This window comes from Balaenoptera musculus, chromosome 12, assembly GCF_009873245.2.
Source record: "Balaenoptera musculus isolate JJ_BM4_2016_0621 chromosome 12, mBalMus1.pri.v3, whole genome shotgun sequence".
In the NCBI taxonomy this organism is placed as follows: domain Eukaryota; kingdom Metazoa; phylum Chordata; class Mammalia; order Artiodactyla; family Balaenopteridae; genus Balaenoptera; species Balaenoptera musculus.
Window position 1 is genome coordinate 1,941,815 of NC_045796.1, and position 266,482 is coordinate 2,208,296.

The 266,482-nt window shown below is 48.3% G+C and overlaps 2 protein-coding genes and 2 long non-coding RNA genes across 16 annotated transcripts; 2 read left to right on the top strand and 2 right to left on the bottom strand.

The window, feature by feature from the left end:
• Nucleotides 1–8,937: 8,937 nt before the first annotated feature.
• On the bottom strand, nt 8,938–24,889 carry KIF25 (kinesin family member 25). The gene is given in 7 exon segments (XM_036872105.1): nt 8,938–9,371; nt 9,748–9,968; nt 12,660–12,713; nt 12,715–12,828; nt 17,982–18,131; nt 20,438–20,512; nt 24,774–24,889. Coding segments are annotated over 7 exon segments (1,164 nt in total).
• Nucleotides 24,890–56,953: 32,064 nt separating this feature from the next.
• On the bottom strand, nt 56,954–191,120 carry AFDN (afadin, adherens junction formation factor). Of its 13 annotated transcripts, none has more exons than XM_036871611.1 (33): nt 190,708–191,119; nt 152,278–152,473; nt 148,590–148,702; nt 146,410–146,573; nt 143,754–143,914; nt 136,666–136,823; nt 129,842–129,953; nt 128,520–128,687; nt 121,487–121,581; nt 119,967–120,229; nt 113,885–113,954; nt 110,294–110,412; nt 107,394–107,455; nt 107,063–107,268; nt 105,057–105,077; nt 104,175–104,320; nt 103,752–103,846; nt 103,077–103,342; nt 101,170–101,313; nt 99,502–99,700; nt 95,429–95,532; nt 93,188–93,274; nt 80,803–80,868; nt 80,543–80,616; nt 80,049–80,167; nt 78,431–78,625; nt 77,745–77,836; nt 77,228–77,413; nt 74,440–75,375; nt 66,180–66,296; nt 62,814–63,090; nt 59,729–59,813; nt 56,954–58,897 (listed from the first exon to the last, which is right to left on the bottom strand). In XM_036871611.1, the coding sequence occupies exons 1-33, from the start codon at nt 190,810–190,812 to the stop codon at nt 58,744–58,746; spliced, it is 5,355 nt and encodes a 1,784-aa protein (XP_036727506.1). In that variant the 5' UTR covers nt 190,813–191,119; the 3' UTR covers nt 56,954–58,743. The 13 variants fall into 13 exon arrangements, with proteins under 13 accessions (XP_036727506.1, XP_036727507.1, XP_036727510.1 ...); XM_036871612.1 differs by having other exon boundaries at nt 146,410–146,570; nt 148,590–148,705; XM_036871615.1 differs by having other exon boundaries at nt 128,520–128,678; nt 148,590–148,705.
• A 75-nt stretch (nt 191,121–191,195) lies between these two features.
• Nucleotides 191,196–192,528, top strand: LOC118905166. The gene is made up of 2 exons (XR_005022173.1): nt 191,196–191,303; nt 192,266–192,528. It is a non-coding gene; the product is annotated as an uncharacterized LOC118905166 (long non-coding RNA).
• A 69,886-nt stretch (nt 192,529–262,414) lies between these two features.
• On the top strand, nt 262,415–263,543 carry LOC118905423. The gene is made up of 3 exons (XR_005022219.1): nt 262,415–262,493; nt 262,642–262,738; nt 263,377–263,543. It is a non-coding gene; the product is annotated as an uncharacterized LOC118905423 (long non-coding RNA).
• The last annotated feature ends 2,939 nt before the right edge of the window (nt 263,544–266,482 follow it).

The window sequence follows — 266,482 nt, forward strand, 5'->3', positions numbered from 1 at the left end:
ACGGCTGAGTGGAGTTTCACAGCGATTTCTGGAAAAGCGTATTGAGGGACTTTGACCTTCGCTGGGGGCCGTACTGGCCGGTGATTAAGAGGCCGGTGAGCAGGCCGAGTGTCCCACTTGGGGCTGGACCCGCCGGGCTCGGGGCGCCAGGAGGGTGGGCTGTAGTTAACGCTGTGCTTTCCCATCCAAGTCAGGGCAGCTGCCCCAGGGCTGAGACATGGCCCCCACCGCGCCTCCAGGGCCCTGCGTGCAGGGGGCCTTCTCGAACCGTCCACCTCATGGACAGTGCAGAGTGGCTGCGCTGAGCCCAGATGGTGGAGGGAGCTGGCCTCAGGCTGGCACTCTGTGTCCCCAGAGGGAAAGGCAGGGCTGGTGCCGTGTCTCACCTGTCTCCTGACCCCAGCTGGGCCCTGCATTCCTTGCTCTGGAACAGGTGGGACTCCACGGGTAACACCACCCTTCCAGCCTGAGGCTGGTGACAGGCACGTGGCGTGGTGTGGCTTAATTCACCTGTGCGTCCCTCTGGCCCTCCCCCCTTGCACACCTGCTGCCCTCTTTGTCTGGATGCACTGACCTGTGTGTCACTGTCGGATAGTCCCAGGCACTGTGCCCGAGACACCATCGTCCCCTCCCTGTTCTGCTCACGCCTTGAGGACCCCACAAGGGCCGTGTTTTGGGGACACGGTGGAGCCTGAGCCCAGGGGGCGGAGTGTGCAGCCTGGTCCTAACCGGGCCTCTTGGTCCTTCCTGAGAAAGGAAATCTTGCTCGTGCACACACCGCGCATGTGTAATGAAGGGCTGCACACACGTCCGTGTGTCTGCACCTGGGCAGCCTGCGCGGGGGGGCGGGGCGCCGGGAGGCTGGGCGGGGCAGCCACACGGGTACTAGATTCTCGCGGTGAAGGTTCCTGGACACGGAAAGCTTCACCTCGTGAGGAACCGCGGTGCCCTAGCGCTGCGTGGACCGAGGAGCTTGGAGGGGAGACCAGCCCCCCGCCCTTGGAGTTCATATCTGTCTAACTCGTTTTTTAAAGAAGCCTGGTGGGGGTGGCTGAAGGCCGGTGCTGCCGTGGGGCACGGGCCGGCAGGCGGCCAGGGGTCGGTCGAGGTGGCCTCATCTGCTCAGTCTTTCCCTCGTTAAGCAGACGTCACCGAGGCAGGTCACGTGCCAGCACTGGGTGGACGCCAGGCGGGGGCAGCGCCCCCCAGCCAGGCGCGCGGTGAGGGCCGGGGTCGGCCGTGGTGCTGCTGGACCTCCCGAGCTGCCCTTCAGAGTCCCCTGTGCAGGAGGTGCCCACATGCCCCGCTGGGCCGCCCCGAAACAGGGCTCCCGAGGACACCCAGCCTGTGGCCACAAGAGCAGGTGGCGAGGGAGGTGTGGCCGGGGCCCTGGAAGGCGGGGATGGGCATCCAGAGCTGTTGCGGGCCTGAGCCCCTGCTTTTCCGAGAGTTTCTGAGGTCACAGAGTCGGGTCCCCAAGGTAAGAACTGAGGTTGCATCTGCCCTGGTCTAGGGCCCTTTAAAGGAACTTTTGGGAGCAGGAGCCCAGCCTAACGGACTGCTTTGCTGTCCCACACACACCCATACGTGTGCACACGCAAGCACACGCGTGCACACGAACGTGGGCAGAAGGGGTGAGTGGGCGCGGAGCGGTGGAGGGAAGCTTTCACCGGGTGCCCACTCGGAGCCCCTCGCGGGTACTCGGAGCGCCGGCGTCTGAGCGCCCGCCCCCGCCCCCGCGCGTCCCGCGGCTGCCACGAGAGGGCGCTGGCGGCGCGCTGTGGCTCCGGGGCGGCGGGGACCTGGGCGCGTCCCGCCCGCGCGCGGCTCAGGGGCGGCTCTGGAAGGCGGGGGCGTGGCCTCGGGGTTGGGCCTGTTGGGGGCGGGCCCGGGCCGGGCCGCTCAGGCCGCGTGGCTCCCGACCTCGAACGCGGACTGCGCTTGCGTCTGTCACCCCTGATCCAACCCACCCCGACCTGAGGGTGGCCGGCGCCAGGGGCCGAGGGAGGCTGGGCGCAGCCCCTGTGTCCCTGGCGGAAGAGGCGGCAGGGACCGCTGGCTGACCCCGGAAGCCACCGGAGCTCTGTTCCTATTTCTGCGCTCCCTCTGGGCCTTGCGGAGACACGGCAAGCGGCCGCGTGTCCGCTCAGCACCGGGCGCTCCGCGGGGGCTGGGCGAGCGCAGGACGGTCGGAGGCCAGGCGGCACCGCGCCCGGGTCTCCAGCCCCGCCCGCAGCGGCCGCCCTCCCCGTCCCGCCCGCCCGGAGGCCGCGAAGGCCGGCAGGGGGGCCCCTGCCCAGGAGGGGAAGGAGGCTTCTCTGCGGCATCGGGAGAACCGTCTCTTCGTCTTGCGTCGGTTGGGACCCAAGGCCTTCCGGGCAAGGCAGATGCTGCAGACGCCCCGGAAAGCGGGTGTTAGCCAGCAGCGCACCGGCAGTTTGTCAGGGGTCACTCAGGACGGACCCACCTTCGCCCCGGGGTCGTGTGGCCCCAGGGCTGCGGGGGGCGCCCCGACACGTCTCCCTCCACACTCGTCAGGGCTGCGAGGCAGGCCCCCCAGGTTCCCTCTGGGCGCTGGAGGGCGGGCGGGCAGGCAGATGGCTCAGGACCGCGTAGGCCGGACATGACCACCGGCTGCCCCGTGAGGCCAGAGGTCACGCTAGCAGGTCCAGGTCCCGAGAACCCCGAGGGCTTGTTCAGGGCCCACTCCTGGGCCAGCCGCCCGCTGCGGGGCCCTGGGAACCTGCATGTCGACCAGCGTGGCCCATCTGCCCGGGGACTCTGGGGCCAGAGAAGCACCGCAGCCCAACCTGGCGGCAGTTCGTTTGGGGGCCTCACCCTCTCGCTCATGGGCCAGGAGTCCAGGGTACGTGTCCAGCCGGCCACCTCCGCTCTGTGAAGCCTCCTCTGCCCTCTGGCCCTGGCTCCCTCTTGGGAGACAGAATCCGGGTTCAGGGTGTCCTTTCTCCAGAAAAGCCTGGTGCCCCAAGAAGGGCTGCGTGGGGTTTGAGACTCCGAAGAGATGAGCGTGTGGGCGGGGGACCGCATCCCTCAGCTGTGTCCGGGGACCCTGGGGGCAGGCTCCGCCCAGGGCTCCTGCGGTGGGCACTCTGCGGCCCAGGCACGGAGGAGACGGGCCTCTTTACTGCGCCAGGCGGGGCGAGCTGACCGCCAGGCCATGAGCATTGGGCTTTGGGCCCCATCGGCATGTTCACGTGGTGACACCGTTTGGAAAAATTTGCAGAACTGGGACTTTTTAACCGTCAGTGGTTAAGCTGGCTGTCCCTCCACCCACCGTGCACCCCGGCACCCTCCCCGTGGGCGGAGCCGGCGGGCACTCGGGGCCCAGCCAAGGGGGACGTGGGGTTAGGTGGGAGATACCCGCGGGGTTCACAGTCACGGATGGGGACAGCAGTGGTCTGCGGGAGGACCCCTGCGGTCAGAGGTCACGTCTCGTGGGGACCTTGACCCCCCCAGTGCTGGAAGCACGCGGCAGCAAAGCCGGCACGGGGGTGGGGGGGTGGGCGGGGGCGGCAGGGAGGCCCGCGGCTCACAGACCTCCCAGGCCCTCCTGTGGCTGTGAAGGGAGCAAGCCGCAAACACCAGCGTCAGGGAAACAGGGAGAAAGCAGGGTGACTTCCTCAGTCAAGGACGTGGTCGAGGACACAGCCAGGAAAGACTGCGGGTGCTGTCGAATGAAGTGGTGGAAGTGCCTCGCGGAATTCTGTGGTTATTTGTGCTATTCGCCTGCTTTTGAAAAGTTCTGAAGTTGTGACTTGATGGTGTTTAAGTTTTTCTCTAGGTATTTGTCTGCTACCTACTTCAGAGTGCATCACCTTATTTTTCTTCCCTTGCGGGAGGATCCCCATCACCGTCAGTTTATATAAGATTCAGGCCGCAGGCCCAGCCCACCCAGGCCCGCCAGGGGCTCTGCCCGAGGACCTCTGGTCACAGACGGGAACGTGTCCCAGCACCCCCTCTGCTCTCTGCTTCCTCCCGGGGGGCGTGGGGCTCCCGTGAACGCAAACCCAGCTTTCCTCCGAGAGCAGATGTAGGAACACGTTAATCATTAATACACCTCGGCCACCCGAAAAGGCCACGGCCCCCCAGGAATCTCGTGGGCGTGGCTGGAGGCTTTGAGGGGGAGGGGGCACCCAGCAGAGGGAGGTGCGGGGTGGGTGTAGCACAAGGACTTGGGCCGTCCAGCGTGGGCAGCTCGGCCTGGCAAGGGGTGAGCAAGTCCGGAAGCAGGTTCCCCAAAGCGGCAACAAGTCCCCGAAGCAGTTATTTGCCAAAATTTGAGGACGGCCAGCTCCCTCCCTCAGCTGTCCTTGTACGAGACCCGTCCCGGGACAGCAGGGCGGGGGCACCTGGGTCTACCTGAGAGGTTCTGGTCCGCACACCTGCCCCTGCTGCCGCTGTGTGGATGGGGGAGCAGACATGGGGGCCACATCTAACCCTCGACTGGTTTTGGGGTCTTCGAGGGCGGGGCTTTGCCACATGTATGGAACAGCCTGGTGCCCCCACAGGGCGTGGCATGGTGCAGTGGGCTTCCCAGCGGTGGCCCCGTGACTGAGTGAGCGAGTGGACGGCAACACGCCTGGTGGAGGCGCCCAGGGGACCCAGGGGGCAGTGCCGGCTCCCTCCGGGCCCCGCGAGCCCTGCCTCCGGCCCAGCCCGGGCCTCCCCCGGGAAGGAGGGTGTGGGCAGCTGCCCGCGTGCCTGGACAACGGGAGCCCCTCGAGCCTGGACGGCGTGCTGGCGCCCCACAGGGACACCACGGTGAGCCTGAGACCCCACGTCTGCTTCCTCCACAGATGAAGTGTTTTCTGTTTCTGCCAACAGCGCAGAGTCAGAGAGCACAGGACAGCTGCCCTGAGGCTGGCCTGTGGCCACTCTGAGGGCTGGGGCGCCATCGGCCACGACGACGTGCTGGCACAGCCCTGGCCGGCCCCCAGGACCCCTGCCCTTGGCCTGTGGCAGCTCTCCCCCGTCCTCTGCATGCCCCTGCCACCGTCTGTCAGTGTGTGGCCCGCTGTTCCAACCGTGAGGTTCGTGGTGGCCCAGGCCTGGGCGACCAGTGACTGTCTCAAGGGACGTCCTCAGCGGGCGTCCAGCGCGGCAGGCAGCGTCTCCCGGGTGTTGTTCTCACTGCAGGAGGACACGGGGCCGTGGGGGGACAGGGGAGGTGGAGCAGGGAGAACTGGGTCACACGCACGGAAGTGGGGGGGTGCTGTACCCGCCACAGCTGGTGCCACCTGCTTCTCCCCAAAGAATGGCCAAGCGGGGGCAGTGGGCACGTGGGCCCGGGGGACGAACAGAGACACGGTCGGATGGTCACGCAGAACCTGGCCCAGGGCCCAGTGCCTAGAGCAGCGGCCCCTGTCCCCGAGGGCAGAGCCCATCTCACGCAGCCGGGCACCGGGGGAGCATGGCGGGCGGCTCCTCTGGCCTCGCAGCCCTCAGGGCTGTGACCTGTCCCTGGCTCTCTGGGCACCCGTGTCCCCCAGCTCCCTCTTCTACGCCGAAATAGACGCAGGACCTGACAGCGGTCCTGCCCAGCTGCTGCGGTCCACGCCTGTCCTGTGGATAAACTCGGTTACTGCTGTCCTGCTGTATTAAGGCTTTGAATCCGCTCCAAAAGGCCTCGTCCCGCTAACGGAATTCCTAACCTTGGCAAGCAGGAGAGGAACAGTTTGAGAATGGAGCTCCCTGGAGTCACATCCACCTGCTTTAGGGCCAACCCTTTAAGCCCTCAGGGGCGACTCGGCGCCGTGGGAGTCTCAGGTTGTCACCACGGCGAGGCTGGGCGTCCTAGGATTACGCAGTGCGCAGACGGTCCTGTTCCGAGAGCACGTCCCTCGCAGCCGCAGGACCCGCCGACACGCCAGCGCGCACTCCCAGGTGAGGACCGTGTGGGCGCTGAGCCTGGGGCCCCACCCTGCTTCCCACCACGTCACGCAGGATCGCCCCGCTGCTTTAACGCCCCTATTCGCAGGAACGCGAAAGTCACGTGAGTCAAGGGAAGCTGAAACTGATTTGTTTGTCACGTTACGGAGCTTTCACCATTTTAGAAGATTCTATCTCCACTGGCTACGCTGCTCACGATGTCTGGGCTGTGACTATGAAACACTTCCGTGCTCTGCTGCTTCCGTAGCTGCCACATTCGTGCAGGTGTCACACACAAATAGGTCCACTTAGCCCTTCTGCTTAAATCGTCTGCCATCTCTCTGCTGACCCATCTATCGTGGATCTAATTGTGTGGTTGATGGTGTGTGATTCCTCCGCGCAGCGCCCCTCCCGCACCCAGCGCTGGCCCCTTGGGTCCCCGGGGAGCCGTGTCCCGGCGGCTGGGACGCAGGGAGCAGCCCACGGCTCCTGCATTGCGTGGCTGCCACCCCGCCTGTCGTGGGCACCCAGAAGACACGCTCGGGAGGTGGGTGCCCTGGAGGGGTGCAGAGTGCCCAGCCCGAGACACTGGCGGCCACTGTGGAGCGGAGCCCCTCCTTTGGGCTGGGACCAGCGTGTCCCCTCCTTCCTGGAGGTGCTGGCTGTGCCTGGGCGCTGGCCCGGACCCACTGCGACCCACTCCCTGAGCTGTGCACAAAATCTCCGCCAGGGTCCTCAGCTTTTCGCTTCGTCTTTGGGTGTTATCGCTTTCATTTCTGCGTGTTGAAAAGATCTAAACCATTCTGATCTAAATCAGAATGCGCATCTTCCGAGCAGCTCTAGGATTCCTCTTGCCTGGAGCGGGGCAGCCCTTGCGGGGGTCTTCCCACCCGGGCACTCCCCTCTCCCGCTCATCCTCCTCCCTCCCCCACAGGGCAAGGCCAGGGCCAGGCCTCACACACCAGGCTCCCAGAGGCTGGGGTCACGCCCTCTGTGAGACGGGTGACCAGACCCTGGTCCTCTCTCGGGGACGCCCGCGTGTTCCCTGCTGTGGAGCTATAGACTCTTCCTGCTGGGACACGGGTGGCCACGCCGCACTAAGCAGCTGATACCTCCATGCTCACCTGCCCGCCGGGCCCTGCCCCAGGCACCTCCCTCCCGAGGACCGTCCTCTCTGGGCACGTGCCAAACCCTCAGAGCAGTGGGGTGATGTGGAGAGAGCCACATGGACAGTCCACCCTTGTGGACGACCCTCCGCAGCCTGGTGGGCTTGTAGCAATGCTCAGACGCTCTGAGAAGCGTGGACGGGGCTGCGCCTGTCCCAGGAGGGATGTGGGGACAGCCAGGACCACAGCCAGGAACAACGACGGGGTGTGTTTCCCACGTTCGCAGCTGCCGGGCTCCAGGGGGGGTAAAGCTGCCCCGCTCTCCTCTCCGAGTCCGCAGGGGCCCCCAGTTCTGTCCGCAGGTCCCAGGGTTGAGGGCCGGGGTCCCGCCTCGAGTCTGCATCATGCTCGGCCCCCTGACATGGGCTCGAGCAGGTCCTCGTGAGGCGGAAGGAGGACACACAGTCACCTGCGCTTTGCGGGGTGCGTGCACGCGGCACCCCATTACACCCCGTCTGTGCCGAATGAGGGGACGGGCTGCCGCGTCCCTCCTGCCGGCAGCCAGCCAGCCCCTGGGACCCACCCGTGGGCCCCGCCCAAGTCCTCCCCCCCCAAAGGCGGCTCCTCGGGTGCACCTGCCTCCCCCAGCCTCCTGCTGCCTCAGTGATCTGTCCAGACCTGGGCCGGCTTTACAGGCTCCAAATTCAGTGTGTTTATTTTCACAGCACACGCGTTATAAGGCAATGCCAGGAAGCACATTTGAAGGGAGAAAAGCCCATGACCGCGTCCACCTCTCCTTCACCTGACTTTTCTGGGGGCTGGACGGCCTCCCTCCGCTTGCGGCGCTCGCTCGGGCTCCAAGCCCCAGGCTCTGCAGCGTCTCAGCCACGTGCCTCTGGCCTGGGCCACGCCCACAATCGCCCGTAACTTGGCATCACCTCCTTGAAAAAAGAAGTGACGACACGCAGTTGGAAAGATTCTAATGAAAAAGTGGCATCTCTAAAGTCCTGCGAAGCCCAGGTCGCGGCCATACCCGCCGTCTCCGTACGCGCTGGCTCAGGAGGGGTCAGCCCGGCCCCCAGCAGCCCCAGCCCAGGCGCCCCATGGCCTCCCCGCGGAGCGCCCCTGCAGTGTAAGGGGCAGAGGCCCCCGGCTGCGCCTGGCAAGGCTGGGGTCCCGCTTTGTGCTTCGCGGTGCCCTCGGCCTCCTCCGGGCCCTTGAGAAGGGGCACCTGGGCCTCTCCCCATGGTGGAATCCAGCTCTTGCTTTCCTCAAAGGCCAACAGGAGGGTAAACAGTTCGGAAGGAAGACCAAAGCCAGGGGAAGAGTGGGAGCAGAGAGAAAGGAAGGCGAAAACAGCAGCCCGGCCGTGGAGACGAGAGTGTGGGATGCGGGCGCCTGGCCCCTCCGTCCCCTCCCCCCAGCCATGCGTGTCCTGGACTGAGCACCGGCCCTGGGAGCAGCCCCCCTCTCATCCTGTGGACGGAGCGAGACGGAGACCCCGAGACGAGGGACAGAAAGAGCCCTGGAGCGCCACCTCAGTCATCCCAGGACGGGCTGCAGCTCCAAGCAGAGCAATCTGTCCCCCTGCCCTGCGTTTCTACCCCTCCCCTGTGTGTTTCCAGCCCCCTGCCCCATGTTTATCCCCCATGGCAGGAGCTCCACTAGCCTCCCATGACCGGCGTCTCCCAAGGAAAGACAAGCCACTTAACTGTTGTCAAATTTGGTAGGAGACGCTGGGGGTGCCCACCCTGCCCCTCCCGTCCCGAGCCCCCTGCTGGGTGGGCGGCCTGAGCTGGGCCGGGGCCGCCTTGAGGAAAGTCTAACAGAGAAGCTCAGCTCAGGAACCTGCCTGCCGGGACAGACAGCCTGGTGCAGGACAGAACCCCCATCGAGTTCCCCCCCATCGGCTCAGAGCCTGAGCGGGTGAGGACCGACGTCGTCAGGTCACCTCGATCCCCAAACCCACAGCCTGATGCTTCAACAGCCCCGAGGGTCGCCCACACTTCTTCTGACTCAGTCGGGTCTCTGGCACCTGCAACCAGGAGCCCAGCCTCCACGTGGCCAGCCAGGGCGCACAGCCCAGAGCAGGGGCGTCCGTGCAGGTGCGGTGCAATCCCACAGCCCAGAGACCCCCTGCGTGTGCCACACCCCTAGGAGCTGGGAGCCCAGCCGGAGGGGCAGGTGGTGCCCACGCTCCACAAACCACCCAGGGCCAGACAACACCGAGAGCAGTGACAGTGATCTCAACAGCAGTGACCCTCGGCACAGTGACTCCGAGGGCCGGGAAGCCCCCCAGGACGTTTGCGAGGGCCGCCAGGCTCCGGTTGATGCACAAAGTCTCCCTCAGGGCTGATCCCGTCGCCCCAGACACACCTGGGAAAGTGCAGAGACCCCGCCACACACAGGATTTACGTGAATTCGGGGCGACATCAAGATGAATCAGAAAAGCAAAACGGAGGCTTCTCGGGAAGAGCAGGTGGAGGGGACCCTGCGTCCCCTTGGTGTCCCCCTCTGACAGCCACGCGGCACCAGCAGGGGAAGCTTTTAGGGGAACTGGGCTCCTCTCCCCGCGGGCCGCCCGCGGGGAGCAGTGTTTGGATTGACATGCAGGGTCTCGGTGCTGAGACAGCACCAGGAGGATGGGGCTGGGATTTAGAGGGCATCTGGGAGGGGACATCGGGCCTAGGGCCCCCGTCTACTCACGGTCAGGACCCCTCGTCCCCAGGCCACGCAGGGGAAGGCTTCCCGCTCTCTCCTGCGCACTCACTGCCCACCAGGCCCATGGGCCTCAGCTTGGCGCGCACCTGCTCCGCGTGGCCGGCGGGGCCCAGGGACCCCCGCCCGAGTCCTTGGGTCCTCGGCGACACAGAAGCGGTTCTGCGGGACGTGCTCGGCCTCCTCTCGGTGGCCGGCAACTGGGGCGCAGGGCAGAGGAGCTCCGTGGCAGTGACCGACTTGACCGCGGGTCTGCTGCAGGGGAGTGACAAGTGACAGGAGACGGTCCCCAAGCTCCCCTCAGCCTCCCACCCGCTGAGGCCCCTCCAGCTCCATCCCAAAGGCCAACACCTCACACAGAGCAAGACCCTGGTTGGCTTCATCCCTTCCTCTTAAACGCTGACAGGAAAGGGGCCCAGTGACCCCGAGGGGATCCTCTGGGTAAAATAGGAAAGAACAGGCAGGAGAGAGCATTTTTCACTGTTGAAAGCTGAAGTAATGCCTAAGTAGTTCCAAGAAAATGAACTAAGGTTTGTTAGAAAGATTTGGTAATGACATTAATTAAAATCCCAGTCCGAAAAACCTATTACCTTATAGAAATAAATTCTACAATTTCTGTTTAATAATACACCACAAAAATTCTGAGAAATTCTTCTTCACGTTGATGTACGTATCAGTTTCATCGTGTGTTATTCCTAAACAGACTTTTTAAAAAGATTTTTTTAAAAAACCCTAAATAGTGTACCTCTATGTAGAAAACAAAGAAAACACACTTCAGTAAAGTTTAGAAAGAACATCAGAACGACTCTGGGCCCACCGCCTGGGCGTGCCCAGCCTCTTCGTCTGTGGACCTGACTTGGGGCGCGAATAGCCAGGGCTCCCTTGGCGGCGCTGCCCGCCCGGGCCTCCTTGGGAGCGAGGCCGGTCCTAGGACTGGTTAATGCGAGTCCGGCTGGCGGGCGGTTAGTAATCCGGGCATCGCCTTCCCCTCTCTGCCCCCTTGCCCGGGCCATGAGTTTCAAGTGAGCTCGAGACAAGACGGGTCAGGGACGTAGCCCACACTGGCCTGAGACGGGAGTGAGGACGCCCTTTCTAGGGTGAACCCCCAGGCCCGGGGCTGCTTTGTGATCTTTGTTACTGAGTGTAGGCCCTAGGCCAGTGGTTCTCCACAGCGGCTCTGGGTCCATGAGCGTGGAGAAATGCACATGCCTCCGCCTCGCCCCAGCCCTGGGGCTGCGATCACGGTGTGGGGTGAGGGGTGTCTGTGTTTCCACAAACCCCGCGGGTGACCCCACGTGCGCTCCCCTAGGCATTCTGACCAATGATGACCTACAGACCCTGGCGACACGTGCATGATTTTCTTACATGACTGGAATCATTTATATACTGGTGTGTAACTTTCTAAGCCCAAATCACAATTACAGTGTCACTCATGATGAATGCGTCACATCCCAAGGTAAAAATATGCCATTTCCTTCTTGTGCTGCATCTTATTTAGCAAAGCGCCCTCCTTCCTCCCACCCACCCCCCCTTTCTTCTCAGCCTGGGGTCCCCGTGGCTCTTGGGTTTGGGTTCCAGATCCTCCGAATATGTGTCTGCAGTTCCTCCCCAGGGCTCTGTGCAATGCCCAGAGCCTACAGGTGCGCGGATTCTATCCTTTGCACGTGGCTTTCTATTACAGGCAACTGACCGGGGCAGACGGCCGCTCGCCGGTGCCGCGGGGGAAGCGGCTGTGGTAGAGGCACCATGGTCAGCAGGTGAGATCTGGAGAAGTCGGCAGGTGCTGAGGTGGCCGCCTCGCCCGGAGCTGCGGACCCCGCCACAAGCGTCACAAGCCCACCGCACCGCGGGCGGACCCCAAGAGTGCCCAGGGCACACGAACTCCCCGAGTGACCGGGGAGGCCCGCCTGCACGTCAGCCTCTAACTCTCCGCTCAGAGACCTCACGTACAAGCTAAGCATACCCAGCTCAAGAAAGCAGCACATCTGAGACAAAATCAAACATCATAAATCAGATTTTTACTGTTATGAGGCCTAACTGCCTTATTGTATCTCTAATGGCTTCACCCTGAAATAATCAGCTGTTTTGGAACCAGATGGAGGTTCCCAGTCTTTTCAACATCAAGCGTTCTTTTAGGTATGGCACCCTCAGGAACCTCAAGACTTTAAAATACTTGGTCTATCAAATCAAATTTATGAAATAAAAATTAAATTTACTTTCCTCTTTTAATTAATGAGATATGACAGCTCAGTAGAACTTTTGATCTGCAGGAGACAATATTTTGATCCTATTGTCTATTAGTCAAAAGCTGACAGTTTTGGATAACTTGTGTAAACTTACCGTGATTTCCTTTAGGCTTTTTCAAGTGTTAGAAATAGCTTGCAGACCCTTCCCTCGATAACTTCGAGACCGCAGGACACAGGCAGCATGACCCTGACCCTTTATCCCTTCTCCTCCCTGTGTGGTCAGACAGGTGACCCCCCGCTTGGAGCAAACCCGATTCATGAACACGGATTTAAGAACACAGAGCTCTGAGGAGGAGCTCTAGTTAAGACGAGGCGCTGTGCTTTTTCACAGGAGGGTTCCTTAGCGCATTCGGTAAAATACTGATATGACAAGTGGGGCCCAAGGATACTGGGCTCAGCTGAGTGACCTCGGGCAAGTCCTGTGACTTCTCCACACCTGTTCCCTCAGCTGAGCTGCGGGGATAACACCTGTCCCATCAACTCTTAATGGAGATATTCTAAAGGATTAATTAATTTGTTTTCATTGTGATTTTAAAAGCTCACTTCTAAAGCAAATTGAAAATTGTGAACCACACACTAAGCAGTGAGACACAGTGGACCATCTCTCGGGGAGAGCACCAATTCGGAAGACACGGCCGGTTCCACGTGGGGCCCCTTGAAGGTGCAGTTGTTCCCAGAGCTCGGCACCTGGACTACTCACTCGTAGGTCAGCCCAGAGACCTCCTTCCCCTCCTGGGTTGTCGGCACCTGCCGCTCCAGATGCCTCTCGACACCTGTCGTTGGCCAGGAGGTCACAAATGTCATTGTTATAAACTTCCACTATGGAAACTTCCACCTCGGGGCTCCTTGACGGATCTTCTGAAATCAGCCTGGAGGAGGGGCAGGGAGGGACACACAAGAGACTAAACCGTCAGAGGAACTTAGATAACCCCCTGGAGAAAGTGGTTAGAGAATGATTTCAACGAGAGACAGTCCTGGAAAATGGGCAGCAAAACTCATGATTCATGAGCACAGGGCAGCATCTCACTAATCAAGACCACGCAGGAAGAAGGGAATGTCCTCCTTAAATTGCAGAGAAAAATAACTGTCTTGGGAATACAGACGGTTTTATCTGAGTTGTATCTAAATCAATGATTTCAGCATTCGGATTCTAATCACACTCTATAAAGATGCTTGAAGAGCCCACAGCCTTGATTCAGAAGTCACCGCACTCGAGTTTAATCCCACCCAGAAGCCCAAAGCAAGCTGCAAAGGCTTTGAGCACTGGTCCAGCAAGTGGGCTTGTTTATTTTAAAATCTGTTCTGTTTCAGGGGAGATTGAGTCCATGGAACTGAGTCAGTTCCACTGGTTTTGTGCCTTCCAACTAAGCCCTGACCATGACCTCTCTAAGACCCACCCAGGCTCTTAAGAAAACAACCACACATCTTATTTTGTTTCAGGTTTTAAAGTACTACACACAGATTGCAGATCAGTTTAAAAATAAAGACACTACACACTTAGAGCAAAACCCCAGAGTCCTACCCCAGGGAGAAGTGACCCTGACCCTGGGTTTCCTCCCCGACGCCCACGTCCCTGCTTTGTCCCTTTGACAGACAACCCAGTCACCAAGGAACAAACAACTTCATCTTGGACACTTGCCCAGCAAAGCCAGTCTGATTTTGACTACTGTGCTTCTTCTTGTCCATAAAGACATTCTGAGCACTGGCCTGGACGGGTCCTACTCAATCATTGCTGGGTTGGGTTTTTCATCAGCATCCACAAGAGAGCTATGGATAAAATGAGCCATTAATGTCTTCTAATGATAATTAAGAAAGTTAGGGGCTTCCCTCATGCCGCAGTGGTTAAGAATCCGCCTGCCAATGCAGGGGACACAGGTTCAAGCCCTGGTCCGGGAAGATCCCAGATGTCACAGAGCAACTAAGCCCGTGCGCCACAACTACTGAACCTGTGCTCTAGAGCCCGTGAGCCACAACTACTGAGCCCGTGTGCCACAACTACTGAAGACTGCGTGCCTAGAGCCCCTGTTCCACAACAAGAGAAGCTACCGCAATGAGAAGCCCGTGCACCACAACGAAGAGTAGCCCCCGCTCGCCGCAACTAGAGAAAGCCCGCGCACAGCAGTGGAGACCCAGTGCAGTCAAAAATAAATAAATAAATTTTAAAAAAAGAAAATAAAAAAGACGACAATGAAAGAAAAATAAGCTAAATTCTCTGATGAAAATAATTGCTGGCGAAGAGTTCAGATTTGGGTTGTTCTCAGCACTGGGGTTTGCTGAGAACGTTGTAAGAAGAATATCTGTCTGAAAAGTGAAAAACCAAGGTGCGCTAAGCTACAGATTGTACATCCCCTCTGCCACATGTTAAGAAAAATGCACACAGACCCCCTCTCAGCCCTCGTCTCCATCCCTCCGAGGGCCCCCAAACCTGAATTACATTTCTTATCTATACAATACCAGGGAGCTAATTGGAAAGATTTGTCTTCCATTAAATTAAGTACTTGATTTGTTTAATGCATTGATTCATTCGTCACACATGTATTCCTCAGTTACTGGCTAGATTCTGGGAACAATGCTAAAACTAGTCTTCATTCTTGGCTTTGAAGAAACAAAGTGTTTAGTAGGCAAACGATTCCAATATAGGGTGATACATTTTATATAAAATATGCAGAGGCTCCCATGAGACGCAGGACAGGCGCTGAGCCCAGAGTCAGGGTGGAGGGAGGTGGCGGGTCGATCACACCCCCGCCAACGAGCACCCCCTCCAGGTGTCCTCGGCCACTTTCGTCCTGTTCATCTATTCCTGCCTGGGTCCTCCTGGGTCCTGGTTATTTGTCTGTTTCTGTTCTAGACACCTTGAGGGCTGAATATGATCACGTGTGCCTGCAGCGGTGTCTAGCAGGTAGAAAAGCCTTGTAAATGCATGGGTAAGAATGACAGCCGAGGTCACTGGAGAAGAGGCAGGCCAGCAGCCGGGTTCCCGAGGACGCAGGAGAGGGTGTTAGGCAGAAAGAACCCCAACTAGAATTTTGCTTTATTGAAAATGGCAGGGGAATACCTTCCTTTGGTCCCCTTAGCAATTTAAGAGTAACCTTTTTTAGGGTAAAGGGTTCATATAAACATCCTCTGATACCGATACCCGAGGTTATTATGGTTTTGTGCTGCATCTTGAGTTGGGCACAAACTCACCCGCGAATACGGCTGCACGCGTTCCTTTCTGGATCTTGTCCACTTGTGATTAGAAAACAAAGAGGTAGAAAATTTTCCATGTTTGGACTATCATTCTCATTTTGCAAACGATGGCAGTGAGGCCTGGGGAGGTAAGCCTCGCCCGTGGCCACCCACTCAGAAGAACAGAGTCAGAATCCCGTCTGAAGGCTCCAAATGCTGTGAGACACCGAGCTCTACGGGAGCACCTGTCACAATTTAAGTTATCATTTCATGCCCAAGACTCAAAACATGAATAAACCCACTGTAGAAACGAGGTGACTTAACAATGTGTCAATGTGATGTCCCTATTTGGTGACGCTGTGTGTCCCATCTCTAGAGAGGCTGACTGTCCAAGTGTCGTCCTAATGGGCCTCTTTCCGGACACCTTTAGCAGCCTCTGTCCTGCCCTGAGTCCTTGGCCTCTGTTTGCTGCCCTCGTGGACAAGCTCCAGAACCAAATACACATGACCTGTACGTTATTTGTCTGCAAATCCAGCTTCGTCTGGAACAGACCTGTAAGCAGGTGCACAGCTCACACCACGGATTCAATGAAGCAAAACTCTGCTTTGCCTGCCCCCTGGGGTCCCCAGCACAAGACAAGAAGACGGCGGTCGTGTGAGGCTCAGGGGGAGGACTCTCTAACTCCCCACTATTCTGGCCCTGTTTCTGACCTGAGCGCTTCTTTCTATCGCCTCAGCTCTCTGTTTCTGGGTCTTGAAGTATGCTTAGCAGGGAGGTAAGGTACCGGTCAGTGCTCTGATACCTGGCACCAGCCATGCTGCTTCCACTCGCCTGGACGCTTGTGAGCGTTACCAGCGCAGGTGCCGCTCGGAGCAGCCACTTTAAATGTGGGTAAGGAAATGAGGGCCGGGGAGACGGGGGGAGTGGACACAACACCACCCTCTCACCCACTACCCATCTCTCCCGTGTCCCTCTTCCATGACACCCAGGAAAGCCACATGCTGCTGCAGCGGTCCTGCCACGTTATCCCATGGTGCTACCCAACTTCCAGCAAGCATGGCTGTGGCCAGCTGAGGGGACCCTGGAGCGGGACCAGGTGACGCCCCTGGCAAGTGCCAGCGGCTCTGCAGAGAAGTTCTGACTCACACCGAAGCCTCTGTCTCTTGAACCTGCAACGGAACCAAACGCTTCACGTGGTGCCGTGTCCCCAGAGGAGGGCTTCATCCCTAAATGAGTGACCCCTGTGTCTGGGAGGGCTTCTCTGTTGCCCACGGGCGTCCTGCCCGTGGAACTCAGGCCTGGCCTTCTGTCTTCTCAGGCCAACGAGACAGGCAGGGTCCCCAAGGCTGGCCTCGTCCCCAGGCCTTCTCCATGCGCTCTGGTGGCCACACTGAGCACAGCCCTCGAGGGCCTTGTGGCCTCAGAGACTTTCAGGATGCTTGTTACCGCAGCAGCAACTCACCAGTGCTGATGGGTTTGATCTCCTAGGAAACGATCTGATTCTGAAAATCACAAGAGACAATTGGAGAACAAGAACTACCAAAAATTGGGAAATATTTCACCAAGGTTTTTTTTCAGAAGGGGTTAGTAGAAGTAAATTAACAAATACATCTTTCTTGTGCACGAATAATGAAAGAATATTGGTTTGAAGAGGAACCAAAATATCAGGCTTTTGTGGGACTTCTTATGTTTTGGCTCTGATTTTAAGACACAAAAGGATGACGTAGGAAGATATGGAGACAAAACCCGAATTCCAGGGGTTATAGGAGCACAGAGGGCCAGCTGGCTCCACTGAACACCTGCTGCAGGAGACGCCTTCCCTCCAGGGGCTGACAGGCTCTGGGGACATACGGCGCGCACGCAGGGTGAGCCACGGCTCTTACGAAACGGTGAGCAAAAGTGAAGATGAGCTGGGGCTTCCTTGGCGGCACAGTGGTTAGGAACCCGCCTGCCAATGCAGGGGACACGGGTTCGAGCCCTGGTCTGGGAAGATCCCACATGCCGCAGAGCAACTAAGCCTGTGCGCCACAACTACTGAGCCCGTGTGCCACAACTACTGAGCCCATGCGCCACAACTACTGAGCCCATGCGCCACAACTACTGAGCCCGCGCACTTAGAGCCTGTGCTCCACAACAAGAGAAGCCTCCGCAATGAGAAGCCCGCACACCGCAACCAAGAGTAGCCCCCACTCGCCACAACTAGAGAAAGCCCGCACGCAGCAACAAAGACCCAATGCAGCCAAAAATAAATAAATTAATTATTTAGTTAATTTTTTTAAAAAAAGTGAAGATGAGTATCTCACACCGGGACTCCCCAAGGGTGGGAGGTCAGTGACCAATGGGAGGAGACATTGGCACCACGGCCTCCTGGACCACTCGGGGCAACTGTTACTGGTTTTTTCTAGCAGTGACTGTAGTGGGAAAATCGTGACAACAGCAGGGGACGTGCCTCTGTGGCTCCTGGGGCCGCGTTAGTGGCACAGGAGACTCTTCAACACACATTTGCTGTCACCCCACAAAGAGGACCAGGTGTGTCTGCTCTTCCCAGGCAGGAAGCAAGGGCAAGCCCACAGGTTCTCACTCTGTCCCCTCCCCGCTCTGTCTTGCATCCGCCACCCTCCCTTGACGGGGGAAGCCGTCTATAGAGATCTCCTCGAGAAGTGTCGTCTCACTGATAGAATTTCGACATAAATGTGTCATAAGCATTTCTAGCATGTGTGGTAATAACGCCCAGGAGTGAACGCTCGGCAGTTCTGAACATGTCCTGATAGAGGATGGGACGTGGCCTCTCGCACAGTCACTCTCACCACCTGCGTCTATTGTATCTCTGCTCGTCCTCACCGCCCGCCGGTACCTGAAGAGTTCTCCAGCGGCTCTGGGGATGACGCCCGAGTCGCCGAGGGCTTCCGACTGCGGGGCCGGCTCCCCCTTGGAATGCGGGCCCAGCGCGGTGAAGCTCTTCCCACTTCCTGTCTGTCCGTAAGCCATGATGCAAACATTGTACCTAAAACGCAAGCGGACTTCAGGACAGAAAGACCCACAGTGGGCCTAGTGCCATGACTGGACTCTCAGAAGAGTGCCACGTGGGTGAAACTCCTGAGCCCACTTCCCTCTGAATCCTCTGTGCCTCCGTTCCTGAGAATCCGGGCCTTCATTTAACTGCAACTGCCTTTTGCATAATCCACCCTTGTGGTTACTTGGTTACACATTGGATTAAATCATATTCATGTTTACACACACACATGCGTCTCAGCGATACCTGTTTCTCGCAGGTGTCTCCACAGTTCCTCGTGGGAGACCGTGGCTGGTGCTCGTGCCCTCAGAGCCCACCCGAGGGTGCCATCCTGAGACAGGCCCTCCTCCTAGATTCCACTCATTCGAACTTACGGAGTTGCCTGAAGTAAGCTCATCTTCATAAACTCAGGCTAACTAAAATGTATATGAAATGATATAAAAGTTGGCATATTTTCTTTTGATGCCCTAAAAATATTTTTCCCCATTACATTTATGATTGCCAGTATTGCTGACTAGTTAAACTTAAGGTTGTGAAGTATTCTTATACTTTGTCTCTCCAAGGGCCTTGGGGTTTTCATTTCAACCAGACTGTGCCGACAGCCTCTCAGGGCCGGGCCGGCCTGCCCACTACAATCCTACAGTTTGGGGTTATTCTGGTGCAGCTTACTTCACAGAAGACAAGAACCGTTGAAGGATCCATAAGTCTTCTTCCATTTGTGCTATTAGCCCAAGACGTCAGTGAGAAGATGGGAAACATCTGAAGTAAGTTTACGACACACATTTATATGCTTGGCCGTGAAGGTGCAGGTGATCCTGGCCCACAAGTGGCTGAAGCTAAGGCCCGACCCCCTTTCGTGTCTCCTGGGAGATTAAACATCCAAGCACAGGCCCCACCCGAAGAGATTCTGATTCCACTGATCAACCTTTAATCAGACCCCTCCCCTCCTCCAGTCAAACAAAGGCTGTGGCTCTGATAAAATGACTTTGAAGAGTTCTGATGGGTTCTGACCTTGAACGGTGACACGAAGAGCCCTAGAGATCCTGGAGGCCTCTGCTTCCAAGGCTGACTGTTCCCTGAAAAGATGATGGAAACCATATGTGGAGGCGAGAACTGATCAAAGCCCTCTCTGCTACCATCCTGTGTTTTTTTCTTCCAGAACTGAAGAGTCTCCAGGTATTTATAACATGACCCCACAGCATTCCACATCTCTTACACCTTCCCTGAGAGATGCATGTGTATTTGGCGGGGGACGGCGGGATGTCTTTGACTGCAGTGGGTAAATGAGCTCTTCAAGGGATCTTTCAAACCACTGAGGAATGCAGAGAGGAATGAACTGGCCCAGGACTTAAAATATGCCATCTGTTTTGTATTTATTATGGAAAAGGCAACTCAGGCAAAGGTTAACTCATTTTAACCACGATGCCATTTTTTATTTCTGGAATCTGCTTAATTAGATGCCTACTTAGGAAAAAAAGAGAGAGAGAGGAGACTCCTATCGTTTTCAATGGAAGAACTTTTGTCAGATGGACATTAAAAACCCCAATATTCCAGAGGAGGAGCCGGGTAGGTGTGTGCAGTTGACAACACGCGGTTTCTGTTCTGACCCGACCTCTGGGTTCGCGAGCCTTCCCTGCACCCCGTGATGGCAGATGCTGCAGCGCTGTGGTTGGATCCAGCCCTATAATTACAGCTCCCATTTTGTTGGATTTGGCCGTGCTGGACAAACACAAATGCATCTCCTTCAGGACGCTTGATGTCAACTTCTCCGCCAAACCGAGATTCTTCAAAATGCCCCGAAGTGGAAAGTCTTGGCTTATTGTGTGTCAGTTAAGTCGACAGAGCTGTGCGCTTTACTGCTGAAAAGTGACCCTTATTCCTAGGTCATGGCCACTGGCTTGGAAACCAGTAGTAGTTTCCATGGGGAAAGGCTCCTTCCCACAGGGACAAGCCCCTTGATCTAGTGTCAACATTGTTAACAGACTTTAGAAAAGCCTGAAACTTACAAAGAATCCCAGAGTGAAGAAAGCCGCTGCCATCTCAGTCTTAAGGCAGCACGTGATGCAACTGAATGATCATCTGGACCCAAGGCATACGTGTTCCTTTAACAATTATTCCTCAAATCGCCTTTACGTCTCCTCCTAGGAGAAGGGCCATGGAGGCTGGGCTGTGGGTCTGCTCTACACGCACATAAAAGGCTCAGACGCTCATGTTCAACTCTCGTGTGTAGCACGAATGAGATCTACTTACATTTACATGTAGCTGTGATAATTGACCTCAGAAATATTTTAACTCACCCATCTAAGAAGGACGTCAGAAGGGGACACACATCCTCAAACACCGCGTTCTGAGGTTCTGCTGGACCATAAACTCTGAGAGGCAAAGTGAAAATGATGCCTTCTTGGAAGAAAAAGAGATGTACTTTACTATCCAAATACAGAAACCTGAGAAACAAAATATCCTTATGTACTTCTCACGTGTACCCCAACACAGTCAAGATTCATACATTTTTAAGCAATGAAAGATTAATTTTATTACTTTTCAAGCTAACAGAGGTTAAGAAAGAATGAAAATTGTTTCCTCTGCTATAAAAATGTAATAAGCATAAGCAAAGTTATAAATGCTTGCAAAGCAGAAAGAAAAAGCAAGCAAGAAAAAAAGAGAGGATACCATATAATTATCCCATAACTAAATTAGTTCCACTTAAGTAGGTCCAACAACAAGGATGTAAAAATCATACTCTGGCAATATTTGACATGTAATACTGAATTTTTATGTTCAAGCTCTTAAAAATATTGTTCTCCTAGGCCCCAGGTTGGTTCAGCCGAACATTAATACACAAAATGGGACTGGAATGCCGGCTATGACAGGGACAGTCTGTGTGTTTATAAACATGTACAAATAAACCCAAGTAGGAAGTGGCTTCCAGAAACCATGGTTCATTGCACAGTGTGAAACAAGATGGGAACAACGCCCCAAGGGCAGAGGCAGCGATGGGCCGCCCATTGCTGACAAAGCCACAGTGTGTCATGTGTGAATCGAATATACTTAGATTTTAAGCTTAGTTTTCTGAAATACAAGTTTTTACTTGACTGGAACCAAACTTTTCTTTCATTTTCAAAATGTGTCCTAATGCTCAGTTGAGCCAGATCATGTCTAGAAGCAGGACTGATTTTAAACTTGAAGGGCCTTCCTTATAAAATGCTGCTTATTATACATGATGAGGAGGGCTTTTTTTTTTTTTTTGCCGTGCCACGTGGCATGCGGGATCTTAGTTCCCTGACCAGGGATCGAACCCGCGCCCCCTGCAGTGGAAGCGTGGAGTCCTAACCACCAGACTGCCAGGGAAGTCACCAAGGAGGACATTTAGAACAAGAGGGACAGGACTGAACTCTTAAATTAACTTTTCACCGAAAAAGCCCCACCAAAATACGAAAGCAGGAAGAACAGTGAATGAGTGCAATCTGTGCACCACCAGCTCCTACAATCACCGACTGTCCCCAACCTCACCTAAAAGCCACCCCTCACCCCGGAGCCCTCTGAAACTGACCTCAGGTCCAGCTCATCCGTAAATGTTCTGTATGCATCTCTAAGGGATGGTGACTCCTAAAAATCATCACAATGTTACCACTGTCACGCTTTTACAAATTAACAGTAATTCCTTTATATCATCCAAGATGAGGGTAGCGTACACATTTCTCCAGTTCTCTAATAAGTTTATTTTTCCTGTCAGTTTTTTAAAATTAATTTATTTTATTTTATTTACTTTATGTTTGGCTGCGCTGGGTCTTCGTTGCTGTGTGCGGGCTTTCTCTAGTTGTGGCGAGCGGGGGCTACTCTTTGTTGCGGTGCATGGGCTTCTCATTGCGGTGGCTTCTCTTGTTGCGGAGCACGGGCTCTGGTGTGTGGGCTTCAGTAGTTGTGGCATGCGGGCTCAGTAGTTGTGCGCACAGGCTTAGTTGCTCCGCGGCATGTGGGATTTTCCCGAACCAGGGCTCGAACCCATGTCCCCTGCATTGGCAGGCGGATTCTTAACCACTGCGCCACCAGGGAAGCCTTTCCTGTCAGTTTTTAAGAATCATTGCAGCTGGTTGAATGTCTTCATAGATATTCAGGGGTAGCAAACTTTTTCTGAATAGTAAATATTTTAGGCTTTGTGAACATCTTACTTAAAGAGACACCGGAGCCTTTCTCACCAACAGGAGGAAAAGGTGGCAGGCCTGCCACTGCACCACTACTCAACATGGTACCAAGTCCTCGTTAGCTAACTTGAGACATGAGGATCACAAAGCAGATGGAACCACTGACTGCTTAGAGGTGATACGGCCGGACACCTGGGCAATGCAAAGTCACATGCTGAAGAAAATTACCAAATCAACCACAGAATTTAGTAAAGTAGCAGGTTGTCCAATTCATGTACAAAACCCAATAGCATTCATATATACAAACAAAATGAGCTCCCTGATATAATGGGAGAAAGACTGTATACATGATAGGAAACGAGAAAATAAAAAACCAAGGTGTAGATTTTAATAAGAAATGTCTAAATCCTTTATGAAGAAAACCATAAGCCACTCCTGAAAGACACATAATTCAACTCAATGAATGAAAAGATATGCAGCACCATGTCCTTGGATATGAAGTCCCAACAAGATGTTAGTTTTTCCAAAGTTAGCTTATTAACTGAGCTGAATGCCCCCAAAAATACCACATATACTATCAGTTTTTTTTCTGAGGCTAGACAATTTGATTATAAAACTTATTTAGCAAAATCGAAGAGCAGAATAGAGAGGAGAACCCTGGGGGAAGAGCAGTGGGGACTTGGAGCTTGTGGTGGAGCCCATGCTTCGGGGAGCGCGGTCGGCACGTGGTGAGTAGACAGACCCTGGGGCAGGAGAGAAATTCCAGAAACAGACACAGCCGCAAAGAGCGACGTACTCTCTGAGAAAGGCGACGTCCCAGGTTAGGGGGAAAGACGTGTTTTAATAGGTGGTACTGAGGTAACTGGATAGACACATGAAAAAATAAAACTGGAACCATTCCTCGTACGGTTCACTAGGTCTCATTCCAAATGGGTCATGAGGTTTGATTAACGTAAGAAACCGGGCCACAGCAACTGCTAAAGCACACAGGTATGTTTGTCTATTACCTGGCAGCCTTCGTAACTACAATTATGTTAAAGGGGAATAAAAGACTTTTGCATGGCTGAAAGATATCAGAAGCAAAGAAAAAAATGCAAGTGACAAACTAGGGAAAATAGCTGCAACTTCAATCACTGACAAAAGGTTGATTTCCCTAATATGTCAAGTGCCCCTAAAAATAGAGAAGAAAAAATTTAGAGTATAATAGAAAGAGTATCCCTTATAGTCCTTAAATTTCTTATATATTCCTTCTATTAGAAATCCTTTCTATATTTTTATAGGAAAACAGCTAGAGATATGAAGAGTTCACAGAAAAAAAGAAATGCCCCCAACTCAACCACATGAAAGGACGTGGGGTCTGACTCACAAGGGAAGCCGTGGAGAGATGTCGTTTCAGCCGGCGGCCACCCCGAGGCCGACAACGGGCCCCCTCGGGGAAGCGATGGGGAAGCGGGTTCTGACAGGTGAGCTAAGCAGGTAGAGGAAAGGGCCCCTCGGGGAAGCGATGGGGAAGCGGGTTCTGACAGGTGAGCTAAGCAGGTAGAGGAAAGGCAGGTCCAGGTGGCTGGGGGAGGCCGGCCCTTTCTCTCCTTCTCTCCCCGGCTGCTCTCGGTCAGCTGACCGTGGAGACCCAGTGGCCAGCGCACCTGCATCTCTGTGCTCAGCCCCGCGTCCTCTGCTCCCCGGCACGGTCCCCACGTGCAGCTCTGACCGTGGGGACTATCTTCGCCTTACCTGTGCCCGTCGTACCTAATAAGGTGTCTTGCCCATAACCAGGGGTCAGTCAACGCTTGAACTTGAACGACTACACGTAGAAATTACTACAAATATGTTGGTAGATACATCACGGCATAACCACACACAGTAAAAGAACACAGCCAAGAGGCCTCCAGCTGCCTGATACACAAATTATACTCAAAACAATAAAAGTGACTTATTCTTCCCATTGCATTTTGGGTCAATTCCTGTTACTTTTAGTTTGCTTTTTTAAAAAAATAATAATATTTTATTCTACTTACGAGACCACTTTCTTCTGACCATGGAGCCATTTATAATTTCCCAAGTGGTAAAGCCCGTGCTTTCCCCTGCACCCACGTTTACTTTTAAAAAGGAGTTAAGTGATGAAACTGTTGAGATTTTCCTTCAGAACTGAAATAAAATATTGTGACATTTACTAGTTCCATAAAAAGCTGTTAGAAAATAAACAGTGTTGTTGTTTGCTAAGAGCCACATGGTCCACCACCTGTAAAGTCAGCTGATCCTGAGTCCCGAGACTCCAGAATCAGCCCTGAGTGCAGAGTTAAATTTCAGTTTTTCCGCTCACCTAGTTGTACAGCAAGTTACACACATTCCTTCCTTTCTCTTTGGGCTCAGCCCAAGCACCACAGCGAGGACCCTCCCCTTCGACCTGAACCCTGTGTACAGCCACTGAGACGCCAACCAAGGAGGATGTTCCCCTCTCAGCTGACGGAGCTGGTGCCCCCTCCCCGACCCCCAGACGCGGCGGGTGACCACTGGCGACTTCCCCGACTGCAGTGGCCCCGCCGCCGTCTCCTCCTCTGCTAAGAGCTCGGCCACGGGCAGCTGTGGGAGTGGGTGCTGCCACATTTGGACACTGCAGGGTCTCCTGGTGCTAAATGCTGGCATCCCCAGAGAGGTGATCCTTTGCTGTCTCGGCATCAGAGGGAAGATGCCCCGGGAATCATTCCTTGGCCGCATGCAGTTGTTGACTCAGCTTTGACTTCATCTGAAGCATCTTGATTCTCCCCTTCTCCACACCTGCTAAGGGACTAGTTCGTCCACCATCCAGGCTGATGCAACGGCCCCTGACCATCCCCCGGCTGGTCACTCCGTCCCAAGCCTACGGCCCTTCTAGCGTACTCTTGACATCGTTCCCTTAGAGGTATTTCCAAAATGCAAATTAAACAAGGAGGGAGTGGATGAAATCACTGGGGCTGGAGAGAGAGGTTTGAGGAGGAACGAGTGACGCAGAGTGTGTCACCGTGTGGTCACTTAGGTCCTGATGGCAAGTGACCCGTTGGATGTGTCCTGGGAGGTCCTCTGCTAGCATAATGAACACCCTGAGTCCCTTCGGTAGGGCGGATGGGGGTGGACACCAGTCACGGTGGCTTCAGCAGCGAGGGAGAGGTGGGCTCGGTGATGGGGGCCTTCGACCACGGCATGGCCGCCGAGATGGCCTCCTCTGATGGACACAGGGAGGCGTGGTGCCTGGGTTCTAACCCGCTTACCCGGGGAGTCACTGACTGAGACATTGCCTCTCCATGAAGCCCTCGTCGGATGCCAGAATCTGTTTCAGGAGGTGTAATCCCGATATAACGCCAGCGGTGTCCCCTACGGCAGAAGGAGCTCTTACATCCTTTCCGCTCCCAGACTGGAGGAAGGTGGGGGACGAGAGCTCAGACGCTCACCAGGACCGAGGCTCTGACGCAGGTAGGAGGCCCGGGCCCCCGATTGCGGGCTCTTGGACCTGGACTCTGTCCACCGGCCCGGGTCCCACCCCGCTCCACCCACTGCCCCCGGGGCGCACTTTCCTTCTTCTGTTGCCTGATTATGACACTGCTCCTTTAACATCAGGCCAAAATGGAACCCTGAGGATGAACTGCCCAGAACACACCCCCCAAAGGGTTTTACGGATGTCCTCAAATGCCTACGTTTTAACCATAAAGAAAAACAAGTGAAAAATGCTAAGGTTTACAGTGTCTCACCCAAAAGCTCAAGGGACACCATATGAGGAACATGCAAAGCCATAAAAACAAGCCTGAATCCAAAATCTCCCTACGACCGTTTAGAATGGCATCTCACAGTGTGATCACTAGATTTTAAACAACGTCTGAGACGATTCCAAGAGCAGAGTTTAATTTTCCAAACACAGCTTCAATGTTCTCCCTACCTGTGCACACCCCACAAACAAACAAGAGTCTTCCCCTTGGCCTTTTAGAGTAACTCCCTCTTATCAAAATCCTCAAGCTCTTGACCGCTAGAGATCCTTCCTTTCAGGATGCACCTGGGCTGTGCAGAGCCGTGGGTCCGGACACCGGGGTTGGTCTCCAGAACTCACTTACAGCCTCCGCCTCACGGAATGGCTCAGACGGAGTAACGCGACAGGGGTGCCTGGCTCAGAGCCAGTAATCAATGCAGGTTATTTCCCTTACGTTCAGCTGCTGTATCGTCTATTTTCTTATTTGTATCCAATTCCCTAGGAAGCTTTCAAAGCATCTGGGGCATAAAATTCTTTGGCATCAACTCAGTCATCAAGTTTTCGAGCTAAAAGTCAACTTGAATCCAAATCCCACATTTTGCAGAAAGAAATCTGAGGCCAAGCGGAGGTCAGTGAACCACATCCGGAAGGAAAGCCCAGGCCTCTGCTTCCCCTGCAGGTTCTCCCCAGCCCCTGCCTCTCTCAGCGTTTTCTGAGCCTCGGAAACCTCCCTCGCCAAGGTCAGTGGGCCTCAGTCATGCCCTGATCCACGTGCAGCAGGGAAAGTTAGTCTCCACTTTCCCGGGGGGGTGGGGGGGGGAGGAGCGCTGTGACGTCACAGCAGGAATCGGAGTCCTCCCTTCCCTGCAGGCAGCACTCGGCACCACCTTTGGGGGTGCACATCCTTCTCCTGTGACGGGCCCTGAGTTTGCAGACCTAGAGCGATGATCCCCTCCTAGGGGGGGACGTCGAGTACCAGGGCCCAAAGAAGACGGCCTCCAACGTGTCACCGCGCCTTTGCCGGGCACCTGCACCTGCATAAAAACTCAGTCCCCCCAGAATACAGCTAAAACCAACCAATGACTTCTTGCGAGCCAATACAGACAGGTCCATACTGGGTGATGGATTCAGAGAAGTTTGGACATTATTAAAATAAAATGCAGGCACAGACTGAATCACCCTAAATCTCCACATCAAAAAACAGAGCGACCAGATGGTAAAACCAAAGACCCACGATATTCACTATAAAAGTGAGTGACCCGCAGACCCCGAGCGGGTGGGGAGGCGGCGGCTGGACGTGAGATCGGGGTGGACCCACAGCAGCAGCAGGTCCCCCCGAGACCCTGACATGGCAGTTCCCACGGGGTGGGATTGGAGCAGCTCCCGTTGGGCAGAGATGGACAATTCGGGCGCCAGGACTACTGCTGTGGATGAAAACCCACCCATACGCTTCGATCCACAAAATCGTAATGATGCTCAACAAAAACCTTCACCAGTGGCCACTGCAGGAAGCCAGGAACCACCTCCTCGTCTGAAAGCTGACCAATAACCGGGGAAGAGTGGAGCGTCGTCCCGGTGTCCCTGGGTGACGGTGCTGCGGGAGGACCAGGGCGTGGGGAAAGCAGCTCTTTAAGGGGTTCCAGGAAGAGGTGACGGCACCACATCAGCACGTGTCGCATCCTCGCTGTTGGCGCCACCACCAGAGCCGCCACCTTCCCCCTCGGGATTGAACCCGGTCTGGCCAAGCCTCGGGGTCCACCTGCCACTCCGCCATGCACGGAGGACAGAGGAACAGGCTGAGCGGCAGCAAGGACACGTCGTGAGCATCACGCGGACGGTGCGAAACCCCCAGGTCCTGGGCCCCGACTGCTCCACAGACAAACCACAGGGAAGAGAGGAGAGGGGAGAACCAAAGGCCAAGAAGACTTAAGGACTCAACCTGAAATCGGGCGAGACTGAACCATGGTGTTTGGGGAGGTGTCCTCGGGCAACAGACCACAAGGATCTGAAACCGGGCGCATCTGACCAGGTCCATGGGGTTTCCACCCCGTTCCCCAGCAGCCACGCCGGGTCACACACATCCTCCTGCCCGGAACCGGCTCACCCAGCGTCCAATGCCCGTGTGGGCCTTCGCGCCACAAGCACGAGGCAGCAGACAGGTGCTTCCACGCTGCGGGACAGCGGCAGGAGTGGGATCCCTCCCGGGGTGGCCATGAGAACAGACACCAAACCGAAGCCATTTGCACCAGGACCTGTGACCATGGAGTGAAGGGCACAGAGCCGGGGGGCCCAGCTGGGTTGTCTGTCTGGGTTTGTAGGCACTTTTCCACATGTCCTGTGAGTGTGGAACCTTCCGGAAGCCTGTTCCTAGTCTGTGCTCTGAATTCCAGCGGGTGATCCATCTGTCGATCCGTTGACTGCTCTGCGTGTCCACTGTCGCCCTGCGCACCTCAGCTCGGAAAGACGGGCAACCTGCCCCTGGGGTTGTTTACATCTTTCTTCCTCTTGTTTCTGAATTTCTGCCTAACGGGCACATCCGCTTCACTAGTTGGTTCTCGTCTTTGGGAACACGATGTCTGTCACCTTACAGCTGCTACGTGTAGGACGGGCGGCTGCGGCTCTGCCCGGAGCACACCTGTCACTCATTGCTGGTCCTGCACTTGCATCCCTGTCCTCGTCAGGGCCAGGAAAGTGACACCCACTCCCTACCTCCCCAAATCGACCTCTGCTCACAGCTCCCTGGCTTCAGTTGTAAGGCAAAGATCACACGTACGGTACCGGACACCAAGTGCCAAAGGATGTTAATACACTTCTTATGATGACCTCAGAATAAAGACGCTTGGTGTAGCGCTGATGGCAACCAAGAGGGTTAGTTCCAAGCACATCGCTCATGATACTCATGTATGATACACAACAAGCTTCTTTTTAACTTAACTTATGTAGCAATAGTAAGTAATCCTGTTTTACTGCTAAACTAATGAGAGAACACAAGGGATGATGTTCATTTCCTATTGGAGTTTTTTTTAAGCAGCTGTAAGAATAGATTTATTAATACTTTTGTGTGTTACTAACACATGTTATTATGTAGCTCCTGGTTCCTTCTGCTTTCACAGTGTGGTGGTGACCGAGAGGGGACCCTGGGCAAGGGTTCCTGCACGTCCAGGTGTCCTCCCATACCCTCTGAGATCAGGAACATGGTCGGGGGAAGGTCCGCTCTTGCAGCTCCGTGTGCGTATGTGTGTGCGTGGATCACGGTAAGGAGGGCTGAGCAGCATTCCATTGTGTAGGTAGACAGATACCACGTCTTCTTTATCCGGTCCCCTGCTGATGGACACTCAGGCTGCTTCCATGTCTTGACTATTGTAAATGATGTCTCTATGAATATTGGGGTGCAGGTATGTTTTCAAACTAGGTTCTTGTTTTCCCCATACCCAGGAATGGAATTGCTGGATCATATGGTATCTAATATAATATTGTAAGTCAACTATACTTCAATTTTTAGAAAGGTAAGAAGGGAAAATGATTCTCAAAAATAGATGCCGGTAGATTTCCACAGTGGCTGAGAGGGGACAAGACACCAGACAACACCGGGCTCGCCCATGGACCGTGGTGTCCACTTGGCCTCAGGCCATCCCCTAAGGCTGAGCAGGGCCTCCTAGAAGCTTCCCGACTGCAGCTGTGTGCATGCTCCCCTGTTCTTCAAGATCCCCGGGTAAGGAACAGCCACAGATTTCTTCAGAACTGGTATAAAACCTCTTTGCTAATTCCAAATCTGCTACCAACTAGTTATGTGACCTTGAGCAAGTCATTTATCTTTTTAAAGTCTCGTTGTCTGCCGTCGGTCAAATGCGCTGGTGTGCAGGCTAGTCCTAGAGGGGCCTTACAATTATATGATTCGTTGAGTCTGCGGATCTAAAATTTGGGTTAAATTCTTTCATAAAACAAGAAAATATTAGGAACTTTCACTACAGTAAAGGAAAACACTTCTACAGGCATTTTGCAAGAGAAGATCATTTCCCAAAACAAACTGGTATAAAACACAGCCTACGCCACGTGTACACAGAGCACTGTGCAGAAGACTCGGCCGAAATTTCTGGAAGAATAGCAACGTCCTTCCCTGAACACAGGTGATGAGGGACAGATCCTTTCCGTCAATCTGATTTAAAGATATAAAACAACCAACCAGTAGGAGAAGAAAATGTAAAATATAGAGAATCAGTTTGAAGTAAACTAATGGAAACTGAAACAATTTCTTCCTTAAATCCTTATAATATCTTTAAAAAAAATCCAAGTCTTTCTCTGCCCACAGTCTGTAAAAGCCATACTTGGTATTATAACAATTTTCAATTCCTCAAAATGGTTCATATTTGAGAAACTAAATCTTGATTCTAGCAAAGCCCCTTTTAGACGTAGAACTTTACAGCAGGAAAGAGCAAAGCTTCAACCGTCCTGGAGAAGTAAAGTGACAAGACTCACACATTCGGCCCGTGACTCGGGTCTTGTTTCCATGGAAATCTCTCTGTCACGGTGCGGATGAGACACGCCAGGGCCCTGGGATGAGCTACGTGGTATACTGGTTTGGTATGATTTCAAATCCACTTGCTGATGGCAAAAGTGAAATTGTTTTCCAGAGTGAAGCTGTTTTGATCCCAGAATGAAGTTGCGTCTAGAAGTGAGGTGCTTTGCCGTAAGGATGAGGTGAGCTGTGTCATGATGCTGTCCTGTCATCTTGTCACTCATCCAGCGGCCGAGGGGCCCCTGCTGGGGGATTCTTCTCCATAAGAACAGAGGAGACAGCATCTTAGGGGAGGGGACACTTGGGACCATCCGAGTGTGTCCCTTCTGGGCAGGCGGCCTTTCGCTGACCCAGCCCCGGAAGACCTCAGGGCAGTAGCTCCTGCCGAGGTGAAGGCTGGATCCAGCCACGTGCTCCAGCCACGGGGACTCTGGGTTTGCGGCGTGTGATTGGTGAGGCCGCCCCTCCCAAGAGCCAGCTTCTAGAAAGGCTCACCTCGATCTGCACTTTCTTTCATCCCCCTTGCCTGGAACAATGTGTGATCAATCTGTCCTTTGTTTGTAGTGTGTTACTTCCTTACTGGCTTTTTAAGAGACATTATCCTGTGTGCTATGGGCTTATGAAATTATTTTCATTCCCACAGTGAACCTGGGTTAAGTAAATTATTGGCAAAGACAATCTCAGTCTCTGAGGATAATCTGCCCAGAAACAGAACAAGCTAGAAATGTGCGTTTCATCTTTTTAGTCACTCATGTGGCAAGTACGTTTGGAGAGGCGTCTGTGCCACACCCTTAGCGGAGTCTCCAGGTGGACAGAAGAGACGTCAGCCTGCCTGGACCAGCCTCAAGGTCTGGCGACACAGACAAATTTAACAAAAGAATCATACGAAATACTATGAAGAACCTCGAAGAAAAATGCAGATACGGTGAGACTGCATGAGAGAGTGTCCTCGTTAGACTGGACGCCAGGAGAGGTCTTGCTGAGCCCGTGATGCTTACTGTGAGGGTGGGCAGGTGAGCCAGGTGGGTGGGGGGAGAGCATCGGGCCAGGGAGGGGCGTATGCCAAGGCTCTGAGGCAGCACAGGGCTTGTCGCGTTCAAGGCCATCAGAGGGACAATCGAGAGTTCGTTCTAGAAAGTTTATGTCTGAGACCCGAATGAGCCATCCCAAAGGCTCTCACACAAGCCAGGAATCTGTTCTTCCACAGCTGATTATCAAACAAGCAGGTGCAAACTAAATGAGAAATGCAAATGGGTAACACTGACGGCAGTCCCTGAGAACTAGGGCAGGACCCGGACTCTCCAGCTGAGACTGATTTTATTCATAGGCTGAATCCAAAACGCTTCAGTGTGGAATTCGATTGCACGTTGAGATGAAGTGCTGTGCTACACGCCCAGTACAAACGCAAACTCTCTTTAGACTTTTGGAAATAAAAACAACGTGGGAGCCAAGAGCTACAGTGTCACAAAACAGTTCACTTGCGTGCTCAGCAGATTTAATGATATGAAGTCTTTTAACAAACAAGTCAATGAAAGTTAAAAAACAACTTGGATTCTGCTGATTTTCTAAAACATAATCCAAAATGCCCCAATCAAAAGAAATTTTCTTATCATGATGGGTAAAATATTTTTTTAAACCCTCAAACTTCTGAATTTGAAGATTCCGTGGAAATTTGACAGGGACGGGAGGGCCCGTCAGGACGATGAAGATGTAACCAAGCACAGCAACAGGGATGAGCCTCCACCGCGTGCTGGGGGCAGAGGGGGGAGGGGGGGGGGGAGGGGGAGGGGGAGGGGGGGGGGAGGGGATGGGGAGGGGGAGGGGGAAGGGGAGTGGGGAAGGGGGAGGGGTGGGGAAGGGGGAGGGGTGGGGAAGGGGTGGGGGAGGGGGAAGGGGGAGGGGTGGGGCCGATATCCTCCCACTGAAAGCTCCTCGCATTGACCAGGATGCCCTCAGAGCTTGGAAAATGTAGAAAAGGCAGTAACTTAACCACAGACACTCAGTGTCTTCACCTCCGGGTGAGGTAGTAAGACAGTCCCCAGGACCCCCTCTAACCCAAACTCCTAATAATGAGGATTAATTGGTCCCCTTCTGCTCACCTCAATAATACTGATACTGAAGGAAACATACAGGCATAAAATGATAGAAGAAACCGTACTTAAAAACAAGGAATTTTTAAAGCGTTCGTTTTATAAGGAAGTTTACAATCAGCTACAACAATTTTCACAGCTTCCTTGTAAAAAATAAAGCCATCAATCCATTAACTGACACTACTTTAAAAAGAGTTGCTGAAGTTTACGATGTGTCACCATAATAAGACTGATTCAGACGACAGGCCTTGTGGACAAGGGCCGGGATTTAGAGTAACCAATACAAGACAAAAACACCTTCAAAATGGTCATTGTCTTCTAGGGGGCCTGGGACTTTCACGTTCAATGAAAATGATCAATAGTAACTAAAACGTTAGCATTTCGTATGCTTTCCAAATTCATTTTGTGACCGTCATAATAAAGCTAGAATTAAGTATAAGCCCAACATCTTTTTAAACTTTTATTTATGGAGATTTTCAAATATATACAAAAATGGATGAAGCAGGATAATGAACCCTCACCCAGCATCTTTAACTTTTGGCCAATCTTGTTTTATATATATTCCTACTCAACCCGTCTCCCTGTTGTCTGGCATATTTTTAATTAAATATCAGACAACATATCATTTAATTTCAGTCTGTATATCTAACTGATGGAACCTTTTTTGAAAATATAACCACCAGGCCATTAATCTTACCTTATAAATTTAAAACCACCCAATACATGTGAATTTTTCCTTGGTTGTCTCCAAAATGTCTTGGCAGTGGCTCTTTCAAGTCAGGTTCAAAGGAGGCCCCACCACGGTGGTCCTAGGCCTCGTAAGCCCCCTGTCCCACAGCACCCTCACTCCCTCACTCCCGCCTACTGACGTTATTCATCAGTTAGAGGAATCAGGTCATTCGTCCTGCGAAATGTCCCCATTCTGATTTGGCTGATTGTGGATGGACGCTGAGATTGACCAAAAGCAGCAGCCTCAGTTACGGAGGCCGTGGGTGGCCTACGGCATCCGCCTCCAGCCCCTAATGACCGTGAGGCTTGCTTCCAGTGAAACCAGAGTGCTTAGGGGGTCCAGAGGGCTCCCCCCACCGTAAAGATCCCGTCAGCCCTAGTGGTCTGACACCTGTTGATGACCATTACCTAGAGTCATTAGGGGTGTCAGATCGTGATTTTCTAATTTTATCATCTACTCTGAGTTTACTCACCAGACTCTCCTAATAAAGAAGAATTTTCCCTCATCAATGCAGGAAAGGCATCACAGTGTTTAATTCTTTAGTATCTTTTAGAATAAAGGACTGATGCTCTAGCCCTCTCCCAAGGTGATGCATGAGATTTTAAAATAATAATAACTATGAACTGAAGGTTTTCACAGGAGTGTGTATTTCACTCTGCTTCAGGCACTTCCTAAGCTCCATTCTTCTATCCGACGTCTGGGGGCGCCCCGCTAAGTGGATTCTGCATCCTCTGACACGACCCCACTGTCCTGACACTTCACTTCCTGTCAGGCACAGCCCTTCCGGCACCCGAGGACCCGTGCCCACTCAAGGAGTCCCACTGCCCCGTACCTAGAGACCACAGTCTGGGTCCCCACTGCCACTTCTAGGCCTTTTCTAGAGATAAAGATAAGAAACAGGTGGGTTTTAAAGGGAAAACACAATCATGAGTTCATAGTAGAAATATCTGTTTCAAATTTAAAACTACTAAGGTCATACTTAACTTTATTAGTTTTATGCTTGTGTTTCTTTTCTTATGCTACAAATTTTAGGACTCACACGTGCACTGATTGATTTGGGGGCTGGAAAATTAATGAAAGCGAAGTGACTTTCGTCACGCTGAGCTACAAGTGAGGAGCCTTATGGGTTCACGTGGGAAAGTGCACCCAATGCCTCATTAATTTCCCGTCTGATAGAAATCAAGAAACAGAAACAATCTTTTTTTTTTTTTAATTTTTATTTATTTATTTATTTATTTATTTATTTATTGGCTGTGTTGGGTCTTCGTTTCGTGCGAGGGCTTCCTCTTGTTGCGGAAAGCGGGGGCCACTCTTCATCGTGGTGCGCGGGCCTCTCACTATCGCGGTCCCTCCCGTTGAGGGGCACAGGCTCCAGACGCGCAGGCTCAGCAGTTGTGGCTCACGGGCCCAGTTGCTCCGCGGCATGTGGGATCTTCCCAGACCAGGGCTCGAACCTGTGTCCCCTGCATTAGCAGGCAGATTCTCAACCACTGCGCCACCAGGGAAGCCCAGAAACAATCTTCATTAACTAAGAAAGCATGAATAAAGGAGGAAATTCTTGTACATTCATTCAACCTCTGAATCACTCTCAGTGGTGGGGATATTTGAACCATCCAATAGAAAGCTTCCAAATACAATGTGTTAGGAAACTTCACTCACATCAGCTACTGCGTGGACCACTCCTTCAGACACAGAGCTGAGGGGGTGAAACAACATTTAAAATACACATTATGATGGAACTCTTTCTGAAGTCCCTCTGTTTCTCCAGCATTGGGGTTTATTTCCTGCTTCCTCCCTTCTGTTCCCTGACATCTTCTCGCACCCAGGTCTCGATTTTTCTGTCCTTTTCCTATCTTCATCCTCCTCCCTCCTTTTTACCTTCCCTTGGCATTTCTTCTCTCACACCTCTGCTTTGTTTCGTATTTTTGTATTCCCTAGTTGTGTTGTGTGATACATGTGTCTATATTTAAATACCTCCCAAATGTCCAGCCTGAGGTTAGAAGCTTGGGGGCAACTGAGACAGAAGGAAAGTTATACCAAGGTCTACGCCTTCAGGAGCTCAGGTATTTGAAGGCAATCATGAATCCGGAAAGAGGCAACATGTTTCAAAACTAAAAGTAGGGACTTCCCTGGCGGTCCAGCGGTGAAGACTCTGTGCTTCCACTGCAGGGGGCAGGGGTTCGATCCCTGGTTGGGGAACTAAGATCCTGCATGCCAACAGTGCGGCCAAAATAAATAAATAAATAACCTAAAATTAAATGAATGTAAATAATATAGGAGCATAAAAACTAGTTTACGAAGCCTCTTGTGAACCTTTGCGAAGCTGATCAGTCCACGGCAGCGCCGTCCGACAGAGCTTTCTTGGGATGATGGAAACGTACCACGTGAACTGTCCAGCAGTGCACCTGAGATGTGGCCAGTGCAACTGAGAAACTACACATCTAATTTTATTTAACTTTTATTCATCTAAAGTCACAAAACTACATGTGGCAGGAAGCTACTTTATCAGGCAGCACAGAGGTAGATTAATAATGTGACAGGGCACTCTGTAAACACCACTCCAAAAGCATGTTCACGGAGACATCACATTTTAGGACCACTGACTGCTGGATTGCACTGCTGTACGAGACACGTCCTATTGTCAGGACCAGTCAACAAAGGATGCTAAGGACTAAAGTAGCAAAATAGAAGTCTTGAAGGAAAAAATGTTGCATCACCTTCGAAAGATACAAATTGGTTGTTTCACACTACCGGACTGACCAAGCTTTCTAAAGACTTTCTAAAGTCAAGTGTTAAATTATATTATATGAAGATAGGTGTGACTGCGGCTAGGCCCATAGAGAAGAGTGAAATTTGGACAGGGTAAGGGGAGGGCCCTGAGATAACAAAAGCAACATGAGCAAAATTATAGAGGCAGGAACGAGCACTTAGTGGTCAGTGTGAACCCACTGATGGGCCTGACCTGATGGAAGCAGAGGAAACCTGCAGGATGTACGGGACATGGAACAGGCAGGGGGCCTGGAGTTGGGAGTTGCGATGGCAGACCACGGAGTGGAGACGTCCACGGGAGATTTGTTTCATTGGGGAAAGAAGGAAAAGTCAGCAGTATGATGTTCCAGTAAACAAATTTCAGATAACTTTGTGTTATTCGTCAATACCATCGAAAGTTTCTCTAAGTCAGAAGTATTAGCCGAATCAGCACTAATGACCTCCCTGCACCTCTGAAGGGTCTCTGGAGGGAATCCAGAGGGATGCCCCCTGCTGCATAGAGGGGAAGGACCAGCAAGTGCCTGGCCCTGCAAATCACTAAAAGAAGCCTGACCCCTCGGCCAGCAGAACCCCTGCAACACCTATCTTTCTTGCTCAGATATTTTGGCCACATTCAGCCACATTCCAGAGGGTCTGCTACTTACTCATTATTAGCAAAGCAGCTCTATCCAGAAAAGAGAACCTCACCCAGAGCACCGGAATATAGGAGGCATGGGAAATTGTTGCCACTTCTATACTTTTTCCCTTAAAACGCACACACACGCGCACGCGCGCACACACACACACACACGGTGCAAAAGCAAATTACCTGTTCTGTAAAACCGGGTCATGAGATTCATCATCAAGAGGCAGCAGAGGACGGATCCGACAGTGACCTCTGATATTGCCTTTCAGCCCCTACAACAAGAAGAAGCTTCCGGGCTTCCCTGGTGGCGCAGTGGTTGAGAATCTGCCTGCCAATGCAGGGGACACGGGTTCGAGCCCTGGTCTGGGAAGATCCCACATGCCGCGGAGCAACTGGGCCCGTGAGCCACAACTGCTGAGCCTGCGCGTCTGGAGCCTGTGCTCCGCAACAAGAGAGGCTGCGACAGTGAGAGGCCTGCGCACCGCGATGAAGAGTGGCCCCCGCTTGCCGCAATTAGAGGAAGCCCGTGCACAGAAACGAAGACCCAACACAGCCAAAAATAAATATAAATAAATAAATAAAATTAAAAAAAAAAAAAAAAAAGAAGATGCTTCCCCGTGGGCACAGGAGCCGCACTGAACTGATGGACCATTTCCTCAAAGAAGATCTACTGAAAAACGTTTCCCCAAGATGTGAGCACTGGAGTTCCTACGAAGCCTTGACTTGTGAAAAAAAACCCTGTGGAGCAGTGAGTGTCCGTATTATTTTAAGCTTTAAAAAAGTTCATCCTTACATTTGTTCATGTGGCACACTTCGGTTGGGTGTATCAAGACGATACCTTTTAACGGCATCCTGGGCTAAATCTCTCAGGCATTTCAGGAGGTTTCTGAGACGTGGTACCTTTGCTCATTATCCGGACCCTCCGAGGGGCTCGTCTCAGTGCTGAGACGTTGCAGAGACGGAAACAAAGAATCAGACCCGGGCTGAACCTCCACCCGGCACAGAGATGAAGCCGCACCTTCCTGCATTCTGAGGACTAGGAAAGCTGCGGCTTATGTCATCTTAGGGATGAATTCATGTCAAGATCGTGGTGAGTCACCACATAGACGTGGCTCTGCTTCCACCAGGCCGGGCCTGGGTCGCTCTGACAACGAGCAAGTCACCGTCCCCGGGCGAGCTGCGACTCACCGCTCCACAGCGCTTCCCGGGGCTGCGCTGGCATCTTCTACCTGCTGCCCTCTGACAGCTCTGGGGCCACACTGCAGGGGCCCCTTCCTCTTCCACAGGCCAGCTTGTCGGAAACCGCTCGGCGCCCTCCAGAAACCACACTCCCCGCTCCCCCCACGGGCCCTCGCTGCTCTGGGCCGCGTCCACCATCGTCCTGAAACGCCTACAATCTACCCAGCCTGTTTGTGCCCTTCCTGAAGCATGGTGTCCGGGATGAGAAGCACGTCTCTAGCTGCGGGTAACGGCGAGGAGCAGGAGACTTCCCCCCTCTCTGGCACTCACACATTCTTCCGTCCATGCAGCTGGGCAAGCCACTAGCTCGCTCGGCAGCCACGGCCGTGAAGGACCAGTGCCCGGCAGGGACGCCACGGACACCCTACGCCCTTGGTGCCCAGGGAACTCTGGACCCACCCAAGGGAGCCGTCAGCTCCTGCCCCGTCCCTCAGGCTATGGAGACGTTCCCGGGAAAGCAGGAGGAAGAGCAGGAGGACGGCAGACCCGCCAGAAGCCTAGCCCTGCCCCAAGCCAGAATCCCAGGTGTGTAGCGGGAAGCCTGCGCAGACTCACAGGACAGAAGGGACTTAGGCAAAGGAGGGGGCGGGACCAGGCAAGGGAGGCTGGGACAAAGTGGATGGATGGGTGACGTCCGGTGACCTGGGAGGTTATTGCACCTGTGGAGTGACAGGGGCCACCTCCCAGGAGGGGACGGCCGCCTTCACGCCATCTGCGCCTGGGCGGCCAGAAGCCAGTGGGAGAAGCCTGGAGGGCGAGGGACAGCGACCCCAGAGGGGCTTGTCATCCGGCCTTTTGCCGCAGTTGGCGAGAGGGTCCACTGGCGACGACAGCGCAGATGGTGGTGACGATGTCAGTCCCAACATGTTCATTTCTACTTAAAAACTGACTGCAGCTCAAGCAGTGCCACCGTTGCTGGCGGGACCGCAGTCTCTCTCCTGCACTTGTGCACTGGGCATTTTGGGGACAAGTCAGTAGAGGCTGCCGCTCTAACCTGTTGAACTATTTTGATATCCAACATATTTGCTATCTATTCCTTTCAAACTTGTATCTTCAAACATAATCAACCTGCCTTTTTATTTCCATCAAGTCACATGTAATTAGGACCCAAAGAATCAGGGGCAGAGCCCAGAGGATGTCCCTAGGAGCCTTGCCCTGTTGTCACCTGTGCCTGGATCGCTGGCCGGGTGGACGGGGGCTCCTTGTGGGAAGGAGCTCTAACCCTGAGTTAGAGCAGCTCCCGGACGGGTCCCCAGCCCCCTTCCACCACCCCCTGCACCCAGTGCACCCTCGGCACCCAGGCCACTTGAAATGCAACGTGTCAGCCTCGTAGCAGGACACGCGTCTCAGGACGGTGGCCCGTGGACGCTGACCCCATCCTCACAGCCCGCCCCACGGTGTGGATGGGGGGCACGCGGAGGATTCCTGGGGCGCCACCAGGTGGGGGCGGTTACACCTGCGGGCGTGAGGTCCAGGGGTTTCAGGTCACGATGCATCCTGGGTGAGCAGGGCGGGGTTCTCAGGGAGAAGGCAGAGCGGATTCCACAGAACCAGAGCCCTCGCACATGCCCAGGGGGACCTCGCACAGAGGGCCCGCATCAGCCGCAGGGCAAGGTCGTGAAGGCCCCCCTGAGATCAGCCCAGAGGGAAGGAGCATTGCTCTCGGTGGGGCGCGGGGAGAGCAGGAGGGCGGGGGGCACTTCCCAAGCCAGGGAGGCCGGGGCTCAGTCCTGCCTGTGAGCTGGGCCAGCGCTCGGGGCTGAAGGAGCCGGGCGCCCACGCCCCAGGCAGGCTGGCTGGCGGACCTGCGGGGCCCCTGCCTCTGCGTGAAGCAGACTGTCCTTGGTCAGGGTCCCCGTCCTACGTAGGTAGCAGAGCCGTGCGGTGGAGCTGTGCTGCCGGATGCTGTCTCAGGAAGACAGTCCCAATGCTCACCCCGGTAACTCCTGCAAAGCCCCCGAGAAGAGGAGTGAAGCTCCTGTGTGTCTTGTCTCAGCTTCGACAAAACAAGAACGTGCACGACTGATACAATGCCTATGATTACTAATCACCACAGCATAATCACAAAGCTTCTGTAAAATAAGGACACAGCCTGACACAGTCAGACATGAATTGATCATGAACTAAATCTGTTCAAAGCCGACATCCTCAATCACAGACACACCCACTGTTGCCGGCCGAGGGTGTCGTTGACGTACATGCCTGGGCTCACTTCAGACGTTCGGAGCCAGGAGATCCGGGCTTTGCACTTTGCAAAGCAGCACATGTGATTTTACTACTTACATGGTTGGAGTATTTAAGATCACGTCTGTCTCCCGTGTCCATAGGAAGCAAAGCTCATCCCATGGTGAAAAGCTCGCCTAGGACGTTTTTCCGCCTGCTGTTTACTTCCTGCGATGCCCGCCCTCCCCTCCTGGGAACAAAGCTCTAATCTACTATCCAGACCACCCCCTGGAAGCCAACCGATCCCAAGCCATGGGGAGAACAATGCACGCCAGGGATATAAATGTGCACAATGGAATTCCAGGCACATGAACACTACAGTTTCCAGAGACCTTTGGGAACAATGCAACAATGCAACAAAATAGTATCCTACACGTAAGGTACTCTTTCTTCTTCCTGAAATTACTTGAAGGATTTTTGGCTTGAGGACAGGTCCATGGAATGAAAGAACGGAGATACTACTGTTTAATATCACTCAACTCATGAAACCTTAACTGAACTTAAATAGATGTTCTTTGTCTCTTTTGTTAAGTCTTTTCTTGCTATAAAATGGAGATCACTTTAGTATATTTGGGAAACATTTTCATAAAACGTCATAATTAAATTGAATTAAAGTATTTTTACTATACGGAATGCAGATAAAGTTATATACTTTATTCAGTGATGGATTAATTTTAGCCAGGTGGAAGAGAATGAAGAATTAGTTCTATATAAACCCATTCTAAACATACTAAAGCAGTTCATGCGGGGCAGGGGTGGGAACCCAGAACAAATCACCCCTAAGGGCAAATTAATCCTGTTTACAGATGGTGTTTCTATTGTTGTAATAATTATCTTTTTTTTTTTCCTTCTAATCTTTACCCTGGTCACATTGTTTGTCACAAAAGGTGAAAAATGCTCTTAAAAGCATCCACCTTGGAGATCTGCCAGTGGCTTGTGTGGATAGTTTTCCAGCTTCTTCCAGAAGGCACGGTGGTTTAAAAGGAGTTGCTTTCTTTGATGACCCGCTGTATTAATGCCACTTAATCAGACACATACAAACCAGTGTTCTACCATTTGACATCGAAATGAAAATGAGAGCAACTGCGATGTATGAAATTCAACGACCAGGTAAATGCAGCAATTCCTCTCATGGCCAAAATGCATTTTCCTTCCTATTTTTGCTCAGGACCCCAATCGTGTTTTGAGGCTTAGCCTTCTATGTAGTTTTAGAAAGAACTCCCAAAGTGAACTCCATCTACAATTGATTATAAAAGTGGTAACAATTTTATAATTTAATAAACAAGGCCAGATCAGTCACTTGGAATGGAAAATCTATATCTAATATGCGGAGGGGCTTTACTTCCTAAAATTAAGGTTTCTTTTAATTCCATAAGAGTAGATCTACTGTGATGACCCATAATGGAAAAGAATATTTTAAAAGAAGAATGTACATATATGTATAACTGAATCACTTTGCTATACAGCAGAAATTAACACAGCATTGTAAATCAACTATACTCCAATAAAAATAAATACAGAGTAGATGTATTTTGACAGGCGTGACTTACACAATTCACCAGAAAATAATCACTCTCACTGCTGAACAGCAGCATTCATGGTGTAAATGAAGACTGGCTTCCGGGGAAATTCTTCCTACCTGGGCAACGCAACAGAGCTGGGTCAAGGCCGAGAGCGCGTCTCCACCGCCGCCCCCGCCGCCCGTGGAGAATGCGCACCTGTGCGCCCTCACTGCTGTTCTTTCCAGTCACTTCTTGGTACCGTTGCCCAGAAAAAAGCAAAAGGTGATTTAGAGCCTTGGAACTGAAGCAGGTGCCTTTCCTCTGCGGGAAGAACACTTCTTGATTGCCCACTGGGCCCCAATCTGCCCACAAGGCGCCACCGCCACCCAGGCCGCGGGCAACCTCAGCGGCCGCGGGGCACTGGCCACCAAAGCAACCCCGCGTGTGACCTGGGCTGGCCCCGCAGGGCCAAGGTCAGAGCCGCATCCGGGGGCTGGGCCTGAAGGCCCCGGGCAGGGCCTGGTGCACGGGGAGCAGCGCTTGGAAAGGCCCCGGAGGTGAGGGGAGAGGCCAGCGGCTGGAAGGACAGCCTGAGAGGCCCAGAGGCTCCCACGGCCTTGCTGGCGGGGTTGGGGGGGAGGGCAGCAACACACCTGAGGATTTAAGGATGGTGCCGAGCCGGCGGACGACTTCTAGCGCAGGTCCATGTTCAGAAAGACCACTCCAGGTGCTTTGCGGGGAGGACGGGAGGGAAGGGGCAGACCGCTCAGACTACGGACAGAGGTCCGTCCATGGTGGCCTGGACGTCAGACTGTCACAGTGGGGACAGATCGATGGATCAAGCCCTCGGGACGGGACGGGAATGAGGCTCTGGCCTGAGCCGCTGGTGGGGAGACGCCACGAGGTACTGGGGCAAAGGTCATGAGCTTGGGATTTCGCTTCATTTTGTTTGGTTCCCACTCTATTTATTTAGGTGTTTAGCTCTCACACTACGTCCTTATAAGCCAGTGAACATTGCAAACAGTTTCTCCCCCAGAACTGCAAGCACATGTTCCCATACAGTGACAACACCTGGTTAAACTACCAATACCGCCCACCCTCATGTCATCACCTGCATAATAAGACAGAGTTACCATGTACCCAGCCCTGAGATGCACAGCTCATAAGCCATGTGAGATACGGGATACGCGCTCACTTCGTAAGCGGGAACCCACTTCTCATCTTCGGGAGGGGCAGAGGGCAGAGGCATCTGGGTGGTGACGGCGGGGGGAGGGATGCCATGTGACACTGTCCATGGGGGGCAGGCGGGGGACACGCAAAATAATGCCAGCCGCAGGGGGAGGCCAGGACAGAGGGCCCAAGGCACATGCTTGGAACAGTGGACTTGGAATCGTGAAGGTGGAGCCAGGACCGAGCTAGGACGGGGACCAGACGCTGACCCCTGCGCCAGAAGCCCCTGCCAAGGGACGGGTCTCAGCGGCTGAGCAGCCAGGGTTAGAGGGTGGGAGGCTGGTTCCCGCAGGAAGGGCATGCCCACCCCAGTGCTCCAGGGACGCAAGCTGACACCAGTGTCCTGACCTTGGAGAGGCAGGAAGCCCAACTATGCAACAGGAGGCCAGCGTCTCTGCCAGGAGGAGGGGGTACTCGGCAGTGGCTGGGTGAGCAGAGACGGGAGAAGAGCGGAGAAGATTTCGGATGCTTCTCATGGAGGGCGCACACCAGGGAGAGACAGGAATCAGGCTGGATGAATACAAACACCGTCGCTCGGGCAAAGGGTCCTGGACTTACTTTAGGCAAGTGTGAAACTGAAAACAGGAGTATTAGTCCCCGGCAGGAAGAGCCGCCCTGGGGAGGTCGGTGGGCAGGAAGGGCTGCAGTAACCAGCGACATTAGCTTAGGGTCAGGACGACAGCTGTCCCGGGCTGCACGGTTGGGGGTGACAATGAGAACAGCATTTCGGGGCAGAGTCCTTACTGCTGGACACGCCATCCACACACACACCGTCTGCTCCCACTGCGGTTCGGAGGGGCTGAGGCAATGGTGTTGGATGCTGGGACGGTGCAGGGGGTGTGGGCCACAAACATGAAGACATTCTGTTATTTAATTATCAAAAAAGAATATAGGGGCTTACAATACAAAGGCCCCAAATGTTGCAGACTTCACCTGGCATTCTGTAGCTAATGGTCTTAAACGTAAAACAAACATTTTTCTTGGTCTCAGTGATGCTTGGAAAAATGGTTGGCATTTCACAGCTGCCCCCCACTGGTAGAACATCACAGACAGGTCTGAATAGATCTACTCTGTCTGCGCTAACCTTGCAGACAGACATGAAAACCCCAGAACACGGGCTGGAAGTTTGAGGGGTCAGCAGCAACAGCCACAAGGGATTCTGGGTAGAGTGACCAGCGCTGGCAGGTGGCCTGGGTCCGGGACGCCGGCCTCACTGGCTGTAAAGCGCCGTAGGGGTGTGATTTCAGGGTGTCACCTCCCGGCAGCTCAGGTCCCGGCTGGTGGCTGAGACGGGTCATGGCATAAATGTGCCCGAAGTGCCAGAAAATCACGAGCTTAAAAATGAGCTAATAAATTAATATGTACTTAATTTAAGAGGTAGTAGGAACAGCCCTAAATTAATAGGCAAATTTAGTGCACCGATTCTTGTCGCTGAAACTCGACAGGGCGATTTGAGGGGGGCGAGGAGTCTGAAGGCCGCCTCCACCAGGAGGGCCTCAGGAGATGCCCCAGGGGCCGAGTTTAGAGAGGAGGAGCCCCACGGCGTGAGTCACCTAACGGCGGCGCGTTCCTCTTCTATTGCCGCTGCAATAAAGCGCCACGACCTGGGAGGCTGAAACAGCAGACAGACGTGTTTTCTCTCCGTCCCGGGGGCCAGACAGCCAAGATCCAGGTGTGGGTGCAGCCGCACCCCCTCTGAGGCTCGGGGGTCCTTCCCGCTTCTGCCGCCCCTGGGGTCACCGACGCCACCACTGCGTGTGTTGTGTCAGCCCCCGTCTTGGGTCAGCGTCTTCAAACACCTCCCGGCTTCGTCTTCACGCTGCCGGCTGCCTCTGTCTTATAAGGACACTTGGGAAGGCACTGAGGGCCCACCTGGATAACCCAGGATCGGCTCCCACCTCAAATTCAATCGCGTCTGCAGAGACCCTTTTCCCAGAGAAGGTCACATCCACAGCGTTCAAAATTGGGACCTGATATCTTTGGGGGTCACTTTTCAGCTGACCAGAGGCAGCAACAGCAAATCGTGTACAAATAAAACGAGTCAATATCCACCAAACGTTCCTCATCTGTGTCCCCTTGTTTTTCAAAGTGAAGAACTAACCTGCAAGGGAAGGTGGGCAGAGGTGTCTTCGAGGCCTCCCCCCAGCCTGTTTCTCCTTTTGGTGAGGTAGCCGGATGACGTGGGCAGAATCACGCAGAGGTTTATCTTTAGGGGCGAAGGGAGAGTTCCACAGTTGATTGCAGTGGTGGGGATGCAACCTCAAACTTACTAAACACCGAACCGTACGCTTAACCTGAGTGAATTTCTGGTACCTAAGTTATTCCTCAATAAAGTTGTTTTGAAAAGCACAGGTACCTCATTAATTTATTACTCACTAAATACTTGTGAGCACAGAGATAATAGGAACTTAGAACTTAAGCTGGCTCAGTATAAGAAGATACTTTAAACTTCGACTAAAGGGTCCTCACTGGGTGGGGAAAAGGAAAAGTACAAGAGCACCTCAATTGCTTTCTTCTGCAGAGACTGAAAACAAACTTGGGCGCTGGACATAGTTCAGCTCAATCCCAAGACATGTAAAAATACTACCTCCGCCAATTTCAGATGAAGAAAGGCATTTTCAGTTTCCAGTTCAACTATTCTCTCTTCTTTGGCCTACATCCAAGGATCCAGAAAGGAAAATGATCAATGTCAGTGAAATTCACCAGCAGTCACCTCCATCCTCACAAGGAAGACTTACGTCCAAGGATGCAAGCACGCAGCCAGCAAAGAACGAGGGAGGAGGTGGGCTGGAGGAGCACCTTGGACCCTGACGGGCGCCCAGGCCCTGTGTCCACGTCTCCTGGCCCCAGGTGTGGGCCCCAGACCAGCAGCTCCTGGGACTTGCTAGAAACCCAGAATCCTGGACCCTCCCACCCCAAATGGACCCGAGTCTGCATTTCAGTAAGTTCTCCAGGTGACCGTTTTGCACACGTAAGTTTGAAAGGCACGTTCCGAGGACCCTGCTCACCAAAACCCACCATTTCTTTCCTTTTATTCACGTATTCAAAATACACTTGTTAGAAATCTATCAGGTGCCAGGCGCTTGTCCAGGTGCTGTGGAGTCTGCACCCCCGTGGAGAAACAGAGGCACACGTGGATGGAACAGACAAGTGGGGACAGAGGCGGCTCCGCCAGAATGGAAACAGGGTGATGTGAGCGCGGACAGGCGGCCCCCTGAGAGGGAGGGGGGCTGAGGGAAGCCTGCACAAAGGCCCTGCAGCGGGAGTGAGCTTAGCAAGCCAAGGAGCAGAGAAGATCAGTCAGCCTGAGGCCCAGTGGGCGGGCAAGGAAGAAGGCACTGCAGGGTTTTAGGCAGAGGCGGTTAAGTATTAGCCACGTACAGTAATGCTGAGAAAGGCAGCACCTGGAGGCCTTAGTGGAGAGGAAGCACCAGTTCCCAGGAAGGCAGGCTCAGGTGTGGTCTCTCCTGCTGGGGAGCCCTTCTCCCCCAGGGCTGCAGACACGCAGCTCACAGAGAACTGGGGTCACTTCAGGACACTCTCTCTGTGATTGGTTGGAAAACCAGAAACCTCGGAGCCATCTAGGTTTCTGTTATCACGTTCAGTCAATTTTACCTCTTAAAAAATAATCCCTCGAATATTTCCCTGGGAGTCCACTTAATTCTAAGATCCCAACACCTCCTACCTGTACAGGTGCAATGGTCAGTGCCCGCACCCGACCACAGCTTCACTGAGCGACAATCCACTCTCACGCCATTCGCCACGCTGAGTGGACAATTCAGGTGCTTTAGGTATATTCAGAGCTGTGCAACCATCACCAAAACTAATTTTAGAATATCTTCATCACCCCCAAAAGAAACCCACACCCCTTCACCATCACCCCTAACATCCAACCCTGGGAAACCACTAGTCTACTTTCTGTCCCTACAGATCTGCTAATTCTGGACATTTTACAAAAATGGAATCCCACGATATGTGGTCCTCGGTGACTGGCTTCTTTCACTTAGTACCATGTTTTAAAGGCATAACCGCGTTGCAGCGTGCATCGGTATTTCATTTCTTTTTATTGCCTGATAATATTCCATTGTATGGAGAGGCCACACTTTATCCACTCATCAGCTGAAGGACATTTGGGTTGCTTCCTCTCTTTGGCTAATATGAATAGTGCTCTGACATTTCCGCACAAGCTTTTGTGTGGACATATTTTCCTTTTGCTTGAGTACACACCTAGGATTGGAATTGCGTACAGTTACTATGTTTAGCATTTGGAGGAAATGCCAGGCTGTGTTCATTTTACGTCCCCACCAGCAGTGTGTGAGAACTCTGATTCCTCCGCCCCTTGCCAGCTCACCCTCTGTGGTTCTGACAACTGCCCTCCTAGGGGGTGTGAAGTGGTACCTCACGGTGGTTTGATCTGCATTTCCCTGGTGGCTGGCGATACTGAGCATCGTTTCAGGGTACAAACCTTGTCCTTCTTTGGTTACATTTCTTCCAAAGTATTTGGTTATCTTTGATGATACTGCTGATTGCTATGGAATAGAAGTACAATTGATTTTTGCGTATTGATTGTGTATCCCTCAGCCTTGCTGACCTTACTTATTAGTGCTAATAGTTTTCTTTGTTGTTTTTTTTGGGGGGGCGGGGATGGATTCCTTAGGATTTTCTATATGTGAGATCATGTCATCTACAAACAGAAATAGTCTTACTTCTTCTTTTCTGATATAGATGGCTTTTCCCCCCATTATCTTGCCTAATGCCCTGATTAGCACCGCCAGGACGACGTTAAACAGAAGCGGGGAGGACGAACACGTTTCTCTTGCCCCTTTCTCCATTAAGGACGATGTTCACTGTTTGTTTTCCTTGATGCCCTCTATCAGGTTGAGGAATTCCTTTCTATTCCTAGTCGTTGAGTACTTTGGTCATGAAGGGGAGTTGAATGTTGTCAAATGCTTTTTCTGGGTCTATTGGAATGATCATGGGGGTTTTGTCCTTTATTCTATTGATATGGTCTATTACATTAACTGATTTTTGTTACTAGATCAACTTTGCCTTTCTGGGATAAATTCCTCATGGTCATGATGTATAATCCTTTACATGTATTGCTGGATTCAGTTTGCCAATATTTCTTTGAAGTTTTTTGCATCTATATTCATTAAGAGATATCGCTCTGTAGATTTCTTGAAATGTTTTTGTGTGGTTTTGGTATCAGGGTAATTCTGGCCTCATGGAATGGGAAGTGTTCCTTCCTCTTCTATTTTTTGGAAGTTAGTGAAGGGCTGGTGTTAATTCCTTTTTAAATGTTTGGTAGAGTTCCTCAGTGAAGCTGTCTGGGCCTGGGCTTTACTTTGTGAGAGATTTTTGATTATTAATTTCTTTTTTTTTTAATTTCTTTTTTTAATTTATTTTTTGGCTGTGTTGGGTCCTCGTTGCTGCGTGTGTGCTTTCTCTAGCTGCGGTGAGTGGGGGCTACTCTTCGGTGTGGTGCGTAGGTCTCTCATTGCAGTGGCTTCTCTTGTTGTGGAGCACGGGCCCTAGGCGCAGGGACTTCAGTAGTTGTGGCACATGGGCTCAGTAGTTGTGGCTCGTGGGCTCAGTAGTTGTGGCTCACGGGCTTAGTTGCTCCGTGGCATGTGGGATCTTCCCGGACCAGGGCTTGAACCCATGTCCCCAGCATTGGCAGGTGGATTCTTAACCACTGTGCCACCAGGGAAGCCCCTGATTATTAATTTCTTTACTTCTTCCAGTTCTGTTCACATTTTCTAGTTCTTCCTGAATCAGCTTTGGTAGTTTTGTCTTTAAGGCATTTGACTATTTCATCCAGGTTGTGTAATTAGTCAGCAATGTTGTTCAGAGTGTTTTCTTACAATCCTTTTTATCTCTGCAAGGTTGGCAGTCATGCCCTCTCTTTTATTCTTGATTTTACTAATTTGAGTCTTCTCTCTTTTTAGTCTGTCAAGCTAAAGGTTTGTCAGTTTTGTTGATCTTTTCAAAGAGCCAACTTTTGTTTCCGTTGATCTTCTCTATAGTTTTCCTGTTCTCTCTTTCATTTATTTCTGTTCTCATCACCATTTCCGTCCTACTGCTAGCTTTGGGTTTCATTTTCTTGGCTTTATCCAGTGTCGTGAGGTGGAAGGTTAGGTTGTTGACATGAGACCTACCTTCTTTTCTAAAGTGTAGGTGTTTACATCTATAAATTTCCTTTTAAGCACTGCTTTGGCTGCATCGCATAAATTTTGGTGTGTGGAACCTTAATTTTCATTCATCTCAAAATATTTCCTAACCTCTTTTTTGATTTCTTCTTTAATCTCTTGGTTATTTAGAAGTGTCTTATTTAATTTTTACATATTTGTGAATTTATCAATTCCTTGTCATTAACTCCTAACTTCCCTCTACTGCAGTAAGAGAACATTCTTTGTACGATTTCTGTCCTTTTTCATTTCTTCAGGCTCGGCTACGGCCTCGCCTGTTGTCTACCCTGAGCCCACCCTGCTCACCACCCAGCCTCATTCACTCGCCCCCGCGGGGTTGGGGGGCGCGGTTCCTTCCTCACCCACCTCCCCAGGACCCAGCTCCACCACCTCTGCAGGTGACGCTCCCTGACGGCTCAGGAGAGGCCCCCCCGGGCCGCACCAGAACCACTGACCACACGGAGTGTCTCCCCTGGGCGGCGTTTATCTCTTCCTCTCATAGTTTATGTTTCCTTTGTGTTTCCTTTTGTATTAATCTTTCTCTGATTCAACCGTGCACCCCAAGAGGGCGGGGGTTAGAGAGCTGTTGTTGCTTGACTGCCTACATTTAGCACAGTATTTAGAACACATTCAGTAAAGTGGGGGGAGAGACGTCCCTGGTGGGAGGGCAGAGGAGGCCCGGGAGGGGGAGGCCCGGGTCGGGGTGGGAGGGGGAGGCCCGGAGGGCGTAGAGGGGGAGAAGTAGGGGTAGGACGTGCGGCCCAGCCGCCCACCGCCCAGCACAGAGCGGGAGGCGGGAGCTCAGGTGGGCGGGGCGGGGCCGCGGGGCCTGGGCTGCAGGTGGCCCGGGGCCCCCTCCCCCCTCCCCCCTCACCTGTCGCTGACCTGTAGCTGCCTCGCCCGCCGCCCGCCCTGCCCTAGCCTGAGGGCCCCGGGTGGCTGCCAAGGCGACCGGGCGGGTGAGTGGGGGCCTGGGTGGGGCGTGGGTGCCAGCGGCGGGGCGGGGGAGGGGGACCCCGGGGGAGGGATCGGAGGTAAATTTGCAAACCTGAGGACCAGCTGGCCAAAGCACCCGAAGGAAAAGACACAAAGGAAGCAGAGCGCCGGGCGAGGGGGGACGGGCCCCCAGCAGAGGCCCCCGGGCGAGGGGGCGGCCCAGCAGAACAGCTGTCAGCACCCCCGCGAGGGGACCGGGGGACAGGGGACGGTGTGGGTGTGGCCCCTCCCAGCGGCCCCCTGCGGAGCCTGGCGGAGGACCGAGGGGCAGGACCCTCTCCACCCCAGACCCTAAGAGCTGGGGTGGCGGCTCACCCTGCAGGGAGCCCGGGTCCTCTGGGGGGTGAAGGTCAGCGCAGCCCCCTGCCTGGCCTGCCCCTCCTCCACCCAGCAGGGGAGGTGGCGGGTCCGGCCTGAGGCCAAGTCCAGGGGTCTCTCGGCTTAGAGGGCGCCGGCCGTCCAGGTTTCCCTCCGTCTCACTGGGGCTCCTTCTCCGTCTTCTCAGCCACTCTCCAGCCTACAAGTGCCACCTGTATCCTGAGGACGTCCACGTCTGTGTCCAGCTTGCCCTCTCCCTTGCATCATAGCGCCCCAGGGGGTGTCCACACAGATTCCCCGCCCGGCCCCCCGCAGCCCCAGGCCCCTGCTCACTCAGACCCCAGCCTCGGACCCGGTCTTCCCGTGGTCTCTCAGCCACATCCCATCTGTCGACTGACCCCACTGGACGCACACAGGGATGGCCCCTTCACCACCCCATCCCTGCAAAGCCACCTTTGTCCATGGCCTGATTGTTACAATAGCCGTCTGTGGTCTATTCTCGATGGGGTGTATTTAAAAGTCTAAGGTCACTTCCTCCCAGCAGCCTCTCATTCTTCTGGCATAAAACCCAAAGCAGCCTGGGGGGCCTGGGCAGCTGCTCCTTCCCTGCCCACCCCCGACTCTGCCCACGCCCCCCAGGACTGGTGACCTCCTGGCCGCAAAGTGCTCTCCGCCCACAGTTCTCTCCAGACAGTCCCAAGACTCCCTCCCACCCTCTGTCTGGTCGGACCATCCCACCTGAGACTCCCTAGCCGCTCTTGTCCTGCTGCCCTGTTCTCAGGGCTGATGGCCTCTGGCAGAGGAGATGCAGAGCTACTTGGTCGTTGCAGCTCCAGAGGACGGGGGGGCCGATGACTCCCCAGACGCTACAGTAGTGCTGGCATGTAGCAGGAGCTCGGTTCGGTTAGTTATTCCGTGGAGTAACTGAATCAAACCTAGAGGCAGCAGGGGACGGGGGAGGACCTGCCAACAAGCTACGTGCTCATCCGCCACAGTATGTTAATCAGAAGAGGCTGCCTAGAGAAGATAAATACCCCGAGAACGGTATAGGGTTGGATGTAACTGCAGCAGATGTGCCGGGGGGGTGCACTCCGGGGGCTGGCAAGGCCACTGCGGACTGCCTGCTGGCACTGCCTCGTGAGATGCAGTGTGGGCACAGGTGTGATGTGCACGTGTATGACCCACGTGTGTGTGCTGTGCACGTGTGAGACAGCAGTCGTGCTCCTAGAGACCTCCCCTGGGTGCCTCGGGGACACCTGCGAAGACGCCGCACGGGTTTTGGCAGCAGGGCATTGCAGGGAACCTAGAAGCCCGTCACTGGGTGTGAGGCCACATGTGGCCACCGTGCACTGCCTGCGCCTCTGGCCTAGAGAGAAAGGACAGCCTGGAAGGTCACACACAAAGGCATGGACTGTGGAGGGAAGTGGTGGCCGACACCATCTCTGTCACTCACACCCGCAGCACTGCACGCGCTGCCCCCCACAGTAAGCACCCCTGGCGGCCCTGTCTGGAGTGGGGCGCTGCGAGAAGCCCTGTGTGAGCAGGTACTTACGTGCCGTGGACAGAGCGGTATCTTGCGCATTTTAGGTCCAAAACTAAAAGGAAAAAAATGCTTGCTTTTCCCTTTAGGTAGAAGGACGGGGGCGTGGGGAAGACTGCAGAGGAGCTGTGACTTGCTTTGTAAGCCTCTCTGCACGTTGATTTTTATAAATGGCATGCATGCATTCCTTAAACAGCATTAAACCAAAAAAGCAGAAACATGTCACTTAGAACCTGGTAAACATTTTTTCAACAGTTATGTAATTGCAAGCTTATCTCATTTTTCTAGAGAGAAAAAAACTGATGCCCGGGAAGATGAGAAATGAAATTTGACCTCTTTTGATGGTATCTGTATATCTCTAAAAGTTTGCAAGTGACTAGAATTAGGTTTTTCAAGATGGCATGCAGGGACTTCCCTGGTGGCCCAGTGGTTAAGACTCTGCGCTCCCAATGCAGGGGGCCCGGGTTCGATCCCTGGTCAGGGAACTAGATCCCACATGCATGCTGCAACTAAGAGTTCATATGCCACGACTAAGCAGCTGGCGAGCCGCAACTAAGACCTGGTGCAACCAAATAAAGATAAATTAAAATAAATAAAATTAAAAAAAAAAAAAAAAAGATGGCATGCAACCCGTGCAAAGACTGACAGCCCGTGACAGCTGGGGTCTTGGGCTCCCGAACGCCCACTCCACGCACTGAGTCTGCGGACTCCACCCGGGTTTCCATGCTCCGGGTCACCTCTGCCTCTGCACTGCTTGTTCTTCGCAGAGTTTACAGAACGACTCGCAGGGATTCCCGGGAAGCCAGAGGTCCCGGCACCGTCTGCCCTCAGCCCCGCCGCAGGCCCTGGCCCTGCGCCTGCCCCGGTGTTCCCTGCAGCCGCCGGAGGCTGTGCTCCCAGAGGACGAATCCCAGTGCCAGCAGGAAAATGTTTGTCCCTTGTCCTGGGTCTTCAGTTTGGGGCAGGAGAGAGCATTCAGGTAAGAGGTAGGAAGGAGAAGTCTCTGGAAAATCCCTCCAGTCTCTGAGCAGAGTCTCAAATGGTAGGTGGGATTTTGGTACAGTGATATGCCAGGAGTAACTTTATTCCACCGGGGAGGAGACAATACCGAGTTCTGTACAAATTTTATTTTATTTTATTTTTTGGCCATGAGGCATGCAGGATCTTAGTTCCCTGACGAGGGATCAAACCCACGCCCCCTGCAGTGTGAGCACGGAGTCCTAACCACTGGACCGCCAGGGAAGTCGCTGTGCAAATTTTAAATTGTCATCTTCAAAGGAGTAATAAGCCTTGAGAGTATATATTAATTTCTGGCAGATAAATTGTCATTGTTTTTCATATTTAAGAGCTCCCAAAGCCTGTGCCAGTTGTTGCCGTCAACCGATTAAGCTGGCACCGTTTGCTAACGTTCCTAGTTTACAGCAGCGGCTCAAGAAGCAAGTGCACTGAAGCGTCCAGTAGTGTGGAGTCGGGCAGCCAGGACCAGCCCAGGGCTCCGGGCCCACCTTCTGCTGACTTGCCCTGTGGGCCTCACACTGTCTGGCCCGGGCCACCAGCCAACAGCCTGAGCTGAACTCCTGGCCTCGATTACCCTGTGTGTCCAAATACGAACACGGTTTGCCTAATGTAACGCAGAAGTTGGATTCAGATACACAGAAAAAGCCCTTTGACGTGAAGTTATTAATAAACAGTCAACACCAGTGGCCAACACTTAGGAATGCCCGTCCGTATTTTAGCACGTGGCCCGGTCACCAGGCTGCTCAAGCACATGCGCCTGCTTCCGTCAGCACCGGCCCTTGGAGCCCGGTGACCCGCAGGCGCTCGGCACGGCCGGTCCACACGGAGACGAGCTGAGTGCAAAACACACTCCGGATCGCCGGGCTGCATGAGGGGGACGTGGAATAGCTCACGGATCCATCTTACACTTCTTGGATATATTGGGCAAAATAAGTTATTTCACCCATTTTCTAAGTGGCTACTGGAAAATGTAAAGTTTCCTAAGTGGTTAGCAGCGTGTTTTACTGCACCCTCCTTTGTCTTAGGACGCGGGAACGGGGTCGCAGAGCTGAGGTGCCGGCCTCAGTGCAGACCCGGGTCCCGTCTCCCACCCAGCGCCCGGGGCCGGGTCCTCACCGCTCCCTCGCCCCACCCTCGCGTCTTTGTGCCGCAGCCGGCGTCGGGTGGGAGGCGCCTCGGTCCCCGTGGCAAGGCGATGACCTGGCGGTGACGGCCTGGCACGTGACAGATGGCGGGCAGCGGTCGTGAGCAGCGCGGACCAAGCAGAGAGACTTCTGTGTGTCTCCCGGCTCCACGGACAGATGGACGCTCTCCTCGATGGGGGGAGGGGGGCACGCCCGATCCAGCTCCTGCTGTGTGTGCAGCGACACTGCATCGCCCGAGCCCCCCCCCCCCCCCGTCCCCGCCGCATCTGGAGCTGAGCCCCGGCTGCACGTCACCCCCGCACTGCAGCGGCTCCGGAGCAAAGTGCTCCCACCGCCGCCAGGCGCGGCTACTTGGCATCACCGGCCCAAGGGTCCGCTCCCACCGCCAGCCCCGCCGAGGGGCGTCTCTCTGCTACGGGGGCCAGACTCCGTCGGCGCCGTCCTTGCCGGGTGCCACCCGGGAAAGTGCCCGCGAGACGGAGGCTCCGTCCTGGTCACCCGAGGGTGGGACCCCCATCCGCAGGCCACTCTTCCCCCCGAGTTCCTGGGGTTGACTGGACTCCACTCGTGTCTTTGGTTGCCACAGGAGATGGGGAGCCTTTCTGAGAGGAGACCTGAATGGACTATTCAGGGGGAAAGCAAGCGGCACCCAGTTTCCTCTGTGCCATCGCTTTAACTGTATTAAAGGTCAATTAAATAACTGGGAAGAATGAGCAAGAAACACCACCAACTACCAGGAGAGATGGGTTCACTGAAATACGTCAAACTCTATGTCCCAAGATCGGGAGGCTTTGGGACAGTTTCCATGTCCGTCAGTAATCTTCAAGTACTCGGGTAACGACAGGTAAAGAACAGAAATCAGGACAACCAACAAGGAGGCCCCGATCCCCGGCGACGCCTCACTCCCTGTTCTGGACACGCCGCGTGGCGCGTATCACACCTCCTGCTCAACTCAGGCTGTCCTCGTGTTTGGGCCCATCCCCACGGAGGAAAAACTTGGGGGAGACAGGGCTTTTTTCAGGCTGTACAATTAATTAACCTAGTGTTTTTCAGGTCTCTCCTTTCTCTGTTGTTAGATTACTTAATGTTTCATACTGTGTTTTAAAAATCCCAGTTTGAAGTTGGAACCATTGTCACCAGTTTAGATTTAGGCCATTTGCACCTGTCTTCTCCATAAAGAATAAAATACAAGCTTTACAAGAGCAGTAAAAAATGAGGCTTAACCCACGGAAGACACATGAAGATACTGCCATGGCCCTGCAGACACCCTGCCCACGCTCCCCGGCGGCACCTCCATAAACTCTGCCGACTTCCCCCCGGACCTCAGTTGTGCCCCCGCCCCTGGCCCCTCCTCTTTCCCATCTCCATCAGCAGCCCATCGTCCACTTGGTCATTCAAGCTGGAAACCCGCTGTGGGCAAGCCCCAGACGTGCGTGGTCCCCGTCACCCCGCGGACGCCACCTGCCCTTTCTCCCCATGGCGGCCAGAGCCGCCCTCAGGAGGGCACTGGCTTCCTCCCTCACCTGCTCAGATCCCACAGGAAGCTGCGTGCCCACCCCCGCGCCCCCTGGTCCCCCTGCACCGCTCTGCCTGGGCTCGGGCGCCCTGGCCCGTTGCTCTGAGGGCAGCAGCCTTACCTCAGGGTCCCCTTCTGCCTGTAACAGTCTTGTCTCCCAAAGGGAGGGCTGTTTTCTCAGTCTACCATCTCTGTGATTTCAACTGGGTCCTTCTAGTAAACCTTCCAAGTGCCCTGGACATCTTCTTTATGCAAATTCATAGTTACTATGTTTATGTAAACGAACTATGTATTCCTGTCTCCCAAGATCTGCTTTGGGATACCTGGGTGACCAGGGACTCACAGGTAGGCACTCATATTTGTTGAATAAATTGTGCAAGAAATTGGCTTTTATATCCCAATTTCAAGTCGAATATGTTATCTTTGGGGTTACATGACTTCTTTGAATAAACTGGATGAATACAGGCATGAGAACTGGTCACTTTTTGTACCTATTCTCCTTCTGCAAGCCATTCCACCTCAGTTTTGCCAGGGCCTAATGTTACCCTAAATGTATAACTAAATCCTTGAAATCAGCTTTCCACAGGCAAAGCAGAGAGGAAACCGCTGTCCCACGGCCACACTGGAAAGCTGTCCGGTGCTCGCTGACCCAGCGGACAGACCCCTGGGGGGCAGAGTCATTACTGCCATTAGAAGCAACAGAACTGTGGCCCTGGGATGAAACGGAATCAGCATTAACACCGTCTCTTTTAAGTTTTCGTCCTCCCGACCGCAAGTACCTTTTTGGGCGTTAAAATATACTAAAAGTGAACACTTAGAGTCCCAACACGTTAACAGCCGGTGCTACGAGAAGGTCTCCCGAGTTTCTACCACCGAGATGCCCCTTCCTTCGGGAAAGTCTTTCCTGAAACCCGACAGCCCCGCTCAGAGGCCACGGTGAAGGTGAACTGGACACGCAGGCGCCCACGAGCGCCCGGTGGGCGGGGCCTGCCCTCAAGCACGTGGCACAGGCATCCTGTTCACACACGGGCAACGGTGGGAGGGCGTGGCCGAGCAGCAGCCTCGGTGCCCGGCAGGACAGAGCGGCCGAAGCGCAAGGCCAGTGCTGGACGCCCGCAGGCTGAGCGCTGGAGCCGCGGCCAAGGGGACCTGGGCCCTCCGTTCGTCCGGCCGTGCGAGCGGGACGGAGAACGTCCTCCCGACTCGGGAGTGATGCCCGGTGGGCGGATGAGTGGACGGGAGGGGGAGACAGGGGAGGCGGACCGATAGCACAGTCTTTTCAGCACTGTCAAAATAATAGCAAATGCACTTAAATACATACAAAGTTTATTAAAAATAGGTTGCCAATGAAATACAGTAGAAATGGAAAACTACAGCAGTTCTGATGTCTTCTCCATAGTAATGCACAGTTATGAAAAGCACTTTTACACATATTCACATTTGACCTAATCGTCCAAGGACAGCCAAATCCACGTGTACGGGTTTACAACCACACATACCAATATCCCCGCGTGTAAATATTTACATGTTCTTGCATGTACTTAGGTGTATTTGTTGTTTTTCTATATATTAACAGGATAATAGTTCACCTGCATCTTCTTAAGGAAGGTGTGGATTTAGTCCCCAAAAGGCTGCCAGTGTTCTCAAGACATCTGGGAGAAGCCAGCACGCAAATCCTTCATGAACACTTAGAACCACTTCACTCCTCACTCAACAAGGGAAATGGTAAAAGCACACTTCCAAATAAGAACCCTGACAGACACAGAAACTATTTACACGCGCATTTTAATGACTTGTCATAGAGCTCTCATGAAAGCGTGCGTATTCTCCTAACACACCTACTGGTAAGAGAACAACATGGTACAGAAAAATCATCTAGACCCACAGCAGGGCTTGTCAAATAGAAAATCTGCTCTTAATCACAAAGTAATTTACTGTTTGAACATCACATAACATAAAACAAAGTGAGGTCCGTTTCCCCAACACCAGCCACGTATTCACAGCTGAAGAAGTGACAGTGGTAACTAATAATTCAATACATGAAAATTAAATAACTCTATTAGAATGTAAAAAAATAGCCTGAACTGCCCTACGAACTTTTCTTACAGTATTTAAATTACAGATGCCATATGCAAGCGAACCCCTTCCTTTCCCTGACAGCAGATCCATGTAAATCCAGTTCTTTTTCAAATTTTAAATTTCTGAGCTGTGCTCAAGTGTCACCTACTAAGCTCTCATTCTTCTTAGATATTTTTGTTCCTATTCATGTCAACACTGTTCCGTAAAGATGTCCTCTTTTATAGATTCCCTTGGAATATATGAAACAGTTAACTTTCCAACGTAACTGCCATCTTCAAAATCACCAATGACTTACTGGTATAATAATAATCTGATATTTATAAAAATAAAATTTCCTAAGCTTAAATCCTCAAAATTTTCTTCTTGGAGAAACTTGTTTTAATCAAATACTAGAGCTGATCCGGAGGGCTGTCCCTGTAGGGAGCCGGATGGAGCATCTTACTTAGAGGATGCTTGGGTCTGGGCTGCTTCCTGGCTGCAGGGACAGGACGCCAGCTCTGGACTCCTCAGCACACAAGCGCGTCTCCGCGTGGTCTCTCCTGGAAGGTGAAACCTGACTCTCCCGCAAAACAGACTGCAGGTGCCGCTACACAGTGCAAACGACAGTCTGGGGAGTTCAAGCTACTCTGTCTGATAAGCGAACATAAGGTTTCAGAAAAAGAACAGAAATAGGATTTCTTTGTGCTCCCTGGGGGAAGACAGGGGAGAAGAAGCATCTCACTATCCTCTACTGCCCTTCATTCTGCCCCCTTTCAAGCCCAGACTCTAAAAGAGAAACTAACAGAAAAAGTTATCTTCGTGGGAGTCAGATAATTAAGAAAGCAGACAGGGTCTAAATTGTAGAAATGACACTCTTTTGGTAAAATAAAATGGAATTTCTTAGCGCTGGAACGCTTCCAAATGCCAACGCTTCTAGAAACAGGAATCACCAGTGGCTTGGGAAGGTGACCCGCCCCATCCTTCAGGCAGGCGCAGCCTCGAAGCACAGCGAGAGGCCTGGGCTGGACACAGGGGCCTTCCTCACTTCGTGTTCAGCTCATTCTCCAGCTCCGTTAATTTGCGAGAGGCTTTCACTTTATTGGAGACGTCGTGGCCTTGGGAGAAGAGGCGCTGGCGCTCTCTGAACGTCAGGTTTTCCGGGGCTCCAGGACCCCCAGGTACATCCGCGTCTTGGCTGCATTGGAAGGAAATGCAAAGGGTTACTGTTCAAAATAGGAATAACCCGTCAATGAGTAGCTAAGTTTACATAATGGGCAATTAAGTAAAATGTTCTATGGGAGAGACGCATTCTTTGTTAAATTTTGTCATACTCCTGCCTGTGGGCTGTATTTAAACCCATGTAGAAAAAGGGCGAAATGTTCTCCTCACTAAAATGTTAACTTCCTCCAGTCATACCCAACTCTCAAAAAGCTAGTAACTTCAGTTTTAGCAAGCAGATAATGCTCAGTAGTTAAGTTTAACGGAAGAGGTATCGTTTTAAAATCCAGCATTTTAATGAATTCTACATGTATCCGAGAGGCATCTATCAATATACTAACTTAATAAAAAGTTACAGGAAGATGCTAAAGATTTTCTGGATTAGTTCAACGTCAATGACTTAAGAACTGTTTGGGCATCAGCCGTTCGGACTAAAACCTAGTTGAGGACGTTCCCTGAAGACAGAGGGGGCGGCCTTTCGTCGTCCATCAGGACACCTGGGTTTTTTGCCCTGGACTTTTCGACCTTCTCTGGTGGAAGCAAACAGCAATGTGTCCAGCTGCTTCTAAAGTTCTGACCAGAAAGCCTGGTACCTACGCACTGTCTGAAGCAGAACTATGTTAGCAACAACACAAGATAAACAAAGCCTCTGTGCTCACACAATTCTGTATAATGAGAAACACCTGAGCTGACAACGAAGTCTGAAATTTCAATCCAGCCTCACAAACGGTGGTGCAAGAAAACAGTCCTTAAGGACAATGAGACACTCGTCCGGCACGACTTCAGTTTTAGCAAGCTTTAGCAATACCTTTTAGACAGTTTCTCTCTCGGATCCCGATAAACGTCATGGGCCCCCATCAGTGTTCCAGCAGATCCCACGTAAGAGTTTGGTCCTTTTCCATAAAAGGAAAAGTCAAAGTTAAAGTACTTGCATTATTTCCAAAGCTTCACTCATGATGAAGATGCAGTGCTCATGACGTCTTTAAGTCCTGAATAAAGAAGCAGCCAAAGGCTCTTCAAATCAGTAAAAGATCCATCAATTGGAGGGACTGGATCCGTCACATCCCTCAGTGGCCTGAGCGACACAATCAGGACCCGCACAAGGTGCTAAGTACCTGGCCTGCTGCCTTTTATTATTAGAGAGGAAACCAGCCTAAGTCTTAGGGGGTAACAGCCACAGAGTTCAAATCAGGTAAAATGTGTAATTATCATGAATTCACAATAAAAATCCACAGAAGACTGACTTAAGTGGGGAGATAGCAAAATTTTTCAGACACTCCTGACATTAAGAATTTTTTTACAAGATCACAGAGAGCAAATGTAACCCAAAGATTAAGAAGTAATGTTCCTCTTTTCAGGACAGCTACTAAACTGTTCCCCCACAAAATAAATGGCTATAATTCTTAAAACAAAACTTTTGGAAAAAAATGAGGTACTAAAACCCCTAACGCTTGATACTAACGCTGCATATACAGAATCACTGACAAAATAAAAAGGAGACCTGAAGCAGCATGGTGTGACTGTCAAGACACCCGGCCTATGGCCCGGCCGGTAACTGTGGGCGAGTGACATGGGCCGGCCTGGTACCAGCACCACATGCCCATCTACTGCAAAGGGCTGTTGAAGATCAAAAGAGATGATGCACGTAAAAAGCTTCAGATGCATCCAAATATGAGGTAATAATGCCACTAAGGATGTACGATTAAATCAGTACCAAGGTATTTCTGTTAACTGTTAACATCAGCGAGAAAATGTCACACGTTGAAAAATCTTTTGCTTATAACCTAGGGTGGAGAAATAAACACTCTAAGTACTCAGCAAACACTGACAGTGTCGTGCACTGGATTTAACAGGCCACAAAACTATCACAGTATTTCAACACTAAAATTATCCTTTTCAGACAGGCTGCACAGAAATGAATGTTTATGTTTCTTTCCTCCCTTTATAAAAGGAGCGTGTGACGTGCAGCCACGTCTTATGCGTCCAGGGCGGAGCTCCGCCACTCCTGATGGGTCCCCCCACGCACTGCATCTTCCCTCATGAGCTAGCGCAGGCCACTGGACCGTGGCCCGGGAAGCCATCCTCCGCAAAGACTCAAAAGATCAAAGAGAAACACATCTCTAACTTAAAAGTAATCTGCTCCGGGCCTTTAGATAAATTATTTGCAGAGTGGAAAGCTTTCAATTTTAATTCTACACTTTTCCTTCATTTTGCTTTGAAAACGTTGTGTTTTATCTTTTGAGCTTTGATTTAAGAATACTTGCTTCTTCCCACTGGTAAAAATTAATTCTTGAAAAATTTCACAATTTTTAATCAGAATATCAAATAGTTTCAGCTGACTATATACGAAGTGACACTACACACTCTTCCAATCGTTTTCAAAGAGCTTTAGGAAAGCACATTTTTCACATGCTGCTATGCTAGAACTTGACATCATTCCCTCCAATCCGTATCCCAATCCTACTCCTCACAGCATTAGGGCAAAAACCAAGCCCCGGCCACAGAGGCTCAGGGCAGAGGGAGGAGCCCAAAGGGCGAGACGATGGGAGAGAGACGGCGGGTGCGAGGCCAGAACGCAGAGCGCTCTGCACTTTGCGAGGAACCTTCAAGAAGCAGGAGAGACCAGACGCAGGGTGCAACCTGCTCCCATGTGGTACTTGTGGTGTGAAATAGAATAAGGGTTAGTGATGTGACTGAAAGCCCAGATGGTTAGAAGTGACACCTCACTACAGTATCCCTCACCAAACCTCCTATTTATCTGTGTCACGACACTCACAAGATATCTAAGGTTCAGCCTGTAATCTGATGCAAGGAGACTGATGGCATCTTGCTTCAAAAATTGCTATTGTCACACAGGTCTTTAAAGGTACCACATTCTAGATATTTGCAACAGAAATTTTACAAAAAGATTTAATGTTGGCTTCTAAGTGACTCGACCTAAGGATTACCTACTAAACTTTCCAAGTGAATCAAAGCTCTGACTCAGGTGGCAAGAAAGACCCTAGTAAAACTCGTTTACCTAAGAGTCACGGTCACTTGAGTTTGATTATTCAGTTCTTTTAGAACTGCCAGGAGCCCGATGCACGGACTCTGCAGAACCGAGAAGACTCAATTTGAGAATATTTACTGCCAGCCTCTTAAAGTGGCCAGATCAGGCTGAAGTCTGAATCTTGCTAACGCGTAGTTGTACTTTCAATCTGACTTTCAGCGCTGTCTCCAAAGCTGATTAGGAACACGGGCCTGCAGCACCTGTGGGTGCGCTCTGCGGTCCACGGAGGGTCACGGCCAGAGGCAGCCGCACGGCCCCGGGGCCTGGCCAGCAGGGCCGGGACGTGTGAGCGTGGGAGGGAGCGGGAGGGAAGGGGCCGGCTGGGGCGGGGGTCGCCTCACACCCACCCCGACAGGGCGGCTTAGCCGGCAACACAAAGTTCTGCGTGTGTTAAACAGCTGGAGGTACACAGGGGCCGACGACACTAGCGACAAGCAGAAATTTAACTGTGGACACCGAGGTGCTCGACCGCGCACACACTTATTTGAGGCAGGGGACGAAGGCCGGGACCAACAGCACTTCAAGCGGTCAGGGAGACGGAGGGGGGCTGTCGCCGCCGGCTGGCTGAGGAAACGGGACGGTTTCCAGTGCAGAGATTACTGCAGGCGCCCTGAGAGGGCCTGCCCCAGGGCAGGAGCGCCGGCCTTAGGCTGCGGGTAGAGCAGATCACCAGGCCCAGCCCGGCGATCCAGAGAGCCCCGCTCCACGGCGGGCGGCGCGTGCCCAGCGGAGCGGAGGCGCCGGCCGGACAGACGGCAGAAGCTCGGTTTGTTGGGAGGGGGCGGGCGCAGTACTGCCGGCAGCGCCCGGGGGGAGGGCCTGGCGCTGGAGGGCGCGTCCTGACCTGCCGGGCCGCCGTCCTCCTCCTCCTCCTCCTCCTCGGTGTAAGCCACGAGCTTGGCAGTGTACAGGGCGTCGGGGGAGAGCACCTGCGCCTGCAGGTAGGAGGCGGTGCGCTGGGGCGGCGGCGGGGGCCCGGGGGCGGGGGGCTCGTAGCCCCGCGGGAGCGGAGGGCGGCCCAGGCCCAGCTCCTCGGGCTCCAGCAGCTGGCGCTCGGCCTCGTCGTGCTGTCGGCGCCGCTCGGCCTCCAGGCGGCTGTAATATCCCTCCTCCTGTCGCCTCTGTGGCAGGGGACAAAAGCGCAAGGTCAGCGGGCGGGAGGGGACGGGCCTGCCCCGGGTCCCCCAGCACCACGGCGGATGGACCCAGACACCGTCTTCCCCGGGACTCGAGTCTCCGACGCCAGACCGCGTGGGGACGGGGGAGGGAGGAATGAAGGAGCTGTCAGGGCCCCAGCCCCAGGTACCACATGGCTGTCCCGTCCAGGCTTCGGCGGCGGAACTCGCCAGCCGCTGCTCTCTCTCCTTCTGTTGCCGGTAGGACGGTAACTTACCTGTCACTCCTGAGTTTAAAGACAAAGGCACACCAAAACTAGGCTGCAACTGCCTTTCTAGAGCTGGCACTTCCACAAGTGCAGCCTTGCGTGCTTCTCCACCGAACCCCGGTAAACTCAGAAGAGCGGTCCTTCCTTGACAAGAAGGACGTGATTACGTCACCTGGCTGACTTCTAGGTATTCAGAGGGGAGCGAATAGGAAACCCCGAACTGTAAAAAACATTACTCATCTTTCCAAGGTCGCAAGTAACCAATATGCTTTCCATGGTTCTTAATTGATATTTCAAATCTTAATAAACTCCCTGCCAGACAGAAAATTGAGAGAGCCAGGCAACAAGATATTCAAATATATTTTGACACAGACTGTACATTTTTTCTGACATACATCTGCACAAACTACAGTTGACAGTGTTAATTTAACATTAAAAAAGGTAACAGCACAGTTTTGTTAAAGATTGACAAAAGTTGCAGAACACAAGAAAAAAGTGCAGAAGAAAGGAGATGAAAGATCAAACAGAATAATCTGCCTTAACTTGAGGAATGTTCAGTGTACAATGTTCAATGTACAGAATGGAAGTACAATGGACTTTAAATTCATTCAACGGAAGATGACTAATTTTAGGGGCCTTGCTGGCATTAGGATTAAAGTTTTTAGTCCCCATTTCACTCTGCACACTGTGTCTTCCCCCTACTCCCTCCACACACACACACACACACACACGAGTACACAGTGGGCAAAGCTTCACCTTCTGAGGGAGAAAACGCTAAGAACAAATGCCAGCCTCAATCCTGGCCCTGGGCCCCATTTCTCACTTTATCTTCTTACACTATGTTGAGACACCCTGAAGGAAAAACATTTTTACCTTATTTTCTACACAAAATGAGCATTCTCTTAGAGTGGGAAATTGAATCTGGAACGACCTCTGCAGAGTTTAAGTGGAGTTGTGAGGAATCTTAGTATTATGTGAACAAAGCTCACTTGGTAACATTTTAGGGAAACCAAAACATGTTCTTTCAGTTACACTAAGAGCGGGTATACAGTCACGTGAACCGAGAGGACTTCATTCTACCCAAAAAGTGAACGGCACGTTTTCCTATGACAGAGCAAACCCATCCATTTTGGACATTCTATATAAAAAATAGGTTATTCGGCTTCTTTTTACACTGAGCGCTCAATTATAGAAGCAGTTACCCACACACAGGTGTATCTGACATGATCACGAATTGTGAGAATGCACACCGGAAAAAAAGCAAATAACCCAGGAGTTTCCCAACGTGGAGAACACGGCCTGGCCGCCTCCCCGCGGGCACTACTCCCGGGTGGCCGAGGGCTCAGGCAGAGGTGGGACAGCTGAGGGGCCCGGCCAGGAAAGCACCCCCCTGCGAGCAGCCCCGGGACAGCAGCGCGACAGACACTGTAAAACCCGGGTCTAGCGGCTCCAACTGTGGAAACCCCATTTCCTTAGACGCATCACTGGCTCTGACAGGCTCGAGGGGAGCCTCACCACGAAACCCCGGGCTCTGGGAACAGCGCACAAGCTCGAGGCACAGCCGAGAGCACGATGACAGGAACGGTAAAGGCCAACAGACCGCAGACATGGCTCGTTTCAGTGCAGGTGTGCCGAGGTCATCCACCTGGCTCGCATTTAACCGAGTCATGCGTCACGTCCACGGTCTTACTCTCTGCCTGCCGCGTCCCCACAGACCCCGCCACTACCAGAGCCCCCAGGCTCCCTCCTGCAGGCTGGGCTGTGAGGGTGCTCGCTGGACTTTTCCCACCGGGAGCCGTGGCCTCAGAGCTCCCGCCTTCACGGAAGGGAAGTAACGGAAGGCCGGCTTCTCCCACACCTCGTCCAGGGACCGGCCGGCCCTGGAGAGACCCGGAAGCGAGCCCAGAGCCGCGGCGACGCGCCCACAGACGGCAGGGCCTGGAGGGCAGCGTGACCAAGTGCCCATTTCTCAGGGGAGCTCAAGTGTGCTGTCATGTTAAAAGCAATTAAAAGGATTACCTGAATCTCAGAAACCCACATATGGAAACAAAGCAATAACTCAGAATATCTACCAGATTACACACTAAATTAAATTTCCTTGTATCGTGTTTTCTATAAGCCATTTGCTCTCTTTACCATTGACCAGAAGTAAGTCATAAAATAACCTATTTGAAATCCTTAAGGTTAACAGAGTGACTTCCTAGTTTCCTGTCCTTCCCACGGCCCGACCTCCCTGTGAACAACTGGACACTTGTCACCTTCACAGTGACAAGCTGGACCCCGTCCAGCAAAGACCAGAGCCCCGAGCACACAGAGGCCCCACAGTCCACAAGCTTGAGCGCCAAGACTCGGAGGAGAGGGGGAGGGGGGGACACAAGGGAGGGGAAGGGGGAGGGGGGGAGAGCCGGGAGGGGAAGGGGGAGGGGGGAGAGCCGGGAGGGGGAGGGGGGGACACAAGGGAGGGGAAGGGGGAGGGGGGAGAGCCGGGAGGGGAAGGGGGAGGGGGGGACACAAGGGAGGGGAAGGGGGAGGGGAAGGGGGAGGGGGGACAGCCGGGAGGAGAAGGGGGAGGGGGGACAGCCTGGAGGAGAAGGGGGAGGGGGGACAGCCTGGAGGAGAAGGGGGAGGGGGGGAGAGCCGGGAGGAGAAGGGGGAGGGGGGGAGAGGCGGGAGGAGAAGGGGGAGGGGGGACAGCCGGGAGGACAGGGAGGGGGCGGGGCTGGCCGGCGGGGCTCCAGCATCAGGAGCGGCCCCCCCCCAACCCGCGCGCCCCGCGCCGCGCCCCGCCCCTCCGCCGCGCAGCCCCAGCCCTCAGGGCACCAGGACCTTTTCTTCGGCCTCGCGCCGGCCCCGCTCGTGCTCCTCCTGCCGGGCCCGCTGCTCAGCCTCGCGGGTCCGCATCTCCTCCAGCTGCTGCTGCCGCCGCCGCTCCTCGTCCTGCAACTAAGGACAGGGCCCCTCAGTCTGCGCCCGGAGCGTCCCAGCGCCAGACACAGGACGCGCACACGACACGAGCACACGCACAGCTGAGGACAGACACCAGGCGGAGGTCACGGCGGACACCAGAGCCCGCCGCCTAACGACTCTGTCCCCACCGCTCCAGAACTACGCTTGCATCATCTGCGGCTCAAAGCGGGAGGAGTTTATCCTGGACGGTCACACGTGAAACAAGCACAGTTCCTTCACTAGAATAGACTCAGCTTCGGCAGCTCACGTGGAGGCAGAGACGGACTCCAGCGCATGGAGCCGTGAAACACACTCGGCCACCCCCTTCCTTCGCCCCAGTTTAGTTTCCACTGTGAAGGTCAAGAAAGACTCCCCACTCTCGCGGCCCGTGGCAGGGGAACACTAGCCTCTGGATGCGGTGGGGTGAGGCTCACGTGGCGGCAGAAGCTCCAGCGGGCAAGCGGCCTGCCTCGCCTTAGGGACAAGGCTTCTAGCTTTCCTCCCGTCCGTCCTGGCCCTTTGCCATCCGTTCCCTCTGGGTCCCACCCCAGACTCCAAGAATTCCTTCCCAGTTCAGGGATCCCCCAAAGTCTGATTCACAGAATGTGAAGCTGAAATTTGGGAGGAACCTGATTGGAACTCTGTCCTGCTACATGGCTGCCAAGTAACTGTCCATTCTGTTCGAGCACCTTCAGCGTCTGGGGCCTACAGCCTGCCTCCCAGGACAGTGTACTCCATTTTCTGGTAACTCCTAGTCCAAAAGCTTTCCTGCTGTTCTAAAATTCATCACCTCATCGCTGTCTATTTTTTGTCCTTCAGGTTCTGCCTTTCTGAAATAATACAAAACAAATTTAATATCTGTCCTTCATACCATTCAAATACTTAAGGACACCTTCAAACACCTAAAGACATATTCTACTCCGCTTTCAGCTCCTGTACCCTCCTGGTCACATTTCTCTGTAAAATACAGGTCGAAAACGCCTTAGGGAGCCGTGAATTAAAAGCGCATTTGACTAGCAGAGAACAGAGTAAGACTCTCTTTTTGCCATGTCCATAGGCTACAGCTACTTTTGAAGTTACAGCCTAAGGTAATGGCAACTTGGAAAAGCTCACATTCTCCATTTACTTCTTCTCTGTTCCAGGCCTGGGCGAGCGTGGCACAAGAGGTGACTCAAAATTTTAAATTAAAATAGCACTGAGGCCATCTAGTTCAACCTCTAACCACTGCAGGAATCCCTGACATAAAATCACTCAAGGTGTACTTCAGCATCTATATAATCACTAGTTATTCTATAGATTATTCATAGCAAAACCAGAAAATGTTAACTTCTGGATCTGAACTGTTGGAGTGTATTTTTTTCCTAAACAAAAACAAAAACAAAAACTGAACAACGTGACTCTTGCTTGGTTTCTGTGGAACAAAAACTGTATCTGGTGGGAAAGTAACTAACTTGTGTCATCACGCTTTTTCATGTCAGCGAACAAAAATAAAACATCTCAGAAAAAAATTAAAATTCCCTTCTCAAGGAGACAAATTAATTTAACTGCCTCTTTAGTATACTCTAGGTATAAGCCCAGAGGGATGCGAGGATAATTATTAGGTTTTGGAAGTTTTGTAGCAGGAGTAGATGCTAATGATTAAGAAGCAAAGAAGCACGGAAGCAGTCAGAAGTGCCCTGCTGCATGGAAATGCAGAGGAAAGGACTTACCACGAGTTTTAGAGTCATCAGCACAAATTATGGGAAACAGCACCCAAATAAAAATAACAAAATAAAACAGCAATTGATCACATTAAACATCTACAGAAAAGTAATTTATGGAAGAATGTAAAATTGCATGAATGCAACAGAGGTGTTTCTGTTACCCAATAAAGCAAAAACTAATTTCATTATGTTATATCAGTACTTTCTAGACCTAATTAAAAACAAGTTCTGAGCAAGAAAAGCAGTGTACACTGAATTAGTTCTTTTAAGTTAAATAGGAGTATAATTTTAAGAAATCAGAACAATTTCAATTCTCATAATTAAAGGTACAGAACTCTATCTTATAAATCTATAAACAGGCATTTTCTCTTCAAATCCTGACGGTGGTAAACAAGGAGCCTTCTGCTTGTGCTCAGTTTCACTGGTTTCTATTTTAAAGTAGCAAATGAACCAGTGCTGTTAGAACTAAGGCAGTTTCTTTCCACTCTTGGGTAAGCTGTTTCACGTATTTTCATTTTCAAAACACAGACTGTTTTGTTTTTCAAAAATATGCTGCTTTACTCAAAAAAAAAAAAAAAAAAAAAAGAGAGAGAAAAGAGAACCTCTCACTTTTCCCCACATAAGAGACCCCCCGGGTGGTACACTGAGGTGTACGGTTACGTCTCACAACAGTTAAAGGGCACTTCAACTTAAGTCGGGAAGTTAATGGTTCTGAGCGCCGCTGACTGACAGGGCACGAACGCTGTGAGGTTCCATGAGAAGCAGACAAGCTCGCTGCTTCACATCAAAGGAATGAAAAGTCGCATGCTATCAAAACAGTCTCGTAGGAAGCTCTGCTTGGGGAAACTGGACCTGAATAGACATCGTAATCATTCTTACAGAGTGAGTCAATACAGCCCAGACTGAAGCCACTCCAACCAAGAACTAGGCTGGGATTCTGAAAGCAGCACGCAAGCCTGACCCAAGGCCTTGCGATACTGAGGCAGTCCGAAAAAAATAGTTAAAAAAATAGCATGTTGAGATGTGTGTGTTTACATTTTATACTTTTGTACCACAAAAATACGGTAACTTGTATCTTTAATTTCATGTTGAAATATCTGAATACAAAACGGGGCCAAAACATCCTTTACTTCTTGACATTTTCTCTGAAAAGCAACTACAGGTCGGTTAAGCACGTTACCCTTTCTCTCTGCAGGCCTTTTTTGCTTATGCTGCCACCCGTTAAAAATACTCACCCTAAAAAAACTTTAAGGCCCCCAGATAGGCCACTTATTAGGACAGGACTCTGGCGTCCTGTCCTAGCACTCGAAGCTTCCTGCCGCGTCTCGGGGAGGAATTTCCCTCTGGAGGGAGGGCCCTCCCCATCAGCAAACAGGGGAAGGGCTGCCGCTGGACGACACCAGCTCTTGGCCCTCAGTCAGCGGGGCTCCCTTCCCCGGGTGCAGGCGTCCCCTTCTTTGTAACTGAAGGAACATGACCCTGTCCAGAGCTCTAAGGGAAGACCTACAGGTGCCGGCCTACTCCAGCGGCAGAGACAGGTAAGAAGTGCGGCTCACAGCAGCCCAGAGCAGACATCTGAAGTTCGCCTCGGGCAACTCTTCTCCCCCGACACAGCCACAGGAACTTCGTGTTCTACTCCCAGAAGCACACATGCTGGTTTGAGTATGAACTTATTTCTCCTGCTTGAATAAAACTGACGCTTCCCGAAGGTGGGCTGTGTCTACCCTCCAGCCTCAACATCCTGGGCAGGGTCTCCCATCTGAACAGGCCGAGGACACTCTGCTGCCTTCTGAGACAGGCCCCTCCGCAGGTACCACTCTCCGCTAGGGTTCCTACTGATTCTTGCTTGAAGTTGCTACAAAGCCTCTAATTGAACTGCTTCCATGCCTGGGATACTCTGGAGGACCATGGCCAGTTTCTACACGAAGGCCAAACAGGAAGGCAGCCCACAGCGTCTCTGAAAACACCCCCTCCCTGCCCTACCCAAGGGGGAGGGATTCTTCCCGTGAGCTGTCGGGTCACCTGAGTCGGAAGGTGAACCACTCAATTGGCAGCAGACGAAGCTGCGACGGGCCAGCTGAGAGACCGCTGGTCTCGGAAGCGTCTCCTTGAAAGACGGTTCACAGTAACCGTTTTATGAGCAGCAGACGTTTTCGTGAAGCACAAAGAATACTAAATATGAGCCCAGAATATTCTGGTCGCGATCTCGACTCTCAGTCTACACGATATCGGGTGCTAGGCCTGCCCTGCTCGTCTGAGCACATCGCAGGTGGTCACGAAGGACGAGAGGGCCACAGAAGCGGCCACCCAGCCGCCTAGAGCAGCGAAGGCTGAGCTCCCCTCCTGTCTGCGGGGGGCAGGACCGGCCGCCCCTCAGAGGTCAGCAGGGTCGGCAGGTGCGGCCGCAGCGCCGGGGGCGGCGGGTGGGCCCGGGAGGCGTCCTGCGGGCCGGGAGACCCGGGGCGCTTCTCGAGGGGCGGGGGGCCGCTGCGGGATCGCGGGGCTTCTGCGACCTGCCGGGCGGCGGCCGTGTGCAGGAGAGCCTGCAAAGGGAGCACGGCCCGAGCGAGCGAGCCACTCCGCAGGTGGAGCGAGCGAGCCACTCCGCAGGTGGTCAGGCTCCGAGGAAGCTGGGAATCCCTCCGCAGGGAGGGGAGAGGCGCCATGGCAACCGCAGGCTCCCCAGACCGGGCGACTGGGAGAGCCGGGCGCAGCGGGGAGGCCGCAGGGGCAGCTCGGGTCGGGGAGGAGGTAGGTGAGTGCAGGCGAGGGCGGCCCCGGGCCCGCGCGGGGCGACGGGCACTCAGGGGCCGGGGACCACAGCCGCCAGGGCAGCCTCGCCACCTCTCTGAAGCTCCCATTTATCCCACGCGTCAAAGCCTAGGGAAAGGCCTTACAGGCCGCACGGGCAGGGCCCTACACAAGTGGGCACACGCCTGCACCCGGTCCCCATCGTCCCCGGGGGGCCCGGTGCCTAACAGCCCCCGGGACAAGGCAAGAGCTCAACCTCTACTGGGGACTCAGGCTAAGAAATGCTCGGAAACATGGTGCTGCCAGTCAGCATAAGCACTTGAAATAATTATCTTTTAAAGGAAGAAAAACCCCGAAGTACGCCTTTGAAATAAAAATCTTAGTGCACCCTTTACCCTTGGGTATTGTCACTCACCTGTCACCACCACGCTCCCCCCCCCACCCCCGCCCTGCCGCGACACAGGATTCTCTTGGGGCCGCAGTAGGCACATCTCAAAGCTGAGGCCCCAGGCCGCCTGGCCTGCACACGTGTGACAAGGACCTGGTACCTGAGGAGACGAGTGGGACTGACTGGTGTCTCCCACTCCCTTCCATACGGACACCTTAACACACAGAGAGGCAGGGAAAGAAGCAGATACTTCTTATCTCCGTCTCATGCGGAGAAAAACGCAAAGACCAGAAAATACGCCTCTCAATCATCAAGGAGAGGAGATGTTTTCAAGAGAGGTTTCCCTTTGGAAACATGCTATTTAAATTGAATAAACAAAACAAAACAAAAAAAGGAGGGATGTTATTTGGTGAAAAGGCCATTAGAGTCAAACCTGGATTCAGAGATTTTTTAAAAAGTATTGTCAGATACTGGCCTTATATCATTTAAAAGCTGACTAACAATAAATGTTGACTTAAAATCAGTATCAATACACCAGAGCATGAGTGTCTGGCAGATGACAGAGGTACCGTCCTCGAGCATGAGGGGCACTAAATGACCAACTCAATTTCCCCAATATGGACATAAAACACATTACAGTTACAGTAGAATGCGACCTCAAGTATTTTTTGGTAATGAACTGGTATGGCCGATAAACTAAACTAAAATCATGTGGTGTTACTGAAGAAAACACGGAATAAATGTTTACTGGAAATTCCTCTTTCTCTACCAATAGACAGTTACACCCTAGACAGTTACATCTTAATTGGCAAACAATGTCAATACCAGTTGAACTGAGCTTCTAATAATGAATACTTAAAATGTATTTCTAATGTAAGAAGAAAAAAATAGATTACTCACTGCAAAATTTCTCATTTGCCCATGGTTTTATGAGTACGTTAAGAATACAGAGTACGAATTCTATGACTAAAACTGAGTAAAGGTCAAAACCATAAACAAACAGTAAGTAACACTTAAAAAGTAACAGAGAAAAGCAAAGAATAACTAAATCTAAACACATTCAACGGCATGCTTCTAGAGTCAGGGAACTACAGATCCTGATCTAGGACACCCCTGAGAACTAGATCTACTGAAAACATAAAACCACCACCACTAAAAGAAAAAAAAGGAAATCAAGACAGGAAAAAAGTACCCAAGGGAAAGAAACAAGAACATACCAAATCTAGAACAGAGATTGCTGGCATAGCAGTCTGCTGCAGGTAACAGAGAAGGAAAAAAAAAAAAGAAAGATGAAGTGTGAAAAAAAGGTTCAGTTTAGATCTGTATCCGCCACCAGCGTATCTGTGGTTCTGATGCTTCATCTGTGTTTGAAGGACAACCCAGTGAGAAAAGTAAGGAAACTACAGACCAATTTCCAGTATTCAGAAATAGAAAAATGCCCACATGGTATTAAATCCTTGAGCTTTATTATTAAGACACACACAAACTAAAAAGAGTAAAATTTCCCTTAGCTCTCTTATTTGGAGACTAAGATATTAATCTTAAAATAAGTAATGATAAACACACAGATACTTTAAGCTATCGTAAAATATTGTAATTCATACTAAGAGGCTTTGAAATACTCAGTGTTTTAATCATTTGGAAAAACTGACAGACGTTCAATAAAATTTTAGCCTTCAGAGAAAACAATAATTATAGAAATATTGCAACGTGGTTTCCAACTTTTCCCTCAACAGTAAATATTAATGACGTCCACTTATTTACCCCGAACATCAGCTTTAGATTCAGAGCTAAGGCTGCGGCAGAAGTAAGCCTTCTTGCCTCGCATTGTGGGGACAGAGCCCCAGGGCCACGGCTACAGCAGCCTCTCGTGGAGCCCACCTGCAGCGCGTCCACTAGGACCCGGGTGGAGCAGGGGTGGCGGCCGTGACGGGCACACAGCTAACCACCTACAGACGGGCCAGAGTGCTGACCAGAAGGTGGAAATAGTTCAAAGGATCCTTATGCTGAAAGTAATCAGTTCTTCATCAAACAGTTGCTCTTTCAAAGAAAACAGTATTGGTGGTAAACACAGTTGTTGAGGACGTTTACTACTGATGACTGGGAAAATACTAATAAAACAATGTAACGTTTACCATTTAGACCTTCACTTAAGAAACTTAAGTTTCCTCAGAGGGATTCCAGCTGAATTTTGGACCAAGTCACATATACGTCTGCTTGAGAACACGTAGCTAACAAAAAGTGTGTGCAGTGACATTCCAGGAAAATAATTCACAGAGCAAAGTGAAAAGGCATCACAGTGCCGGCTCAAGGCACTCACTGCCGAGGGTCTAGGATTGAATTTCATCCTGAGCTGGAAAGATTCAAGGGTCTGATGGGACAGGAGACCCTTGGTTGAGGTCTCCAGTACAGATGGCATCAGAGGTGGAATTAGAAACAAAATCCAAAAGACAAAAAGGACATGCCCTTTGCTGTCTTTTCTCAGAATACTGCATTATATCTGGAAAAAAAAAAAAATCACTAAAGTGCATTAACGTAAAATGATCCCTAGCACTCGCTGCAAATACCAGTAAGTGCTTCTCTGTCGACAACTCTCCTGATACACAGGGTAACAGAGAATCTCAGACGTGGCATTTTAACAAGCGACTGCGTTAAACTAATATAAATTTAAATTTTCTTCTCTGACTTGACACAAAAGGAATAGAAGTTATTTTTATAACATGGAGAACCATGAATAAAATCCTAAGTTCTCACTCTCTTTAAGCTACCACTGAAATAGAATTGCTTAGCACTTTAATAACACTCAGAGTCTCCCTCTATGTAGGCCGTGACATCGGACCTGACCCTGCAGCTGTGAACCGCCCCTCTGCTACCCCCGGGGAGCACGGGTCACGGAGACCAGGGGCCGCCCGTCCCGGCATGAAGCCTCAGGGCACAGCACGCCTGCCTCCGTGTGCCGACGACGGCGGCAGAGCGGGGCAGTGAACAGCCGGTCCAGCCCCCAGAGCCTGAGAGACGTTTACTCTGCGGCCGATGAAAGACACGTTGCCAACCCCTGATCACGGTGATCACGGTGATCACGGGTTATTAACGCGTCTTCCCCACCCACGCGCCAGCCAGCCGGCCGCAGCCAGGGGGCGCCCCACAGCGCAGAACCAGCGCCTCTCCAGCGCGCGTGCCCAGAGCATCGGGCCCCGCGCCGCAGGACAGCAGCTCCGGCCATGCCCACGCCCCGCGGAGGCCGGGAGGCCGGGAGCCCGCGCCCGCGTGCCCGCCCGCCGCCCGCCCGGCCCGTTACCCGCGCTCTGCGCTCGGCCTCCAGGCGCTGCATGAGCAGCACGGTGTCCACGTCGTCGTCCTCCTCCTCCTCGTCGTCCTCGTCCTTCTGCTTGGACTCCTGCAGCCGCTTCTGGAACTGCCACTCCAGCATGAGCTTGCGCAGGCGGTCGCTCTCCTCGGCCGAGCGCTCGGCCTTGCCCTGCAGCTCCTGGATCTCGCGGCTCAGCAGGTCCACGATGTGCAGCTGCTGCTGCTTCTCCAGCTTCTCCCGCGCGTCCCGCTTCCAGGGGTCGGGCGACAGGCTGTCCCCCGAGGCCAGCTCCTCCCTGCTGACCGTGATGTACTGCAGGTCCCGGCGCTCGATGGTGCGCGGCTGCTGCTGGGGCTGCAGCTCCCGGATGACGGTGTCCGGGGCGCGGGCGGGCGCGGGCGGGGCGGCGGGCGAGGGCGGCCCGGGGGGCGGGGGCCCGGGGGGCGGCGCCTGCGCCCGCAGCTGGCCCAGCCTGCGCTCCTGCTCCCGCCGCCGGCGCTCGCGCTCCTCCTCCAGCCGCGCCTTTTCCTTCTCGTACCAGCGCTGCTGCTCCTCCCGCTTCTTCCGCTCGGCGGCCGCCTGGGCGCCGCTGGGGGGCGGCGCGAGGGGCGCGAGGGGTGAGTCCAAGGGGACTCCGTCCCCGTCGCCGTAGTGCCCGGGGGGCGGCTCGGTCCGCACCGGCGTCGAGGCGGCTGGGGTCTTCCAGCGCCCAGGGCCGCTCTTGGTGAGCGTGGACGCGGGGGTGCCCGCCTTGGACGGGGGGCCCAGGTGCTCCTGGCTGGACGTGCTGGAGCCCAGCGAGGAGCCCTGGTTGAGCCACGCGTCGCCGCCGTCAGACCTGCGCTCCATCGCCGCCCCCACCCTCTGCCGCTCCAGGTGGCACCCGACATCCTCCCGGAGTTCCTCCTGGGACCGGGTCACACGCTGGAAACAGAAAACGGGAAACCGTTATGTTTCAGCCACCGTCAGAAGTCACTGAAAGTAAACAGTTCAGCTCAGGAAGAAAGGAGCGTTAGGGAAAGTGTGCGGTGAGCGTACAGGACGGGCCGAGGCTGCCCGCAGCCAGCGCCACTCCCGCGACAGCGCTTTCCCAGAGGACGTCTGTACCTGTTACAAAGCTAAAGGGGAAAAGGGAAAGCGGCGCGTGCTCTCCGCATCCATGGCCAAACAGCGAAATGCACGGAGGCTCGGGCTCTTCACGTCCGGCACCGTCCTCGTTCTGGGGCCTCACGGGCGTCTGCGCTGCGGTGCCAGACACAGGGCTGGCGTTGAGCAGAGGAATGTGCTCAGTCCGGTGTCGTGAAGAGCGACAAGAACTACTTCTCTGCAGTACAATTCTAATTAGCATTCAGACTAAGTATCAAATCCTAGCCACGGGATCCATCCGCGACTTTCTGAGTCCCGCCAGCTGACCGCGGGCCCAGGAGCACGTAGACAGAGCGGGGCGCGGAAAGGAGGAACGAGCCTGTACCCGAGTCTCAGAAAGGCGGCAGGGTAATCTGCGGGACACACCCGCTGCACGTGTACGAGACAGAGTGAGTACGCCTGCCTCCGAGGCTAGTCTTGCGCGTAGAAGAGGCATGTCTGAAAGTAGCGTGATGTGACAGAAAATGATCTGCTACGATGTCCCAGCCAAACAGTTTTTTTTCCAGCCCTAATGAGTAGAAATTGAAGACACAAATCTGGAAAATAAACTATTTCCCTTTTCTCAAAAGGTACACCAAGAACAAAAAAAATGAAATATATCACTTGAAAAACCAGCAGCCTGATAGAAAAATGGAACACTTACTTCCAACATTTTCTCCAGCTTTGCTGTTGTGTGCGCAGAAGCACAGCCTTCTGACCACTGGGCGCACGACCTACAGCCCACGTAGAAGCACGACTAGACTGCCGGCTACGCGTGGAAGGCGCTTCTCGAGCACAAAGCTTTGCAGTTCGTGCGTCCAGACTACACGCCTGCTAACCCTCGGAGTCCAGTGATAACTGAGTCATCCTTCGCTTTCCTCGAAGACTTCACTTCGCTGCTGGTGCCCACTCACCCCCCCACCCCCGATAAGTCCTGTCAAATTCTCGGTCATTTCAACATCCACGCAAGTGACCCTTCAACTCCCTGGCCCTCCTCCGGTGCTTATTACCCATGCTGTGAGGCAGAGGCAAACAGCACGCACAGGCCGTAGGCACGCAGGTCCCTGGCGCTGTCCAACCCCCGTGCCTCCACGCAAGGAAGGAGGTCTGCCTAAGGGCGAACAGAACATGCCAGGCGACTCGTGCCCGGGGCCGTCAGACGGGGCTCCTGCCCGCCTCGCTCACGCTGCCCCTGCAGAGACGACCCTCCTCGGGCCTCTTACCCTCCGGGCTCAGCTCAGAACCCAGCTCACGTAATTAAGGTCTAGGTGAGCGTCCCACCCCAGCTTCAGCTTCACGGGCGGAACCACGGCCGTCTCAGCTTTCCCGGGGCGTGGAACAGCCGCCGATGCGCACCGAGTGCCGGGGTCGCCTCCTGCTTCCCCCCCCCACCCCGCTCACTCCAGGATCAGTGAGCCTCGCCTACAGACCCTAGTTAGCCTTCAGTAAGAGAGCAGAGAACCGCCTTTCACGCTCAGAACTCTCTCCTATGCCCGCTTCTCCTCAGGTGACCCCAAAACCCATGAGAGAAGCAGGAACAGGAGCAGTGCAGCGCCACAGAACGTGTCACCTGTGCCTCGGAAGCCCCCTCCGCCCTCCCGCAGGCTGGTCCCCTTGAGGGCCCAGGACGCGCCGGGAGCCCCCCCCTCACCTGGGCTGCGGTACTGGAGTGGCTGCTGTCCGTGTGCACGTGGGGCTTCTCCTCGTAACGGGGCCACTGGTCCTGAGGCGGAGCCGTGCGGTCCTGGGACTTGGAGGCCGGGAAGGTGAAGTACTCCCTGGTGTAGGTCTGCGTCGGGATGGGGTAGGCCTCGGGTCGGGGCGGAGGGGTCAGCTCCTGCAGATGGGGAGAGGGAAGGAAGCTGAGCTTTCCGCAGTCTGTACCACAGACTGACCTAATTTCCAATGACCTCTTTTAAAGTAGAATCCGCGTATTTTAAAAACGGTGTTAAAAATTTAAAGTGTTCGATCCTGTACTGACAATAATTAAAAAACATTTTATTTTGCCCCGACTTACTAATTTAAAGCTCATTTACCCATTATATTAAAAATTCAAAACCCAAACACTCAGGAACCAGAAACAGTGAGAACATTTTCCTAGCTAACTCAGGCCCCTGGGGGAACCCAAGGGTCTGCTGTCGGAGCATCTGTGTGCTCACGTCTCAGACCTCAGCGCAGAGGTTTCCAGTGGAGACGGACGTTATCTTGGCCGCTGTCCCAGAGGCATAGGCGCCTTTCCCGCCGGGACTAGGGGGCTCCTCTGTTGGTGGAAAACAGGAAAGAAAGCTAATATTAAACAAACAAGCCCGACGTAACATCGCGAGAGCTCTTTACGGGCAGTAACCTCGCGCCAGGCACGTTCACGCCGCCAGCGAGGTGTTGAGCACAGACAGAAACAAGCGCGTGGAGGTGAGGGCTCACCTCGCCCACTCCCGCCTCTTGAATCATCAAGAGCCCAGAGCCACGAAGCTGTATGTGCGAACCTGGTATCTGGGGCACGTCTCCTACCGCTGCTGCTTCCTGCTGACAACCCTTTAACACCATAAAGACCGTCTGCTGCCCCGCGGGGCATCCACCAACCTGCGCTCTTCCTCATGAGTGTACCTGCCCAGAGCATCCAGGAATCAAAGTTCCTGGGCTAGTTTTTATTTCCCGTTAGAACCTTAGCTGTAGCATCTTTCATGAAAAACACATCCCAGTTAGCTAATCTACGCAGGTAATAATGTTCTTTTAATGCGCAGCAAACCCGGGGCACCCTCCTCCCTCTGGCTGAGAGCAGGCACGTGTCGGGGGATGGGCAGGCGGACAGGGGGTGCGTGCCTCGACGGGAGAAGAGCCGCGAGGCTCCTCTTACTTGCGACGTTGGGGCTGGAGCGGTGGTCAGCCCTGTTCTTCATCAGCCTGTCGTCGCCGGGCAATTTCTTTGGTTCACTGTATTCTGCCCAAGGCATCTGAGGGCTCTCCGGGGACCCGTTTTGAGCTGAATTATTATAGAGCTCAAAACCTTCACTCTTTGGTCGGGGTTTACCTGATCCACGACGATCTGAAACTGAAATCAAAACACCTTCAAGATCTGTTCCTTTGTTCAAGATCTTATCTTAAACACCGTTTAGTTTTAAAGGAAAGGTGAATCTACAAATACTTAAAATTCCACAAGTAAGAATCTGTTTTTACCAGAAGAAATGAGGTGACTTTTATATAAAAGTAAAATCTTTCTAAAGAATCTCTAGGAAGTTTTCAAAGAAAGCAACATTTAAGGGTCACTGATGAGAAAAACTACTCTTTCAAAGCTCATTTTCTCACAAGCTTACCTGCTTTAGGTAACAGGATTACTGTTAAAGTGACTTCTTTGGCTGCAACATAAATACACTTCCCTCACTTTTTAAAATGTGCATTAATTCCTTTCATCACTCAGGGCTGTTGTCCTCATCGTGAACCGCTGTCACTGCCGTGATTACTCACTCCTTACTTTTTAGCTTTCCTGTCCTCTCGCTCGACGGCCCTGACCTATTATTTATTCCAACAGTTTCCCTCGTTGGTCCTAAACTCATCATCTAGTTTGCTTCTTTCAAATGACTATAAACTAAGACATTAGACAACCAAGATGTTAAGTATCATGTCATGAAAAAAGCAAAAACACAGTGCCGTGTGAAGGCCTTGTGTTTGCCTGGTCCAGACTCTCAGTGCTTCGGCTGCAGTCACTATTAGGCACGGGCTCTGGGCTCGCCCAGGGCACCGGCTCTGGGGATGCACACAGCCAGCCAAGGACATGCAAAGTATGTGGTGATTTAACAGACAATGGGAATCATAATGGTTTTCCCCTGGTGTCTCAACTAACTCTTTACAAAGCCCCACATTTATATTGATTTTATTCTGAGGTTTTCGATGTACCTACAAAACCATGGTTCCCATCAACAAATTATTTATTCAAAAACTGAGCTTTTTAGTTAAAGTGAACTCTCTACATAACAATCATGCCCTATCTCAGAGCATGCAAGACTGAAACAACTGTTCATACACACGCGTGTAAACATTCCTTCGGGAGAGAAATCTACTCTTTCTTTGAAGGCTTTACATCCCGTGTCTGTTTGTCTGTCAAAGATGAAAAGTCATTCCTCCACTTAATACCGACCAAGTGCCCCAAGTGCTGGCATGTGGAACATGTGGGGTCCCCTGCAGTCACCAGGCGTGTGCACGTCGTCAGTGGCTCTTGTGGGGGGGGCCCTAATAAACTACCACCACCGTAGCGCGACTGGCCCCAGCAGCCCATGACCTAGTAATCCCGGGCACCGCGCTCAGCCTCGCGTCCTTCTTTAAAGCCGGGGTAGTAACGACCAACAGGGCCTATTCCAGAGTGTTAGAAGAGGCCACGACTGGGAAAAGCCTGGCACACGGCGGCTGATCGGTAAGCATGAGCCACGACAGGCAGCAGTCAATGGAGGCTCCAGCGCCCCCCGCCCCCCAGTCCTTACTTCTCTGCATCATGGGGGACGGCTGATTGAGCAGGGTAGCGAGACCGTGATAAATGGCTCCTTGCTTTGCTACTTCCAGCGTCACCACGGAGCTTGTCCTTGTCATCAGTTCTGCTGCCCTGGGAAGAGAGCATCACAGCTGTAAGAGAAGTGATTCAGGCACCTGTCCTGTCACCACGGCAGCCTGTGGACAGAGCGAGGCCAGCACGCCCGCCGGCCTCACCCGCCAGCCTGAGTCAAGTTCTGACAGACTCCCTTCCCTCTGATTATCAATAAGAACAGTAGATGATTTCCAGAAATTTCAACAAGTGCTAAGAGTCAAAGAAATGTATTCAGACTAAAATACATAATTTTCACGTACACCAAGACTTTTACACTTAGAGAGGAAGGGCATAGTTTTTAGCATGGTTTTTCGTCTGCCAATTCCAAAATTTAATATGAAACATCCCTAAAAAGTGCTCTTCTGAAGCTTTAAACAAATAAATAAACGATACCTTTCTTGCGAGAGTCCTACCAGACTGCGCCCGTCCACACTGAGGAGCTGGTCACCTGCAGCCAGCCGCCCGTCCTGGACACACCCGGAAGGCATGCGACGGGACGCGGCGGGGGGACGGCGGGGGGAGAGGGGACAGGAAGCCAACGATAAGTACGCTCAGACTTGGGTTTTCCACACGCTAAAGCATCCGCAACACCGCCTGTCGTTTGTTAAACACACGGCGCGCTGAGAGCTGGCCGCTCTAAGAGTCATACCCACCACATCAGCAGCACCTCCTTTTACAACAGACTTGACGTAGATTCCAAGTTTGTCTTGACCAGCACCCTAAACAAAAACAAGGTGGAAAACACCGCACTGAAAATACACAGTAAGAAACGTAAAAATAAAACATGCATATAGATGACTGTAAGAAAAGTCTCAGCTCTTGTTTTTACATGAAAATTAGAATTGCAAAAACTATACTAATAGAATTAACACTCCGGTAAATATAAAGAAACTAACAGGAAATGCACCTACTTTGTCTTTCCAAATTAGGAAAAACTACTCCTGAAAAATCAGTCAATTACCAGTCAGCTGGTGAGGCGACCACGACCGACCTTCAGTCCTGAAGGCAGAGATGAGTCCTGACAGCACAGGTGTACGTGGGCCACGCTCACAGAAAGCACTACTACTCGCCTGAATACGAAAAGCAGCTCACCAGCGGGTTTCTGCATTCCAAAACTTACCCACCTCCCCTTACACCCTTATTCTTTCCACACGTATAGTTTAAAATCTAAAACAAGAAAAACCTTCTTGTGGCAAACAAGAAGAGGGACTTAGGTAGAGACAATTATGCAGAAAATACTCTACATTGCCGCAGTTAAAGGATCACGCACTGTAACCCTAAGGAAGTCCTGAAGCTACAAGCACCAGCCCACGCAACACGCGCGCGCACGCTAGCTTCATTGCACGTTACATCACGGACGGGCAAGGAACCTCCGTGAGGCGGATGTAAGAAACAGATACAATTGCCTTACAGAATCGCCCGTGTACTATTTGGACGTTACAACTACAACATAACATCAAACTTTTAGATAATTTATGAGGGCCACCAAAGGAAGAAGCATTCATACGTATGAAACGTCATTTGGATGTCACTACCAATATTCTGCAACTGAGAACATATTTCTCGGCTCGAACCTCAGTACTTATGAAATACTGTATCACAAAAGCAAAAATATAAGGTATCACAGAAAGGTATAAAGACAGTTCAACAAATGACTTAATTGACACCAATTTTCTACAACACTCTGGAACTCCCAAACTTCCACTTGAAAACGCATTTTTCCCTTTAGTTACCAGAACAGGTTTAAAGAGGACAGTCGACCCACCAGCACTGCTAGTCGTCGCCCTGCTCCCGCCTCAGGGGAAACCCAGCAGAGGTGCCGTTCTGTGAGCCTAGAAGCACCTACCGCTGACCTCCTTCTGAAGACCATACACACTGCCTCAGCGCAACAGCTCCACTCCAGGTTTCCTGGGGTTACATTCCCTGGGAGCTGAGTTTATAAAAGCTCTACACAAGGTAAGTAAAATCCGAATTCTCCTCAGCAGCTCCTGACCCTCTGGCTGAGGTTTCCCGACTGTTCCCCTCAAGACCCCTCTCCTTCTCTGTCTGTCTGTCTGTCTGTACGTCGACATCCACCACCCCGCCTCATTACACGTCTCCTGCCCGGTCCAGACACCCAACCACATGCCCCGAGGACTCAGCTGGCCCTTCTGCCTCACGTACAAAATTACTGGGATACTGGGGAAATACTGTACTTTTTGGGGTACATTTGAAATTTCACACACACATTCTACACACACACGTGTGTGTGTACATATATGTATATATAATCCCTCAATAAACGGGAACTTTCTGAATTTTAGCCTATCACTTAGCAAAAAAGCAATAAATACAGCTTTCACCTGACTTCCCTTATGCCAGTATGGTTTCCTGGAACCTGAAGACTCAGATGCTCCGGGGGACACTACTTCTAGGGCAGCCCCGCTGCCCCATTTGTTAAGGTGGGCACGCCTCCTTTATTACCTGATTAAATGACTCCTTCAAATAATATTCTATACTTTGATGTAATCTATGATGAATTACCTAGTTGGGCTGTTTGAATAACAACTGCGTTCATTCCGCAAATGGTCACTGCCTGCCTGTACCGCCCTAAGCTCTCTGCGTACGTGAATGAACAAGACAGACACCTCCCCACGTCCCCGCCCCCAAAGGAGCTTATATTCTAGAGGAGTTTTCTTTGCGGTTGTCAAATAATATTTCTGACCGGGGTACTGAAAATCCCTCTTTATCTTTTTCTGCAAACGCTGCGTGATCATTTCCTTGTAACTAGGCCAGATTTTTTTGGAAAGGTTCTAAAAGCATAGTTACTTTTTTCTTCTGCTCTCTATTTGACTGATGTGAAAGCAATGCTTCTAAACTTCAGAATCCCAGATTTTAGTGTGAATGGACACACTATATTTTCACAAGCATTATTTTTTGGGAATGCAATACTGTCCTTGTAATTTAGATAATAAAAATTGTACTTTTAATAAGATAGTCAATCACCACTACCTTTGACAAAAGAAATCTCTAGCAGTAATACCTGTAAGACAGTATTTTTAGTAACTGATGTAAACAAAATACCAAATACATATTTGGATATTTTAAAACAATAAATCAAGCCCTCCTCCCCATTTCTGGTATGAAGGATTATTATTAATAAAGAAAAAAAATCTCATTTATTTAAACAAACCGTGATAAGAAAACTTTAATCTTTTTAAAGTCACAAAATAGAATGTATAAGAAAACCATGAAAATACTGTTCTGCTTTCTCCTGATAAAGCAAGAACTCGCAAACGCGCTTTTCGCCGCATATCCGTCAGGGCCTCTGTTAGTCACAGCTTTCCCTCCAGGAAGATGCCCTGGCTGCACATCCACGATAAACTGTAGCTTCACTACGTTATTACTTCCCGTCTTCAACCTCTTCATTTAGACCAGTAATCACACACCTGAGGGTAACCACCGAGCTCTAGGATTTCACAACCGCTCTGTATTTTAGACAACTAATACACAGGCTTAAATTCAGCAGACTCCATATGAGCTGCGAGTAGCACTGAAATAACCCGAAGTCCTAACGTTTTTAAATAGATCATTTATTACGCATTATATGCAATATGAAATTTAATAAATCTAAGTTTAAGTATTCAAGTAACCGATCCTGTAATAGATATTTGATAGCATCATTTAAAAAATTTTTTTATTGAAGTCACATCCTTAAACAAGCATTAGTTTACATTATAAATTTCAGAAAAACTCTAGCAAAATGAGGAAACTCTCCTTATGACTGACCCGCTGGCCCCTCTATCCAACCTGCCTTAGAAAATTCCCCTTCCAGAAGCACATGCCTCCAACAAAGCTCTCCTGACCCAGCAGGTCACCAGCTATCTGTCAGTGAGCAGAAAGCCTCCTGCACAGGGCGCCCAAGTTCAAGTTCAAGCACACCACGCCCACCTGATTGCCCTGCACACACCCCCCCCCCAACCCCGTTGCCAGGTCCTTGCTTTTACTTATGCTGTTCTCACCACACAAAACGACTTTCTGATGCAATGGCTCTGCCAAAATCCTTTTATCGTTGGATCCCTAGGCCCACCTGCCAGCCCACTCACCTTGCCAAGGCCAGGCAGGATGTGACCTCTTGCTCGCTCATGTTCCCGTGGGATTTCCTGTGTTCCCTCAGACGGTTACAGGCGGCTCCTCCCCCAGCTCCCTGCCAGGGCCGCTTCCCAAATCCCTGCAGTCAGGCTACGACAACGGGGTCAACTCCTTATATTAAAAACCCTCTCTGGGGAAATCCAGAATCTTACTGAATGAATACGTTAGCAGGCTAAGAAGCAGCTGATATGTCCGTTATCTGTGAGCTGGCAACACAACACTGATAGCACTGCGGAACTACTGGTGTAAAAAGTTAGAAACCTCAAGCATTTCTGACTGTGACACTCGGATCCACCACTGCCAGGCAGCGGGTGATGAGGAAGGCACGGCGCTGAAGAACTGATGGATATTACTGTCTCGCATGACGGGAAGTTATCTAAATTCTAAGTCACAGCCGCTCCTTTTAATTCCAAGTAAGTTCAATTTATGCTTCCTTGTCACAAGGAAGAAACGAGAGGTCGTGATTATTAGAGACCTCAATTCAAAAGACCACGAGCATCTAAAAGCTCTACTGAAGGTTGGTCATAAAAACTGACTTTAATTAAAAGTCATCAACAAAGCACCATGAAAAAAGATTATCTTTTAAAAAGACTCTCGGGGGTAGGGAGGTACATAAGTAATATTCGAAGACAGGGGTCCACAGCGGCCGGGCCGCACAGCAGGAGGTGAGCGGATCCTCCGCCCCGGACCCCCCCACTGCTCCGATCCAATCCCACCCCCCGCCCCCGCCCCGGTCTGTGGAAAAACTGTCTGCCACGAAACCGGTCCCTGGTGCCAAAAAGGTTGGGGACCGCTGCTCTAAGAGGTATCCAAACTTTGGTTGGCATTTGGATCTTCCAAATGTGGTCTCGACCTCGCACTATTTACCTAGTGAATACGCCTTACTTAACAGAGCACCCTGCCTGCACGTCTGTCAGCGTGTCCCCTTCTGCAGGCTGCCTGTCTCTGTGGGGAGGCCCTTCCCTCTTTCCAGGCTGGATCCCTCCCATCTCTCCTTATTTGAATCTTATCTGTACTTCGTGGGTAGCTCACGGCTATAAACTGGCCATAAAAATCTGTAAATGCAACCGCTCTACAGATAAATTACAGTTCCACTGGTAACTATTTTAGAAAGACAAAATCAAAGATGAATGTACCACCTGGAGATGAAAGAACTCTAAGGAATTTCTAACACTCTCTCTCTCTCTCAAATCGACATGGATAGTTACTTTCCACCCCAAAGACCGCAATCTTTGAGCGACGCTGAGGCGATCCAAGGTTTCAATCTGGCCAGAGCAGCCCTGGCTGGAACGGCCCCCGTGACTGGGGAGCTGGGGAGCTGTGTGGGTCCCTGCCCGCTACCATCTGCACTGGGAGCAGGTCAGCTCGTGGGAAAGACGTAATCGTTCCTTAACATTGCAGAGCTCTCTGCCACCCACCCCATTTCATCTGAATAAAAATAAAAACGTTATAGGCTACGATAAAAAAATGAATAAAACAAAATTTATTAATTCCAGAAATACTAAACCACTTATGTCTTATTTCTACACAATAATGCACACACTAGCCCAGTAAGACTGAACTTTAAAAAAACTTACTAAACAAATTCTATTAAGTTCCTCTTTTATTTACATACGCACAAAGTTAAAATTCATTTTATGGTAATTCTACTTTTCTAATTAAGAAATAAAAACGGAGTCCACAAGTCATACCTTTTTGCTGCTACGTATCAAGGCAGCGCATCTGTCATTAGAAGAATGCAAAGACGAGCTGCCTGAGCACTGACCAAAAGCCCACGAGAGGAACATACGCAGGGAGCTTTCCAGACGCTCGCTCGTGAAGGTACGTGAGGCGTGTCGGGCGCGGCAGCCACGAGGCCCAGGGGCTGCTGAGCGCTGGGAAGCAGCTCGTGCAAGCCGAGACGTGTAGTTCAGTGCAGAGTGCACCCGCCTTCAAAGACTGAGCGTGCAAAAGAAGACTCTGAACCATCTCACTAACGACTTACATGACCACACGAAACCGTAACTGCACAACAGAAGACACACTATTAAAGGTAATTTCAGTTTCTTTTATTTTTGTAAATGCAGCTAATAGAAAATTCTGAATCACCTACACGGCCCACGTACTCTATTTCTATTGGACAGCACTGCTCTAAAACTCTAAGCTTCTCACAGTATATCTATGTTATTAGTAACCAAAGATACTAGCAGTAATCTATAATTAGGCAGATAACTGGGTAAAAACAAGATCTAACTGCAACACAATATATATGCTAACATTATACACTCTGATTTCCAACCATGAGAAGAGAACCACAGTATAATAAGTAAATATATAAAGAGTAAAGTATTCTAAGAATTACTTGCCTAAAGTTGTCCAAACCGGCATTTGAAAAGATATTATTGTATTTTTGGTCCATGTTATTTGTAAAATTAAAATGAACACAATAAGCATAACCATTTGGAATTATCCATTCCTCACCTGACAAATCAAATTCCTTTTTAAAAACTGTCTTCTGGAAAGCAGTTATATGTTCCAAAGGCATCAGGAATTATGAATTTCACTAGATACAACTTTGGAATTAAATATTAAAAGTACATTTTAAAAAATCAAAACCACATTTTCCCTTCCAGAGGCACCGATGAGAGTCACACGCAGTACAGCACTCGAGCTGCTGTCTGGCATTTGTGGCCTTTAACGTAATTTCAGGCGGGTAGAGAATGGTGACCACACACAGTAGCCAGGGGCACAAAAGAAGGCAGAGGGCTAGATCCTCAGTCCTGAAAAAAGCAGTTAAAGTGAAATAACAAAGGTCACTCCTGTGTGATCTCAGTATTTAACCTTAAAATGCATCTTGAAGCTGCTTTCCTTTCCCTTAAAAGGGAGAGAAGGAGGCTTGAGGAGAAGGAGTCTGAGAGGAGGAGGAGAGAAGGAAAGGGCAGAGGTTGAAGGGGGTGAAGCAACACCACACCTGGAATTTACCTGCAGAATAGGTACACGAGAGAACAGCGGTCAGCTGACAAAAATGATGCCCGAATAGAAGGACAGACAGCAGAAGCCACACTGCGCTTTCCCCAGAACCGAAAGAAACACGCCCCTATCAGTCAGCTGCCTTATGCATCCGATGAGAACCGGCTACAAGTTTAGAAAAGGCTGCTCCCAAATACCTTGTTTGCTCTAAATCTTCTAAGGCACCTTGGGAAAGGCTGAAGCACAGGTGCTCTCACCTCCCGCTCAGAGAGACTCAATCAGAAGCAACCCCGCTTCAAACATTCCAGCTGCAATTTCTGAGTGAGTGTGGGAGTGTGATATGAGTTACAGCATAAAAACATCATTAAAACACAATCCCCCCCCCCAAAAAAAAAAAAGCAGCAGGAGGAGGCAGACAGACTGGCCAGCCACAGCAGCGTGAGTTCAGCCTATTGTTCCCGGCGTGGAAACAGCCTGCACTCTGGCGAAAGGCTTTCAAACAATCAGTGGGCTGGGCTGACCTGAGAGCCAGGAGTATTTAAAACTCATCAGGCAGATTCAGTACAACGCTCTGCCCATCCGCCCCTTTCTCAGTGTTTGGAGCTGCTTTAGTTCTAGTCAGACAAGAGTTCTGATTCATAAACTACTAAAATTCAGACTAGAGTTTTAAAAACATTGTCAGGCTCTCTCTTTTTGGTAGGAATTACCTTAGTTCTGAAACAATCAGTTTTCAAACTCATGCCTGAGACACTCTCCCCCCAGCAGCCTGGACGGCACTCGCGGGGTAAGCGCCCTTTCTGCCAGAGAGGCTCCAGGGTCAGCTCTGCCCATCTGTCTACCGTTTGCATAAAGCACAAACAAACAACACCGTGTCATCTATCTCTTCACTCTCTGTAAAGTAAAGGAAGCAAACCACAGCGATTCTGAACTGGGCCCTACAGACGGGCTGCAGGAGGCCTCGGGGCCCGGAGGCGTGGGCGCACGACCCAGGGTGCGAGGAGGGTTCTCCAGGGCGAAGGGGCAGCTTCCCCGGGAGCCTCAGAGCGTCTGTGGCTCAAGAGTGAGACAAGGAAGGTGACCCGTCGGTCCCTGCCCGGCTCAGGCCGGTGCCCCGGGGCTGTCTGGGCCTCGCCAGGCTGGGCTGCTCCACAGCCACACCCTCCACCTGGGGACCCTACAAATACCGCCGTTCTCTACGTGTGCCAACCACCGCGTGAAAAGATGGCTCTGCTTTAGAGGGTTAACATGACTCTTCCGATTACATTATTTTAATACTGTAATTGAATCCAGTTATTTCGGTCGACCCAAGAAGTTTGCACGTAGGCCGTTACTGTAAATGTAGAGGTAAAACGTTGTTCTTTTATACAATTTATGATTAGGACAAAAATATAAAACATTGTTTCCAAATTCACAAGCGACAGCCACGCAGGGCACTTGGTCGTTTCGCACGACTTAACGGAAAGCTATTCCTGGCATGTCCACGGGAGAAACTGCAGTCACCTGGTACACTTTGGAATTGATCTTAAAAGGGAACTGAGAATTTCCCGACTCACTTCTTTGACTAGGTCTTTCCCACCTGGTCTCAATAAGGTCACTAAGGAACACAAGGGTGAAGGTCTCAAATTCCTTAAAGGACTAAACTGTAGTTCAAACTCACTTTTCAAGTGGTGAAAAGGCAGTATTATCAATAAACACTGCTTTTATCCTCTCCTTTTTAAGGCACAGGAATTTTATTTTGTGTTTTAAGCTAACTAAGTAAGATTTAAAAACTTAAAAACCGTATACAGTCAAAGCACAAACTAAGATTCAATTAACCATTCATTTTTAAATAAAATAGTAAAATATCCTAAGTACCTTTCAAATTGTCACTTTTATGTTCACTTTTAGAAAAAACAGGTTTTGGAGAAAGCCTGCAGTAAAAAGCACCTAAAACGGCCAAAAAGAAGTTGCATCGTGGATATTCTTGCACGTCCTCGGCAAACTCTACAGCAGCAGCTACCAATATTTCAAGCAACTTCCACCGTACCGTACCCAGCAGGAGGAGATTAATGGTTTTTTCTTGTATAAAAAGTACATAGAAGCCTCACAGTTTCACGAACCTCAGGAATCCACAGTGCTGAGCTGCAGAGCAGTCAGCATCTGGGTATGTAATTACGAGCTCCCTACACGGCGGCTTCACGGGCAAGCGAGCCCCGGACAGGCTGAAGCGCGTTACCGTGGAGGGAAAGCAGCCTCTAAAGAGACCAGCCACGGCCACCACAGCCCCCGAAGAGACTCACCACAGACTCTGCTCTCCCGACAACAGAGAGCCACATCTTGGTCCCTCGGGCGCACCAGCTCCTCCCGCTGAAACACAACCGTCTACCTCCCCCGGTGGCAACAGTGGCACACAGCTGGCCTCTCGAGGCTCGCCACCACGAAGCTGAGCTGGACGCCACAACCCGGACGGCACTGAGCAACTCCAGCCAGACCGATGCAAACTCGGACTCTTACGTAACCGGGCAAGCTCAGATTTTCGTTTACTCTGTACTTTATTAAACTTTAAAAAGAGCTAGAAAAATAAAAAGGAGGGAACGGTTTCTATTTTAAAAATCCAAGTTAAACAGGAAGCACCGTGCCGGCCCTCAGCTGAGTGAGAAGTAGCGCCCCAAACTTCCCCAAGGCAGGGTTTCACAGAGTGGACGGTGCACAACGGTTCCAAGGCGTCTGGATTCCATAAGACAGCCGCGGCCTGGAAGGGGCGTCGCCGGGCTGACATCAGAACCCTGCCCAGGCTCATGGCCGCGAGGCCACACGCTAATTAGGAAGAAGTAAAGAAGAACGGAGCCGAACACAAAGGCCACAGCAGCTCACAGAAAGGGCCAAAACACACAGACGCAAGTAAGGGTGACGGGGGTAGAATTTAACACGGCGGCCTGCAAGCTCCTTTCCCCAGACCTGAGGTGCGGCCACGCTGAGCGTGTGGGGGGGAAGCGCTCTGCCCCGGGCCGCACGCGTGGAGCGGGGGGCAGTCTGAGCCCGGGCGCCCGCCACGGAGGACGCCGAGCTCTGCGAGCAGAGGCCCTGCACCCCGGCTGCCCGCGCTCACTGCACGGCCTCGGAGTCCCCCGAGGCCACCTGCGCTGTCACGCCGGCTGACGCAGACCTAGCCGGGCACCAAGCACAGAGCGCTGTTTCAGCAACGTGCGTCCATTACAGGACGTGTTCACTCTTGCTCAACACTGCTTTGCGAGCACCGAAGAGACTACAGCTCAGCTGGAGAAAAAGCCACGGAGTCCACAGGTGAACTGTTAGAGTCGTGTCTCATTTTAAGAACAGACATTGCCACACTTTTCCATGCCTGAAAACGGCACGCTGTCCGGCTGCTAGAGCACGCTCTTACCCCCTTAGAGCAGCCCTATGCCTCCGACCCTCCCTCCGAGTTCCACCCGCGGGTCCAGCGACGCATGCGACAGCGCTCGCTTGTCTAGCTCAACAGGCATCCTGCTGGCTCTCAAGTCTAACACGCTCAAAACTGAGCTCTCGATTCTCTCCCTGCCGAAACGTGCTCCTTTTCAGGAGCCCCACCTTCAGTCAACACTCCCACACGCCCAGCTGCTGAAGACAGACCTGGGATACACTGTGATATTTCTCTCTTCCACTCACTACACCCAGTTCAGCAACCAAGGTGAAAGCTGCCATTCAACGAATACACATCCGCGCCCAAGATGCACCAGAAGCTGGCAGCCCTGCAGCGGCGGACGAGCCGGGGCCCGGCTGCCTGCAGGGGCGTCTGTCCCAGCGACGCCACACTGCTCCACGAGTAAACGTGCTGCCGCGGCCGCCTGGCCTCCGTCTCCACTGCCACCTCCTTCCCCCGCTGAGCGGATACTCCTGCCACTTGCAAAACCAGGCGTAGCTACCTCACTAGCCCCTGGCTGCACTTCTGAGCCCCTCGGACCACGCTCCCCAAGGCAGGAAGGATAAACTCTCAGGACTGCACTCTGAGCCCACCACGTCTTACGCGAGCCCTTCAGTGGCTACTCCCTCTAAAGCCTGCAACTGCAGCAAGCCCTCGGGCTTCTTGGAATCAGTCTCCTGGGGACCCGGCCACACGCCTCACTGACCACTGCCCTGCCCGCTTTCCCGCTGTGACCACACGCCCGCCGAGCAGTGTCTGCCCGCCTGGGCCCCGTGGGGGGCCTGCAGACCCTGCTCCTCGGCGTCAGGTCTCGCCTCCTCTCGGGTCACCTCCAAGGGCTCCCCTCGCCTCCGCGCTCTGGCCCCGGGGCCGCGAAGTCTGCGCCCGCCCCTCCACCAGGCTTCACGGCTCATCCTCCGAGGGCCAGCGCACGAGGCATCTCCTCAGGGGGCCTGCGCTGATCCCGACTCGACGCTGGCAGGGAGAGGGTTTCCTGCGGCTGCTCTTCACCCGACCCCGGCCACGTGCTTGGGGCGACGGAGCCCCGGGGCTGGCGTCCCCTGCTCCCGCCTCTCACCGGCGACCGCGGGCACGGGGACAAGGCTGGACGGCGGCCCTGAGCCCGGCTCCTTGTCCTCACTGCCCACCTCTCACCGGCGACCACGGGCACAGGGACAAGGCTGGACGGCGGCCCTGAGCCCGGCTCCTTGTCCTACTGCCCACCTCTCACCGGCGACCGCGGGCACGGGGACAAGGCTGGACGGCGGCCCTGAGCCCGGCTCCTTGTCCTAACTGCCCACCTCTCACCGGCGACCGCGGGCACGGGGACAAGGCTGGACGGTGGCCCTGAGCCCGGCTCCTTGTCCTAACTGCCCACTGACGCCTGGCATCCGGGCGAGGCCAGAGGCCAGAGGGGGTTTGGGGGGAGCCCACGCGGGGCCTCACTGTCTGCTACACTCAGGACTCGGACCAGAGGGAAGGGCCCAGAGACACTTAAGTAGATCCAACTTAAACCTACAGAAAACAGGTAGCTTTGTACTGGAAGAGATAAGGAGAATTTCAAATCTCAAGTAAGACAAGCATCTGAAATACGGTTTTTATATACATATATACATGTAAAAATCAGAAAATACGGGGGTTACATTTTTTCTGTATACTGGAGTGTGGTGGGGTAATTTTTATCCTAATAAATTTTTTTTTTCCCCTGAAAATGGGCATCTGACTCGGTGAGCAAAGAGGAAAACAGTCTGCAGCCTGTAACTTCCCACTCACATCCCCCAGTGTTCTGAGCTGTGGGCCCACCCAATCACGACAGGCTGCAAACGTGGCCCACGAGCAGGACCGCATCGGAAGGGGTGAGCGTGAGTCCCGGCCTGCAGGCCTGGCTCCTTGGCCTCCCTGGGTGAGCCCAGGTGATGCGGTGCTTCAGACCCAGGCTGCTGTGCCCCAGACCACACCTGCCTTCCACGTGCTAATACAAAGGCTCAGCTCCTCTGGCTGCTTTAGTCCCAGGGCTGTACTTCCTCCTGCACACCAATGCCCTAGAATCTCGGTTTCACCATGTCCCTTTTTTCTTCCAAACCCTTTCGTTTCTCTGAGAAACAGAACACCCCACCTGTCAATCACAGTCTTTAAAATGAGCGAAGCGCCTCCTTCCCCTCCCCTCTCCCCAGACAGGGCCGTGTGGAGCTCCCTTGCTGCGGCTCCCACGTGGTGCCCGCACGCGGGTCGCGGCCTCCAGGACCCCTGCTGCCAGGAGCTGCAGCCTGCGGGGGGCCAGGGACCCGGGGGCCCGCTGCACACGGATGCGGGAGCGGGGTGTCGGGTCCCTCCCGCCCTGGCTCCCCGGGAGCACCACCTGCCCAGCTCAGGGAGCTCGCACCCTGGCCCGTCCGCGGAGCAGTCACCCCGGGAACGCAGCGAGCCCGGGGCTCCATTCCCACGCCCTCGCCCCCTCCCAGACGCAGAACCGGACGCGCAGCTCGGCCCCGACAGCTGCTGGCCCAAGACTTAAAGGATGAAGGCCGGCAGCTCTGCCACCACCTGTCCCGCCCTACCTTTGCTGCGACAATGCTAAGGCCCATTCCGTTCTGCTTTTTGAGGGTCACCGTGATTACTTCTGGTTCTTTCCTCAGAGGCTGAGCCTAAGGGATGGAAACAGAACTTTACTACAGGCCTGAAATGCAAGTACCGCCATTCGGTCACTCGTTTTCTCTCCGGTAGTGGGGAGAGGAAACCAACGGAGAGTGGAAAAGGAAACAGTAAAAATCAATGAATACAGATACTCCTCATGGAGTAATCTGGAAAAGTAAATACCAATAGTCTTGACTCCAGAGCCTTAAAGATGAATCATCACAGATGCTATTTAAATGTTATTTAAAGAACTTAACTTATAAAATACAACTAACCTTGCATTACTATCACATGAGAAAAACCTGATCATAAAGACCAAATTAAATCTTTACTTTATTATCTTTCAGCACCAATTACTAGGTGTTCTTTAAAAAAGAAATTTACGCTGACTTTACACTGTCTATGGGGAGGACTGCAAAAACAGTGAAGACAAAGATGACCTCACATCTCTGTCTCCTGGGAAAGTTCAACAGCAAAAATACAGCAGCCACAGGCTTCAGACAGGGGGACCCGAAGTTCTGCATGATTCTGTGAAGCCCGTGGCTGGGGAATAAGTTACTGACCAATAAGATAGGCCAGTTTTTGAACAGATCCACAAACAAACGAGAAAGTGAAATTAGCCACTGAAGTTACATGTCCTGTACGTGTCAAGCCTCATGTGAAAGAGTTAACAAAAGTAAAGAAGAAAATTCCCAGTGCCCACACTGAGAGAATTTAGTTAAATACATAAGTATGCAGGCACATGGCCAAGAAATGGTAATTGTACACATGGCTTGTTAATTTAGAACCAAAGTCTGGATGAGAATATTTTAAGGGAAATAAATAAGATTAGGTGACAAAGCTTTTTAAAATATCAAGACCTGAAATCTCAAGACCTGAAATCTTCTCAGGGATCCATGAATAAACTAGAAAGTTGAAAAAAATCAGTGATTCCATCTAAGGTACTCGTTTTCCTATAAAATCTGGGAATTAGAAATTGCTGCTATTACTTGCTAGTAGCTAAACAACAGCTAATAAAGAGTACTAGCGGCACATTCACTGTATCAGTAGTTAAATATGACCTATTTGGTGTAACAGCAATCACCAACTAATTCAATTTTTGGAGATGCTCAAATCTAAAGTTTGCTACTTTAGATGTTAATCTAAAGTATTAGTGGCACATTCACTGTATCGGTAGTTAAATGTGATCTATTTGGTGTAACAGCAATCACCAACTAATTCAATTTTTGGAGATGCTCAAATCTAAAGTTTGCTACTAAGCAAAAATAATTACTTTGAATTTAATATACAAAACACACATCACACTGTTCACCTTACATTAAGTGTTGTCACCTTACATACTCTTGTTTTCTTAGAAATTAGGTAAGTATTAGGCACAATGTTTTGACTAAGGAATAAGTTAGGACACCACAAGGAAGTTTCTAAAGCTTCAGAAGACTCATGGCTGTTTTTCATAGAGGAGAATCCCCAAATCTTGGCCCGGGCACACCGGTATCAGGGCCAGGGGACTGACTGCCACGTCCATCGCACGTAACACACTGACCCCGTCCACAGTAACCTGCCAAACGTGTGGTCACATCTGCTAGGCTCCTCTGAACCCTTACGTGGCTTAAGAGGGAATTACATGTTTAAGGTAAATGGAACGGAACAAACAAGTTCTAAAAGGAAAAATTTCATTTGTTTGTATTTTTCCTGGAGTGACTTGCTAGTGTACGTAGCATACGACAACTCTGGTCTGGCATCACTTTCTAAGACACGGAAAAGCACCCTTTCTTGTTTAAAACTCTCTGTGGGAAGCAAGGCAGAATTTTCCCTAAAATCTATGAGGCTAGTGAATGCTGGGATGACCGCTCTTTCAGACAGATACAAAATGTTAGTAAATGATTTGGCACACATTTAAGACAAGGTAGAACTGACTAGAAAAAAGAAAATACTTTTACCAAAGAAAAATTTTCTAATAAAACCCATTAAGACTACCATATTAATATATTTTTAAAATAGGTATTATGGTTGATGTAACCGTGGGTATAAGTATGTTTTATTTTTAAAAGTACCATTTGTTTATAGACAAAACTATATAGACGTGGCCTGAAAATAAAAATATTTTCAAATCGTAAGGAACATGTTTCCTTTTCTTGTCCATCTGTCATTCTCACAATACTTGCCAGTTCTGTGTTCTCCCGCATAAGGTGACTCTCATAATCTGCACCTTCAAAATATATTGTCCAAGTGCCTGGTGAACGTGGGTGAGGAATTAACCTGCAAAATCCTGGGGAGAAAATAGGCAAACTGTTAAGAATGAAAAGCACACCACGTCAGACCCATCATCTTCAACAAGGGAAGCAACAGAAAGCAGCAACTGCTACCTAATGACAACATTTATTTTTCTTAATTACTTTTATTCTCTCTGAAAACTGAATTATCAGACATTTAAAATTGTGTATTTGCTTTGGTCCAGTGGAATTTCAACACCAAGCAGAGAAGTGAAATTGGTCTCCCCTCTTCTTTATTCCGAAGACTTCTTCCCTTACATCAATGAAAAATTACAGAAGTGCACTGAAATCGCCTCCTTGCAGATTGGTCTGCTCTGCTCAACTAAGAGCGCCTCAGTCACACTGAGAATCTCTAACACAGGAGAGGAAAGAGGGGCCAGAGAACGGCACCAGCACAGACGTCTGCGCACAGGCTCACACGCTGGGGTAAACGATTTATTCCACTCGTATAGCAATTCTGGGGTAGGACTGGCCTCCTTCTCATCACTCTTTGCCCAAATTTCCTGACAAGTCACACTCACTTAAATTTCTTCCAAACGAAATTTAGAATCATTTTATACTGTTTTAAAGAATATCTCTGATATTTTCATCAGGGACAAATGACATCTTTACAAAAGTAAGCCTATGTCATTCCTCATTTGTCAGATCTTACAGAGTTTCTCAGAGATTTCGTGACAAAGTCAGATCACACAGGCCCTGCACAATTCTTCTGTTCTCCAAAGTGGTCTTATTAGCAGCAGCTAACAATTACGAAGAGCACACTGCTTGCCAGACACGCGCTGGTCCCGATGACCTGGGCGCTGGGCGTCGGGCGGCTGGGGTCCTGGCTTGCCCCTGCTGGTACCCGCATCCGCACTAGTGTCCCCCCAGCAAGGGTCACTTGGGCTGTTATCTTTGGACAGTTATGAGGTTGTTTGTGGTAGAGGGAAAAGAAGACGTCACAAATATACTCAATTAAAATATGGGTACAAATTATTTTTACTTAGTTTTAAGTCCTTTTTTTTTAAAAAAAAATCACTGTTTCAATCCAGTTTCATTGAAATATTACCTACAATTTACTTCTCTTTCCCATGTTTTAGGGAATCATAATTGTCACGGTTTTGAAACGTCAACAGCTGTAATTTTCTAATTTTTTAAACATCAGGTTTGCACGACGTCTGGACCATGTGCACACAGACGGTTTACTTTCTCAGCATCAGGAACGCATCTCAGGTCAGGTATGAGTCCGTGCTGGCTTTATGGCTTCTCTCATAGAATCGTATTACACGAAAACGCCAAAGGAACATAAATTGAGAGCACAAAGCGGTTCTTTATTCGGCTTACAAAAAATTGAGCATGAAGCATTAAAACCGCTGACGTCATAGAAGAAAACACCCAGTTGTCTGTAAGTCTTATTTAAAAGCAGCTTTGTACTTGGCTGCATTATCATCTAAGATGTATGAAACAGCGTGGGGCTGCCTAGACCGTGAGGAAACACCACATACGCCCTACAACGAATCACTCGGGAAAGCCTACGGGGAAGTCACGGAGAAAACAGCATCATCCGGTCAGGACCGCACCGCCCCCAGGCTGGCAAAGACCTTCTCCGCAGCACCTACTGTGGAGCCGGCAGCTGGGTACCCAGCACGCCTAGCTCGTCCGACGGGTGCTGGTGAGTCAGCCTCCGCAGGCTTGTTCACAAGGTCCCGAAGAGCAGCCCTGGCAGCACGTGGCCCCGACGGCCCTCTGCCTGGCACTGAGCAGGCGCAGACCAGGGACGACCGGCAGCCTGTCCTGCCGGACTCCCACTCCAACACGCAGACGGACGCACGCGGACGGCGCAAACGCTGGCACCAAGCATCACCACAGAAGGGGAGACCCACGGGCGGGGAAGGCGGCAGCCGTGTGGGGGAGAGGCTGAGCCCCCAGACAAGGGGTGCTGGCTGGAATTTCAGAAAACAGGGCCACGGCCAGGAGTCAGGCAGCGGGAAGCGGAGCAGACGCGGGGCGCGACCACCTGGGTGCACGGCACACGGTCCAGTGCCGGGAACACGGCTCGTGCACTTGCAGGCAGGGGGCCAGGACTGGCAGGGGATGGTGCCGCGCCCAACGGCAGGTGACGGGGACCTTCAGAGCAGGAGGGCAGGCACGAGCCCGGCGGTGAAGGCGCAGGACTGCTGCGTGAGTGGCGGGGAGCCCACGGGAGCAGGGAGGACACCCCAAAGCAGTCCCACGGCCCCAAAGCGGCCGCCCCGGCCACCACCTCCCTACCAGGCCCCCGCTCAGGCCGCTGTGGCTCAGGGACTCGCGCTGCCCGACTGAAGCTCTCCCAGACGTGAGCGCAGCCCACACCCCTTCCTCCCGCCCCGCTCGTCCCAGAGTCAGGGCTGAACTGAGGGCTCTGCCGGCCCGCCCCTGCCCCCGCCCCTTCATCCTGCACACACACCGATGCTTTAAGAACCACATCCCACCCTGCCTGCGCTTCTCCCAGGACAGCACCAAGAGCTCAGTCAGCGCTCCTGGGAGGGTCACAGACACACCTGCCAGCTGCTGTACAAACACAGTTCGTTACAAGCAGCAGCCTTTATAAAATGAATTTTTTAAAACGATCAAAACCTTTGAAGATGTAAAGACCTATTGTGGTGAGTGAAACATTCACTGAAGTTACACTCACTAAGTTTATATATTTATATATCTACGGACCTTAATTTAAGCAAATAAAAAAAATAATAATAGAAAAGTTAACTCCTAAATTTTGCATCTCTTTTGCTACTCATCTGAGCTCCACATTACAAAAAAAACAGCAGACTAGAAGTGAAATCTGGTCTAATTTAAAAGCTCGTGGTTCAGGTATAACTGTGGTACAGGCAGACCTCATTTTATCGTGCTTTGCAAAGATTGTTTCCCCTACAGATTGAAAGGTCTGTGGCAGCCCTGCATCAAGCAAGGCTATCGACGCCACTTTCCCCACAGCATTTGCTCACTTCATGTCTGTGTGTCGCATTCTGGTAATTCTTGCACTCTTTCAAACTTTTCCATTACTATCATGTCTGTTATGGTGACCTATGATCTGTGATGACTAAGACTTGTTGAAGGCTTGGGCGGTGATCAGCATTTTTCAGCGATAAAGTACTTTTTTACTGAAAGCATGTCCACTGCTTTTCAGATGTAATGCTTTTGCACGCCTAACAGACGGATTACAGCACGGTGTGAACGTAACTTCCACACATGCACTGGCAACCAGAGCTTCACGCGCCTTGATTTCCGGCGGCATCCTCTTCATCGCCATGGCCTGGAACCAGACCCACAACGCCTCCGAGGTCGGCCTGTGTCTTCCTCGGCACACGTCAACAAGAGAGTGGACAGAGGGCATGGAGTAAAAGCGGGAGACGCGCTGCGCTGTGCCCGTGCGTCAGCATACACGCGTGTGCGAGCCTGGCGTCGTGACGTGCCCGGGCTCGCCCTCGTGCCACAGTGCCAGGGGCTCCACGCTCAGCAACCTGCTCAGTCCTCAAGACAGCCCCGTGGGGTGGCACTGTCGACACGCCCACTGCACGGGGGAGGTCCAAGGTGACAGAGGTCAGAGCTCAGGCCGTCTGGTTCTAGCGCTGGGGCTGCTCTTGACGGCTCTGCTCTGGGGGCCCCAACGAAACTTACGGTCCGGGTCTGTAGGACAGATGGAGCTCCCAGGCTCACACAGAACCCAGAAGGGAGGAGAGCCAAGGTCCCCTCTGCTGTGACGGTGACACCAGGCGAGCAGAGACGTGCTCCCGGGCACCGGGGCAACACCCGGGACCCCGCGGTCAGCACGCTTCTGACCCCACCTCCCCACGGGACGCTCCCTTCCAAGCCGCCGGACCCCCAGCTTCTTCAGAAGCACACAGGGCGCACACAACACGGGTGGGCTGACACACACCGACACACGCGCGCAAGGCTCACTTGCACGCGGGCCAGCTCGGGTGCCAGGCGTGGGCCCCGCCACCCACCTCTCTGGCACAAAGGGTCCAGAAACTCCTGCAAGCCGTTTGGGATGTTCCTGACGACGTCGCAGGAGTAGCCGTCCTCGGGCAGAAGGAACGGCAGCTGCAGGTCGGGGTCCTCCTCCAGCTGCACCTCCCGCCCGTCACTGCGTGCCAGCTCGTCGGCCGTGTTCTCCGCCACACCAACCACGTGCTCCATCAGGTCCTGGTTGGGAAGCAGACACAGAGCTAAGGACCCGCTCGGCGACGGGCGCAGCCGACCAGCAGCTGGTAGAACGACGTCCAACCGCGCGTAGCGTGGCTACGTACACACACGCAGCGAGGGCGAATTTATCAACGGTTCACATCAGCTCGCGAAGCAATAGAACATCAGCACAGCACATACTCTGAGTATATCAGCTACCATATTAATTATTAATTTCAAAAGATCTGTAGTTTTAAATAGAAAGAAATTGTTCGATCACGAGAAAACGGTCTTTCTCCCTTCTCAAAAGTAATTTTTTCCTTGCACAATTTTTTAACATCCAGTTGCTAATAACCTTATTTTTATACTTAACGACATCGGAAAAAGCTCACACAATGTTAAATGTAAAAAAAAATCAGGACAAAAATACCTATTCCCAGCTTACGCAGGGGTTATTGCCCTATTACGGGTTTATGGGTGATTCTTGTTTAAAAACTTTCCGTTAGGGAGATAACGTACACACAAGGACGGTTCACAAATCCTGACTGTACAGCCGAGCACGCGACCACCCCGCCCCCGCCAACCAGCCTGCTCGGGGGACCGAACCACACCCGCTGCCCTCACCGCCGCCCTCACTGCCCTGACCTCCGTCCCCAAAGTCTCAGCCACCCAGGCTTCTAGCCCGCCTCCTCCTGGGTCCCCAGGCCCGTGCAAAGGGAAGCCCAGGGTGCAGAGCCGGCATCTGACCTCCCGTGTGGCCGTGCAGCACGTTAGGCTCCTTTCCCGGACTGCGACACGGTCTATTTGGGGACAGGCGGTGGCTTCCAGGTTTGGGCGATTCTGTACCTGTCTTCTGCAGGCATACACCCCGCAGTGGAGATCAATCCAGCCATCCAATTAGGTTGCCTCTCTACCGAACTCTCAGGGCACCTGCGTCCAGCCGAGGCTGACTGTGGCAGTGAGCGCACGCAGCGTTCCTCTCCGTAAAGAGCCAGCTGCGGCACGTACTGTCTTCTGTTTCTCACCCTCGGTCCCTTCTAGGAGGCATCCCCAAACAGCAGACTCCGTTCTGGACAAGAACCTGGGTTTTACCGGGCAGACACCTCTGCACAGGTTGGGAGGCCCTGCAGCTGCTGCTGCGTGAACACAAGGATGGCACTCGGGGTCTCAGGTCACAGTGCCGCGCCCGAGAACTCAGACGTCAGGGCAACTTCCTCACTCCCCGGCCCGGCTTTCCAACGATTTTCCAACAACCTCATTCCCCGAATTAAATCCCTTTCTACTTAACATGCTTATGTAGTTTCTACTTCCTGCACCGACCCGTAACTCATACAGACATCAATAGCAAAAGTGACCTTGTGAGATGACCAAGTGAATTATCTTATTTACTAAAGAAATAAGGGAACTGATTACATAAACTTTCCTTTTTCTCCACATTTCCCTGTGCAGACACGGCCCGCATGGAGTGGCAGTGTGGTGTTGTCACTTACTGTAGGGACAAAAGGCTCATCGGGTGCACAGTGGTAATTCTGAAGTAAGGCTTGAAGTTGCAGTGAATTTAACTTGAAGCAGGTACTGTTTATATTTGGGATGTCTTCGGGTGCGTACTTATCCATCGTGAGCAAAGTGGTTGCCTATTTTAGAATAAGCAACATGAAATATCATGATTTAAAAGGATTTCATAAATATTCCCCTTTACATAACATTTGTAAAACTGCAATAACTTGCTAATTTGATTTTGAAATGCAGGGTGTTTTTAAGAAAATACAGTTCCATTAACGTTACCTATATGTGTTAAACTGAACTCAAAGCATTGTAAAGGTTTTTAGATGAACTCTGTTTTATTAAAATATATATTTATAATGAGACTCAATAATTTATGTTCAGAGAGCATTTAAAACTTCTTAGAAACTTAAACATTTATATAACCATTAAGATCACCAATTACTAAGGTCTGAGTAAAATACCATTGTAATGACTTCTTTTTTAAAAGATTTATTTATTATTTATTTATTTGTTTGTTTTATTTATTTATTTTTGGCTGCGTCGGGCCTTAGTTGCAGCACGTGGGATCTTCGTTGAGGCACGCGGGATCTCCCGTTGTGGTGGGCAGGCTTCTCTCTAGTTGTGGTGCACGGGCTCCAGGGCGCGTGGGCTCTGTAGTTTGCAGCACGTGGGCTCTCTAGCTGAGGCGCACGAGATCAGCAGTTGTGGCGCGCAGGCTGAGTTGCCCCGCGGCATGTGGGATCCCAGTTCCCGGACCAGGGATCGAACCCACGTCCCCTGCACTGTAACATGGATTCTTTCCCACTGGGCCCCCAGGGACGTCCCTGTAATGACCTTTTTAATAACGAGCTGATTCAATCCAAGTAAGAGGGCAGAAACCTCTTTTGAAACTAAATCTTTTTAAGAGACTGAGGAAAAAAATACAAAATTATACACTGTAATAATACTAAAAAAATGTCCTAGGGTACGAGGCTCTAGATACTCATTTCCTTAACTGCAAAATACCAGTTCCTAGTCTTTGAACACCTAGGAAATTCCTAGAACTGGTGAAGCCATTAGGACATGGCTCTTCTGTACTCCTTTGTTCCTTTCTTCTTCTCTTGCTCTGTTCCTGGTGATTTGATGATTTTCTGGAGTGGTGTACTTAGATTCCTTTTTCTCTTTATCTGTGTATCTGCTATAGGTTTTTGCTCTGCGGTTACCTGGCTTTGTATTCTTAAAGAGGCAATCATCATCCGTTTTCAAATTGGAATTTATCTTTCAGTATGGAGCTTTATGAAATATACCTTACTATTCTCAATTTAAAAAACCCTTTAAGGTATTTATTCTACTGAGTGCCACCTGTTACGGGCTGTACTGCATCCTCCAAAATTCATATGGGGAAGTCCTAACCCTGTTTACCTCAGAATGTGACCTTATTTGGAGACACGATCCTAACAGAAGGAATCAAGTTACATCAGGTCAGTAGGTCTGGTGTCCTTATAAAAGGCGGGTGTTTGGACACAGATGTGCATCCAGGAAGACAAAAGGCAGAGACGGGGAGGGGTGGTGTGTCCACAAGCCCGGGGACACCGAAGACTGCCAACAGCCAGCAGAGCCCACGGAGGCCTGGAGCAGATTCTCCCTCGCGGGAACCAGCGTGCCCTGACCTTGCTCTCAGACTTCTGGCCTCCAGAGACAATAAATTTCTGCTGTTTAAGCCACCAAATTTGTTGTACTTTGTTCAAGCAACCCAGGCAAACTAATAAACCACCGTTTCATTATCTGTACATGTGAAAAACCCCAAAAGGAGGGTGCTGAGTTCCGCGGAGTCCACGTTCCCCCCGTGATAGAACCAGAGACGTGTACGACAGCGCCCACTGAGCGGGGAAGCGGGGCTGGGACCACCCACCTGCACGATCCTGCTGAGGTGACAGTCGGCTGCCAGCTCCAAGCCCTGCTTCTCCGCCCAGGCCTCCACGTGCCCGAGCTGCTGGCGGATGATGGCGCCCCAGTAGTGGGAGCACAGCCCCGACTCGGGGTCGGTCACCAGCCTGTTGAACAGCCACATGTTGATGAAGTGGAAGAGCTGGGAGAAGAGCTGGATGGTCAGCGCAGCGTTGACCCGGCAGCGGCGCAGCAGCGCCATGGCCCCCGTGAGCGTGTGCAGCACGTCGTCTGTGCAGAGAGACGGCACTGCGTCACCGAGGGGGCTCCGGAATTAGCGGTAAACGCGCGTTAACGTCTGCTCAACCTCTTTAGAACAGCAATCTCATTGCAACAGGAAGCAGAGACGTGGTCTCGAACTACCAATACGTAGCGGTATGAACTGCATCTACTTAAGTTCACCCGGACAGACTTCTGGGAAAGCCTGATGTCGCACCAGCGTGATGCGACAAAATGAGAACTCTTCTTAAACAAGACACGTGGTGGTTACAATTTATTATTTAAAGAATGCGAAATCCAATAGGATGTCTCATTTACTTTCATAATACCTCCCTCTCACATACAGCAAATATTAAAATGAAGCTAAACAAGCAGGAGAAGGAGGGAAGGAGGGGACGAAGGAGAAAAAGAGAATCCTAACCTATTTTTGGTCTTTGCAGACTGTTCTCCTCGGGGTCGTCCAGAAAGGCTGGCATGTAATTATTCAGTTCTGACTGAAGACAGTGAACCAGGTATCTGATAATACATAAACAATTTTAATAATCTCAGAATGACGCCCTGCTATTATCAGACATAATATCACAAGTGAAACAATTCGTACTGTTTAGAAATATCTTCCATGTAAAAAATATATGTAATAGTTCTACTCTCAGGATTCTTGAAACATAGATAATTGAATTAAATTTATTAAATCAATGCATCTTGCATATAGTTATTTATGCTTCTTGATATCCATCTTCAATTAGGGTAAATAAAAACCCTTAAAATTAGTTTTGAAAATTTAACCAGAAAACATGATTTAAATCTTTACAGAATAGTATCATCTCCAAACACATGTTCTTACTTAAAGGCCATTTGAACCAAGTGTGCTAGAACATCCTGGGCATCCAACGTGATTCGACTAAGATCTCGGTCCTGCTTTATGAAGTTGAGAAGCTCAGATGCATTTGCCATCCAGAAAGCAAGTGCCCCTGCAATATTCTTCTGTTTCTGTAGACAGAACACGTTTCCATAAGCAACCACAGGACAAACAACAATAATAAAAATAAAAAGGAATGCTCTTGAAAAGCTGCTGAAGATAGACCAGTACCTTCCCATTTTCACCAAGGTATTTACCACAGATACCAGATACTTGCAGAGGAATTTGGGTACATACATAGCAATGGAAAGTAAAAACCCACTGCAACTTCTTAGGATTCATGTATAGCCACACGGATCTAATGAGCTACAATTTATGGAATCAGTGGGGGAAAGGAGGTATCAAATAATACAACACCAAATTGGAGATTGTGCATTATCTGGTAATCTGTGAAGTATACACACATGTAACCATGGTTACCCAACAGCCACCCTGATACTCGAAGTCACTGGCTTGGACACCAAGCAACTCGGTATCAAGTACTGATCTATCGTGTTATCTCCCGACCACATGTGCAGGCCAGGCAACCTCAGATGAGATCCAAAGAATAGGAACCAAGGATAAACAATAAAGAGAAGAAACAGAACTTTTGTCATTTCATATCCACACTGAAGTGCATTAAGCAAAAGTTATGAAATGCTGATAAAGGTTGCACAGTCAAAAAAGGATTTTAGTACTGCATGTTCCAGCTGCCAAATGAGTGTTATGAGCCTCGGTCCAGTTGTTGTTGTACTTTGACATGGAAGCAGCATGAGAAACTCAGCTAAGCCAACACAGCCAGGATCGGCTCCCAGCAGTATGTCCTACCTGATCAACCTGGTCTACTTCCTGGAGAAAAACAGACGCGGGGAAACCAAGCAGAACGAGAGAAAGAAACTTGTAAACAATCATGACAGTTAAAAAAAAATCAAAACACTAACATGAAGGTACGACATGAGGGTACGACATTTAGTTACGTTATTCCCATGTTACACACTCATTTACAGTTCTGAGGCAGCTTTGGAAGTCTAGGGCATAAACGATTAGTTTCATGTTCTTAAAACTGGCACAATAACGAAGGGAATTCCTAGAGTTTATCTATAAAGAAGATGTTACAATAAACAAATGAATACACTGATCTCTTTAAAAGATTTACAAAGAAAAGAACTTCTTAACATCTCTTAACAACGTTGCGTGTTTGAGACGACTTAAACATACACAACTTGAGAGTCTATTCTCCTGGATCAGTTAATAAGAATGAAGAGACGAGAAAGACCAGCAGAAACAGTAAGAGCTGAGAACTTAAAAATGTATTAAAAACATATTATTTCTATACTAGAAAGGAGTAACTTGTTTTTTGAAAGTAGGTTTTTACAAATTAAAGAATTTTAATTATTCCATAATTTCTCTCTAAAAATTGAAGATTTTTAGATCTTCAATCTGAATATTGAAGATTCTTAGATCTCCAATCACATACTGAACCTAAATCTGAAGTCTGAAAGGCTTGTCCTGATAATGGTGATTTCACTGCCTAGTTAAGAAAAGTCCATCAAAAGTCGTTTGCTGATGGGAGTTTGATAATTTGAAATCCAAGCGTGATGGAAGACAGACAATGGCTCTGATGACAACTGGAAAGGAAATCCACATCTGTCTATAAAATAATAAGAGTAACAAAATGGTATCCAAATAAAACGACTTTCCTTTTTATCTACTTCCTCACTTGGGTAAAAGACTCATAACCTCCTCAAATTCATAGGCTAACCACTCAAACATAAAAGAAACCTTTCTTGAAAACGTTTAGCCTTTTAAAACAGTTCTGAGGGAATTAAAAGACTAGTTTGCCTCAAACTAGTCTTTTCTAGTTTGAAAAGTATCCTGACAGGAGAAAAACAATCAAACCATCTAGCCATGTTACATGACCTTATATACCTAGAGTTTCACAGCTGAATAATAAATGGTGTAGACAAGTGATTCAGGAACACTTTTTAAAAAAATCTGTAAATTTACTTTTAAGGACTTTAAAATCTCCAAGTTATCTAAAAGTTTGGAAAACTGTCATGCCAATTTTATCAACTATAGACAAGACAGTACTAAAGGAAACAAACCATTCTGCCAAGAAAATATCCTTGTTTCCTGAAAATTTTAAAACTGGTTTATGAATTTGAATCTGATTTTCATCGTAAGTGAGAAATGTCACGATGTCCATCATACCTACACAAGTGCTGTCAAAACACCCAGATGCTAGCTACCAACATCCTAGCAGGCTCATTATAAAAGAACAAGTCCTTCTTCAGAACCACTGAAAAATTCCAAGACGGTGTCAGGAGCTGATGGGGCGGGTAGTGGAGAGAACCCGCTCGGCGGGTGAGGGGTTTGCCTGGAGTGACGGAAAAGCGATGGAACCGAGTCCAGGAGGCTGCACAACACTGTGAATGTACTGATACTGCCCAGCTCCTCACTTTAAAATGGTTCCTTTTATGGTATGTGAATTTCGCCTCAGTAATTTATCATTGTTTTTTAAATTCTCAATGCCTTCTCACAACTAGTGTAATTTCAAGGGTCTTTTTCATGATCATTATGTTACCATGTACAGTTTCTCTTCCCGTATTTTAAATTTCGTAGGGAAGAAACAGAAAAGAAGTTCACATTTCTTTTCAACTTTTAAAGCTATACAATTTCTAATCCTACTTATGTAACTTTCGTTTTAGAAAAAATTCTTAAGATGAAGTCAAACACGTAAACAAATCTGAAATGTTAAAAAAAACTAACTTAATTGATTTAAAAATTATAAACGCGGTCATTGAACTGGCACGGCTTTGCAGGCTGGCGCTTACCTGAATGACCCCTTCCATCATGCTCACCATCTTGCTGACAACGGCAATCACTTTGTGCGTCCGTTCTGCGGGACTGACGTCGGGTCTGTACTGGCTGGACAATACATACCGACACGCCATATATAACACGTATGTAGGTGACAACTTAAAATGGACTGTAGAGCTATTGGTGTAATTTATAACGGCAGATAAAAATGAATCTTCAGCTGTGAAAAGATTTCAAAGAAGAAGAAGAAGAAGAAAAAAAGAACAAAAAAACCCCCATGAAAATCAGATGGAGAAAAATGGAACAAGAAGTAATTCACTACCAACGGAGTCTGAAGTTACTCACAACTTTCCCTGAATTCAATGCTTGCAGGCAGTGTCAGGTCAGGCCCAGGAGTGTCCTGAGTTCTGAAAGAGGAAAGTGGCCATTTCTTAAAATCCAGTCACATTAGCTAATAACATCACTGACAACCAGTGCAGATTTCTGCAACTATTTCTTAAATGTCTATATATAAAATTTTTTCAAATAATACACAGCCCGATGACTGGTTTTCATGTGGAACCTATTCAAACGTTCAAATGAGTGAACTGGGAGTGACCGCGTCCCAGCTCCTCACAGAGGTCAGGTCCTTGAAGTATCTGCTTCCGTCAGGAGAACAGATCTGACCCTGTTTCTTTATTATTGATGAAGACGTCGTGTGGAGCAGAGAGACCAGGCTGCCAGGCACCTGCTACCGCGATGGCTCAAGTGACAATGAAGAGACACTGCTGGGAGACACAGAGAAAATCTAAACCACACTGAGCTTGAAACTGAGCTCTCACACAGGAAAAAGAAAAGTGTCCTAAGAGCTAGACATCGCCTTTCTCTCCCAATAAAGGTTAGATACGTGACCCCTGCCAGTCCAGGTCCCCTCGGCCACTCAGTGTTAGCGTTTGTACACACGCACAGCGACCACACCGTAGGATGACTAACACAGCTGACTACAGATCTGCAGGTACAGACGGGTGAACTAAAGTAATTCCTTTCCAACAACAAATGTTCTGGTCCCTCCGTCCTCATCTTCTCCACGCACCAAAAGATGAATAAGGAGAAACATAATGTGAGTTCATTCGAACTATCATAAACATGAGAAGTAAAAACAAAAACCTTCTTTTCACCAAATTACATGCTTCAAAGTTTATTATCCAGTCTATGATTTATTAATTTGGATTTAACTCAATAATTTAGGTATAAAAATGCTCTTAGAAACAGAAGTAATTCAAAAGCTCAATTATTTTAATATGTCTTTCTTATGCTGCCGTATTTGTAAACATCTGAAATTGTAGCTAAGCAGTTATTTTCAATTTAATACCCATAACGTGAACCTGGATAAATTTTACCAATTTTTTTTAATGCTTCATCACTTCAACAAATCTATTAAAAATAAGGAATTTCAATTCTCATTGAAAAAAATTTTTAAAATGTGTCAGTGATACTTTAGAAGTCTTTTCCATCATTCATAATTTTTTCCTTGACTAAAGTTAGTATTTAATCGCTCATGAAAGCCACTTAGATTTTTATGACCACACCAATGAAGAAGAACTGCTTATACTAACAATGTATTATATACACGAAAAATACAGAGACTGAAAATGGGAAGAACCATCTGTTTCCATCACTGTCTTCATATCAACAAAGCAACACATATTTATTAGTTCCAATAACACTTAAACAAGTCTTGGCAAAACAAAAGAATATGACCTTGCAAAAAACTTAATTAAAATACATGCTCACAGGAAAAAATAATTTCTGACATACAAATAATCATCATATGGCTATTCTGACACTATATTATCATATATTTACTTATTAACTATACTAATAAGTTAATAAGTATATACTTATTAATTTTGCATATCCTAAAAACATTATCCTAATCAATCTTCCCCTCCCCTACCGATTATTTGCTTATTCAAGTATTTATGGACTAAGAACTCTGATACACACCTCTTGATCACCTTACAAGTAAATGGAGGGTAACTCCTTATAATACTAATTCACCGTCTGAACGTCTAATTCTAGAATACACTACCAAAAACAAGTATGGACACAGAAACTAGGCTATTTGTTATTATATCTAAAAAAAATTCGCCATGTATAAGGATTCATATTGTAATTGTAAAAAAATTCACAAAAAAATACTGAATAATAACCAAAAGCCCATAATAAAAATGAGGTAAGAACGTGAGATTCCCAGATGAGTCTACAGATTTAATTACTATGATGAATGATATTAAAATCTTATAATGTACAGTGCCCTCTGCTGCAAGACGGAAAACTTAAGAACTGTATCAGTCGCTTGTCACCAAACTGGTAAGTGACCTGCCTCAGCTAATGCCTTGGTTACTGAATCTGTGAAAGGGAACAGGCAGAATGGCCTCATCAAAAATCTGAATAGCACCAAAAGACGCACGTTCCTGGCTCCACTGCTGATAATGAGCATTCACACCAAGCTCCCCCGTTTCCGTCTGAGCAGAAGCGCTTAGCACCTGCAATGAACCACCGTGCTTTCCAACACTGACGCAATTGTAGAAGCCACAAGGAAAGAGAATTCTGACTTAAGGTGACATATATTTAAAAATCTTAAAAATCTTAATATGTCACCTTAAAAATCTTAAGGTGACATATATTTAAAAATCTTAAGGAAAGGAAATAACAAAAGGTCTAAGTTCTCTGTTCAAAAAAACTAGGCAAGACCGATGCCAGCAGAGAAAAAGATTCATCTCCGGCTATCAACAGGGAGTCATCAGAGCGTGAGACAGAGTAGGACGGCACTCCGTAACTCTGGAACACTCAACTTCAACGTCATTTTTGGCTTTGTGTATTTTTAAACATGTGAGGATTTCCTCTAGAAATGGGTAAAATCATTAGCCTTATCTAAATATCAAAATGATCAAATATTAAAATCCTACAAAAATTCCCTTTCTCCCTGTTTTTACCAAGTAGCACATTTAACATCGAAACATCTTAATTCAAACTGCCTCCCGTTTCAACTGGATGAGGCCACGGCACGTAAGTGAGGGATATAACTGTCGATGAAGCATTTTTTTCTTCAATTCAGTAACATGAAAAGGAAATAACCTTAAAGTACTGCTAACATTCTAAGAATGTCAGCTAAACCTCTAGGGTGAGAAGCCTTTAACCCAAACCCCCTCCAGGGTTTCACTTTCACTCCCTTCATAATGAAAAAGGCACCCACTTCCCACCTGCTTTCTTGCCTGCGGTCGTCCGGTTGCTGCTCCACTCTGACCATGGGCTTCACCATCCCTCGCTCGGCGGTGCTGGTGGCAGATGGCCCCCTGTCGCCGTCCAGCCGGGAGGAGCTCTAAGTCCAGGGGAAACACAGGGCGTTTAAACACAGCACGCGGACCAACCACGCTTCACACTCAGTCAGCGTCGCGGGGAAGGCAGGCGGGGGCCGCAGAGGGACAGCAGAGGCCAGGAGGGGCCCGGCAGTGCCTCGGACGCCACGTCCACAGCAGTGTGCCCAAGAGCACAGTCACCGAGAGCATAACAGCACACACGGCCACTTTCCCCGCCTGGCTCTAAAACACAGGCATGCAGGCACGGGGCACACACGCCGGGGCCCTGCAGAAAGTACAGTAATAGCAGCGACCTGACTCCACAAAGTTCTCTTGGGTCAGGACACAGTGGACAGGGTATGTGCACAATGTGAAGAGGCAGGTCTTTGTTCACTTGTGAGTTTTAAGGAAGGATGTAAAAATTCACTCATCACAGCTCAAAACCTAGTGAAGAATTCAGTACAGAAACTGGCTTACTTCTTGCCCTTCATCAACACAGGGAAAAGACACCTATAAAGCAACCCAACACAGGACATTTAAGTCCCTCCGAGCAGTGCCACTCCTAGCCAGCCTGTGGCTGACAGAGGGATGAGTTACCGATATTCAGAAAACAATCAGAACAGAATCAATAAATTTAGGTAAAAAATCCACTGCAGCAAAAAATTTATGTAAGACTTCTTGCTACATCCCTTACTGTAGAAACTGAGCACAGATAAGTAAATAAAAATCATCCTGGCCTTACCAACCAGAGATTAACATTGTGCAGGATGTACCTTTCCAGTCTTCATATTTCCCATAAATGACATTTCACAGCCTAGACTCTGTAAAAGATACTTTTTCTTATGTTGTAGACATCTTGTAATATTATTTTCATGTTACAGCATTGTAATGGCTGTAGTAACATTTTGATGTCTGTTCATCAAGGTTCATTAAACCAATTTTTATTAGGTTGTTTAAAATGTTCATCAGTATAAAGCGTCAGGATAGCTGTGCTTGTGTGTGTGTGTGTGTATATATATACATCTATATACACACACACACACACACACATATATATATTCACACACAGTAATTAATTACTTCATTAAGGTATGGCTACAGAAATAAAATTGCTTGGTCAGTGGATGGCAGTATTTAGACTACAAAAAGTTGTTATAAATGAATAATGGTAAGGCAATGAACAAATAAATTGATATGTTTATAAACTAACATGTTACAAAACCACTTTAGCTGTTTTCAAATGATTTTTAGAACAAATGCTCACAAAACAGCTGAAGGAAGCAGGAAAGAAAGGTGTGTGTCTGTGTGTAGAGAAGGATTTAATTATGTTAAAATACACACATGAACACACACATGCATAAAAGAGTTCAGAAAAGGATCTACCAAAATTTTAGCAAAAGCCAACCACGAACTGTGGATGAACTGTTTTCGGTTTTTTTTACATGTTTTCTCAATTTAACCAAGTTTTCTATATTGACTATGCATTTTTATAAGAAGCAAAATTTTTTATAAAGAGGGTTATTATACTGGGTTCTGAGAGTACTTATTCATGAAATTGCTTAGTAGATCTTTACTGAGACTTTTATGTACTACTATACTAGGCACTTTTCCAAGCAGCACAAGCCCAGCAGCGAGCGCGCAGGCCCTACTGCCCTCACAGAGCTCACACTCCACAGCCAACCAACAAACAAGCAGCGTCCGGTATCAAGGCTGCACAAAGAATTTCAAGGACGGTGTGTACTAGCGCCAGGGCGCGCAAGGAAGGCTCCTGCATGGAGGAGACTTCCGATGAAGTCCGAGGTAAGAAGGGGCTCGCCGGGGGACAAGCAGCGGAGAGGGTGTCCCACGAGAAGCGGGCCCACCCGGCCTTCGGGCGGGACGGGGGCGGGCGTCCCGGGAACCGAAGCAGCGGTGGCACGTGCTGAGCTGAGAGGGAAGGGGGCCAGGCCCCCAGAGCTGTGTGACACGGAGCGGCGACCGTGCGCCAGTGGGACAAGAAACCTCCCGGAGGCTTCGGAAGCAGGGCAGTAGCAACGTCTACTTCACGTCTCTAATCCCTCGGCCCAGCTGCCGGGAGGAGAATGACGGGCCGGGGAAGAGCAGAGGAGGGGCTGCCGTCTAGGAAGCTCTGCGGTCCCTCCGCCACGGGACGGCTGCAGCCTGAGCCAGACTCTCCCGGGGACGACAGCGAGGACGCTGGAGGTCGGGACGTCGGGCCCCGAGGTGGGGAAGGGTGACGGAGAGAAGGTGCGTGAGAAAGAAAGTCTCCGTTTGTCTCAGCTGCGTTGAATGTGACGGGCGCTGCAGAGTCTGGGGGGTTGGCGCCCAAGACGGGAGTGGCGCGCACACAGAGGGCATCCAACTGTCTAAGGTCAGCTGGGGAACAGGAACCAACAGGAGAGGGGGGCCCGAGGTCTGAAGCCTTGGCCCCCAATTTCAGAATCAGGCGGTGGGGGGGGACCCACCCATCAAGACCGAGGAGGAAGGTGCCCTGAGACGCGCGGGGGCGGAGGGCGCGCACCCGCTGGGCGGTGCTGGCAGCGCCGAGACGGACCACGCGGGACCCGGAACCGGGGGCGTCGGTGCCCGAGACAGGCGCGTCCCCGTGAACGGGCAGGGGTCAAACGGGAGCGGGAAAGGAGAGGGAGCGCAGGCCGTGGACACGGCCACCGCCGATGATCCCTGCCAGAAACCGTGCCGAGAACACGAGCAGGAAACGGGCAGTGGCTGGAGAGGACAGGGAGGGTTTTAAAAACCTGTCCCGGTGCCGGGAGATGACCCACACGTGAGCAGCTCCTGCCCCGAGCCTGGGCCCCCCGTGAACGGCGCGTCGGAAGGAGCAAGGCCGTGCCCGCTCCAGAAGCCCGCCCCAGGAAGGCCTGGAAGCTCCGGGCTTCTCGTGAGGCGCCAAGACGGCCGCCGCCCCCGTGGAGAGAGATGGGCGAGGGGTCCCGGCCACCAACCATCGCACACAAGGAGCCACCAGCAAGACCGGCAAGCAGACTGAGTCCAAACCACTCCGCACAGCTACAAAGAAACAAAACGACGGCTGACTCAGTCCACCAAGCTTGGGCGTGGGGTGTTACCCAGCAGTCGCCAACCAGAACGGGGACAGAAGTAAACCAACCGTGCAAGAGAGAGCGTGCAGCGCCCACGGACGCGCAGTGACAGGCGGCAGCTGGGACCCAAGCTGAGGCAGGAGGAGCCGGAGCCCGTTATCCTGGGGGTGACCTGACCGAGAAAGGCTGGTCACACAGAGGGCAAGCCTGGGACACACTGCTTGGGAGAGAAAGCACAGCCTCCCGGCCTCACGGGAAAGACAGTCTGCTGTTCACGTATCACCGCGGGAAACCCAAGCGGTTAGGACACCCACACGTGGGCCACTATTAAAGTCCGTCTGTACAATACTTCTACGAGTATGTTACCAACAATTCACCAAGGACGTCCTGTTGTGTCAAACACACACAGTCCTGCAGGCAAGAGACAAGCACCCACCTTGCTCGCTGGTAACGCTGCTCCACTGTGAACATCTCCTCCTACATCAAAAGTTGTCTCCTGAACAATTCTGTCGAGGTAAAAAAAGAAATACATAGAATTAGTAACTCTCCAATGATAAGAGGTAGTCTCTTCTCTAGAATACAAAAGGAATAGTTAGCTAGGTATCCCAATGTTCAAAGATCTTCAAGAAATCACTTTACTGTCAGAATATGAACTTAACGAATTAAAAAACTACTGTAACTTTATGAACTTTTCCTACCAATGTATATTGAATACTCTCAAGATCAGATTTTTGAAAACTAATAACAAAAAATTGACAGGAAGCATAAAGAAAAAAAGAGAAAGCTGTTCCATCAGTGAGTCTCTCTAGGCTGCAAATGGCACATAAACACAGCACAGACGCCCGAGGTGCCAGGAGCCCACGTGTGGACTCAGGGAAGGCCGGGGTGGGAAGCAGGGTGGAGTGGGCATGAAGACAGGGCACAGGCCCAGCTGACTCCTGCTTGAAAGCCAAGCTGATGGTTTTTTAAAAGCTCACGGATACCACTATTAGGCTACAAATAAAGAAATGGAGAAATGTTTGATAATGTCCATAATTAGATCCAGAGTAATTCTAAACAGTTTTTAAGAATATCTCAAAAATACCAAAACTGTTAAACTTATCATTATGAAAAATTAGTTCAGAATATAAACAAAATCTCATTTTAAAGAGTCAGCAATCTGAGGCAAGCTACAGCTCTTCGGCACAAATGAAGGGTGAATGCAATCCATTTATTCCAGTTCATGAGAGAGGCCCAACCAAAGGGGAAAAAGAGCCCTAAAACACCTGTTAAGAGGCTCATACACCGTGCTCAAGTGTGATTTATTCCAGGGATGCACAGATGGTTCAACAGCCACAGATCAATCAACGTGGTACACCACGTTAACAAAAAGGAAGGATAAAAAAATCACATGATCATCTCAACATATGCAGAACAAGATTCGACAAAATTCAACAGCCATTTATGATAAAAACTCTCCACAAAGTGGGTACATTAGAAACATCCCTCATCATAAACACCATGTATGACAAACCTAAGCTAACATCATACTCAACAGTGAAGAACTGAAAGCATTTCCTCTAAGATCAGGAACAAGACAAGGATGCCCACGCTCACCAATTTTATTCAACAAAGCCAGAGCAATTAGGCAAGAAAAAGAAATAAGAACCATCTAAATCAGAAAATAAGGGAAACTGTCACTATTTGCAGATGACAAGATGTTACATACAGAAAACCCTAAAGACTCCACTAAAAAAATTTGTTAGAATAAGCCAATCCAGTGAGCTTGCAGGGTTCAAAACCAATAACAAAAATACGTTGTGTTTCTATACACAAGTAATAAAATATCAGAGACATTAAGAAAACAATCCCATTTACAGCCGCATCAAAAAGAATAAAACACCTAAAAATAAATTTAACCAAGGAGGTGAAAGACCAGTACACTGGAAACTCCAAGACACTGATCAAAGAAACAGAAGAAGATACAAATAAATGGAAGATATTTGTTATTTTGTGCTCACGGACTGGAAGAATTAATATTGTTAAAATGTCCACACCACCCAAGGCGATCTACACATTCAGTGGAATCCCTATCAAAATTCCAACAGCATTTTCCACAAAAATAGAACAATTCTAAAATTTATATGGAACCACAAAAGATCCCAAGTAGTGAAAGCAACCTTGAGAAAGAACAAAGAAAAAGAACAAAGAACAAATCACTCCCTGATTTCAAACTATATTATTGTACAAAGCTAAAGTAATCAGAACAGAATGATATCAGCATAAAAACAGACACACAGATCATGGAACAGGATAGAGAGCCCAGAAATAAACCCGCACATATATGGTCAATTATTCTATGACAAAGGAGCCAAGAATATACAATGACAGAGAATAAATAGGACAGTCTCTTCAATAAAAAGTGTTGGGAACACTGGACAGCCACATGCAAAAGAATGAGAGTGGGTCACTATCTTACACCAAACACAAAAATTAACTCAAAATGGATCAAAGGCTTGAGTAAGATCTGAAACCATAAACTCCCAGAAGAAAATATAGGCAGTAAGCTCCTTGACACTAGTCTTGGTGATGAGTTTTTGGATCTGACAAAAAAGTAAAGGCAACAAAAGCAAAATAAACAAGTGGGACTGCAGCAAACTAAAAGCTTCTGCACAGCAAAGGAAACCACCGACAAAATGAAGAAGCAATGTGTGCAAGGGGAGAAAATATTTGCAAACCATATATCTGATAAGGGGTTAATATCCAAAATATATAAAGACTTCATACAACTCAGTAACAACATCTCCTCCCAAAACAAAAAACAATTAACAAATGGGCAGAGGATCTGAATAAACATTTTCTAAAGACATACAGATCACCAACAAGTACATGACGAAATGCTCGACATCATTAATCACCAGGGAAACGCAAATCAAAACTGCAAGGAGGCATCACCTCAAACCTATCAGAATGGCCATCATCAAAAGACAAGAGGTATGTATCGGTGAGGGTGTGGAGAAAAGGGAACACTCGTGCACTGCTGGTGGGAATGGAAATCGGTGCAGCCCCTGTGGAGACCAGTAATGGAGGTTCCTCAACGATTAACACTAGAGCTACTGTCTGACCCAGCAATCCCACTGCTGGGTGTATATCCGAAGACAATGAGAACACTGACTTGATATGATATCCTCACCTCATGTTCACTGCAGCCTTACTCACAATAGCCAAGATATGGAAGCAGCCCAAGTGTCCACTGATGGAAGAATGGATAAAGAAGATGTAGTGAGTGTGTGTTTGTGTGTGCGCGCACGCACGCCTGTATCTGTGTATACACACTTACAGGAATATTATTCAACCATAAAAATGAAGGAAATCTTGCCATTTGTGACAACATGGATGGACCTTGAAGAAACTGTGCTCACTGAAATAAGTCAGACAGAGAAAGACAATTACCATATGATCTCACTTATATGTGGAACTTAAAACAAGTCAGCCATAAAAGGAATGAAATTTTGCCATTTGCAGCAACATGGATGGACTTGGAGGGCATTATGCTAAGTCAAGTCAGACAGAGAAAGACAAATACTATAGATACCACCTGAAAAATACAACAAACTAGTGAATATAAGAAAAAAGAAGCAGACTCACGGACACAGAGAACAAACTAGTGGTTACGACGGGGGTGGGGAGAAGGGCAGTACAGGGGCTGTGGGATGGGAGGCGTAAACTACCGGGTGTACCACGGGCTCAAGAATGTGTTGTACCACGTGGGGAGCAGAGCCAATATTCTGTCATAACTGTAAATGGGAAGTGACCTTTGAAAACTGTATATAAAAAAACAGTAACAACAAAAAAGCCAAGCTCACAGATGCAAACATATTGGTGGATACCAGAGGCAGGGGCGTCCGGGTGGTGGGGGGAATGCCAAAATGGGTCAAAAGGTACAGGCTTCCAGTTTTAAAATAATTAAGTCCTGGGGATGTAACGCACAGCACAGTGACTACCGTTCGTAAGACCGCGCTGCGTAACTGAAAGCTGCTAAGAGAGTAGATCCAAAAGTTCTCATCACAGGAAAAGACTCCGCAGAACTATGTGTGGCGATGGACATAACTAGACTTACTGTGATCATTTCACAATACATACAAATACTGAATCACTATGTCACACACCTGAACTAATATGCCAATTATAGCTCATTTAAGAAATATACATACATGTGTGAAAAAAAGGAATACATGAGTTATCTACCTTGAAATCTGCGTAATAGTTTAACATGAGAACAGCATTAATTTTTATAAAAAAGTAAAGTCCGTTCTACTTTATGGATGTACGTGTAAGTACTGGTATATTCAACCACTAAGCAGTTTTGACTAGTTTTGCAGGAAAAAGATGCAATAAAAATAAAATGTCACAGCAGCACTACCCCTCAATGAGATGTTCGCCACGTCCTTACACGATCTCCGCTTTCAGCCAGAGACAGGACGAGAATCGACAACCGCAGGCCTACAGAGCAGGAACCATTAAGGCAAAAAGCAGTAGGAGACGGATGTTCTCACACAGAAAAACATCGCCTGCAAGACCGAAGCGCCGACTGCAACAGTGGGACAGAGACAGTTTGTAGAGCTGTGTTTATGATGGTAACACCACCAACTAACACCATCAAAATAAATATGATATAAAACCTAGAAGTAAAGCCCAGCTGCACATAAGAGGCAGTAATCGTAGGCACTGCTGAGAGATGATACACAACACACCAGAAGAACTGCTCACACGGTAAGTTCTCTGGAGCAACTTCCGAGGAGTAAGTGCGAGGCCGTCAAGCAGGCAGGCTTTACCCTGTCCAGGTGTCTGGTGCTGAAAGGAGGAACCGGGGCGAAGGAAAGCTGCTAATGAACATGGAAACCATTGGAGCAAGACGATCTGCTGAAGAGAACAGCCAGTGGGAAGGTCATGACGAGAGACAGGAAGTGGGGAGACGGCTGATAAACAAACACAACTTGAAGAAAGGAATTTTTAAAAACTGGTCCTGCCAGACACAGAAGGGAAGGATGGGCTTATCGCGCGTCCAGTTTAAAGCTGGAAGACAGGGGTCTTCCTGTGAAGTGCAGACCCACACCGGTTTTCTCGGGGACCAGGAGCACGGCCATCTGCTGAGCGCTGGCATTGAAGGCGAGAGGCTGGGACGCCAGGTCCCCACACCCGCACGGCGGTCCCTACATCCACCCTGCTGACGCGAACGTGGGCGAACCACAGAGCGTCCACCTGGGAGAGGTGTTACGTCTTATCTGCACCAACCGCGACTGCCCTTCACCCTTCTCCACCGCCAGGACTCAACGTGGACAGAGTGAGAAGAGAGGCCAAGACGTCCTCAACAGCCTGGCAGCAACCATCAGGGTAGAACTCCCAGTGCCGGCAGTGAGCTGGCGAAGGGCCAGCACGAGGGAACGACGGTAACGATCCCCACGGGGCCCCAGGTGGAATTATCCTGCGTGACCCAACCAGAGGCCGGTCACGCAGGAAACCGGGGCACAGGAACAAGGAGGACCACCCCCGGCGTGCTACGGGGCGGGGGAGAAGCTGCTGCCCGTTTTCCCCAGATCCACACCCTATCAACCTGCAGAGTGGGCAATAAAGTCACTGGGCATATTCATGAAAACAGTGTTAGTATCAAAAAGGAAGTCTTATTCCCTCCCCCTCAGAGAAGTTTTCCCAGGCAGTAAGGAGTTTCCTTTTCCAGCACCAGGCCCACGTTGCAAGTCCTCAGACAGGCACTAGGTGGAGCCAAACACCTTGAATTCCTTAACAAAGAACAATGTGTTTCATTACCAGTAATAGAGAAGGTACACCTCAACAAAAACACCTCGGTGACGTAAGGCTCATTACACAGCACACCATAATTCAAATAAAGTGTTGTTTTAAAGTATCAGCTAGGGCTTCCCTGGTGGCGCAGTGGTTAAGAATCTGCCCACCAATGCGGGGGACACGGGTTCGAGCCCTGGTCCAGGAAGATCCCACATGCCGCGGAGCAACTAAGCCTGTGCGCCACAACTCCTGAGCCTGCGCTCTAGAGCCCACGAGCCACAACTACTGAGCCTGCGCGCCACAACTACTGAAACCTGCACACCTGGAGCCCGTGCTCCGCAACAAGCTACCGCCGTGAAAAGACCACGCACCGCAACGAAGAGTAGCCCCTGCTCGCGGCAACTAGAGAAAGCCCGTGTGCAGCAACGAAGACCCAACGCAGCCAAAAATAAATAAATAAATTTATTTTTTAAAAAGTATCAGCTAAAAAACAAAATTTAAAAATAATTTAAAAACCAGCCACAACTTCCAATTTCAAGACGAAGTCAAGACCTTTCTTTCTTCTTCTTCTCTGAAACCAACCCAAATCAACAAGAACCTGAACCACAAACCACAAACTTTGAATTTTCAAAAAGTAAAATAAAAGACAATAAAACGCATCATCTACGGCTAATCCACATCATTTTCAGCACGATCACACCACTCTGGAACTCTTAAAGGTGACGCATGCTCCTTACCCAGGCCTCTGTCTGGGACCCTTCGCCACCAGGCCTCCATCCACGGACCTCTTGGGCAGCGCGTGGTCCTGGCTGGGGTCCACGAACTTAAACACATGGGACGCCCCAAACTGCACCTTCATCCCGCTGTGCAGCATCGTCGTCTCCGAGATGCGCTGCCCGTCCACGCAGGTCTCGGCATCCATGCTTCTCGGCGTGACCGTGACCACTCCATCCATGTTTGTGAGGTCGCAGTGATGGGGCTCGATTCCTGCACCAAACAACTAAGAAGAAGGGAAAATCAAAGGGACTTCCATCATCAAGTACAGAGGGTTTAAAAACTGAACTTTAAGACTGTGAGTCCCCCTTTCATGATAAATATAATCTAATAAACTCTGGATTTTGGGTGCTTTTAGGGAATTTTCCCTGAATTTATTAATTAAACACTGTCAAGATAACTGAGTATTTTCACCATCCAGCAGCTTGATTTAAGGGGTACTATAACTCTGCATTAAAAAGCATATGGGGGCTTCCCTGGTGGCTCAGTGGTTAAGAATCCGCCTGCCAGTGCAGGGGTCACGGGTTCGAGCCCTGGTCCGGGAAGATCCCACATGCCGCAGAGCAACTAAGCCCAACAGCCACAACTACTGAGCCTGCGCTCTAGAGCCTGCGAGTCACAACTACTGAGCCCATGTGCCACAACTACTGAGCCCGCGTGCCACAACTACTGAAGCCCATGCGCCTAGAGCCCGTGCTCTGCAACAAGAGAAGCTACTGCAATGAGAAGCCCGCGCACCGCAACAAAGGGTAGCCCCCGCTCACCGCAACTAGAGAAAAGCCCACACGCAGCAAAGAAGACCCAGTGCAGCCAAAAATAAATAAATAAAATAAACAAATTTATTTTAAAAAAAAGCATGTGGTCATCTTGAATATTACACAATTAATGGGTAAATCTACACAGATCATCAGGGCTACAAATCCCTGTTCACCTGTTTTACTGCTGTGCTGAGGAAGGGGTTAGAACTGAAAATGACATTAGTAATCGGGCCCCTCATTCCACAACCGAGAAGTGAGAATACAGAGAAAGGGACATCTGCCCAAGCTCAAGCCCCAGGAAGCGAGCAGCCCTGACCTTCCTAACGCACAGACACGCTAAGCTCTGTTCTAATCCAGCCCAAGCACTGCGGCTCAGCTAACATTTTCACTACACTTCACTGAACGCCTCCTACTGCATGTGTGCGACCCAGTGACAGGCACTTCCATGTACGTTATCCCCCTTAATCTTGTAACCTTGAAACAACCTATAAAACCATCACCATCTTTTGGAGGAAAGCAAACAGCCCTGGAGGTCTGGGGGTGGGGTGGGACAGAAACTCACACTCCGCTCTGTTCACAATGAAGCAGAGAAGTGACCCAGAGCAAGCAAGCTGCTTACGTTAAAGTACAAAGGCTTTCACTCCCTCCCGCTCACCCACAGCGCGGCAGGCCCGCACGCTGCCCTATGACCCACCGAAGCGGCACAGCGGCAGCAGGACACGCACCTGGATGGAGCCGTCGTCGAACTTCTCTGTCCCGACCTCAGTGACACTCAGCTGAAGGCGGTAGAGCTTCGGCTTGTCTCTGGAGTCGGAGCCATCTGCGGCGAGAGAAGGACAGGGCTTCACTAGCCAAGTCGAATGTGCTCATCATGTTATTTGAAACGAACAAGCAAACAACAGGTTACCTTTGAAGCAACACTACTGTTCTCAATTCTCAGGATTTCTATTCAAAGAACTCCCCAAATTTATATCCTACAACTTAAGTAACTGAATACACAAAATTCAAAGTAAGACATAAGCACATCAGCTTCTGTTTAAAATATAATTCAAGGTACTAACACCGTCATTCATACCGATGTTTTCTTATCACATAAAAAAATGTTTCCCCATCACACGGTCCTGGACTCGTGTCTGATTCTAAAGAAGACAGGGAGATCCTCCTTCCAGACCGGACCTCCTCACAGCGGAACCACCGATGGAGGGAGTGTGACCTCCCAGCTCACCCCAGACCTCCTGGACCAGACCGACCCCGGGGATGAGGTCCCAGCTCGTGTCCCCACATGATTCTGACGGCCACCACTGGCATGAAGTTCCAGTAAGAACTGCCGTGAAAAGTGCTCACCTCCACGGAGTGGAACTGGGGTGAAGGACAAAAAGAGAGACTGGGTTTTTTATTTCTGTGTCTTTTTATACTTCCGGGAACTGCTGAGATTTTCCCCTCGCCTGTGTATGACTTTCTCTGATGGGCTGGCTTTGGGGGGACAAAGCGGAACCACAAGAGCCGCGATCCCTGACCACTGACACCCGGATGTGCTCCGCCTCTGCTCGCCTGCTGACCCACCCCCCCTAACACAGAGGGTCATTCTGACCTCAGCGCTGCCGCACAGGAGGAAACGGGCCTCGGCATCCACGCACCAGGACGCCGTCCCAGGGCCGTGACAGCAGCGGCCTTGCTGCGCCCATGCTGTGCAGGCCCCCGCTGCCCCAGAGCCTCAGCGACTTCAGAATCGCTCACTGAGCTGCAGTTAAAATCTCCAGTCCCCAGGATCAGGAGTGTAAACACCGCAGTGCACACAGAGTGCAGACCGCTAAAATCGTAGTGTAGTGTGGTCTCCGTTCTCACAGACCAAAGACACCAGGAACATCGCTGTGCAAGCTGTTAGAAGGGTTGCCAATTTGAGAGTGCACAAGATAACACGCTAACGACAAATTTTCAGCAATCTCTGAGATCTGGGTGAAGGTAAGATGAGACTGAAGCAGCATTCGAGAGACACCACATCTCACAGGCACTAAAAACCGGGCTTCACAGCACATCCTCATCAGATTTGGTGGCAGCTGAAGCCTCATTTAAACAACTTTATTTCAACTCCAAGTACTGATCCAAAACGGGGCCTCAGAGTCACGTGGGGCTTTCCCTGGGCAGGACCAGTTCCCTTCTAGACCCGCTGAGCCCAAATCCCTGAGGGATGCTTATCATTCTGCTGGCTTTAAACACCACAGGCAGCCCGAAGGACAGTCCTTGTCGAGAAGCATTCTCTCCGGCATCCACAGCGCCGCGAGCCACTTCGTCTCAACCCCACTGCCCATGTCTGATGAGGGTTTCTGCTCCCTCACCTCTCCCACCCCTGAGCTCCCAGGAGGCTAGGTCTTTAAAACAATCTCTCTACACCTGGTGCCCAGTACAGCGTGCGGGCCACAGCATGCGCTCAATAAAGCGTTAATGTATTAACAGTGAAGAATTATTAACTAAAAATGCGGAAAACAGAATAATGCAATACGGTCGCACAGAATTATACAAGTGAATTATAAAGAAAGCAAAAGAAGCAAATAAGTGATTAAGAACAACTGTTTCAATTACAGTGTTTAAAAAAAACAGAAGAACATGAAAAATATGTCTGTTTAGGGGTGAAAGAAAAATCCACATTCGCTTTCTTCTGAATTCTGAATGCTTCTGAAGGGTATCTTGTGAGCTAATAAATGGGTATTATACACTTTTCTGCATGAACATTTACATCCACAAATTTAGAAATATAAAAAGAAAGGGAGAGATACAAACTCTCTCAGTCTCTCCTTTCTCACCTTTCACTGTAACAGAAATCTATCGACAGACGGATCAGAAGTAAACCTTCCCAATCCCTTCTTTCTTTCTGCTTCACAGTAATAACAGAAAACAAAGATATCTTTACAGGTATACCCTGAATAACCTAAACGATGGCCACTGATGTCACGGATAAAACAGAGTTCTGGGACCTCGGGCAGAAAACAGAAACGGAGGCGAGTCATGTTCACGATGGAACTGACAGCTTCTTGTAGATCCAAGGCCCCTCCTTAGTAAAAGCATAGTCATCTCACAGGCAGTAACAAACGTGTAAAACTGTGGCTTAAAACAAAAATCTTAAAATTTTATCCCCTTCCGCAACAGGGATTCTACAAATGCTCTATTTCTGGCTCAAGTGCCGGAGCACATTTCTCCTCACTTGAGAGCTACGACAGATCCGGAGTGCCTCTGAAGGCGGAGGTAAGTCTTCCGAAGGGTGGTAACCCTACCACACAGACGAGTGCTTCTTCCAGAGGCTTTAAATGCTATTTAGAAACATTCTATACTTTTGCCTTAAAAATACGTAACCCATTCATATGGTGCAAAATTCAAAAGGCACAAAAAGGACATGGTGAAACGTACCCTTCCCCACCTTGCCCCCTGCGTAGTCCTCCCCCCAGCCAGAAGCAAATCTTCAGAATCTATTTTATGCGTATATAATTAAACAACCCGATACTCATGTTCTTCTTTCTCCTGGCTTGCACAGGCGTTAGAATACTATTTCGGGTTACCCAACGGAATACGCAACATCCAGTCAAATGTCCAACATTTGGGACACACTTAAAATAGACCACTCTGAGCAAAGCCTAAGAATGTTTTTCAGGGCACTTTTGGTTTCACTGCACAGCATGTCTACACATCCAGGCCTGCTTCTGCCTCTGGCTGCCCCCAGGGCAAACCTCTGGGCAGCGGGGTGGACGATGGCCTGGGGCGGCTCTTTGCCAACCGCTTGCGAATGGAGGGCGGGGGACTCACGCGTTTAAGGAGTGCTGACCAGCGCTTCCGTGTCCCAGGCGCTGCGCTGACGCCAGAGGTTTGCGGTGAGAAAGTGAGCTCACATCCTGGCCCCCAGAGAGCTTACGTTTTAGCGAACCAGTACAACAGGGAAGAAACTGTTTTCGGTACATACCAGGTAAAAAAGGAAACGTATTTGTCTCTCTATTTGCTCCATTCTTTTACAGTATGAAAGTAACCAACATGTGAAAACGTTAAGGAATCCTTTTCAGGAATAAAATAACAACAGAAACTTGTCTTAGACTCTACTTTATGTATTATATCAAAATAGGTACTAAATATCCCTTGTTTCCATTTTTCTTTAAAAGAACAAAAAACCAAAACTCCAAGTTTGGTTAATATCCAATGAACACCTGTATGATCAGTTTGGAGAAAATTCAACAAAGCAATGTAAGATGCTGAAAAGCTGAGTAAACTTTATATGTGAGAAAGTTGTGATTGTTACATTCGACATGTAAAAATGACACTTAAAATATAAAAACAGACAAAGCAAGTATTTCCATGTACTATTTAAGATGATAGACTAATGCACAAAATCTGAGAAACAAATTCCAAGTACGAAGGTACAGCTCTGCCAACCAGAAATGAATCTCAAGCAGGAGAGCGAGCAGAGGCCAAGGACACCCTAAACCTGCTCATGATGGCAGCGAGCGCCTCGCGAGAAAGATTCAGACACGAGCGGCACTCAGTGGGTGGCGGCCTCTTCCTCCTCAGCCTCCTGGGGCACCGGACACGTGGCCCCGATCGGCGCGCCCTCCCCCACCCACCACCCCCGCTCTCCTTCTGTCTCCACCCCCCCGCCCCCCCCTCGTCCGCACCTCCTCCTCCCCCTGCGTCTCCCCCTCTTCCTTCTGGGGGCGCGCGGGGTCGAAGGACAGGAAAACAGCTCTCTCCCTCTCCTTTAGTCCAAATTCTCACTTAAAACTTGGCCTGAACAAAGACACTGGACAGTTCTGCAAAATAAGCTTCTCTTAAATGAAATGAATTCTGGATACGGAAGAATTAACTAGACAGGAATAAAATGAAAGTACATTAAACTCTTAAGAAAAGTTATCTATGCTAACTGAAAAGCCAACAGACCCAGCAACTGGCCGGTTAACGCTGTTCTGCCCGTGAGGCTGACAGGGCTTGAGAGGAGACAGCAGCAGGAAGCACTGCATTACCTTTGGAAGCGTGCCAGTCGTAGCAGGCTAAGCGACCCCCTCTCCCTGGGGTTAGCACGCACGCGCAGGGCCCAGGTGAAGGCGGCAGCGGCGGACAGAGGCCATGCAGACGCGTGCAGGGGAGAGAAGGAGAGGGTGAGCTGCAGGGAGGCGGCCGTCCAGGGGGAAAGGCACGCCCCGCCCCAGCCCTGGGCCGGGGGACACGGCAGCCGTGCTCCGCGCAGCGTGGGCACACTGCTGAGGGGACACCGAGACGACAGGGAGTCCCCGAGCAGCAGGGGAGCGGCCGTCAGTCCATCACAGGGAGACCCAGCCCGCTCCTTCCGCTGAGGAGCACAGCCCAACCCAGAGCAAGGAACAAAACGACCTTCACCCCCGTCCCTCCAAAAGACAGCGGAAGCGCCCACCCACATCTCAAAAGCCTCCAACGACACCTACAGGACCTCGGCCCGAGCCCGAGGACACGTGCTTGGCTGACAACGTGCCCAGGGAAATAGTTCGTAACAAGTCAGCATCCACGAACACAGGGAAAATAAGTCCACTTCACTCCGCGTGCCGACTGGGCTCGGTCAGCAACGACACCTTAAAAAGACAGCGTGACCTGGTGAAGAGAACAGCTCTGGAGTGAGACAGACCCCGGCCGGCATCCAGGCCTCCTCCACCGCACCTGCTCACCTGCTCACCTGCTCACCTGCGAGTGCGGCGCGGAGCTGAACTTCGGGCACCTGCGGAGCAGCCGGAGCTCTCCAGCGGGCAGCCCCAGCGCTCGGGCGCGTCAGGCTGACGGGGGTCCCGGCTGCCCAGCTATTCGGACTACGAGTCTCTCGGGAAGCAACCCGAGTCACCTACGTACCTACTGCACAGCCTAAAGCAGCAGCTCGGTAAACGCTGACTAAAGCAGCAGAGGGCTGTGAAGGAAGCCGTGTTTTAACAAGCGCCTGACAGATGCTGTTGCCAGTACTTGGTGACAAGTAGGACACAACTAGCATTTATCTCGGATCCATCAGTTTCTTACACCGACAAAAAACTTCTACATGTTTCATTACCCGGGAGACCGTAAGGATGAAATAAGCAGTCAAAACAGCAATTCTCACTAGAATACAAGTTCCCAAGGTCAGAGGGTTTAATCTGTTTTGCTGGTGTTCTTCTATCTGCAAGGTCCAGAACAGTGTCTGACACATAGTAAGCATTCAATAAGTACTTGTCAAATAAATAAATGGGTGAATTCTCATCCTGTCTCTGCTACCCACCCAAGTCAACTTTCCACTATTCATTTGACAATTATCCTATGTCAGTTGCTATTTATCAACTCTCTCTGGGTTAATACTCCTATTTTCAAAAATTTCCGTTTGGGAGAAAACAATCATTAGTTTCTAGCACGTAATGCAGAATCTTGAAGGCCAGACCCAATGCCCAAAGATCCTAAAAACTTCTAAGTTCAAAAACAAACGGCTGTCCTCCAGCTGCCGTTCACTGCCTCGGACCACTGAGCGCCAAACCCTCACCACTATCACGTCTGCAAACCGCTGTGAGAAACCAAAGTCTCATGAACTTTCAGTCGGAGAACTGAGAGACCAGGCAACATTCACATCTCCCTCACAAACAGGTAATCAATTTTAAAAACCTTCCAACGTAATTAAGCGTAAAAACTACTACTTGCAGCACACGGCCACGGACTACTAATCATGGCGTATAGTCAAAACAACAGCATTTCCCCTGTATCAGTATAACACAACCCAGTTGTGCCATGGAGACCACTGGACCACAAGTACCACATCTAATCATTAGTTAGTTATAATCTTGTAAACAAAAATAAATACTCAAGAATCAAAGAGAAAAACATAATTCCCGCCCAAGGAACCACAGATTACCTACATAACCAGTTTGTTTCTAGCTAACTTTTTCTATAATTACTTACTGAGCTTTATTTAAAAAGCAGTTCTGGGTGGGAGGGACAACACTCTCTTCTTCACAGCATTTTACAATAAAGGTCACATACCATCATTTTAACCAAATAAATAAGAAGTGATGCAGTTCAGCTGAATGGTAAACAAACGTGTCACACATATACTGAATATGTGTACAAATACGTACACTACATACGATGTATGTGTATAAAACATTTCCTTAAGAATGTCAATGTATTTCTCTACCTGATGGCTAAGTTATAACAACAGCTTTAGCTTAAGAGAGCTCAACAAACGAAATATTTAGAAGGCTAACATGAACATAAACTTAGTCTATTATAATTTTAAAACTAAGCAAATATCGCTCCTCTTACAGCTGGACTTCTTAGATGTACTTAAATTTATAGATATTCTTTTGACATTGTTCATACATTAAGCAACAGTGTGATAAATACACACACACCTGCCTCTATGAAGTCTGTCCTAAGAGGAGTACATTTCAGTTTGTCATTTTTAGTAGTTTTAAGTATTTTACAGGGTTATTTTGGAAAAAAAATTTTAAAGGGAGTATATCATTTAAACTTCTTAAACTCTCTATATTCACTATTTAAAATTTTGTTTTTCAGTATTCATTTCCGTGCATGTGAAGTTTATTTTTAATGCATGAATATACATATCCTATAACCTTAATTAAGGGTTTTTGTTTTTTTAATAAATACCATCTTATCACGGCTACTTTTTTAAATAAATGATCTTAAAATAAGGTTGTCAGTCAAAAGAAAGACCAGTTAAATAACATTCATTAAAAAGAATAAAATGCAAAGCTGAGAATGCACATTTGTAACGCCTCTCACCTGGGCTCAGCTCTACGAGGTAGGGCAGCTTCTCCGGCGGGAGTGCAGAACCGTAGGCAGCCCCATCAACTCGCTCCTTTCCGTGCAGGGCCTTCCCGTCCACGTGCTTCTGGCTTTTCTTGGGGATGTAGTCTGGTGGCCTCCTCTTCAGCTGAAAGACTAAAATCCCTAGAACAGTAACACTGTAAATTATCAACCAGACTCGAGTGTAGACGGCCAGCTGACTGGCAATCAACTGTTCAAAGATTTATCACGAAAATGTAATTTAATAACATCTCCCAGGGAATAATTAAGCAAAAGCTTACCCAATTTACACTTTCCCTCAACAGAGGAAATACTACTCTCTTGACGTGTTCTTGAAAACTCTAGCAAGCAATTTCCAACGATTATTTTAAAGTAACACCTACCCAAGCATATTACATGCATGAAAGACAACACTCCAGTTTCAGAATAAATGAATGTTTCTATTGGTAAAGAACCCTATGATCAATAAATACATTCATACACACATGTAATAACACATGCACACACAAATACACATACACGTACATTCTTAGTTAACCTGATTTTATTTAATTCAATTGAATTAACTCAGAATTCAAAGCAATCTGACTTTAATAAAGTGTAACTTTATACCGTCGAGAAAAGGTACTAAGCAAGTGTATGTTTAAAACTCGCAATCTACATTCAAGTATGACAGGATTAACTGGCAGTCAGTTTTTATGTCTTTATTAATGCAAAGGCCCTCCACTGAGCAACAGGTAGCTTAAGATGTGTATCTGAAAGCAAGAAAACTGTTTCATAAAAAACATACCTTTAAACCCCCACTGCTTTGACATGATTAGGAGAAATCGTTCGGATGGTGAAGAGTCTGGATGCATTATATGAAATGACTAAACCACTAGATGGCATTTAGGGCTGAAGGCTATTTTCCCTATCACGACAAATCCGTCCAAACATCACCAGTGCAGGCGGTCAGCAGGGAAAGGATCCCGCTGCTGACAGATAACCATCTCCCACGTCCTGACACGGGGCGCAAGTCCAGCTTCTTCAGGACACGGCACTCCTGCTGCCACAAAACGGTCTGTGCCGCGTCTCCCACTAGACTCACCAGCAGAGAGCGGCCCTCAGGATGCGGGGACCCCCTAGGAACCACCCAGCAAGTCCAAGAAGGGGGCAGAAACCTGCACAGCAAACAGCCCTCTAAAGACGCTGCCACGCGCACGCTCCTACACCTTCCAGTAAGTTAAACGACTAATATTCCAAGTCGGAGTGTAACGCATCACAGAGGTACTTCTTTGACAAATAAGACTACTCTTTACCTCTGTCATTCGGCCACTCCCTGAAGATCTGTAAAGGACACTCATCATCATCAAGGATAATTTCTTCAGCAGCTTTCTCATCAGAATGCTGGGCCCCCGGAGGAAGCATCACCTAGGAGGGAGTAACAATGAACTGTGACCACACCTGAAAAGTGAATTAGCACGTATTTAAAAGAAAAAATTTATTGTTTTTGAGGAAATAAAAAAGTCACTGTAGATAGAACTAAATTGGTCAAACACAATAAACAATTCTCAAAAACACGGACAGAAGTGAAGGAAAATCGTTTCCAATTAAAAGCTTAGCCAGCCGACTGGACCGTCTTCATCCACCTGCTTCTAAGCTCTCCGCCCTGCTCCCCGCCTTGCTCCCTGGCCCATACTAGTCTGAGTCTGCTCTTTGACAAACTCTCTTTTGGAAAGACTGCATGCAACAGTCAACCTGCGCGTAATTCCTTCAGGAAAGGTGACTGCAGAACCCACCTTTCATAACCAAACTTTGTAATACGGTAGTTTCAGCTAACATGTAACCTTTTAGGATAACCATCACATAACAACACAAGAGATTAGCTTTCTTTTTCTTGTAGAAAATTCGTTTTTATGATTAAATTTTAATCAGATCATTTAGATGTATTACTGGGCCATTGATTCAACAAATGCTTTAAGATACTGCATTCACCACACTCAAAAATCTGTAACGCTGTATTACTCTTTATTCTATGTTTTTACAGCAAACGATTTTTCTCAATCGTTCGAGAAAACCCTCTGTAACACAGAGAAAAGAGCCAGTGACCAGGGCTCAGTCTCCGACGCCCTGCTGACTTCTGCCCCACCGCTCACACCAACCAAACCACGGTTACAGAAAATAGGAGACGCCAGTCACTGGCACCTGAAAATTATTTTCAACCTGGAGTTAATGTAATAATGTTATCCTAATAGACCTTACTCCCAATTAGATCATCATGCGCATATACCAAATGGGTTAGACTTCCGTAGAACTGTAAAACTTCTCTCTGCACTGCTGCAAATTACCCTAAAAAGACAAGTTTATTACAACACACCCTTATGCTAAAGTAACCAACCTTTCCTCACAGCGTCTTGTATTAAATGTAGTATAGTGGGCTTGGAACACACACTGCTTCAGGATCGGACCCTCACTCATCTCTTTAGTCGCAGTCTTTGTCATGTATCCTCATAGATCCAGTCACACAAGAACTCCTCCGAATTCTCGACTGGGCCGTGAAATCTCATGCTTCCACGATCCCTTGTGCCTGCAAGGCCCGTCCCCAGCTTTCGGGTCTAGCTAGCGTGCCCTCTCACCTCTCAGCCCAAGTACAACTCCTCCAGGGAGCCTTCTCTGACCTCCGTTCTAATTTCAAGCTGTATTTCTTTCTCGGACTCTCTGTCTCCCTTTACTGCAACCTCTTCTGAAGGCAGCTCTTATTTTTGCATCCCAGCACAGTATCTAACAAATAAGAGGAACCTACATATTTACTGAATAATTCACTGAATAGATATAATAGATGAATGAATGAATATGAAAGAGCTACATATTACATGATGGATGAGATGGCAAGGAAACAAAGGATTTCTATCTCAAGGCTAAAACAATAATCAACTCCTAATTTATCCTGCCGAAAGCTTGCGAAAGAAGATGCGCGAGAACAGAGAAGAACAAACACCAAAATGAGGCGACCCTCAAAAGAAATCATCACATGATCTCAACAGGGACTGTCAGTAAAAGCCCAGTAACTTCATGACGCTGAGTAAGGTGTTCTTTCACTTTCTGATGATTTTCATCGGTAAAAATACGGCAGAAATTAAAGAAAGGAAAAAAATGTCATAAAGTTCACTACCACATATCCTATCAAATGCACCTTTATGGAACTGAGGATTATTTAATAGATTTATATACACTTAAAATTTAACATTCCCCTGGCGAACACTTGAGCGATCCCAAGTGTCCGGCAGTGGTAACTAAGCTCCTGCCCTTGGGCTCACAGCCTAACAGGGACCCAGCTGGAAAAGGGTCAGCCCTCTGTTTAGCAATGCAGACCCTATTTATACCACTGTTTTACTGGTTTTATCCTAAGAACAATTTTTACAGCAGTTATTAACCAAAACTATGAGGAACATGTATCAAAATCTACCATTATCCATGGGCACAATTATTCTTTAGGTGTAAATGTATTTTCCATACATACACTAATGCTTGCTCCATATTGCTATTTCTCCTGAGCAGGAAAGCAAGGAAGCCAGCATGACAACAGGGTCCCCCTCTGTTTCAAACTCACCTGCAGGAGGAAAACGCCTAGGGTGGCCTGAATCTCAGGTTCTTTCCCTTTAGAGAGAATGCGTGATTATCCCGATGACCTATCCTCCCAACCTCGCCCTCCCAGCCCCTCCCCAAAGTAAGGCGGGTTTTCAGTCTCTTTGCTAATAAGACCAAAAGAAAGAAAAGGCTCAGCGAAAAACAAATACTCATGAGCAACCATCTTCCTCCACCCTACAACGAAATGAGCTTTGCTGTATTTCTTTCTGAATTCTAAATGACACAGGCTCAACGTAAACAACTCAAATACAGAAAAGCATAAGGAGGAGGGGAAAAAAATCTGTGAGGTAAGTATATTTTCCTGATCATGCTTTCTATAATTATGCATTTATTTTACATAAGAAGGTGCATGGCTTGATCACATGTAACATTTTAAAGTCTTCTGTTCCTCTCCCTCCCCTCATGTAGGTAGTTAAGCTGGTGTGTATCCTTCCTACGCATGTACCTTTCTTGGTGCTCACGTATACATACACACAGAATTTTGTTGTTTGGCTTTATTGTATGGTGACTTTTTCCAAAAATAGGGTATTTTATAAAATGTAAATATGTCAAAATGTTTCATAATGACAAGGTATTCAAAATATTCCTTAAGTGATGAGTATTTAGTTTATTGCTATAACACACAACACTGGGGAAAAAAGTCTTTACAGAAATACACTCAGGAATTTACTGGCTATTTGTTTATTTTGACGTTATAAGTAATACTTACCACCGTACTTCTAAAGAATATTTTCAATCTCAGACATCACCCCCACTCTGAAACGCGTGCTGCGGAGGATGGCCACACAGCGATCTCCCAGACGCTCCTTCCCCGTCGCCGGGGACTACCTTCTGCCGTGCTAGAGTCTGTTCTGCGATACCCTGTTTGTCTCTTTCTTGGCCTCCGCCATGATTTTGCTGGAGAATGTCCTCCAGCACCTTACTGAGAAAGGCTGCGCGGGTGGTAAATTTTTGCCGTGTGTGTCTTGAAACGTCTTTATTCCACCCACCCAACGCTTGACTGAGAGTCTGGGCTAGAACTCAGTTCCCTGTGCATCAGAAAGCCCTGCTTCACTGAATTCCAGAGTCCATGGTTACTGCTGAAGTGACTGGTGCAACTGTGTCCCCCAACCCTTTATACAAGCCCTGAATCTTCTTCTTTGGGATCATTATCCTCTCTTTTTCTCTAGTTTCCTGCAGTTTCACTACACCTTGGTTTGGGCCTTTTTCAAAGCAACTGTCCCATTAGTTAGTGGGCCTGATTTTCAACCTAGAGACTCAAATCCTTCAGTCCTGGGAGACGGTCTAGCATTGTTTCTTTGGTAACTTCTCTCTCTCCATTTCCTGTTGCTTTTTCTACCTGGTCCTCCCTGGGCTAAATTTTGAGATATTCTGCACCGATAATCTAAATTCCCGACCCCCCCTCTTTCTGTCCTCTGGCAGATTTCCTCCGCTTGCCCCTCCATCCCTCCATCGACATCCTGCCCCCACCCCCTATTTACCTGGGCTTCCCGGTCCCCAGGAGCCCCCCGCACGCTCTCCTCCCTGTGCTCCGGATGCGCCATCCGTCCTGCCGCCGAGCCTCTTAGCTTTCCCACACTTCCATCTGCTTTGTCTCTTGTATCTCCGGGTTCTCTGATCTGTCTGTGTTGGTCTGTCTTTCATTTTAAAGGCATTTGCAAATGTCTACTGAGTCTGGGCCGTCCACTCACACTGACAGCGAGTCACAGGAAAGTGGACGGCACTGGCGAGGACGGCTGCTGGACCAGACGTCCGAAGGTCAGCTTCCGTACAGACCTTTCTTCTCTGACCAGAAAGTGCCTTCTGGGAGGAATCCTTCAGTCTTCTGGGCACAGCCTTCCCCTCCATCCTCCTGCTTGTGGTAAAGACCCTGCTATGCCAGCGGCCCCCAAGGCCAAGGCCTCCTCCCCCATCCGTTTCACTCGGGCCTTCGGATGGAGAGACGACGCAGTAGCTGGATGGGAAGGCAGTCTGCTGGAGGCTACTACTGCCTATAAAAACTTTCCACCCAATTTGTTTTCAGCCCAATTTTCAACGCCGCCTCAGAACGTGCTAGAGCCCCTCATGCCTGAGTCTGCTGGGGGCTGGGATACAGGCAGCTGCGTGCTTCCCCTCGGCCGGCCCCCTCTGCAGGTCCAGCAACTTAGATACAAACCCGCCCGCTTCCTCAGAATCTCATCGACAACGGCTCTGCCAGCCCTTCACTCATCTCTTTGTCCTCGCGCACGTCCACGGGGCTTTATTCCTTTTTTGTCATCTCAGTGGAATAAAAACATCCGTTTCCTCATCTATTTTCAGATGAAAACTGGGTTTTATTCATAAAATTACAGATCTACCAAATGGTTTTTCCAACTGAATATAAAGTCTTAGCTTTTCAGAAAAAAGAAAAAAGCCATAAAACTCAAGCAAGGCCTTTTATTTAATTCTCTCTGTAGCAACACTAGAAAACACTGCTGAGAGCTTACAGAAGACCACTCACTCTGTCCACAGCCTGGAAGACTGAACATTGTTAGGATTCTGATTCATCTACAGAGTCAATGCAAACCCAGTCACGACTCCAGCAGGTTTTATGTAGAAATTGGTAAGTTGGTTCTAAAATTTATTTGTAAATGCAAATAACCTAGAATAACCAAAGCAATTTTTAAAAGCAAAAGGAGAAAGCAAAATTGGGACTTTATATGATTTTAAGACTCACCATAAATCCACAGTAATCAAAACAGTTTGGTGTTGGCGAAAAGATATAAGATATATAAATGAAACAGAACAGATTCCAGAAATAGAACCAAACATATATGGCCAATTGATTTTCAACCAAGGTGCCAACGCACTCAGTGGGAGAAAAGAAAGTCTTTTTTTCTCTATCTGTACAGAAAAAAATGAGCATCGACCCTAATCTCACACCATACACAAATGTTTCCTTGAAATGGAACACACAGACCCAAATGTAAGACCTAAAACTATGAAACTTCTAAAATAAAATATAGGTAAAAGTGTCTGCAGCCTTGGAGGAAGCGAATTCTCATACAGCAAGTACAGAGCACTAAAAAGTTAACAAGTTGGACTTCAACAAAATTAATAAATTGTTACTCATTGAAAGATACCATTTTAAAAATGAAAAGACAAACCAAGCCACAGACTGGGAAAAAAATATTCGCAGTACATGTACCATACACAGGACTTGACATGTATATAGATAATCAGGGAAACTCAAATTTCTTCCACAATGAGATACAACTACACCCATCAGAAGGCCTAACAGTTAAAATGGTTGACCAAACCAAGCATGGGTGAGGGGCAGAGCAACGGGACCTCTATACATGACTGTGGGGAGGCAAATGGTATAATCAGGTTGGAAAAGAGTTTCTTTAAAAGTTACACATACGCCTCCTGTGGAGCCACTCACTTGCGTATTTACTCAAGAGAAAAAGTACTTCCATGAGAAGACCTGCACGTGTATGCTCACAGCAGCTTTACTGTAAGAGCCAAACACTGAAAACTGGAAACAATGCAAACTCTATCAACAGGTAAATGGATGAACAAAGGGTGACACAGCCATACAATGGAACACAAAAGTACAAAGAGGCGCAAGGGAACCTCTGAAGGTGAAGGAGATGTTCCTTGTGCTGACATGCCCGAACTGATGGTATTATAAACTTTACATACATGCAATACACTGTGCTTTAATTATTTCTCAATAATCTTGGTGAGGGCAAGAACTAAAACAAGTAACCACACTTTCATTATTTAATAATCAATTGCTAAGATGAGAGAAAGAAGGATATCTTCTTAAAAAAATCTACTTCCAATGAGATTCTGACAGAGAACTAATGGTTATAAAGAAGTTATTACATACTTGTGACTGACTTAAAGGTTAAGAATTTTCCAAAAAGTTTGTCTTAGAAGAGAAAATCTGCTTGGTTTTACTTAGTGTCACCAGTTCAACTCTGAGGCGTAAAATTTCACTGTATTTCTTGAGTACCAGGGTCAAAGATACACCCTTTATCTCCAAGAAATTATGGATGACTACTAAACCTATCAGCCAAATGTTGGTTAATGATGAACAGCAAACCAAGATTTATTTAAAGTTGGGTCGTTATGACACATCTTAGTAAAAACCCTAAGAAAAAAATCATTAAAGCAGATTTTACTAAAATAAAATTGTTACCTATATATATGCAAAATAAAAACTGGAAGGATATACATCAAAATGTTAATAGCGCTTATCCTTTGGTATCAGAACTATAGAGGATTTTCTTCAATTTGCCTTTTTATACTTTTCTTAGTTCACAGCAGGAACACATATTACTCTTGTAATGGAAAGGAGAATGTTGTTTCTTATATATATTTATGCATGGTTTCAGTTTACCAGATTCTAAGTGATACAGTGTGGAGAAATTCAACCTAAGTTTAACTTCATTTAAAGAATATCTTTCCATTTAAATGCAAAGTTCTAGCACGTGTAATATGGGTAAGTACCGACGTGGCAGGTACTCACGCGGGCAATGCAATAATCCTTAGGATTTTCTTTCTCCAGACCGTACTTCTCTAAAGCTTCAGCCACAGCGAAGTCTGCAGGATCTGTGGTAGACAGCAGGATCGTCTTGTAGGGAATATTTGGTTTTAAACTATCGGCATAAATTCTCAATGTTCCACCTGAAAAAAACATTGTGACATCTTTGATCACAACTTTTATTCCAATAACAGAGATCTGTATGCTAATTCTATCCCCACTTCCTGGTAGGTGACACACACTGGCAGGGACATGCTGACCCAGTGATCCTGTGCTAGACAGGGTGAGTAATTCTGTGTGACTAGGCTGTTTCTGTCCTCCCTGCAAGCCCACGCAGTTTTTATAATGACGAACTGATATCCACTGTGGGTAAAGGACAGAAAGGGAAGAAACCCCGGAGTTTCTGGAAAGTGCTGTTCTTTCTTCGATTGCTTTCTCATTGCCTTACCTATACAGCGTTAGACATCTACTTCCCCCATTTCCGCTACTTCCTGACCAACAATCTGAAACTTAAAAACCCCAAACAATATTAATCCCACCAAATAACTCAGTTTTTTAAAAAGTGAACCAGAAATCAGGACATTTCAGGTGCTGGAGTCCAAAGACATTTCATAAGGAACCTGCCACCAAGGCACCGGGCTCTATTTACATTTCCAGGTGCTGCAAACCAGAATGTCATTTCTAGCTGTGAACTCATTTGGGAGGAAAGAAAGTCAACTAGAGCAGAGCAATTTGGATATCCTTAGCTTTTCTTTTTGTTAGTATATTTCTTTTTAATGCAATCCTACATATGCTATATTACTGACATTTCTGGTGTCATAATTTGCTTTTTACTTATGATCTAAGATTTTTAAGCCCTAAAATCTTAAGTCTAGCTGAAAGACTACTGGGGGCAGGCAGGCAACTCAGGCAAGGTGCCACAGCCCCATGCTACGTGGGACCTCGGGGAGGCTTCCCGACTTCCTTTTCTCACCTCTAAGTTAAAGAGCTAGATTAAACATCTGTGGATCTCTTGAAGCAAATTCTAAATTTCTATGACTCCTTTTTGCCTCTTCTGAATTCTAATGCAGTGATTCTGGCTACTGAATATTTCTCACGCCCTCTTTTTCAATAAGTCTGGCACACCCTGCATTATGACAACTTGACTACAATAAAATAATGCTGGTCTTTTAAGAATAATCAGCAGTGACACGGGGAGGGGGAAGGGTAAGCTGGGACGAAGTGAGAGAGTGGCATGGACATATATACACTACCAAATGTAAAACAGATAGCTAGTGGGAAGCAGCCGCATAGCACAGGGAGATCAGCTCGGTGCTTTGTGACCACCTAGAGGGGTGGGATAGGGAGGGTGGGAGGGAGGGAGATGCAAGAGGGGGGAGATATGGGGATATATGTATATGTATAGCTGATTCACTTTGTTATACAGCGGAAACTAACACACCATTGTAAAGCAATTACACTCCAATAAAGATGTTAAAAAAAAAAAAAAAAAGAAGAATCAGCAAGCCCAGGCTGGTATTATTAGACTGCGGACCTGCTGACACAGGCCAGGGGTCAGGCTGTCTCCAAACTCACAGGGATTAAAGCCCGCCCCCCACCGCCCGTCCCAACGCTGAGGACACAGCACAGACTGGTCACTGTCCTCGGCGCCAAACAGCTTGCAACCTGACTGCGGGGTCGAAATCAGGGGGAGAAAACGAACAAGAAACAACATGAAGACATAAAATATGACATCAGAAACACAAAACGTAGGGGAGGGAAGTAAAAAATGCAGATCTTTTACAATGTGTGTGAACTAAATGACTACTAGTTTACCACAAGTAGATATAGATCAACATATACGAACCCCATGGTACCCACAAATCAAAAACCTACAATAAACACACAAGAACTAGAAACAAAAAGACACAAGAGTACCACTAAAGAAAATCATCAAAATACAAGGGAAGAAACAGAAAGAAGACATGAACAGAGAAGTACAAAAACTAGCAGAAAAGAAGTCATAAAATGGCAGTAAGTACATACCTATCAATAATTACTTCAAATGTCAATGGACTAAATGCTGCAATCAAAAAACACAGGATGGCTGACTGGATAAAAAACCAGAACCACCTATGTGCTGCTTACGAGAAACTTACTTCAGAGCTAATGACCCATACAGACTGAAAGCGAGGGGAAAGAAAAAGGTATTTCATGCAAGCAGAAATGACAAGAAAATGGGGGTGGCAATACTCCTATCAGACAAAATAGACTTTGGAGCAAAGTCTATAACAAAAGACAAAGACGGGCATTATAAAATGATAAAGGGATAAACACAAGAAGAATACTCAATTCATATATATGCACCCTATACATGAGCACCTAACTATATAAACAAATACTAGCAGACATAAAGGGAGGAACTGACAATAACACATTAGTAGCAGAGGACCTAAATCCCACTTACATCCATGGACAGATTAATAAGTAAATAAATGGATACAGTCTAATTTGAGAGGTTTTTAGTTTAAAAGCATAATACCATAGTATCATCACAACAGAAATACATACCTCCCAATTTCCTAAGGAAGGAGAGATAGAAGAAAAGTTAACACTTTAAAATTCTACCATCGACTAAAATCTGTTTGTATAAATATACATTTCAGTTCTAAAATTAAGGAAGGATTATTCCCCTCTTCAGAAGATGAAGAAAGCGTGGCCCACGGAACACAAGGGTCCCTACCGGAACCCAGCTACAGAGTCCGTGTCCTAGCACTCCACACCTCCAAGGCTGTTCACAAGAAAACTGAGGCAGAAGGGCTGACTCCCAAGGGCATTCTGAGGTCAATTACACTTGGAAGACATCAAGAAAGTAAATACATCTGAGTGTTAAAAATACTTTATGAGCTCTGGGGCCAAGGCTTGTTACAAGTTATGACTTCTGATGTGCCGTGAAGTGAGTCAGACAGATCTCTTTAAGTACGTCATCAGAACTTGGGGAACCAATGCTCGGGTTAACAAGACAGGAAAATTACAGACTCGGCTGTTACTCTCAGGGAAACTTACCCACCCGTGACAACATTCTTCACCAACCTGAGAGCTAAGCTAACAGCCTCAGTAGGTTATAAGGATAGAGTTTTCTAAGTTGTTTATTAAAAACCAACCAACAGGACACTTGAACTTACTATATTTGACTGCCTTAATATTAACCACAAACAGCTATTCTGCCAACAGTATCCAGTTTTTTAGGGTTTCCTAGGAGCTTGTACAGAAAAATGTTCCTTCCACCCAACCATCCCTGTAACAGACAAGCTCTACTCTAGTGGGTGTTTTGCTGTTTCTTCTCCTAATTCTCTGGAGGTCATGTTCCTGTTTTCTCGGCCTACTTCCCAACAATGGCCGTGTATTACCTGTATACTTCCTACCTCCACCAAATCTCTTCCATGCCCATGACGTTGCATCCCGAGAACAGCTTGCTCCCGAATCTCTCTCTCCACCTGGCACTGCTGGCTAGTACTCCGCCACCGAGCTGGCAGCCTAAAGGCATTCCCCCCGCACCACGCCGGCCGCTCCCAAGACACACAGACGAAGCCCGTCTTCTCCTCCGGATGCTCCTTCATCCACAGACCCACATCCATCCTGCTCAAAGCAGGGCGTCATCCTGAAGGCCTCCTCTCCTCAGAAAACTCAGGCTGGTGCTGCTTCCAGATCATTCTCTCTCTTAACATTGCTCCCGCTTTTCTCTCTTCATGGCCACTGGCCCCGACTGAGCTCAGAGACTCGGTCCTTCCGGGGCCACACAAGCCTTCGAAGGGGGACACCTGCTTCTGACCACAATTCCCTCAAATCAACCCTCGATTCTGCTCTCAGAGTAACCGCTCCAGATTGGACGCCTGGGCTAAACTGAAAGCGTTCTCAATCCCTAGCTTAAAACTCTTTCAGCAGTTTATTAACCGATCGTATCAAATATTTCCATCAAAGTACCCCCAATGGCACAGGAAAACAAATGTGGATCTCTGGGGACACAGGCTGAAGTTACCTGCAAAAAGTTTCCGGCTTTATCTTAACAACATACGTAACGTTGCATCCTGACCCACATTAAAGACACACTTTTTATAAAAAGATTTTGTTAAGTTACTTATAAAAACGGACACTCTAAGCCAGCTATCCTTAGTCTGACTCACATACTCCTGAGCCTATACTTGAATATCCCTCAAGGGGTCACTGAGGAGGTTACTTCCGGAACGACGCCAGACTCCTCCCCGTGCTCGGAAGCGCGGTCAGCACGTGGCAGGTACCGCTGAGCATTCTCGCCCTTCCTAAGACTTTACTACATTTCTCTTTCCTCACCTTTGTAGTTTCTCCCTCCTTTCTCCTTACTTTCTTTTTCTTGTCTTTTTCAATTCCTGATTGAACAAGACAGAATATATACAAACAGATAATCATTTAGGTCTCAAAAGCCATCTATCAAATTATTTATAGAACTAATAAGTCTCTCAGTGTCCTAGTTTTTTTGAATCACCGATACTATAATTCCCATGAAACGTATAATTAAGACTCAGTTCACACAGGCACAAAGGGTCAAAACAAACATGTGATGCTGGAGAGACAACCAGGTTTCAGGGCCGGCTCCCACCGTGGCTGGTGCTGTATGACACGCCACCCTAACACAAAGCTCTGAGCGAGCTCACAAGAAATGGGGTCACCAGCAATTTCTGTCAAGTGGGCAGAATCAAGCAACCACGCATTTCAGAACCATGGTCCACAGACTACCTCGTGAATGGAGATAAGGTAAGAGAGACCACTAATAAAATAGAGAATAACGCCGCTCCCACGAATATGACGCGAGTGAGGGCACAGCTTCCCCTGACAGATCCAACCTGCTGCCACATAAACATATCGGATAATAAGAGGGTCTGGATAGGGACTAACACCCTTTGACTCAGCCTTGGAGCCGAGAGAATGGCCCACAATTAAGCAACCTTCCCAACCAAAACTGCTATAAATCCGGCTTCAGAGAAAAGCCGCCAGTCCCAACACTCAAACGCTAAAACTAGTGAGTAAGCTAGCAGGTGCGCAGCATGCAACAGGGTGGCGCTCCGCCCTTAAGCGCCTGAGTGCAGCGCTCCAGAAGAGCCACAGAGGCGATGACTTACCAGGTCAGACATCTTTAGGAAAGCCTGGATCAACGATACAGCCTTCTAATACAATGATTTTTTTCGAAACAAATGATTATGCTATTATTTTTTAACAAGTAAAACTACTTTATTTTACTTGCTGAGTATAATTACAGGTTAATTACAAATAAAAGTTTTATATCAAATGGCTAAAAATACACAAAACCAATTTATAGCTCACAGAGTAGTCATGTGTTTTAACTTCTCGTTTTAACCTTTATTTCCCTCAGCAATACAGGCTGATCTCCAGGAAACATCACAGTGGGACATGTGTACAGGATGTTGCCTTTGATTCAAGGCGTCCACAGGGACAAAAAAGCTGGACTTCTCTAAATGTACCTTGTTCTGCAGACGTGACTTCGAAACTGTTAAACAACACTAAAATTTAAAGAAGCAAACCTTCAAAGTCAAAAGGAAAATAAAACAAATAAACCTAAGTGCAAGTCAATGTGGGTATATAATCACATACACAGGAATCGAATATGCGATTTCAAACACAGCACAGATTTCACAAAAGGCTTAAAATGTTTTCAGTATCATATTGTTATTAATAATAGCCCTATTTTGATTTTGGTATTATAACTGATTAATATAATTATGTTGTAAATAATTATTCTGTTGTTCTTAGGAGGAAGAATTTTACCTTGAGAAAAGACACCCAGATTTTCTAAAATCAAAGTAGTAAAAAACCAAGTATTTCCTAAGCTCTGTCCGCTAAACAGGCTTAGAAGCAAAGACTAACCAGTAACAGGGAGCACTGCTAGCAACCAGATACTCATCCCAGCAAAAGGAGCAGGATTCCTCCGAGCAAGAGCCGACTCCTAGGCTGGGGCAGGAGAGCACGAGGTGAGCAGACACCCCATCCTACAGGGAAGCTCTCAAGATCACTGGGCCATGTCACAGACTCGGGCGCCAGCTGGAAGACAGCCCCGCTGGCTCGAAGCGACCATTCAAGAATCAGCAAGGTCAATAACCGCAACAGATGGACAAACATTGAGAAGCTTTACATCCATGAGCTTATTAAAATTTTACAAACCACTGCTCACCTGCGGATGACACTAAGGTGAGTATTTCTGTCCCACCGCCTCCCACCAAAAACCCTAACCCTGTATCTGTATCTAATCAAGGAAAACAAGAGGAAAAAAGCGGTAAACCGCACAACAGGATGCCGTCAGCAAAACCTACAAGACATTCAACCTAGGGTTTTAAAACAAACCAACAAATAAGCAAAGTGAGAGGTAAAATACAAGAGAGGAGAGGGGATTTTAGAATGAAAGACATAAAAGACAAATTGATCAATTGCAAATGCAATATTTAGGTTTTATTTGTATCCTGACTCAACTAAAGGAATTATCTGAGGCAATCAGGAAGATCTGAACAATGACCAGGTATCTGATGATTTTTAAGGAATTACTGTCAATTCTTTTCTATGTGAAAATGGTACTATGGTTTGCTTTATTTTTGTTTTTGCTTTTTTAGAATTGTTACCTTTCAGGAAAATATATCAAAATATTTATGGATGAAATAATGAGAAAGTTGGGATTTGATTCAAAAATAACACAGTCTGGGAATGAAAGCAATATCTGTAGAAGCAGAGATGAAACATGTGTTAATTATGAAAGCTTGCTTGGTAATAAACACATGGGAAGTTCATTATATCTCTATTATTTTGTATATATTTGACATTTTCCAGAATTAAAAAAAAAAAAAAAAAGCCATACTGGGGATAAATACGTAACTAAACGTATTGAAGGCAAAACTGACTTTGCACCAGACACACATGGCACACACTTGCTATGAACAGGCTACATCACCCATTAACTTTACTTATTCAAGGCCTCATGCATATATAAAAAGGATTATTAAATTAATAGACTTTACAACAGATATAACAGAAAAACAATTCAAAGTCTGCACCTGAATCAGGTCGCCCATCTGAGCTCCGAAATTCCTGCATTCTCTTTTCCAGTTTTTGTTGTCTCCGTCGTTTCATAACCACCTCGGGATTAGAAATTGTTCGGGTAAAGCTAGTTTCAGGCATGTCTTTGTAAACCTCAGCAGCCAGTCGAGAATTTTCACTGTAAGGAAAAAATGGCAATCACAAGATTTTTTAAATTTTATATTAGAAACAATTATACTGAAATCATACGAAACTCAAAATGGCAGATGTTATTTGGCTACATAGTTCTGCCATGTACCATTCACCATGTGCTAATTACTACGGATAAAGAATAAATTTCCTCTCAATACAAGCTAAAATACTGAACTAAGCAGAAATTTATAATTACAATTTTATAGTGAGTTTCTAGAACTTAATTATTGAGTATTCATTAATAAAGCTAGAAGAAAAATGTATAAATTATACATTTCAGTTATCTCTACCACGGTTATCTTAAAATAGACTAAATGAGGGATACAACATGCCAACCACTAGAAATAAAGGACTGAACATACTTTAGTTTAGTAAAAATCTGTCTTCAAATTACAGTAAATCTTGAAGAACTCAAACAGCCTGATTTTTTAACAACTAAGAGATTTACCACCATTCACTCTCTTGAAGCTAAAGTTTTAAAAGGAAATTGCTCCAAAAGTTCCTATAACGAGTCAACTGTATAGAATGATGAGTTGAAAACTAAATATTTAGGTAAGATTGATATGCTTGACTAAATTTTGATAAATATACTTTAAGGATGCCATTTTTAAAATCATAAAATAATTTCATTAAGTCACTCAAGCTTCAAATCAATCAAGTTAAACTTAACTCATTTTAAGTAGCTCATTTCCTTAACACAAATAATTTATCCCCCTATAAACTAAATAAATAGAACAAACTGTAGCCAAAGTTTTAAACTCTCCTTTTCCTTGATATTTTTCATATATGAACAATCTATGTATACAAGTTCTTTCTCTTGCATAAATACACTAAGTAGAGCCTTACTATGTAATACTATAGTCAAGAGTTCATGTGCATCCCATAGGCGTCTCTGCCTAACAGATTAATATCTAAATCCATTTTGGATGCACTCTACAATGGGCTCAAATTCCCCTCTAAAATAAACTCCCTTCACCGACAAATGGTTAATATCCTCAAGACACACACAACACTTAGAATCAACCAAAAAATGGAAAAAAGACTTGAAGAGGTCACCGCAGCAGCAGCAGAATATAAAGTTAATAAACGTGCAGAGCGACATCTACCTTGTTAATGATACAGTAAGCTCGAGTTATTTAAGGTCTCACATACTGCAGAGACCGTACTCTGCTCTGTTACACTCAGCAGTACTAAGGATATGGAAATGAGAGGGCACGTGGGCTGTGGAGACCTTTCCAGGGGCTGTCTGGCAACACAAGCATCCCAAGGTGTCTCTGAGCCATTCTTCCAGAACATTTCCTTAGGAAATATTCACCTGAGTCCTCAAAATTGTAAAAACAAGGATATTCACTGGAGTATCATTTATAATACCAAAAAAACCCTGTAAACTATCCACAAGTACATGAAAAGGGCTGGTTTCATAAATTATAGGAAAACTATATGATAGAATACTGCACAATCATTTAAATTATTTAATATGTATGTTTTTTGGTGAAAAAATATATATTTTGACTATGTGTATTTACGTGAAATACATATAATTTTAGTGGAAAAATGTCATGTGAAAAGTTCTGGTTTCAAAAGACTGATTATACTTGTTTAAAAACTCTCTACATAGATATATGAAGCGTACATACTTGTGTTGCATAAACAAACTACGGCTCTCTTTGGGTTCATACGTGACAAGAAACTCCTTTTCCCCTTCTGGCAAATCTACCTACTCTGACTTTCTAAAATAAGCTGTAAACAGAATACTACGCCATCAACTCCAAGGCAAGGAAGAGGCCTAAGAGAAACCACGACAACAGAATGAACTGAACTGAGCGCTCACGAGGCCACACCGAGGCCAGGAGGCTCCACGTGAGGAGGAAGGCCAGCTTCTGCTCACGTCTCCTTTCTGTTACAGCGAAACACAGCGGTTTCCCTTATTCCCTCAGCTCCGAGGTCAGAAGCTCAAATCCCTTCAGACAGGTAAAGACACCTGTGATGGGGCTGCTGGGAGAGAATAAGGAATGGGGCGGGCGGGGGCTGGAGTGAACCTGATGGTGCATTTGAGCCTGAAAAGCGAACACCAGCTTTTCTCACTGGCCTTGCCAACCTCTGATCAGGTGTTAAGCGTACCCGAGGTGTCTAAGAATCCACTGCTGCCTTAAGGACCAAAACAACAGCAATGAGAGGAAAGGCCAGGCAGAGGTGAAGAGCACCCTGACACCCACGGTCTCCCCAGTAACAGCAATACTGTCCGTCAGGCCGCATCTTTAAGAAGCCCGAGCACCGCGAGGCCGGTTCTGTGAGCAACGCGTGCTGCGCAGTCGGAGCCCCACCGGCTTCCCTCGACGCCGCGGAGCCAGCACACGCCCAGCGCGCTCCACTGACACGCACCCTCTTCGGCCTTCACCTGGTAACTCAGTGAGGTCCGCTGCACGAAAAACACTGGGCTTAGAACACAAAGAAACAGGAATATTTCCTAAATTAACTTACGTGTCATCCCCATGGAAAGGTCTATCGTCTCGATCAGACGCCTGCCTCATTGCCTCTTTTTCTCTCTTCTTTTTTTCCTTCTTTTCTTTCTTTGAGAGAGTTCTCTTGAAGTTCTGGATAACACCTTCTTTCTCCTGCTTTTCAGGTCCATTACTTTGAGCCTTCTGATAAAAGTAACATTATCACTACACTGGCTATGACACAGAATGACATAAAGCTGTCTATGGCTTAGCTAACTTCACCTCACACGCTGCGGCCAGAAACAGAACCACTGGAGCCGGGGAAGGTCTGGGCTGAGAAATGCTCTTTGTCTCGATGGGCCGGCAGTTCCGTGAGTGTACTGATCAAAACTTACACATTCAAGGTCTCATTTCACCCTGTGTAAATTTTATCTTAATTCAAAACTAATAACCAAGGAAGCAAACACACAAGAAAATCCAAACCCAGTTAGAAAACTGGGGTTGGAATCACACCAGTTTATTTATTATTTTTAGTAAATAAAAATCCAAATAATTTACAGGAAGTAACTTAAATAAAAGGAAACTAATGAAAATATGGAAATAACTAAGTGTTTGAATCATCATCTACTTTAAATATGTCTTCTTTAACTTCAAAAGAAATGTTAAGAGTAGCCCTAATAAACTGGCTTTTATGAAGCAAAGTTATAAGTATTGTGTTTGTGCAAAAACTTCTAATTTCTTTTCCAGATCTTACTTATTTGTTTCCTTATTCTTAATTTATAACTTGGCCTGCCAGCAGATGACACAGAGACAGATTATTTTTTATATGACTTCATAGGTTGGCTGGTAAAGAATCACGGAAAATAAAAGATTATCTTATTGGGGGCTTCCCTGGTGGCGCAGTGGTTGAGAATCTGCCTGCCAATGCAGGGGACACGGGTTCGAGCCCTGGTCTGGGAAGATCCCACATACCGCGGAGCAGCTGGGCCCGTGAGCCACAACTACTGAGCCTGCGCGTCTGGAGCCTGTGCCCCGCAACGGGAGGGGCCGCGATAGTGAAAGGCCCGCGCACCGCGATGAAGAGCGGTCCCCGCACCGCGATGAAGAGTGGCCCCCACTTGCCGCAACTGGAGAAAGCCCTCGCACGAACCGAAGACCCAGCACAGCCAAAAATAAATAAATTAATTAATTAAAAAAAAAAAAAAAAAAAGATTATCTTATTGGGAAAGAAAACTGCCCTCTGCTTTGTGAGTGAGCATCTCCGTTTCCCTGCAAGCTACTCCAGCACCCTGCTGTCATCCTGACCCCAGAAGAGTTCTACTACATAGCAAGCAGGGTCTGTGGCTCCGTGAAAAGGTACATCAGCTGAAATCATGGTGCAGAAACAAAATAAAACATGGACACACACACACACACAAAAGTATCCATTCGCCACAAAGGCAATAAAAGTCCCTGGAGCGCAGGAACAGGAACACACAGGACATGGCACAGACAACGTGAAAACCGCTGCCGAAAGTAAATAATGGTACTTTCCCCTCAGTCTGCTGGGGCCAAAAATTAAATACAAGATTTTTCTCAAAATATTCTTAACTTCTGCATTTGCTATCACTTGTCAATACTGAATTCTAGTGTAGGAGGCCACTTGACTTAAAACAGAATTATAATTATTTTAAAATTGTATCAATATTTCATAGTATTCCACATAAAAAGAACAGTAGCACAGGAATTCCAGACATCCTACTACCTGAGAAAGTTTTAGACTCACTCTATTTCATCATCCAAAGAAACTCAAGAAAGTTTACTAATTTCTAACCTTACACATATAACATGAAAAGGGTCTTAAATATGCCTTATTAAGTTGTATCTAAAAGTTCACATATAAATAGGTTATTAAAGTTTTATTTTCCCTTCTGATTCTTATTAAAACCTATTTTGACTTTATAATTTAGGGAAAAAAACCTGAAGCTGATTTGAACATTAAGCCTCTTAGGAACAAAAGCTTACATAACTCTTCTTTGAAAAGGAAGGAGTAATATTTTGGATTATTCAGTGAAACAGAGGATGAAGCAGGGAGAAGCTGGGCTACTTTTAAATTATGTTCCAGGACGGGGGTAAAAGGGTAGTTTCAGAAGAGAAGCGAAACAGAGAATGAACCCCTCCGACACGACACGCGGTCAGACACAGGCCAGGCACAGCACGGGCCGAGACCCAAGGCCTCACCTTAGCAGGAATGGCATCGTTCTCATTCTTAAGAACAAATCTGCCCTCTCGATCATCCTTATTCCAATTCAACTGCACAACAAGGGGTTTCTCGTCTATATCCAATCTTCTTTCTTCTTCACAACATGAAAAGAAAAAAAAATAAGCCATGGTTATCTAATGGCACTAGCCAATACAACATTCTGATACACATTAAATTTTATAGACAAAAAATACCTAATTACCTTGATTACTTACTGATAGGCTGAAGTGTAATTCACAATGTGAAGTTAGAGTTGCAATGACTAATTCAGTATTTTGGTGCTACTGTATGTGTACTACCACGTGTCCAATGCCAGACACGGACCAGGCACAGCTTCCTGACAACACTTAGAATCTAACCCAGAAAATAAGAGAAATACACATGGACTAGAAAAAAATATAAGCAGGGCTTTGCCATACGTTTGTTTCTATAAATCAAATTCTCTCACATACAACTGGAAAATACGGAAATAATGCTAGTATCACACAGAAGTTCCACTGATTCATGGGATTTTTCTTCTCATATTAATGTTAAGATGCTGTCAAGAAATGGCGCCACCGTCATCAGTCTGGAAGTGATCACAGCACTCTCCCTCCTCCCCCTGTACCTCTGACTCTTGTCTCCAAATCGCACGCGCCTCGACCCGCACAGCCCCTCCCACCTTGAAGCACCAGCCTTTTCTCTGTCGATGAAGTGCTATGTTAAGTGACTACTCCCTTCCTTATCAGAAACCTAACAAGCCTCATGGCAGCCCACTGAGGGCCCTACACAGCCTGACCACCTACTAAAAGCTGAGAGCTGGCAAAGACTACCCAGGTAAACGCACACAGGATGCACCACAAGGAGGGCAGCAAAGATAGGAAGCAGTGAGACCAGACGGGGTGGATTACAATGGTACAGGAAGCAAGAGTCAACGGGGCAAACTGAGAAGATGGAGATTTACAGAGGTTTTTAGTAAATATTATAGGTAAACAGCAGTGTTAATGATCAGAATACAGGAGAAACAAATTCCAAGTCATTTTATCAACTGAAAATATGAGAAAAGAGTAATAAATCACATACTGGATCAAGAAGTTTCAAATTCCTGCTGCAAACCAAAATTACCAAGTTGTTCGTGTTGCAGAATTTGCACTAGATCAAAATCCCTCATGGCATATTTTTTAGAGAACCAATCTTAAGAACAATTAAGTCTAAATCATAAAAGTCAAACGAAAGCAAGGCGAGCTGCCCTAAAGCATACGTGCCCAACAACTGCATGCAAATATAATTAGGGCCCTGCCACAGCTTTGTAACTTCAGGTATCTTCTGCCTTACGTTAGAAGAGCAGAACCTTTTTTACCTTTCCAGTTGATCTCACACAAGGAACCCTAACGCAGAGAAGGGATGAGAGTGGCGCTCCCACGGTGCCGGGCCAGCGCTCTGGCTCACACACCAGCCGCGGCGTCCAGCGGCTCACTGAGTAGCACGTTACATTTCCAGGCAAACGAGCTACACCTGCCGGATATGGCAGGAGCTGCTGGTCCCCACCAGGTCGCGCACTGTCCCACCAGGGTCACGTCGGGCTTTCCACGGCGCTGTAGAAACAAGCGCTGCCCGCAAACCAATGTGAACAGGAAAGGAGGGCACTGCCCCCGCCCAGGAGCTGGGCAGGACCCAGGAGGCACACGTGCCCCGTCAGGGAGCAACTGTGATTAAGAACGGAATGCAATTTTCAGTTTTCCTTTCATTTGATCTGTACTATTTATTCAAACATCCACCAAGCTGTTAAAGCATAAATCCTGATGGACTTGTCTGAATCTATGCAGTAAAATGACCTGTTAGGCATTTCCTTTGGCCTAGGGATGCCACTAAAAAAATTACTGACACACTACGGGCTCCGTGACCTGAAAGAGATTGAGAACCTGCATGCCAGGGCCTGCTCCTGTCTGAGACCCTGGCGGGGTACGAAGGTGCAGAAGGACACGGCCAGGCTAGCCCAGTGGTCACTACAGGGGCGGGGGGAGACGCGGAACACCTCCTTCTTTACACACCTTCCTTGCGTTTTCATCCCTTACAGTAGTAACGTATTTTACTTTTTAATTAAAAACAAGGGCTTCCCTGGTGGCGCAGTGGTTGAGAATCTGCCTGCTAATGCAGGGGACACGGGTTCGAGTCCTGGTCTGGGAAGATCCCACATGCCACGGAGCGGCTGGGCCCGTGAGCCACAACTACTGAGCCTGTGCGTCTGGAGCCTGTGCCCCGCAATGGGAGGGGCCACGATAGTGAAAGGCCCGCGCACCGCGATGAAGAGCGGTCCCCGCACCGCGATGAAGAGTGGCCCCCACTTGCCGCAACTAGAGAAAGCCCTCGCACGAACCGAAGACCCAGCACAGCCAAAAATAAATAAATAAATAAAAATAAAAGCAGCTATAAAAAAAATAATAAATAAAAAAAAAACAAATCTAGCAAAGAAAGTTTAAAGAAAAAATGTTCTTTAAAAAAAAATCAAACCCATTCCATTTTTAGATCTCAAATCCCAATCTTAGATAGCATTCCAAAGACCTCACTTGGCAGTGTTCAAATGACCCAACGGTGCATCAAGAAGAGGGCTGAAAGTGAGAAATACCTTCTTCCTCTTTGTAACCTATTTAAAAAGATTCTGAGGTAAAAGGAGAATTCAACCTCAAAAAAACATCCAAAATTGAGACCATCCGCTATTGTCAAATTTAGTTTGGGTATTATTTATGTAGGTGATACCCTAGTAACCTTAAAAGAGTGATAAACAAATACAGCCTACCTAATATAATACTGGTAGCATTTGGTGACATCTGAATTCCACACACTACAAAAATTTTAGCCCAATTTCAAACATACAAAGAAAGCTGTACTTTTGAAGATAAGAAAAATAAATTATGTTCAAACAGGTCTTGTGGCTGAAACTTAAACAGGTATTCAAATTGGGCTTGTACTATATACAATCCTTTGTTTACTGCATTAACTGGAATTTGTTATTTTTTTTGTTTAAACAGGTGACTCAGTACTTCAAAAGCACTCAAAAAATTTTATAAGTTTCTACATTTCTAATCAGTTCAATTTCAATTGCCATGTGATATATAGGATACTTGCAGAAATTTCAAATCTTAAAACAAGGAGAAATTAATAACTACATAAGAGAGTTTCCTCAAGATACCCTAATTGTTCCCAAAGAATAACGTTACTGTTTCACACTACAAAAATATTACAGCAAGTATGATAAAACACTGGGTTTTACTCATAAAATACTGTACTCATAAAACACTGGGTTATCATTAATTGTAGTATTATAATCTATGCAGAAGAGTTACATGAAATACTTCTCCAAAATTAAGCAGCTTACTGTATCATCAATGTATGTGACAGATCTGCTGGAGAATTTCAATTATGAAACGTTATGCTACTTATCTTTGGAGAAGTGAGCATATGTAAAACTAATCTATTCATTCTAACTCCCAACAAATGCACCTGCTAGGAACTTATGAGGACATTTCGCAGACATACTCAAGTTTTGCCAACCTGTTAACTGCTTCCCCAGCCCCTCCAGAAAAAGAAAGAGGGGGTCAGCAGTAAAGCAGGACCCCCGGGACAAGTGACTGTGATAGTCTCAAGATGAGCACATATGGCCGACAAGCCCCGTCTGTGTCCACTGACCTCCGCTGACGTGCACTTCGTACAGGGAGTACTTGGGTGATGACAACATCCGCATGTCAGGGCGGAATTTCTCTGCAAGCGTTTCCAGCACGTCCTGAGTGGTGGCGGTACTAGACACCCGGATACATTTTGTTGCAAAGTTCCCAGCAGCTTTATCTTGAAAATAAAATCTCATCACTCCATGGAACTCCAAATCCTAAAAGGAAAACAAAATGATACATTTTTGGAAAAACAACATCCTAAAATGATGTCTTCAAATTTAATTATGTGACTTGGGACGAGTTATTTACAATCTGTCTCCTTCTTACGCGTCTCAAGTACAAGGTAACGGCCGTAGAGCACCTGACGTCAGCGTCTTCAGCAAGCGCCAAGCACACCCGGACAGGCATCGTTTTATCATGTCTTTATAACAACCCAGTGAAGTAGATACTATGATCAAACCCAATTCTCAAGATTTGGTCATTAAAACTCACGAAGTTTGAGGATCTTGCTCAAGCCGTTATGTAGCAAAGCCAGAATTAAACCCAGATCCACTGAACTTTGAAGTCCATGCCTATCTGTCCCTGAGGTCCCATCCCATCCTGAGATTACAAAGCCTAAATGAAGAAGAGACTGTTCTAGAAGCCAAAGGGAAATGTTAACCCCAATCCCACCAGGAATGTGAATAAATGGAAACTCAATGTTAGCGGAATGTAATTGTAAGTCACTTGCAATATGTACTTGCCCCAAATCAACAGACACAATTTAGATTTTTCTTAAAACCTTACTTCTAGAGAAAAATTCGACAGAGTGTCAACCAAAGACTACTTCAAGGCAGGCTGAAGCCCACGCGACTGTGGAAGGCTCCTTCCCATGGCTTACTTTTTTTTTTCTTTTCAATCAATTACGAGATGGTTATTTAAGCCCTTTGCTATCACCATAATAATAAGACTCAGCAGTTCACATCCCACAGACTGGGAACCATTCGCATCAGAGCGAATCCGTTTTTGTTTGGTAGGTTACACTTTATCCAGGGATGCGAGAGGGTGAGGCCCAGGGTTCCTGTGTACCCCGTTATTCCCTTGAACACAGAACAAAGCACAGCTCCCCGCAAACTTCCGAGGAGCACCTGCAACCCCGAGGTTGTGTCCGGCCTCCTGCACCAGAAAGCCTCGGCCGGGGCGCTCCTCAACGCTCGCCTTTCTCTCCCCGCCACGGCCAACACACCAAGTCTCTCCACCTGCAAATGTACCCAGAATCCATCCAACATCTTGCTAAAACCCAGCCAGATGAATCAGTCCACGCCTTCTTCCCTGCAGTGGCTTTCGCTCTCAGGCGTCAAGGTTTTCCCGCGGGGCTCAGCGACCATCACAGTCAAGCTTCTGTCCATGCCCCACTCCACTAGCCTAACCTTCCCTGAAAATTACGAACTGACAAGTATTTATTTGAAGAAAAGTAAGGCAAATGGAATATTATTGATAGAATGGGGTTAATGGTGTAACCATACGAAAGTCAAACCGGAAAAACGAGACTATAAGGCACGTTTCTAGCCCCGAAGCTTTTACTGTGCTCGCCCAGACCCTGCCCACTGGGCCACCCGCCCGCCCTGTTCCCCCTGCCCCGGGGAGAAACACAGGTAAGTGAGCATGTGTGTCAGAAGAACACCGCTGAACCACAGACTCTGGGATGAAGTAGGGCCACGCTTACAGGGTGAGAGCTGAGAGAGCTTAATGAATTCGGAGTCTTCTTTGTCTGGCTTGGGTCAAGCAGCAAAAAAAATTAGGCTGATATCCTTTAAAAATAAGTATCTCCATCTCGATGTTAGTCTGGCAACCCTAAAAGCCGTAAGTAAGGATGCACGGGAGAGATGCCCCTCAACTCAGAATCTGTACACAGGTTCGGGTCAACACCAGTAACAGCCAAGGCTCACTCGGCACGCACTCTGCCCCAGGCACGGCGCTCAACACTCTCTACGTGGCTCCCTTGGCCCCAGGGTCCCCCAGGGGCCCAGCCCCGTGAAATCACTCAGGGACCCCCATTCCAGGTTTCACTCCTCCTACCGACCAACCTCCTCCACAGGCCCCAAGGACAGCACTTCAGAAAACAACACTTAGTCTGGAAATTTGGTTACATACATTTAAGTTTTTATTACGGGAGTCACACTTTTATCCCAGAATTGCGATCCTTTCACCACCGCCGCCCTGAAATCATCTTTACGCTGCCCCTAACAGTCTCCTCTGAAGGCCCACCCTTACACCTCTCTAAATTACCCTCCGTAGCACTCAATCGTTTTGATAACTGGGCCATTCTAAATACATCATTTGTGATGAGAATAAAACAGCTAGATACACCTACAGGTCCCAAAAGACACGAAAGCACCAGCTTCTCTGAGAACTGTCAACAAGTAATTCCCAACTACCGGATATTGAAGGAACAGAGGCAGCATCTGTGGCTGAGAGGGACTGCCCACCCCAACTGGGCAAGAACACAAAGGAAAGCACCTAGAATGACCAGATCGAGGCAAGCCTGGAGACAGTCTCCCGTATCCTTGGTCACCCTCATGAAAGTCCCTCACATACAGATTACTACCCTTTATAGGTAAAAAGAAAACTACAAATATTAACCCTCCATTATTAATGTGGTTCAGCTACTGATCTTATATAAAATGTTGAGATAAAAGGGTTTTTTTTAAATAGAGTAAACCCAAGGTTACAGATACAGGTCTCCAGCAAGCAACAGCTGTCTACAGAGAAGTAGTAATATTTCTACTGATGTTTTTAAAGAAAAAATTCTCCAGGTCTGTAAGGAGTCAATAAAAACTACCTTTGATTTGATTTCATTTGCACTAAATAAGTATTAATAAATAACTATTAATTTAGTTTGCCTGGTGACCTTGACATCACACAGGAACATGTGAGTAGAGTCGTTACCGGGATAGTCCCTTAATAAATTAACACATTAGCATTCTGTTCGATTATTCAGCTAATTTTGGCTGGTGTGAATAAGTCCACAGAATTTTATCAAACCTGAGAAGACTGCTAAAATCAAGTTCCTGAACCTAAAAATTGGGCATGTAGTGACCAAACTAACACACAGTAATAACTGTAACTAATATATATTATGGTCTACCATGTGCCAGATACTGACGGTTCAGCATTTAATTCCCCAAGCTAAGGGTTAGGTACTACCATCATCCCCACTGCACAGGGGAAAAAAGAAAAAGGAGGTCCAGAGAGGCTAAGCACATGAGCTACAATCACACAGCCACCAAGTGGCCGGGCTGCAGGCACCAGAGGAGCCCCGGAAGAAACAAGTGGACAGCTGAGTAACCGAGAGCGAAGGTTCAGAGGGGCTGCAGACCTGGACAGCACGTACTCAGCTGCAGGTGTCCTCACGGCCCCCACTCCCCAGGGGCCCAGCCCGGCGCAGCGGGACACCCGGGGGAGGCACAGCAGGGCAGAGGAGGGCAGGCAGCCCGGCGGAACAGCTGCACCTCTGAGGGAGTCTGCATCACCCACGTGGGCTCGGACGCCCTCAACTATAGAGTGGAAGCGCCAGCAGTGCCTGGGCCCCTTCCTAAGGTGACTTCCTCTCAGCCTCTCCACAGACGGCAGCTCCTCTGAGATGAGGAACTTTCATTCGTAGTTCAGGTCCTCCCTCGGTCTCTAATGCTTCACACATAAAAATCAAAACACATTTGAGTCAAAACTTCCAGCAACAATGTCTGATGCCTCCAGCTGTGGTTGTCTGTTCTCACCTGATCAGAACTCTGAAAAACAAGACTTTACATGTGCAATCAACAGCCAGCTGGAATTCTGATGATGCTGCAGCCGACACGGCTGTAATTTTATAAAGGCAAGTGTTTCCTTAAAAAAGGTTCCTCCCTCCTTAGTGTTGGCTACACCTATTACCCAAGAGAAAACAGGATTTAAAATAAAAGCACTGGGACGCCCCTGGTGGCGCAGTGGTTAAGAATCCGCCTGCCAATGCAGGGGACACGGGTTCGATCCCTGGTCTAGGGAGATCCCACATGCCGCGGAGCAACTAAGCCCGTGCGCCACAACTACTGAGCCTGCACTCTAGAGCCCGCGAGCCACAACTACTGAGCCCGCGAGCCACAACTACTGAGCCCGCGAGCCACAACTACTGAAGCCCGCGCACCTAGAGCCCGTGCTCCGCAACAGGAGAAGCCACCGCCATGAGAAGCCCGTGCACCGCAACGAAGAGTAGCCCCCGCTCGCCGCAACTAGAGAAAGTCCGCGCGCAGCAACGAAGATGCAACGCGGCTAAGAATAAATAAATAAATAAAAGACTTGACCTTAAAAAAAAAAAAACTTTAAAATAAAAGCACTGCTGCAGGGCCTCCCGTATCTGGGTGAAGTGCTGCCTGCTGGCAGCGAGTTTTCAGGGCGAAACTTCTGTCTGGAGCTGGCGGGACAGTAATCGACCCCCTCTCGTCACCTGCGTATCGCGTATCCATCACAACAGGTCAGCGCGGAGGGAACGAAAAGACAATGTAACAACCACTTGGTTCCTTTCCTTGATGGTTACTTTTCCTGACAGGAGAACACCTTTCTTTTTTTCCTCAAGGTATACACTCACCTTTACATAAAGTCTTCCCTGAGAAACAAGATGACTGACGATTACTACAACAGAAATGCAACACCGCTTGGGGTTGTGTTAACCACTCTGAAACAAAAGCATTTTCATGTTTATCAGAAAGAATACAACAGACAAAAAAAAGAGAGAGAAGGCTTATTATGAAATTACATACTGAAGCGCCAAAGCAAGGAACCAAGAGTTAAAGATGAAGACTTGCTTTTAAATATTTTATCAATATCTCATTAGTTAATGACATTGATAATCAATCGGCCTTCTTATGCAAACAAGCAGAAACTCACCAGAGCAACCGCAAACCTCCTTTGGCTCAAGCTAATCAGAACTACTTGCTCTAAAGCTTCAACAAGGCAACCGGGCTCCACTCACGTTTCTTCTCCCCACTTTCAGCAGTTATTTGAAATCCATGTCTTAGCCTGTAGCACAACAATGCTACCTGCAAACAGGTAATCAGCTTCCCAACCCCCATGGAGGACACAGCCACTGACAGGACCACCGCATTATCACACACACACTATTCCCAGGGCTGGTGCCTCCAAGACAGGGGCAAAATGTTAGAAAAGATACAGCCGTGCCTTCAAAACACACATCACTGTACATAAACCATCAACAGCACAACGGCCATCTGACTCACGTTGTTAAAAACAGGAATAACACTTGAATGTCAACAGGTTAGGTAGAGAATGGAAGAAATACTTGAATATGGGTTTCTGCAATCTTACTTGTATAAACACTACCTTTTAAACTTGTATGAACTATTTTTTAAACCAGTACTTCAAGAATACTTTTTAAAATTACATGCATTTCATTACCTAAAACTTTTGCAAGACAAATACTCCTGAAAGCTTAAAAGAACTATCTGGAAAGTACCTTCACCCACCTCTGCCCACGGCAATCATTTCTGTTTCATCACCCGGCCTCCGCAAGGCCCTGTCACTGTGTGACATACACTGGCCGCAGGCACACCTCACTGCACTGCACTGCACAGATACCGCAGTTTTTACAAATTGAAGGTCTGCGGCAACCCTGCGTTGTCAGGTGATGAATGGTTAGCACTTTTTAACAATAAAGTCTTCTTTAATGAAGGTATGGACATTGTTTTTTCAGACATAATGCTACTGTGCACTTAACAGACTACAGGATCATGTAAACATAACTTTTATATGCAACCGGAAACCAACACAAATCCGTGTGCCTCGCTTTACTGCGGCATCTGGAACGGAACGCACCGTGTCTGCAGCGGGCCTGAGCCGTCATCTGAGAGCAGCTGCTCTGACCCAGCAATCCTCACCCAGGAACAGTTTATACCTGCACATGTCTAACTGGTCTTTATAATAAAATGATTTCAGTACATCTTTCTGTCTGAAAATAAAGGCAGAATCTCTAACACATCACAATGCACACCTGTTGGATGTGAGCCAACTACTGTTCTCCTAACATCTTGAGGCTAGTTTACCAAAGCTGAGGAAGACCAAGTTCACTGAAAATGGGAAAAAGTCATCTTTCAGGATAAGAGTAAAAGTTTTCTGGACTAAAAAACTGATCGAAAACACACACGTCCCACAGAGAGAACACACGCAGATTGCCACTTTCAGGAACTCTAACAAAAATCCATCCAGTATCCAACCACGTCAACATTATAAATAAGACAATCCTCTGCCAGAAAACACAGCCTGCCATGAAAACCAATCATCCAACGTGTTTTTTTTTAAAGGCCACGGTAATCACTACCAACATTATCTACTTAACAACTGCCTGCTCACAGTACAAGACCACGAGCCATGGAAGTCTGCTGGCTTCCAAGGCAAGTTCCATCTGTGCTTCCGTGAGACTCCGATGGACCCGGAACTCTACCCGCCCTCAGTCAGCATTATAACGGGATCAAAAAGTCAACGTCTTCCCCACGGTCCTCTTAGAATTTTTAATCTGTATTTGAATACCTACCACACAACATACATTGGGGAAGCGAAAGATATGACGACTTAAAGAACACATTAAACCCACAGGACCAAAGAGCAATAATCACAAATGTGATTAAAGACATTTTTATTTCTCCTGTAACCTTTAAGTACTGCACTTGTACAAATGTAAAGTGCAACACAGAGGTAAACAAAACAACCCTCAAAGCCACCTCTCTAGTCGGGGGTCTACCCGACTTTGCCATGGATCCTTCGGCAGTCTGGTGAAGCCTATGCAACTGTTCTCAGAATAAAAATGTTAAACGCATAAAATAAAATACAAAGGATTGCAAAGTGAACAATTACATTAAAATACAATTATTAAAATATTTTTAAAACCTGTGACATAGTAATATGAGTGTTCTTTATTAACATTAAATAAGGCCTAGATCTTATTTTATGCATTTAAAATTTTACAACTCCAATTTTGAAGTAGATATGAGTATAAACTCATAAATGAAGAAAATGCTAAATTTCAGTTAGAGGCTAATAAAATTTACTGAAAATTAAGATGTACTTATTTTCTCATCCACGTTGAAAGATCCCATGGGATGTATTCATAGACCTCAAGTTAAGAACGCCCTGGAACAACTCCAGTGATAACAAACGCGCCATCTAGCCAAGCAATGGATGCTTTCTTTGTGCAGCTCGACAGCTATAAAGTACCGCCTTATACAAAAGCAAGATTCATCTCATGTCGCTTTGCCAACTGCTTAACTTTGCCTGTTGGTATCATTTAGACCTGTATTCAACCCGTGGTTTATGAATGATCATTCTTTTCCATTCACTGATGACGTGAAGCAGGGCAGAGTAAATTTCCCAGGCACCACGCGCTCTGGGCGAGGAGACTTCAGCTCCAGGCGTGCTCCTGTGCACGCCCTGGGCTCCTAGGAAAAAGGCAGTCCTTTCTCACTACCGGTCACGGTAAATGGGTTTAGATGGAGAAAAGGGCTTCTGACGTTTTGGGCTGGATTGATTCCTCGCTGTGGGAGCTGCGCTGTGCTCTGCGGGCTGCCTAGAACATACCTGGCCTCTATCTACCGGATGCCGGCAGCACCCACCCAGCTGTGACAACCAAAAATGTCTCCAGATACCTGCACAGACTCCCCAGGGGATAAAACTGTCCTGGTGGGGACCCATGACTCAGAATAAGCCTGGAATCTCTTCAACATCGCATTCTAATTCCCATTCATCCAAGTGTTCTCTTTCCTGGGACATAATCCCAGATCCACTTACTACTGTGTTCACTTCTCTCCTGAACACATTCATGTTCTACCCTCCGAGCCTCAAATAGTTTCCAGACTTGATCACAGAACTCCAGGTGTGTCTAACCAGCTGCAAATATACTGCTAATTCTAATACCATACCTGTAATGAATGCAATTTAAGATGACATTAGCTTGTTGGAGACCACCTAATACTGCTGTTTCACATGAGGTTCCAGTAAAATGACAAGTCTTGAGTCACTGCCCCATTAGTCCACCCAGTAACCTTTCCCCAGCTTGGCACTAATCTGTTAAACAACAGCCTTTGGGTAAAACTAATCACCTGGTTCCTAATTCTTCTCACTGTACTTAGATCCAGCCCTTAAACAGAAGAACAGGATGAAAGACATTGTTGAATTCCTTGATAAAAGTCCAGACACATCATGACTAATGCATTTCCTTGATCTACAAATCTGGCAGCCCTACTCTCTCTCTCTCGCTCAGGCACACACACAAAATGACATCACTGTACCCACTGAGCCACGCTGGTTCCTGTGAATGGGATTACAAAGCTTTCCAACCCCAGGATTCAGCTTCCTTTTCAGTCTTACCATAATCATAGAGAGCATTCCTATGAATAGTTTAAGTTCATCTCTACAGTGTTAGTATAAATAGTTTACACATTGCTTTTAAAACTTGTATAATAAATAAACATCTTTATGGAAACCCACACGTTAAAAATTATAGATGTCATCATAAAGCAATTTAAGAAATGTTAATAAACTTGTCTACATAAAAATAAACTTGATGGGACTTCCCTGGTGGCACAGTAGTTAAGAATCCGCCTGCCAATGCAGGGGACACAGGTTCGATCTGTGGTCCAGGAAGATTCCCACATGCCGCGGAGCAACTAAGCCCGTGCGCCACAACTACTGAGCCTGCGCTCTGGAGCCCGCGAGCCACAACTACTGAAGCCCGCGCGCCTAGAGCCCGTGCTCCACAAGAGAAGCCACCGCAATGAGAAGCCTGCGCACCGCAACGAAGAGTAGCCCCCGCTCACCTCAACTAGAGAAAGCCCGCACACAGCAACAAAGACCCAACGCAACCAAAAATAAAAATAAATTAAAAAAAAACCCAACAACTTGAATTTGGCAAAAAAAAAAAAAGGCACACAATAAGTGAAGTCCAAAGACCTGTGACACACTGGGGAAAAAGCATTTCAAACTTACATGACAGAAAGAAATATAATGTAATATATAAAAAGTCTCTAAAATTTGAGAAGAAAAAAAAAAAATAACCCATTTTAAAATGGGCAAAAAAAGCCTCAACAGGTAGTTCACAAAGAAGTGAATATGACTCAAATATAAAAAAGGATGAACCACCTCATTAATGATAAAACAACTTCAATACTTTAAAATAAGATAATAAGATGCCATTTCTCTATCAAATTGGTAAAAATCTGAAAGTTTGACAACATCCTCTATTTGTGGGGCTGGCAAAACAAGGTACACCAAGGAGCAGAACTGTGGCAATATTTGGCAAAATGAGATACACATGTACCTTTTGACACAGCAATTCTACTTTTGTGGATCTATCCCAAAGATACATTAGCAAAGTTATTCATTGTAGCACCATTTATAACAGCAAAAGTTTGGAAATGATGCAGCAAGGTATGCTGGTTGAATAAACTCTGGTCCCTTCATATAATGGAATAAAATGGTGCCACTACAAGAAATGAGGAAACTCTTCACACTGTGACATGGCACAGAGCACAAATACACAGTTAAGTGAAAAAAGCAAGGAACAAAACAGTATACATGGTATGCATCTTTTATGTGAAAGGACAAGAAACACACACACACAAACATACACATACACACACACACACACACAACCTGATCATATCTGCAGAAAGAAACCTTCCCTAAAGTGGATAAACCAAAATGTAATAAAAGATGGAAGCAAAGCCTTTCTAAATCCACTTTATTACATAGCTTCAACTCTGGACCCATTTAATTATTTTAAATGATAAAAATTAAAATTTAAACAAAAAGTTAACACTAAAAATTTAAAACAAACAGAAATTAATGTCTAACTATATATGAAGTTGGTCACACTGCCATACAGAAAAAAAAGACTGATTTTCAAGTGATCTTAGAAAAGTGTTTTGACTTTACATTCCTAGTAGACTCTATCCTAAGGATAATTATTTTGCGAAAAAATGTTAATCTTTATTCAGAAGCCCTATTGTTAGTAATAATATTAGTATCATTATGTCTAATACAATAACTACATGATAGAATGAAGCAAACGAGTCCTGTGTTAATATAGTTACAAACACACAATTTTCAATGTAAGAGAAGAGAGACTTTTAAAAATCAAAGTAATTACATATAAACCCAGTAGGGCCAAATTCGAACTGGAAACATCAGTAGAAACTCATGGATTATTTTTCCCCACAGAAAAGTATCTTCTAGGTCTTGCCACTGAAACGGTCATGAAGCAAAAGACATGCTGTAAAAATAAGCATCTCTAGCACCTAGATTGTCGTCTCTAAATACTATTCTCCACTAAAATGAACCCAGGTTCCTTGGAGAAATGGTTTAATCCAGGTATAGGTCACAAAATGGACAAGATGAGTTTGGGACACCTTGTTATGCCATAAAACAAGGATCTTCTCAAAAAAAAAAAAAACAAAAAAACAAAAAACCCTCTAGCCAAACAAAAGGTGCACCTGGCCAAATTTGGACAATTTGAATACCAGCAAGAATAATGGCTGCAACTGACAGAGACACAGAATCCATGAAAATCCTCAAGTTTATAATGACAGTAAAGAGAAATGAGAAAACCCAAACAAAACCACAATCACTGTTACCACTGCAGGTGACAAGGGCACCAACTCCTAAGTCGGATAATAAGCAGTTAAAGTCAAAGAATTAATAATTCCTTTTGCCTTCCTGCAGCTTAAAGGAGGAAGATGTGTTTCTGTTTTTTAAAGAATTCCAGCCAATAAGTGTGAAAGAAATGACAGAATTCCAAAGTCACCATTTTTTAACCCTTACTTGATTTAGGCGAAGACTGGCGCTGGCCAAGCCAAGGACAGAAAGGCTGAGGGGACCTGGCACTGAGGGTGCAGAGGTGCAGGCTGTCCCAGTTCCTCCTCTGCTACCAGGACGGGGCCCAGGACACACATGGCACTGCTTACGAGGCCCTGCTGGATCCCGTCCCGGCTTTGAAGCTACAGAAACAAGTCACACTCCACCGCCCACCCTTGGAAAAAAGAAAGGGCCAGTCCAGAACAGGGACGTCCTACAGGAAAATTAAGCACTGTTTTTCTCAGCAAGTCTGACGTGAAATAAAAATGGGGGTGCGAGAGGGGTTAGAATGCTCTAGATTAAAAGAAACATAAGAGAACTAAATATAACGTGTGGACCCTGTTTGGATCCTGATTCAAATAAATTAACTGTAAAAACACATTTTCGAGGGAGACAGGGAAATCTGAGTATGGGCTAGATATTAGATAATAAGGAATTATGGTTAACTTTGGTGATAGGACTACTGTATTTATAGTTAAATTTTTTTGAGATGTACACTGAAGTAGAAGAGAAATAATGTTAGTTTTTAGGATTTGCTTTAAAACACTTCAGCTAAAAACAACAACATAAAATAATGAACTAAGAATGACAAAATTTTGAAAATTCTGAAGTCTGGGGGGTGGCTATAAGTGAGTTGTATCTATGTTTGAAATTTTTCCTATTAAAAATATGAAAATAAGTTATAAGTACAAACTAAATAGTATTAAATACAAACCTGTTTTCATAAAAAGAGACTCTGGGAAAAAATCCAAAGAAATCTGGATTAACCACGTTCCTGAACTCAACCTCAATATTATAATATCCAAAAGAAAATCCAGAAAGATAAATGAGGAAATTCTCTTTTAAAACCTGCTTCTTATATCTGCCCTGAGTCTTAAGTATGTGAAATATTAAAAAGAAGTTTCTAAATCTGAACAAGGGTAATGCACCATACAAATTATATACAGAAACTGGTAGACTATCATTTACTCTATTTACAGTAACTTTCATATCAAAGTAAATACTCAAACTATGACAACTGATTCAAAGAAGCTTCCTATAATCAAACTGCTTCCATTTGAATCTTTTTAACATACTAAAAATTGAATTCACAGTACTCAACCTATTTTGATTAAAAAAAAAACCCTCAAGCAACTTACGTAAATTAAAAATATCTTCAAATCTCTACTGTAGTTTATGCTGCATTAGTAAACAATACATTTTGAAACACAGGCAGTTTTTTGAGTCCTTCCATATCTTATATAAGACACTTGAAAGGGGGTTGGAACAAGGTAGAAAGCACAAATTAGAAACAAAATAATTTTTGGATAGAGGGTGCAAAAGCAGTGACATGAACATTACTGCCTTCTAGTTGGGATTTATAAAGAAAACAAAAGACTTTGTTTTGGTACAAGTGTCTGACATTCTCTCCCCTGCTATGATGAGGGATCCTGAACTGCATATTTGGTGCCAACCAGTACCTCCTGATTGTACTTCCTGTTTCACTCTTCATTATCAAATGACCACAGCAGATTGGAATGTCGCTTGGTAACCGGCAAGAGAAAAACAAAAAGGTAACCTGCATAAATCAGTGCAGAGACTTTGGAAAGGAACCATATTGTTTACGAGTACTTTTTTTTTTTAATTTATTTTTTTTATACAGCAGGTTCTCATTAGTTATCCATTTTATAGATATAAGTGTATGTATGTCAATCCCAATCTCCCAATTCATCCCACCACCACCACTTTCCCCCCTTGGTGTCCATATGTTTGTTCTCTACATCTGTGTCTCTATTTCTGCCCTGCAAACCAGTTCATCTGTACCATTTTTCTAGGTTCCACATATATGCGTTAATATATGATTTTTTTTTCTCTTTCTGACTTACTTCACTCTGTATGACAGTCTCTAGATCCAACCACGTCTCTACAAATGACCCAATTTCATCCCTCTTCATGGCTGAGTATTATTCCATTGTATATATGTACCACATCTTCTTTATCCATTCGTCTGTCGATGGGCATTTAGATTGTTTCCATGTCCTGGCTATTGTAAATAGTGCTGCAATGAACATTGGGATGCGTGTGTCTTTTTGAATTATGGTTTTCTCAGGGTATATGCCCAGTACTGGGATTGCTGGGTCATATGGTAATTCTATGTTTAGTTTTTTATGGAACCTCCATACTGTTCTCCATAGTGGCTGTATGAATTTACATTCCCACCAACAGTGCAAGAGGGTTCCCTTTTCTCCACACCCTCTCCAGCATTTCTTGTTTGTAGATTTTCTGATGATGCCCATTCTAACTGGTGTGAGGTGATACTCATTGTAGTTTTGACTTGCATTTCTCTAATAATTAGTGATGTTGAGCAGCTTTTCATGTGCTTCTTGGCCATCTGTGTATCTTCTTTGGAGAAATGTCTATTTAGGTGTTCTGCCCATTTTTCACCTTGTTTGTAGTTTCCTGTGCTGTGCAAAAGCTTTTAAGTTTCATTAGGTCCCATTTGTTTACTTTTGTTTTTATTTCCATTACTCTAGGAGGTGGATCAAAAAAAATCTTGCTGTGATTTATGTCATAGAGCGTTCTTCCTATGTTTTCCTCTAAGAGTTTTAGTGTCCGGTCTTACATTTAAGTCTCTAATCCATTTTGAGTTTATTTTTGTATGGTGTTAGGGAGTGTTCTAATTTCATTCTTTTACATGTAGCTGTCCAGTTTTCCCAGCACCACTTATTAAAGAGACTGTCTTTTCTCCATTGTATATCCTTGCCTTCTTTGTCATAGATTAGTTGACCATAGGTGCATGGGTTTATCTCTGGGCTTTCTATCTTGTTCCATTGATCTCTGTTTCTGTTTTTGTGCCAGTACCATATTGTCTTGATTACTATAGCTTTGTAGTATAGTCTGAAGTGAGGGAGTCTGATTCCTCCAGCTCCGTTTTTTTCCCTCAAGACTGCTTTGGCTATTCGGGGTCTTTTGTGTCTCCATACAAATTTTAAGATTTCTTGTTCTAGTTCTGTGAAAAATGCCATTGGTAATTTGATAGGGATTGCACTGAATCTGTAGATTGCTTTGGGTAGTATAGTCATTTTTGCAATATTGATTCTTCCAATCCAAGAACATGGTATATCTCTCCGTCTGTTTGTATCATCTTTAATTTCTTTCATCAGTGTCTTACAGTTTTCCACATACAGGTCTTTTGTCTCCCTAGGTAGGCTTATTCCTAGGTATTTTATTCTTTTTCTTGCAATGGTAAATGGGAGTGTTTCCTTAATTTCTCTTTCAGATTTTTCATCATTAGTGTATAGGAATGCAAGAGATTTCTGTGCATTAATTTTGTATCCTGCAACGTTACCAAATTCATTGATTAGCTCTAGTAGTTTTCTGGTGGCACCTTTAGGATTCTCTATGTATAGTATCATGTCATCTGCAAACGGTGACAGTTTTACTTCTTCTTTTCCAATTTGTATTCCTTTTCTTTCTTTTTCTTCTCTGATTGCCGTGGCTAGGACTTCCAAAACTATGTTGGATAATAGTGGTGAAAGTGGACATCCTTGTCTTGTTCTTGATCTCAGAGGAAATGCATTCAGCTTTTCACCATTGAGAAGGAAGTTTGCTGTGGTTTGTCATATATGGCCTTTATTATGTTGAGGTAGGTTCCCTCTATGTCCACTGTCTGGAGAGTTTTTATCATAAATGGGGTGTTGAATTTTGTCAAAAGCTTTTTCTGCATCTATTGAGATGATCATATGGTTTTTCTTCTTCAATTTGTTAATATGGTGTATCACATTGATTGATTTGTGTATATTGAAGAATCTTGCATCCCTGGGATAAATCCCACTTGATCATGGTGTATGATCCTTTTAATGTGTTGTTGGATTCTGTTTGCAAGTATTTTGTTGAGAATTTTTGCTTCTATATTCATGAGTGATATTGGTCTGTAATTTTCTTTTTTTGTAGTATCTTTGTCTGGTTTTGGTATCAGGGTGATGGTGGCCTCACAGAATGAGTTTGGGAGTGTTCCTTCCTCTGCAATTTTTTGGAAGAGTTTGAGAAGGATGGGTGTTAGCTCTTCTCTAAACGTTTGATAGAATTCACCTGTGAAGCCATCCGGTCCTGGACTTTTGTTTGTTGGAAGATTTTTAATCACAGTTTCAATTTCATTACTTGTGATTGGTCTGTTCATATTTTCCATTTCTTCCTGGTTCAGTCTCAGAAGGTTATACCTTTCTAAGAATTTGTCCATTTCTTCCAGGTTGTCCATTTTATTGGCATAGAGTTGCTTGTAGCAGTCTCTTAGGATGCTTTTTATTTCTGCAGTGTCTGTTGTAACTTCTCCTTTTTCATTTCTAATTTTACTGATTTGAGTCCTCTCCCTGTTTTTCTTGATGAGTCCGGCTAATGCTTTATCAATTTTGTTTATCTTCTCAAAGAACCAGCTTTTAGTCTTATTGATCTTTGCTACTGTTCTCTTTGCTTCTATTTCATTGATTTCTGCTCTGATCTTTATGATTTCTTTCCTTCTACTAACTTTGGGTTTTGTTTGTTCTTCTTTCTCTAGTTCCTTTAGGTGTAAGGTTAAATTGTTTGAGATGTTTGTTGTTTCTTGAGGTAGGATTGTATTGCTATAAACTTCTCTCTTAGAACTGCTTTTGCTGCGTCCCATAGGTTTTGGATCGTTGTGTTTTCATTGTCATCGTCTCTAGATATTTTTTGACTTCCTCTTTGATTTCTTCAGTGATCTCTTGGTTATTTAGTAACGTATTGTTTAGCCTCCATGTGTTTGTGTTTTTTAGGTTTTTTTCCCTGTAATTGATTTCTAATCTCATAGCGTTGTGGTCAGAAAAGATGCTTGAAATGATTTCAATTTTCTTAAATTTACTGACACTTACTTGATTTGTGACCCAAGATGTGATCTATCCTGGAGAATGTTCCATGTGCACTTGAGAAGAAAATGTAGTCTGCTGTTTTTGGATGGAATGTCCTATAAATATCAATTAAATCTATCTGGTCTATTGTGCCATTTAAAGCTTGTGTTTCCTTATTAGTTTTCTGTTTGGATGATCTGTCCATTGGTGTGAGGTGTTAAAGTCCCCCACTATTATTGTGTTACTGTTGATTTGCTCTTTTAGAGCTGTTAGCAGTTGCCTTATGTATTGAGGTGCTCCTATGTTCGGTGCATATATATTTATAATTGTTATATCTTCTTCTTGGATTGATCCCTTGATCATAATGTAGTGTCCTTCCTTGTCTCTTGTAACATTCTTTATTTTAAAGTCTATTTTATCTGATATGAGTATTGCTACTCCAGCTTTCTTTTGATTTCCATTTGCATGGAATATCTTCTTCCATCCCCTCACTTTCAGTCTGTATGTGTCCCTAAATCTGAAGTGCGTGTCTTGTAGACAGCATATATATGGGTCTTGTTTTTGTATCCATTCAGCGAGCCTGTGTCTTTTGGTTGGAGCATTTAATCCATTCACGTTTAAGGTAACTATCGATATGTATGTTCCTGTTACCATTTTCTTAATTATTTTGGATTTGTTTTTGTAGGTCCTTTTCTTCTCTTGTGTTTTCCACTTAGAGAAGTTCCTTTAGCATTTGTTGTAGAGCTGGTTTGGTGGTGATGAATTCTCTTAGCTTTTGCTTGTCTGTAAAGCTTTTGATTTCTCCATAGAATCTGAATGAGATCCTTGCCGGGTAGAGTAATCTTGGTTGTAGGTTCTTGCCTTTCATCACTTTAAATATGTCATGCCACTCCCTTCTGGCTTGTAGAGTTTCTGCCGAGAAATCAGCTGTTAACCTTATGGGAGTTCCCTTGTATGTTATTTGTTGTTTTTCCCTTGCTGCTTTCAATAATTTTTGTGTTTAATTTTTGATAATTTGATTACTATGTGTCTTGGCGTGTTTCTCCTTGGGTTTATCCTGTATGGGACTCACTGCACTTCCAGGACTTGGGGGGCTATTTCCTTTCCCATGTTAGGGAAGTTTTCGACTATCATCTCTTCAAATATTTTCTCGGGTCCTTTCTCTCTCTTCTCCTTCTGGGACCCCTATAATGCGAACGCTGTTGCATTCAATGTTGTCCCAGAGGTCTCTTAGGCTGTCTTCATTTCTTTTCATTCTTTTTTCTTTATTCTGTTCCGCAGCAGTGAATTCCACCATTCTGTCTTCCAGGTCACTTATCCGTTCATCTGCCTCAGTTATTCTGCTATTGATTCTTTCTAGTGTATTTTTCATTTCAGTTACTGTATTTCATCTCTGTTTGTTCTTTAATTCTTCTAGGTCTTTGTTAAACATTTCTTGCATCTTCTCGATCTTTGCCTCCATTCTTTTTCTGAGGTCCTGGATCATCTTCATTAGCATCATTCTGAATTCTTTTTCTGGAAGGTTGCCTATCTCCAGTTCATTTAGTTGTTTTTCTGGGGTTTTATCTTGTTCCTACATCTGGTACATAGCCCTCTGCCTTTTCATCTCGTCTGTCTTCCTGTGAATGTGGTTTTAGTTCCACAGGCTGCAGGATTGTAGTTCTTCTTGCTTCTGCTGTCTGCCCTCTGGTAGATGAGGCTATCTAAGAGGCTTGTGCAAGTTTCCTGAAGGGAGGGACTGGTGGTGGGTAGAGCTGGGTGTTGCTCTGGTGGGCAGAGCTCAGTAAAACTTTAATCTGCTTGTCTACTGATGGGTGGGGCTGGGTTCCCTCCCTGTTGATTGTTTGGCCTAAGGCGACCCAACACTGGAGCCTACCCAAGCTCTTTGGTGGGGCTAATGGCGGACTCTGGGAGGGCTCTCGCCAAGGAGCACTCCCCAGAACTTCTGCTGCCAGTATCCTTGTCCTCACAGTGAGACACAGCCACCCCCCACCTCTACAGGAGACCCTCCAACGCTAGCAGGTAGGTCTGGTTCAGTCTCCCCTGGGGTCACTGCTCCTTCCCCTGGGTCCCGATGCACACACTCCTTTGTGTGTGCCCTCCAAGAGTGGAGTCTCTGTTTCCCCCAGTCCTGTCGAAGTCCTGCAGTCAAATCCCGCTAGCTTTCAAAGTGTGATTCTCTAGGAATTCCTCCTCCTGTTGCCAGACCCCCAGGTTGGGAAGCCTGACGTGGGGCCAGAACCTTCACTCCAGTGGGTGGACTTCTGTGGTGTAAGTGTTCTCCAGTTTGTGAGTCACCCACCCAGCAGTTATGGGATTTGATTTTATTGTGATTGCGCCCCTCCTACCGCCTCATTGTGGCTTCTCCTTTGTCTTTGGATGTGGGGTATCTTTTTTGGTGAATTCCAGTGTCTTCCTGTTGATGACTGTTCAGCAGTTAGTTGTGATTCTGGTGCTCTCGCAAGAGGGAGTGAGGGCACGTCCTTCTACTCCGCCATCTTGAACCAATCTCTGAACTCCTGTTGAAGGCAGAGACTAGGAGGACTTTTAACAGCACTAATCTAGCAAAGGAACTTAGAAGGGCAAAGTGACAGTGATGAAAATAGCTCACTGTTCAACTGAGGAGTTTTCTTAACATAATTGCAAATGAGAATTTTCATGAAAAGAAGCAATCACTGAAGTCGATTCTCATTCTGCTCACCAAAATAACACTTTCAACTTCTATTCCAGAACTGTCCACAATGAAAATAAATATTCCAAATACGTGGGATATTTAACTATAACACATATATGAATATACTAAAAACAAGTACATTCTGGAATAAATTCTTTAGATAATTAATGGACTATGTTGTAGGCATGAACTCAAAGACAAAGATACAGATATGAAAAAAAAGTGTCAGCTTCTGTGAAATGAAAGCCTCAAAAACCACTGATTCTATTTTTATATATAAAGTTATACTATATCTTTTGAAGAAGATATTACCAATTCTAGACAAAATCAGAAACAGTAACAAATAAGAATTCTTTTCAATCTAAAATATGGAATACAGAATCAACCTAAAACATACAATGGGGCCCCACAAATAACCTCAACTGATATTAAGGCTAAGCAAACAGATCTGAGTTTCTGTCCTGAGATGAACAAGGAGGATGGTCTGCTGGAGCAAAGAAAGCAAAACATGGAAAGGAAGAAAAATCCAAATAATAATGATGATAGAACAATACAAATAGAAGAGCACCTGACACATGTAGGTATGCACCCTAAAAGAGTCTCCTTGGTTCAGAAGTAAAGTAGTTACCTTGAACTAAGTGCTTTCTTTACATCATCTACTTCAATTCTAACAGCAACCCTATGAGGTGGGTGCCATTATCTTCCTGTCTTACAGATCCTCATCTGAGCCTTAGAAAAACTAAGGCACTTGACCATGATCACACAGCTAATACCAACGGGTCAGAATTCTTACTCAGGAAAATCTCAAACAAGAGGCCATACTTCTAACCACCATGTGAAGCTATCTCTGACCTTGTTGTATAAAAGAAGGTTGTAACCCTCCCCACTTCCAGCCACATGCAGACTAAAGAATCGGTAAGCATCCCACTACACGACAGATAACACAAATGTGTCAGCATTTTCTGACACACACTGAGTTTATAAAAGAGAAGTCCAAAAGGGAAGGCCAGAAACACCAGCACTGAAGCACTGGGCTATAATGGGGGTGGAGGGTCGGGGGAGTCCCATATTGCAAAGAAATTCTAGTTAGACTAAATACCTGAATGTACAAAGTTAAACTGTAAAACGTTCAGAATAGAACATGGAGCATATTCATCAAACAAGAGGGAAAAGGTCTAACGAAAGTTTAAGGAAAAGACTGATGAACCCAACTACATTTTAAAGTTTTTAAGTCTATGTGATAAGACATTGTAAAAAATAAAAAACTATAAACAAAAATATATTTGCAAAATATATAATGTACAAAAGATTAGTATTCAGAATTTATAAAGATTTCCTACAAATCAAGTAGAAAAATACAAACAGCTCACTGAAAAAGAACAAAATATATATAAATAGGTAATTCAAAGAGAAAATCAGAATGACCACAGACATAAGAAAACATGTTCACTCACTGAAATCAGGTTAATGTAAGTAATAATTATTATTTCATATATTCTAGCTTACAAAAAAAATTGAATATACTGAGAATGTGACACATTCTGAGGTCTGGAATGTAAACTGGTATAACCATCTCAAAGACCATCTCAAAGACCAATTTGGCAGAACGTGGTAAATTAGAAACTGTGTATGGCTTCTGACCGGGAAATTACACCTCTAGATATCCTCCTAAACACTGTCATTAGCACAGAAGGAAACACGGACAAGGGGGTTCTGTAAATCCTCCTTTGTAACACAGACAGCTATGAACAACCTGATCGTCCCTAGACAGGAGCAGAGACAAGGGACAGAGGAATACTACACAACAGTTCAAACACACCAACGACTCTCTCCGGTCCTCAGGTCAGTAGTTATCTCTGGAGGCCGAAAGGGAGAAGGAACTATAACTACTAAGTCCTTGAATTTTCTGAGCCTCATTCAACTGGAAGAGACGGAGGTAATAATAATAATACATCCCTTGTTGATTTGGGAATTAAACGGAGGAACAGATTGGCTGTGCACCTAAACCACTGCTCGGCGTGTAATATGTCAGAGGTGTGGCCGCGACAGTCACTCATACAGGAGATGGGCCGGGAGGAGCGCGTGACCCCCCAAAGCGCTACCCCCACGACAGAGGACCCCCCAGGATGCCAACTGTGGTAGAACCATGAGTCTCCTAGCCAGAGCTCTTCAGGACAAGAGTTCCCTACAATTTTCCAGTGATAATTCTCAAGGAATGGAAAGGAAGAAAAGGGAAGGAACTGTCCAGAAGGGAGGACAAAATAAAAACCATCACCACAGGTCAGATTTCCAAAGCTGGGACACCAACCAGTTCAAAGGTAAAGCTCACTTCACAGTAATGTTTTTACGCTATATTAAAAATGTAAATATTCAGTAACACGGGAATAACAATCTATAATAAACGTTTCAAAAAGAAATGAAAACTAATTTAGTAATCAAAAAAGACTCAGAACAGACCTTAAGCCTAGGGGGTAGAACATTTTTATCTCCAGTTAAATCATCACCATCATCACCCCCTCCTCCTCTTCTTCTCCCTAACTCTAGGCAATGGGGGAAGAATAACGAACAAAACTGTCTCTGTTCTCACGGAACTTAGAATTGAACAGGAGGAGATCACAACAATGACAGATGGTGATACAAGAACTAAGTAAGGCAGAGGGACCAAAAGTCACTGGGGGATGTAAGTGGAAGGGGGACTTGAACAAAACCTGAGCCGTAGGGAGGGAACGTTCCCAGCAGAGGGAACAAGAGCAAGACCCCAAGCAGAAGCCTGTTGGGCACATCTGAGCAACAGCGAGACCACTGCGGCTAGAGCAGAATGAGACGGGAAAATACAGCATTAGACCTTCTCAGAAAACAGCATCGTGCTGGGCTTTGGAGGCTGAGGTCCACTCTGAGTAACAGCAAAGCCACCTGAGAGCCTGAACAGAAAACTGTATTATTAACTTAAGGTTTAGAAGTGTATCTCTGCATGGGAAACAGACTGTGAGGGGGGCAAAGGTAGCAATGGGAGGGAAAAAAAAAAAAAGGCAAGAGGTTACTGGAGCAACCCAGGTGAGAGAGGAGGCCCGCCTGGACCGGGCCCGCAGCAGGCAGCGGGGACGCCGAGGACGGGCGGGACGGTGAAGACGCCTGGAGGGCACAGCTGCCAGGTTCTGCTGCCGCGGCCTGATGGAACGGGAGGTCTGCGAGCCGGAACGGGGGTAAGGCTGGGGCGCGAGGAGCGAGCCAAGCGGAGGGCCAGCTGGTGCTGGAGGTGCTGGAGCTGGCGCTCAGGCGGGGAGGCCGCAGGGGATGCAGGTGTGCGCGGAGTGGGGAGTCAGCACTGGGGCCGGACACGTCCCTTCAGGGCAGTGACCACACCTGCAGATATAAACTGGGCCGTGCCGGCACCTGAAGCCCTGAGAAGGAAAGAGCTCCTGTGGAGCAGAAGGGGTGTCACAGCCAGACCTGGGCGCTCCTCCCCGCGGCAAAGGAGAGTTGACCAGACCCGGAGGCCAAGTGCAGATGGAGTCGGGCGGCAGGGGTGGGTGGGGTGGGAGGTCGGAGGGGCGCGAGGTGGTGACGGATCCGGCGGTTTGAAGGTCACTGGTTTGGGTGAAGTCGAGGGTTGAGCAACTTAGGGTGAAAAGCAATGACAAAGTTCTAAAATTTAACTTTCATCTTTAAAATCAGACAACTTAAATTGATAGCAAAGTACAGCTGTACTTCATGGTTTTCTTCTTTTATAGGTGGCTGGTCACATCAACCAAATTACCAAACCGGCAAAATAATCATATAATTACTGATTGTCTTAACAACGCAGAATCGGTCGGCAGAGTTAAACAACATTTGGTACACACACACACGCGCGCGCAGTTCTAATGATGACTTTTACAATGAGTGATTCCCCTGAAAATGCCATTTACTAGGCATCCAATACGCTACCTCTCCCCCAAATCACATAGAAGATTCTAAAAGGTAACACCAGGAAACAAAACCACCTGTTTTTTTTTTAATGCTAATCATCATTTTTTAACATTAATTTCCTTACTGTGATGTTTATATAAATAACATAAATTGAAAAAAATACATACCATATCACTAAAACAAATCAAATCAATTAGAAGCAAGTTTTAAGTAGTCAGATAACCTTAACTATTTACAACTAACAATAAAGCTAATTTCTGCAAAGCTCATGACTTAGTTTTGAACTTCTAAAGTTCATACTCTGGTTTTTGGAAAAGGTTTTGTTTAAGTTCATTTACTGCTAAAAAGAAAAAACATACCCCTAAAGTTCATTCTGAGAATCTTCTCAATGCAGAAATAAATAAAATCATTAAAGTAAAATTAATTTAGCATTTTTATAGTTATATTGAAAACTAGGGACATAAAGCAAAACTCCAAACTAGTTAAACATTTAAAGACCTTAGAAACAAACCTATCTATGTGCAAGCCTCCTTCTGATACTATAAAGTCTGGTGGTGGAGAGTTTAATAGATTTGAGCCTGATCTAAGAAAAAAAGACTGTCCACACGCTTACAAAATATGGTAATTACTAAATGTAAAAGGAAAGAGATAGAAGCTCTCAGCTGTAACTCAAGCTAAGATAGCTACAATTTTAAAAACAGGTGCTCCCTTGATCTTTTAGCTACTTTTCAAGTACATAAAAACGAAGAAAGAAATGAGCCAATAAAATACATTCACTTATGGATATAAAATCAGAAGACCAAAATGACTAAGTAGAAAAAAATTTTTTTTAAATGCAGGATAAAACATCACTATGCATTTGTACAAACTGAAAAGATTAAAACAAATATCCCAACAGAAAAAGGGATACTTCACCTAAAAAGTGTAATGGCCAGAGAATTCATGAAAGATGCTCCACCTGAACCATGAACAAGGAAATGTGAAGTTTGAAACCGATGACTTTTCAGCTGTCAGACTGAAAAAAGATTGGTTCCCAATATACAGCATTAGGTAAAGGGTCATACCCACAACCACGGGGGTATGAACTGCAACAGCCTTTTAAGGTAAGAATTTGGCAAAGTCTATCAAAATGTTCTGTGTGTACAGCCCTTTGATGTAAATTCTGCTTTTGGAAATCTGTTTTATAGAAATACAACTACAGAAAGAGAGGTCTGCAAAATGTTCACAGGAACATTACTGAAACACTGCATTGCAGAGCGTGAACAGTATGACTAGTACACGGAATATTAATCACAAAGCTGTCAAAAATTAAGAGAATTTTATACAGGTGTTATAAAGGTGTCTATAGCTTCCTTTTGAGTAAAAATAAGTCCGTTACTACTCACCTAAAAAGTCGTACTTAATTTTAATTCTTCAACAGCCACTATCCCAAGGAGGTTCTGCTCCTGGGGCCAGTCAGACACTGAACCGTCAACACAAATGTAACCACAGAAGGTTCTAACTAGAGATCACAGCTCCAGGTGAAAAGCAGCGGCATTTTTCCGGAAAGAATCTATTATTTCTTACGATGTGCTGTCAAGTCATTAGTCTCTGCAATGAGCTACACGTTTTAGAAATTCCTTAATTCCTAGAGTAAAATCACGCTAGGCCCCTGTCTTCTTGCAGAGACCCCACAGCAACTCTGAAACACTCGTGGCGCAGGAGAGGAGGAGAGAAGACGGCACAGGGGAAGCGGCCACCAGGACACCAGCCCTCCCACGAACCACCCCCCCGCGGTTCCCGTGACCCAGCAACACCAGCAACATGTGCCAGTACCTACGTGAGCGCGCCGTCTACAGTCGATGTCTTAAGTGTGCTGTGTCAGCTCCGGCCCACACTAATCTGCCCGCTAGATCTCAGGATAATGGTCCCATACTTAATTACAGGTCTTTTCTGAATTAAAGAAATAAGGAGGGCTTCCCTGGTGGCGCAGTGGTTGAGAATCTGCCTGCCAATGCAGGGGACAAGGGTTTGAGCCCTGGCCCGGGAAGATCCCACGTGCCGCGGAGCAGCTAAGCCCATGCACCACAACTACTGAGGCTGTGCTCTAGAGCCCGCGTGCCACAACTACTGAGCCCGCGCGCCTAGAGCCCGTGCTCCGCAACAAGAGAAGCCACCGCCATGAGAAGCCCGCGCACCGCAACGAAGAGTAGCCCCCGCTCGCCGCAACTAGAGAAAGCCCGCGCGCAGCAACGAAGACCCAACGCAGCCAAAAATAAGTAAAATAAATAAATTAATTAAATAAATTTATTTAAAAAAGAGATGTTTGTACATGTTTAAAAAAAAAAAGTAGAGGATAGAGTCCAACGTTAAAATACTTACAACGCCAAGGAAGAAGAGCCAAATGGAGTCACCCAAGGGAAACCAGGGAAGGTGGAAATGCACAAATACCATTACAAAGAAAAAGCGGGGGGCAAATAAATTCTTCTGTGGTCCCACAATGGGCAACTGGTTTTGGCAGTTAGGAAACCAAGGCTACCTCGAGAAAAGCAGTTTAGCAGGCTAGGAGGACCGGAAGCAAGAAGGCAGGGATGAGATGAGTTACAAGGCGGCAGATCACAGAAGAGAAAGCTCAGCACGAGACACCTTCGCTCCAAACCTTCCCCCTGGGCTGGACAGCAATATGCTCTTCTCCGCTACTGGACTTGGATGGCCTCCAGCTCTCCGTATGCTCGACCTCAGGGAGTTTGGTTCTCAAGCTTTCTGTCCTAGGTCCTTTCTCTCTGAGGCTTGCCCAGCCTTGGCTACCTTCCACCCACACCCTTCTCCCCCATCCCCTTCCTCTTAGCTGTCTATGTAGGAAACTTCTACCTGGACATTCATAAGCACCTCAAACTCAATACATCTCAAAGACAACTTTTTATTTCCCCACCCAAATCTAATCTACCACTTGTATTTTTTTTTAACTCTGGCTAAGGGTACCACCACCTACCTAGTAGCCAAGTACAAACCTGGGATGATCCTGGACGACTTTTTCTCTTAAACAATCTCCTTGCCACTCTCCAAGTCCCAACTGTACCTCCTCAAGTTTCATCCTCTCCTTCCACGTGAACTGTGGCCTTGATCCCACAGACACACCTGCCATAAACCCTGTCAGCCTCCTGCCTCCAGGCCCGCTCTCCCCTTGCCCCGTAGACCCTGCCACCAGCGAGGCCAGGCGCGCTCAACTGCAAACTTCATCCCCTTCTTTCATCTGCAACGTTCTCACCTTGGCTTACAAGGCCCGTTAAGAAACCAGCCCTGTTAACACCTGCAGCTCCACAGCCAGCAGCTGGCACCTTGGCCCAGACAGGCCAGCGGGCACACTCGTACGTCCAGACACACACAGACACACACTAGGCCATGCTGCAAAAACAAAGGAACCCAAGAGCTCAGTGGCCACAACTCCAAAGTTTCATTTCTCTCTCATGATCACTCTGTTCCAGCCTTCTTCATCAGCCCCAGCCTGGGACACACTAATTCATGGAGAAGGGAAGAGCAGTAACAGAAGCATGGATTTGGGACCTAAAGCCGCTGCTCAGAGTGGCATGTCACTGGCCAAAGCAAGCCACGTGGTCAAGCCTGGTGCCAAGAAGGCAAGGCCCTACGATCCCCTTTCAGGGAGGAGGAGAAAGTAATGAGGAACAAGCCAGCCTGCAGGTCACCAATGCACCTGCATGTTCACGGGCGCAAAAATGGATTCAACCAGATTGAATACTTTTAAATAAGTTTTCCACCTTTTCTACAGATTCCTCAGGACTCAGAGTAAACATTTCCTAAAATGAACTCAGCGAAGCTTTGCTAACCTGCCCTCTAGGAAAGGTGCGGTGCCCACATGCTCCCCTGGCCCCCCCGTGCTCCCCCGGCCTCCACACCTGTTTACTGTGCCCCGCCCATGTGCTCCCCTGGCCCCCACGTGCTCCCCCCGGCCTCCACACCTGTTTACTGTGCCCCGCCCACGTGCTCCCCCGGCCCCCAGGTGCTCCCCCGGCCTCCACACCTGTTTACTGTGCATTCCTACGTGCTCCCCTGGCCCCCAGGTGCTCCCCCGGCCTCCACACCTGTTTACTGTGCCCCACCCAGGTGCTCCCCCGGCCCCCAGGTGCTCCCCTGGCGCCTCCAAACCAGCACACAGGTGTCTCCCTTGATCGCCGCCCCGCAGGTATCAGATGAACACGTATTTGCTGCACTAGTAACGCTCTTTGCCAGGAACACCCTCCCCTGATCCACAGGGAAAATTCCCCATCATCTCAAGACCCATCTCAACAGTCTATGAAGAGGCCCCTGCCCCTCAGCATCCCAACGGAGCACTCCCCACACTACTGCCATGCCTTTCAGTCTACCTGCCACACTAGAATGGGAGCTGCTTGAGAAAAGGATCAGGTGTCCGCTAAGCTTTGCGTGCTCAGCACTTACGCAGCGACTGGCACGCAGCAGGTGACCACTGAGTGAGCGCCCATGGACATGCGGCGGCAGAGAGGGTCACAGGTACCGCGTGGGAGGGCCAGGGTTCTACCTCAGGCCCAGGCGCTGTCGGCACTGCGGGCTACAGCTTAAGCTTTCTTCTTAGGGCACAATGGGGCCACTATGCAGAGTCTTGTTTCCCTCCCTCCCTCAGATAGAGCAATTCAGCTGTCTTTTGTGTAGGCCCAGTCCCTATAAACAAAGCCTAAAACATAGAGGCACTCAATAAATATTAGTCTGAATGAATGAACACTGCATTAGCCTACGACAAACCCAAGAGAAGTGTTTAAATGCCATAGTTTTAACAGGGCTAAGCCACTAAAAAAAGAAACAAAAACAAATATGCCACAGAAGCAATTTCTCACAGCACTCAGGCCCTGAAGTAAGTGCATAACCATTTCCAAAATTTTTGCTCACAAGTTCATAGAAGCAAACAAGAATTATCATTGTACTTAATGTAAAATCTGTACTGCTTCTCAAGAATCAAGCTGTTGATACCAATCACATGCATTTGTAATTACATACTAAAGATGAAATGTCTAAAAATGTCATTACACCAATAAAATGGAAACATTGCTGAAGCACTGGAAATTTGTTCAGAAGCTGTGCAAACCACAAACAAGTAATATTTAATAGTTTAGGTGCCACTCAGTAAAAAAAAATTAATGATAACTTTAAAGTTAAATTATATTTTGTGCTAGAATATGAACCACAAGAATCTAAAGGCAAATGCAACATCAAACTGATACAAATAAGGAAAATATGATGGGTGACAACTTGAAGTTACATGCATCTAATCACCCTGTAACTAGTACTAGTTTAGTGAGTACACTTAGTTTGCTGTCATCACAAATTGGGTATCCTAACGCGTGGTTCCCATAATCAAATACTCAGCCTTTGGCTCATAAAAGAAAAGTACACTTAACTTCCCACCGAGAAACTTCCTCCACGCTTTACTATTTCTTTCAAGAAGAGAAAACGTAGGCTCATGACAGAGAAGTAAGTGTGTATGATCTCGAAGGTCCACTATACTGTTCTCCAAAACGGCTGTTTTTGTCTGAAATTCTCCCTTCCAGTTCGGCAACAGCAAATATTTACTCAGTAGATGTTAGTTAGAATCGTCAGTAACCAACAAGGAATTAGCTCTAGAAGACTCTGTTGAAACTCCAATGTTACCTGGGGGGAAATTACTAGGTAATATGTAAACAACACTTCATGAAGTTAAATTAACTGAGCCCCGGCAGTGACGAGAACAAACAAGTTTTGCTTGTCATTTCATTTGAGGCACAGACCAGGAAAGGGCCGGGGCCACAGCCGGGATCCAGAGTAGAGTGTAGAAGAAAGGCAGTGAAGGAGGCTCATCAAGAGGAAAGGGGACGAAGTAAACCGGTGTGGGCAGACGGCAGGACTCCAATCACCGCCCTGCTGCCATTAGAGGGTCTGAACTCAGCAGTGCCCAGAACCTCAGGGAGGTAGGGCCTACCTTTCCTTCCCTCGGGCACAGGAAAGCTATCAGCGAAGCTACCAAATTCTTGGTTACTGTGCAAGATACAAGGTATCCAACAGTCTGCATACAGTTAGAAAATAAAACATGGCTGCACCGCGTTGACTACAGAACACAGAATCACCTGTCTCAAAGATAAAAGATATAATAGGGCTTTAAAAAGTCAAGATGAAAATCCACACGCTCATGTATATGTAAGATGTGCACACGTATGCACATAAGGCTTCACTGTATCATGCCTGTGGTTCTTCCTTAAAATTAAGCTCTAAACTGTTCTGTTTCTAAATTGCAGTGATCTTCACTCTCCAAATTCTCATCGTGGTTACGGGAAGGCTCTAGAGCCAGACTACCTGGGTTCCGATCACTGCTCCCAGCTTACCAGTTCTATACCCTTGAGCAAGTCATTTGATCTTCCTGTGCCTTGGTTTCTTCACCCAAAATGAGACTAGCAAAAGTACCCACCTCATAGGATTGCTATAAAAACTAAAAGAGATAATACATGCAAAGCATTTACACTAATGTCATGTGTATAGACACTATACATTCACGAAATGTTAAGTATTATAACTGTTATCAGAATAACCTACGAAGCTTTTAAAAACTGGATTCCTGACAGACCTGGCTGATTAGATAATCTAAATAACATGATTAATAACATAACATGATTCAGTACTGGTTAAAATGCAAATAATTAATAACCAAATGCAACTAAATATACATGTATACTTCAAGCGCTTCCAAATATTCTAAAATAAGCACATAATTTCCATAATAGAAAAAAAGCAAATGCATTAACTCCTTGATGTCTAACAACATTTTCAAGAATATACTTCAAAAGTAAACCATAAAAGAACATCATAAATGTTTTTTAGTGCTTTTCCAGATTTACTGGTCTTAATTTTACCGTCCTCGATATTCCCAAAATAACAATTTCATGAAGGTAATAAAAAATTATTTTTAAAAACTGAAATCAACAAGTTTGGCACAAAAACACCTTAACTGTACTATGAACTCAACAAGGTCACCTTTGCCAAACTAGAATTAAACACGCATTTCAAAATATCCGAGGTCCTAAGTATGAAAACACTGTCTGTCTATGGCGCTCCGGCCAGGCTCCTCCTCTGAATAAGCAGAGCTCAGCTCATCTACAAAGGAATCAGTCACAAAGTCACTTATTCAGCAATTCCGATTTCTTATCTGTATTTTATTACTCTGGTAAATTAAAACAAGATGTCTATTAATAAACATGTCTCACTAAGTGGTTAAAAACAGTGCACCATCAAAATAATTTAGTAATACTATCAGTAGAAAGGAAATGGTCACCAAAGTTTCAAAATGAACTTACACCTAGCCATGAATGAAGAACACAATATATCTGCTGCAAAAGAAGTTGCCACTGAGTAGCTAAATTAATCTTAAGTGTTGCTAATCTTTAACATAAATTCAATATTCTAATATTTTGTTTTTACCATATGCATTTTAAAAAGTAGTATGTTCACCTATTATTTATAAGCATTAAAATTTCGTATCATGCATGGCGAGTTTTAAAATATAAATACTACCTGTACTGTCTCTCTCTCAGGAGATATATTAAAGCTAAGGGAAAATACTAACTGTTTTTTGGTTAAAAACAGTAGGAAAAAAACATCTTTATGGGATTCCCTGGTGCCGCAGTGGTTGAGAATCCACCTGCCAATGCAGGGGACATGGGTTCAAGCTCTGGTCTGGGAAGATCCCACACGCCGCAGAGCAACTAAGCCCGTGTGCCACAACTACTGAGCCTGCACTCTAGAGCCTGCGAGCCACAACTACTGAGCCCGCGAGCCACAACTACTGAAGCCCGTACGCCTAGAGCCCGTGCTCTGCAACAAGAGAAGCCACTGCAATGAGAAGCCCACGCACTGCAACGAAGAGTAGTCCCCGCTCGCCGCAACTAGAGAAAGCCCACGCGCAGCAACGAAGACCCAATGCAGCCAAATATAAATAAATAAAATTTAAAAACAACAACAACAACAAAAATCCTTACACAGTCAGTGGTTGGCATAATGCAGAGCTGATGTTTGGGAAGGAGAGACTGGAAAGGACAAGCGACTGAAGACATGAGCCCACATCAACAACACACCCACCAACCACGCTACTTGGAAGATTAGACACCACTGTTGCGGCCCAGGAGGGAGTGGCCCAGGTCACAGCCTGAGTGAATCAGAGTAATAAAACTTCACAGTCACTGCTTTAGCTAGGTTATAGCCAGTACCCTTCAACAGCAAAAATGTAAATGCTTGCATCCTATTACTGATGACTAAAAATTAAAATAGGTATTTATAAACAAAAATTAAGCAAATATATATGTAAAATAAATTAATATTATGTTAAAATCTACCTTTCTATCATAATAAGTCTTACGTTCACACTTTAAATGTTACATATGTTAATTTTATAGCCCTAGTTGGAAAATACCATGAATACAGACTTTAATATCCACCTGAGAATGTATTTTAAAAATCAGCCCAAACCAAAACTCTTAAAACCAATCACTAAGTATTCTAGGGTAGCAGCTCACAAACTGTAATCCAGGAATCCCTGGGGTCCCCCCTCAGACCCTCTCAGGTCAACTGTGAGGTCAAAACTCTTTTCCTACGAACACTTAGGCAGTATCAGCCTCTCTCACCACGTTGGCATTTATACTGACGGTAAAAAGTAATGGCAGGTAAAGCTGATAGCGCGTTACCGCAAATCGAGGCAGCAGCAGCAAACTGTCCTAATGGTCCATGTATTTTTCACTGCTCTGCATTCACACCTAAAATAAAGGCCAGTTTCACTTGGACTCTTGAGTATATTTGTTCAATATCCTATTTGCCAAAATACGAAGTGCACATAAAGAACTACTTATCAGAGTCCGATGGCTCTCTCAAGAAAAAGCACGTGTGCGACTGCGTAAACGCTGTGAACTAAGCCGCTGTTTTCACGGAACACCATTTCCACCTGGAAGGGCTGCTGACAAACTACAGTTATTCGGGTGTGGATGTTGGGCCTTTTCTCAGAAACAGACGAAGCAAGAGCCCGTTCCTTCAAGTGCTGCCGTGGCAGGGCTGCCGGCAATAAAATCTGAGCTTTGACATAAAACTAGGCGTTTTGAAAATGTGTCTCCACCACTGAGCTTGAGAGCTTCCCAATACTTAAGAGTTTTCTAGTCAGTGATGATATTAACAATGTGATAGTTTTACATTGTTTAAAGAAATTTATCAACGTGTGGAAAATCCACACAGCTCAGTGAACCAATATTTTCCAAATGGTCAATGCATGATGGCACAAAACCACGCATGGGTACAAGATCCATTCAAAGTGCAAAACAGACAAATGGATCTTAATGTAACAGAATATGAAAAATATTTAAAACGATCTTCCAAAGGAGAATTGTGTACCAGAAATGAAAATAAAATACTTAGGTTCAAACTAGAAATCTTCATATAACTGATTCTTACTTTTATTACCAATGTCTCTTAAAACTAATCACCCCAATAATCCCCCCCAAATACTTGCCAACAAAAAAATTCATTAAAATGAAAAATCTAATGTAACATAACCTAAGAACTCATTAAGGAGCTCATGTAAAATCATGGTATGTTGTAAACTTCTGTAAAACCACGGTAGATTTTACAAGCATTTCTCTACAAGTCTGAAGCACTCAGAAATTTATTCAGATAATAATATCAATACCTACCTAAAAATAATGTATTTGAAAGACACCTTCCCAGGGTATACATTTTATACCAAGTATGTATACAGGAAGAGTCATGCATTTTAAGAATACAGTGGTTTTTAAACATTTGATTGTATCCAACGGTGACTGTATTGCTGCTCGCATTTCATTTTCTCTACTCAACATATGGAACTAGACCAGATTCAGAGCAAAAGGGGGGAAAACTGGCAACCTCCAGCCTCAGTACCAAAAGCTGATAACAGCAGCACAAAAAGAAATTATAAGGTAGAAATTTTGTTAGTTCTCCTGCAAAAATCAGGAAATATAAAGTATAATAAGTAAGTCACCGTGGAAAGTACCACTATTAGCAAACAAGGGTAAAGAGAAGGTACATTCTTTAAAGGAACAAATGGTTTAAATTTGCCAATACCAAAGTCTGATTTTTCTTTAACAGAACATGTGTGAAATCAAGCAACAGAGAACTGTAAGCTATGATTCGGAATAAGACACACCAGCTAGACTGCTCTTAACCAATAAAATACCCAAACGATAGTAACAAATGAGCATTTTTTTCTTGGGTCCTATTTTTGAGGGTCAAACTCTCTTCTACTCTGAATAACAGTGAAACTCTCAGGGGGAGTTTTAGGAAGCTGGGCGAGACTTCTCCTTCAGAAGCACCTGTCCCACTGTTTGTACTGCCCGATGGTAGCAGAGCCAGACTCCACAGTGAAATGTCCTCTTCCAGCTTGCTCCGTCCAACCGAAATGGAAAATGGCTTTCTTTAAAAACACAAAGAAGTGAATGATCCTGTCCAGCGTGCCGAGATCAAATGGGCACAAACAGCACTAGTAAAGTCAGGGAAGTCCAAAACCTCAGGAATGGAAAACACAAACAATTTAAGCAAGTTCATCTTGTTCACGCTGAGAGTGAACCCCCCCCATGCCTGTCATCCTGGTGTGATCTGTCTTCACAACAGTGCTCCATAAGGTCAACCCAACTGTAACGCAGTGACCGCCCTGAGAAAGCAAAGCGTGCTGTGTGTATCCAACCTAGAAACACGACAACGCAAACAACAGCGACAAAAGTTCACACCTTATTTTCTGTAAGCTACACAACTTAGTTTTTCCTTAACATTAAACTTCTTTTGAGTGAAAACAGAGAAATTTTGGCTATTTTCCAGTCACAGTAAACTATTCAATCTCGGTTCCTGTAAATAATTTCATTCATGACACAATTGTAAAACTGCAAGTATAAAATTCAAATTATCCTTATCTTTTGGGATCAACTGATACTGGGAAAATACTTCCCTGGCTTCCACGTGAACTACTGCTACTTGTCTATGTACTTACGTTAACTTTATGAAGGACACTCACTTCCTGGATTAAATGTATTATGGCTCTGGTCAATCACCTATGCCAAAATGATAAGTGAGCTTTTATATTTTTATTGTTGTAGAACAAAATCTCAACCAGATGACCTGAGACAGACCAGCCAATACGCCCCCCACCAGCCCTCAGCCTGCTTTATTTAGACCCCGTCCATGACCCCAAATATAAGGAAAAGCTCCAGCTCGTGCACAGCTCCCGCATAAAGACGGTCCACCCTGACAACACGCCCACACCTACCGTCCCCTCGTACCTGCGGGACGCTGACCGGAAGCCACCGCTGGACTCGCAGGGCCTGCCAGCCTGTCAGCGCCGGCCGACGACTGGGGCGCGCCCAGAGCTGGTCAGTGGGTCTGTGGGGTGTGGCTCACTGCTTAGCACCTAACTTACAAATGTAAGTACAGGTCCAACAAAATTTATCTCCGTCCTAGGCATCGTCAAGGTGAAGGAGCGTATCCGAAATATAATCAGCCAGAAAACTAACAGCAACAGCAACATTCTGAACAAAAATCAACAGACTCTACCTAACCTGAAAATAATTTTCAATTAAGAGGTCAGTTTACTGTTCCATAAATATTACTCATATATACATTTTTATGTATAATAAAGGAAAGCAAGCTAATATCAAAATAACTGCTATATTATTTATTAGCATTTTCTGATATTACACCCAGTTCAAGTCTGGTAAAACTGTTTATAAACAAATTAATCTACGCCACCAGAATAATAACCAACCACTAATAATAATGCTTTATACACTACAACTGCTCAATTAAATCCTTAATGACATAACCTTAAACCTTGTTCTCTTAAACACCCCACCAACTTGGTACCATATCCGGATCTTCTGCAAATCAAATTTTTTCATGAATATGAAAGAACCACTTTTGCTATTCTACTATTAACCACAATCAAAAATTGATAGTTCTAGAAAAGCCTACACTTACAACACTTACATTCCATTAAGTCTATAAATTGCATAAAGTAAAATTATTTTTCATTGGCAGGAGCACAGCAAAGTGAAGCTAGTCAAGATGCCGCTTCAGTTACAAGGTAAGGAAGCCATGTGAGACAGAGCCTTGACCTCATACCCACAAGCACACACCCACAAACATAAACTGTAACCAATTATTACAGGAAAAAAAAGTAAAGATTTTTTAAAAGGAGCAGAGATGCCTATAAATACTAAAAACACATCACTGGCAACTGCCTATCTCATTATACATTAGTCACCAGAAATACGGACCTTCTAAAGTACCAACGTTTAATAATACAACTGTTGTTTTCAAAATAGTTTCAAATATAGTTAAGTTGTATGATTAAAGCACAGTCACAACCTAAGCATTAGTCTGAAATATAGATTTAGCTCTAAGTTATGCAATTACTGCTACTTCATCTGAAGACTGCCTACTCCACCTCTGCTGACAAACTGGAAGTTATTTTTTACACACACCTCTGGGTAATATGAATCACCACATTACTTCTCAAGATTAATCAGAATACTAAAATATAACATATTTACCTTTAATAAAGAATAGATGGGTATCCACACAAATTCTACGTTACTTTTTTCCCATCAATGCAAAAAGAAGGCAATGAATTCAATAAGTAATAAAACAAATGACTTTAAGAAGTGTCTCATGAAGTGAAGTGGTCAACTACCTAGCATGGTTTTTGCATTTAGGTGTAAACTTTATGCAAAAGAATAAGACTTGAAAAGATAAATCTTTAAGATCCTAAAAGACAATTTCGCTAAGTTTAACAAATGCATGTATCTTGTTTTGTCAAGAATAAAGGTACACACGAAGGAAGCCATATTCAGTATTCTTTCCACAAAGTATTTACTGAGCACCTACCATGTGACAGCCATAAAACTGTTTAAAACAATAAAACTCTAAGCTCCTGCTTTCATGCAATCAGAGAGGGATTCAGACAAACCAACGGCTATAATAACAAAATTGGGATAAGTTAAACAACAGAACACCAAAAAACAACACGGAGACCTTTGGGTAACTAGAGAAGCCCTCTTCTGAGGAGGTAATGAGATTAGGAACAAGAACTCTGCCATAATAAATAATCAGAAATCCCTAAAGGAAATAAAGACTTAACATCAAAAATAAGAAGAGGACAGACAGGACTAAAAAGCTCTCAGAAGCATTTATTATGAGCTATAGTTTCCCATAGTAATCAAGATATTAATTCAGCTTAACATCAATCTCCTGGTGAGAAAACATCAACTTTAAGTTTAGATCATCAACTCTCATTTTAAATTCCAAAAGGATCTGGGATCCAGAGTGAGGAAGGGGTTGAAAAATACACAATGATAAAATATAACTTGCTTTTTCTTTGGAAGCCCTCTTACACACAAAGGTGAATATGAAGCAAATTTAACCAAGTTGATTTTAAAACATACTCTAATGTTCTTTAAAAGTGAATGTAACCCGAAAAGCCAAGTTTATCATCTTCCTAAACATAGACACCCCAGATCAGTGGTTATCCAAGGCTGCCTGAAACCAACCACAGATGATCTATAGTTATATAATTTGATAACTGATATTGATCACTGTAATCCCCAAAAAAGCAATCAAAAGAAAACAAACCACAACTAAGCTCTCATATATGTACATAAAAAAGATTATCCAAATATATAAATATAAGGCTTAAATCATATTCCTACAAATCAAATTCTGCAGTAAATTTGCTCAACATTTACTGACCATAATAAAGGCCAATATAATGCTTACATTCTTATAGAAAACTAAGAACAATGACTTGTGATAGACAAATAGAGTAAAAATTCATTATTTCTCAGATGGCAAAAAACTGCAGACAACAAATTTTAAATAAAGTAAATCGAAACTGTTGGCCTTAAAATAGTGATTTAGAGAATTATTAACTTTAGTTTTTACCTACATCATAATGAAAAATACATGCTAAATGTGAAGCTTAAACTTCCAAGACCACAATAAACTTAATAGTATGCAAAGGTTCTCCGGAAAACAAAAAGTAAAGTGTGAACTAGGTATTAGATAACATAAGAGCTAAGAAAATAACATACAGGTATTTTAAAAAAACAACTTATTTCATTATGAAGAGCTTTCTAACATAATCCCGGAGAATCATTTCTAAAAATTGAAATGTTCAGATATAAGTGGGGAGGAGAAACTACTAAATGAAATATATAATCATTTCCCAGAAATGTCCTTTAACTTTTGCTCAACACGTGTGCACAGCAACTTTTCACCCACAGAATAACTAGGAAAAGAGTAGCTCTCCAAATGAGAGGCCAGTTTTACTTTAATAACTACTCGTACATCTAAAAAAATAGAGAAAAAGTTTCAATCGAGTGCTTAAAAATAGAATTAATAAAATCAATTAACTCTAATCTGTTTTTAATTCAGGATTTTTAAAAATGCCAATGCAATTTAAAATCCCAAAGAGTAAACTGAATTACCTATTACTAAACTGAAAAAATATTCCTTTTCACGACCAGACTTGGGAAATCTCAGAAAAAAAAAAAAAATTATAAATAGGTCCATTCAAACAGAAAAAAACAACTATCTACCACAATAATATTTTACATCCGAATTTTTAAAGCCAGAGATAAGAAAAATGAACTCATTATTCTGAAAGACAACATAATCCTGAAGGCCAAATTACTGCAGTCACCTTTCAAAAGACGTGCTAATAAGCCTATGAATGAACACCTACCTACATATTATCAATTTGCTTACTAGCACCTAACTCATAAAATCATTAGAGAAGGTGAGCTGTGAATCAGGAGTAAGTCAGTATCGGTGTGCAAACTGGCAACCTGAACCTAATAATTCATATCAGTATTCAACTAAGGAGTAAGATAAATGGCTCTGCCCAGGAAGACAGAAGAAATGGACCTTTCCCACCACAGGCAAAATCAAGACGCTGAAAAGGTGAAGGTCAAGTTTACTCAGAAATATAAACTGGGGTTTAATGATAGGGATTAAATTTCATGAGAATGTTCAAATTTGCCAAACAGGATTGCTGCCCAAAAGCTGGCATTTTAGTAAATAATACTAACTTTGAACTACCAACTACAACAAATCAGAAACAGATGCTATTAAAATAATTTCCTAAGAGGACGTAAATCCTCTGTAAGGTGTATTTCGTGTGGCTAAAGTCTGTGCAACTACAGCCTGAGAAGCAAGCACAGCTCTGAGCGCTCGTTGGGATGAATCGGTTTTCAGGGTCCCTCCCTGGCCCTCACCTCCACTCCCATCCCCCACCTCTCCCAGACCGGCGGATGGGGACGAAACCTATTTTTTTTTTTTTTTTTTAAGCTGTTGGGAACTCTTTCAGCAGCTTTGCTATAAACAACTACCATTGTCCCAGGCCGAGAGCAAGAAAGATTTCCTCCTTTTCCAGGAGCACGCCCAGGACCGGCCACCACCGCCTCCCCCCGCCCAGCCCCTCCCCCAGCCCCCCTCCCCCTCCCTCGATCTTCCCCCCCCCACCGTCCGGGCCCCCTCCCCCAGCCCAGGTCCTCTGCCCCACCCCCTCCCTCGATCTTCCCCCCCCTCCCGCGGTCCGGGCCCCCTCCCCCAGCCCAGGTCCCCTCCCCCTCCCCAGCCTGGGTCACCGCGGACGCGCGCACGGCCGGCGCGGGGAGGGGCGCCCTCCCGTCCACCTGAGCGCAGGCAGCGAATGGGAGGAAACCTTCTTTCCACGGGAGTTCAATTCCGGGCCGCGTTATCAGCAGAGCCGCACAATTGGAACAACTTTCCCGATATTTACTTTACGCTCCCGGCCGCCAACCCCCAAGTTCCAAAACCACCACGGCCGCCGCGGTCACATGCTCGCGCGTCCCGGTGACAAAGGTCCGCGGGCCCAGGCCGAGCGCCGCGACCCCGGCTACGGGCGGGGAGACCCGCGAACGACGTCCCCGCCACGCCCGCCTCCCCCGCCCCCCGCCGGGGCACAGGTGACCGCGCTCCGCCCGCGCCCGGCGCGGCCACCCCGGGTCCGGGGGCGCGGCCGGCGCGGGAGGGGGTCCCGGGGGGCGGAAGGGCGTCGCCGGGGAGGGGGGGACCCCGGGCGGCCGCGTACCTCGGTGGGCTGGCTTATCTCGAACAGGTCCAGCCGGTTGGCGTTCCAGTGCTGGATGATGTCGGCCAGCTTCCGCCGCTCCTCGTCGCGGCCGCCCGCCGACATCCTCCGGCCGCGCTCGCCCGCCCGCCCGGGCCGCCGCGGGGTCGGGGCCGGGTCGGGGTCGGGCGGGGGGCCACGCGCCTAGGTCTGCGGGCCCGGCTCGGGGCTCGGCCGCCTCGGCCCCGCCGGCCGGCGCCCCGCGCTCCCGGTTCCCGGCTCCGCGCGCCCGGTTCCGCGCTCCCGGCTCCGCGGCCGCGTCCGGCCGCCTCAGCTCTCGAGCTCTCGGGCTCCGCGGGCTCCTCAGCCGCCTCCGCCGGCCCCGCTCCCCGCCGCAGCCGCCTGCCCGCCCCGCGTCAGCCCGCCGGCCGGTGTGCGCCCCGAGCGCCCGCCCGCACGCGCCGCCGCCCCGCCCGCCGTGCGCGCCCCCGCGCCCGCGCGCCCGCGCCCGCACCTCCGGCCTCCGCTAGGTGATGCTGCGCCGGCCTGCGCGCCGCGCCGCCCGCCGGGCGGGGCTGGGTTCCGACGCTCGGTATCGGGTCCGACTCGTGAGCCAGGTTCGGACCGTATCGGGTTCGAACGGGCGGTACCGGGTCAGGCGGGCGGGCGGCCGGGTTCGGACGGGACCGGGTTCGGACGAGCGGTACCAGGTCCGACCGGTGGGCGTGGTTCGGATGGGCGGTACCGGTCCGACTGGTGGGCCAGGTTCGGACGGTGGGTTCAGACGGGCGGGCTGGGTTCGTATGGTACCGTGTGGGGACGGGCGGTATCGGATCCAGCTAGTGGGCGGAGTTCGGACGGGCGCTGCCGGGTCAGACGAGCGGGCCCGGTTCGGCTGGGTGCACTGGGCCGTGGAGGCCGCAGGGCTGGGACTCGCAGAGCCCCTCTGGGCGCTGATCGCACGGGGCCCCGCAGCGCCCCGTTCCCGTGCGGGTTCCAGGGTGACTCCCGTCTGCTGGGCCTTCCTCCCGAGGGGGGGCGCGTCTGTCGTGGCGCTGCGGGTCCCCCCGCCCCGGGGCTGGACCCCCACGTCGGTGTTGGTCCCACGGTGTCCGGTCGGAGCGGCCGCCTGGCTGCGTGTGGTTCAGAAAACACGTCTTCTCGCAGCACCAGGTTGCAGCCGTAGGTGACGGGGTCCCTCGAGGTGCCCCCGGGCGCGGGGAGATGCTGCCTTTCCACGGCGCTAGAGCCTCCGAGTGTCCCGGTGCCTCTGCAGACCTAACATTCATTTCAGCAGCAAGTTTCGTGCATTTTAGGAGTATTTATTTCATTAGGTGTTTTCTCTTTAATTGCCTCTCCCCCCCCCCGCCCCCCGCCAAAAAAAAAAAAAATTTGGCTGCAGAACACCTGCCAGCAGACATTTCCCCCGTGCAGTGCTGGGCCAGGTGAAGTCAGTCTCCTGCGTTATCTGTGATGTGTTACAACAAAAACCTTCATCTCTGAAATACCACAGCTAAGTGATGAGAACAGTGAGCTGCATTTGACAAAGCCTCTTTATTTTTGTCGTTGTCTTTTCCAGTGTGAGATGATTTTTCCCTCCACCAATTGGATTTCTTCTCTTCTGGGAAAGACGAGAATTCTACCATCCCTGCTGGGTTCTGTCTTCAGCTCTGTTTTCTGCGGCACTAGTACAGTTCAGCTTCATAAGGAGGCTTTTCAGCAGAGAAGCCTGCGGGGTTGAACCAGTGCCATGGGGGAATGAATTCTTCAATAGATCTCTAGCCTCCTTTCTCAAAATTAAAATGTGGTGACTTGCAGAAAAGCATATGTATATAAACGACACATCCATGTTCTGACATTCTGTTCCTTTATGCTTTTTAGTTCCTGTGCTTCTTTATAGACTCAAGTTGTTTTTTGTTTTGGGATTTTGTTTGTTTGTTGTGGTGAACACCACGGTGTCCATACAGCTCAGAACTGTCCAGCTAAGTTCCACACATGCCATGTGGGTCATCAGCTATAGTGTCAGCTGAATTCTAACAGTAAGAACTTTATTCCTGACTATGCTATTAGCAAGAATGACTTGGCTCTTAGAGCAAAAAATTAGTCTGCAAAGCTGGCAATTAGTTTGCTGGTGTCTGAAGTAAGTACATGTAGAAAATTCAGTATTGCTAGAAAATAAATATGGGCCCCGTGCAGTGTTGTTTTTGTAATAAACATGTAGCATACATGAAATGCCTACAGTTTGATGCAGGACACGTAGAAGGCTCTAAATAAATGTTAGTGTTTTTCTGACTCATTAAAAATCCCCATTGGTATTATGTGTGAGTGGCGTATGAGTATACAATTCATAGTAGGTCCCAACCAACATTAGTTTCTTGACAAAGGTTTAAAAGCAAGGTGAGACCCATAGAATACGTATGATTATTAAATCATGAAGACTCTTAGAGCTGCTATATTTAGGCCATGAAAACCTTCAAACTAACAAATTCTTCTACTAATTGTAAGAAATATACTGAGCCATACGTTAATTTTGTAAGTACACATGCTATCCATCTTCTATTCTCATGGCACTGCTGAGTTCTGATACATTTCAGAAATCATATTTAAGTGCTATTCAAGAGATGCTGTATAAAAATTAAGTCACATGGGATTTTTTTATTAAACCTGCTGTGTACACAGAGGAACTAAGGTGTAGGGTGAGAGACCAACCGAAGGTAAACAAAGCTTCATTGGGTGAGGTTTAAATCAGATTTTTTAATCTGAGTACCCATTTTAAAAATTTATTTTGCAGTGTATATATTTACCTTTTGGTTTTCTTTTTTTAAGTATTATTTTATTTTTAGCTACACTATTAAGAGCTCCTATTTAAATCAGCACTGATCTACAAATAGTTCTAAATATCTCTAAAACTTAAATCTACTTAAAACCTTGCAGTGTCATGTAATGGGGATAAATATATAAGAACAAATAAATAATGAAAACTTTTAAGTTCTGGTTAAGCTTTGAACATTTAAAAATATTTTTTGAAACATTATGAAAACCAGCTTCTGAGACCAACCAAATGGAATAAACTTATTCCTGCTGCAGTTTTCACAGGCTCTGGAAAATAGAAAATGCCAGGGAAAAGATCAGGAGCTTAATCCATCTCAGAAGAAAAAAATGCTACAAATATATTAACAATATTTAACTATATTAGCTATATTTAATGACCTATAGGTCATTTTCTAGCCGCCAATAGATTTAATATTTCAGTAAATTAACCAAATTTTAAAATATTTCATCCTGTAATTGTACAAAGCATCTTATAAGTTTTTATTAGCTATATCAATTCAGAGGATGGTCTTTAAACAAAAATTAAAGGGATATAATAAAGGTTCAAATCGAAGAATTTCTAGGGTAGACTACTTTCCTCAGTAGCCTAAGCAAGTGAAAGTTAATTTAGTTAGCTAATCTAGAAAGTTAAATAACCAAACTCTTCCTTTGCCTAACCCATGACTAAAAAGGTCAGTGTGGCTAATTTAGTTAAAAAAAAAAAAAAGAAATTCCAGAGGATAAAGTCTCAAGAAATAAGTAGGGTATGTGCTACCTTATTGGATAAATGGAGAAATGTATCTTTAAACTCTTCATTATATTCCAATGTTCCTGATATTTAGTTAAATTTTAGGTTACCTAATAGAATTCTCAGGAAACAAGATTTCAGAGAAAGAAGAGATATAAAAAAATCCCTTAAAATAGGAAATTAATCTTGTTTAAAAAAATAAATATTACTAATGCAGAAAGACTTCTGTGGTTAAATGTGTTCTCTAGCATTCTATAACCTAAGATAATGCTGAAAAAAAAAGCCAAATCTAAACAGTTGAATAAGATATTTGCACTGAATACAAAGAAAATAGCCCATGTGTGTGTGTCTGTATGTGTGTGTCCATGTGTGTTGCGTGTGTCCCTGTGTTAAATGTGTGTGTGTGTGTGTTAGAGGGAGAATTACAGCCCGTGAACATTGCTCACTCCCCTTGCAATGTGTTGGAAAGCTGCTTCATGAACCTTGTTTTCGTCCGCAGTCCCTGGGGTCTGGACCCATCTCTTGATTTTTGACTCTGTCTCCGCTCCCGGTGCTGAGTGTCGCACAGAGCTTTGCGTGCAGCGGGTGTCACACACATCACCCCAGCTGGGTGAGCATGGCGTGCCGAGGGGCCACTAGCGCACGGCGTGCACAGCTGCTGGCAGCTCCCGGTGGGCGGCTGCTCAAGTGAGGGGTCTCCACAAGGGCAGTTCCTCAGCGTGGAGGCCTTGGGAGTTTTCCATCAGCCTTTCTCTTTTCTCGACAATAGTCCCCAAAACTGGGGCTAGACGAGGAAAGTGCCTCCCTCATTCCTGAAATTGAGGTCTCGAGCTCCTGAGCAGCCTTTATAGGACTCTATCAACTGGCTGTCACTGATGAAACAAAAGGAAAAAAATGTAGGCATCATTATGGAAACCAGGTTCTAAGATGAACTAAATGTAATAAACCTGACTCCCGGCCCAATTTTCACAGACTCCGGAAAATAGAAAGTATCAGGAAAAAGATCAGGAACTTAATAGACCTAAGAAGACAAATGGTACAAATATATCAACTATTATTCTCTGTGTCTCATGCCCTTTCTTGCTAGAAAACGGGTATTTATATATATATACAATACTTGTAATACATTATATTATTTATATAAATATAAGCATATAAATTTTATATAATTGTGTGATACATCATATATGCTGAGGTATAGCATATACATAATCTTTTCCTGGAAACATTTTTAAATGCAAAATCCCATTAAATTGTACTTAAACAAATAAAAACATACCAAATGAAGGGAACATGTACTATTAAATGCTTTACCAGCAGTAAAAAGAGAAACCAGAGAAGAAAGTGTTGACAAGTGTCTTGTCCGTGGGAAACCCAGGAGTGGGACATCCCCAGACTTCCCCCAAGCCGAATCTCTTCTTCATCCACCAGCATCTCCGGAAATCCGAAATACCACATTTCAGGTGTTTGCTTTTGGAAATGCAGTGCAACTTACGCGTTTTTGAAAGTGCTGCTGACGTTTGCAGCAATTCCATGCGAAGTGAAAAGCTTGGGTAAGGCTCCTGTCATGATGGTGTTGTAAGTCTGTGCTCTGAGGCTCCCGTGCCACACACATATACCTGCTCTAAATATACACGAGTGACAGACGAAAAAGAAGGAGAAAATGTAAGTTTAGAGGGCTCTTGAAACAACGTGACCATCTCTGAGGATCGGTGTCCAGACACAAGTGCACAGTGGTGAGAGGGGCCGGAGGGGCCATCCTGACAAACCCAGGGGCCCAAAGCAGGTGGACGCTGCCAGAAGCTGGGCTCCTGTCGGGTCGTGGGCACCAAAGTGCTCACGGGGAGGAGAGAAAACCTTGATACAGCCTCTGGCCTGGAGCTGAGCTGAGCCCTGCAGTGGCTACACCTGGGATGCCTCCGGTCAAGATAACACGACTCGCTCCGGGAGCAGGGCCCCCAGTGGACCAGGTCAAGGCCTTCGTTAGCCAGAGGCGGGGATGAGCAAAGGGGCACAGCGAGAGAGACCGTGGGAGAGAGTCCCCCACCTAGGTTGAGCTGACAAACCCAAAATGCCAATACCCACGTGTAAAGCGAATGCTAAAGGACCGTCAAAAGCAGCAATCTAAAGATGAACTCACTCCAGACAAAATAAAAGTAATAGAACAGTCTAGAAAAAGCTTTAAATGTTTAGGGACCTTAAGGGAATATATGATGGAATAAATCCATAAAAAGGGATCAGAAATTGTGAAATAAAGAACTCACAGATATAAAACAAGAATGTATTTTTAAAGAACCAATTAGAAATCCTAGAAATGATCCATTTAGGGGTTAACATAAAAAACACAATAGAAGGAAGAAAAGTGCTGAGAAACACCTCTGGAAAGTAGAATGGAAAGAAAAATTTTTAAAAATAAGAGTCTGTAAGAGACAAGAACAATAGTCTGGGAGAGGTCAGTCTCATCTCATCAGAATTCCAGGGAAACAGAGGGAACGGCAGAGAAGCATAATTAAAGCAATAAAAGCTGGGAATTTTCCAGAATGTGAGAAACAGGAGTCTTCAGATTAAAAGTGCTTTCAAACATGGAGCAGGATGAATGAGACTAAATCCACACCTGGACACAAAGTAGGGAAACTATAGGGTAGAAGGTCAAAGTGGAAATGTTACAAGTTACCTGGGAATGGACTGAATAGGGGGGTGGAAAAGAGTAGTATGAAAGAGTGGACCCAGAAAATAGGTCCCTGGTTTTGGGGGAGCAAACCATATCTGAGAACACTTCTAGCCACTTGCTCACTTCTCTGTATTCTAAATGCCCTATTTCAGTCGAACCATTTCCACATTTTGGCGTGCGTGGGTGAGTGATCTTCAGCAATACCACAAAGATGTAGGTGAGCGCACACGGTACAAGACACAGGCAACCTCTGTCATTAGAGCTGTGTGGTCGGATCAGAATTTCCTGGGGAGTATTTTTTACAACTTCCTTATTACAGAAGCATCTCAGTGATACATGCAGGCATAATAAGAAGCCCCTCCTCCGTCCGCACTCATCACCCAGCTCCAGCAGTTACCACAAGCCTGCTTCATGGACCAGCTGCCCTCTTCCCTCATCCCCGGATTACTTTAAAACAAAAACCAGACATTGTGTTGTTTCATTAGTGTTTCAGATGTATCTTCAGAATACTAGGACTATTAAAATATATATTCCCCTACTATTATTATACCTTGAAAACAATAAGTCATCAACTATCAACTCAGTGTTCACATTTCAGAGGACTTTTTAAACCTATGTGTTTCCTCAGCCCAATCCCAGACACAGGACCAGCATGCGGAGTGAGTCCAGGAGCCTGTATATCTGAAGTCTCCCTAAGTGATTCTGAGAGTCAGGGCTGATAATTGCTGGCTCAGATGACTGTTTAGGTCCTTTCTGACCTTGAGACTATGACTTTTCCAATGTCACACATCTGCGGTCACACCTCTCCTTTCTCCTGGGTGAGGCTGGTTCCATTATATCACTGAACTAGCATGGAAGTCAACTTTATGCATGCGATCAGAGGTGTTAGAATGAGAAAGCAGCTTTGGGGAAGGAGTCAAATTCCCCAGTGTGAGATCCATCCCTTACACGAATTGTAGGACAGTGATCGGGGTCCTTGTAGCTCTCGGAGGCTCAGTTTCCTCAAGCAAAAAAACAAACTTCTTGATGGCAATGACCTGAATAACACACCTAACGGAGCCTGTAACAAGGTTTAAGTTAAAGTAAGGCACGTGAGTGTATTCTCCAAGTGTCCATGGGTATAGGAATGTCTTCAGTTTAGATTTGAATATTGGCACTGCAGGGGATAAAAAGGTACATGAGAAAAAGGAAAGTCCAGAAAAGCTTTTTTTTTTTTTTTTTTAATAGACTTGAATGGGAGTAAAACAGTACAGAAGTATTCATGCTTATGTATGTGGAAAAAAAGAAAAATCATTAAATTTTAACTTTGTGTGCATATTTTAATTATTAAAAGACACTGCATTAGAACTTGTATTTGCTCAGAATGTCGCAGTAAGCCTTGGGAGGATTTCAAGCCATAGAATTAAAGAATTAAAATTATCTGACTGTATTCCTGTTTGGGCTATGTGCTACAATTGTTTTCATTGCAACACTGAATTTGGTCTGTTACATACTGTAAAATTTTAAACTTCTAGATGTAGGGGAAAACAAGTGCTCCTCTCTCCTCTCCTAAATTACTAAGCCACCTTTCCAGCTGTTTTCCATCTGCAGGATTCACGGCGTCTTGCGGCCAGTGCCCCCCCTTCCCCTCTTCCCCCCCCACCTCCCCCCCCATCACATGGCTCCTCTGAAGGCCTGGCTTGGGGGCGTGTCACTCTGATCTTAGCGTTGTCCCTGACTCTTCCTCCTCTTTCATTTCCCATATCCTACTGGGCTCCTCATCCTAGCGGTTCTTTCTATGACTATCTCCTCCTACTGGTTTCTTTGCTGCATCCTCTCCTCGGTTCTGACTGTCCCCATCTTCCCAGCACTCCTCTGATCATGTGTCTGTTCACCCTAAAAAAACCCTAGCATCCGAGGTGACTCAGCCCAGTTCACTTTTGTAGCTCAGTTTCCTACTGTTCCACGTGTGAGTTCCCAGCAGATCGCCCCCCCCCCCATCTTACAGACACACCTCTGCCGCTGCCTACCAGCCTTGCTCATCCTCCTCCCTCCACCGGGAATGCCCCATCCAGACCCACCGGTTGAAATCCTAACCATCTCCCTTAGACGTTAGCTCTGTGGACTGGTTTCGATTTCCCTCTCCTAAGCGCACAGAATGTCACCTTGCACGTGTGATGTCAGCTATGGCCACTTGACTTGTTTTGGTCAATGACACGGTGTAGACGCAAAGTATGTCTCTTCTGGGTGGAAGACCCAGTGAGTGACCACCCAGCCCCGTCTTCCCTGGCTGCAGTGACTGAGTCCACGTAGGAGTGAAGGTGCCATGAAATCGATCAGCCGGTCTCAGCCCTGGCTGACCCTGCAGAGTCACTGGGCCCCACAGTGGACGTTAAGCACTGAAATTTGGGGCCAGTTATTACTAGGGCACAACGTGGCCTGTCTTCGGTACCATCAACTTCCAGACCCAGGCCCACGCCCTCACAGAAGTGCTCCCCGCTGACCACGACTGCAGGCCCCTCCTCCCGCTGGACCCGTGCAGGTGGTCTGTACCTCTGTTTGCAGTTGTAACCCGGTGTGACCACGGGCTCAGAGTCGCACAGACCCCTCTTTGAATGTCAAACTGCTGTTGGCCACTAATGCCCAATTCTCTTTCTGAAACCCAGTTTTCTTGTCTAAATAATTGACATGATGCCTCAGAATTGTGAAAAATGAATGAACTACAATCCTGCAATCATATAGATGCAGTGTTCCCTAAATGGGAAACCTTTACATTGGTATCGTTTTCTCCTCTTGGTATAGAAAACGCACTAACCTTAAAGTAATTTCAGAGAATAAGATTTTATTTTTATATCTCTGTGATGTATAGAATAATTACAAGACTGCACAGATAAATTTTTCTGCCCAATATTTTCACCAGTTTGATTTTTTTTTACCAGTTTGATTTTTTTTTAAAATAAGGCACAGATATTGATACATATTTACTTTTTAAGGTAGTTACCAAGGCAAACCATAACTATGTAAATAATTTGATTATATTATTACACAATAATATTATCTTTTAAAAATAAATTTTAGATTGAGTTTTCACAAGAAAAATCAACTTAAAAAACCAATTATCAGGGCTTCCCTGGTTGCTCAGTGGTTAAGAATTGCCTGCCAATGCAGGGGACACAGGTTCAAGCCCTGGTCCAGGAAGATCCCACATGCCGTGGAGCAACTAAGCCCGTGTGCCACAACTACTGAGCCGCGTGCCACAACTCCTGAAGCCCATGCGCCTAGAGCCCGTGCTCTGCAGCAAGAGAAGCCACTGCAATGAGAAACCCGTGCACCGCAACAAAGAGTAGCCCCCACTTGCCGCAACTAGAGAAAGCTCACGCGCAGCAACGAAGACCCAATGCAGCCAAAAATAAATAAAATTAATTTATACAAAAAACCCCAATTATCAGAAAAGATGAAAATCATAGACTGAAAAATTTTAGTTGTTCATATAATGTGTCCAGTTTCCTTTGACCTGAGTATTTATTTTGAAAAGTATGACAATTTTTGGTTTCAAGGGTTTTTTGTTTGTTTAATTCAGACTTACTTAAATATCAAGATCAAAATGAATAAATATAGAGTAACTCACATTTTAGATTAGATTGAAGCAATTTGTTGTTTAGATACAAAATTCTTTAAAATAATTATGTATTAATACTTCCCGAGACCATGACTTTTTCACTAGGCTAGCAGGAAGCCACAGCGCGGTCAGGAATATATTACTAACTAAACACTGTTACGATTAGGTACTATGTAGTTTGAGTATTTCATGGTTGTAATTCCCATGAGAAGCTTAAGATATCATTAGCATCTTTTAAAACATTAATCTCAGCAGCTAGTTATGAGAGAATTTTCTATGATTCTGCCCTTTCATTTGCACTGGGATTCCGGAAACAGACTTTTTTGGTTTAATAACAAGAGTTTTTCAAGAAGCACACAGTTTATTAATTTCCCACACAGTTATTAAATAAAGAAGACAGGATTACAGTTTGAGTTTCAATTTATAAATATAGTAAACTGGCAATAGAGTAAAAAATAAACTTCTAGAAGGCTCTGTAGCCAAGAATATATATATAACAAAATATCCAGCAGATATATACCCAATTACAAGTAAGAGTTATGTTCTACCTAAAAACTATTTGTTAAAATATAGTAAATTCATGAAGAGATGCCCATTCAAAGACAAATGCAAAAAAAATATTTTCTTTAGTTTAATAATTTGGTTTACTTGTTGCAAGGCAATTATAAGGAGTGGCAAGGCAGGGTGAATTCCTGCTTTAAAAAGGTACATTCTAAGTACTTTCAGTCTTGTACAATTTTCTACACAAATCTACACCCTCACAAGCAGCCCCTATTCTGAGGTCACGTAGACTACAGATTAATGTGAACGAATGTTAATATTTTAAGCCAGGAGTTGGCAAACTACAAACCTGTGGGCCAGATTCAGCCTGCTTTCTGTTTTTGTATGACCCACGAACTAAGAATGCTTTCACATTTTTAAATGGTTAAAAAAAAAATAAAAATGAGAGGTGACATGAAACAAAATATTAATTCAAAAACCTAGATATATGGTATTAGCTAACAAAGAGATATTAAGTTACAGAAGTAAAAGAGGATGAAAGTGTCCACTTCTCATCAGATGGGACTTGATTTCACTATACTTGCCTTGTTGAAACCAAGAAGACATCAGATTCACAGCTGTTCTTGGAGGGCAGTGATAATTAGCCCAGAGAAAGTGTTCTAGTCCAAAATGAGATTCTCAGGGTTTTCTACTGGCAAACCAGGTATCCAATATTTGGGGATATTTATAATTATAATGCATTCTGAAAGATCCAGCAACTGCTGACTACACCATTTATTGAAAAAAAAATCCTTCTACTGCTGTGCATGCTGCCACCTTTGCCATAAATCAAGTGTCCATATGTGTGAGTCTGTCTCTGAACTAGTTATGCTGTTTCTTTGGTCTTTGTATCTATTGTTACACAAAAAAACTGCCTTAAATCTGAAAAAGACTGTATATATATATATATATATATATATATATATATATATATATACACACACATATATATAATTGAATCACTGTGCTGTCCACCTGAAACTAACATGACATTGTAAATCAACTATACTTCAATTTAAAAAAACTGCCTTAGTTACTGAAACTTTATAATAAATTTTGACATCTGGTAGACTAAGTCTTTCCACTGTGTTCTTTTTATTAGAAGCCATCTTGGCTCTTCTTGAGCCTTTGTGTTCCCAAGTAAATTTTAGAATCAGCTGTCAAATACCACAAAAAAAATCCAGCTGAGATTTTTATTGGGGTGGCATTGAATTTATAGATTAATTTGAGTAAAACTGATATAATAAAAACATTTCTAATCCATGTACATGGCATACCCCTCATTTAATTAGATCATCTTTACTTTTTCACATAATGTTGTGTAGTTTTCTCTGTGTGGTTCTTGTTCATCTTTTTTTAGATTTAGTCCTAAATATTTGATATTTTTATGGTATTGTAAATGATATGTTTCCAGCTGTTTTCCAGCTGTTCTATTACTTGTACATAGAAATACATTTGATTTTTAAAATAGTGACTTGTGTTTAACAACTTTGCTAAGTTCATTTATTCATTCTAATAATTTTTGTTTTCTACATGCACAATCATATATCTGCAAATAATGGTAGCTTTGTTACTGCTTTTCCAACATTTATATTTTTATTCCACTGGCTAGAACTGATAGTTTAATGATGAATAGTGTTGGTGACACCAAACATTCTTGTTTACTTCCTAATCTCAGGTGGAAAAGTTTCAAAATTTCACTATTAAATATGTTTTTAAATTCTCTTTACCATGATGGTGACGTTTCACTTTATTCCTACCTTCAAAAAATATCTGTTATTGTAATAATGAAATATAAGTTTATCCCTAGATGCTAAGAGATTTTCTTTTCAAATCATAAATGGATTAAATTATTTCACATGGTTTTTCTTTATCAAGTCTATGATTACATAATTTTTCTTTTTAGAAAAAATAATGTTAATATGCTACTCCCAGGAATGAACCCCGAATTTTGTGACGTGTTATCCTTTTCATACTTTGCTATATTTGATTTGCTAATACTTTATTTATAAATTTTAGATCCATATGCATGAGGAAGTTTAGCCTATCACTTTAGTTTCTTATAATGTCCTTTTAGATTTTGATGTCAAACTTATGTTAGTCTCATAAAAATTACTTGGAAGTGTCCCCCTTTTTCTCTTCTTTGATCTTCCCTACCCCTCTTTAAATTTTTTTTTTTTTTTTAAACTTTGGGTTTATTTATTTATTTATGGCTGTGTTGGGTCTTCATTTCTGTGCGAGGGCTTTCTCCAGTTGCGGCAAGCGGGGGCCACTCCTCATCGCGGTGCGCGGGCCTCTCACTATCGCGGCCTCTCTCGTTGCGGAGCACAGGCTCCAGACGCGCAGGCTCAGTAGTTGTGGCTCACGGGCCCAGTTGCTCCGCGGCATGTGGGATCTTCCCAGACCAGGGCTCGAACCCATATCCCCTGCATTGGCAGGCAGGTTCTCAACCACTGCACCACCAGGGAAGCCCTTCCCTACCCCTCTTTAAACATTTGGATTTGACTTAGGCCTGGAGTTCTGTTTTGGGGTGGAGGGTGGAGGTGGGGAGTGGAGGTGGGGATGTTTTAAGTTCAGATTTATGTGCTGAGATTTATCTGTTTCACTAATCCTTTCAAAGAGCTGAGTCTCAGCTTTATTTATTAGCATCAGTCATCTAAGGGGGACATGAATTCTGGGAAACGTTGAGTATCTGGTTGAGAATACAAAGAGACTCAAATTATTGGAGTGGAAGATGGGCTTTATTGATATTTTTCAGGAAGTTCAGCAAATTTTTTAAAATACTCACTTTATTGAAATATAATTCACATACCATAAAATTCACCTTTACATGTGTGTAGTTCAGTGGGTTTTTGTATATATTCACAGAGCTGTGCGACCATCACCGCTAATATCAGAACATCCTTCCACCCCAAACCTATTGGCAGTCAGTCTTCACTTTGCCTAACCCCACAACCCTAGTAAACCACTAATCTTTCTGTTTCTACTTTCATGCCTATTTTCGACATTTCATTTAAAAGGTATCATACAATATGTGGTCTTTTGTGATGGGCTTCTTTCACTTCACTTAGCATGTTTTCAAGGGTCATCCTGTTGTAGAACAACTTTGTTTTAAAATGAAAAAAATTACCATACAAATCCTATAATATGATCAAAATGTAACCATTACTATTATAGTATTAGACTTAGTTATCCCTGCCCAGTGTGCTTCATAAGGTGCTAATATTTATAATGAATTTTATAGATTAAAACATTCTCGCCTTAGCTCATTTTGCTGAAAGGAAAAAAAAATCAAGTTGCAGGATAAGTTTGTACAAATAATATTTCTAAAATGCATTCTTAGTCAATGAAAAACATCTTCCTAAATTATTAAATGTAACTTAAAAATCGGCTAATGTATTTTGTATGATATAATTATTAAATTGAAAGCTTTAGTTAAAAATAGAGCATAACATATCTTGCTTTTCTATACAAATTAAAAATGTAAAACTTCACAGTTAATCTGAGAAGCTTTAATTTGGAAACATTTATGTCTGAGGTTTCATGAGATGTCAAGATTCTACTCAAGTCTGGAAGAAAATATTTATAACACATACATCTGGGGAGGGGAGAAAATGAGGATTACAGTGGATCACAAGGCAGTATCTTGACTGTGGTGATAGTTTCATGGGTGTGTACATATGTGAAAACTAAAAAAATTATACTATTTAAATATGTGCATCTTATCGTATGTTAATTATACCTCAATAAAGCTGGCAAAAAAGATTCTACCCTATCTGAAACCCAAATCATGTCATATATCTAGGAAATGTCATGCACTTGGTCAAAGTGGTTTCCTGTGTGGTTTTCACTTCTTGAAGTAGTTAGACTTAGGCAAAAATCTGGCCACTTTTTTCTTTATGATCCTTTTTAAGACCATTTAATTTTGGCAATTTCGCTGCTTCTCTTTTTTTAATGGGCACATATAGCACAAACGTTTTAGAAGTAAATCAGTAGTCAATATTGGGAATAAACCGTACATTTCAATTGTATAAAATCTTTCTCTGTGTCTAGAAAAGAATTATAATCTTTAAATTTAAATACAATTTTTTTTAAAAGTGTTTTCTGGTAAGAAATCCCTGCAGAAATGCATACATAATAATGACTTAGAAAATTTGTTTATAGACCAGAAAAATTTTTTCAATTGGGTTACCAAACTATCGAGAAATATAATATTATTGGCTTTACAAGAAAAAAAATTGCACGGTGTGCCCAAATTCAGGTGCCACACCATGTAGCATTAAAAACGGCCTGGTCTGAAGAGTCAAAGATTTAAGGGGACACAGGGGTCCCTGCTTTGCCTTGCTTTTCAAAGCTGGGACCAAACCCAGTAAGGATGTGCCCTGTCCCTGCTACAATTCTGATTCTCCTGCTGGTTTACTTTCTGTAATTCATGTTCTACATGTGAAAAATGCAGAATGGTAGTGCTAGGCTGTGAGGCCTGTTTAAAAGGATTGATGGTAATAGGTCTGTCATTGAAAAATCTGCATAGTCAAGGAGCTAGGTGGGAAATTCAGGAGTTTGTGGTAATAATGCCTTTTTGTAATGATGAATTGCTCTCTCGCGTGGAAGGACGCTGTCCAGCTGTCGGACAGAGATGACCTCAGGGGTCAGACCCACTGGCACTGGAATCCTGATGCTTCAACGCAAGCTCTGTGACCCTGAGCAGGTTGGATGCCTCCTCCGGTGTTTGAGTTACGAGTCTGTAATAACTGGAAGAAGATTGCCCGCAGTCGGGAGATGACTGTCCACGGGTCTCCTGTGAGCAGACGCACTGACAGCTTTCGCTACAACGATCTTTCCCAGGATGGGAGTAAGGCACGCAATCTGGGGAGATGGAGTGTCTTCCGCCATCTAATCTGCAAGGGGCAGGTTCATTCGCTGTTGTTTGCAATAGGGATAATGTCTCCCTCTGGGGCAGGGGGCAGGTCGTTTGCAACCCCTCATAAAAGACTGGGGGTTCCTAAGCGTGGAATTGGTCCACTGGGACACAAACCCAGGATGTGCTGCATCACCCGTGTGGGACTTGGGGGTCAAGGTGGGGACAGAGGTAGGCATGGAACTCATGCTGCCTGCTGTGCTGGGAGCAGTAGAGCCCTTTGTCTCTGAGCCAGGAGGCTTGTGTCTTCTGCCAGCATCCTTGGCACTGTGCCACGCTAACCTGTCAGCTTGCACAGAGGATGAAGTCTCGCACACCTGTCGAGACAGGTGCCTGTCGCTGACACCCACCTTCGGGTTATTGGGAGGATGGGAAGAGGCACCAGACCACCTTGGCAAATGCTAGTCTCTCAAAAATATGCTTCCTTCCTCTCTGACACCAAGATTTGGTTTTTTTGACTGTAAATAGTTGTCAACTCATCATTACTTTCTTTCAGTTTTCAGTTGGTACCTGTAATCATTAGATTCAAGTTCCACATCCTAATTATATCTATGGCCAAACAGCCAGATGAAAAGTAAAAGCGTTTTCTGGCGTTTTTCTCTCAGCTCAAGTCAGCTGTTCAGATGTCTCCAAGGATAGACTAAAGCTTTCATGTTCAGGTGGTACCCAAGTATCTGGCATGGGGTGCCTATTTTAAGTGTTATCCATCGAATGTACACCTTATACAGTACAGCATGTTTGTAAGAAAAAATGCAACCAAAGAATGTCCGTCGTGCATTAACTCTGTCTTGTTGTGTTTTCTTATTGTAGTTTACAGGAAATAGAAGAGTAGGCTATGAGTAGATTATAAAAAGGAAAATGAGAAATCATTCTCTCTGAGAGGTACCAGCTACTTGCTCAGGTTTGCCGCAGTGTGACATGGGACTAACTGTGGAGCGTTCTCGGGGGTAAATTCTGCTGAGAGCCTCACAAATACTGTGGCGATCTCTTCTGTTTCTAGCTCCTAACTGAAGATCGGACACACTTCTCTAACTTCTATGGCCTCATCCGTGCCTGCTGGGCCTCTGCCCGTATTGGATATTGATCCTATGCCATGCTACTACACCCACAAGAGTTACAACGTTTAGAAATTCTTACCAGAGCTTCTCGTAAAACTTTCACAAGGAAATCATGAAATATTAAACCATGTGAGTTAGCATTTCTTTGTCAAAACATTTTATTGTAACTTCTGTTTAAGGAAAGCATCCAAACCACCAAATTCTGCTTGTGTTTAGTTTCACTGAACAATGTCTTTATAAAGTGTTTCTGGAGAGTTTTCTTTCGAGACCCACTCCCAGAACATATGCCCTTGGATGTGATTTGCAGTTTGTTGGAGAAGATTTGAGTTTCCTTTTTAGTCTGTGACACATTTCCACATCCAAGTGCCTTGTTTACATTTATGATGTTTATGGCTATAGCTGGGGAATACGCAATGCTAACACAGAACATGAAGATTGCCTTCTTTGTTATCTGAGAGCAGCGGTTTAGTATGCTGTCTAGGCGAGAATAGGCCAGAAGTGCCTGACAGAGGCAGCCTGGGGTCAGCCAGACCCCTGCCCTGAGTCCAGATGCTGTGCAAACATCGCTATTTTCCCCTCACTCGGTTTCCATGCGTGTACACTCCTCCACACAGACAGTCCTGCCATGGCCACATCGTGTGGTCTCGCTGCTCCCATCCCGGCCCATGCTCCCCATCCTGGCACTAGGCCCCGTGGCATCCATGTGAGGACTGGCTGTCTTACGGATGCTTTAGAAGCAGGATTCTATTACGCTCAAGGCCTGACCTAATGAGGGTCCTTGCAAACGTATCAACAGTGGAGGACGGGATGAAGCAATTCATAATTCTGTGAATTCATACTTTCTGACTATTCTCCATCTGCCTTCCCTGGCACCTGCTCTGTGTCCCGGGAGTCTGACCTCTCCCCTGACTGTGTGTGAACACTAGGGAGCACAGGCTGGAGGCTGTGGGGAAAAAGAGAGCGCAGGGTCTCTCTTCTCCCTGCTCCCTAACTTTCTGCCATCTGGCAGGGGCTTTGTTCTTCTCGAGCCTCCACTCTTGCCAGGTGGTCCTCAGGATAGCCACCCTCTCAGGGTCCAGCATCACTGGTCCCTCCCCTCCTGTCTGGGGGCAACAGTTCCCCTGTTGCTTAGTTCTGAGATGTCTAGAAGCTTCACTCCACCCATATATATATACATATGCTTTATTGAGATATAATTCACATGCCACACGATTCACCCGTTTAAAGTACACCATTCAATGGTTTGGGCTACATTCACAGAGTCGTGCAGCTGTCACCACCATCGCATCGAGTTTAGAACATTTTCATCAGCCCAGAAGAAACCCTGCACCCACCAGCGGTCCCTGCCCCGGCCCCCGGCCCCCGGGCCTCTGGCCTTAGGTAAGCACTGATCCGCTCTCCGCCTCTGTAGATTTGCCCATGCTGGACATTTCACAGAAGAGGACTCCTCCAACTTTTCCCCCTCCCTCTGTGTTCCCATAACCCTGTATAAATAGTCCCTCCATAAAACTCTCTTCTGTTAAACCCTTTGCAGTGTGCCACCTTTTGGGCCAGGACCCCACTGGTTCAGGCCTGCTTGCCAATTTGGAGAAACTGAGTTCCCAGCTCTGGCCGTCAGAGGCGGGTGATGCCCTTAATAAAGAAGCAGAAGCAGAAGCCCTCTGGGCTGGAGTCGCTTTGATCTGCCACAAGATGCCCGCCAGGCCGGGAGATGACGACAACTGCTGCTCAGGAAAGTGGTGTGGCCACAAGCCTCCATCCCAGAGCCCCGCCTGCAGAGGCCAAGCTCAGGACCACAGAAAGGCTGGACGCTCCCCAGGTTTCCTTTGCTCCTTGAAAAGTGTGAAGACGCCCAACACCTGCCCAGCCCCTGGTCCCTGTCACTCTCCCAGGCACCTTTAGCTGCATCTTCTGACGCCCTTTAACTCTCCCCGCGTCCCCATCTCGCCAGCCCACCGCTCTCGGCACAGCAAAAGGCTGTCTCTGGTCACACAGCAAACAAACCCAAGTTTGCGGGAAGAGGCGCAAAGCTCCAAACCAGCGGTGGAGCCACGGCCTCTTGACAGGCGGGGGCATCTGTGGGTTGACAGCTTTTCTGCTGAGTGTGGAGTTAGGAGAACAGTCCGGATGAATCCCTGGGCGGATCCGGCCTCGACGGGCAGGTGGAAGAAGGGAAGTGCACAAAGGAGGATGAGGGAGAGTGAGGGAGATACAGGAAGCAGTTCGGGAAGGATCAGGGCAGGACACTCAGGGGGCCATGGTTCTTGGCGGGGGTGTGGAGGTGGGAGCTTGCTCGCAGGTTTATCAGTTTAGGAAGTCGTGGGTGACCAGCAAGGGCAGCTTCTTTAGGGAGTCAGGTTTTGTGAATTTTATTTCCCTACTAGTTGGGGGGCAGGTAATCAAATTTCAGCTTTTTGGAGTGTGAAGGGAAGTGAGGAAGTCGAAACAGGAAGTGCAATTTATCAAGAAGTTTGGTGGTAAATGCAGCAGAACAGGGAGAGCAGAGCCCACGGATTTTGAATGAGACACAGTACAATACGTTGGTGATGGCGACGGGGCAGCATCAGAGGAGAGGAAAATTTTCAGGACCAAGAGGACCGGGACGAGGAGACAGAGAAAATATGAGAAGAGCATCCGCCCTCCGTAGTTGCTGCTCTGGCGGAGCCCCTTCTGTGTTCGCTCCCAGCCGGGGTGGGTGGGTAGCAGGGGTTTCCTAACAACAACAGCAAATCTCAGTTTTGATATTTTCTCTAGTCTCTTTATCCTGATTCCTCTCTCTGTCCTGAGCTTTTCTTCACTCTCTCTAACCACTTAGCCATTATGTGTCTTAGCCCACAAGATGAGATCTGAAATCTAGTAAAGAAAAATACGGCAAGACGTGGGAGGAAGAAGAAAAACTATGAAAAGCAAATACAAAAGATTAAGGTAATTGAAGTCTGGAACCATTGAATGTGGGTACGAAGACCCCTCTCTAATTCAGTGGCTCTAAATGACATAATTGTCCAAAATTTGACTCTCCTAACAAAGGCACTGAATCACACACGTGTAAAAAGATTAAACTGTTATGTGTTTAAGAATGCAAAAAGAAGTTTCACATATTACAAACCATCTAAAATAGTTTTAAAAAGTATTAGCCCTTAAGGGAGTGAGTTTCCATTATTTTGAAAAATAGACTGTATGAAACAGTTCACTCTCGAATAACGCCGACCAAATAAAGTGTCGGTAATAAATGATCACAAAACATAACAAAATGTTCACAAAAGGGGCAGGAAGGAAGCAGCTGGCTGTTTGGGTGACAGAGCCTATGGCATCGAAGCCCTGGGGCTGCAGTGCCCGTGCCTGGAAGCCACCGTCCAGCCTTCATGAGCTGGACCCCCGGGGTTCCCTGAACTAGCCAGTGCCCCTTTTTAAAGAAAAAAACATTTTTTTAAAAGGACGACTGCTTGCCAACTTGAACAACTTTAAACTTGGTTCATTTTGTTACTAAATTAAATTTAGTTGTTTTTGGCAAGTGTATTCATTCTTAGTAGTTTTGCCTTTCAATTTTCCTCTGTAGACTAGTAGGTATAAAGAAAAATGTTTGCAGCTTGGAACCCTGCCCGGACACCAAAGGCAAGGAGCTTTCAGCGAGGGTGTTGTGACGTGAGATCCTCCCTTCTTCAAGGAGTGCTCTCTAACCCCATTCCGTAATTGTTTTCTTCTGCTCTGCTTTTTCTCACTTTTGTTTCTGGTGGGTGTATGCTCTGGTCTAGAATATGAACGGTTCAAGCCCCAGATGCACACCTCCTCGCCTCCGTCCTCAGGGCCCTTTACGTGACACTAAGCGTGCTATGGATGTCTAATTCATACCCAAAGACACGATCTGATTGACTTATAGAACGCTGGCCTGAAAATGAGGAAAGCTGGTCTATTTTGAGCTACGACGTACCATTTCCATGACCTTCGGCACACTGCTTATTGTCTCCACTTCACTAATAGCTGACTGAGAATTCTTAACTGGACCAGAAGAAGGCACCCAGTGATGTAATGAGAAGATGTTATGGTGGCAGCACTGTGGCCAGGGCAGCAGTCAGCAAGGCTCTGAGAGCTGATATGGGCTTGCCCTGCCCTCACTGGAGACCCCCGGCGTCGCTGAGAGTCACAAAGACTGTACCCCAATTCTCTGGGGTGCTAGGGCATCAGAAAGGGTTGGCCCACTTAGAAGGAGGTGCCAGGAAACAGTCAGTGTCCCACTGTCCTTCTGTGTCTGACACAGGCCTCTCTTGTTTCCTCTTTGAGGCTAAGACAGCCTCAACCCTGTCACAAAAGGAAGTTTCAAAAGAGTGAAGGTTACCATTAGAATTTGAATCACCAGGAAATGGGGCAGAACTTGATGTAGCACATTCCAAAGATGGGGAAAAAGATCTAGTTATTAATTTGAGTCATTCTCCTCAAGAACAAATTCACATGTTGAACAATTTGGACAAATGAAGGGTGAAGATTAAATAATTGTATCACAACCGCACACCCACTCAGAACCAGACTGAATAAACCCTATCATAAAGGGGGACTTTTCAGAACCACAGATAAAAGTTGAGTTCTATTTCACTTGGATGGTAAAAATCACTTAACATCTGGAAATTTCATTTAACCTCAGAAAGTTTTCCCTCTTTATCAATTAATGGGATGGTTTGATTTATTAGTCAATCCTACATTCTTCTATAACCTTTTCTTGAGAGAGAAAGCCCCACATTCGGTATTGAACGTCACAAGGCACTTGTACCTTTCCCCTGTCTCATCAGGACCCTTGGTGCCACCCGTCAGGCACTGTTCCTATTTCCATTTCAGAGACGGAAGCTCAGGCGCCCAGCGCTGGAGCTGCCCGTGGACCTGGACCCAGTGATGCGACCCCAAACTGAGGCCTGGCCTGGGGGGGGGTCAGGACACGGCGATGGTGAAGGTCATCTCTTAACCGCAGAGGCGAGGTTGTTTCTGATTTGTAAGACTGCGAGTCCTTTCTGGCTTGTCCTCTGGGAACAGCCTAGAATCTTCCCACCAAGGTTAACATCACAGAACAGCACGGCTGAGAAGAGCTCTGAGACAATTTCAGCTCACCGCTTCTTCTACTGCCAAATCAACAGCAACAGTGAATGAAATGCCATTAAAAAAGCAACAGTAGTTGTTTCCCAGCAACTTCTTCCGAGGCGGGGGCTGTCTTGAGCCCCTCTGCGTGACAGGGCGTTCTTCCTGGGGTCTCAGTCATCACTTCACACTTATAGCAACCCTTACGACTGTTTATGTGATTGTATCACCACCACATTGCAGTCTCTTGAGAAACGGAGAGCGGCCTCTAGAATTTTCTGCAGAGTCTGTGTTCTTCAGTCATTTCAGGAATTTTCCAGAATGGATGAATTAAAAGTCTTCTCTTCTGTCGTTGTCACATAACAAGAATAACACTGTTTCTCATGCAACACAGCACGGGGACCACTATTATAGAACACATTTCATTTCTCCCTTCATAACGGGGAAGCGTGCATTAACTTTAGAGTGGAACTGCCTCTTTCTGGATTCACGACCTTGGGACGCCTCCTCCTGAACGTTTTTCCACCTGCTCTGACCTCCACCACCTTTGTGTAGATGCTTCGGATCGTCGCTCTGTTCCTGCCAGCAGCCTGAAGGCGCTGCACCTCACAGGTGATAGCCGCCTGGTCCTCAAGCGTCGTAACCTCCTTGTAAAAGGGACGCAACAGCTCTGCTGTCGGGACCGAGTGAACGGACACCTATGGAGGGTAAACAGTAGACGCTTAATAAATGTCTGCCCTCCTCATTTCTCGGAGCAGAACTTTCCCACTTGATTTTTCATCTTCCCCTTCTCCCTCTACCTGGATGGTAACAACGCCTGTGAAACTTCATTCTCTTAACTGAAGAAACGAAAGAAATGCATGTGATTTCGTTTTTCAGTCCCCGGAAGGAGCATTTGGAGTGGAAGCGCGTGATGAGACGGGGCCAGAGCGGAGCTGGGGAGGAGATGCAGTCCCACGCCCTCCCTTCCCAGTGACCGGGAGGCAGGGTCCCGCAGGGCCAGGGGATGGATGCTGGGGATGGGACGGTGTTCCAGGAGGAGGGGGTGGCAGGGAGAGTGGGGACCTCCTCGTCCTTTCTGTAGTCGATCCCTGCCCCATTTATAACAGTGATGGCTGACACTTGGGAGCCGTGCCTGCTGATCAGAAACGATCCTCTGAGGCGCTTCCTGGGGGCACCTGGCCGACTGTCTCAGCCGGGGCCCAGCCGTGCGCTGGACGGTGCAGCCTGACGTCTGTGAGGGTGGACGCAGTTCTGGGCGGCGGCACAGCTGAGGTGCTGGGCGTCCTCCTGCCTGCTGTCCGGGCTCATTCCTGCCCCAGTTTGGAATTGCTCAGTCATCTCCTGATCGCGTGGGATGGGGCTCCCTGCCAGGGCCTCTGTGCCCAGCTGCGAACGCATCCTTTCTCTGTGCTGCAAGGGGAGCCGGCTGACCTCTCCGCCTGCCAGCCGTCCACGGGCCTCGGCTGCGCTTGTGAAAGAGGCAGGCTCACACCCGGACCGGCTCCAGGCTGCTGGGCAGGGATGCTGGACAAGCGCTTGGTTCTGAATATTCTACCACACTGGGCCCGTCCACGAGAATCGGCCGGCACCCTGCCTGCCTGGCCACTGATGGCATGTGTAGGAGGTGCCCGCAGGCCGTGAGGCGCAGGGCTGAGCTCGCTTAGCTGCTGCCTTTGCCCTGGCAAGACCACAAGGGCCCCTCTTCTCAGACAGGGCCCGGGGGTGCTGAGAGATGGGACCCCCTGTTCCAGGCAGGGCCCCTGCAGGAGGCCTGTCTGCTGTCCCCGCCCGTCCAGAGCAGCTGTGAGGTTTCTGAGCACCTACTACAGAGGCTTGGGCCGTCTTTGTCCCGATTTCTTCTTTTTGTCCTCAAACAGGCCACGGTTCATGACGCTCTCAGGAGAGGGGTTGGTACTGATGATCTCCAGCTCATTGGAGCTGCAGTCTCCAGTGAGAAGCATTGTCGAGATGACCAAATTCTGTCAACACGGAGTGTAGGCTTGGTGGTTTGGGGGACCAGGAGCTAAGAAGGGTCTCGGCTGGGTCCCTCTGAAAGCAGGTGGTTTATCTGAGAGGTGAGTGAGGGAGCAGGAGGGGGCACGGCAAGGGGAACAGGAGCAAGGGCTGCCAGCAGAGATGTCACCGCTGCAGGCACAGCCCTGCGTGGGACGCACCCATGGGACACGTCCAAAGCGAGACCCCCCGCCCCCCGCTCCCTCGTTCGGGGCCGTCTCTGCATGCAGGGACCCCCCCAGCTTCTGAGCGGCCCCGGCGCCGAAAAGTGGGGAGATATGGGCTGCCCCAGTGCCGTGGCTGGCGACGAGAAACGGCCAGTAGGAGTGACCTTGGCCCCAGAGGAGCGATCTGCAAGTAGTTTGCTCCAGTTGTTTGCTTCATGAGCTGTCTGAATATGGAGAAGAGTCTCTGATATAATGGTTCCGGAACCTGGAACTGTATGCGTTGTTCTGGGCATGGGGAAACCGCAGAGGGGTCCAGCTGCAGCTGCCCAGATAACCACCTGCTGGAAAAACGGAGGTCTGCCCTGGCTTCTCTAGCCCCTGTTTCTCCTCTCTACCCCCCTCCTTCCTTCCACTCTTTCCCCTTCAAAAATGCTTTTATGCATAACATATGCACACCAGCACAGCACCAGAAACTTCCACATGCCAGAGTCTGTCACTTGTCTAAATGGTAGTGATCAAACTTTCTTCAACCAGGGATCACCTCTCCCTCAATCAATCTCGCTCTCACCTATCTATGTATGTATCTATGTATCTATCTATGTATCTAGCTCTGTATCTATGTATCTATCTATCTGTGTTTTTATCTCTCTCTCTCTCTCCATCCATCTATCAGCTATCTGACTTTAGCTCTGGGAATCTTTATACTCTTGTATCCAGTAATGAGCCGCTGTCTGCCTGCTTAGCTCTGCGATGACAGTGAATCTGTGTAGGGTCGTAAATGTTTGGAGGAACAGGAATAAACCCTCTTTGCTGAGTGCGGTAGGAAATACTAAAGCTGTATGAGGGGGCCCTGCCCTGAAGGTCCTGGGACAATGAGCCTTCCATGTCCCGGGACCTTCCGGCCACAGGGCTGCTGCCCCCTAGGGTGGATGCCAGGGCTGGGGGCCGGTCCACACACGCCCGAGTGTCTTCTAGGTCACGGTGGGCGAGACAGGTTTCTCAGGGAGCTGTGAGCGGGGACACCTGCAGAGGCTGCGGTGACCACGGGTGCAGAGGGACAATTTTGCAGCGTACACGGGAAGGAACGTGCTCCGGGTGCTGAATTATAGAGTCACACGGAGGGCGTCCGCCTCCCCTGGGCTTCTGTGTAACTACAATTCACTTATCAACTGATGTTTGTTGGGCAGAGACTCTGTGTCAGGCAGGGCACGTGATGGTCGCAAAACAGCGGGTGGAACCATCTGCCCCCCAGGAACCCCCAAAATCACACGGACAAGTAGAATAGAGATGTGCAGTGAAAATACAAAGAGTTCCATGACCGAGAACGCGGGGAGTGTGTGTTGATGGGCATCAAGGACCTCGGGGTAGCATATGCTTTGGCAGTTGTCAGATACGGACGGTTTTTAAGGAGAATGAGCTAATTTAGGGGGAGGGACCAAGACGGGTGGAGGGTCTCAGAGCCCCAGGCTGCCTCAGGTGCTGGAGAAAGTCTACTAGGATCACAGTGGTCATACTTGGCATCTAATCGGACCTTTTAGAGTTTGCACTGAAAACCCAACAACAGGGCTGCTTTGAAATTCTGAGACGTCAAAAGTGAGGACTTTGGTCACATTCTTATCAAAAATTACTTTGAGTATCGTCAGAAAGGAAAGAAAGTTGTGGCCTCGGATGAGGCCATAAAACATGTATGTACAACGCTCACATGCGCTTGTTTTCAAAGGATTAAAGGAAAATATATGAAAAACACACGTTTCCTGGCTGGGCCGCACACCTGGGCAGGCCCAGGAGGGACGTGGTCCGTGGCCCTGGACTGCCCGGCGCCTTATTAAATGGGACTGTCGGGAAAAGAGGCAGATGGAGGGACAGTTTGTTTCAACAGGTTTTTGCCTTTTAGGCATGTAAATTCTGCCGTTAAATACGCATTTGCGTATCTGACCGCTCTGTGGAAAGCAGCCCTTCTGAGAACCGTGGGCATCCCGTCAGCAGATGCCTTGGGGGTCTTCTGATCTGTGTGACCCACGCCCTCTTTCCCATTGATTTTTTAAAATTCTTTCACTCCTTATGGAAATATGACATATAGAAAAGTGTACTTAAATCCTCAGCGTGGTGAATTTCACAAACCCGGCATCCCTTCATCATCAGGGCAGATCCAACCCACACCCTTGGACCCCAGGGCCTCCTTGGCCACTTCCAGGCCCTGTCACCCACCCTATCCCCACAAACACTGTGCTGGCTTCTGAAAGGTTTTTGTTTTGCTATTTTTTGTGCTTTCCATAAACAGCTTTTCATTACTTTTTAACTGTATGTTTTTCTGTTCTTTAATTTTACTGTAAAACACACTAGAGATGATATTTTACTATTGCTTAGAAGTGGAGATAAAGGCAGGATACAGTGTCAGCTAAATGCAGGATACAGTGTCAGCTAAATGCATATTCTTACCGCAAACCCCAGAGGAATCATAGTGTGAAGACTCAGCCCTAAAGCCTGTGCGCCCGAGAAGGGCAGGAAGGACCAGGTTGAAGCGACTCTGTCGTAACCAAGAGGTCAAGGTGAGATAGCGTCCTGACATCTTAATTTAAGCAGAACAAAGTCAGCATCTATCAAAACAGGCGTCTCAAGAACTCAGACCTGCACAGTTCCCAGCTCTGGTTAATGCAAGAAGGGATGTGGCCCAACCCACGTGGTAGGGCTGTGTCATGGGGGAAGCTGTCACCCACGAGCTCCTGAGGATGAAGGCCGCGTCCTCCTAGGTGCCCGCGGGTTCCTGCAGGGCCTCAGGGACCGACGGCTCCCGGGAATGAGTGAAAACTCAGGCGCACTCGCACTCCTTCCCATGAAACCCTCCTTGCAGCCTTGTCGACGGGTGGTGGACGTGGCCAGGAAACGGCACCTTCCCTCTGTCCCAGCTCTTTTTTTTTTTAGTTAATTTACAATGTTGTGTTAGTTTCTGGTGTACAGAAAAGTGATTCGTTTATGTATATATGAATATATATTCATTAGTAATATATAAATTATTTTTCAGATTCTTTTCCATTATAGGTAATTACAAGACATTGACTATAGTTCCCTGTGCTATACCTTGTTTAGACTTTATATACAGTAGTTTGTATCTGCTAATCCCAAGCTCCTACTTTATCCCTCCTCACCCCCTTTCCCCCTTGGTAATCGTAAGTTTGTTTTCTATGTCTGTGAGTCTGTTTCTGTTTTGTAGATACGTTCATTTGTGTCACCTCTGTCCCTGCCCCGATGTCCCAGCTCAGACCTCCTGTGAGGAAAGGGTTACCAGACAGAGCAGAGGAAACACGGTGGGCTGGGCAATCTGATCATCAGATGCACCATGAAGAATTTCAGCATCATCCAGTATATAACAGCACACGAGCACAGTAAGGTAGTATACAGCACAGGCTAACTCTAGCTGGGTTTAAGAAACTCCCCGTGGTTTCTCTGAAGCCCAAGGTGACAGAGGAGCTTGTGATTTACCCACGGCCTGCGCGGACCCTGCTCCATCCACAGCCCAGGCTGGCCAGGGCTGATGGTGGGTCCCTGAGGGCGGGAGGGAAGGGCCACTCTTCCTTGTTTGATTCCTTGACCTTTTGTTAGGGTGGTGGTCAAGGAAAGCCTTCATGCCCTTGGGTGAAGCAGGCCTACTGCAGAGGTGACAGGTCAGGGCGGGCATGGCAGATGGCATCTTCCTGAAGACAGTGGGGTGTGAGGGGGGGTCCTGGTGCTGGCGGGGCCGGGGGGGCGGTCCCGTGTCTCTGGCTGGGGGTAGGGACAGAGGATGGAGGGTGAGGCCGCATCCCCCTGGGCCAGGGACAGAGATAGGGGCCTTGACCTCAGGAGCTGCTTTGTCCACAGGATGCCAGACAGATCCACGTGGCGTTTGAAGTCACCACTGGTTAGTCTGCTCAGGCTGCTGTGACAAAGTACCAGCGACTGGGGGCCTTAAACCGCAGAAATTCGCTCCTCACAGCTCTGGAGGCCAGAGTCCAAGATCCAGGTGCCGGCAGGATAGGCATCCCGCTGTGGTCCGGGGGTCCCTTGGTTGGCAGGGGGCCGCCAACCCCCACCGCCTCCCTGCACATGTGACCTCTTCTTTGTGCCAATAAGCAGGGAGAGAGCGAGAGAGGTCTGGTGTCTCTTCTTATGGGGACATGGATGTGTCGTGTACAGGGTCCCATCTTTAGGACCTCACTCAACTCTAATTACTTCCTTCTAGGCCCTATTCCCAAATACAGGCATACTGGGATTTAGGGCTTAAACACATAAATTTGGGGGGCAGAAAATTCAGCCCACAGCAACTATTGAGTCGGGATCTCTGAGTTACTCCTGAAAAATTTCAAGAGCCTTCTCATAAGTCCTGTTGTACACGCCCCCTTGCTTTAGAGACTTGATGTCTTGTTGGAGACACAAAACTAAAACATCTAAAATAGATAACAAACTCAACAAAACAGCACAAAGGAGCTTCACTGAATGTCTTCAAGGTCCAGGTTCAGAACTATACTTTGTTGTTAGGATGTTTTATAATTTGCATTTCACAGTCTAGACCCCCAGCATACAAGTCCTTTTATATAACATTTTACATTTATTCACTTACATCTTTGTACAATTTATTGAGTTTACCAATAATAAAGTTGCATTTCTCTTCAGATATGTTATAATTCAGATTTTTAATGAACTAGATGGGCCTTACTCCTATAATTATAAATTAATGAGGTTTGATTACAATTTGCTTTAATCGTGTATGAAAGTAGATAATCAGGGAAAAAGCAGGCATTCTCTAAACCAAGCCACTTTACAATCATGAAAATCGTCTAGTTGAGGCTTCCTATTTTGTAGATGTGTAAACCGAAAGAGGATTTGGCGAGAATTTTGCTGAGTGCCCCTCGTTCCTGCCTAAGTGTTTAGTGTTAAGTGTCTCCCCGCGTGTTCCAGGCACGGCGCGGGAGCGGACGAGAGGGGAGCCTGGCCTGTGTCTTCACACCCTGAGCCCAGGGCTGCTGCTTGTGCTTCCCTCAGGCTGTCCTAACCTCCCTGCAGGCCGGCCCTCCCCCAACCCCAGCCAGAGGAGACCCTGCCCTGACGGCTGGCTGCACTCAACTGGTCTCGCCACTGACCTTGGCCATTAGCAGGATCTCCTGGAAACATTCAGGACGATCAGCTTGGCATCTGTGGGAGCAACCGGCACAATGCGTCCCCAGGGCCGGACCAGAACGCACGTCGATCCTCCCCTGCGGGCCCTCATCACCGCTGGGTGTTCGATTTCCTGCCAGAGAATAAAATTGCCTCAGACACAAGGGCCCTGGGACATTGGCCTCCACGCTTCCATCGCATGCCCCTCCAGCACAAAGCACGTACATCCTTCCCCGTTATAATTTATGAGAAATCAGAGAGTCCAAGGTAAAAACACAAGGTGAAATACGTGCAAGGGGCGACCCTCTGACGCGGATGAGGCGGCCTCGAGCCTGGAGTCTGAGAGCTCTGCCCCTGCGTGCCTCTGACCTGGCAGCCGGGGGACCTGCTTTGAGCCCATTTCCTTGGGAGGGAGATTAACTGACATGGCATGGGCCAGAGATTCCAGCAGTGTGTGTTCCTAGTTATATAGATTTTCTCCTATGAAGCACATTATTTTAGGCGGTTTAAAAACGAAACGTTAAAATTTCCACGTAAAGAGGGAAAAAAGATAAAATTAAATTTCATGCAAAGAGAGAAATTTGTTGATCAGATTATGTTAAACGCCACATAATCACACGGCGACCCCTTCATGAAAGGCTGAGTGACCTCCCCCCCCCCAACGATGGCCACAATCACCATCTGCTCTGGTGGGGATGCCCCGTGATGGGGACAGATCTGCCCTCCAGGAGGTCAGGGTCTGGAAGGAGGGGATCTCATACACAAGCTGTAATAACGGGTAGAGAAGTATATGTGTTTGCAGAGAAATATGCTTACCCTAAGAGTCCACAGCATAGGTCAGTTACATACCAAATTACGAATTCTGCCTTGTTTTTTTATTTGTTTTGAAGACGTGAGTTTATTTTAACCTCAGGAAGACTCTGTTACCACTAGAACCCAGCAGAGAACAGGGCCGAGCCACTGGATCAGGGAATGCTTTGGGGCCGAGGTGGCCTGTGATTGACATGAGAGGGCCTGTGGGGAAAGGCCGGCCGAGCCGCGTGCGGCCCGCACAGGAGAAAACTCTGCGGGGCAGAGGCCCCCGCTGGGCAGTGCCCGCTGGGACATGGTCTGTGAAAACACACGCTTTTACCCAAGTTCCAACGACCCACTGGTGCCCACAGCACTTGAGCGTGTGCAGCCCAGGTAAGCCCTTCACCTGCTGGTGGATTCTGGCTTAGAACAACCTCCCAGCGTGTGTTCCTTTGGGCCCTAAACACACCTGCTGGGAGCTGAGGACATTAGCACCTCCGTGACTTCGGGGTTTGTAAGATTCTAGTCTGCAGTGCAAGTTACCGTCAGGAATTTGAACCTTGTGCCTTCTGAGCACCAGGTACATGATGTGCTTGGTAAGGATCTACGGCTTTGCACCTGAGATTTCGAGCTTAACCGGGTGCTGGATGAAGACAGGTGGGGTAGGCATCAATGCGGAAAAGAGGATCCACAGCCGGAATGCAGAGGACAAAGAAATGACAGCAGACTGCGCTCAGGGAAGCTTTGATTCTCAGGGTTTAAGTGATGGGTTGGATTTTGATAGAAAGAGAACACAAATTAATTTGAAATAATTTTTAAACAATTAGAACTTGATTGATTATAAGTTATTAGTCACTCAATAAATATGCTCTTTATATTGTTACCAAGGATGTCTGGTATTTTCACCACTCTGGGAAGCAAGATCTGTCAACATTTCAAAGCATATCTCATCCCAGATTAAAGACTTTATTTTACATTTAAAAAAGAGCCCCCTTTTCAAATTACAAATGTAATGAATACGCATTATTGAGAATTTGGGAAAAATAATGTTTTAAACCAAAATAAAATTGCCTGTTAATTCCGCTATCTAGGGGAAAAAACACTATACTTTGTGGATTTTGTTTCAATCTTTTCTCTATGCGATAGAACTGGGATAATACAGCATACTGGTGATTCTTAGTGGAGGGGTGTACATTAGAATCGATGAGTGAACTTTTAATAAATACAGAGACACAGGGAACTTGGACACACGTTGCTGGGGAAATCATTGTGATTTGAGCCTGCTTTTTTCTCTTAACTTTGTCATAAGCGTTTTCCAGGGTCAATAGATAGTTTCTAAAATCACGTTTATTTAAATGGCTGGATAGTTTTCTACCAAACAGGAAAAAACATAGTTAATTCCTCCCATCTCTTGTTTTTGAACGTTTAGGACCCATTATTGTTTTTTTTCTTTTTCTGTTTCGGTTTTTTTATAAATTTATTTATTTATTTTTGACCGCGCTGGGTCTTTGTTGCTGCGCGCGGGCTTTCCCTTGTTGTGGCGAGCGGGGGCTACTCTTCGTTGCGGTGCACAGGCTTCTCATTGCAGTGGCTTCTCCTGTTGCAGAGCACGGGCTCTAGGCTTGTGGGTTTCAGTAGTTGTGGCACGCGGGTTCAGTAGTTGTGGCTCGTGGGCTCTAGAGCACAGGCTCAGTAGTTGTGGTGCACGGGCTTAGTTGTTCCGTGGCATGTGGGATCTTCCCAGACCAGAGCTCGAAGCCGTGTCCCCTGCATTGGCAGGCGGATTCTTAACCACTGCGCCACCAGGGAAGTCCCGCCCATTATTGTTAATAATGCTGCACAAATATCCTTTTATCCAAAACTTTGCACATTTCCAATTCTTCCTTGGATTCACAGAACTGGAATAAATGGGTTATAGCATCTGAAATTGTTAAGTCTCTTGGTAAATTTATATTCCCTCTACCTGTGTTTAAGAGTGTCTGGTGTATCAGATCTTCACCAAAAAAGACCCTTGTCAAAACGTAATAAAAACCAAATAAAACAATATTTTCAATGACAAACAGATTTCTCATTGTTTTGATAGACTCTTCTTTGAATTTTAGGGAAGTTGAATACTATTTGATGTATTTGTTATATATTTTTAGTGAATTGACAATTAATTCCCTGTCCCCATTTTTGTCATGGGGATTACCTTTTACTTATTGATTTTTAAAATAATCAAATATGTTAGAAATATTAATGCTTTTTCTTAATGTATAATACAAATATTTTCTTCCAATTTTCATTTGCTTTTAATTTTGTTAATTGAGATTTTGACAGATAAAGATATTACATTTTTAGGTAAAAAAATCCGTCACAGTTTTGTTTATGGGTTCTTTCTTTGCTTTTGTGTGTTAAAAAGAAACAGCCTTTCTGGGAGTTCCCTGGCAGTCCAGTGGTTAGGACTCAGTGCTTCCACTGCCGTGGCCTGGGTTCAATCTCTGGTTGGGGAACTAAGATCCTGCAAGCCGTGAGGGGTGGCCAAAACAAAAACAAAAGCAGCCTTTCTCCATCAAAAGATCACATAAATACCCAATGACATTTTCTTTTTTACATCTGACTTCTCATAGTTATTATATATAAATATAATATATTATTACATAGTATAGTTATTATATAATATATATAGTTATTATATTTATATAATCTCTTCACAGTTATTAATGAAATGACGTTCTTTCTGAGATTGTTTTGAGTAACTGATGCACCTTGAGTAGTGAAAGTGAATGAAATTGGCCTTTGGAGGAGCGTGGTCCAGGACCTGCACCAACTTCACTAATGTTCATATGTCTGGTACAGGCATGCTGAAAGTTAAGTGCATGCAAATATTTTGCAAATAAAATTTTTTAAAGGTTTCAGTTCTGAGCAAGGCCTTAGGTTGGAAGAGTGGGAGAAAATTGGGGTGGGGTGTATATTTTGAGCATTAGATTCAAAGTAGTGTAGATGATTTCAGAGGGTCGTTTTGGCTGTTGACTGGAAGGAACTCTTCAAGGGAAGAAGTAATTGTGATCAGTCTCTGCAGTTATAAACTGACATTCCGCAGAAGGTCAGAACCTGCTGAGGTATTGACAGACACTCCTGCCGCTGGGACAGGTGCGGGTCAGACTCGGTGGCTGAAATTCCTGCTGGAGATGACCCTGGCGCAGCAGCACGGTGACACAGGCGGGGTGCTATCTGAAAAACTCACCCCAAATTATCCTTTGTTATTAGGGAAGGCAGGGCTTTTTCTTTCTCTCCTTCTTTTGAAAGCCTAAATTATTTGGCTTGTTTGTCCTTCTGGCTCCAACAAGTGGGCTTTGCTGGGGACACTGCAAAGAGCCACCTCTGTTTACCAGGAACCGTGGTTACCTGTTGGGATCTGGGAAGTTAGCTGGTGTGTCTGATCTTATGCATACAGGATCCACTCAAAAATTAAATGTAGATGAGTATTTTTAAACATTCACAGGTGAAACACTAAAAGCATTGATTAGAATAATTTTTTTTTTAATTTATTTATTTATTTATTTTTGGCTGTGTTGGGTCTTCGTTTCTGTGCGAGGGCTTTCTCTAGTTGCGGCGAGCGGGGGCCACTCTTCATCGCGGTGCGCGGGCCTCTCACTATCGCGGCCTCTCTTGTTGCGGAGCACAGGCTCCAGACGCGCAGGCTCAGTAGTTGTGGCTCACGGGCCCAGTTGCTCCGCGGCATGTGGGATCTTCCCAGACCAGGGCTCGAACCTGTGTCCCCTGCATTGGCAGGCAGATTCTCAACCACTGCGCCACCAGGGAAGCCCCGATTAGAATAATTTTGAAAGCTCTCAAGTCAGTGGCCGGTGGAAGGTCCAGTTTCGGAGATGGATGTTCGTGCTGGTGTCTTGGCCACAGGCTGGGGTTAGAAGGAAGGCAAACCCACGTTATCACACAAACACCTGATTTCATGAAATTCGGCCTGAAAATGGAAGGCAAGCAAAATGTATTGGGGAGAAAAGCCTATTTATCTTACAATAATTATGAAGTCATACAGAAATATCAAGAGAGTAATTTGGTAGAATTCCTAACTCAGGACCGATTTGAAAATATTCACTTTTCATAAAGTTGGAGTAGTTAAGGAAGCTGATTTTCATTAACAGATTTTATGTAAACCTCCAGGCTTCTTACTGGATTTAACTCATTTTTCCATCAACTATTTTAAAAAGGTAAGTTTAATTTTCAAAAACAGAAAGCTCTCCTTTCTGACCCAGCATTAACATTAGCAAATACATTAATCTCTGAAGTGTTCTCTTCCTTATGCTTTCAAAGGAAATGTACAATAGAGGTGTAAGCGAATTATTTCTTTTAAAAGGGCAAAAACATCCCCTGGTGTGCAGGAGGAAAAAAAATAGGTGAAATCACTATTAGGTATGGTAGCTTTTATTTGACTTGAAATAGAACATTCTGGTGCATCCTTTTGAATTTATAAAATGTGTCCAAAGATGAGCTTTTTTGAAAAAATGGCTCTTTTTTCCCCTTCAGGGAAAAATGGCTCCTGGCCTTGGAGAGAGAATCATGCAGTGAATTAATTTATGTTTCATTTCTATCCCGATTTTGCTGTGGTTCCTGCACGATGAGAACTGTGGGTTCCTGAAACCAGAACAGCCCACATCACTGAATCTTAGAGTTCATAGGAGTCTGAAAGAACCTTCTTTCCTCTCCCCTCCCTTTCCTTCCCCCTCCCTCCCCTCCCCTCATGCCTTCCTTCCTTTGTTCTTTCCGATCAGTACTTACTGAGCACCTATTGCCTACCAGTCTCTGGGTTAATCTCTGAGGATCCCAGACACAGTTTCTGCCTTCAAAGAATTTACCATTTGGTGGAGAAGAACCAGATGAATACACAGAGAATAGAATTCAGTGTGACAGTCTAGGCTACACCCTGATTCACTTCAGTTGAGAAAAACTTTCTGTTCCAAACGACAGTCATCTCTCCCTTCATTTATTCATTTATGCGTGCTTACTTGCACTCGTTCAGAGGCAATTTCTAGAGGGTGTAGGAGGATTTCTCAAAAGGTGGCTACACCTATCTATTTAGCTCACCCCACATACTCTTCCTGAAACTTGCCGTGGAATTGACCTTCCTTCCTGGGGAGGTGAGGGCCAATGTTTCCTCCCTCTGAGTCCCTGTGGGATCTGCTTGGTGTCCCATCCAGTGACTTTGGTGGAGGTAAGGCTGTGGACTTTGGAGGCTAGGTCATCGAAAGCAGCAAGCTTCTGCCCAGCTCTGTCTCTCTGTTGGACCCCCGCCCTGGGAACCCAGCTGCCATGTTGTGAGGGAGCCCAGGCCACCTGAAGAGGCCACATGTGTGTGGTCCAGCCACCAGGCCCCCAGCTGACACCAGCATCCACTGACTGATGGGAGTAAAAGAGCCTTCAGCCAAGTCCAGCCCTAGCTGTCATGGAGCAGGGACAAGGCATCTCACCGTGACCTGACCCAGAGAAACAGGAGACAGCATCATGATCATGGTTGTCTTTAAACCACCGCATTTTGGGGTAATCTGTCATGGGACAACAGATCACGAATACAAAAGAGTTATAACAGTTTTTAAATAGTTCATCTTCTGAAAGCTTAGATTTTAGTTGTAGGTAGAAGATACACTTGTGAAATAGTTAATGAACAGGCGTATGACTAACTTAAAATGAATAATTCAGAAAACACTTGCCTTTCGTGCTCAAAGGCAGGAGATGGAAGTCAGCCAATCTTTGGGGAAGGATTTTGGAGCGTGATTTTGGAGTCCTGGGAATTCCCTGCAGACACAAGGAAATCTGATTAAAGCTTGAGTTACGGCATGACAGGGCTTTTAGGGAATTGCTGTCCTTTTAGACGCAGTGGGGGACAAAGGAAGGGAGCTAATATTTATGAATGATATGTTCTTTACATATATTCACTCCTTTAATTTTCACAGCTGTCTGATGGGTAAGTATTTTGACCCCTATTTTACTGATGAGAAAAACTGAAGTTGATAAAGTTTTGCTAATTTTCACCAGGTTACACAGCTAGTAACAGAGCTGGTGTTATAATAGAGGTCTGACTGACATAAACTTTCTTGTTTTTTTTGAAGGTGATGTGAGAAATGGAATTATCAGGTAATAGTGAGAGGGGTCAAGTTGTGAAGGGCATTGGGAGTGAGATAAGGAGTAGAATGTAATAGTCCAGGCCACTGGTTCTCAAAGTGTGGTCCGTGGGGCCCTGGGGAACCCTAACGTCTTCTCAGGTCTGCAAGATCAAAACTGTTTCATAATAGTACTCCATGTAAATAGAAAGCTGAAAATAAAACTATATTCGTAGTAAGAATATAAATGTCATTCTCCTTTGTCCCCGTGTTGACAGGTGTCCTGATGCAGAACTCCTGGTGTCTCAGGACCACCCTGGACCGCCGCTCCCTGTGTGGGTGGTCACTGGATTCTCCATACTAAGCACTTTGGTGAGAAAATTGCCAGTTTCACTTAAGAATGTGAAGCAGTAAAAATGAACCTCATTACGTCTCAACCATCGGACCTTACATATCTTAAAAATTTTCTATGTAATGAAATGGGACAGGCGTGCACAGCCTTCTCCAGAAGCCGACACATCACGGACGGGTGACTTGAGGGCTGTCTGAGCTGCAAGCTGAACTCTCCACTTTTCCACGGAACATGTTTTTTTACTTGAAAGAACAAATGTCAGAATAACTTGGGTACTTGGCAGACATTTGCCAGAAAATGAATGAAGTGAGCCTGTCTTTTCAAGGGAAATCACTGACAGTGTTTCTTGGCAAGGACAGAATTTGAGGCTTCGGGTGAAAATTAGAAATGAGAAAGGGCAATGGAGAAAGAGGACCGTAGGTGAGACCTATTTCCAAGGCAGAGATGATAAAACTTGAAGAGTAGTTGCCCCGATAAGGGGAAGGAGGGATATGCCTCTGGAAGTTGAAACTTGTAATGGTTAATTTTGTGGGTCGACTTGGCGAGGCTATGATGACCGGTTGTTTGTTCAAACACCCTCCAGATGTTGCTGTGGACACTTTGCGTAGATGTCATGATCCTTTAAATCAGCCAGCTCTGAGTAAAGCAGGTGACTCTTGGAATGTGTTGGGCCTCATCCAATCAGCCTTAAGCGCAAAGACTGTGATTTCCTGAAGAAGGAGGAATTCTGCCTCCAGACTGTCTTCAGGCTCAAGACTGTAACATCAACTCTGACCTGAATCTCCAGGCTGTTGACCTGCCCTGTAGATTCCAGACCTGCCAGCCCCCCAAGTCTGGGAGCCAATTCCTAAAATCTCTCTCTATATATATGTATGTATTTCCTCTTGGTTTTTCTTCTCTGGGAAACTTTTTTTTTTTTTTTGCCGTGTTGCACAGCATGTAAGATCTTAGTTCCCCAACCAGGGATTGAACGCCTGCCCCCTGCGGTGGAAACGCGGAATCTTAACCACTGGACCGCCAGGGAAGTCCCCCTGGGGAATCTTGACTAACACAGAACTGAATTACAAAAATAAAACTTTGGAATCATTCATATAATTAGGCAAGCTGTGGGCAATGCCTTAAGGGACAGGTCACCACGGCACTGACCGGGGAGAGCGATTTGAGGTCTGTTGGCCACCAGCAGGGCTTTGCCGGCTGGTTGTTCAAAACGCAGGTTGTCAAGCCCAGCCCAGACCTTTCTTTTTCCTTTTATTAAGGTTTGAGAAGCACGACCACAGCATAGACATTCAGAGTCTAGACTTTGGAGTCGGACTTGGGAACTCAGCTCTTCGCCGGCTGGTTGTCTAACCTCAGCTGAGTTACCACCTTGGTGCTGCTCAGTCTTATCACCTAGGGAACGGAGGAGAGGACACATCTTGTTGGGAGGGTGAAATGACGTTGGGTGACTTGTGGATCTAGAGCTGCTTCTGTGGCCCGTGCAGCAATGTTTTGTGTGTATGACTTTCTGGTATCGGGGGTGGAGAGCTGCGGAGCAGGGCCCTGCCCCCAGGGAGCCCTCCCGCCTACACTGGCATTTGCCAGCTCTGGTCCATTGAGCCCGTGCAGTGCCGAGACCACCTGCTCAGTGATTCAGTCCTTCACCCGCTTATTCACCCACCAAGCATTTGACGAGGGCCTGGTTCATGAAGCTGCAGAGTTATTTTCTGGAACGCATTACACATCTCCTCTACACGTGTGGCCAAAGAGCCAAGGCCACGTACTTTGTTTGGATGGGCCCGTTGATGTGTGTGGAAGGAGGGAACACCAGAAGGGGTTTAAATCTCATGATGTTTGACCCTCCCCGTTCTCTTTGTTTATATCTGCATATATTTGGCTGCGTCGCATGGCATGTGGGATCTTAGCTCCCTGACAAGGGATTGAACCCGCACCCCCTGCACTGGGAGCCCGGAGTCTCAACCACTGGACCAACACGGAAGTCCCTCCCCATTCTCTTTGAATAGTGATGGCCGAGATCCCTGATCTTGAAACCCGAGTGCAGTGCTGGCACCGAGCAGGCGCAGGGATGCTCGGGTAGAGATTCAGAATCCGTGCACGACCACCTGGCTTCCAGTGGAGTCTCCGACTTTCATCTGTGGGTATAAAAGAAAGTGAGTCTCTTGAAATAGCGTAATTGCTGGCACCGCAGCTGTTCAGACTCGGCGACGCAACCTCTCTCTTTTGAATACGCACCTCCGCGAGCAGGTGGTTACTGGGACAGCTAATGTGGGCACTTTGCCTCTCAAGACGTGAAGAAGGGCGGACAGAGGGAGCAGGCCTGCAAGTGGAAGCACCGGTGACTCACCAGCGCCCCAGGGAAACGTGACGCGTACAAGCCATGAACAGCTGAAGCCCGGACACCGTGTCCTGGCCCAGGAGGAGAAGGTGTGTATTTCAACCCTTGGATATATTTGTGTTTGTAAGACGATACCTTACGCATCGCTGGGGAGGCTCGACTGAGTCTTAGGGGACAGTTAGGCAGCAACAAACTGCAACCTGGCAGAGAAGTAGAAACTCAGAACGTGAGGGGGCCTCGGGAGCTGGAGGAGTCACGTGACGATCCTTCCTTCCAGAAGCTGGTTCCCCCAACCTGCCTGTTTATCGAAACCATAGGGACACGCCTGTCACTCTAGGCCCAGCTCAGATGCACCTTCTTCACAGCACCGTCTCCAGGCCATTTTAGCCTCAGATGCAGCTTTTCTTCCTTCCGTAGTAATGTGATCTCTGCCACTAGTGTGGTATTAATCATTCACTGCCTTATACTAATAGTCACTCTTTTTATTGTTCACATCTTTCTACTTTTGATTCACCACAGGCTCTTTTAAGCCAAGCACCCACCTCATTATCTAGAATGTTTGCTGCACTTCAGGGGCCTCTAATAACTGGTCCAGGAGTTGGAGGAAAGGGAGGCCGTGCGATTGGGGGTGAGGACTCGTGGGCTTCGGAGCAGACAGGCCGGCCCCGGGGCCTGGCCTTGGCCTTGCTTTGGAGCAGGCTGCTCGGCTGTCCTGAGCTGCTGCCCAGGCTGTACTGTGGGGACTCCAGCGCACACCTGGCCTGCCATGAGGGGAGGGGACAGGCGTGCAGTGCTCTGCACAGAGCACGGTGGGCACTGCTGGGAAGAGTTGGGGCAGGAAGCCAGGAGAGGCAGGGGAAGTGGCCGCACCAAAGCTTGGCGGGGCCAGGGGCTGGGGGAAGACAGGACGAATCGGGCGTCACCTGCCTGCTGGATGCAGATGGCACGGAAAGGCCCCAGAACCAGACGAGCGAGTTGGTGACCCGCGTGGTCGGTAATTGCGAGGCGTGTACATTCCTGAGCGCGGGAGAGGCTGGACGGAGGGCCGGGCATCTGGGGGATGAGTCTGGCTGTGGCTTTGGAGGGGGAGATCCTGGAGGGGTGGGAGGCGCTAGGGGTCGGGCTGTAAACTGCCTGGACCGGTGGGGGGCCGGGAGGAGCAGGGAGAGGAGTTAGAGGAGGAGGGGGACAGGGTCTGGGCTGCTGGAGCCCCCGCTGCCGCTGGAGACCCAGCTGGGGCTGTCGGTTTCCTGCAGTCACGGAGCTAGGGTGGTGGTGGTGATAGAGAGGGGACGGGGGTGTTTCCACAAGGGAGGATGGCGTGTTTCTGTGCAGCTGAGCGCAGCCTTGGGGGCCGGGTTGGTGCTGATGTTGGGAGGACCTGCCGGTCTGCTGCCCGTGGGTGACGGGGCCGCACGGCAGGCTGTGAACATACTTCCCCCTTATCCAGTGCTCAGGAGCAGAGACGAAAGGCCACTGGGAAGCGAACATGGTCCTGAGTATATTACAAGCACTGCTTCCCATTCAGAAGCAGCTGCCATTGGGCCCGGGAACTGAATGATGCTGTATTTAATAGAACTAGGGACAGTCACACCACTCCTACCTGGCCAAACTGGTGTGCGTATGCGGCGCACCGGTTAAAACACGTGTCAGCCCACCAGGCGGCGTGTGCTTTGTGTGAGCTGTGTATTTTAGATGCACAGGCCAAACAAGCCGGTACTTCTTTGCTGGGTTCACAGCTGATGACCTAGTTCACCTGCATTTATTTAAGGCGGATACTTTTACATCTTGACCTGGAGCTGAATTCGGCTCATTTCCATTTACCTGGAAACGCCCTCCCCAGTTTTTTAATTTTCTATTTCCCACCCATCAGCATGGGTCCCTTTACTATTATCCATAGCAAGAGCGCTATAATATGTTAAAATGACATCCCAACACGTCCCTGGAGACAGCGATGTCCGGCTCAATGCCCCTTCCTCCTCTGCCGGGGTCCTCAGTAGCAGACCCGGTGGAAGCCCGGAGACTGTGGAACCGCTAGAGACCGGGGAGAGTGTGGGCACGGGCTGGAGGTGGCGGCCACTGCAGGAGAGCCTCAGTGCTCCCGGGCCCGTGGTCCACGGGGTCTGCAGATGCGTGGCTGGGTGATTCTGTCCTGGAGGTCGCGGTGACGGCAGGTCTGACGTTGACCCCGGAGCCCCCGTCTCAACGCCTGAAACGTCCTCTAAGCCTGCTAAAGCCCCTGCTCCCCACTCGCCTTCGAAGAATAGTTACAGCAACTCTCCCATTTCTATCAAGAATCCTTCCCAGTTTAGAAAACCCTATTCTCTGGATTTCGCAAAACAGACTTTCTCACTCCAGTGTAAACAAAACAATCTCATTCTCTATTTGTGGGCCAAGCTGAGAACTAAGTAATTGGGAACAGAAATATGTATGGCTTAGATACCACGTGTCTAGATATTTAGGCAGTCAAAAGACACAGCAAGAAATTCCAAATCTGTGTAATAATTGTAGTGTTCATCAATCCTATGGCAAGATTAGTCAGCAAATTATAGAGTTAACTGATAATGGCTTCACTATTTATTCTCCCGCATGCCTTCTTCTGTTTGGATGCTGGGAAAATGCCCACATGGAAGCAACAGAAGAAACAGAACATTTATTAAAAAAATACTTGAATTGGATTGTCAGACCCCCAGTTAGAAGAAAATTGACTGAAGTCAGGCCTTTAAAGGAGAAACCAGAGGAATGAATCACCAAGTTTGCAATCGACCCTAAAGCATGCAGATAGGAAGTGTCGGGAGGATGAAATATGACAGGAAGGTTCACGTCTGGACAGATGGACACCAAATGCCAAGTGAGTGCCACTGAGAACGAGCGTCTGGGAGAAAAGTCCAAGCATGGTCTGGAGCGCTGGGCAGGCACTGCATGGCAAGAGCAGCTGATGGTTACTTAGTGCCGAAGACGAGCCAGGCGCTTTGTATACATTTTCTCATTTCATCCTCAAAACATTCAAAGAAGGAACCTGGATAAAGGGACTTGAGAATTTTCTTTGGTCCATTTCCTAAAAATGTTGATCTAGTGTGCTGAGGTGGCTAAAACAGCCCAAACTACATGGTGAATGATGCAGACCCTTCCCTAGAACAAGACGTGCAGTCTGGCCACGCACCCAGAGAGGCATGACGGAGGCAAGGTCCATCACACGTTAACGCCTTGATGACCACAGAGCTTGCGGTGCATGCAGAGCTCTGTGCTAGAATCTGGGGGTGGTGTGAGGACAAATGATTATAGCCAACTCTGCTCTTCTAGTTGGATGAAAAAGCCATCTGCACGTTCTTAAGGACAGCCCTTGACCATAATTTAATAATCGTCCGGCTGAGACCCAGCTAGCATGCCCAGATGTGGCCATGCAGTAACCTGTTCTCAAGAAGAAACTGTTGGTGAAAATACTGAAATATCTCCCCAGTGGTTGGTAAATAGCTTAACAGTATCTGTGATAGTGGTAATATTTCATAATGATATAAACTCTGATGCAAACTCATTATGGCCATGTAAACTTGTTACAGCCATTACGACTTCTAAAGATAAATGGGCTTCCTATTACACTGTTTTCTGAGAAACTTTTGGTTTTACTGCAATGGTGCATTGAACTTCTTATGTAAGTAGTAACTGCAGATTTATAATAAAGTATTATAAACACCGCTCTATTTAGGTGTGTTAATGCTCCCTTTAAATCTCACAAGCATGCATCTTCTGAGTCTTCAGAACAAAGAAGAAATGATGTTAATGAGATCTGCTGCCTGGAATATCTACTGATACCATGTAAACACCAGGCTAGCTTGGAGCAGGATTGGATATTATGCAAGAATGCATTAGCAAAGCTCTATTCCTGGAATTAAAAACAGGTTGATTATTTCAACAAAACTTGAGTGGCCTATTGATACTGATATAAATACCAATACAAACGGTGCCAACGTTTGTTAGAAATGAAAATGCTAATCACCTACATATTTTAGCACAAGGATAAACTTGTTCTGCTAAAGGCATAGTTTATGTAAAGAATATTTGTGATAATTAATGTGGAAAAATTTAAAAGAATATCATAATTCAGTTTCATGTAATAAATATTTAAAATAATAAAAGCATAAAATTTTTATTAAAGGGTATTGATAAATCAAATAAAAAACACTGAGAAAGTACTATCATAATGTTTCACACCACCCACTCTGTGGCTAAAATTAATCAGGCATTTCAGACATGAAATATCTACTAGAACTTCAAAAAAAAAAATAACATTGATGTAAGTGGGTCATTGTAACCTAGATTTTCGACACTGCTAACTGAAAATGTGCATCTATTGAAATGTGAAAACAACTTCTAGAAAAACTTACAAACCAAGCCAGCAAAATTTCCATCATTGTTGGTCATGCTTCATCTCTTTCACTTAAGAATGTTGTAAACATTTATTTGAAGTGCAAAATCAGGGCTTTGAAGATAGTTTAATAGTTTGGTTGATTTCGTGGTTCTGGAAGGGGTGGATGTAGCTACACATCAATCATTATTATTAGTGCTTGAAAAAATAATTTTGGTGGAAAATCTTCCTATAGAGAACATATTGGGTACGTATAATCAGCCATGTATTACAATTACACTGTAATTGTAGTTTAATTGTAATTAATTGGAGAGAGAAAGTGTGTCACTTTGGCTAAATTTTTATTTAGCCAAAATTTCCAAATGTTTTAATTTAGATCATCTAACATGACCACAATCAATTATATCTGGATGATATAATAAAATATGTAAATTGATCACCTTATAGCTTTTCTCAAAAGCTTTATATTTGTTTCATATACCAAGGAAACAACAGAGAGAATTACAAATACTATACCTGAAGAGCTAGGAATAGAAATGAAGGAAATTAGAAGAATATTTGGATCTGAATGGGTACCCTGTACAGCTAGAGGTATTACAGCATTTAAAAAGAGTATCAAGGTAAGTTCAGCTTCTCTAATAAAATTAGTGAACTGGGAGAGGATAAACATTTAAATATTGGCTTTAATGCACACTACTTCCCAACAAAGGTGTCAGTATTTTCTTTAGCATTAAGAAAGACATTTCAGTTATTAAGGCAAGGATGAAGAAAGCTTTCAGACATATATTCTTGAAGGTGGGAACTTCCCTGAGAATTCTATTTAAAATTTCAAAGCAGTCCTCACTGTCCCCAGAACTCCTGAACCCTCTTCCCTGCTCTATTTTTTTCCCCCATAGCTCTTATCATCTTTAAACAGGTATCATTTTCTTTTTTGCTATGTTTCTTATTTATTTTCTTTCCTCTACTCTGTAAGCCCCTTCAGGGCAGAGATTTTTGTTAATATTACTGTTGATTTTGATCACTGATGTATCCCATGTGCCTAAAATGTCACTCGCCCCTGGTGGGTGCTCCACAAATATTTCTTCAGTGAACGAACACAGAAAACAAATAAATGAAACTATGAAGGAAAAGTAGAAGATTATATTCAAGGGAAGAAATAAGATATGAAATTTGAAATGAAAACATACAGTAGCTATTCCAAGAGGAAAAACTACCAGCTTGCCTAATAAATTATGTGAAAATGCACTTGTGGTTTAATGAAAAAAGTGAAAAAATAAAATGAAGTGTTAAGGTTTTTAAATTTTGGAATTCTGAAACTAGGTCAAATGACATGTGTGAAGTTCTGTGGAGAAAGAAAATTCAGCCAGCTAGTGAATATGACAATCCAAGAACCAATTTTCAAGATTTAGTTTAATAGAGATATTGAACACGTGAACATGTCAGACAGTGTTCTTAGAGCTGGAATATTTACACGTAATGGTGTTAGTGTTGCAAATGCTCACACGGGGTTCTGTCCTATGAAGCATGTCAAAGATGTTAAAAGAACCAAAGTCGCCTAAAGATGGTGTAATTAAGAGGGAAGCCGGAAGGATTTTGGGGTTCCCATGTCAATCGTGGCTCAGTCAGAGGCATCTTATAGGGACAGCTGTGTCGAATAAAAGTCACGGCCAAGTTTTTAGATGTCTGTTTTTTTTTTTTTAATAAATTTATTTATTTATTTATTTTTGGCTGCGTTGGGTCTTCGTTGCTGCACGCAGGCTTTCTCTAGTTATGGCAAGCAGGGGCTACTCTTTGTTGCAGTGCGCAGGCTTCTCATTGAGGTGGCTTCTCTTTGTTGCGGAGCACGGGCTCTAGGCGCACGGGCTTCGGTAGTTGTAGCACGCGGGCTCAGTAGTTGTGGCTCGTGGGCTCTAGAGCGCGGGCTCAGTAGTTGTGGCACATGGGCTTAGTTGCTCCACGGCATGTGGGATCTTCCTGGACCAGGGCTTGAACCCGTGTCCCCTGCACTGGCAGGCGGATTCTTAACCACTGCGCCACCAGGGAAGTCCTAGATGTCTGTTGATGATTTGGAAATTATTAGGTTGGATAAACAGTTTGTGCTACAATTCCTACATCTTGGTAAATGGTTTCATATATAAAGGTGTTCACATGATAATTATGTAGTTTAGAGAATGAAGGGGAATATATTGTATCATTTTAAAGTATATGTTGGTTTACATATTAAATTGGTCTACCGTTCAGTTAACTGTTTTGATGCTTCCCCACTGCAGAGTGTCTAAGTGGACGGGACCAGGAGGAATGGTTTATAACAATTGATGGGCAGGCCTTCATCCTTTCTGAAGACGCTCCCATCCTCAGGGACCACCTACGTGCCTGTGAGGGGGGCCGGATGAGTGACAGAGCCCACAGAGGGTACCAGAACGATGAGGAGGCCAAAGTCGTTTGGTCTGGGATGTTCAGGCTTGAGGTGAGGGCGGTATCTGCATTCACGGAGGTCAGGATTTGAGCACCCGGAGAGGAGAGCAGAGGCTGGTCCTGTGCGTGGGGTCGGGGGCAGGGAAGCTGGGGTTGCTGGAGCACTGGCCCCGAGGGCGTGCAGACGGCACTCTCGGGACTGGGGCCCTGGCTTGAAGGAGTGGCGTGCATCACGAGGCTGGGTGGGCAGAGAAGAACGAAGACCACGCTCCGGGGCTTGGATCTGGTCTCGTAGGCAGAGAGACTGGGGGAGGAGGGGGCGATGTGTAAAAGAGGTGCTGGGAACGCGGGGTCTGGGTGGAGAGGCTCTGCAGAAACGAGGAAAGGGGCAGGGGCGCTGGGTCGTGCCGAGGAGGACAGGTCTTCAGAAGCCGCAGGAAGAGAGGTTGGGTGGAGGAGCAAGGAGGGGACAGGGGGGCAGATCCGGCACCGTCCACGCGGCTACAGGAGAGCCTGGACCACACGTCTCGTGTAGGCGCCCTCGCTCTGCGGGCCATCGGGAGACGGGGGAGATTCAGCTACCTAGAGGGGACAGGCGACGGTGAGAGGGACCCTGGGGGGATGAATGGCCACAGAGAACAAAGTTCTGTTGCCAAAGTCTCGGAAATCTCGGAGGGCGCAGGTCTGGGACAGGTCACCCGCCAAGTCCTCCGCCGGAGGATGCACCAGTGCCCCGGACCTAGGCGGCCCGTGTGAGGACCGGCTAACAGATGTGGGACCATGACCTTCCTGGCTGTCCCACCACGGAGGCTCCATTCTCACCTCCGCGATGGGCATCCTGCACATCTCGGTCCCGACCCCGGGGGACAATCCCTGTCTTCTGAGAGAGTCGTATTCTCGGGTAACAGGATGCAAAGCCACAGTTCCGGGCGTCGGCGCCCTCGTCCTCTCTAGGGGCCACATTTGGACGATTCCACCTCCCACTGGGAAGCGCTGCCCTGGCGGGACCATCGGGGGCTTTGCTGGAGTCAGATGGAGGGCGAGGAAGGGGGGCTGAGCGTCAACAAGTGTGGGCAGGACTGTCGGGGTGTCCTTCCTGGGAGGGCATCGCGTCCTTCCTCTCAAGTGGGGTCGTCGTTGGAGCCCCGCCTGCCTGTGGACTCTGCTTAGAAGACCTGCTTCTGGGGTCCCGGCGGCTCGCCGCTTCCCGTGCGTGGCTCAGCTCGGCCCCCTGGTGCTCCTCCTCGGTCGCCAGGCACTTCCCGTGAGCCCAGGGACAGGTGACACGAACCCGTGTGTGGTTATCAGGTGCACAAATGGGGACTGTTTTAGGGCAAAATGTTTCACTGCAATGGAGGAAAACGCGTCTCGTGCGTATTTAGGAATAACGCCGTGCGGGGGAGCCACGCCAGACATATTTCTTATGTTACAACCCACGTGTTAAAATGAGCCTAATTCTGTATTTCTCGAGTCTACATTTGGTCACTCATTCTGCTTCTTCAGCTAAAACTTGGTCCCTGTATAAAACTAAATAGAACCTTGGTGTACTATTCTGATGATCACAGAGAGGGACTGAGTACTGAGAGATGTTACCTCCTGAAAACGAAGGCTATTTTACAGAAAATGATAGCAGCACCATCTCCCTGAGGAGCCTTTCAAATACATCCAAGTACTAATTATAGAGTCATAACCTGAGGAAGAAGAGAAAGGAATCTGGAAAACTCCCATGTGCATTTTTGGACGATTCTGACAAACTAGAGAGGAAATAACTGGCCACCAAAGGTGCCGGGGTCAAGGACGAAGCCGCCAAGTTGAAGCCAGCATCTCTCGCGCCTGCATCACACCCGGGCCTGTGGGGATGTTTCCCCAGGACTATTCCCTCGAACGCTCCACGCAACCCACACGGTGAGTTGAATACTGGAGAGCCTTTCACAACACCATCAGGGACCACTTTGGAGAAAAGTCCAGGGAGCTCTGAGCGGCTGACGTGTGCTGGCCGGGCTCTCCGTGGTCCTTTCTGCGTGAATGATGCCACCCGCGCCCCTTGACCGGACCAAGGACGCGGGCCCAGGTGGGGTCTGCTCAGGAGGGAGACCACAGGCCCCAGGGTGACTTGCTGTGAAGGTCAGGTGGCTGGTGACCAAGCAACCCCGTCAGACCTGTTCTGGGAAGTCGCCCCTTCCCTCTAGGCCGGCCCCTATGTGTCGGCCTCTCCGCGGGGCCGAGCACAGCCCCGTCTCAGAAGGGAGACCCCACCGGCAGGAGGGCGCTGAGCCATCTCTAGCTCCCAGCTACCCTGGCGATAACCGCCAGCATCCGGGAGCGTCGGGGGATGGCGCGGCCCTGCAGGCTGACGAGCCGACGGAGGCAAGGTCCTCAGAAGTGACCATGGGGAGCACGTTGGTCACTCAGCCGGCGGCTACCACTAAAGAAAATAAACAAGATGCCTGCTGGATCCACGGGCACTGTGTGCGTAAACACCACACTGCTATGGGGAAGGTGTTGTCCTCCCCAGTGCACAGGTCGAGACCTGAGCTCCTGGGCGGTACAGCAGCTGGTTCAAGCCGCTTAGGCTGACTTCGAAGAGCGTGGACCCATCAAGCTGGAAGTACCACCCTGCCCGCCTCTGATGGGCCTGGTGGGAACCACATCAACTCCGCCGGCGCGGGTGGGAAAGCAAGGTTGTGTTCACGTGGGTCTACACACGTGCCACAGGTGCCCGCGACGCTCAGGTCACAGCCGGGTCACTAGGGGAAGCTTGCCTAAAATGAGTTACAATCTGAGGTTGTGGACATCAGATTGATGGACCCAGGTCACCAAAAATGGTAGTTAAATCAGTGAAACGGAGATCAAATCCGTCCACTGCAGAGCAGGCGGTTCCTGGGCATCCCTGGGGGGTTGGAGTGGGTGAGCAGGGGATGAACACGTGGTTCATGAATGAATGGCAGAGTCGGGTTTGAGGAGGACGTCCCGGTGGCTTCACGGGGTGCTTGTCCAGGTGCTTGCCCCCCACCGAGGCACGCGTCCCGTTTCTCACCGGCCTGCGTCGGGTGGGGACTCAGAAGCATGTTCCCTGTGTCCTCACAGCCCTCGGGCCCTCGGTCTCTGGCTGGAGGAACACAGCAGGAGGACGGGAGCCTCCCTCCAGCCCCCCTCCCCCGCCGGAAGCGCAGAAGCCTGGCCGAGGCAGGGCAATCAGGAAGCCCCCGCCCACCTGAGCACCATTTCCCTCCTGGAATCCGCGCTTACCCTGAAGACCCCCGTCCTACGCCAGTGAAAATTCCCATAGAAAAGTTCCATTCAATTTGACTGGGTTTTCACGCACAAACTATGCCTCTTAATTGAGGCCAATGGGTACTTTTCACTCTTGTTTTCTGTCCCGGCTGCTACCGCGTGATTTGGAGCCCGGAGGGCAGAGCCTGGAGGACGAGATTTTCCTCCCAGAGACTGATTTTATGATTAAGTCAAATGTCATGGGCCAGTGAATTTCTTTGAAGATGGCTACGTTTGAGGTAACTAACATAAAATTAGAAATCCACGGGGATGGAGCGTAAATCCAGCTGGGAGTTCTGCCAGGATTCAAAGCCTCTCATCTTAGAAATCTATTTTGGCAGCAGTATGCTCGGCTCTACTCCCTGCCTGCAGCTGAGAAACAAAAAAGGCAAGAACCTCAGCAGGCAGATCCTTTCCATGTCAAGCAGCTGATCAGTGTGGCACAGCAGCGGTCTCACCCCGTGCTTCCCCTCCACGTGCAGAGGCGAGCTCAGTTACTTCCTCTCCATCCTTCAGGTTGAGTTCAGATGCCACCTCTTCCAGGAAGGCCGTCCTGCCCAGCCCTGCGGACGCACTGGCGTCCATCACAAGCCTTACTGTCCACGTGCAGTTGGAGCGGCTCCACAGCCTTGCCAGGTAGGCACAATTTTCCTAATATTTTCTCTTTTTTTTGGCCACGCCGCGAGGCTTGCGGATCTTAGTTCCCCGACCAGGGATTGAACCCGTGCCCCCTGCCGTGGAAGCGCGGACTCCTAACCACTGGACCGCCAGGGAAGTCCCATATCCTATTATTTTCATCTTATGCCTGAGGCACTAAAGTAGTGGTGAAGGTAACTCCAGCAGGGCTGCACGACTCGGAAGTGCAAAGTCGGCTCGCAGACCTGCTCTGTGTGCCTCCTGAGTGCAGGCTTATTTTTTAAAAAATTGTATTGAAGTCTAGTGGATTTACGTGTTGTGTTTAATTTCTGCTGTACAGCAAAGTGACTCAGCTATACATATATGTATTCTTTTCCATGTGGTTTATCACTGGATATTGAATAGAGCTCCCTGTGCTCTACAGTAGGACCTTGTTTTTTATCCATCCTGTATGTAATAGTTTGCACCTGCTAATCCCAAACTCCCAATCCATCCCTCCCTCACCCCCTCCCCCTTGGCAACCACAAGTCTCTTCTCTGTCTGTGAGTCTGTTTTTGTTTCTTAGATATGTTTATTTGTGTCGTATTTTAGATTCCACATACAAGTGATATCATATAGTATTTGTTTTTCTCTGTCTGACTTACTTCGCTTAGTATGATCATCTCTAGGTCCATCCATGTTGCTGCAAATGGCGTAATTTCATTCTTTTTATGGCTGAGTAATACTCCACTGTATGTATGTACCACATCTTCTTTATCCATTCACCTGTCGGTGGGCATTTAGGTTGTTTCCATGTCTTGGCTATTGTAAATAGTGCTGAGTGCAGGCTTATTTGGTACCAGTGGGTTTCAACGTTTTTTCAAGGCATGGAACTCTTTCTTCAAATAAGGTTGAAATGGAAATCCAGTGTGTAAATCCGGGAGCAGAGGAGTTCTGGTGAGCTGGGGGTGGGGTGGAGCTCCGGAAGCAAGCCCTCACTCTCTTCCGTTGCAGTTCCTTGTGGAAACGCCAGGGTTTGAACCCCTTTCGACAGCACCGAGCTGAAGGTCCTGGGGTGGCAGGGGAGGTGTGGCTCGGGGCTCAGCAGCTCATGGCTGAAACTGGCCCAGTGAGGTTGATGCAGCTCTACCCGCTTGGAGGCTGGGTTCTAATCCCATTCTTGACTGCTCTGGGGCGAGTGTCATGGACCACTCCCGAGTGGTCAGGGGGGTGGTCTGCACCCTTTATTCAGCCTTGATGTCCCTCACTCTCAGGAAGTAGGGGAAATCATCTTGCTGTTGTCATCCACAGCTGTGCACATAAAACTGAATATTTAAGGCCATAAGAACAGAATCTGAGTTTTATAAAATGACTTGATTTACTAAAGCACTGGGGTGTAAGGGTGCCATAAACCTTTCTACTCTGTGCCTCAGGCTCTGTACTAGGCATGAGCAGAATCCATCTCAAAGGGCTGCTCTGAGCACAAAATGAGTGGCTGCAGCCAAAGGTTTTAGAACAGAGTCCGGTGCCCAGTGGGCACTTTTATTAGGGAGGCTGCAAGAAACCACAGAATCCGACAACCCCAAGGTGTCAGTTTCTGCTCCTTCTGCACATCCACTGGGCATCAGCTGTGAGACCTCTGGGTTTGCATTATCCTCGTTCTGGGCCCAGAACGCCAGAACCAGTGGCCAGAGGAAAGGGATTTGCGTGCTGGAGGGTCTCCTGGGTACCAGTGAGCAGCATTAGCTGCCATCTCTGCACTTAATCAACATGAGCTATTGTTGCTGAGAAAAGCATAGCTAGTCAAGCATTCACCTAACAGGAGAATGGGGATCTTGAGATATGCAATATATAATATGGATGTGATAAATAGTGACCTTGTTTTAAAATCAGAAGGAAAAGCAAGATTACTTTTCGTTTCTTTCATTCTAATTTTTGTCCTTCAACTTTGTCCCATAGGTAGCAACATTACAGAAGCTTAAGGTCGATCAAGGCCAGTACAAAGAAACGAAAGGTGAGCGTAGCTTTACAGAACTCAATTTTAAGATTGTGTTTATTGGCTGTATGGAAAGCCCCCAACAACTGTGCATATTATCTATTGATCAAAGCTGTTTCCTCTCTTTTGCACCAGATGGAAACACAAAGACTCCATTATGTGCTGGCACTCACGCTGTCTCCTGGCAATCGCTTGTGTGCTGACATTTGAATTTACGCTGGTGGTAACAAGATTGAGAAATAGCTCATAGTTCATCGTTATATTTACAACAGAGCTTGTCCCGAGAATGTGAGTTTCACTTGTCATAGAATACGATGCCAAGATGGTGGAAAATTAGATGTGATTTGTTATAATTTCACCAATCAATGCAGTCGACCCCTTAGGTCACTCTGGTCCTGGTAATTGATGACCAAATGTCTAATTAGTTTCCTTCCATAAATGAAGTTCATGCTTTGGCAAAAATGCAGTGTTGTCCAGAACTAAGGTGAAGCTTGGGGGATGAGAAGAAAGGCTTTCCTGGGGGAGTGTAAGGATGGTGTGAAGTGCAGAGATAACAGGTAGGATGAGGGTGAGGATGGGCCTAGAGGAGGGTCAATAGGGAAGACACCTGGGGAAGCTTTCCTCCTGGGCCGCAGAAGAATGTGCACCAGACCTCAGCCTCTGTTTCGTGTTTTCTGCATGTGTGTAGACGAATACAGGGGATAATACAGACAATAGGCATGTCATCTCCTTTTCCTCCCTTTGTCATCTTGTTTGGACTCCTGCCTAACCAGTATCCTATAAGACTTGTTAGTGATAGATACATATATAGATGGTTGGATGGATGGAGAGACGGACAGATGGATGGACGAATGGATGAATGGATGGTTGGATGGGTGGATGGATGGACAGGCAAACAGATGGAAAGAGGGATTAACAGATGGATAAATGGACGGGGGGATGGATGGTTGAATGGAGGGATGGATGGTGGGATGGATGGATGGTAGGAAGGATGGATATACAGACGGATGGACGGATGGATGGATGTGTGGACAGGTGGACAGCTGACCGGATGGGTGGGCAGATGGATGGTCGGGTGGATGGATGGACAGCTGGACACAGAGTAGACAGCCATAACCTAGTGTTTTGGCTTAAGGGAGGCAGTATAGCCTGGAGGTTAAGAGCAAGCCCTGTGGAGCCGCACTGCCTGTGTCTAATTCCCAGGGACCAGTATACTCACCATGGCCTTGGGGGGCTTTGTAACTGCGCAGTCTTCTCAACTGTGGAATGTGAATAAAACCAGGGCTGTTGTGAGGATTAAGTGAGGTAATACACGAAAGCATGTGGAACGGTCTGCTGTCCATTTACGATGATTAACTAAGCGGCAGAGCCTCCCAGCCACTCGGCTTCTTTGTGTCAGCTGGGCTGGAGAAAAGTTGTGCAAACTCCACTCAGGGAACAGATCACACGGACTCTGGACAGAGGGGCTGGGAAACCAGGGATGGAGCCCAAACTTCTCCTTGTTTCAAAACATTCCCCACCTTTGATCTTGGCACTCGAAGGCTGTCAGGAAGCCCGCGGAGCCTGTGGTCTCTGGCGGAGGGTGCATGGGGCTTCAGGAAACCCTCCAGCTGGGCGACTGGCTCCCACCCTGCGTCCTAAGGCTCCAGGCCGGCACACGACAGGCTCTGCTCACCGGCTGCCACTTCGCCCTCCATTCATCCATTCACCCCCTCACAGATCCTTGCTAAGCGCCTACTGTATACAAGGTGCGGTTCCAGGCTCCGTCACCTCCACCCTCACCCCCGTCAGGTCTTTTCCATAAAACCATCTCCTCCCGCTCCGCTCTGTGTGGTCCTGACGCTCGCCAGGCATTCAGGTTGGGTTTGGCAGGCATGAGTCGGGGACCCTCTCCCCCCAGAACCATGGGGGCAGGAACCGGTAGGTGATCACCGAGGGCTCAGTCCCCTTCCTTCTCTCTCCTGCTTAACCCCAATCTCAATTTCTTCCCTTCATGCGAGCCCTTCACTGCAGAGCTGGGAGAACCTTCCCCAGGGGTGTAGGGAGTGAGACGGGGCATTACAGCCCCAGGAGAGAAACTTGGACGTCCTACTGACACCTCAAGTCAGAGGATGGTTACCTTTGGGAGTGTGGTTCTCCGGTTATTTTCTGTGTGTGTGTGTGTGTGTGTGAGTGTGAGTGTGTGTGTGTGTGTGTGTGTGTGTGTGAGTGTGTGTGTGTGTGTGTGTGTGTGAGTGAGTGTGTGTGTGGGGGGGGGGGTTGTGTAGGGCCGTGCTGCAGGATAGAATAGTGAATAGAACAGGGTTGTTTGCACCACTCAGGGTCTTGGCTGGACCCCAGCAAGAGGATGACCTTGTCTGGATCTGAAGCAGAGGGGCAGCTGAATGGGGAGAGGGACCCAGCGGGGCAGCAGTGAAATGTTCCTGCCAGCTTGGAAACAGGGAAAGTAAATTGCACATTAAAATGAAAATAATCTATAAAATCACAATGAATGAATCAGAGCAGAGCCATAAATAGAATGAATGGGGACACGGTTTCTCCACCGACTGCAGGCCCAACCGCCCCACGTCCTGCTCCTTTGCCACCTGTGCCCAGAACGGCCTCTGTCACACACCCCACTGTCATCCCCAGGGCCCCAGAGGCCCAGCCGTCTCTTGGCTGTATCACTGCATCCCGCATGCCAGTGGCTCCTTGTAATGGGGCCGGGCTGGGTAGGTGGGGACGGCCGTTAAATGTCTCCAGAGAGCTTTTCAAAACGCACAAGCCTACCTGCATTGCAAATGTCTCTATTTTGAACAAATCAGCCAGCTGACCCTGCGGGAGCCCTGCCTCTACTTTCAATTGGGAATCGCTGTGGATCCCGCTTCTGGGATCGGATGAGCGGCCACGCTCCGCTGAAGGCCAGACCCTTCCCCAGGCACCAGGCCCACCCTCCTGCTGCCCTGGGCTGGGAGCAGCAATTCCACCCTCCCTGCCTGCATCGTCCCGATTTCCCTCTTTCCTGGTCTTTCCAACTTGCACAGGAATGTACTGTTACTTCTCTCCTCTCAGAAAAAAAGCCCCACATTCCTCTCGGCCCCAGTTCCCTGCATCTCCCGTCAGCAAACTTCTTAACACGTTGTCTCTGCCTGATGTGTGTCTCCGTCTGACGTCAGAAACCCCCTCGTGCTGTCCTGCAGACCCGGTCCGCCCCACTGCTCTGTCGCGGTCTCCTCCGCGTTGCTTGACCCAAGGCGTCATCTCCGTCTTTTGAACTCGGATCCCGTCAGCATCTGCCTGCCGGGTCTCCCCTCCTCCCGTCCTCCGGGGCCTCGGGCTCCTTGCCGCCTCACCAGGCCTCCTCGGCCTCCCCTTCTGGCTGGTCCCCAACATCCGACCCCGTGTGCTCGGCCCCGCCTCCATCCTCGTCCCTCTCCGCGCGGGGGGCAGAGCGGGCTCTCCTCTCCCCGATTTGAGCATCGTCTCTGTGCCGGTGACCCTCAGTCCGAGCTCCAGGGCAGCCCCTTCTTCGAACCGCAGACTCACCTGGGCAGCTGGGTCCTGGGTCCCTCCGCTTAGGTGCCCGGTGGGCGTCTCAGGACGCATGCCCCGTCCCTCCCCAGCCTGCCCTCCGCGCCCTGCCCGCCTCGGCTGGGGTGAGCCCGCATTCCTGCTGCACAGGCCACCCCGGGCGCCAGCCCGCACCCTGACCTCCCATCCCTCACGCCCAACCGTCAGCAAGTGTGTTCGCTCCAGCTTCAGAATCCGCCCAGAACCGAACCCCTTGCAGGCTCTTTGTACAGATGATTGTATTTAATCTTTGAAAAATCCTTTAGGCCTGTTCCTAATTTTTCAGATGAAGCAAGAGGCCGAGGAGGCCCATGGCGGCCCACATCCCCAGGGTGGTGGGCGGAGACGGTCTGCGTCCGCACTGGTCCTGCTCGTCTGCATCCTTACCTGGCTCAGATGGGGACAGGAGAGGAGCACTTTCTCCAGGTGAAGAGGCCCGAGCTGGGGCTCTGTGTGGGCGTGTGAGAGTCGGGGTGGGGAAGCCGCGAGGACCCCCCCCGGAGTCCCTCTGTGTCCCCTCCCCCCGCAGGCCTTGGGGGCTCCGGAGGGTGGGCAGCAGCTTGGACCCCAGCGGCCCCAGTCACTCGGGTGAAGGGTGATTTTTCCCGGGAGGACTTTGTGCGTCCCTTCCAGGCCGGGAGGGTTAGTCCCAGAGGGCGTCGCAGGGGGAGTGAGACAGAGGCTGCAGTTCGTGCGTCCCTTCCAGGCCGGGAGGGTTAGTCCCAGAGGGCGTCGCGGGGGGAGTGAGACAGAGGCTGCAGTTCTGGCCCGGGATGCTCGGGGCCCCTGCTTGGTGTTTGCTCACTCGGGGGGCACGTCAGTAAGTGGTTGGTGGGAGAGGTGCTTCTGGGCCGTCGTTGCTCTGCCCTCTTGGGTGTCGCCTGGATTGGGGCCAGCAGGCCTCGGTTCCCAGGCGCAGGTGGTGGGCATGGAACCAGCCCGGCCAGTGGCTGCCCAGGGACCACGCTGGGCCCCCGGCGCATCACGGCTCCACCGGCCCCGTACGACCACTACACACGGTGTCGGGCTGAGCACAGCGACCATGAGACGTGGGGCTCACCCTGGACCCGCTCGACCTCAGGTCGGCACCCTACTGCCCCGGGACCTCTGTGTCACTTGGATTTCATTAGAAATATTCGTGCGTTTCCAACTCTCCACAACGACTCCTGCCCTCAGCGACGGCCCCCGGCTCCTCCTTCCCTCTGCCGGGGGCCAGGTCTGAGGAGGCCTGAGGCCTGAGCCTCGGGCTGTGCTACAGCTGGGGGGTGACCACGCAGGCCTGGGGTTCCGGTTCCGCAGACGGACCAATGGGCCTCCCAGGGCCTCGTCCAGAGTCACTGGTAGCCACTCGCTTCCCGGGGGCCTGGATGATGACAGAAGGACTCCAGCCCAAGAGGAAAGGGCTCCAGGCTGTGACGGGAGCGGCGTCCTGGCACCCTCTGGACCCTTGGCCGGTGCTCTGACCTCGGGTACCGAGCACCAGCAAGGCCTCCGCACCACCCTAAGCTGGGGGGATGGCAGACACGTAGCAGACGGTCGCTGTGCTCTCAGGAGGGCCTTCCCGGACTCACATGCTTCACTTGTACCTGAGAGACTATGACCGAGCGCTAGAGCTCGGGACGTGGAACTGCTGACTTCCTAAAACCGACGTGGGATGTTTAGGGGGACATCGAATAAAGAACTGATGAGAACACGCTGTTCGCCATGCTCAGCTAGAGCGGGAAAGGTCTCCGCAGCCCGGATGATACGCAGAGGCGAGAAGGGATGAGGAAGGTCTCTGCGCCCCGGTGGGGAAAGGCCTTCGGGACGCGATGCTGGGCGAAAAGCAGACGACAGACTGTGTATGGGGGGCGGGGTGGGTAAGAAGATATATTAGCATTACTTTCATTTGCTTAAAGAAGCACAGAAGATAGGCACAAACCTAGCACAGATGGTTAGTTATACGGGGAGGCGAGGGGGTAGACACATCCTTAAATGTCGCTGGAATATCTGGACAGTGTGGAGTAACACGGTTACGGATTAAGTCACAGCTCACGACCTGGGCCATGCTTCCGCGCTCTTCTCTGCCCGTGGCGGCCCTCGGGGCCCAACTTCAACGCTGGCTCACCCCCCAGGCCTCCAGTCAGGGCTCATCACTGCCTCCCAGCAGCCCCGCAAGGCACCGCCTATACGTTTATTAAAACATTTAGAGTTAGTGATTAACCCGCCCGTCTCCTCCAAATGATAGAGTTCTTGAGGGAAAGAATCGTGTGTTACTCATCACAGCGCTTTGCACGGAGTGGCTGACAGAACAGATATTTGCTGGTGAGTGAATAATTTAGGGGGGCCCCAGGAGGGCTCACACCTACCTTGCGTGGTTCTAACGCTGCGTCAGTGACTCGGATTCTCTCTTGGATGAGCTGGGATGCTGGGATCTCTCAGTGCCAGTCTCTGGCTTGACCGTGGAATGCCATGGGCACCCTGGTCTCCCAGGCCATGCTCCGTCTGACCTGAGGCCGTGGGCCGGAAGGCCCCCTTGATCCGCTGAGCCCTGTCCCAGGGGAGTGGCCGTCCTGTTTCCAATCTGAGGTCGAAGGACGTTCCTCTCTACACAGATGTGTCTACACATGCCAAATAATTTGAGAATTTCATCAATTAAAAAAAGTAACTTCAGCTAATGGAAATAGCAAAAATAATAGTTAATGAGACGTTTGAGTCGATCAATACCTGATTAACTTGATCCATCTCTTGTGCTCAGAAACACTGAGGCCTTCTTATGTGAGAGGTGGAGACGGCTGAGTGGCCAGGTCACCCCAGGCAATGTGGCCCTGGGCCTAATGAGAAGTGAAAGGCTTGGGAGGGTTAACCCGTGGGCCTGTGCACGCTAAGCGCTATTTCCAGAAGACGAGTGACCTTGCAATACGACTGACAGCACTTCCCATCCTGAGACCCTACGCAGCAGGGGACGGGCCGACAGCCTTCCTGGTCTGCATTTCGCCTGCCCGTCTCCTTGGCCCCTTAAAGAATGCGGTGTGTGACCCCAGAACACCAAGGCCAGGTCTGGGTGAAGCTGAAGCCCGCTTTGGAGATGCTCTTTTACTCTCAGTGATTCATGGAATTCTGACCTTCCAAGGCGGGTGGGGTTCTTCCAGCTCCTAGTATGGGGCCCCTGGTCCCTGGGGGCCCGCGGTTGCCCCCCGGCTCTGCAGCGGGGCCAGTCCTGGGCGCTGGCTCCATCGGATCCGCATCTTCCATGTAAATCTCACCTGTCACCCAAGCCCCATTCCTTCTGTCTGCTTCGTGCCTGGAAATTGCCCCCATTACTGAAGGTACGCGCTGCCCGGTTCCCACACTCGGGTCTGCAGTCCTCGCTGAGGAATCCCTGCACTTTTGTGTAAGTCTCCCCTCCCAGGCACCAATGAAGGAGAGAGTAGCAACAAGAAGTTAGCAACTCACGTTCAATGAGGGCTTCCTGCACGTCGCGCGCCGGGAGCTGCGGCACAGCCTGTGTTAACCCTCGCGTTTTCCCTGCCACGCCCGACGAGGCCCACGGCTATCCGCGTTTTGCAGGTAAGATTATTGAAGCACAGAAATGCTGTCACCTGGCCCAAGGCCACCCAGCTCCTAAGTGGCACACACCACACAACACCCCTCCCATGCCCGCCTTCCTAGGCTGACCCCAATGACGTGTTTCCTTGCCTGAAGCATTTTGTTAACACTCTTCAAAGGGAGAAGACCTCTTCTGAGCCCATGCCTCAGTGTTGTTGTAAACTCGTAAAAAAAATTCATAATAAATAAAAACCTGTAAGTCAGTTTAAAAAGCTCAGCGTTTCTGACCACGAAGCTGGAAGTTTGCAGAGGTCACGGCCCGTGCTGCGGTGGCTCAGGGCTGCAGGTACATGGGAGCTTGTCTGGGATGAGGTTTGCTGAGCACATCCTGCCCTGGTCCTCCCCAAGAAACACGGAACAGGGAGCACCTCCACCTTCCCTGACGGGGGCAGGGGCCCTGAGCCTACATTCAGCATGGGCCCCGCAGCCTCGGCACCGGCCTCGCGGAGCTGGTAAAAATGCAGAGTGTCAGGCGCCCGGACCCACGGGCTCAGAGTCAGTCCCCGGACCCACGAGGTCCTGGGCAAATGACCCTCGAGAGACAGTGCTCTGAAGCGCGGTCTGAGTTTCTGAGGTCTTTCTGAGCCTTACATATCATGGTTCAGGTTCTCTCTGGACTCTGGGGGTGGTGAAGCCAGGCTGGGCGTCTCGTGGGCAGCATAACTGCTGGCAGGGGCTCCCCCCCGACTGCTGTCCATGCCCAGCCCTGGGCGTGAGCCACGGCTGCTCTGTTTTCTCCTTTTGTGGATTAAGGCTTGAGATGGCTTTGGGTCTTGTTTGTACTTTTTCTTAATCACTATTTAAAAGGGCTCTCAACTGTTTATTCAGCAATAAAACTTGTAGGGCAGCAGAGCTGAAGCCAGGGGCTTGCCCCGAAGTGCCTGGATGGGTCAGGGTTAAGGATGGGTGAGAAGGTCAAGTGTGGCCTCTGGGTCATGGGGGGTGAGAGGATGGGGGGAGGGCTGCACTACAGACGGTGACTCCTGGGGCCTGGGCCTCTGCATGGGCCAAGCGCCTCGAGACTGGATGCACGGCCTGCTTTAGGGCTGTGGGTGGGCGTGAGGCTTAGTGGGGCCGGCAGTGAGGTGGCCGATGGTTTGGGGGAGAAGGCGAGCTCCAGCTGGTCAGTGCAGCCAGAGAAAGACGGTCAGTGAAAATGCAGCACTTCCTCTCCGTCCAATTAGCTTTGGCTCCAGGCAGGGGTGGGCGAGATGGACGGGGCAAGCTGTGACCCCCGCCGCCTCTGGTTCCTGACCCCGTGGTGCAGGTGACGGGCCGGGGAGGAGGGCGGGCGGGGACAGCTTCCTGGTTTTGCCCCCTTTGGGACAGGACACCGTCTGGGACACTGTCTGTTTGGTGACCACACATCTTTCTGATCGTGCCCCTCTCAGCGTGGCTTGTAGACCCTCATGCCCCAAAGTGCTCCCAGTATAGCGAGTGGACATGGGATCCAGGAGAAGGCCCACTTGGTGAACGATAATGTCGAGATGAAGGGAACGTGGCCTTGTGTCCGACTCTAGGTGTCTCAGCCCAGTGACATCGTGTGACAAGAGCGCCCAGGCCTCCCAGAGCCAATCTACATGACAGACAGACAGACAGAGGACGCGGGCTCGGTCCTGAGGCAGCAGAGAGGCTCAGGGTCCCGATGCCCTTGTTCCTGCCCCTCCCCGCCCCACTGTCCTGGACCCGCCTGGCCCTGTTGGCATCTCTGCCCAGAGAAGCTGAAATAACAGGCCCGTCGCGCCGGGTTTCTGAGAACAGCAGAGATAATCCCCACATGTCCTGTTGGGTCCATAACCTCAACCTCCTTTGGGGTCCGATCCTGCACCAGCAGCCCCTGCTCAGAGGATGGGCTGGCAGGACGGCCCATGCGTGAGCATCTCGGAAAACCGCTTAGAAAGCAAGGAATTTGCTTTCTAATAAAACCCCAGGGAATTCAACTCTAATAAAACCCCAGGGAATTACTCCTAGTATGAATCGGGCTGCACAGAGAGCCCGTCCCCTCTTCCTGCTTAGCTGTGCTTGGAGGGACCTCGGCACCTGGAGATGCCCAGGACGAGGATGAGAAGGAAGGTGAGCGGGAGGGGACAGTCCGTCATCAGCTCGCGGGGGCCTGATGCAGCCCAGGGAGAAAGTCCCCCCTCACGGCCTTGGCGCCAACTTATCTGCTTGGAGCAGATAAGACGCGCGGACTGGTCTCGGTGAGAAGCAGGAAGCCTGTCACGGGGGGTGAGGTGTGGATCCGTCACCCCCAGCCCTCGCCCTGCTCTTCCTCTCTCTGAAAGAGGAGGTGGAAAGTGGTCTCTGTTTTAAGGTTTTCCAGGCTTTTCCTTAAATAGTCACAGAGCCTGGAAAGCTCTGCTCTAGACAGGAAACAGTCTACACTGGCCGCGGAGGGTCCAGAGCCGTCTTGGTGTCACACGTGTGAGTCTGGCGTGGGATTTGTGAGGTGTTTGAATCTGTGTTGGTTTTTTTATCTTTTACTTCAGAAATAATTGACCCCTTCACACCTAGCTTTCTGATGACTGCATTCACTGGGTTCATCCACGACTGCCTGAATTTCACCTGAAAAGTTCTGTAATAACCTCCTGGTGCACAGAAGTCTACTTCTTCTGTGTACAGAGGGCACCCCGGCTGAAGTCAGGGGAGGCTGGGAGCACCTGTGGGAGGGGAGGGGACGCCCCTGCCCCCCACCCCATGTAGAGCCCCCGGCAGCCTGGGTGCAGTGGGGGCCTGGTGCCCTCGCCCCAGCGCTGCTTCCACTTGTGGGCGTCAGTGCCATCCCTGCCCCTTCTCAGCAGCCTGGAGCCGAAGAGGCCTTGGAGCCCGGTGAGGGCACGTCCTTTGTTTCCAGGTGAAGCACAGGCCGAGAGAGAAGGGACAGGCCTGCGGTCACTCGGCGGGTGGGTGGGCTGCCCACAGAGAGGCCCAGCCTTGCTCAGCTGGCGCGACTCCTGGGTAGTGCCACCGCCCAGCCTTTGCCAGCCGAGGGTCCGCTGGGAGGTGGGTGAGCACCGGGGGCCGGTGGTGTCGAGAATCCCCGGAGAGGATGAGACACACGTGTGCGACTTCTGCAACTCTGCTCCGGTGAGCAAACCTCCGGCTTTTCTCAGACTTGCCGAGAAGGACTCTGGGAAGCTGCAATGATTAGAAAACACTGAAATAGATGATTCTGAACACCCTTTCCAGCTTTCAGTTTCTGAATGTAATTTCTAAGCTTCCTGCCCCGAAAAGGAGCCATTCTCACCACAGTGGGCGTGAAGGGGCAGAGCGGTGAGTTCAGATCTGAAACTGGGGCTTGGTAAGAGAAACCAGATGGGTTAATGTCATTAACCCATCCCCATCACTGAGCCTCAAACCTGGTTCTGAGGTCCTTCATGGAGAAGAACGGGGAGGGGGAGAAGGGGGCCACTGGAGGGTCCGGATGCAGGAGAAGGAGTCTGGGGGGGGACGGGGGGAGAGGGAAAGGGGGAGAACCCAACGCCACGCCCTTTGCTCCTTGCGGCCCTGGCATCTCCACTGGGAGCCGTCCAGAGTCCTGCCTGAACGGAGAGCCTCACTCGGAGGACTCATAAATCTCTTCTCACACACGGGCTAAGATCCCTGAATGGATCCAGCTGGGTGGGTCTGAGAAGCAGCAGCGCCAGGCCCCGACTTGGTCACTTACGTAACTTACTCTTGAAATAACAAACGCCCTCCTCCCCGGCACCCCGTGGGGCGGACGTGCAGGTCCGTCCCCGCCCCCCGCCCTGTGGGATTCAGAGTCAGCGGACCGTGGACTCCGTGTCACAGCACTTCCAGAAAAGCCAGTCGGGGAGCAAAGCAGCCCCACTGCTCCCTGCTGGCCAGGCAGGACCCACCCTCCGTCCTGGGGCCACTGGCTGGCTCCCCGCCCAGAGTCTCAGCTGAAACCCAGAGCGAAAGTCCACGGGTCCTGGACCCTAACACGGGGCCTCTCAAACGCAGGGAGTTTGTGATCCGAACCCAACCCGAGATGCAAAACTAGGTGGTCATGGCAGTTTGGACCCTCTCGAGTCTGGAGAAAAGCTGGAAGCTTTCAGATCATGAAGGAAACCAGGCAAACTCCATGTCCTGATTTCCCGCTGTGCCCTGTCTCAGGAACTTGTCCTGGGCTCGTCCAGCCCTAAATCGACACCCACCAGCAGGGCAGGCTCTCCATGTAGGTCAGGAAACATGCCCGTGAGGTTAAGGCATTTCCCCGAGGCTGTGTGACTTGGACATTGTGGATTATTTTGCATTTCTAATAAAAAATGTACTAAGACAGATTTTACAGGTCATCAAAATGGCACTTCATGAAATGTAGTGAAAAGTACAAATGATTTATTCACAAGGGTGTGTGGAGGCCTGCATGCGGTTGGTAACCCAGGAGGAGAGAGGCTGTAAACAGAAACTTTTAATAAACTTGGACTCCCAAGGTGAGAATAAAATTATGCTGCCTGCCATTTATGCCATCAGTGCTTTTAAAAAAAATAAACTGTGAGCTTCTTTCCTTCAAAGGCCTTAGATGAGGCTGATTTTTAGAAGTGACCCTCTGCTCGTGCGAGGCTGTCTGAAGCCGCCCCCTTTCCCCCGGCAGACTTGTTAAAAGTGCCCACTGAGGGGACCTCCCTGGCGGTCCAGTGGTTAAGACTTCGCGCTTCCAACGCAGGGGGCGCGGGTTTGATCCCTGGTAGGGGAACTAAGACCCTGCATGCCGTGGGGTGCAGCCAAGAAAGAAAGAAAATAAAAGAAAATAGAAGCACGCACTGAAGTGGTGTCGGAATGAAGAATATAAGTCCTCTACATCTTTCAAGTGTTCCCGTTGCCTAAAATGTAGGAATGTTCCATAACTATGGCTCTTAACCTTCTGGGATGGCCTTTGAACAACTGAAAAGCTACAAACCCCTTCCCCAGAAACACACACACAAACACGCAAACATAATTTTGCATAAAATGTCAGGAGGTTTTCAGGTGCTGCTGTCCGGGACCCCGAGGTCCCCTCCCTCTGGGTGTGGCCTGCATCTCACCTTTAACAGCTGTCCCGTGAGGGTGGCTTTCGGACCCACCGAGGCCGCCGTCTGCACAACTCCCTGGTCCCTGGACACTCTACATCCAGCCGAGCCTGGCCCAGCATTTCCAGGTCATCAGAGAAGCTACGGGAGTGATCTCTTCCGCGGCCCTAGAGACGACTCGTGTCTCCGAGTGGGAAGGTGGCCGGTGGGCTGGTGGGTGGTGTTTGGGTGCCCAGCTCGCTGCGGCTCCCATGGGGCCCTGGGGCTGACCCTGCCCCCCCTACGCCCGCCCAGGGCGGTGGCTCCGCACCTGTTCTGTATGGGCGGCCAGCGCTCTGCAGTGGGGACAGATGGAATGGCCTTTGCTCCGGGACCAAGGGCCGTCGCCTGCGGGGACACAGACAAAGGGCGACGCAGCTGCTCAGGGCCTGACTCATAGCCCGGCCGCAGCGGCACCTCGGGGACTAGATGTGCCTTCGCTCCAGAGGGAGCCCGGCAGGTCCGAGGGCTCCGCGCTTCCAGGGGGGCTTTGAGTCAGGGGTCCCTGGGCGCCCCCTTCCCGTTGAATCCCCGTCTCAGTCCCAGGCTGGGGACTCTCAGGCCCGGACCCCAGGGCCGTCGCGGTTTGGGGAAGAAGTCCACGGAAAGTCCCAGGCGCGGGGCTGGGCGATCCACGGCGCAAAGCCTCCTGTTTTGCTTCCGTCTGTGCGACGGTCAATGGATTGAATTAGGTTAAATGATGTCGTCAAACAGGAAGAACAATTATCGAGCACTTGCCGCCCGTGTGCTGTGAGTTCCGTTGATTCGTGGGGCTCCCGGGACAGAGGAGGAAAGCGAAGAGTGGAGAAGGCGCCTGCTCTTGGGGTTAAGGGCCCTACTGAGACGGGAGCGTTTCCCGGGACAGAGTCACACCCCCTTCACACCCCACTCCCTTTCCCTCCCGGTGCTCACGCCCACGCACACACACGCGGACACACGCGCGCACCACCACCAAGTCTGACCGTCATAGGAATTCAGGAAACGTGATCACATCTCCCTGCGTCTCTCTCTCTCTAGCCTTTGTTTCCTCCCTCCTTCTGATCGCTCTTCTATTTCCCTGCCTCCCTCCCTCCTCCCTCCCCACCGCTTCTTTCTTCCATAGCACAGACACTAGTCGACACAATAACACGAGACACAAAAAGAAGCGTTTAAAAGTAAGAATTTGTTGTCTTTTTACTGAAACACTGTTAATTCCGAAAGAGTATTTTTACATAGTTTGGGTACAACATTTAAACCACCCCGTTGGTAAGCAGACATAAACTGACACTGTTCTAAATACATTATTTATTTTGTTTAAAAATTTACATGCCCATCAATAATGCATCCAGCTGGAGAACGTTAATTTGCTCCAGGCCATGCACCAAAAAACCAAATTAGACTCACGTCTCTCACTACTCCGCCCTCCACGGTCAACACACCGCAGAATCCATCCAGAGGAGAGAGGGCAGCTCACCCACAGGACGGAGCAAACTCGCGTCTCCCTGTGCCCACCCCACCTACCTGAGAACCCTCGCGGTTTCCGGAGGTTTCCGTGCGCATCGCGGCTCAGTGTGCTAAACACTAAGCATCGAAGGCTTAGCTCTTAAAGACTTGAAGTCTGCAAAGCAATCTCAAAAGGGATTAAGATCTTTTCTGGGGGATAGATGATCACGTGCTCTCAGGAGCTGGACTTCAGGAGGACGGGCCAGGAAAAGAAACATACACGAATAGCTTTTTTTTTTTTTCCATATAGAAGTTCAGAAGGCTCGTCTTAAAATTGTTCTTTACTGAAAAAGCCCCAGAGCACAGGTCATGTAAAATCCAATCATTAAAATATTCCAAACTGCTAGGAGTCACTTGATAAACATCTTCCCAACCCCACTAAGCTGGGCTAGTTGTGAAAGAGGGGCTGGCCCTGGGCACACTCGGCTGTCCCCAAACCGCCCAGCTGACGGTCCCTTAAAACCGCCCCATCCAGAAGGACACCAGAGCCGAGAAGGCAGGAGGGGATGCGGCCAGGTGGACACAGAGGTGGGGCTACCTTCTTCAGCAGAGAACATGACTCTGGGTGCCATTCTGACACGCCTGCCTCCGTCCCAGTCCCGGGCGGGATACTATTATTAGGGCTTGGCAGAGAAAAGGCAGGGAGGAACGCTGAGCCCATAATTCCTGGCCCTCCTGGGCTGTGTCATTCAAGAGCTTCCTGGTTTCATTTCCATGGTTTGGCAGCAGACTCTTTAGCACATCCAGACATTTTTATGGTTGGATTCTTTGTGGAAAAGACAGGGCACATATTTTCTCTTAAGTGGAGTTTCTCCTTTTCGCTGGGCTTCGGCAACTCTGCTTCCCCAGAGCCAAGGGCCCATGTCCTCCAGTGGGCGGTTGACACCGTGCGGGGTCAACGACCATCTGGTTTGGAACCAGAGAGCCGTGGAATGGCAGTGCTGGCTGGGATCGCGGACGCGGCCGGCGCGAGGGGTCCAGACCGGCGCTGCCTGCGGGACCCCCGGGGAGGGTGAGGGTCCCCGGCCGAGGGTTTGGGGGGCTGGAGGCAAAGGCCGATAGAGCAGGAAGGAAGGGCCTGTGTGCCAGAGCGCCTTCTTTCTTTTAAAGGCAAGCCAAATATTTAAGTTTTTAAGTGAAGTTTCATGATTAAAAAATATTGGCAAACAAATAGACCTGTGGGAGAGAAGTCCTTGCTCAGGCCCTGAGCCCAGCCTTCCTTTAGCAGACGTGACCCTGAGGCCATGAGCCGGAGCATGACCTGTCCCAGGTCCCGCAGGCATGGAAGGGGGGCCTGGGGCTAGAACTCTGATTTCTCCATGATTAACACCAAATTCTTCCTGCAAGGCCGGTTGACAATTATTCTTTGAAACAATCACTTCTTCACAGGAGGGGGAGGTGAGCTAACTTACACGGCCGAGGCCAAGCCTAGACCATTGTCCTGAACTCTTGTTCTCTTTAAGATTCAAATATAAAAAAGCTTTAAAATATATGTTACGTTAAATAGTATACTCATATATTACATACGATTTTACTATATAGTATTATTATCATATAAGATTTGAATATGTACGTTTATGTTACAGCTGACCACGTTTGAAGGGAAATGTCAATAGATAATACCCCAAAGATTCCAGCCCCCTGGTCCTCTCTTATCTGAGATGTTACCATACGCCCATGGGATTCTTTGCAGATGATAGACAGGGATGATGGAAGACTTCTATCACTGATACTTAAAGAGATAACAGTAACCCCAGCAAACCCCCTGATAAGCAGGGCCAGTGGAATCGCTCGGAATGCCTGGAATTCGCTTTTAGTACATCTTCATCCTGACGCAGGCTGGCAGCGCTGAGACCCAGCAGGGCCTGGGGAGACTGGCCCCCGGGGCGGGGGGTGCCCCGATCTTGGCACCGGCACCTTCATTCTGTGTGACTTTCTGTGGGGAGTCATTTCTGGCCCTCAACTCTTCTCATCTCTGAAAGGAGAAGGCTGGGCTGCTGTCTTTCCATTCCAAAGCCTCTCATCTCTGGGATCGGAGAGACCAGATCTCCAGTCCTGGACCCATGGCCTGCCACGTGACCTCGGGCAGGTGGTGTAACTTTTCCGTGCTTCAGTTTATCTGTGAGATACGTCTGTTTGGATTCATTGAGAGGATACGGCCGTGTCTGCCACGGGGTCCCCACCCACCATCGAAAGTCATCTGCTCTAACACAGCGTTCGCCCCAAATAAAAACTGATTGCAGAATACCAGTCTATGATGTAACATAACAGGATGCATAGAATGTGGGGTTTCACAATGACCACGAAACCCTACACCTGCTGAACGCTGGTGTCTAGTCCGGAGGGCAGGGAATCCCGTGAATCACGTTCCCGCCAAGAACAAACAAGAATCTTAACTTTCCCCCTCCAGGGCCTGGGACAACTTCATGCGCCCGTTGGAGGGTTTGAGAAAAGCTGCATAACCTGTCCCCAGAAAAAGGCACGTATGCATACACACACTAAATTCTGCATTCCACACCAGAGGGTTCAGGGACTCGAGGAATCCCACCCTGGATGTTGGTGGCTTTGGAATTTCCTCAGGAACAGTCGGTCACTTACAGCTGCCTGGGCAGTTGGTGAGGGGTTTACACTCAGCCAACTCTCTCTCCTGAAGATGTGGGTTTCACTGTGGGTGATTTAGGGGACTGAGGGTGAGCTCCTGCCATTGTCCGTGGCCTCCTAGAGGTTCATGGATCCTGGTCTGGGGGGGTTCCCATGTGAGGGACATGTATGCACAAGAGTGACACCCAAAACCAGGACAACCACCATCAACGGAGTGTCCTCTGTCCTCAGAGCCTGGGGTTCAAGTTCAGGTCCGTCAGACTCCAAAGCTACTGCCCACCACACTCTTTAATAAAAGGAATGTTAAAAATTATGCTAAAGTTATTCTGCTATTTGGGAACCTCGTTGCCCTTTCTTCGCTTGGGTCCCCTGAGATATTTCTCAGCTGTGAAGTGGAACTCAGTGTACCCCCTCTGCCCTGGTTCTCAACTTCCAGCAGTTCTCCTGTCCCAATCTCCTCCAATTTTTGTCTCTCTCGGCGCTAGTGTGTGCAGAGCAAGGATGCTTGTCGGGGTGTCTGGGAGGATTGGGGCAGGTTGGCTCCTGGGGACGTCACCACACATGCCCTGGGCGGGGAAGCCCTGTTAGGAGAAGGGCCGGGCCTGGCCACCACACTCAGCACTGCAGCCCAGCCGGAGTAGCCAATAGGCCCCAGTTAATGGGCAGCCCACCCCTAGGCCAGTGATTCTCCTGTGGAGGGAAATTTACTCTGAAAAATCTAGTCACTATTATACTTCTCTATATAAAAATGAGAATCACTATTGTTTTAATAATACAGATTATACATGAAATCCCAACAAAGTCACCTATGCTGGTAATCATAGGAGAAGAGGAAGGTTCTTAACTAAAAGTGGGGTATGCCTCGTGCCCCGACACTCCCTCTACCCCACCAGAAGGGGTGTCTCAATGGGGAGGGAAAGGCCTGGCTGACAGGTGACATCGCTGCCCAGGGCAGCCTTCCTCGGGGCTTACTCACTTTGTCACAGAAGGAGATAGACTCACGGGGTTCATGTCTCCATCGGGGGGGCGTTCTCATGGGTTCCTCCCACAAGTCTTTACTGAACATGTATTGAATACGTGTTCTAGGCGGGGGTCTAGGTTCTGGGTGGACAAAGGTGGACACTACCTGATCCAATAGGGGAGACACACGTAGACCTGCACTGATGAAGGATGTGGTGAGTTCTGCCATAGGTCGGGGGCATGGAATGCTCTAGAGCTCAGAAGAGGGACATTTCGGGTGGTGTCCTGGAGGAGATGCAGGTGTACGGGCAGGTGCAGAATGCAAGGAAACCAGCCAGGAGAACAGGGGGAGAGTGATGGGGGGCGTGGAGTTGCGTGTGGAGGGGTATGAGCCACTGGGGGCTCAGCATGGGTGGGGACGGGGAGCAGGACAGGCCACGCATGGGCTTGGGGACCCAGAGCAATTTTCAGCTCCTTAAGTGGCGGGATGTGTTTTGGGGCTCATCCTAGAGGTAACTGGGATGACAGATTAGGGGGAACAGACTGGAGGGGCCTCCGTGGACCAGGAGAGTGACCTGTGGCTCCCGTGGGGCCAGCTATGCGGGAGAGGGCAGGGCTGGAGGAGCAGCGTATCGGTGACTATGACCAGGGAGCGGGGTGACTGCTCGCGCTGAGGATGCTGGGTTGACCCCGCGCCCCGTGGCGAGCTCTGCTGGGGAGCTGGCGATGCAGCGGTCGGCTTCCCGGCCCGTCATCCTGCTCTGCAGCTGCAGGTTGGGGTCTGTCACTGCCTTCCACGAGGGGCGTGCCGCACAGACAGGTGAGCACAGGTGGCCCGTTCTGGGCACTGAAGGGATGGAAGGGGGGCTCAGCTGGCAGAGGTGAAGGGGCGGGGACTGGTCCGCGCTCGTTCACGCTGGTCTGTGCTTCTGCAGCGCCACCCTACTGGTACCTGCTGCTCCGCATCTCCCCGGGAGGCCCAGGGAACCCTCACCCCGTGTCCGTTGTGGGTGGACCGCGGGGCCCCCGCCCATGATGGGAAGCAGGCTGCTTAGGCCTTTTGTCCTGTCTGCATAGAAATCATGAAACAGCACTTTACACCAAAGGCCTGACGACACGCACGTCCTCTGGCCCTGGTGGCAGCAGCGCTGAACTGTGAAGACCGGCTGGGCGGTGGGGCCAGGTCGGGGGCTGCGGGCTGGGGTCCGTGAGCCGAGCCACAGGGGACCAGGCCCCAGGAGCTAGGCAGCCGCTGGCGGGGCCAGGGGCACACACACCTCCACGAGCAGGTCGAGAGAGCTCAGCGGGCAGAGGATGTGGGGAAAGTTCTCCTCTACAGGAACCAGCTGACTGAGCTGCCCACCCCCAGTGACCCCAGGGGCTCCCAGCTGGTCAGCCGACCAGGCGCCAGTGTAGTATCCAGTTAAGGGCGTGGCTCCAGGGTCACACGGCCTGGATACGAATCCCTGTTCTGCCCTTTCTTGCTGCGAAACCCAGGCCTAGTTACTTAACTCATCAAAGCCTCAGTCTATCCATCTGCAAAATGGCCTTTTGCAGCAGTAGCACTGCCGTGAGGATTCTGTGGCCCTGGGGACCCTGGGGACAGGGCCTCCTCAGCCCCGGGGAGAGTCCGTCGCCTGGCACTGGCTTGAAACTCAGCCTTAGCTCCAGCTATGTCATCGCCCAGCGGGAACTTTCCCTCCCTCGTGGGTGGGCGTCTAGTGACCCGCACAGAGCAGGCGCTGATTAAAGCAGGCGCAGGAACGATGACCCGACAAAGCTGTGCATCTTTGATTACTGACCACGAAGCCCAGCTCTGGGATGGTCGGGGTCATCGACGCCTGCAGCCCCGCCGGGAGGGGTCTGGGTCCTGCACCATCCTGGGGCGCAGGCCGGTTCGGGGGAGCAACCGCACACCAGGCCCACGCCATCCCTGGCCGGTGGGATTCTGTGCACTGCCTCCTCACCCCTGCCCAGAAGCCGGGGCGTCCGGGGGCACGTCCCCCAAAGGGACGCTCCGTCCCCCCCAGGCTGTGTGCTGAGCTCGGGTCCCACCCCGGCCACAGCCGGCGCCCGTCACGCCCGTGGCACCGCGGGGTTTAGGCTCAGACCCCACTGTCTGAGGCTGACTGGGAAACCGCCTTTGGAAACACTGTAATTAAACCCAGATTGCTGAGGGGCACTGGGAGTTCAGGGGACGGGGCGCTGGGAGGTCGGGTTGTTGTGGCGGAGTGTCCGGCGGGCGGGGTTGAGGCGGCCCCTCCCCCAGGCTGATGGCGCGTTCCTGCAGGAAGTTGCACAACGCCCAACCCGGGTCCAAGTACACACGGAGTTCAAAGACGGAAAACAGTAGGTTGAGTGTCAGTCTCTGAGGGATGAATTTAGGCCATTGTTTAAAATCAGATGTTTGGTCAGAAAGCCCACACTTGTCCAAACACTGAGAGGAGGGCAGGGACCCACAGTGAGTCAGCGAGGGCAGCTCAGGCCGGGAGGGGCCCGTGTCCTCACACCGTCCTTGGAAGGCGTCCTGTCCTGCAGGCAGAGGACCAAATGCCGCTGGGATTTGGGTCAAAGGTCTGGGAGGTCTTCCGGGCACACGGGTTCCTGTCCGGCTCAGTCCCCCGTGCAGCTGGGGCCCCTCCCGGGAAAGTGTCCTCGAGCCACCAGCACCCCCTGCAGGACTGTTTACCCACTGGGGTTACTCACTCTGGTGACCCCGAAGGGGGCTGTGAGGACAGGTGACACGGGCAGCCAAGGTGACAGGCGGTGGACACTGGTTTCCAGGCCAGTGGACGTGGAAGTCGTCTGTGCTAGGATGCAGTCACTGACTGGCCTGGGGCGGGGTGTGGGTCCAGGAGTCTCCGCCTCCAGCAGCTGGGTGCTCGATGCAGCAAAGCTCCCCTGGGGGAGCAGGGGGAGGGGGGCAGGCTGGCGTCAGGGCAGATGATGAGCACAGTTTTGACCATGTTGGACTTGCAGCCACTTGGGACATGTGACGGGAGTGATGGGTGGGGCCTGCGTGTGTGGTTTGAAGCTCAACGAAGAGATCGGGGCTGGAGTCACTGATTTAAGATTCATCAGCATTTAGATGATGGTTCTGGAAAGAGGAGGGCAGTGGGGCAGTGACAGGGGGTGGGTGTAGAGAGAGGGCAGCCGGGGGCGGCTCTGAGAGGCACTGCAGGCCAGGGCCCAGCTGGGGGGCTGAGAAGGGACAGCCAGGGAGACCACCGGTGCCACAGAGCGGGCCAGCGCTCAGGACAGGCTGCTGAAGCTGGGACACCCGGGCTCCTCCGGCTGGAATGACTCGCTTGGCGTGTCTAAGTGTCCATTAGGGGCTGGGTGAGCTATTTTAGTCCATCTGATGGAGAAGAGCTGGGAACACAAACTGACCACTGATTAGATGTAGTTTGTTAGGTGATGGATTCCAGGCCGAGGAGGGGTGATAACCAGTGTCCTGGCATAGGGAGGACCTGGGATAGTGGGGTGTGATGAAATGGCGTCAGCCTCGGAGCCAGAGCTCAGATCCCCGTCCCGCTCCTCGCCAGTAGTACACGGTGCTGCACTGGTCATGAGGCTTCAGCCGCCAGACACAGAGGTCAGCTCTAGCCAGCTCGAGGTGGGAGATCTGTCCATCCTCCCCCTGCCCCGGCCTCTGCATTGGCTTTGTTCACTGCTCGTGGGGGACAGGGCCACCCCGGGCAGGGGTGCCAGAGGGGAGAATTTCTCCCCACGGGTCCTACTGGGTCTCACCTGCCCTTTTCCAGTGGGGGGAGTGGAGGTGCAGAGCCACGTGATGACAGGTCAACATGGAGAGGGAGGGGCTTCAGGAAAGGGTGACGCTGGACAGACAAAAAGTCACAGGTGAGCACACACGCATGCACGTTTTCCAGTGAGGAACGTTGTGTCATGTCCCGACCTCAGTAGAGGGCACCTGCGTGGGAAGCGAGTGCTGAGTGAGATCACACACGTGAAGCTCTGGGTCCAAGGCCTGGACCCTCACCAAGCGGGGGCTGGCAGTGTCACAGTGGGATGAAGGGCGCTGGGGAGCTCGCGTCGCTGGGTGTTAAGGGGCACTGGCGTTTGTGCAGTGCACACCCTGTGGCACCGTCCAGGACGGCTCGCCGTGGGAGCTCCGGCTCTAGATGAAGACGTGGCAGGGGGAGCGGCCTCCCAGCTGACTCGGGGTCTGGGGTGGATGGACCCAGAGGCCTGGTGGTCCAAGCCTTCCAGTCAGGACGGAAGAGCGGGGCCCAGAGGAAGGAAGGCCTGAGTGAGGGAGGACCCGGGGCAAGTAGAGCCGCGGGGTCCGAGGACCCACGTGCCTGCCCGGCTGGTGTTCCTGACCATCCATCAGCTCCGGGGAAGCGCTGCGTCCCCAGAGCCCTCGGCCGTGCCCATGCGCAGGGGTGCTGGGTAATTATTTACCAAATGAATGAGCTTTATGGCCTAACGTTTGAGACACATTTTGAACGTTTCCTGTTTCATTTCTTCCTTGAAAGAGGCCCGCGAGGAAGAGACAGGGAAGGAGAGAAAGGGCCCGTTTCTGCGTCGAATATCCCTCTCCCAGCCTCCCCTGCATCCTGCTTGACAGCCCCAGAGCCGCCACTGATGCAGGCGCTTCTGAATGTCTCATCGCAACCCTATTTCAACGTTGATTTATAGGCAATCACCACTTAATAAATATGTTCTGGAAGGTTTTTTTTGTTTTGTTTTGTTTTTTTTAATTATCTAAACACTGAAATTGGGCTTCCCTGGTGGTGCAATGGTTGAGAATCTGCCTGCCAACGCAGGGGACACGGGTTTGAGCCCTGGTCTGGGAAGATCCCACATGCCGCGGAGCAACTGGGCTCGTGAGCCACAACTACTCAGCCTGCGTGTCTGGAGCCTGTGCTCCGCAACAAGAGAGGCCGCGATGGTGAGAGGCCCGCGCACCGCAATGAAGAGTGGCCCCCGCTCGCCACAACTAGAGAAAGCCCTCGCACAGAAACGAAGACCCAACACAGCCACAAATAAATACATAAATAAAATTTAAAAAAAAAAGTAAAACCTCACTTACAAAAAAACCAAATATTAAACACTGAAATTATAAAAGGATGGAGAGCATTTTCCTCGCTCAGCCGCCCTAACAAGGAGCTGCCCTCAGCCAAACGCTTTGTTCGGCTGCCCTCAGCCAAACGCCTTAAATAATATCTGGGCTTTTCATGTCATCAGCTCAGTAATGACCTGTCTTGTCACAATTGGAAAGGTATTGTCCTGTAAAATCCTCATTCCTGAGCCAGAATTTCCTTTCTTCTTTTGAATTCAGGGTGAATTCTAGCCAAATAAACAGCTGTGAAATCTGGAATGTCCCATTTCTGTTTTAAGATGAGGGTCTCTCTGTGAGGCTGGATTAGTGACACTGGCCTGACTGCTCTGGGCGTCTTACTAATTAATTTGCAAATGGGAAGAGGATTGGCACACCAGACTCCAGTTTGCTCTGCCAGTCACCCAGGGTTTCCTCTCTGCATTTCCTATCGAGACAGACAGATTTTAAACGCTTGAGCAGCTCTCAGCATCGGCTTAGTAACCGGCAACGTAACCCTGAGCCACGTGCGGGGGGGAAGAGATGCCCACCTGCACCTCTGCCACACAGGGCTCTGAGCGGGCTCGACTCACATTCTGTACACAGAACCCCACCATTCCCCGTGGAGGAAAGCAGGTGACAGAGAACATGGGCTTAGGGCCTTCATTCTGTGCCAGGGAACTCCTACCTAGAGAACAGCTGAACCCACGGTAAAGTACAACTTACCAAATAGAGCCAAAGTGGTGCTGGTGGACATCTCATTTTAACGGACTGTGGAAGCAGAGCTCAGCGATGTTGACCAGCACGTGAGGATGGTGGGGAAGGGTGGCCCTGGGCCCAGCAGACCAATCGCCCAAAGGCCTGAGTTCCTATTTCCTCTGCCATTTAATAGTCTGGTGTGTATGACCGCAGGTGATTAAGGCAGCCTCTCTGTGTGTCTTCCCGTTTGTAAAAATGAGGATGGTAGTAATGCACTGCTTGTGAAAGATCAAATATGATGATGGGTTTGAAAACACTTTCCAGAAACTGCTCAATGTACAGTATATGCAAATTATAGGTAAATTACTATGATAAAAGATTATTGTATTGTGTTATTGCTGGATAAAAGTTTAAGATTGGTAAAACCAAAGGCTATGACAAGGTGCACTTACATTGCAAGAATAACCAAAAAAAAGAACTAAGAGGGAAAATTTGCCCTTCCAGATATCAAAATGTAGTATGAAGTTATTTGAATTAGTGCGGTGCAGGAGTGAAAAAACACTATAATGATACAGAATGGAGAGCCTAGACTTATTTCAAGTTAGTAAGGGAAATTGTAGATTATTTAATAAATGGTACTGGGACAATCACTCATCTATTTTTGGGGAAAAGTTTCATTCTAATTCCTAATATTCACAAAAATAATTTTCAGTTAAAAAACTGAATGTTATAAAAGATTCTAAAACTAATGAATGCAAATAAATGAGAGAGTGTTTCAGTTTTCAGGGATAGGAAAGGCCTTCTTAAGCAAGACCCAGAAGAGACAAAGGATTGAAAGACTGATAAATTTGACCACAAAAAATGTGTGCTGTTTAATTTTTTTCAATAGACTTTTATTGGAGTGTCACACACACGGAGAAACGCTCACAAGTCTGGGACTTGCTTCAATCAGCGGGTACCACGTGACCTCGAGGCTGTGCCGTGAGAAGTCTGAGGCTTCTGCTGCCCCAGGCTCGGAAGGCCCCCTCTCGGAACCACACTGGAGAAACCCCAGGTCACGTGCAGGAGAAGTGAAGAATGAGCAGCCGACAGCCACGTGCGCGCATGTGTGCGTGCGTGCGCGCATGTGTGCGTGCCTGCGCGTGCCGTCGTGAACTTCCCAGCCCAGGACTGCAGCCGGAAAGTGAGACTAATACTTGATTGTTTTAAGCCATTATGTTTTGGGGTGCTTTGTCATTCATCAGCAGACCGCAGAAACACTCCTTCCCCACCGCTGTGCAGAGCCGCGGCCCATGGATCTTTCGGGACTCTATTCCATCCCATTGGTGCGCGAAGCTGTATTCCTACCAACACCACAGGCTCTCGGGAGAGCCGACGCTTCTCCATTTACGGAACTGCAGCATAGCGGGGGCATCACTCCTGCTCCTTTCGGGTTGGCGCTCGTGGACCCCGGATAAGTTTCTCTTCTCCCGTGGAGGAGGAGAGCGCTTGCCACAGAAGGACAGACCAGCAAACGCCCTCCACTTGTGAGGAGAGAGAGCCAGCCGCTCGCCGGGACGGTGAGGTCGTGCTGACCTTCAGGCACAGATGGCCCAAGTCTGGTCAGACGGCAGACTTAGCGAAACAACAAAAGCAAAGCCAAACGGAACCCGGACACCCAGTTAAATTTGAATTTCAGATGAAGAATAAATAACTGTTTAGTGAAAGTACGTCCCATATCTGTTCTTCAGCTGAGATTCACCTTTATTTGGGCAATCTGTATTTCCCGGCCGCCTCAACCCAGGGGCTCAAACACGGGCGCCCCGCCTCTCTCTCCTTATCTTGAGGGTTGCTCCCTGTTTACC

What these genes read in the sequence shown, in the direction of transcription:
- AFDN (XM_036871610.1), bottom strand. Translation starts at nt 190,812, where the DNA reads ATGTCGGCGGGCGGCCGCGACGAGGAGCGGCGGAAGCTGGCCGACATC. An exon ending in AAGTAGACCAGGTTGATCAG is followed by an intron (nt 104,321 to 105,056) that starts GTAGGACATACT and finishes TTCTGTCTACAG; the next exon opens with AAACAGAAGAATATTGCAGG. An exon ending in GTCCCCCATGATGCAGAGAA is followed by an intron (nt 78,626 to 80,048) that starts GTAAGGACTGGG and finishes TTTTGATTTCAG; the next exon opens with TTTCAGATCGTCGTGGATCA.